The 274685-nt window shown below is 55.9% G+C and overlaps 10 protein-coding genes and 2 long non-coding RNA genes across 41 annotated transcripts in view; 7 read left to right on the top strand and 5 right to left on the bottom strand.

Moving 5' to 3' along the window:
• Nucleotides 1-9087, top strand: part of MYO1G (myosin IG) — a 13765-nt gene extending 4678 nt beyond the window's left edge. Inside the window, exons 9-23 of one of the 8 annotated variants that reach the window (XM_013059714.2) lie at nt 125-349; nt 461-606; nt 964-1078; nt 1170-1340; nt 1516-1586; nt 2474-2548; nt 2718-2850; nt 3354-3520; nt 3826-4033; nt 6151-6374; nt 6835-6979; nt 7528-7632; nt 7782-7895; nt 8468-8622; nt 8842-9087. In XM_013059714.2, the coding sequence (XP_012915168.1) occupies nt 125-349; nt 461-606; nt 964-1078; nt 1170-1340; nt 1516-1586; nt 2474-2548; nt 2718-2850; nt 3354-3520; nt 3826-4033; nt 6151-6374; nt 6835-6979; nt 7528-7632; nt 7782-7895; nt 8468-8622; nt 8842-8998 (2211 nt within the window). In that variant the 3' untranslated portion in view covers nt 8999-9087. Of the gene's footprint in view, nt 1-124; nt 350-460; nt 607-963; nt 1079-1169; nt 1341-1515; nt 1587-2473; nt 2549-2717; nt 2851-3353; nt 3521-3825; nt 4034-4424; nt 4470-4794; nt 6102-6150; nt 6375-6834; nt 6980-7510; nt 7633-7781; nt 7896-8467; nt 8623-8841 lie in introns of those variants that run through there. The other 7 variants (XR_006609570.1, XR_006609571.1, XR_006609572.1 and 4 more) reach the window with 7 other exon arrangements.
• An 18051-nt stretch (nt 9088-27138) lies between these two features.
• LOC123394853 lies at nt 27139-30326 on the bottom strand. The gene is made up of 2 exons (XR_006609573.1): nt 30014-30326; nt 27139-27854 (listed from the first exon to the last, which is right to left on the bottom strand). It is a non-coding gene; the product is annotated as an uncharacterized LOC123394853 (long non-coding RNA).
• A 115-nt stretch (nt 30327-30441) lies between these two features.
• Nucleotides 30442-38876, top strand: PURB (purine rich element binding protein B). The gene has a single exon (XM_004739704.2). The coding sequence runs from the start codon at nt 30571-30573 to the stop codon at nt 31486-31488; it is 918 nt and encodes a 305-aa protein (XP_004739761.2). The 5' UTR covers nt 30442-30570; the 3' UTR covers nt 31489-38876.
• Nucleotides 38877-45158: 6282 nt separating this feature from the next.
• Nucleotides 45159-53149, top strand: LOC101681550 (histone H2A.V). Its single transcript, XM_045089594.1, has 5 exons — nt 45159-45405; nt 47781-47858; nt 50360-50473; nt 52392-52521; nt 52822-53149. The coding sequence occupies exons 1-5, from the start codon at nt 45403-45405 to the stop codon at nt 52881-52883; spliced, it is 387 nt and encodes a 128-aa protein (XP_044945529.1). The 5' UTR covers nt 45159-45402; the 3' UTR covers nt 52884-53149.
• Nucleotides 53150-63658: 10509 nt separating this feature from the next.
• PPIA (peptidylprolyl isomerase A) lies at nt 63659-66578 on the bottom strand. The gene is made up of 5 exons (XM_045089593.1): nt 66427-66578; nt 65394-65424; nt 65202-65290; nt 64853-65025; nt 63659-63986 (listed from the first exon to the last, which is right to left on the bottom strand). The coding sequence occupies exons 1-5, from the start codon at nt 66493-66495 to the stop codon at nt 63854-63856; spliced, it is 495 nt and encodes a 164-aa protein (XP_044945528.1). The 5' UTR covers nt 66496-66578; the 3' UTR covers nt 63659-63853.
• Nucleotides 66579-73806: 7228 nt separating this feature from the next.
• On the bottom strand, nt 73807-92348 carry ZMIZ2 (zinc finger MIZ-type containing 2). 7 transcript variants are annotated; one of them, XM_045089597.1, is made up of 20 exons: nt 91891-91976; nt 86379-86513; nt 86122-86236; nt 85711-85913; nt 85371-85563; nt 84923-85171; nt 84600-84755; nt 83933-84010; nt 83592-83760; nt 82856-83000; nt 82557-82767; nt 82042-82147; nt 81773-81930; nt 81278-81435; nt 80946-81014; nt 80465-80709; nt 79934-80103; nt 79609-79848; nt 78873-79003; nt 73807-78098 (listed from the first exon to the last, which is right to left on the bottom strand). In XM_045089597.1, the coding sequence occupies exons 2-19, from the start codon at nt 86426-86428 to the stop codon at nt 78896-78898; spliced, it is 2823 nt and encodes a 940-aa protein (XP_044945532.1). In that variant the 5' UTR covers nt 86429-86513; nt 91891-91976; the 3' UTR covers nt 73807-78098; nt 78873-78895. The 7 variants fall into 7 exon arrangements, with proteins under 7 accessions (XP_044945532.1, XP_044945531.1, XP_044945534.1 ...); XM_045089596.1 differs by lacking the exon at nt 91891-91976 and adding an exon at nt 92251-92348 and having other exon boundaries at nt 78083-79003; XM_045089599.1 differs by having other exon boundaries at nt 78083-79003; nt 81278-81345.
• A 6843-nt stretch (nt 92349-99191) lies between these two features.
• Nucleotides 99192-152313, bottom strand: OGDH (oxoglutarate dehydrogenase). Of its 5 annotated transcripts, none has more exons than XM_013059746.2 (24): nt 152190-152313; nt 141250-141498; nt 131178-131369; nt 129577-129679; nt 124067-124111; nt 116175-116290; nt 112075-112229; nt 111846-111992; nt 111675-111765; nt 111132-111311; nt 109281-109409; nt 107179-107358; nt 106674-106826; nt 106366-106468; nt 106104-106232; nt 105827-105977; nt 105481-105608; nt 105197-105375; nt 104777-104848; nt 104259-104387; nt 103810-103882; nt 100720-100883; nt 100455-100609; nt 99192-100264 (listed from the first exon to the last, which is right to left on the bottom strand). In XM_013059746.2, the coding sequence occupies exons 2-24, from the start codon at nt 141469-141471 to the stop codon at nt 100144-100146; spliced, it is 3117 nt and encodes a 1038-aa protein (XP_012915200.1). In that variant the 5' UTR covers nt 141472-141498; nt 152190-152313; the 3' UTR covers nt 99192-100143. The 5 variants fall into 5 exon arrangements, with proteins under 5 accessions (XP_012915200.1, XP_012915193.1, XP_044945538.1 ...); XM_013059739.2 differs by lacking the exon at nt 129577-129679 and adding an exon at nt 129798-129888; XM_045089603.1 differs by lacking the exon at nt 152190-152313 and adding an exon at nt 142616-142787.
• A 5096-nt stretch (nt 152314-157409) lies between these two features.
• Nucleotides 157410-162941, bottom strand: LOC123394854. Of its 2 annotated transcripts, none has more exons than XR_006609575.1 (3): nt 162857-162941; nt 159101-162144; nt 157410-158138 (listed from the first exon to the last, which is right to left on the bottom strand). It is a non-coding gene; the product is annotated as an uncharacterized LOC123394854 (long non-coding RNA). The 2 variants fall into 2 exon arrangements; XR_006609574.1 differs by having other exon boundaries at nt 162662-162939.
• On the top strand, nt 161970-165418 carry TMED4 (transmembrane p24 trafficking protein 4). Of its 2 annotated transcripts, none has more exons than XM_013059765.2 (5): nt 161970-162102; nt 163277-163377; nt 163528-163653; nt 163884-164030; nt 164401-165418. In XM_013059765.2, exons 2-5 carry the CDS (start codon nt 163294-163296, stop codon nt 164548-164550), a joined length of 507 nt encoding a protein of 168 aa, XP_012915219.2. In that variant the 5' UTR covers nt 161970-162102; nt 163277-163293; the 3' UTR covers nt 164551-165418. The 2 variants fall into 2 exon arrangements, with proteins under 2 accessions (XP_012915219.2, XP_012915215.1); XM_013059761.2 differs by lacking the exon at nt 161970-162102 and adding an exon at nt 162971-163157.
• A 1801-nt stretch (nt 165419-167219) lies between these two features.
• On the top strand, nt 167220-174053 carry DDX56 (DEAD-box helicase 56). Its single transcript, XM_004739454.2, has 14 exons — nt 167220-167401; nt 167487-167648; nt 168093-168253; nt 168404-168574; nt 168652-168742; nt 169250-169494; nt 169799-169918; nt 170454-170567; nt 170645-170736; nt 171598-171671; nt 171810-171899; nt 172218-172323; nt 173283-173353; nt 173770-174053. Exons 1-14 carry the CDS (start codon nt 167342-167344, stop codon nt 173845-173847), a joined length of 1635 nt encoding a protein of 544 aa, XP_004739511.2. The 5' UTR covers nt 167220-167341; the 3' UTR covers nt 173848-174053.
• Nucleotides 174054-194678: 20625 nt separating this feature from the next.
• On the top strand, nt 194679-211073 carry NPC1L1 (NPC1 like intracellular cholesterol transporter 1). The gene is made up of 19 exons (XM_004739458.3): nt 194679-195166; nt 195976-197504; nt 199277-199377; nt 199733-199905; nt 200075-200203; nt 200410-200592; nt 201016-201130; nt 201240-201367; nt 201759-201896; nt 202067-202156; nt 207269-207459; nt 207637-207761; nt 208232-208358; nt 208437-208492; nt 209206-209356; nt 209477-209708; nt 209796-209909; nt 209989-210151; nt 210597-211073. Exons 1-19 carry the CDS (start codon nt 195113-195115, stop codon nt 210782-210784), a joined length of 3987 nt encoding a protein of 1328 aa, XP_004739515.1. The 5' UTR covers nt 194679-195112; the 3' UTR covers nt 210785-211073.
• A 3826-nt stretch (nt 211074-214899) lies between these two features.
• Nucleotides 214900-272508, top strand: NUDCD3 (NudC domain containing 3). 11 transcript variants are annotated; one of them, XM_045089607.1, is made up of 7 exons: nt 214900-215407; nt 219709-220001; nt 250704-250836; nt 260338-260402; nt 260516-260586; nt 262657-262789; nt 263286-263428. In XM_045089607.1, exons 1-7 carry the CDS (start codon nt 215216-215218, stop codon nt 263299-263301), a joined length of 903 nt encoding a protein of 300 aa, XP_044945542.1. In that variant the 5' UTR covers nt 214900-215215; the 3' UTR covers nt 263302-263428. The 11 variants fall into 11 exon arrangements, with proteins under 11 accessions (XP_044945542.1, XP_044945543.1, XP_044945544.1 ...); XM_045089608.1 differs by having other exon boundaries at nt 260519-260586; XM_045089609.1 differs by having other exon boundaries at nt 262657-262800; nt 263286-263417.
• The last annotated feature ends 2177 nt before the right edge of the window (nt 272509-274685 follow it).

Here is a 274685-nt window from a genome sequence, read left to right on the forward strand (position 1 = left end):
CAGGACAGAAGCCAGGCCCCGCCACACCCCCAGCCCTGCCATTCCTTCCTTCTCCCCCAGGAGAGGTGTGCAGGCAAGCTCTGCTGGGACCTGGAGCCTGACTGTCCTGGCTCCCCATCCCCAGGGGAACATCGAGTTCGTAGAGACGGAGGAGGCCGGGCTGGAGCAGGGGCACCTGGAGGTGGCTGAGGAGCAGCTGGTAGACCACGTGGCTGAGCTGACGGCCACGCCCCGGGAGTTGGTGCTGCGCTGCCTGCTCTCTCGCACAGTGGCATCTGGAGGCAGGGACCTCATTGAGAAGGGCCACACTGCTGCTGAGGCCAGCTACGCCCGGGACGCCTGTGCCAAGGTCCTCTTGGGGGCAAGCTGTGGGAAGCGAGACGGGGACACTCAGGGGGCCTTCCTGGAGGAGGCAAGGACTGAGACAGCCCGAAGGAGCTGGCTCCTGGCCTCCCCCCAGGCAGTGTACCAGCGGCTGTTTGAATGGGTGGTGAGCCGGATCAACAGTGTCATGGAAACCCGGGACCGGGACCCCCGGCGAGATGGCAAGGACACGGTCATCGGTGTGCTGGATATCTACGGTTTTGAGGTGTTCCCTGTCAACAGGTGGGGAGCCTGGCCACCACATGTCTGGCTCTGACCCCAAACCCTAGGGCCACCTTGGTCCCACAGAGCTCTGCTGGGCTGGGGAGCAGGACCTCCAGCGGCTGTCCCAGCCTGTCCCCAGCCCCGGGCTCAGGCCCCACGCCTGCTCCAGCTGTGCCCCCTGTCCAGCGGTGCCCTCGAAGGCAAACTGGGGACTCACGTACCCTGGCCATGACCACTAAATCCACTGTGGAGCATGCGTGTCATAGCTGGGGCCACAGCGGGAGGACCACCCCCATGGTGGGGCTCTCAGGGAGGGGCCTGCCCCGGCACGGGGCCCTGCGGGCAGGACATGACTGTGCCCGGCGCTGCCCGCAGCTTCGAGCAGCTGTGCATCAACTACTGCAATGAGAAGCTGCAGCAGCTCTTCATCCAGCTCATCCTAAAGCAGGAGCAGGAGGAGTACCAGCGCGAGGGCATCACCTGGCAGACCGTGAGCACCAGTGGGGCCTCGCGGGCGGGGGCGCCAGGGCTGTGGGGCGATGCGCGGGCAGACTGGGAGCCGCCATGTGCCCCCCGCGCAGGTAGACTACTTCAACAATGCCACCATCGTGGAGCTGGTGGAGCGGCCCCACCGGGGCGTGCTGGCCGTGCTGGACGAGGCCTGCAGCGCCGCGGGCACTATCACCGACCGCATCTTCCTGCAGAGCCTGGACACGCACCACCGCCACCACCCCCACTACACCAGCCGCCAGGTGCTCCCCTGCCCCGGCCCTTGCCCGCAGCCTGGTCCCCGCGCTGGTCCCCGCACCCCCCCCGGCCCAGGCACAGTGCTGCCCACCTTGGCGGGGCCCAGCCTCCTCTCCAGCACTGTCCGCTGCACAGACCCCCGCCCTGTGCCTTGACCCTGGCCTGCCCCCCATCCCCCAGCTCTGCCCCACAGACAAGACCATGGAGTTTGGCCGAGACTTCCGGATCAAGCACTATGCAGGGGACGTCACGTAAGGCCCTCCCCACTTTTTAGCAGCTGAAGATGTGCCTGACACCAGATTCACAAGTGGGAAGTGTGAAATGGAGCTTTTAAGATCAGAGCTCTGGCCTCTGGGTGCACCATAGAAGCTTCTGGAAGCTTTAAAACAATGCCCATATCTAGGCTCCACTTTGGGGAGTGCCTCGGTGAGGGGCACACTGTTACAGCAGCGCGGGTTAGCTTGGGGGTAGGGAACAGGCAGACCACGGACTGCATTCCCAGCAAGCCCCCCAGCCAGGAGCTGCCCATGCTTGGGGCACATCCTCAGGAGTCCTCCAGAAATCTCTGTGACATTACTGTTAATTTTCCTGTGCTCCCCTCCTTCCGAATGGGACTTGAGGTGACTCACAGCATACACACATGACTCATGTGTCCTTCACAAGGACAAATAGAGAGAACAGTGCACCCAGAGGTCAGACCCCGTGTCCTGAGTCTGCACAGGAGCTGCAGGTGTGGCAAGATTTTGGCACCGAGCTTTCTCGCCTTTTGTCATCAAAGGGCAAGACAAGGACCCCAAGGTTCTCAGTGCCACACAATCGAAGCAGTCCCCTGCCGCAGGAGTTCCCGAAACTCAGTAGGCACTGATCTGGGCCTGTGGTGTATACTGGGGCACAGACAGGTTAAGTCCCTGGTCCCAGGTCACATAGCATGAATGTGTGAGAGCCAGGGTCCAGTGCAGTGGGCACAAGCACCAACTCCTGCTCCCAGAGAGGCAGCTCTGAGGGCAGGAGTCGAACATGCTGAGAAAGCTGGTGTGGGAGGGGAGGGAGGGAGGCTGACCCAGGAGAACAGGGGTGGGGGAGGGACTTCCTGGGGACCATCAGAGGCCCCCGCCCCTCACCAGCCCCAGCCCCCCAGGTACTCAGTGGAGGGCTTCATCGACAAGAACAGAGACCACCTCTTCCAAGACTTCAAGCGGCTGATGTACAACAGGTGCGTGGGGGCCCGAGGCTGGAAAGGCCTTCGCACACTCGGGTCTGACACCTGCCTGGTGGGCTGACAGCCTGAGGTTTGATGCTGAGGCCACAAGGCTCACCAGTGGCAGAGCTGGGGCGAGGGCCGCCCTCCAGAGGGCGCCTGGCGATGTGACCTGTGTCCACAGCTCAGACCCCACCCTGAGGGCTATGTGGCCGGATGGGCAGCAGGACATCACAGAGGTGACCAAGCGTCCCCTGACTGCGGGCACGCTCTTCAAGAACTCCATGGTGGCTCTGGTGGAAAACCTGGCCTCCAAGGTACAGTCCCCCACCCCCATCTGCGCGGGGCCTCTCGGCTGTGCCTGGCCAGCGTCCTGGGCGCCCACCGCCCTGCACATCATGGGGAAGGTGGTCACTTCCTGTTGGCTGCTCCCCCACCCCCAGTCCAGCCAGGGGGAACCCAGCACCTTGCAATTCAGATGTCCTGGGTCAGGCTGAAGCTGGAGTAACCGTGAGGTTTGAACCAGCCTGCCCAGCTCCTCCCTGCCTCTTGGGTGGGGCTCACAGGCCGGAAGGCAGAGGGGGGATCGGGGGGACACCAGAGCCCGCTTAACCACAGAACATCCGGAGACACAGCCTGGCCCCTGCAGGTCCACACGGCTCCGGGCTGACCTACCACGTCCTGACCCGGCCCCTCCGCCCCCCTCCCCCTGCAAGAGCCTTTTCCCTGGGCAGCCGGCAGGCAGGGGGGACAGCTGCACACCTGCCCTGTGGCCATGGAAGCTGATGCTGGTGGCTCTGAGTGTCCTCTGTTGTGGCAGGAGCCTTTCTATGTCCGCTGCATCAAGCCCAATGAGGACAAGGTGGCTTCCAGGCTGGACGAGGACCACTGTCGCCATCAGGTTGCGTACCTGGGGCTGCTGGAGAATGTGCGGGTCCGGAGGGCGGGCTTCGCTTCCCGCCAGCCCTACCCCCGATTCCTGCTCAGGTAGGACTCCCTGCTACCCCGGAGCTGCATCTCCCTGCCCGTGTGTGTCTCTCATGGGCCAGAGTCCCATGAGGAGTCAGACGGGGAGGCCAGAGGGTCCCAAACCCAGCCAGTGCTTCTCAGCTGCAGACGCACACGACACAGACAGCGAGGACCCCTGTGTGACATGGGATGGGGTAGGCAGGTGCTAGGGTGAGTGGCACGTGGGGGTGGCATGAGCTTGGTGTGTGGGATGGGATCCGATTGGGGCAGCTCCCCACCTCTCCCCAGAGCTCGGTGCCCACTGCCCTGTCCTGTGGTGACAGGTACAAGATGACCTGTGAGTACACGTGGCCCAATCACCTGCTGGGCTCTGACAAGGCAGCTGTGAGTGCCCTCCTGGAGCAGCACGGGCTGCAAGGGGACGTGGCCTTTGGCCACACCAAGCTCTTCATCCGCTCACCTCAGACTTTGGTCACACTGGAGCAGAGCCGTGCTCGCCTTATCCCCATCATCGTGCTGCTGCTGCAGAAGGTGGGGCCTGGCTGGATGCCTACTTACAATGGAGGATGGAGGGGGAGGGGTGTAGAGGGAGAGGGAGGGAGAGCTATCTATAGACCTGGAGGGGAGGGAGAGAGAGGGGTATGCACTGGGTGGGGGGATGGGAGGAATGGGTGTGTGCCACCTGGAGTGGGGAAATTGTGCACACACTGGCAGGGCCCACAGGAACCCCCTCTACCAGGAGATTGACCAGGACCGAAATTGACTTAAGCAAAAAGTGTGGATGTGGTTAGTTTACCTCAGTCCTGTGGTCACCAGCTTCAGGCCCACGTGGATCCAGGTGTTCAAAATACGATTTTCAGCAATGTGGCTTCCCTCCTTTACTTTTCTTTCTTTCTCCCTTTCTTCCTTTTTCTTTTTTAAGATTTTGTTTACTTGAGAAAGAGCAGAAGGAGAGGGAGAGAGAAGCAGACTGCCTGCTGAGCAGGGAGCCTAATGCAGGGCTCGATCCCAGGACCCTGAGATCATGACCTGAACTGAAGGCAGATGCTTAACCAACTGAGCCTATTTTTTTTTTTTTTTGAGATTGTATTTATTTGTTTGAGACAGGGAGTGTGTGTGGGTAAGCAGGGGGAGTGACAGAGGGAGAGGGAGAAACAGGCTCCCCGCTGAGCAAGGAGCCCAGTGCCGGGCTTGATCCCACAGCCCTAAGAACAGAACCTGAGCCGACACCACCTGAGCTCCCCAGGCGCCCCCTTCCTTTTCTCTTCCCTTCTTTTCTTTTCTTGTCTCAGAAAGATCTCAGACCTAGAGAAAAGCACGCAGAACAGAGCACCGACTTCCCCCTCCTACTCCCAGCATCAGCTGTGCTGCCCTGACCAGTGTGTGGTTTGAGTCAGACACCTGCAGCCCATCCCAGTTATTTTTCAGCAAAACATGTCTTTAAAGACTTATTTATTCATCTTAGAGGCCTCGAGCATGTGAGTTGGGGCTGGGCTGAGGAGAAGGAGAGAAAACACCAAGCGGATTCTCCGCTGAACACAGACTCAGGGGCTCGCTCTCAGGACCCTGAGATCGTGACCTAAGCCGAAATCAAGAGTCGGACACTTGACCGACTGAGCCCCACAGGCGCCCTGTCAAATCATTGTGTTTAGAGACATTTTAGTAAGTATTTCCAAAGGACAGGAATTCCTCCATCTCTTTTTATTTTCAATGTTTCAAACCGACTGAAAAGTCAGAGATGCCTGTGATGACTTACCATCCACCCAGGTTGCTGCCGTGGTGCGCTCCCCCACCCCAGGTCTGTGTGTCCATGTGTCTGTCCCCACACCCATGTATAGGTATGTTTATATGAGCTCCTGAACCATACCAGTAATGAGGCCACTCTGTATTTCAGCACATTCTCAAGGACAACTACGTTCCCTTTTCTGACCATGCTGAGGTCAGCAGACAAGAACCCTAACACCGACTAGACAGTCTACATATCTGAACAATACGCAGTCCATATTCGAATTTCTGCAGTGTCCCACTATTACCCGTGGTGACCCCGCATTTAGCTGTGACACAACACCATGCCATGGTCACAGAAGTGGGACTTGGGACACTCACACTGGGTCTTCGCAGCCCCACCATTTCTAGGACCGACCGCACTGCCATCCTGTCCCCGGTCTGAGTCAGGTTACTTACATCTGCTTTCATCTGTGGGTCCCCTGGGCTCCCTGCCGTAGGGTTTCCAGTCTGGGTTTTAATGGTTGTATTCTTGGGGTACCCCTCTATGTCTGGGGCCTCTGGGGCCTCTATGAGTTGGAGGTCAGACCTGGGCCAGCATGGATTCCAGGTGGACAGTTGGCAGCTGTCCCGGGTGAGGGGGAATTGCCCCCATCTGCAGGTGCCAGGCAGAAGGACATGGAATGGGGAGAGCCGCTCTCCCAGGAGTTAGGCAGAGACTGCAGCAGGGCTCTGTGCCCACCTGGGAAGCCACCCTGCAGCCAGGTGGAGGTGGCTCCCAGGAGTCATGGGCAGATCAGCCTGGCCCTGCGCCCCCCCCCCAGGGTGGGGGAGGTGGGCGGTCCGCAGGGGTGGGGAGGGAGGGAAACAGGCGGGGAGGCGGGGCCTGGCCGAGACTGACGGAAAGCCCGGCTGACCCCCAGGCCTGGCGTGGCACGCTGGCCAGGCAGCATTGTCGGCGACTGCGGGCGGTCTACACCATCATGCGCTGGTTCCGGAGGCACAAGGTGCGCGCTCATCTGGCAGAGCTGCAGCGGCGGTTCCAGGCGGCGAGGCAGCCCCCGCTCTACGGCCGGGACCTCATCTGGCCGCCGCCCCCCGCGGTGCTGCAGCTGTTCCAGGACACCTGCCAGGCGCTGTTCTGCAGGTGCGGGCCCCAGCCACTGCCCCGCCTCTTCTCCCCATTCGACTGGCTACCTGCACGCAGCCACCTGCACCCCACAAGCCCCATTCATAAGCAGGAAAACAGGAGGCAGTGCCTAGTAACTGGGTCCCCACACCCCACAGTCAGGGCAGAGCCCTGCCAGCTCCTTGCTGGAGGCCCGCAGGGGAGGGTGGCTGGCTGGGACCAGGCCCTGGGGGAACAGTGCATCTAAGCAGCACTTTGAAGGCCAGTAGTTCTCCAGGAGGAGCGGCACAGAGTGGGCGGGGCCACCTCCTACCCAGCCGGGGAAGGGGACACCCGACAGCCAGGGCCAGGCAGAGAGGCTTGGCCTTCTCCCCTGGGGGAGCGGAAGCAAGAGAAGGGCATGGATGTGAGGGAAGCAGGACAGGGGTGGGGAAGCTAGGGCTGCACGAGGTCCATCTGACCACCCGGTTCCCTCTAGGTGGCGGGCCCGGCAGCTGGTGAAGAACATCCCACCTTCAGACATGGCCCAGATCAAGGCCAAGGTGGCGGCCATGACAGTCCTACAGGAGCTACGGCAGGACTGGGGCTGCCGTCGGGCCTGGGTCAGGGACTACTTGTCCTCTGTGAGTATTGGGGCCATGAAGTCTGGGCACCAAGGAGGGGCTCAGGGCTGGGACCTTACCGGTGTCCATCCCAGACGTCCTCTCCCTGGGCCTGCCTGGCTGTCCAGTCTGTGGGCCATGCCCCTCTGCCCCTGGCCTCTGAGTACCTTCTCTCTGCCCCTCCCTCTTCTCCATGTGTGTCAGGTAGAGGTGCCCCCAAACCCCCTCCACAACCTGCACCCATGCCCTAGTTCCCCTGGCCCTCACACAGGCACAGTGAGCCGTGCCCCTGGCTCCATTCTACGGGGGATGAAGGCTCAGGGGCTGAAGGGCTTCCCTGGACCCCAGGACACTGCCTTCTCAGCTTCTGCTTTGGTGGGCAGCTATGGCGGGCTCAGGCATGACCAGAAGCTAGAGCTGCAGGGATGTGGGCACAGGGCCCTCAGATGAACCAGGGAGGCTGGCACAAGGCCTGACTCGGTTCGGCTCGCAAGGTGAGGGACAGCAGTGCCCATTTATCAGACTTGCTGTCGGTCCAGCATGGCCAAGCAGCTCCCATCTGTCCTCAGGCCACGGACAACCCCACAGCCTCGGGCCTATTCGTGGAGCGACTGAAGGCACTCCGTGAGAAGGACAGCTTTGGGGCTGTACTGTTCTCCAGTCATGTCCGGAAGGTGAGGCCTGCGGCTGGGCAAGGAGCGATAGCCCCAGCCCAGGCCCAGGGCAGAGGTTTCAGAAGTGGTCAGATCCAATCCAGTCCGTGAGAAAAGGGGTCCAGGGAGAGGAGGATGGCCAGGTGAGCCTGAACATGCCTGTCCCGCAGGTGAACCGCTTCAACAAGAGCCGGGACCGGGCACTTCTGCTCACTGACCGTCACGTCTACAAGCTGGACCCGGGCCGCCAGTACCGGGTGATGCGGGCCATGCCCCTGGAAGCGGTGAGCCCGGGGGTGGGGGTGGGGCGTCTCCACTGGCACCTACCTGAGAATGCCCCAGCTTCCTAGAACCCAGCATCAGCTCAGGATGCCGGGCCTTTCTGCTGCTCAGGGCGGACAGGGTGCTGAGCCACGGGCCCCTCTTACCCACATCCGTGGCGGCGTGGTGGTGGTGGGGCTCCCGCCCGACCGCGGGACCCGTTGCCGTGAGCAGCGGTCTCTCCCTGGGGTCCCCGGAACCGAGTGGGGGCCTGTCTGGGGCGCCGGCCACGCCTGTGTGCCCTCTAGACGTGGTGGGATGGAAGCAGATGGCTCAGCGCCCTGGCAGCACTTGCACATCCGCGGGAACTCGGGAGCCCCGGGAGGGCGGTGGTGCCGGATTAGAGGCACGGACGGCGAACACTCCATCCGGAGCTCGTTCTCCGGAGCAGGGCCTCGGCCAGCCCGTTTGTGGGTGGAGCTGGAGAGGGAGGAAGGGGGCCTGGACGGGGCGGGCGGCAGGCTCCAGGAGCCTGCTGGGGGCGAGGAGGAGGGACTGCCGCTCCCCTGACCCCAGCCCCGGGCGCGCCGCGCAGGTGACCGGGCTGAGCGTGACCAGCGGCCGGGACCAGCTGGTGGTGCTGCACGCGCGCGGCCAGGACGACCTGGTGGTGTGTCTGCACCGCTGCCGGCCGCCGCTGGACAACCGCGTGGGGGAGCTGGTGGGCGTGCTGGCCGCGCACTGCCAGGGGTGAGTCGGACCGGGCCGGGACCTGCGCCCTGCGGCACTGGCCCCGCCCCTGCCCCGCCCCCTGGCCGCCCTTCTGTCCCGCCCCTGACACCCCGTCCCACCCCTGGTCGCCCCCCGACCCGGCTCCTGACTGCCCTCCTGCTCTCGCTCTCGGTGCCCCAGACCATCCGCCCTGCCCGCTGACCGGTCTCCCTCCCTGCCCACCCGCCCCCGCTTCAGAAAGGGAAGGGCCCTGGAGGTCCGCGTCTCCGACTGCATCCCTCTGAGCCAGCGCGGGGCCCGTCGCCTCGTCTCGGTGGAGCCCAAGCCCGAGCAGCCAGAGCCGGACTTCCGCTGCAGCCGTGGTGCCTTCACGCTCCTCTGGCCGAGTGGCTGACCTGGCCTGCCGCACCCAGGCAGCCCTCCAGGCCAGCCCCACGCCCGACACCCGTGCGCCCTGCAATAAAGGGTTATCTGTGCCTGTGAGACTTGTGTCTTTGGGTGGACGTCCGCATAGCAGCCAGCAACCTGGCAAATGTCACCCCCACGTCCTCTGATGACCCCTGAGGGGTCCTGAACTGGAGGAGAAGGCCTGGGAGCCCAATCTGGTGGGGCAGCAAGACTGCATTTCCCCTGGGCCCTAACCTGTGAACCCGCTGGTGGTGGAGTCCACGGTCAGAGTGGAAACCGTGCCCTTTACGTCCCACAGCTGAGGTCTCCTCCCCCCACCAATCCCCCTCCCCTAAGTCTCCTTGAGTCGCCAAGGGTGCTCCTTGCCTTGTGGGGGGGAATGGCCACTGGGCCAACTGACTATTGGGAAGCTTGTGGGTCCCAAGGCCACCCCCGTGGGCAGGGCTATCACTGAGCACACACTGGGACAGACACTGTCCCAGCTGTTGGCTGTGTCCCTGCTAGGGGTGGACATCCCAGACCCCAGGAACCCTACCTCGGGGACTTCTAAGCCAGGACCTCCCACAGTCTAGGACAGGACCTTGTGTCTGGGGCATTTCAGAAGCCAAAGAAAGGCCAGAGTGGACACAGCTCCACTCCGTCTTACCAGCAGCCTCCCTTCCTCTCCAGACCCTCTGACCCTGCAATGCCCCAGCCCTGCTCTCTGCCCCATTCTGCCACCTCCACTGACTCTTGTCACTCTATAGATGGCCCCTTGGCTTTCAAAGCTGCTCCCTCCCCACTGGGACACACCAAATTTGGGTGCCATCCTTGCCTCATTGTGCCCTGTTGATGTGGAGGAAGTTTGGCGACTGTCCATCATGGCCGTCGAGTGTGTCATTGAATGGCTCACAGCTCCCGAGGCTTCCCCTGGTCACTGCTGACTCCCCTCTCTGGGGGGTTTGGGGAGTCACCTCCTTGTAGAGCCCAGCTTGAAGGCCCCTTGACGCCCCCACGTAGCCCTCTCCAGCATCTGTCCCCGGCGCTGGTGGCTTCGAGACAAGCCAGCTTTTCTCTTGAAGAGCAAGCCGGCTGTGAAGGGTGCTGAGGTCCGCTGGGGTTGGAGATGCTAAGTGGCTCTAGACAGCAGGTGCTCTGGCCGGTTGTAAATTCCCTTTCCAGTAGGTGGCTCGCCAGAAGTGGTCAGCCGGGCCTGCTTCCTTTCCAGATTCTCCATGACCTCCTGGCTGCCCCGCTGAGGGCAGGGCTTCGTGGAGCCCAGAGGGAGGTGCCTCACGCACCACCTGGCAACATTTGGGGGTCCTGCCCTGCTGGGGGACAGTGCATGCTGAAGGCCCAGAGCCAGACACGGATTCTCCAGCATCCCGAGAGAACGGTGGTGACTGCCGGGTAGGTTCCTGGGGCTGCAGGATCCTGAGATCCGGTCAGAGGGGTTGATCAAGGGGCCAGGACAAGGAAGGAGCTAGAACCTCCTTATTCAACCCTGACCTCCCATCAGCCTATTGCCACGCATTATACGTCACTCCATACATCCTTGTACTTGTTTATGAAGCGCTTTGCAAACTACACCTTGCCCTCTAGCGGCCGGATTGGTGTCAGCTTTATCCTGCGCTGCGACGGTGGGGGACGTGGGCTCTGTGACTTGCTGGGGCCCTTGGTCTGCTGGGTGGGGCAAATTCAGGCTTGCAGGCCCCACACCAGCAGAGGTCCGGGCTTTGCACAGGGAACTGTGGTCCTGAATGTTTGCTGCCTCTGAGTCCAGCTCGGCTCCTGAGTCCCTTCCGGCCCCCAGCATAGGAGCCCACGTGGGCTCCCCGGAGTCTGTGCTGGCCCTGGGAGTGAGTGGCTTTAATCAGAAGGGGTGGGGCACTTCTGGGCCCAAAGCTTAATTGAAGGCAAGTCTGGGAGGTGAGGCAAGGACCAGACACAACCACCCCCGACCGAGCTCCACGGCCGGGACTCGAATCCCAGCTCTTCCCGTCAGAATTCTGAGCCCAGATGCTAGCCTCCTCGCTGCTTCCTGTCCTGAGTCCCCTGCTCAGCAGGGAGCCTGCTTCTCCCTCTCCCTCTGCCACTCTCCCAGCTTGTTCTCTCTCTCAAATAAATAAATAAAAATCTTAAAAAAAAGAAGAAGTGTACGGTGGTAGCTTGCTGAAGTTTTGATTTTCGTTTCCCTGATGACTGGGGTTGGGCAACCTTCTGTGAGCTTATGGACTACATGCACATCCTCTTTGGAGAAATGCTAACGCCAGGCTTTTGCCCACTTTTAAAGTGATCATTTTTATGACTGAGTTGGAGGACTTCCTTGTATATTCTGGATGCTCTGCCACATTTTTATAAGTAAAAAATAATATATTTATTTATTTGCTTATTTGAGAGAAAGAGTGTGAGAGTACGAGCAGGGGAGGGGCAGAAGGAGATGGACAGGCAGGCTCCCCACTGAGCAGGGAGCCGGATGGAGGGCTCGATCCCAGGACCCCAAGATCCTAACCTGAATGGAAAGCAGACGCTTCACTGACTGAGCCCCCCAGGTGTCCTAAAGCTTTATTTATTTATTTATTTTGCTTTGTGCACCAGCTAAAAACCAGAGCTGCACTGAATATGGGGGGCAGCTTATCAGTGCACATCTGAAACACTAGGTGCCATCACTTATCAGCGCAAAGTCGGCGCCTGATTTCAGGTGACAGCCTGCGCTGGGGCTCCCCTGTGGCCTGTGAGCTGGTGTTCAGCCCCATGAGTCTGCCGGGAGGGGAGGTGTGAGCACTGTTTTTCTCAAGAGTTATCCACGGTGATACGTGGGCCACGGGCCCTTCTCGGGTGCTCACAAAGGGGTTCCTGCTAGCCAGAGCAGCGGGCCCAGCCCCTCTTCACAGAGAAGTCTCCCCAGCAGCTCAGAGTGGATGGCCGGCACTCCAGCAGACAGCGGGTCGTCAGCCCTGCAGGTGGGCACAGACACTCCCACTGTCCTCTGTGGTCACCGATCCTGAGCCCTTGCAGACCACACCCGGAAGCACTCCCTGCCCCTCCTGGAAAATGCGGTAGTACCTTCAGGAAGCTCTGTCATGGTCACAGGGGAGGCGCCCTGTGTCCCATCCCTACAAGCCCTTGAGTCACCGGGCACCAGGCCTCACCATCCCTCCCGGGAACCCAGACAAGGCCATGGGCACGTAAGACGGTGCAGGGCCAGTGCAGGGCTGGTGCAGGGAGCAGGGCCAGTGCAGGGCCCCGAGTGAGCTGCAGTGAGACCTTGGGGCCAACATCATCACAAGTGTCCTCGGCAGGGACGTCCCCAGGTGCTCAGCTACGGGGAAAAAGGTCCCAGCAGACGTCCCACGTCTCATGGGCCAGCTCTGGCCTTGGTGATCTTGCACAGTAGGCCAGCTGGGAGTCATGGGGCTCTGTCCCTTTCCTCCCACCCCTAGAGATCAGTTCACAGGCCGGGCTTTTACTTTCACCCAGGAAAGTACATTCGTGGGCTACAAAAGGTCAGAATAGTCTAGAAACCACATCTGAGTGAGCACGAGCTTCCGCTCCACTTACATCTTCCCGGAGCTGAGCAAACTGGGGGACGATGGTCCGGGCAGAGAGTAGGCGGGAGGCTCAGGGTCCCGGGGACAGGGTGGCCGGCTTGGCGGCAGCTCCCGTGCACCACCCTTCCCTCTGTCCCCACCAAGCAGTCGGCACATGTCCAAGTGAACAAGGGAGGACAGAAAGCCCACAACTTCCCGCCGTCCTCCACTGTCATCCAGGCGGTGTCCTTCCCAAAGCAGGGCTGACCTGGCACGCCCACCCTGGCCGTGACCTCAGGCCAGCTGCAGAGAGCCGGGGCAGAACAGGCAAGGAGCAGAGTCACTCACGGAGACATTCACAGAGACACCCACCTCAGAGACACCCCAGAGACCCAGAGATGCCCCAGAGACACCTCAGAGACACAGACATGCCCCGGGGGCACCCCGAGACACCTCAGAAGCACCTCAGAAACAGTGCCACACGGATGCCTGGTGGTAGAGTGTGGACGTGTCTACAGGTGTGTTTCTGTGCGCATGTGTGGTGATGTGTGTTTGCATGTGTGTACGTGCATGTGTATGTACATGTCTGTGTGTGTGTGGTTCTTGACAGTTTGTCCTCTATGTCAGTCCACGCATCTGTCACCACAGTCGAGATACTGAAAAGCTCCGTCAGCACACAGACGCTTGCTACCTTGGGTCGTCGCCGTGGCCTCTGTGCACAGGGCCACACCGAGCTGCCGGGGAGGCTGCCCGCCATCCGTATTCAGAATCCCAGCCAGCTGTCACATGTTTTACAGCAAGATCATGACGTTCTCTTGGTTATTCCTAGACTCAATCCAGTCACTTATTTTTTGCAGTAATCTATTTTTAATTGCAACGGCAGTTGCCTGCCAAGACACGACGCTCATGAAACTTCCGAACCTCGACAGAGCTCAGTGGAATCAGGGAGGGCTTCGCTGTAGTATATTGAATTGTGACTCACGGGGCAGCTCGGAGCCGAGCCAAGAGACATGGCAGACACCGCGTCCCCAAATAGCCTCGGGCCAGTTCCGCCTCCCGGAACCTGCAAATAGTAATCACAATAATAATAATTTGCTGTAGAACCGCCGCACCCTCACCCCGTGTTAGAGCCTCTCTCCAAGGAGGAGCCCCAGCAGGTGGCCCCCGGGCTCAGCAATGCCAGGGCTGGCTGCTCCTGCCCAGCACTGAGCTGAGTTGAAAGCAGGAAGTCCCCCCAACCCAGCCACTGGCAGGCCCTGGTCCGGCCGATGGGGCCAGGATGCCCAGTCCAGAAGGATCAAGGGCACCGGCAGACCCACCAGCCCTGAGCATGGGAGGCCGAGGGCCTGGGCTGTTCCTGCAGGGGCTCCCACAGCAACATCAAACCTGCCCAGTGTGGAGCCCACATCCAGACTTCCAAGCACATAGGGAAGACAGCCCACCGAAGCGTGCACCTGTAGAGACTGCCCTTGGGGAGAAGGTCACATTTCCATAACTGACCTGCATTCCACTCGCAGGATGCCCTGAGTAGGTATTTCCAAGGACACTTACTGGGCGGGTTCAGGCCCCAGAGGAGCCGGGGAGGCGCTCACCTGCTCACACCGGTGACCACCTCCATGGGGGTGCCCCTCTTCCGATGGGCAGTGAGCTCCTGGCCTCCTGCCATGGGCATCTCCGGATCCCACCATCTTCACTCACGTTTGTCATCAGACACGAGTGGGTCTCCCCCTGCCCCTCACCCTGGGAAATTCTCACCCCTAGAGCAGAGACAATAGGATATCACGTGGACGCCTTCAAACCCTGCCTGGAGTGCACCAGCCCTGCTGGACCCCCAGCGGGAAGCCCATCTCCCCTCATCCTCTAGGAGCACGTTCCCTAGTGCCCCCCACACCCACGTCATTGACTGAGCTCGGGATCCATTCACAAACTTTCTTCCTCTTCTTTTGAAATCTAATATAATTTGGTATCAATCCAATAAATTAACATACCAGGTATTATTAGTTTCAGAAGTCAAGTTCAGCAATTCATCAATTGCAAATAACACCCAGTGCTCGTTACATTGCAGGACCTCCTTCATGACCACCACTCAGTAACCCCAGCCCCCCCACCCCACACCCCTCCAGCTACCCTCAGTTTGTTCCCTGGAGTTAAGAGACTCTTACGGTTTCAGACTTTCTTGTTTATGGAGATAACATCCTCCCATCCCCCATTCTGCGGAGAGCGTGATGTCACTATCCATCCACGTTCATTAGGTCAGGCCTCAAGCTCCTGCCATGCGCACCTGCAGCACCCCTACTCCTGATCTCTCTCTCTCACGCACCCTCCTCCTCTAATAAGGAAATAAAATCCGAAGCTCCTGGGTGGCTCAGTCCGGTGTCTGCCTTCGGCTCAGGTCGAGGGTCCTGGGATTGAGCCCCACATCGGGCTCTCTTCTCAACAGGAAGCCTGCTTCTCTCTCTCCCGCTCCCCCTGCTTGTGTTCCCTCTCTTGTTGTGTCTCTCTCTGTCAAATAAATGAATAAAATCTTTAAAAATAAATAAATAAAGTCTTCCAAAAAATGCTGTTCCCCCCCATAAATGTTTCTGGGATACATTGCCAGCTACTTGGCAAATTAATTATGTTACCAAAATTAATCTAGGTTGATAAAAGTAGTCAATGTAAAAGAAAACCATTAAATAATATATATCTAAATATTTATATTACCTTAGTGATGGGGAAGTTTTTTAAGCATAAGGGCAAAGCATGAAATATAAGGGCAAAATGTATCATGTGGATATATATGTGTTTATATATACAGAGAGCGACATAAAAAGCAAAATTCTCTCAAAAGAAAAAAAAAAACACCCATAAGTGAAAGTGTGTGGCAAACGATAAAATGGGAAATCATAGCATACAGGAAAAGGGTTTTTTTTTTTTTAAAGATTTTATTTATTTATTTGACAGAGATCACAAGTAGGTGGAGAGGCAGGCAGAGGGAGAGAGGAGGAAGCAGGCTCCCTGCTAAGTAGAGAGCCCGATGTGGGGCTCGTTCCCAGGACCCTGAGGTCATCACCTGAGCCGAAGGCCAAGACTTTAACCTACTGAGCCACCCAGGTGGCCCCAAGTGTTTGTTTGTTTTTTTTTAATTGAATAAGTCATCTCTCTACCCAGTGTGGGACTTGAACTCACAACCCCAAGATCAAGAGTTGCGTGCTCCAGCGACTGAGCCAGCTAGGCATCCCAGAGGGATGCTTTTATACGGACATGGGATGTTTGTACAGGCCCATGTGACAGCAGACTTCTGGGACTCTGAATAAAGAACACATGCCCATGCCCACGGGGAAGAGACGCACTGGGTCAGTACCTTCCCCATGTGGAGGTGCGTGGGGCGTGTGACCAGCTGAGGCAGGGCGGTGGAGACGCCCTTGGCTGGCTGAGGGCCAGTAGCGGGGCTCGGGGAAGAACTGCACATTTGGGGACACCTGGGTGGCTCAGTTGGTTAAGCAGCTGCCTTCGGCTCAGGTCATGATCCCAGAGTCCTGGGATCGAGTCCCACGTCGGGCTCCTTGCTCGGCAGGGAGCCTGCTTCTCCCTCTGCCTGCCTCTCTGTCTGCCTGTGCTCTCACTCTCTCTCCCTCTGTCTCTGACAAATAAATAAAAATCTTAAAAAAAAAAAAAAAAAAAAAAAAGAACTGCACATTTGCTCCCAAGTGGGCCCAGCAGAAATATCAAGATTGCGTTGAAGACCTTGGATAACTTCAGAATGTTCCAGCAGGAGTTCCGTGTACCGCAGGCAATCCAATGAGGGACGGGAAGCTGCTGGGACCGCCGTTGGCATCGGCAGGATGAAGCGGGAAGGGGTTCTCCGGGGCAGCACGAAGCAGTTACAGGGCAGCAGAGTTTCGGGTCGCTTTGGGAATTCACACAGATGTGCGAGAACGGAAACGGGGGACATAGACCTCCCCAGTGCCAGAGCTGCCTTTTGGATGACAGCTGCCATTCTGCTTTAACTCACCTCTGCGTGTGCCCACACCGCACCCTCGACCAGAACTCGGCCAGGGAGCCTCTGCGGTGGGTCTGGAAGCACCGGTGCCCGCGGGCGTCAGGGGTCCGTGACCAGACTCCCTGGCCCAGGTCTGGGGACTGAGCCTGTCGTTTGCGCCCAGCACCGATTCCAACACCCAGGAGCCCACAGCGCCCACACAGACGGGTCTGCGAGGAAGAGAATCCGAGGGCGGGTGGTGGGGAGGGGCTCAGGGTGCTTGGGCGGTGCCTCCTTCTTCATCCCTCTGAAGAACACCTGTCTTCAGAGGGATGTGCTCATTTAGCTGAGTGGAGGGCTGGTAGTCAGACTTGGGGGACCCTGCTCATCCTGGAAGTCCAACGCCTGGGCCGCTGGTCCAGATGAGCTGTGTCCAACAGCCACAGGGTCCCCCCCACAGATGGTATCCGAATCCTCCCAGCAGCCACGCTAGATGAAGAGAGGGATGCCTGGATGGCTGTCGGTTCTGCACCCGACTCGGTTCCAGCTCAGGCTGTGTGTGATCTCAGGGTCCTGAGATTGAGCCCTGCATCTTGGAAAAAAAAAAAAAAAAACGAAAACAAAGAAGGGTGAAGAGAAACAGGAAACAGGTGCACTGGATCCTAACCATGTTTTATTCCACACAATTTGTCAAAACATTATCATTTCAACGGGTGACCAATGTAAACATGATTAATATTCCATTTTACCTGTTTTGGTGCCGTCTTTGACACCCACCAGGTTTTCCACTGAGCACAGGTGGCAGGCTGGACGCCCAGCACCCTGTGGCGGGTGGAAGAGGCCCAGCTGCGGAGCTCGGGGCTCCGGGAGGCCGAGGGCAGCCGGCAGGGGAGTAAGGAGGGCCACGTGTGGGAATGGAGCCCCCACACCCTCACCCCGCGGCCTGGCCTTGGATCCTGCCTGGGAGAACCAGTGCCCCAGGAGGCCACCAGGGGCAGGCAGGATGCCCTACTGACAGAGCCTGGCTTCTCCGTTTCCTCCTCAGCCCAGCCTGGCTGCCAGACTCACCTCCCTACAGCCCAACCCTTGGGGGACTTGGTTCCTGAGTCCAACCAGACTCCTGGAGGCAGCCCCCACCTTCCCGCCCCGAGAGCCCCTGCTAAACATCATGGACCTTTCCCGAACCACACTCAGCAGGTTGCTGGTAAACGTTTATGACCTAAGGAGGCCACGCTCCAGGGCAGGCCAGAGGCACCCCTGGAGGGAAGGAGTGAGCCTGGGCTGGCTCCTCCCACACCCCCCGACCTGGGGCCCACTCTGAGGATTGGACCGCAATGCAGACTGAGAAATTATCCCAGATATTTTCAAAGCTGTTTGACACACTCCTGTTAATTAGCAAATAATCAGTCAAAGGGGCTTGAAGATCTAATCGGCTTTACTTAACAATTTAGGAATCAGGCCACATCCCATCTGGCAAGTACAAAGGAGCCCCAAGGAGCTGTAGGAAAGACAAGGTATTCAGAGGCTGAGTGGGGTGGAAAGAAGGAAATCATTAGCAAGGAGGCAGCGTTTCCAGCAAGGTCGTGCTCCTCCAGGGAACAGAAGGGTTCTATCAGCAGATTAGCGCCTAGTGCTGACAAGACAGGCCTGGGTCGGCTGGACAAAGTCACATTTGGAGGGGAGCGAAACTGCGGTGGGTAATGGGTAATGGGTCTTGGAGTGCTGGCCTGGGGCTGTGTGTTCAACACACCTCATTGGCTCCCCACACATCAGAAATAAGGTGACCCTCATTTCTCAACTTGGGGAAATGGTCTCTTTCTGCCTGAGACCCTAGGGAGACAGAAAGGGAGATGAGACTCTTCCCTGAGGCCACCCTCAGACTTGGAGCTCCCTGCTGGGAGGTGCCAAGGCCCTACGGTCACCTCACCGGGGAATCCAGTGCAGCTGACATCAGCGCCAGAAGGGACCGCAGGCCTTCTCGTCCAGGGGAAGACACTGGTGGCGGGCAGGGGCTTCTCTCCAGTGGGGTGGACCCTGCAGTGGGGCTACGGTGTGGACAGACCACAGTTCTCTTAGCCATTCACCCATCGAAGGACACTGGGTTGGTTCCGCCTCTGAGCTGTTGTGAATATGGTGACATGAACATGGGTGTGCAAATACCTCAGTGTTTTGGGATACGTATCTTGGAACGGAATTACTGGGTCACATGGTAACTCTGCAGACCCCATGCGCTGCTGTCCACGGCAGCTGCACCACTGCGTTCCTGCCAGCCGTGCGTGCGTTCCAGACCCCCCCACATCCTCCCGACACCTGTTTTCCTGTTGCAGTAACCACCCTGACGGGTGTGAAGGGCCATCTCGGTGTGGTTTTGATTCGCATTTCCCTGAGGAGCCGTGATGCCGAGCATCTCTTCACGCACTCCTTGGCCATTCGCTGTCTTCCTGGGAGAAATGTCCGTTCCAGTCCTCTGCCCATTCTTGAATTGGGCTGGCTGTTTCTCTGATGCTGAGTTTTAGTTGTTTACCTACTCTGGATATTAATACTGTATCTGACATACGATTTGCAAATATTTCCTCCCATTCTCTGAGCTATCTTTTCCTTAACAGTAGCGCCCTTTGATGCATGAAAGTTTTTCATTTTAAAGATGTGCAACTGATCTATTTTTTGTTTTGTGTGCCGGGTCTCGTCTTCCCCAATGTGCTCTGAGCGCTCGCCTTTTGTCAAGGATCCTATCATTGTTACCGTTTGTGGAGCAGATGCGCTGAGAAATGGTTATGGAAATTTCATTTCATTTCATTTTATTTAAAGAGTTTATTTTGGGGGGGCGCCTGGCTGGCTCAGTTGGTACAGCATGTGACTCTTGATCTCACGGCTGTGAGTTGAGCCCCACAGTGGGCATCAAGCTTACTTAAAAGAAAATAAAGGGGCACCTGGGTGGCTCAGTGGGTTGAAGCCTCTGCCTTTGGCTCAGGTCATGATCCCAGGGTCCTGGGATTTGAGCCCTGCATTTGGCTCTCTGCTCAGCGGGGAGCCTACTTCCTCCTCTCTCTCTGCCTGCCTCTCTGCCTGCTTGTGATCTCTGTCAAATAAATAGATAAAATCTTTAAAAAAAGAAAAGAAAAATCTATTTATTAAATTGGCTCCACGTCCAACATAAGGCTCAAACTCATGAGATCAAGAGTCGTACGCTCCACCAACTGAGTCCGCCAGGCACTCCTGTGAATTTTTTTTTTTTATCTTTAAAAGATTTTATTTATTCGACAGAGAAAAACCCAGTAGGAGAAGGTACACAAGCAGGGGGAGGGGCAGAGGGAGAGGAAGAAGCAGGCTCCCTGCTGAGCAGGGAGCCAGATGCAGGGCTCGATCCCAGGACCCTGGAATCAGGACCTGAACCCAAGGCTGAGGCTTAACCCACAGAACCACCCAGATGCCCCATGAATTTGTTGGTTTTTAAATTTCCTTCAATATTTTAGTGAGGTTTTAATCAATGATAATTGAAAAAGACTATCTTTCCATCTCCTGAATCGAAACTTGGCTCAAATAGAGAAGCAACTCCACGGGGTGGGGGTGGGGGGTGGCTTCTGGCTGCTTCCCCCACGGGCAGGTGTGAAAATGTGAACTGATTGGAAAGAGAGAGAGGGAAAATATGGTCCCTGGACCCGGGGGAGTTTACCCTTTTGCGAAGACAGGAGAGGGCCAGGCTTTGGCAATGAGGGCATGTTCAAGGCTCTGGTTCCTGGCTCTGATCCCCAGCATCAAGCTCCATTTTTAGGTACATTCAGCCATGGCAGGTGCCTCGGGAGCAGATGGCATGGCCAAGCCTCCAACAGTGGGAACAGCAGGGCTGGGCCTGGGGGTAGCTGGGGGCTGGTCTCAGCCACACCAAGTCCGAGGTAGAGGCAGGACAGCCAGCCACAGCCACAGAGTGCATGAGGGCATCCAACAGTGACAGAAGGACCAGCCCAGGACAAAGCTGTTCGAGCTCAGAGAGCCCTCAATGCCCATGGGCTGGTGTGAAGGACCACCAGGAACCCCAGGGGGCGTCCGGGGAAGGTGACAGGGCAGGCTGGGCTGAGGGGATGGCTCAGCGGGAACCAAGGCAGCCACAAGGCCTGCAAGCTTTCTAGGGGGCCATGCAGGGACAGCCAGACTCCAAGGCACTGCGCACACAGAGAGGGGTCCTCAGGCCTGCTTTCCCCATGCGGGCAGCCCTCCCCTCCCAGGGCAGTGTGTTTGGAAGCCTGGAAGCTTCCCTGGCTCATCCTCTACTCCTGCTCCACCTGCTGGGCTGGGGCTGCCCTTTCCTGTCTAATAAACTCGTGCTTTCTTTACTCCCCACTCAAACCCAGCAGCCTCGACACACTGGGGGTGTGACCCGGGTTCTCGGCTGCTCTGTTAGAATCCACGGGGGACCTCACCCCAGAACAATGCCATCAAATGCGAGCCAGCTGCTGGACTGGGGCACGGGGTCGGGTTGGCAGCTGGGGACACACTGCAGTGTTTGCCGCATACTGACGAACCAGCACACGGGCTGCCACCAAGACCACCCTGAAAAAAGGGAAGGACAAGCCACAGGCGCAGACGGGACAGAGAAGCCAGCGTGGTTGCACTGAGCGCACACACACACAGCTCCCTGTCTATGCGGAATGCAGGTGAAATGCCATTTCCAGCTGGCGACGAGAGAAGAATTGGGCACAAACAAGTCAGCTGCAAAAGACTGGGAGCAGGGGACGACAGTTGAAAAAGACTGCTGCCACGAGCAACTCCACAGCCTCACTTTTATTGGATAGAAAACAATAGCCAATAGAAGGATCGATGAAAGTCAAACGTTAATCCCGTCTTGCAGGCAAGCAAGAAAGAGGATAAAGTTTATAGTTAAACAAGCACATTCAAAGGACTCATCTAACTAACAACGGCGCTTCTGGGAAGAGAAAGGAGCGATAACGGAAAAGGGAAGCAGGCGGTTTTCCGTTCCACCTTGAGCTGACCGGGCGTTCCCGGGTGCTCGGCTTCCCTGAAGCAGGCGGCGTTCTGTCCTGGGCGGGCCGGGCACTCCCGGCTGCCTGGCTTCTGTGAAGGGCGGCATTCTGCCCTGAGTGAGCCAGGTATCCCCCCCAGCTGCCCAGCTTCTGTGAAGGGGCGGCGTTCTGCCCTGAGCAAGCCGGGCATCCCCAGCTGCCCAGCTTCACGGTCGTACATCGTCCTTCTCCCCAAAGACCTGTTGTCAGTATATGTATTTTTTTTTTTTTTTTTTTTTTTAAGATTTTATTTATTTATCAGAGAGAGAGAGCGCGAGCACAGGCAGACAGAGTGGCAGGCAGAGGCAGAGGGAGAAGCAGGCTCCCTGCTGAGCAAGGAGCCTGATGCGGGACTCGATCCCAGGGCGCTGGGACCACGACCTGAGCTGAAGGCAGCTGCTTAACCAACTGAGCCACCCAGGCGTCCCAGTATATGTATTTCTTAAGGCCATATCTAAATGTGCTTGGTAACTAGTAAAATCCTCCAGGGGTTACAGTTTAAGTAACAAATTGTTCCAAGGGGCAGCAGCAGTGAAAGCCTCCAGCAGCGAGCATGAACCCAGCCACTCCAGGCCCAACAGCTCGGGAAATGGCTCCTGGGTGTTCACCCAAGCCAAGCCCCACCCGTGTGCCCCAGAAAACAAGTTCCAGAGTCCCCTGGCCTGTTGGTGACAGCAGCCATGACCCTGAAGCCGCAAGTTGGTGGCATTTCCCTATAGCGTCTTTTTTTTTTTTTTAAGATTTTATTTATTTCTTTGACAGAGACAGTGAGAGCAGGACCACCAGCTGGGGGAGTGGAAGAGGGAAAGCAAGCTTCCCACCAAGCAGGGAAACTGACTTGGGGCTCCATCCCAGGACCCTGGGATCATGACCTGAGCCGAAGGCAGACACCTAACCATGGAGCCACCCAGGTGCCCACAGAGTGTCTTATATAGCAGTGAACATTGTTCACTCCAGCTAGACAAAGTAATGTGCGTGTCTTCACACCATGATGGGTAGGAAAGCTTGGCCAGGCCCCAGCACCCAGATATTTGGTCAAACACCAAACCAGATGTCAGGGTGAAAGTCTGGTTTAGGTGAGGTCAATATTTACATCAGCAAACTCCGGTTAAAGCGGAACACCCTCCATCACGTGGGTGGGCCTCATCCAATCAGTTGAAGGCCTTAAGAGAAAAACTTTGAGGCTCCCCCCCAAGGGAAAAAACTCTGCCTCCAGACGCAACATCAGCTCACTGCTGGGTCTCCAGCTGTGGCCAGTGCCCACAACAGTATGAGCAATTCTTTTTTTTTTTTTAATATTTTATTTATTTTATTTGACAGACAGAGATCACAAGTAGGCAGAGAGGCAGGCAGAGAGACGGGGTGGGGGGAGCAGGCTCCCTGCTGAGCAGAGAGCCCGATGCGGGACTTGATCCCAGGACCCTGAGATCATGACCCGAGCCGAAGGCATCGGCCTAACCCACTGAGCCACCCAGGCGCCCCAGTATGAGCAATTCTTAAAATAAATTTCCCTCTCGCTTTCTCACACTATCTGTATATATACACGCACAGGCACACTTCATTGAATTTCACTTCACTTTATTGTATTTCATGGATTTTGCTTTTTTTTTTTTTTACAAATTTTAGATTTCTGGCACACCTGGTTGAGCACGTCTGTGGGCACCATTTTTCCCACCAGCATTTGCTCATTTAATGTCTGCAGCCCATTTTGCTGATTCTCATAAGATTTAAGCTTTTTCATTACTATTTTATCCATTAAGATGATCTCTGGTCAGTGATGATGATTCACAGACAACTCGCATAATATAGTTTACTTCAGCAACAAAGGATTTTCTTTTAAAGATTTTATTTATTTATTTGACAGAGAGAGAGAGAAAGACCACAAGTAGGCAGAGAGGCATGCAGAGAGAGAGAGGAGGAAGCAGGCTCCCCACCAAGCAGAGAGCCCAGTGCAGGACTGGATCCCAGGACCCTGAGATTATGACCGGAGCCAAAGGCAGAGGCTTAACCCACTGAGCCACCCAGGCACCCTTCAAAGGATGTTTTAATTAAGGCTTGTAGGTTCTTTCTAAACATCATGCTACTGCACACAGAACCCACAGGGTAAATCTAATTTCCACATGCACTGGGAAACCAAAAAAATTCATCTGACCCGCTTTATTGTGTTTTTTTTTTTTTAATTTTATTTATCTATTTGACAGACAGAGATCACAAGTAGAGAGGCAGGAAGAGAGAGAAGGGGAAAGCAGGCTCCCCGCTGAGCAGAGAGCCCGGTGCGGGGCTCCATCTCAGGACCCCGAGATCATGACCTGAGCCAAAGGCAGAGGCTTTAACCCACTGAGCCACCCAGGCACTCCTGATATTTGCTTCTTACAATAGAATTCCCTTTTTTTTTTTTTTTTTTAAAGATTTTATTTATTTATCAGAGAGAGATGGGGGGAGAGAGCAAGCACAGGCAGACAGAAAGGCAGGCAGAGGCAGAGGGAGAAGCAGGCTCCCTGCCGAGCAAGGAGCCCGATGTGGGACTCGATCCCAGGACGCTGAGATCATGACCTGAGCCGAAGGCAGCTCCTTAACCAACTGAGCCACCCAGGCGTCCCTAGAATTCCCTTCTTATAAAGTAATAAATAAATAGATAAATAATTTTTTTTTTATAATTTAGGATTTCAGAGGTTGGGGGACAGACTCTGAGAGGAACAAAGGGCAGATTTTGTCATTGGCAGTGCCCTAGTTCTTGCAATGGCCGGTGATTCCAGAACTTTTTTTTTTTTAATATTTTATTTATTTATTTGACAGAGAGAGAGATCACAAATAGGCAGAGAGACAGACAGAGAGAGAGATGAGGAGAAGCAGGCTCCCTGCTGAGCAGAGAGCCCCATGCGGGACTCGATCCCAGGCCCCTGGGATCATGACCTGAGCCGAAGGCAGAGGCTCAACCCACTGAGCCACCCAGGCGCCCCATTCCAGAACTTTTTAAAAAATATATTTTATTTATTTATCTGACAAAGATCACAAGTAGGCAGAGAGGCAGGCACAGAGAGAGGGGGAAGCAGGGTCCCTGCTGAACAGTGGGGCTCAATCCCAGGACCCTGAGATCACAACTGGAGCTGGAGGCAGAGGCTTAACCCACTGAGCCACCCAGGCGCCCCTATCAAGTTTTGATTTTTTTTTTTAAGATTTATTTATTTATTTGACAGAGATCACAAGTAGGCAGAGAGGCAGGCAGAGAGAGAAAGGAGGAAGCAGGCTCCCCACTGAGCAGAGAGCCCAATGCAGGGCTCGATCCCAGGACCCCAGGATCATGACCTGAGCCGAAGGCAGAGGCTTAACTCACTGAGCCACCCAGGTGCCCCCCCATCAAGTATTGTTAACATTAGTTCATATACCTGGTTTTCTTTTTATCATTCGTTTGTTCTTAATACTATTGTAATAAAACCCGGGATGCTGGGGAGCTCAGTGGGTTCAGTGTCTGCATTCGGCTCAGGTCATGATCTCAGGGTCCAGGGATCGAGTCCCGCATCCGGCTCCCTGCTTGGCAGGGAGTCTCCTTCTCCTTCTGCTGCTGCTGCTTCCCTTGCTTGTGCACTCCCTCTCAAATGAGTAAATAAAATCTTAAAAAAAAAAAAAAAAAAAACACACATTGCCAACTGAATTGTTCAGCTATACCTGCAGAGAGCTCCAGGAGAGAAGCCAGGTGGGAATTCCTGCATAGGCCCCGCCCACTGTCCCACAGCTGACACTGTCTCCTGATGCTCCGTCACTCTGCCCATGTGCATGTTTCTATAAACTGCAGCCCCAAAGCTCTTTGCACTTTCCAATGTTTCCCTGTGGCTACAGCCATTGTTCACGGTCACAGCCAGGAAATTCAAACAGTATGGTTACATGACAGACATTCTTGGTGGGAATGCTCAGGGGAACCACGGCGGGAGGACCTAGGGATGCAGTGGGGCAGCAGGTATGTCCGGTGTGGACCTGCACTGGGACCAGGCACACACCTGAGCCACTCAGCAAGCTCTACCCGCCAGGCTCAACATCTCCTGGGTATTTTTTTGTCCATTGTTACCCTGTTGGCCACTAAATGTTTCTCAAATTTCATCTTCTCTTCCTTATCAGTGACCTTTTTCCGGTAGGGACAGGCTTTCCTTCTCCCATTCGCATCAGGAAGTGCACAGGGGATTCTGATCTTAGGCACCGGCTAGTCTGTGGCTGGCTAGTCTGTGGCTGTCGTTCTCTGATGCTTACGCGGTCCCAGACCTAGCCTGCCCGAGGGACTGTTTGGGGCGCCCCCTCGCATTCTGAGCACGTGCTGCCACCAGTTCTCCAGGCTCAGCCTGCACTTACTCCGCCCCATACCGGAGCCAGGCCTTTCTTGGAGCAGCTCTGGTTCCTTCCAGCAGAGAACAGAATTGAGAGACTGAGATGTGGTGCTCAGTGTGCCCACTGCGGCTGGGGTGTCACTGCTTTGAGGAAACACGCAGACACGCACCCACATCTGTGTGTCCACAGGTGTATGCTTCTATATCTGCCCACGTCCCTGTGCAAGCGCATGCGCTTGTTCATGGAGTGAAACCGTCAGCTCGAACGGGCAGCTCAGACTGTAACCCCTGGTCACAGGGCCAGTTTCAATCTCCACCCCTGGGTCCCTCAACCATGTGGCCTTGCTCTGTGTGCAGCGGAGGCCCGGGCATCACCAGCCTAAGGGAGGCTAGCTGAGCGAGGGCACACGGACTCACCGGGCAGGGGACAAGGGCTCAGCCAGACAACCTTCTGGAAGGGGCAAGAGAGGCAGAAGCAAACTTCCCAGGAAGCTCTGGAGCGAGGGCAAAACCCTAAGATATTCTGGATGGAACAAGCAGCCAGAAAAGACAGCTGCTGTCTGGCTCTGTGGAGACCTCAGGTCATGCAGGGTCACTGGAAAAGGTCAAACATGTCCCCGAGCAGCTGGGAGGGGGCTCGTCACACCCTGTTGTCCCCCAAGAGAGGCTGCCCTCCATTTGAGGCAAGAGTGACCCTAGTCACGGCCTCCCCAGACCTGCTTATGCCTAACCAGTGACTACAACTTCTGACTGTTCTATTTCTAGGAATCCTGTTCCCTTTTTAAAATTTTATTTTTAATTTAATTTTTTTAAAAGATTTTATTTATTTATTTGAAAGACAGAGATCACAAGTAGGCAGAGAGGCAGGCAGAGAGAGACAGAGAGAGGGAAGCAGGCTCCTTGCTGAGCAGAGAGCCCGATGCAGGACTCGATCCCAGGACCCTGGGATCATGACCTGAGCCGAAGGCAGAGGCTTTAACCCACTGAAACACCCAGGTGCCCCTTAATTCAATTTTTTAAGTTCACTCTACGCCCACCGTGGAGCCCACTGCAGGGCTTGAACTCACAACCCTGAGATCAAGACCTGATCTGAAATCAGAGTCAGACACTTAACCCACTGAACCACCCAGGTGCCCCAATTATTTTACTTTTTTAAGTAGGCTCCAGGGCCAACATGGGGCTTGAACTCACAACTTGTGAGGCCAAGAGTCACATGCTCTACCGACCAAGACAGCCAGGCACCCTGGGATACTTTTTCTTTTAAGGTTATTCTGTTGCGGGTTTCATCTCTCTCGTCTGACAAACATACTTTCCCCCAAAGAGAAAAAGTACTTCTGGGTTTAATGTGCGTGTGCTCTCAACTCAACACCGTGTCTTCAAAGAACGGGCAGCCTAAGGGAGACATCCACACACCCAGGACAAACATCGGCAAGGAGGGGGAAGTTGCTCTGGAGCTCATGGGCCACTGAGGGAGCAGGCTGACGGCTGGGAAGCTGGAGGGAAGCCGCTCGCCGTCACCAAGTGCTGGGCAGTGGAGGCTGGAGTCTTTCCAGGAGGGACTACACCTCTCCTGGGGCTCCCAAGGCCCCCAGCAGTGCTGGTGAGCACAGGCTACACGGGGCTGACAAGTGAAGCTGTCTGCCAGCCTCTGGGAGTGCCCAAGAGCTTGTTTTAAGGCCAAGAGCAGCTTCAAATCCTGGAGAGCATTGACTGAGAAGCCCCAAGGCTAGAAACTGCCTGGAACTCCACACCGGAGCAAGGAATTGATTTTCTACCTCACAGGAGACAAAAATGCCCAGAAAGACAGCAGGTGTGGGCCTTCTGCCAGCCCGGATGAGGCAATCTCTTCAGTTTGTACACGAGCAAACCAAGATGTCGCTGGAGGTTTCGATGGACGCCAGCTGGGAATCGTGACCAGAGCATCACGCTGAGACAGATCCGCAAACGGGGTGCAGCCAGGAGTCTTCGTGCCAGTGCCTGCGACGAGGGCGCCCCCGGACACCATAGCATCCTGTCTGCCGCTCATTCTAAGATAGTTCTGGGGGAAGAAAAGGAGAGAGAGAACAAAGGTGCTACATTACTGACATTTGGGGGATGTGGGTCAAGAGTGCTACTCTTGAACCGCTGTTTCCATTTTAAGCTTAATAGGAACAGTAACAGGGATGTGGAGCAAGAACTGGGAGAAGGGCTGGTCATCTGAGGCCACCAACCCCAGTCCCTCGTGTGTCTCCTCAGCCCTGGCAAGGACCACCGCCATCTGCATCTTCTGCCCAGCGCCAACTGCTCACGGCGGCTGCAGGAAGCAGCAAGCTTTGGCCCCAGCCTCAGCCAGACCAGCTGCTCAGGGGGATTCTAGTCATGCCCAAGCCTCCTCCTCGGCAGGAGGCCTCACTCAGGCCCTGGTGCCAACGAGGCCTTTGGCAGAAAGCCCCATCTTCTTGCTTCTGCACCAGGAGCTCCTATCTCTCTTCTACACTCCCTGCTCACCTGCCAGGGCTGAGCCCTTCCCTCCATGCCCATCTCCAGGCCACTGCAGGCCCTCACTGAACGAACACCCACTCTGTGCTCCCCAGCTTCGGGGCTGGCTCAAGCCTGTGGAAGGCAGCTGGACGCCTGTTTGCTGGGTGCTGTCCTTCCCCACCCACATTCACTCTATAGCACCGGGACATCTGGCTTACATACTCCCAAATGGCGGCGTGAGAAAGAGAACTTAGAATTACAACGCGATTGGGGATCTCTGCTACACGTCTCGGAGCTGTGTGACTTTTGCCCATCCCCGGAACCTGTGGGCAGTGGCTCTGCAGGCTCAGTACGAACTGTACCACCGACTCCTCAGTCTTTGTCCTCCCATCTTGTCTGCCTCCCTGATCCCTCCACACTGTCTCCTGGGAGCTAAGAGCAGATCCATCCCAGGTGTGGTTCCCAACCCTGCTGCCCCTCTCCTCCACTGGGTTTGTCTGCATCCCACAGACCCTGTCTCTTCTTGGCAGCCAGCCAGCTCTTTAAATTTAACACGCCACCTGACACTCCTACCCGGGCATCTGTGCTGGATTTGCCATAAGGCAGTCACAGCAGGTGTTTTAAGGCCATTGAGAAGAAATAAGCTTCTGGACAAGGAATGTGATACCACAAAAATGCACCAAAGCTCATCCCGCTGGGCTCCATTCTCTGTGAGTTGCATGGGGGAGGCGCACCTCAGGGATGGGACCCGGAGGTCTCTCATTAGTGCTCCCCATCATCTCCAGGACTGGTCCTCCCCAGCAGCCTTGGGCGGTCTAACATCAACGCAGACTCCTCTTGCCTCCCCCCACATCGGGTTTTTAAATCTTGAAGCTTCTATTGCCCCAAAGGCCCCACGTGCTCCCTCCCTCGGCACCAGCCGTATCCAGTCCCTGCTCCCTTGGGGCTACAACACAGCTGTCGCCGCTAATGGACCCCGCCATGCCATCCCGTGCCCGCGGTCACGTCCTCCAACAACAGAGCAGACACACATGTCACTCGGCTGCTCACACAGCTCTGCCCCCAACCCCTGCCTAGAGGTCAAGGCCCTCCCGCGGCGGTGTTCCCCGCCCCCTCCGCGCAGACCCTGGGCTCCAGCCAAACCAGACTTCCTGCCGTGTGGGAACAGGTGCTCCGTCCGCCCGAGGTCACCACCCCCACCACCACCTGCCGGGATCCGTCCCCGTCCACCAAACGGCAGGGAACAGCTGGCCGTCTGACGGACACGGCTCAGAATCTCTGCTCCACAGGGTGCACCCAAATGTCACCAACGAGAAAACCCCTGAGGCATGACGTCATCACAAGTTTAAACACGAACTGTAAAGGATCTGAGAAACACGTGATCACCAAATACACCCAAGAAGTGAGACCTCGGCTCCGAACCCAAGCCCGAGATGCGACCCGCCGGGCAGAGCAGGCCTGCCCCGCGAGAGCAGAGGGGCGGCGGGTCGTTCCGAGCTGCGCCGGGCCGCGGGGACACCCTTCGCGGAGGCCGAACGGGCTGCGGCGCTCGGAGGGGCCCACGTCCTCCCCGGCCCCGACGCTTTTCGGCCGGACCCGCCCGCGCCCACACCCACACGGCGGCGGACGGAAGCTGCGCCCCCACCCCACCTCCCCTCCCGCCCGCAGCGATGAAGTCACTGTGCCCACGTGACGCGCAGCGCCCGCCGCTCCCCGGCCGTTGCCCAGCAACGCTACCGGGTCAGCTTTGTTCTGAAGGCTGACGACCCCGGCCTCCTCCCTCCATTAATGACTCTCCCTCTAGAGGTCGCCGCAGTTGTAACCGCTGTTCCTACAAGGAGTGCAGTTATCTCGACAAGTCTGGGACCCGGGAGACACGCGACCGCAAACCGGACGCACACCGTCTCCGGGCCCTCCCGCGCCCTCCCCATTCTTGGACGTTCTACCCCTCCCGGGACTCTCCGCTTCCCAGGACGCCGCGCGCCGTGACGTCACTGTCCTGCGCCCCACAGCCGCCGCGGCGCGCGGCGCTTCCGGCCGCGAGGGCGTGTGGGCGGGGCGGGTGTCGTCAGGGGGCACGCGCCGGAAGCTGGCGCGAGCCGGACGGAAGTGGCGGGGCGGAGCGCGGGGCGATGGGGGGCGGCGGCGGCGGCCGGCGATGAGCGGCGGGAGCGCGTGAGCGGCCGGCGGGCGAGGCTGGGGGCCCCGGAGAGCGAGCCGCAGGGCGGAGGGCGGGCGCGAGCGCGGCGGGCGGCGGCGGCGGCCGAAGCGCGGCGGCGGCGGCGGCCGAGAAGATGGCGGACGGCGACAGCGGCAGCGAACGCGGCGGCGGCGGCGGGCCCGGGGGCTTCCAGCCCGCGGCGCGCGGCGGCGAGCAGGAGACGCAGGAGCTGGCCTCGAAGCGGCTGGACATCCAGAACAAGCGCTTCTACCTGGACGTGAAGCAGAACGCCAAGGGCCGCTTCCTGAAGATCGCCGAGGTGGGCGCGGGGGGCTCCAAGAGCCGCCTGACGCTGTCCATGGCGGTGGCTGCCGAGTTCCGCGACTATCTGGGCGACTTTATCGAGCACTACGCGCAGCTGGGCCCCAGCAGCCCGGAGCAGGTGGCGGCGGCGGCGGCGGGCGCCGAGGAGGGCGGCGGGCCGCGGCGCGCGCTCAAGAGCGAGTTCCTGGTGCGCGAGAACCGCAAGTACTACCTGGACCTCAAGGAGAACCAGCGCGGCCGCTTCCTGCGCATCCGCCAGACGGTCAACCGCGGCGGCGGCGGCCCCGGGCCCGGCGGCCTGCAGAGCGGCCAGACCATCGCGCTGCCCGCGCAGGGCCTCATCGAGTTCCGGGACGCGCTGGCGAAGCTCATCGACGACTACGGCGGCGACGACGACGAGCTGGCGGGCGGCCCGGGTGGCGGCGCGGGGGGCGCGGGCGGCGGCCTGTACGGCGAGCTCCCGGAAGGCACGTCCATCACTGTGGACTCCAAGCGCTTTTTCTTCGACGTGGGCTGCAACAAGTACGGCGTGTTTCTGCGCGTGAGCGAGGTGAAGCCGTCCTATCGCAACGCCATCACCGTCCCCTTCAAGGCCTGGGGCAAGTTCGGGGGCGCCTTTTGCCGGTACGCGGACGAGATGAAGGAGATCCAGGAGCGGCAGAGGGATAAGCTGTACGAGAGGCGCGGCGGCGACGAGTCGGAGGGCGAGGAGGTGGACGAGGACTGAGGCCGCCGCTTCCCCGATGGGCCCCCCGCCCCGCCCCCCCCCACCATCCCCTTGGCTGGAGAGCCCCCTTCCTGCTCTTCCCCAGGGGGCTAGTGGAAGCGGGGCAAGGGGGCCCCGTCGGGAGCTCACAAAGTTCAAAAACAGAACAGTTCATTGAAAGAAATAACCACAAGAGAACCATCGCGGACAATTCGAGGAAAGCAGCAAAGTTCCGAGGAACTGACCCCGAGCAGCCTGCAGAACGGAGGCAGACGGCCTGAGCGAAGGCTTCTCGGTTTCCATCGTTTCCAGCCGGGGCTCGTGACCTGGTCAGGGCAGCCCTACAGGGGCGCAGATCCCCTCGTGCCCGGGGCCAGGGAACGCTCGGGTTCCCCAGACCCATCCGAGACAACTGCTTTTGTGTTCTACCCGGGGGTCCTGGCCTGACGAGCTCACCGGGCCTCAGTGCTGTGGGGTCGGTCTCCACCTCTATTGAGATCAGCATATCTAGGTCTTCATGGAATTCTTGAGAAGAGAGAGGCCTTGGTCTCTGCCCCGTTCTGAGGGTGCAGGTTTCGTGAAAAGGAGCGACTTCTAATAATCATGGACAGGGCAGAATGAGAATTCAGGAAGCCACCAGGGAATATAGAAAGAAATTGGGTCCAGTTCGTCTAAAATGGTTTTGCGTGGAACCAGGACCAGTGTCTTTGTCTCTTTGTGGCTTTGTTTTCCTGGATGCCAAGGGATTCAGATGTCATTTCTTCAACTAGAATCTGTTACTAAAGGATTTTAGAAGTTGGCCAGGGGTTTTTTCTGAGCTAAGGGTCGTTTTACATTGGGGGTTGCTGAGGTGGGCACAGGAAGAAATGTGACATTAAGCACAAGGACTGTCGTGAGTGGCTTAGTTGCTGCTCACTGAAGTCCTTCCCCTGGTTTCCAGGCACAGAGGTCCTCACCATGAGATGGCTTAGGGGTGAATGAGAGCCAGATCCCTGTGGCTGTTTCACCTGAGCCACTGAATTATGGCTAATTCAGCTGTTTGGGCCACTGGTTGACTGGATTTTCAATCGTAAAACTTGAAGATACCTACAAAAGGAACAGTGCGGCTGCAAGCCTGAGCTTTAATGGAATATACGTCCTCACAGAAAAGTTGGAAATAACCAAAACTGAAGTCTTCACCTACCTTCAGTTCTGTCTGTGGATTTGTTGAAATACTAAAGAGCCTCAGGTCCAGAATTCCAGCATCATTTTTTTCTTTCTAAAGTAAATTTTTAAGAACTCGATCCATTGTTTCAGTACCTCCCGATCAAAGTTGGCAAATGATGGATGAGAGTGATTGGAGCAGTGCGCCCTTTAGAAGCTGAAATCCATGGGGTGGAGATGAAGGGAACGTGTCCCGGAAGCATTTTTCTACCATCTTGAAATTTCAACAGACTGGCCTTCGCCAGTTTATCCAGCTGTTTTTCAAGAATAAAAGTTGGGGTTTTCAAGGATCGCCTCTTCTATATTTTAAATGGATTTTCAGTAGAAATGATTTTTACTAATCAAGTACATCCCTCCCCATCACCAAGGTATTCCTAGAAGTGGCACAGACCTAGGCGACTTGGAATTGAACGGGAGCTAACGTTCTTTCCCAAGTTTGTAGCTGTTCTTTGGGTAACACCTTCTCAACCAGGAGGCAAGTAACCCCACCTCCACAATCTTAGTATTTTTCTTTTTTAACTGCATGCCTGCCTTTAATCTGAGCTGCCATTTAATTTATTGCATACCCTTTATTATCTGAGTTTGGTATTATTCAATCTATACAATCTTTTTGTATTTATTGGGAAATAAGTAATATACAAAAAGGTCATCTTCATGCATCGTGGCCGAGAGGGAGGGAAAGAACTGTACATAAAATTAGGCTTTTTTAAAAAAATTAGACTATGATTCAGAATACTGTTGATCTTAGGTTTTTTTTTTTTTTTTTTTTTTAAGTGGAAGAGCCACAAACATTGGTGCCCTTTTCAGACTATTTCTCTACTCTCATCTTCCACAGTAGACTTTTTAAACGGATTTTTTTTAAAGCTTTTCCTTTTTTAAAAAAAACTTTCTCCGTCGCAAAGAATGTTTCCTAAATTGTATGGGAGCAATAGTATTTTTGATGTTTTAAGGACATCCGTATATACTCGTACTGTATTTTGTACCACAAGGCAGCTGTTTTCAATAATGTCCTGCTGTATTGACCTGTGTGTTTTGAGTGTTGATTTCTTTGCTGCGGAGAACAGATCCCTAAGCCGTTTTAGGAAGGGCGCGCCGCGAAGCCGGCGTTCAATCCGGAGAAGCTGTTGCGGTTTCCAGCCGGGAGGCAGCAGGGAGAAACCAGGTTGCAGCCCTCCGCTCACTGCTGTGACTTGTTCATTCTCACACCGTGTACAGTTCCCGTTCAGACCAACTTGTTTTGCTTCGGTGGTGGCTCCGTTGCGCAGCGGCAGCGAGCCCATTCGATTTTGCTAAGGTGCAGTACCTCCCCTTTGCAAGGGGCTGGCGCATTTTTCCTTTTCTTTTTGTTTGGCTGAATTGCAGTAACTGGCCTTGCCCTTCTAGTCTGTAGAAGTGACAGGGTCTTCACAGTCCTTCACCAGTGGCTCCTAAGCTATAATTAGTTGAATAGAAAGAATGTGGAAGTGGTCTGAGGCGTATAGAGCATATGCCAAGAACACTACCATATATGGCATCAGCTTTGGTTACCAGAGAAATTTTCTTAGTCATTAGACCATGTAACAGTAATATATCATATGTAAATCTTTAGATACCAATTTGAGAATCCTCCAAAAAAAGGAGCAAAGAATGCATAAGCTATGTGTTGGAAAAAGTAATTTATATTAAAATTTTGACCTGCCTATGTAAGATTAAGTGGTAAACGTCATAGTGGTGGGTTTGTAAGTCTTAACCGATCTCTGAGGTTCGTTTGTCCTGCAGGAGTGGCTCCCGGCCTCTCTCTTCACTGCAGGAAGATGACAGAAGGGTGTGGGTCGGATGTAGCATTTCGCTGACCCTCACTGCACGCACTGTTCTGGGGCAGTAGAAGTCCGCGGGTTAGAGAGACTGCTCTTTTGATGTGTGGCCGGGTACCGAGGCCAGATTTCAGAACTCGTTCAGAAGCAGCACTTAGCAAAGGAAATCTGTTAATTCCGATTAGAAAATGGCATTACAGACTCTGGGAAACAACCAGATTTTTGTTGTTCTGGTTTTCATCCTCTACTATGAACAGTGATGTAGAGCTCGTCCTTCCACCTTGGCAAACCTCCCAGCTGATCACATGTTCAAAACAGTCCGGTTTCTAAGAAGCGGGGAACGAGGATCCCTTCTGCGGCTGTGGGCAGAGTGCTTCTCAAGCCGGTGCCGTGTCGGCCCGAGCAGTCCAGTCGTGGGAACGGTGGAATCAAAAGAGCGAAACTCCGTGGCGAGATCCCGCCATCGCCTCATGGTTTCTATGGTCCCCACTCTGGTTCAAGTAGGGGGGCGGTTCTAGTCCGCGGAGAAAGCCTTCAGTGCATTTACTGCACAGAGCGCCACGGGACTATCCATGGCACCCAGAACTCACAGTGGAAGCCCAACGGGAAGCGCAGACACCCTGAGCTGCCGTGGGAGACGTGGAGTCGGTCAGGAGGGCTGTGGCCGTGACACACGGCTGCTTGTCAGGTCACTTTCCACAACAGTTTGCTGCCTGCCTGCCGGGGGAGGGGCTGGGGGTGCTGCAGGGGGTGCGGGTGGCCCGGCCCCTCCCTCGCCTGGCAGTCAATTGCAGGTCTTTCAAAGAGACGCAAGCTTCACTTTTCTCAAAACAAAACAGTTGTCCTGTCTTATCTGAAACGATGCAGGGTCGTGGGCAGAAGAGGCTGGTTATAGTGCCCTCATATTGAGTGGTCTGAAAACGGCTGCACACTTCAGGCTAGTTGTTAAGGATGCTTTGTTCCGTGTGACCTTGACCGGCCCTCGGTGTGTGAGTGTTGGGGGGGTAGCTGACCTGCACAAGGTGTCGAGACGGAACTATCGCTGGGCGTCCGCCTTGCTCTGGAGGCGGGCAGCCTTAGGGGGAAGCTTGAGTGTGTCAGCCACGCACAGAATTCTTCACTGTAAATTTTGTTTTCATTTTTAACCCACTTTGCGGTACTTTGTCCAATGCACAACTGATCTCTCAGTAGATATTCATTTGCAAATAGTGTGGCCTTGATCAGTGAGAGGGAAGGAGGGAAGTGACCTCCGGTGCAGGTGCGAAAGGGGCTCACCGAGAGGCCTTGCTCGGGCCACTCTTGGCGTTGGATGCGCGTGTGGTCCGGCTCCTTCCCGCCTGGGGAACGTTCCTGGTTTGACCCTGGAGTTTCAATTCAATTGAGTTGTCTTCTGTTTTTAGGAAGGATCAGAATTGCTCTGATAAGTAACAAAGTTGACTGCTTTGGTGTCCAATCTCAGGTTTTAGAATAGGGAGAGTGGTGTAAAGTGCCACTGTTGACTCTGAAAACAGTTTTAATGTAGTACACCCTAAAACTCACATGCATGAGGCCTGTTCAGAGAGCAGAGCCTCCCGCCGTTTTGCTCCTTTTCTACTTTGTACTTCACTTGAGAAAGTGTCGAGTGATCTTACATTGTATATTTCCATTGGAACCCCGACATATTTCTCAAAGATAAAGCACTTTTTGATAATGAAATTCATGGGATCTTCGTGTGATGTAGAACATGGTTTCTCAGGCTCCCTTAGATAATCTTATGGATATTGTTCTGTGTAAGAAGAGTGAGAATCTTTGCTAATGTTAGGAAGTTTGTATTACTGATCCAGAATGCATTCTGCTAGCTTCCAGTCGATGGGAGAGTAAACAATGCTGCATTCACAATTTAATAAGTTACTTTCCCTTAAGCCTTAAGGTAACTTTTTTTTTTCCTGCCAACAACAGCACTGAAGTTAGAGTAAGTGAATGAGATGATCCATTTTCAGGGTTGGTTTTAGAGTACTGTAAATCCACGAACTGTCTTCCGAAACATACGCTGTCCCCCTTGAGTAACCTAGATAATGGGCACATGGGCGGCTTGGGGGATAGGTTGTAGAAAAGAAAAAAGAAGGAAAACCATTTTTACCTAAGAAAAATACACAAAATTAAAAAGTGCGCGTCGGCGCCCCGTTTTTGAAATTGCAGATAGAGGGCGGAAATGGCAAACTAGAACGTCACTTGCCCAGTTTCTAAATCTAGGAAAGCAAAGTCATTGATTTTCAAATCCCCCCCCCCCCCGCAAAGTTTCCATAGCTCACTCGGGGACAGTGAGTTCCTTTATCCCAGTTCCCGAGGTAAAGTCACTGTTCCTGGTCCTTGGTCTTAAAATGAAGTTTCTTTACTGATGGCTTCAACAGACCATTCTTTGAATAAATGTGGTCCAGTTGTCAGGGTGAAAATCTGATTGGGAAAGTGAAAACATGATAAATGCGTATCATGAAGACTAGGCACTCTGGCACGTTCCGGGTGATGCCCCTTCCCCTTGACCCAAGTCAGACTTCGATGAATGTATTCTGAGTTCCCTGAGGAAATAGGGACTGTGCCGTCAGCGTGACCACCCTTGTTCACCATCTCCCTGGTGTTGCAATTCTGGCTCCTGCCTTTTGAGTCAGATGTGCAGGTGGGACTGGCCAGGCCCCGCTCTAACGGCGCAGCTGCCGCATGGGTCATCCCCTGCTCCGTGGGCCCCTCGTCGCGGGAGGAACGAAGCTTCGTTTGAAGCCAAGTGGGGGTTCTCCCCCGTGGGGGGGTGCCAGCAGACGGTCTGATGAGGAGGCCTGGCTGTACTTAAGCGAGCTTGAGGTCGGAAGTCCAGGAGCAAATCTCGGGGGCCCTGTGTGTGAGAGGTCTGCGGACCCTGACAAGGGAGGGTCCACTGTGTCCGTTGGGGGTGACCTGGGGGCGGTCCTGCTGAGGGCAAGCGGGAGAGCCCCTTCGTGCTGCCTGTGCGCGAGTGTGTCTGTCTGTCCTGCCTCTGGGAGGTCCAGCGGCAGACTGCATCCCCGGTGTTCTTGGCGTCAGCAGATCGGGCTGTTCAGAACGGCCTGGCTGGAAACAATGGCAGAAGGATGTTCCTTCTCTTTTTAAATTCTGTTTTCAGAGACACAACTGCAGGGAGAGGCCCAAGAACACTGCAGGACCAGACTGTCTAGAAGCACGTGTGTCGTAGGCCTCAGGCGGTTTTCGCTGCTCATTGCTCCGATGCAAGGCCTAGACCCGCAGGGCACCCCACGCACCAAGGCTTTCCGGCCTGGGGGAGTTCACGGGGGTGTGTAAGCCCGAGCACGGGACGCGCTTCTTGAGCCTCACCCCACCGGCGGCTGCGGTAGCAGGAGGCTGTTGCCCTGGGTCTTCCGCAGCGACCCTCAGTGCTGGGGGGGATCACCGAGACCGTAGGTGTCGTTGAACAGCTTGGTGGGGATTGAGTCTTCCTTTTGCTCCTTCATGCAGATGTTTTCCCAGGATCATTCCTGAGTCCATTTGTCTCCTGATCCGTTTCTAGAGGCACAGCTTCTGGCCTGCAGGAGCCCTCCGTGCCGGCACAGCCCTCGGCCTCCTTCCGCTAGACAGTTCACTCCGAAGTCGGGGCTGGGGTCCTGCCCGCAGGGACTCTGCAGAAGTCGTTCAAAATGATGTAAAACCAAATCTTGATGGCAGGAGACTGAGCTTCCTGATCTAGACAGACAACTAGGTACTTAAAAAGGGGTCTGGGGGCGTCTTCCGTCTCTGTAAATACCCACATGCTTGTGCGTCGTAAACCAAGTGTGTGTTCCCGTGTGTGAATTTATAGAACTGATTTCTGCTTCAAGAGAAGCTGCACCTTTAATTTTGTAAGGCCCCTTCCACCCGTAACCCTATAAATACTTGTAAATAGAACGCCGAAATTTGTAGCGATAGGATCAACTTGGGAATATCTGCTGAGAGACCAAAAAGTTCATTTTTTTAAGTACCTTGGTTAAAGAATAAAGATTATTCCTCTTATTTTTTAAAAGAAGAATGCACTTTAACAGCTGCATGGGCAGTTCAGAGCCCGTGAGGTGCAGTGCCGTTCAGAAATCACACTTCCTGGAAACCGTTCAGAAGCAGAGTGTAGACGGGCTGTTGCGCTCACGGCCCAGAGGCGGAAGCTCGGGTGCCTGCCGGTGTGGACGCCAGCGAGGCTGCCACGTGGGCACGGCCGGAAGCTTCCGACGGGCCTGTGACCAGCGGGTCCCGTGCTGACCACTAACTAGCAAAACTGACAGAAACACAGAGCCCAGAGCTGAAGAGCCCTTACTGCTGGTGTGCACTCCTCACCATTGCAGACTCCGCAAATGGAGTTTTACAGTCTGTATTTAAAAATTGTATGTTTGTAACAAATAAAGTATGCAGAAAAGTGAATGGCAACCGTGTGCTGGTGTGTCTGATTTCAGGAGCCAGGTGGGGACGGAGAGGGAAGGACCACTCAGCACGCCGGCCTCGCAAGTAGGTCTGGGACGGGGCGAGTCCCCTCTCAGCGGAGCCATCCCAGCCCCCCAGGGGAAGACAGGGATAGTAGCTGGCGAGCCCCAGGACCCTTTGCGCTTTTGGAAGCATCTGGAGGAAGCTGGGGTTGCATGTTTGTCTCCTGCTGCGGTCCAGTCCCAGACAGGCCGCTTGGCGTTTTTGTTCCTGGCCCCTGGCTGTCAGGCCTGGTCATTTCCAGTGGTGGCGAGAACCTGCTCCCCAGGGTCCCCCCTCCACCATCACAGCTGCGCCCAGGGAGTGGGTTGGGCAAGTTCTCCCTGGCCTTGAAGGAGAAACTCACATCCTAGGTCCCAGCTGGGTTTCCTAAACCTTTGGCCTCAGGAGCCCCTTTACAACTACCTAGGGCAGCCCCCCTACCCCGCAAGGAGCTTATAGCTTTCAGGCCAGGATAAACTAATCCCTACCACATTAGACATTTTATTTTATTTTTTTTTTTTAAAGATTTTATTTATTAATTTGACAGAGAGAAATCACAAGTAGATGGAGAGGCAGCCAGAGAGAGAGAGAGGGAAGCAGGATCCCTGCTGAGCAGAGAGCCCGATGCGGGACTCGATCCCAGGACTCTGAGATCATGACCTGAGCCGAAGGCAGCGGCTTAACCCACTGAGCCACCCAGGCGCCCACATTAGACATTTTAATTTGAAGACAAAAATACAAGTATGCAGCCCTGGGCTACCAGCCATGGAGCCTCTGAGAGGAGAGCTGGTGAGAAGGAGGTGAGGGGCAAGCACTGCTGTGGCTGGGGAGTGGCCCTGACTCAGGCACCCCAGGGTCCCTCTTGCTGAAGGTGATGGATGGGGTGGAGACCCGCACAGCTATCACCCCTGGTGCTCCCAGGCTTCTCCAGCTGAGTTAGCGTCTCCTGCTATGGAACATTCTCTCTCCTCCCAGCCCCACGGTGTCCCTGGGACTCCTGTCCCTGGCAGTGGCCCTCACTGCAGACCCCTTTGGGGAGCCCCAGGCCTCCCTGCGCCAGCCTTTGGGACACAGACACGGGTGTCCACTGGGCTTTGTTCTGCCTTTTTGAGCTCAATCCCAGGACCCTGAGACCATGACCTGAGCCGAAGGCAAAGGCTTAACCCACTGAGCCACCTCCGTGCCCCATTGTTTTGTTGCCGTTTGATAACAGTTTAACATCTAGCTTTTTTTTTTTTTTTAGTATTTTATTCTTTCTTAGAGAGAGGGAGAGAACACAAGCAGGGGGAGGGGCAGAGGGAGAGGGAGCAGACTCCCTGCTCAGCAGGGAGCCCGGATGCAGGACTCGATCTCAGGACACTGGGATCATGACCTGAGCCGAAAGCAGATGCTTCACCAATTGAGCCCCCCAGGCTCCCCTAATCTCTTGCTTTTTACTTCTTTGACTCTACCTTTTCAAATAGATAACATTTCAAAATCAAAATAATATAAAAAGGAGATTGAAGTCTTGCTCCCTACTGTCCCCATCGGTCCCCATCCTCCCGTGGTGACAATTGCCCTAGACTGGACTGTCCCGTGCTGCCTGCCGCCTCAGCGCCCATCCCCCACGCGTTTCCCACCAGTTGTCATGCATTACAGGATACCATTTCCCTTTTATTAGAACACGAAGTCATATGTTTCGGGGACCTCTAGCTGGTCCGAGTTTGGTTCGGAGTGCAGTAGCAGAACACATGCTTCATCACATCGTTAAAGTTGCTAAGAGACCAGCAATGACCTTCTCTGTGCTGACCCTTTCCAAAGCCAACAGATCACATTCCTGTCAAGCCCGCAGGGACTGGGCTTGCCCCTGGGGTGGCTGCGAACAGGGGCTGCTTTGTCAGGTGGTGGTGGGAGGTGTAGAGGCTGCTGTCTGGGATCAGGGGAAATCCCTGGTGATGGGTGTTTGAGCTGCGTACAGAGGGACCCAAATGCTCTGGCTACAGTGGCTTCATCAATTCAGCGTGTGGTAGGAATCTGTGGCTGGGGCGCCTGGGTGGCTCAGGCTATTAAGCATCTGCCTTCAGGTCAGGTCATGATCCCAGGGTCTTGGGATCAAGCCCCGCATCGGGTTCTCTGCTCAGCGGGGAGCCTCCTTCCCCCTTTCCCTCTGCCTGCTGCTCCCCCTGCTTTTGCTCTCTCTCTCTCTAATAAACAAACAAAATCTAAAACAAAAAATCATATGGCATCGTCATCAACTTTTCACAGGTTTCAGAGTAGCTAAACAACAAAATAGCCATGAGACAATGAGTGTTGAACCTACCAAGTCCTCGAGCACAGCACTGTGGGTTTTCACTCTTTGTTGTTAACATCCTATTTTAGAAATGTTTGAGCCTCTGAAAATCAACATAGGGGCTCCTAGGTGGCTCAGCCATTAAGTGTCTGCTTTCAGCTACAGTCATGATCCTGGGATCGAGCCCTACATCCGGCTCCCTGCTCAGCGGGAAAGCCTGTTTCTCCCTCTCCCACTCCCCCTGCTTGTGTTCCCTCTCTCACTGTGTCTCTCTCTGTCACATAAATAAATTTTTTTTTAGGGGCACCTGGGTGGCTCAATAGGTTAAAGCCTCTGCCTTCGGCTCGGGTCATGATCCCAGGGTCCTGGGATCAAGCCCCGCATCGGGCTCTCTGCTCAGCAGGGAGCCTGCTTCCTCTTCTCTCTCTGTGCCTGCCTCTCTGACTACTTGTAATCTCTGTCTGTCAAATAAATAAATAAAATCTTTAAAAAATTTTTTTTTAAAAAGAAAGAAAATCAACATATACTGAATTGACATTTTTTTTTCTTGTAAATGAGGCCTCTAAATTTTGGTGGTATTTTGTTCAAACTCAGTTGGAAATCACTCATCCAAGCATTTGATGCATGAACTGGTAAGAAACTTCAGCTTTTTTTTTTTTAATTTTTTAATTTATTTATCAGAGGTGGGGGGAGAGAGCGAGCACAGGCAGACAGAATGGCAGGCAGAGGCAGAGGGAGAAGCAGGCTCCCTGCTGAGCAAGGAGCCCGATGTGGGACTCGATCCCAGGACGCTGGGATCATGACCTGAGCCGAAGGCAGCTGCTTAACCAACTGAGCCACCCAGGCGTCCCAGAAACTTCAGCTTTTGATGTGTCCTGAATCATCAATCTCCATTATTCCCAAATAAATCCATTTTAGCTGGTAAAAAAAAGGGGGGGCACTTAAGCATTTGAAACTCTTAGTTGCAGTTATCGGAAACCAAACAGGGAAGCGGTGAATGTGGTCCCTTCAGAAGGAAGGGAAGTGTGGACAGACCAAATAATGGCGGAGCATTCTGGAATGTATCAGCTCATGAACAGACTCTTTTAGTGGAATTCCTATGTTCAACCGGACAAATGTACAGTCTGCCCTGCAGTCGACTGAAATCGAGATGGTCTCCCGTGCGGTAGCATCAAAATTTGGTGAAGAGTTGAAAGAATCAGGGGCGCCTGGGTGGCTCAGTGGGTTAAAGCCTCTGCCTTCAGCTCAGGTCATGATCCCAGGGTCCTGGGATCGAGCCCCACATCGGGCTCTCTGCTCTTCAGGGAGCCTGCTTCCTCCTCTCTCTTTTCTCTGCCTGATTGTGATCTCTGTCTGTCAAGTAAATAATAAAATCTTTTTTAAAATAAATAAATAAATAAAGAGAATGTGGCTGTTCTTTCCGAGAGCGGCCCCAAGAAAATGTCTCTTAGAGGCTTTATGATGTTTTGGAGAATGCCTCGGTGTTAAAGGGAATTTAAAACTCAACACAGGGGTAAAAGCTTGAGGAATCTATGTAGTTATCCTGTAATTGTTAAGGCTGTCTTCTCCTCACACTGGCCACCCCGGGAACACAGATGACGGTAAAGGGCCATCCTCTACTCTTTGTACCTTTATAATTCTGCACGTGAATATACAGCGCACTCAGGAACTTAATACAACTTAATACACTCAGGAACTTAATATAACTTTGCAAAGCAAAACCGTCTCCAGGACGCCTGGGGGGCTCCGTGGGTTAAATGTCTGCCTTCAGCTCAGGTCATCATCTCAGGGTCCTGGGATGGAGCCCCTCATTCTGCTCCCTGCTCAGTGGGGAGCCTGCTTCTCCTTCTCTCTCCCCCTGCTTGTGTTCCCTCCCTCACTGTGTCTCTTTCTGTCAAATAAATAAATAAAATATTTAAAAAAGAAAAGAAAGAAAGACCATCGTGCCAGGTCAGGCTTCCCAGGAAGCAGACTGTAAGGTGGGGACTTACCCTCATGAGGCCTGCTGCAGAGTGCTCCTGGCGACTTCATGATCAGCCGTGTGAAGGAGAGGGGACAAGTTGAACAGCAGTGCATTTGGGGGTTAATGACACACGGGAGACTGCAGTCATTTCAGATCAAGGCACAAGAGCAGAAGAGAGCAGCCTTGCTCACTATTACCCCACATCCAGCAGCTGTGGGGAGGCGGGCTGCTCCCTTAGGCCAAGCACAATTCCCGGGAAGACCCCTGACCAATGACCAGGCAGACCAGGTGGCTGAGGGATCCCGTGCCTCTGTTTTGAAAGGGCTCTGGGTCGAGCATCACAGCTTCCATGACCCCGGAGCTTCTCAAAGTTGGGTGCACACCGCAAGGCCTGATGGCCCCACCCACACCTCCTGATCCGGTAGGGTGGGCCGGGGTCCGAATCTGCTCTTGCAACGATTCCAGATGGTACTGGTAGCGTCTAGGGCCCGCACCACGAGAACCGTCACCTCACCCTGGACCTGATCCGGTTAAACCCACCCACGTTGAATGCTAACGCGCGGGAGTTCATCGCTTGGGGATGCTAATTCCCAAAACTCCCTGTTCCTACCACGGTCCCTGTGGGCGGAGGACACCTCCTCCGCAGCTGCAGCTCTGGGGGAACTGGACCGGGCTGGCTAACGCGCGTGCTGGCTGCTGGGCTGCAGGCCGTGCTCACAGTGCCCGAGAGCCCCCCGCGTTCCTCCGTCTGCGGGCCTCAGCCTGGCTCTCGGCTCTCCGCAGGGCGCGGAAGCCAGGGCAGTCCTGCCTGCGATGCGCGCCAGGTCCGCGCGCCTAACTCCATTGCCCCACTCCGCCCACCCCCGCATCTGAGCCCTGGGAGAGGGAACCCACCTGCTGCTGAGGAAAGTTTATTGGCTGTTAAACCCGCGCTAGGTACCCGGCGGGGGTACCAAACTCCCCAAGGTGGGCCGGGCGTAGGAAAACTCGGTGCCCAACTCAGATCACACGCCCAGAGAGCGAGGGCAACAGGTCAGGTCTCCGGAGACGAGGTCTGCAGGTGCGCAGGGACGCCGGGGGAATGGCGGGGATCTGCTGGGGGGGGGGGGCGGGACGCGGGCAGGGGCGGGGTGTGCATGTGCGCGGGGGGTGGGGCGCGGTCTCCAGGTGCGCGGGGTGGGGAGCGGACTGCAGGTGCGGGGGGAGGGGCGGGGTCTGCAGGTGTGCGGGGGGGTGGGGGTGCCGTGGAGAGTGCCGGGGATACCGAGGGCACCTGCTCCGGGGCCGGCCTCGGGGATGCTGGACCCGAACCCCGCTCCTCCCCTGCCCCCTCCCTAACCCCTGCGGTCCGAGTGAGCCCACGCACCGGGCCATCCGCACCCCACAGTGGCCCCCACGAAGACCTCCGGGGTCCCCGCCGGCGGTGCGGGCGCCCCCCTCGTCCCTGCCCCGGGGCGCATGAGTGAACCCCCGGCGCGGACGCGGGAGGAGGGCAGCAGGCGACCGCAGGGACAAAGGCCGTCGCGCGGGAAAAGACGGGGGCACCTCGGTGGGGCGGGTCCTAGGGAGGCCCGCCGCACCCCGGGTGTCCGCGTTCTGCCCGTGCTCGGGCGTCGCCGGGACCCGAACGCCCGGCACCGAGGGCCTCGACCTGCGGGGCGCCACACGCTCAAGCTACGCCCGCCGTCGCAGGCGTCACAAACATTCCTCACAGGCCGCAGAGCGGGAGCGGAGAACGCGCGGGAAAGCCGCCACCGCCTCCGGTCACCCCACCCATTGGCTAACCCTGCCGTCGTTCACGGCGGCCCGCCTCTCCTGCTCGCGGGCGATGTTCTCATTGGCTGACTACCGCCAGCCGTCCGCCCTCATTGGCCCGCCCCTCCGTTGGTCGGGCTGGAGCGGTGGAGACAGGCCGAGAGCCGCTCGTGGCCCCGCCCCCGCTCGCACAGAGGCGCATCGGTGTTGGTGCTGGAGGCCCCGCCCCCCGTGCCGTGTGCAAAAACAAACAGCCGTTAGGGAGGAGGTGCCAGGGGCGGGGCCTGGTTAGAAGAGGCTGCTCGATTGGGCAGCTTCTGGGGTTCAAACCAGCAAGGCGAACAAGGATTGGCCGGGGCGGCCCGAAGCGGGCCCCGGTTATTGTCCGGGCTTCGGCGGCGGCGGCGGCGGCGGCAGCGGCGGCGGCTGCGGTCGGTGCTCCGGAGCGGCGGCTCGGCGGCGGCTCGGAGGGAGCAAGGGCGGGAGCGGCCGAGACCATGGTGAGGGCGGCGGCCGAGTGGCCGAGTGGCCGGGCGGCTGGCGGCGCGGATACCTGTTGAGGCAGCCCGGGGTCGCCCCGCCCGCCGTGGCGACGGCGCGCAGCGAGGGGAGCGGGCCGTGAGGCTGGCCTGCGGCCCTCCGCCGGCGGATGAACGCACGGGCGGGTCTTGGGAGCCAAAAGTCCCGGCAGCGGCGGGCTGTCGGCTTGCTGCGGAGCCGCGGCTCCCGGGCCCGGCGGGCAGGTGTGGGGCCGGCGGCGGCCCCTCCGACCCCGGCGGCGGACCTGCGTGGGCCGCTGCCCCGTGCGGCTCGGAAAGCCCACGCCTTAATGCCGCTGCCTGCGGAGCGGATGGGACGTAAATGACTTCGGGCCCGGCCGGCGCGGCTGGCGGCTGAGAGCGGGTCGGTGTTTCCGGACTCGGCACCGCGGGCCGCCGGAACCGCCGGAGCCCTGGGCGCGGGGCGGACGGGGAGGGTCTCGTCCTGCGGAAGGACGGAGTGCAGGAGGCTCGGGACGGCTCGTAGGTGCTGCTGCCTCCGTGCTGCCGCCGCCTGCGCGTTTAGTGCCGAACGTTAGAGCCGCTGAGATGCGTGCGGTGGACGCTGTAGTCTCCGGGTGCTTCGTTTTGTGTTTCTATTGACGTGACAGAGATCGCACGCAGGCAGAGAGGGGGAAGCAGGTCTCCACCGAGCTGAACGCCCGACGCGGGGCTCGATCCCAGGACCCAGGGATCATGACCCCAGCCGAAGGCAGAGGCTGTAACCTTCCCAGGCACCCCTGTAGGCTACAAGTTCTTTGAAGAGTTGCGCTGCAGAGGAGCCGCGCGGTTTCAGAGCTTAGCGTCCATTCGCTGGCACAGCTGGTCAGTCTTGTAAACGGATTTTAAATGTTGACGACGCCGCGGTAGACTTGAATGGTACGGATGAATCCGTCCGGCCGAGAACCTCGGGTTCCGTCTTAGCTCAGGTCCTTGGTGTTCCCTCTCCGAGGCCAGAGCGTGTCTGACTTACCAGTGATGTCCCGGTGGTGTGTGCGCACGCCTGCTGCGCAGCCCGGCTCTACGGGGGGGGGGGGGCTATGGCCCTTGTCTTTTTCTCCAAAACATAGTTTTGTGGGGGTTCGGGTGGCGGCGCGTACCTGCACTTCAGTTGTTGAAACGACTGCGAAAGTCTCCCTTGCTTCCCTGTACCAGGTCCTGTTTGTGAACGGTAAGACTCTCCAGTCCTCCTTTTACTGGCTGTTGATAGTAGGATTCGTTTAGCCCTTTCCGTGTAGCTGGATGGTCTTTCTGATTCTCAAATATACCGAACAAAGTTTGGCATTGGAGCCATTCTTCAGTGTCCCATCAGTGGCATGAAGTCCTGTCACCTCACTCTGTAGCCAGCACTGCCGGTCGTCTTCAGACCGCTTCTTTCTTCCAAAGTGACACTCTGTACCCGTGAGGCACTCACCCTGGTTCCAGCCCCCCTGCAGCCTCCGGCACCCATCTTTCTCTCTGTTCCTCTGTTTTTTGTTTTTTGTTTTTTTAAGATTTTATTTATTTATTTGACAGAGAGAAATCACAAGTAGATGGAGAGGCAGGCAGAGAGAGAGAGAGAGGGAAGCAGGCTCCCTGCCGAGCAGAGAGCCCGATGCAGGACTCGATCCCAGGACCCCGAGAACACCACCCGAGCCGAAGGCAGCGGCTTAACCCACTGAGCCACCCAGGCGCCCCTATTCCTCTGGTTTTGACAGGTGCCTCCTGTAAGATGCACCAACAGTATCTGCCTGTGAGGGTCGTGTCCGGCAGGTACCACGGTGCCCTCCTCCTAGCTGAGTGCTCATCTGGTGGACATGCGCAGTGCATCTCTGCCCCAGTACGCCAGCTGCTTGTGCCTCTGGCTGCTGGGGACCTGTGCGCTGGTCGCGGCCTCAGTTCCCGTGGTAGAGCCCCGGGTGGGACGGCTGGGCATGTTCTTGAGGGTTGGTTTTTATAAGGTGCTTTTTTCCTCTCTCTCCAAACAGCTGACTTCTGACTATTTCTGTGGAAATGATATATGTTAACTGGTTTTTTAAAAATATTTTTAAAATATTATTTCATTATGAAATATTTCCAGCATAAAAGTTACATTGACTTGTTGAAGGTTCTTCAGGGTGAAATTTGAGAAAAAAAAGTCAAAACTTCGGGAATCTCATTTTAAATAAGTATTTAAGATTTAACATTATGCTTATATAAATTAATAAATGGTGGCATAAAACCTGTATGTCTGAACTTGAGGAAGGAGATCACCTAGAATTTTTTTAACTACCTGAGGTAAAACTGGAAGAAATTGTTTCCCATATCTTTTTGAAATAGCATTTTCAGGTCTTCATCTGGAGCTTTTTTTCACTTAGGCTGGAGGCAAAGCTGGAAAGGACAGTGGGAAGGCCAAGGCTAAGGCCGTGTCTCGCTCCCAGAGAGCCGGGCTACAGGTAATTGATGTTCTCATAATTCGCTATTAAATTAGTTTCTTTACTGTTATGATTCGGGACCCAGAGGTGTTTCATTAATTATTAAAATGTGCTTGTATTGTTGACCTTTTAACGAAATTAATTGGTTGAAATTTAAATAGTGTTTTAATTTGTATATTTCTAAATAAGAACAAGTCATGAAATGACCTTAAATGAACTCTGTGATTTTGCTCTCTTAAAATCTGTTATTTCTGGATTGTAAGTATGTTCTTGGTTCTCTTATAAATTGGGTCACGTTCAAGTAAGTCTGCTATGGGCTTTCTTCTGGGGGAGGTGTGTGTGGTGGGGGGGGGTAACTCTGAGATGACAGGAATTTGGGGCAGAATGACAGGCGGTTTGTTAGTTCTTTGACTGTCCCCAGTAGCTTCAGCTCTAGACTGCCGTGATGTACCCGAAACACTCAGTACCTTCAAACTTCTTATATTTCAGTGGTTGCGACTGTAATCCACAAACTCAAAATGTTCTGAATAAGTAAGAATTACTCCCTGCGTGTAAGACACCCTTTTCAAAGGAAGGTGTGAAGGCCAGACTGTAAGGTTTGGATTTTCAGCCTCTCGGCTGTGGTGAACCACTGAGAGCTTTGGAGCAGGAGCGTGGCATGACCCGTGGGTACTGAAGGAGGGGGCTAGAAGTTACCCCTGATGCTGCAGAGCATCGTGTGAACCTGACTGCAGCGGGTGAGGGCCAGGCCCGGCGGGCAGCTGGCCTTGGTGCTGTAGTCGGCAGCGTGCTCCTGCGCTGGTGCGGGGTGGAAGTAGCGGCAGGCGCGTGTGCAATCTGCCGGTAGAGGGTTGACAGGCGAGAAAGGTCTCCCTAAGGCTCAGAACCTTCAGGCGGAGGAGTTTGTCTTGAGGCAGAAGCAGGTTGTGACATAATTGGTGTCAGGTGGGTAACTTGAAGTTCCCCAAAACACCGGCAGGAAGAGACTCGCCAGTGGTAGATCGGAGCCCCCATTGCAGGAGGGAGCGATCAAAAGAATGACAGGTTTAAGTTCTCTTGTGTCAGATTGTTGATGCTACAAATGTTTGCTGATAGAGCATGAGAATAGAACACGGGGACCCTGGCGGACCCTCAGAAACACATGGGATCTGAGTCAGAGAAAGAAAAGCCTGAAGACCAGCCCTCCTGGAAGACCATTAGAGCTCTGTGTCATCCCTGCAGCTGATGGAGAAATGGGATTCCACGTCCTGGTGTGTCGTTAGACAGCCTGCCTGCTCCGGGGGAGCCCGGGGTTACTTAGTGAAGGACTGTAACTGAGCAGAATGCCGTGCCTTTCCTCCTCAAGGATGTGATCTAGAAGTGGCCGCTAGATTTGGCAGTTCGGGTGTCACCACTGACCTTCAAGAATGATGTTCGGCAAAAGCCAAGTTTGGGTTGGAATAAAAGAGGTGACAGGAAAGTTAGGGGTTTGGGGTTTCCTTTTAAGTTTTGCCTTTGGAGGGTCACCTGGGTGGCTCAGTGAACCAGTTAGGTGTCCCACTCAAGATCAGCTCAGGTCAGGTGAATTCAAGCCCTGAGCTGGGCTCCAAGCTGGGTGTGGCACCTGCTTAAACATCAGTCCATCCATCCGTCTGGGCCTTTGGAAAGGAGATGTGCAGACAAGCAGGAGCTTTGCCAGAGGCGTGGAGGCGTTCTGAGCAAGGTACACATGAGAGGCTGCATGAGGGGCTGGTGGAGCTGCTACAGTGCCAGAGCAATGTAGGGTGGGGCGGTCAGGCACAGGGGTGCGGAACAAAGACCCCTTGGAGCTGAGGAAGTGCCTCGTCTCAGGAAGAGTCCCAGTGAGAAAATGGTGTTGGTTTCTCTTAGCCACCAGATCACCTCTTAAAACCAAGCACAGAAGGGTGGCCGGGGCCCAAGGAAGGTGGCGGGAGAGGAAGTCCCAGGAGGCTGTTCCGTGAAGGGACTAATGATCCCCACACGAGGCAAGGCCCTGTGGGGTGTGCGCAGCTGCTGCACCACGTGCTTTCCCTGCACGTGGCTGCGACACTCTGCGTTCTGAACGAGTGCTGTTCTACCTTTTCTTCTCTTCGCAGGAGAGTAACTGGCATGGAGGGGTGGGCTCCTTACTAGGACATAAGCACAGGTCCTGGGGGCTTTCTGTTCTAGATCGGTGTGACTTTTTTTTTTTTCTTTTAAAGATTTTATTTATTTATTTGACAGAGAGAGATCACAAGTAGGCAGAGAGGCAGGCAGAGAGAGAGAAGGGGAAGCAGGCTCCCTGCCGAGCAGAGAGCCCAATGTGGGGCTCAATCCCAGGACCCCGCGACCATGACCTGAGCCAAAGGCAGAGGCTTAACCTGCTGAGCCACCGAGGCGCCCCAGATCAGTGTGACTTCTGACATGCACAACCAAATTCATCTTCTGTCCTGTGTCTCCCCCATCATTCAGCCTTCGGTCACATGCGGTGGTGTGACGGTGAGACTCTCAGGTGCTTCCCACCCCGATGGTTTGTCTTTCAGTTTCCCGTGGGCCGCATCCACAGACATCTGAAGACTCGCACTACAAGCCACGGAAGGGTCGGTGCCACGGCTGCCGTGTACAGTGCTGCGATCCTGGAGTACCTCACTGCGGAGGTGTGCGGGATGAGCTCATGTGGGTTCTGGTGGGGGCAGTGCTCTGAAGGACTGGAGCCCTCAGAGTTGGGGCTCAAGACAAAAAAACATGCGTGCTTTGAGATGCGTCTTACTGGCTGCCAGGGTCGAGCAGAACCTTGATGTACCCTTGTCTAAAGTCCAGACGAGGGTCAGCAGTCCGTACCTTTTTTTTTTTTTAAAGATTTTATTTATTTATTTATTTGACAGAGATAGATCACAAGTGAGCAGAGAGACAGGCAGAGAGAGAGGAAGGGAAGCAGGCTCTCCGCTGAGCAGAGAGCCCGATGCGGGACTCGAGGAGTTGGAGCTGAGGAAGTGCCTCGAAGACCCCGAGACCATGACCTGAGCCGAAGGCAGCGGCTTAACCCACTGAGCTACCCAGGCGCCCGAGCAGTCCGTACCTTTAAGCGATGTGACAAAGGAGTGTCACATACTCTCAGTGCTCCTCTAGTAACGCAGGGAGCCATGACTGTAGGTATCACTGCTCCGTGATCTTTGTGAGATTAGACCACAGTCTCCTGGCGAGTGAGGATGCATTTTTAAAAATTGCAGGTACATGATGGTGATGGGGTCGTATGCATAAAATGCCGTATCTTGGTCAGTTTGACACTTTAGGATGATAAGTTAGTTAATTCTTAACAGTTGGGTGATGGATCAGCACTGCCTCCGTTGCGGCCACTTCTAAGGCTCTGAAACTCCTTCAGCCACCTCCCAAGCCAGGGAAGTCATTAAAGAAGCAAGCAAGCCAGACGGTGGCCATGGCCAATCTGGTGGAAACAAGGAAGGTTATTCCTCAGGAGAGCTGTGGTCGGGACCAAGGCTAAAGGTGGAAGTTTGATCTGTTCATTGTCACTGCTGCTGGTCTGTTAACTTCCTCAAGTCCGTAACCTGCGGATGGCCTCATCTCCTTTAGGTCCTGAGCCAAGGATACGGTGTTGGCAGCATGGACCGTCTGCCCTCTTCTCCTGCAGCTCTCCCAGTGTGTGTGTGCTTAGCGGCAGACTTTGGAGAGGGCCGTACTGCATTCGCTCGTGTGGAGGCATAGTCTTCTGGCTCAGAATGTTCCAGATAGTTAAGTTGGGGAAGTTAGTCATTAGTAGAAGTAAAGAAAATACTGGAATCTAAGGTCAGGGATAATCACTTTTCAGCCTTGGTTTTGTACTTGGAGAGCTCTCGAAAGATGCTGGTACCCCGCCTCCCACCAGAGCAGCCAGTTTTGGAAAGAACAGAGCGGGGTCCCAGTGGCTTGTAAAGTGTGCCCATGGCTTCCGGTGCACACCAAGGCTTCCGGCTGCTCTGTCTCCGTGCGGCTCTAGGGACTTGCTTTTGTAGGTTGTACAATGCTGGTATAGTCTAGGGAGGCAAAAAAATAAATAAATAAAAAATGCAGTTTCATGGCCAGCTGGGGCTCTGAAGTTCTTTTAGTTGAAAATTCCCATTCTAGAATAAAGCATGCTGCCTGTGCATTATAGGGCCCACTGATGTTAAAAACTGAGAAATTATTTTCATTAGGTTTTTAAACTTTTCTATGAGTACTAAGAAATAAACTGCAGCCGCTAAAGGCTGGGCAAAGCTAGACTACAGGGACACAGAAAAAGAACGCTTTTCCGAGGCGTTCTCATTGAACATGGCGGCGAAGGGACAGTCTCTCCCTCGCCTTTTTTTTGTAGAAGCGGGTATTTGCCCGGGCGTCTCTTGTCCCTGCAGCAGGCAGCTGCAGAAGGGCCTAGTGAAGTAAGGAGTCCTCTGAGAGCATCAGGAACGTGCAAGCGCAGGTTGTCAGTTCCCATGTCTGTCATGTCCAGGCACCTCGGGGATCTTTCTCACTCTGATGGGTCCACACTGACCCTCAGAGCCTTCGCCCCCTGACGCGCTGTCCCCCCCGGGCGCTTTGTAGGTGCTGGAGCTGGCGGGCAACGCCTCCAAGGATCTCAAGGTAAAGCGGATCACTCCGCGCCACTTGCAGCTGGCGATCCGTGGGGATGAGGAGTTGGACTCGCTTATCAAGGCCACCATCGCCGGGGGCGGTACGTATGCTAACCCGCTAGCCTTGGCCATCCGTGGCCTCTGTGAGGAAGGCCAGAGTCAGATCTACGCTCCCCGGTGCGTGTGCGGTCCGCGTGTGCGCACACGTGCTGACACACGCACACCCCGAAACCCATAAGAACGCTATTCTGCACAGTTTCAGTGGGGCTCCTGGAGCCCGAGAGAGGGAGCCCTGGGGGTAGGTACTGTCACAGGGTTGGCGTGTGGAAGGGGACTTGAGTCTGTGCGGTCGCTGACCGTCGAGGCGCAGTGGCCGTCTGATTCTGTGCGCTTCCTTGCAGGTGTGATCCCGCACATCCACAAGTCTCTGATTGGCAAGAAGGGACAGCAGAAGACCGCTTAGAGCATGGTTTTAACCAACCCCTTCCTCCCCGTCATCGTACTGTAACCGGGTCGAAGAAAGAACGGGGCCGTGTGGAGGTTTTCGGAGAGGCGGGTGGAAAAGCATAGACAGTTACTGTAGACGCGATGAGAGACCTTTGTGTGTCCCGAGGCTCCAGTTTGACAAAGCCCCTTTCCACGTGGCAGCACCTGGGTGTTGATTGGCTGGGTTTCTCCCGTGTGTTTTATACAAAAATGGAATCGATAAACCATTTTTTACAAAAATAACATGTCTCAGAACTGTTCTGTTCGTGAGGTGTTGGAACTGTTTTGCTCCTTCTTTGAAATTTTTAAAATTTCAAATCAGTTATCCTATATTCACGGTAATTTTAAAACAGAGATTGGGAATATGGACTTCCCAGGATTGATACCATGTCCTTCTATGGGGTCGTAGGTGCGCTCTGCTCACGGGACGCACCCTCAAGTTACACACCGCGAGGGAGGGAACCGGCGGTGAGACCAGGGCACGCCAGCAGTTAGGAGGTGCGTCCCGATTCCACAGTGACTCGAGGACGGAAACGTACAGTCAGAACCTATATACGAGGCTAGTGGACCCTGAGCTAAGCACTTTAATGATCAGGAAGTTGTGCGCACCCACTCACAAACATACGGAGACCGGGGCTCACGGATGTCACCGTTAGCCAGAAGATGCTTCTCTTGTAGCCAGAAGGTGGCTGAGCCGGGATACAGCCTCAACTTGGCCGACTCCAGAACCCACATGCGCACCTGGGATTAGAGTTAAAATTGATCAGAGTTTCTGTTTCTGCTTCAACCTCCAGCTTCCACTTGCCTTGCCTTGACACAGCAGAGCACTCAGCAGGTACGGGCCGTGTTTCCGGACGCTGGCTTGCTTGGTCAGCTTCCAAGTAATGCATGTGATTGAACGCAGCTGCCAACTCAGAGACCATCAGAAAGCTCTATGTTTCTGCCAGGGAGTCTTCGTTAAAAAAGAAAGTTTAATGTTTTATAATGTAGCACTATCAAGATAAAACTCATTTTAAAAAACTTATTTTATTAATGGAAATTTTCAAAAATACCGAAAATAAAGAGAATAGTGTAATAAAGCCTGGTGTGCTCCTCCTCCGGCTTCCAGGTTACCCTGTGCTCACCTCTGTCTTACCTGTGCGCCCGCCTGGCCCTCCTGCCAGTGGGCTGCTTTGAACCCCATTTCAGGCGCCATCTATTTGAGTGCCTGCATACTTACTGAGCTCTAAAGAGGGGACACTTTTTGGACCATAATCACAATCTTTTCTTTTTTTAAGATTTTATTTATTTGGGGCACCTGGGGGGCTCAGTCGTTAAGCGTCTGCGTTCAGCTCAGGTCATAATCTCAGGGTCCTTTTAAAAAAAAAAAACTCGGGCGCCTGGGTGGCTCAATGGTTAAGCCGCTGCCTTCGGCTCAGGTCATGATCTCAGGGTCCTGGGATCGAGTCCCTCATCAGGCTCTCTGCTCAGCAGGGAGCCTGCTTCCCCCTCCCTCTCTCTGCCTGCCTCTCTGCCTACTTGTGATCTCTCTGTGTCAAATAAATATTTTTTTTTTTTAAATCCTTAAAAAAAAGATTTTATTTGACAGCAAGAGACACAGCGAGACAGGGAACACAAGCAGGGGGAATGGAAGAGGGGGAAGCAGGCTCCCTGCTGAGCAGGGAGTCCAGTGCGGTACTCGATCCCAGGACCCTGAGATCATGACCTGAGCCGAAGGCAGAGGCTTAACACACTGAGCCCCCCACATCCCCGTACAGTCAATAATTCTCATACCTACCTCCTAGAGTCTACAGTTAATAGTTCATCATGTAATTATTCATCTGTGGGATAGCTCTCATTTGCCTGATGTTTTTATGCTCTGTTTGTCCTGGTTGCCCTGGTTTTCTTGTTGGGAGAGGGGAAGGTGTGTGATCGGATCATGTCGTTATGTCAGATGACTGACAGGTTTTGAGGATCTGGGGACACAAGCGTCCCCTGGGATATGTGCTAAGTTCAGTCGAGGGCTTAGTGTGTTGAATAAGGACGTTTGCCTCTGAGATTCATGAATCCAATTCTGAGCAAGATCTGTCATCTGCTTGGGAGGGGCTTCGACTGAAAGTAATTTCAAGGGCGCCTGGGTGGCTCAGTGGTTTGGGCTGCTGCCTTCGGCTCGGGTCATGATCTCAGGGTCCTGGGATCGAGCCCCGCATCGGGCTCTCTGCTCCGCAGGAAGCCTGCTTCCCTCTTTCTCTCTCTCTCTGCCTGCCTCTCTGCCTACTTGTGATCTCTGTCAAATAAATAAATAAAATCTTAAAAAAAAAAAAAAAGAAAGAAAGAAAGTAATTTCAAAGCACTTTTTGGGGCATGTTCTATCTGTTTGGCCTTCAGGTGATGTGCACGGCCTCCCTGGCGAGATCAGAGTTTGAGGCGTGCAGGCGCCAGGGAGGTTGAGGGCACAGCCTGAAATGTGCGAAGTTGAAGGCCACCCCCGCCCTGCAAAACCAGGCTTTGGCACAGTTTACCAGTCGCCGACCAGCCTTTCTTTCTTTTTTTTTTAAAAGATTTTATTTATTTATTTGACAGAGAAATCACAAATAAGCAGAGAGGCAGACAGAGAGAGAAGGGGAAGCAGGCTCGCCGCTGAGCAGAGAGCCTGATGCGGGGCTCCATCCCAGGACCCTGGGCCGAAGGCAGAGGCTTTAACCTACTGGACCACCCAGGAGCCCCGCCGACCAGCCTTTCTTAGCGCACAAATAGGAAGTTAACGTGTGATCCGATGAGGCTTCAAGCTTAGAATTCTCTTCTGGAGGTAGGGAAGGTCACTACACATTTTCTTTGAAAACTCCCCACACGTCTTCTATGGATTTGCCTCTAGCCCCCTAAATAAATCTGAGAAAGCAAAGAAATCCAGACCCACGGGTGTTCGCTAGCTGGTCTGGCTAGCCACACAGCTGGAGTTGGAACTCAGGTCAGTCTGACTGTGGGTTCCAGGCCCGGCTGCGCTGAGGCCACCACAGGGGATGAGGGGTCTGCTGCCCACCCAGCCTGTGCAGGCGCTGCCGTTCCTTGTGTGCTTGGAGCTTAGGCTAGAAAATGTGATTAACGCAGGTCTGGACGTCACTCGAAGGAGCTCCTTCCGACACCTGCATGGACAGCCTGGGGGTCTTGTGTGACAAGTTTCGGTTTTCTCCCAGTTCCCTCTGTGGCCTCAACCCTCACTCAACTGCCATCCTATCCCCTCCCATCCAGGCTTCTGCTGCAGGGGTGAGCACAGCCCCCATACTTCCCACAGGTTTCCCGGGAGTGCATTCCAAGTTTATACTTTCTAGAACATGCGTCCCGATTTTTCCCAAAAATGCCCCATGCCGGGCCACCCAGGCCACCATGCTCACCTCCTGCCCTGCCTCCCTGTTTCAGCCCACACCATGCGACACTGCCAGATGCATGGATGTGTCCCTTTTAGTGTCACAGCCAGCTCCTAGGCTGAGTCCGTGCACCCTGTGAAGCCCTCCCTCTGTGGGGACCCTGCTGCCAGGATCTGCTGCCCCCATCCGAGCCTTGGCTGTGCCGTGAGCCATCCACACTCCCCCCAGCAGCTTTGCATGAGGCCCGCCAGGGTCTCTGGCGGCCGTACTCAAGGACTGCCGTGAGGCTGCGTGTTGCATAGGACGTGGCTCCCCAGGACTGGCACGGTCACTCCCACCATCCACAACAGATTGTTTTATCAAGTATCACCTTCTAAGATTTGTTCCAAGTGTTTAAAAATTTAAAAAGTGTTTTGAAATGTTCAAAAGGGTCCAAGTAGGAACACCTCCGAGTTCAGACAGAGCTCAGCTGAGGGGCTGGAAAACCCGGGGAAGTTTGGGCAAGTGACAGGACCTTGCCATCAGCGGGGACAGGACTGGGGTGGGGTGGGGGTGGGGCATTCCTGGGGAGGACGCCCCCAGGGAGGAGGCTTCACCGAAGGGGATGGTAGTTGCAAGTTGTGCTCCATAACTTTCTGCCTCTGAGGTGTTCCTGTATCCATGCATGGTCCCGATGGGGAGGAGGTGGTCTGAGAGCGTGATGATGAGGCTGGTGGCCTGGGAGAGGACGAGGTGACGGGGGAGGGAGCTTAGGACATATCATCTGAACGAAGAGAGCCGCAGGTTGCGGAGATGTGGGTGTGTCCACGTAGACGCCCCATATTCTGCAGAGAAAAGTGAGGTCTGCACCTGCACAGCCAAGGACAAAGGGCCCAGTGGGAGGACCTCTCCCAGGCAGAAGCGTCAGAGCTTTCCAAACCAGGCAGCCGTGCTTTGCACCACCAAGTGGGCGGGCCCTGAGGCCCCAGGCCCGGTAGGAAGTGCCTGCCGCTGGAGGGCAGAGGGAGCGGTTTCCAGTTCGCACGTGGCTCTTGACAGAAACCCCGTCCCCTCCTGGCTCCTGCCTTCCTCCTTCTCTTGCCACGTAGCGCAGGGGCACTCCCGGTCGTGCCAGCACAGCTGCAGACGGGCTCCCAAGTTCACCCCGTCTGCACACGTGCGTAAGGGAGCCCAGGCAACAGTCCTGATCTTTTTTTAACAAAAGTCCAGGTGAGCAAGTTTTGAACTATGAGTTGCTGCGTCCTTCCCGCAAGCCTATCACATTCCGCCCGCCCCGGGGCTACTCCCGGCCTGCCCATGGCTTAGTGGAGGCCTGCCCAGGCACTGCGCTGGGCTTTGCTGCCAGCAGGACGGATGGTATCTATCATCTCAAACCGCCGCACAGGGAGGAAGGAACTGAGGCCAGCCCTCTGCAGGAGCGGGACACAGTGGCCCTTTGCAAAGCTCTGACCCAGGACGTAGAGGAATGGCTTTGGGGGATGCAGGTGCAGATACGGGGCGTGGCCACATGACTGGTGACCAGGACACCGCTCACTCTGGACCCGGGATGCCCAGTGCGCGATGCCAAGGGATCTGAGCAGCTGCAGCGAGCGCTCTGCCCCGGGACATGTGCCCGGCCCTGGGCCTGGCCTCCACTCCCCAGCCTCTGTGGGGGCACCGGGGCTGAGCCTGCACCATGGGGCCCTCAGCACTGGGTCCTCACGGCCCTCCTGGCCCTTCCCAGCACCCCCACCCCCGCAGCCATCCCTCAGGACAGGGAGGGAGCTTCAGGAAGTCTCTCCACCCTCAAGAGCCCTGTCCCCTCCACATACACTCTGGAACACCCGATCAGCTAAGGACGTGGCGTATCTTCAGGGGAAGGAAAGGCCTGCACTTCGCCTAGTGTGGGCACGATTTCTCAGCTGTCCGTGGTACTTTCCAGCGAGGTCCGTGACCTCCTGGCTCTAAGCAGAGAAATAGGCTGAGTTTGACGATGCCCCCCCCTCATGTGGTCATCCTGGCGGGCGGGTGGTTTCAGGGGCCCAGAACACTGGCCAGAATGTCTCACCAGTGGGGAGTGCGATGCGCTGGAGCTTTGCACCTGCGTTGGAGAGTGGATGGGGATCCTGGGCCCACCAGCACTTCCTGTAAAGAGGTGGAGTTGGGGACTGTGGCGCCAGCATCTGTGAGCGCATCGCTTCGTATCTGTCGCCGAGCCGCTCCTACAGCAGCGGGCTCTTGGGTCAGAAGCTATTGTCTCGGGGCGCCTGGGTGGCTCAGTGGGTTAAAACCTCTGCTTTCGGCTCAGGTCATGATCCCAGGGTCCTGGGATTGAACCCCGCATCAGGCTCTCTGCTCAGCAGGGAGCCTGCTTCCCTTCCTCTTCCTGCTTCCCTCTCTCTCTGTCTCTCTACCTACTTGTGATCTCTGTCAAATAAGTAAAATCCTTAAAAAAAAAAAAAAAAAGCTATTGTCTCCTTTCTGGGTTTACCAAGAATCCATTTGATTTCTTCCCAGATCTGGTTATGCAAGTAAGTCATAACTATTTTAAGTATGCAACTCAGTTAACAATTATGTAACTCCATGATGAAGTAAGTTGTAATGTCTATGACCTATAGGTTTGGGAAGGGCCCAGGAGCACAAACTCCTGTTTGAGAAGTGAGAGGCCCAAGGCAGCTGGGAAAGACCTGGGTTTTGCAGGGATGTGCTTCATGGAAGGCCGAGCAGATGCCCCAGAGGCAGGCCCTGCACGCAGTCACAGCCACACCTGCCAGTCCATTTGGAGTAAAAATCCCATGTTTGGGGGACCTGGGCAGCTCAGTCGGTGAAGCGTCTGCCTTCGGCTCAGGTCATGATCTCAAGGTCCTGGGATCAACCCCCACATCGGGTTCCCTGCTCTGCGGGAGCCTGCTTCTCCCTTTCCCACTCCCCCACTGTGTTTCCTCTCTTTTGTCTGTCAAATATATAAATAAAATCTTTTTTTTTAATATTTTATTTATTTGACAGAGAGAGAGATATCACAAGTAGGCAGAGAGGCAGGCAGAGAGAGGGGGAAGCAAGCTCACCACCGAGCAGAGAGCCTGATGCGGGGCTCAATCCCACGACCCTGAGACCATGACCTGAGCTGAAGGCAGAGGCTTAATCCACTGAGCCACCCAGGCACCCCCTATAAATAAAATCTTAAAGAAAAAAAAAAGTAATGCTGCTAGGACTTGCCTTGGGTTTGGCCACAGTTTGTTTTTCCCAGCTTGTAAATCATTTTTATTTTTAAAAAATATTTTATTTATTTATTTGACAGACAGAGATCACAGGTAGGCAGAGAGGCAGGCAGAGAGGAAGGGAAGCAGGTTCCCCGCTGAGCAGAGAGCCCGACGTGGGGCACGATCCCAGGACTCTGAGATCATGACCTGAGCTAAAGGCAGAGGCTTAACCCACTGAACCACCCAGGTGCCCGGAGAGAGAAAATTTTTCTTTTTCTTTTTTTTTAAGATTTTATTTATTTGTCAGAGAGAGAGAGGGAGAGCAAGTGAACACAGGCAGACAGAATGGCAGGCAGAGGCAGAGGGAGAAGCAGGCTCCCTGCCGAGCAAGAAGCCCGATATGGGACTCGATCCCAGGACGCTGGGATCATGACCTGAGCTGAAGCAGCTGCTTAACCAACTGAGCCGCCCAGGCATCCTGAGAGGGATCAAGCAAACTCCCTATTGAACCCAAAGCCCAATGTAGAAGTTGATCCCAGGGCCCGGAGATCACGACCTGGGCCAAAATCCAGTCAGATGCTCGACAGACTGAGCCACCCAGATGCCCCTGCAGATTTTTTATTCCTGAAAAAACTCATCTTTTGTGGATAAAATGAAGCAATAAAAGGTACACTTGCCGTAAAAGTACATGTACTTCATTTTCAATGGTGACCGCCTCCCGCTGGTCCCTGCACACCACTTGCCCCAGATGACACAGTGGCCCCAGGACCTCCACCTCCCATGGTCTACACTCGGCACACAGTCAGAGGGACCCTTTCACAGTGCGAGCTCCATGGATCTTAATTGGATCCGTATTTCAATAAACAGGGATAAATTATTCCAACTGGGAATAAAAAACACTTCCGAGACAGAAGACACAGGAGAATTGGATAGTTGATGATATTAAGGGATCATTATTTTAGATGCAAATAGTACTTTGGTTATACTAAAAATGCAAATTCACATCTTTTGGAGACACACTATGTACTAAGACATTCGTGCATGTGTCGAATTTGCTTCGAAACAGTCCAGTTGGAGGACAGGGAGGACGAGGGAGGAGAGCCGGAGCCCCACCGTTCCTGCGCCGCGCTGCGCGCTTCTGTCCAGTGAGCCCAGAGTGGGAGCTTACTGAGCAACTGTGGGGTTATGGAAAAGAGGAGTATACCCATCTGAGTTTTGGTGGTGACTTTTGTATTTTGTATCTTTTTTTTTTTTTTTTTTAAATTTTAGTTATTTATCTGGGAGAGAGAGAGAGAATGAGCAGCAGGGAGGAACAGAGGGGGAGGGACAGAGAGTCTCTCCCCTAGGCAGGGAGCCTGATGCGGGACTCCATGCCGGGACCCTGGGATCATAACCTGAGCTGAAGGAAGACGCTTCACTGACTGAGCCCCCCAGGCGCCCCTAGATGGTGACCTGGATGCAAGTATCTACTTCTCTCCATGGACCCTGATGTCACTGCAGCCGAGGGAGTGGGCCAGGGAGGGCTCACCGCGGGGGGGCACCAGGCCGAAGCCACACAGACAGACAGCTCATGTCAGACAGGGTATGGCGTGAGCGTCCCAAATGGTATCGTTTCTAACAGGTTGAGAGTGAAAGTCCATGATTCCTTAGTTATCAGAAAAGAGAGATTCGAAATTCACTCTATTTTCACGGTTTCAGAATAATGATTGATTCAGGCCGAGGTGAGACCGGAGGCCTGGGAACCGAGGCAGTGTCGCCTACGCACCACCTGCTCACCGGGAGGCGGACAGAGTCCCTTCCAGTAGGGCCGTCCAGCGGGCAGCACTGCCTCACCATGGAGACAGCCTGAGGTCAGGTGCACCCCACCAGAGGCGGAATCAAGGGCACACAGCCTCACCCACGAGGTCTTCCTGCTCAGAAGGGTCAGCTTGAGAGTAGTGAACATTCTCCACTTCACTTCCAGCTCACAGAGGAACATGCAAGGAAGGGACACAGACAGGTGATGTCTGGCTGCTCCAGAATTGAGGAGCTGCCTGACGTCACTGTTCCCCGCCACTTAGGGAGCCAATGACATAAAGTGCAGGCTGGGGCTCCTGGGTGGCTCAGTCGGCTGGGCATCTGCCTTCAGGTCATGATCTCAGGGTCCTGGGATTGGCCAACCCTCACCCTGGAAGCAAGCGTGACAGCGCATGGGTCCGAGCATGTCGTCTTCCTGGGGTCTGGGGCAATGGATTATGGTGACAATTGCCCAAGTCAGTAAGTTCACTAATAATTATTCTATTAAGAAGGGTGAATTTTACAATGTGTAATTATAATCTCAAAGTTCTTAACAGAAATCCCACTATGCAAAAAAAGTGGAAGGATCGTTGTGGATTTAAACAGACTGGAGACAGAACAAGATGTGGGGCCTGGGTTGGGTCCTGGCCAGGCGAAGGGGGTTGCGGAAGGCACCAGTTGTAGGGGAGTCCCACCATAACAAACTTGTCCCAAGCCCCCTGGGGAAAACCTAAATATGGACCAGGTACCACAGATTGTGTGGATTTTGCCCCATTTTCGGAGGTGTGAGAGGCGTTGGGTGAGGCCTGCCTTCAAGGGAGCGTGTTTGGCCAACTCCCCAGGGCATGGGGGACACCACAGACACACCACAACATGGACCTGCCTACCCTGCCTTCTCCTGGGGGCCTTCATCATGGAGCACTGACTGACCCTTACTTTGCATAGGTTTGAGCTTGCCCTCAATTTGAGAACCAAGCCCAGGATGTTTTGGGGAGACACATGGGTGCTGGAGATGGACAGGGACAGAGATTAGAACCATGGCTGCCTGTGGCGAGGGAACCAGCACGCCTCGAGCGACAGGCAGCTACTCTCCTTCCCAGCTCTCCCAATGCACGGACACTGGGCAACTTCTAAAGGTGGCCTGAGAGGATCCCCACCCTGGTTCTGCATGCCCTTGTGCAGTCCCCTCCCTTCAAGGGTGGGCTGAACCCCACAAACACAGCAACTGTGACACTGCGTTGTCCCGTTGTGGGGACTGACTTCCACTGACTCTGGCATCACCCCCCGCATCACCGTAATGGACACAACCACTGGATGATCGAGGACTAACCTGTTAACAAAGGAACAAGGCAGACTGGGTTGATGAAACGTCTCCCGGACACAAGACGCACATGGACAGTGTCCCCACAGTCACCCTGAGGACAAGAGAAAATGACACAGCCACAGACACACCAGCACCGTGTGCAGAGGGAACTGGCGAGCAGCCGGACATTCTCACACCACTCAGAACAGCTCCCGGCTCAAGAGCCCCTACAGGCAGGGGTGCTGCGGGTCGCAGAGGGTGCTCCTAGCTTGTAGTTCTCGACCTTTAGCAGGCTCCCTTCTGCCTGTCCAGGAAGCTTATCACTGACATCTGCACCACTTGGTCTCAAGCCCAGCTTACGAAGGGAAAGGGCCTTGCCTCAACCAGACCTGGGGACTCCGGATGATCAGGATGATCAGGTTCCCACGATGGCAAGGTGGCAGCCCTGGGGCGGGTCCTGACAGAGGTGGGGATTCAAGTCAAGGGTCAGGCAGAGTCCTGGGCTCTTACCCACCTTTCCCCATCACTTTCCTTTGTTAACAACATCCTCGCTTGCCAACCTTGTCCCCTAAGGCTGTTCCTGAAGTCAAGCTGAAGATCCAGCTACTCCACAATCACGAGCCAAAAACCTTCCCCAAGCTCTCCCGCAGAGGCACTGGGCACCTACAAAGCAATCGCCTCACAGGAGATCCAGAACCAGGTGCTGCCAGCGGTTAGAAGACTCAGCATAGGTGAGCCTGGGCCGGGCAGGTCGTCAGGCTTTGGCTCAGATCATGATCTCAGCATTCTGGGATCAAGTCCTACATCAGGCTCCCTGCTCGGCAGTAAGCCTAGTTCTCTCCCTCCCACTCATAAAAATAAAGCACATAATCCACATAGCAAATGGGGGAAACCTAGCACCCCCTTAATACCAGCAGACTTACATCCCAATGCAGGCCTCCAGAAGTTAGGATTCCACTTCCTGTAGCAGTCCCCACCCCGCTCCAAAGCTCTGGTCCAGCATGAGTCACCTCCTGTTGAAGTCATTCTGTGGACCCCCAGCCCCCACATACTCTGGGGTCACCTTATGATGGCTATTTCTTGGGTAAGGGGAGCAAACCAACCTGTTGCTGCAAGGACCCCCCGCCCCCCTCAAACAAGGACAGACAGCTGTGGTTTAGGTTTTATTTCATCATTAACTGAACTCTGAGATCCAGCTAGGCCTGGGGGTAAGGAACCATGGAACCCGCAGAACTGCAGCGAGTGGAGATTCTGGGGTAGTTCGAGCAGGCAGGGGTAGAGGGACGCTCTCCCGAGCTACAGAAGGAATGGTCGGGTAGTTAAGATAAAACACGAGTCAGACTGATCAGATCTGTCCACAGTCAGCAATGGTGATCTTCTTGCTGGTCTTGCCATTCCTGGACCCGAAGCGCTCCATGGCCTCCACGATGTTCATGCCCTCTTTGACCTTGCCAAAGACCACGTGCTTGCCATCCAACCTACAACACGACAGGCAGCATCAGCTCTGGGGCCAGTGACCAAGCAGCTCGCACTGCGCAGGTAAGGGAGCAGGGGCCCCACACCCCAATAGAGTACATCCAAGAACATCAGGAGGGGAGCGCACTCAGCTTTTAGCACCAGTGCCTACCGACCCAACACTGCATCCATTTAGCTGAACAAATGGCAACACCACAGTGACTAGGAATCGGCCTCAGAAGGGGAAAGTTCTCTCAACTGCTGTTAACAATGCTCTGCTCGAAACAGACCCTGAAGCGCACCCGTGTGGCCCAGTGAAATTAAGCACCTCCAGTCATCATCTCAGGGTCCCAGGGTCCCAGCTCCTCTTCCGCCTCTCCAGTACCTCCCCCAGCTTGTGTGTGCTCACAAGCCCTGGAGAGCCAACAAGCACTCGCGGACCACAAAAAGCACCGCTCTTCCCTTGTTTGTGAGTGATCTCCACACCCAACACAGGGCCTGAATTTATGATCCTGAGATGAAGCGTTCAGCCCTCCTGCGGAAGTGCCGTTCACTCCTCTGCTGAGCACCCCTCTCCCCATTCCGGTGTCTGTCTTTCAAGATTTTATTCATTAGAGATCACAAGTAGGCAGAGATGCGGGTGTGTGTGTGTGTAGCAGGCTCCCTGCCCAGCAAGGAGCCCGAGGCAGTACTTGATCCCAGGACCCTGAGCCCAAGGCAGACGTTCAACCCACTGAACCACCCAGGCATCCCCAGTATCTTGCCTTCTGTAGCACAGGACGGAATTCTGTAACTCCCCCACCTTCCCCCACCCCTTTAGATGGAAAACAGAAACAGGGAAGAGAGGGTCTGTCCCCCCTCGGTATTCTTCGCCGTGCCCTGCTCTTACCACTCGGTCTTGGCAGTGCAGATGAAGAACTGGGAGCCGTTCGTGTTGGGTCCAGCATTGGCCATGGACAGGATGCCAGGACCCGTGTGCTTCAGGATAAAGTTCTCATCATCAAACTTCTCCCCGTAGATGGACTTACCACCAGTGCCATTATGGCGTGTGAAGTCCCCACCCTGTAAACAAGAGCAAAACCTGTCACTCCTGGCAGCACGATCGGAAAATGCACCAAACTTCGAAACTCTACCCTGAAAACACCAGCTCCAGCTGACTCGCAAGGTCAAGTGGGCAGCAGCTCCCACACACGCACCGGCTCGCTCTCCGGGGAGACTCACAGCAGCGCAGCCCGTACCTGGCACATAAATCCCGGGATGATCCTGTGAAAGCAGGAACCTTTGTAACCGAATCCTTTCTCTCCGGTGCTCAGAGCACGGAAGTTCTCTGTCGCGAGAAAACACACACACCCACATGTACACAGACACACCCGCAGGCGCTCAGGGTCGCGACCTGCCGCACGCCAGGGCTCCGCACCAAGAACACTCACCTGCCGTCTTCGGCACCTTGTCTGCGAACAGCTGCAAGAGAAAAGAGCGTGGTAAGCGTCCGCGCGCGTCTGCGGCTCGGCAGCCCGTCTCGGGGCCTCCAAACCACGACAAGAAAATGCCTCTTTGGTGATTATCACGAATCCCAAGAACCAACGGCTCCCCCCAGGCGGAGGTCCCGTGGGGTCGGGATGGGCAACACAAGACCCAGACGCGCCAAACTCCGCCACCGGCCAGGAACACGCGCGAGACTTCCCTGCCCCCAACGTCAGGGGCCTCACACTCCGAACGCGCGCGGCGGCCTCACCCCGTCGGCTCCCGGAGGCCGTCCTGCACCGGGAGTCCCCGCGGGGCGTGGGACCCACTTTACATGTAACTGACGCCGCGTGCCTGCGCTGGGGTTCCCGACGCGCCTGCCAGGAAGCCCACCCGCAGGGGTGCAGGCGCCTCCCTTAAGCCCCGCCCGCCCGATCTCGGGGCGGGGGAGGCTGGGATCTGCCCCCGGAGGCCGCCAGGAAGGGATTCCGCACGTCCCCCAGCAGATGAGCCCCCGGGAGGGGCCGAGGCCGCGCCACGTGCGAAGGGCTGCCGGGCGCGTCCCCGTGCGGCGCACGCAGAGCTGCCGGGGGACCGTTGGGCGGGCGGGGCCGGCGTCGTCGGCGCAAGGCGGGGGCGCCGCACGCTTCCGCCGGGCGGGGCCGGGCCGCTTCCGCAGTGCGCCCCCCCTCCCGCACCGCGGTCCCCTAGGCCGCCCCCACGGGGCCCCCGCCGCCCCGCCTGCGGGCGTTGCCTACCCCGAGCGCGCGGCCCGAGCACGTGCGCGCCGCCCGTCCCCCGCCGCCCCGCCTTTGTCCGCCGCCGCCCCTCCCCCGCCGCCCCCGGCCGCCCAAAATGGCCCCTCGTCAGGAAATGGCGCCGCACCGCCCGCGCTTCTCGGGCCGGGGCCGCCCGTCCGCCCGCGCCCCCGCTCGCCGCCGCCCCCCGTTCGCCCGCGCCCGCCCGCCCGCGCCCGTGCGGCGCGCCCCGGCCGCCCACCTCGAAGGAGACGCGGCCCAAAGGCTCGCCGTCCACGGCGATGTCGAAGAACACGGTGGGGTTGACCATGGCTGGGCAGCGCGGACGGCTCTGGAGCGGCGGCGTCTGCAAGGCGGCACGAGCTCCGCCGCCGTCCCTTTTATAGCTCGCCGGGCCCCGCCCACGGCCGGTCGCGCGCCCGGACTCTGGCCAATCGCGAGCGCGAGCTGGCCGGAGTGATGGTGCGGCTGGCCTATGAGCGGAGACGGCGCCGGAGGGGCGGGATGGGGGGCGCGCGTGCGCGCTGACGGCGCAGGCAGGTTCCCGCCTGCGGGCTCCGTCGCGCCGCGGCGGCGTGGGGACTAGGTCGGGGACGGGGTGCGGGCGTGGGGGGCCGAGGCCCTGCGCGCCGGCGGAGCCCTAGGGAGCGCCGGGCGGGAGGGGGACGGAGGCGACGGCGCGGGCAGGCCTGTGCAGCCCGGCGGCCAGGGCGTGTCCCCATTGCGCAGAGGGGGCAACTGAGGCGAACGCAGGCCTCAAGGTCGCGCCGCCCGCCAAGGTCGCCCGCGCCCCCCAGGCCTGCACCCCGCGACCCCGCGCGCGGCTGGGGGCGCCGGGTGTTCCCGGGCATTGCCCCCTTCTCCAGCGCACGGGCCGCCGCCCCCGTCTCAGAGGTTACGAAATGCCTCCAAATGCCCCACTTTCCGAAAATACCCTGCAGAGTCCGCTCGAGCTTTCTCCGGTAGGGGGACGTTGACGCGAGGGCCCGGCAGGCGCGTACCTGCAGAGACGCGGCGCGCGTTCTTGCCCCGTTTCGACCTGGGGAGCAGGAGTGAGCCGCGCCCCAGACGGCGTCCACCCCCACGCCCGGGCTCTGACGCGGACGGTGACCCCATCCCTCGTGCGGAGGCTGGAAGGGGGTTGTCAGGTCCTCGGAGGCCGCTTAGTTGCGCAGTCCCGGTGTCCTTTCGTGTGTCGTCCGCCCGGCCCGGGAAGCCGCTCGATGCGCCCCGCCGGGGGCGTCCCGCGCTGTCCCGGCAGTTGCGTGCGGAGCCCGCGTGTGCTGGGCTGGCAGACCCTGCTTCCCGGCCCCGCCACCCCGCGGCCCCCGCTGTCAGCGCTGCAAAGTGGGGCTCCTCCCTGTGAGCAGCTGCTCGGAGTCACCGGCCTGCGAGTGTTCCGAAGCCAGACCTGGAAACCGTCGCCCCCCTCCCGTATCACCTGGGGTTTGGTGACCTTGAGGAAGCTGTGCGTTCCCTTTTGCATGAAACAAAGTGCCCCAGGCCCTCAGCCCTAAACGCGGGGCATGGCTCTCTGAGCCCTGTAGCACTTAGGGACCCGTCCTAGGGAAGGGAGGACCCTGCGAATGCAGAAGCGACCTGGCTCACGCTCACATCCCAGTAAAGTCTTGCCTTCTCGTAAACATCCCCGGGGTCAGCACAGTCCCGGAGCTGCCCCTTGGATTCACACCAGCACGCAGTGTGTGCACTCAAGGAGATGAGCGTGCTAGAGGAGCCGGTGGGGCAGGGAGTCCCGAGTTAGCATTATCAGCTGAACCCAACTTCCTAACTGAGTAAAGTATCAGCTGGCCCAGAACCTCAGGAATGCGGGGCTGTCCTGCCTTGTTTGGATGAATCACACTTGAAGCAAACCCAACCGAGACAGCTCCCTGATCCCACTAGCTCCGGGGTGCTCTAAACCCACCAGCACGGCTCTGTAACCTTGTTCCTATAGCATGTTTTGCACAAATGGGTCTCCCAAGATGTCTCTGAGCCACAGAGAACATAATGGGAGAAAAAACAGGTTACTGAAAACATTAAGGAAACAGACCACTCTGGAAGAGGGTGACTCGACTCGTCTCCTGTGTACCTCTCGCCCAGGGACTGCCGTGGACCGTCTGTCTTCCTGCTGCTGCTGTGACTTCAGAGTCCACAGTCCCAGGGCTTGTCCCAGGCCCCCTTTCCCTGACACTGCCCTGCGTCAGCCATGTCCCCCACAGCTCCTACTGCTTTCCTGAGGCCTTGGCTCCCCCAACCGTCTCTCCAGTTCTGCCTTCTCCCATGAACTCCTTCAGATTGCTCCTGAGTCACAGTTCTGTGTTCCACTCGGTGATGCTTCTTACACACCCACCACGGTCAGTCTCACCCATTCCCAAGGCTCAGATCACCGGGAGGCTTCTAGGCCAGCCCCCAAGCCCACGGCTCCCTCCAGAGCTGCCATGGATCCCTCTGCCATTCCTCCTCATGGATAAACCACTCACAGACAGCTCTGCCACCTCCCTCCCCAGGCTGCCACTGCCGCCTCCTCCTCCTCCTCTTCCCTCCCTCCCTGGGCCTTCCCACAGCTACAGCTCCTGCTTGGCCTTTTGCAGCAGCGCCCTGCCTGATTATTGGGCCCCAGTTTTTCCAGGGACTTCCAGAATGATCATTCTCAAATCCTCTGAAATTGTAACTCCCATGCTAAACTACACAGGATAGATGGAAGCAGCCCTTCATGGCCGCGTCTCAGCCGGCCTGTGCTCCAGTTCTGTCGGTGGACGGCCCTCCTGCCAGCTGAGCTTCTCCGCACTGCCCCCCTGGCTTTGCAGGATTCACCCTTTGCCTACACAGGGCCTCCCTGTTCCCCACCTGCAAAGCTCACTTTGTGCTGGGTCCTCCCTGGGACGCTTTCCCGAGCTCTCCTGGAGTTGGGTGCCTGAGAACACCCCTCAGAATAGAACTCAGTAAAGGTGTGTTGAATCAATGCCCAGGTGAGGCCCGCAGTTCTGTGTGCTGAGTGGAAGGGCCCACAAGAGCTGGCTCTGGGTGAGTCTCCCTGGTGGGCTTGTCCATGAGTCCCCCCGACGGCCGGGCCTGGGCCTGTGCCCACGTGGGTGTCAGCTGGCTCTCCCAGCTTTGGAGAGTCAGCCTGCCTGTGGACGTGGTCGAGGGATGGGCAGCTTGCCTCTACTCCCACCCACCTCGACAGGCTGCTGAGAGCCATCAGCACCCTCGCTTTCTTCCCTGACCTGTCTGTCCTCTCCAGGCTGTTGTCTGTCCAGGCCCGACCTACGTGTGTGGCCTGCCTCCTTCCAACCCACCACTCTGAACTCGCTTGCAGGGATAGCTGGCACTGCCACGTCCCAGACTCCTGCCTCACTTTGCCCCTCAAGCTGCTCCCACCCAGGCCCCCCGACCTCTGCTTCACCAGCCCCACACACTTGTGTGCTTTATGGCGGCTGGCATCTGGCCCCGTGAATGAGGCAGGGTCCTCCACTCGGGGCCGCAGGGACCACCCCACAGTTCGATTCAGAGCAGGCCAACAGCAAGGGGGGATGCCCACAACAGTGGCTCCCAGGGGAATTTGTCTAGGCACTGAGGGTCTAGGGCAGAGCCCAGTGCCTATGTGCTGTCAGGGGATCGAGCTGACCGGGAAGTCCAGAGTCAGGGAGCTGTGTGGGAAATGCCATCCCAGCAGGTACCCCTGTCCGCACCCGCTCCCTGGGCTGGTGAGCCTGGAAAGGAGACGGAGGTCCTCTGGCTGCCCCGCAGGCATAGACACCACCAGATACTGAGGAGACATTTGCGGACCTGAGGATTGTGTCATGGTTAAGGAGGCTCATTTATTTATTTTTTTAAAGATTCATTTATTTGACAGAGAGAGAAAGTGAGCACTAGCGGGGGTGCTGCAGAGAGAGAGGGAGAAGCAGGTTCCCACTGAGCAGGGAGTCCGCCTGATGTGGGGCTTGATCCCGGGACCTTGGGATCATGACCTGAGTCGAAGGCAGACGCTCCACGGAGCCACCCAGGCGCCCCGTGGTTAACGGTGTTCAGAGGAAGAGAACTGTGAGATGGCATACTGTGTGTCCCCCCGGCCTGTGAGCAAAGGGGTGCAGGCAAGGATGCGTCCCCAAAGGACCTCGTGCCCACTTTTAGGAACTCGCTGTCCCCAACCCCAAACTGCATTTTCAAATGTGTAGTTACAAGTTGATTGAAATTTCCAGTTCAGACCTGCACATTGAAATCCTGCAAATGTTATGTATTGTGTCTTCACATTTAAGACAACTTTACGTTCAACATATTTAGAAGTTCATCTTATTTAATACTAAGGGAGATTTTCTTTGTTATTTTTGGCCAAATAAGGACTTTAAAAGGAAACCAGATAGATTACATTTAGAAAGGCTGTTGAAATATTTGAACGTGTATTTGAACAATTTCAAATCTGCTATACTCACAAGCAGACTAAGATGGTTTGCAAGCTAAAGAGTTATGTGTTTGTTTTTAGATTTATGTTTTTAGAAAGACAAATGTAATAAATTAAGTATCAGCTGGTACAAATAAAATAACACAAGCCTACATGAGAAGCCATAGGGCCCACAAGGCCATGACAGGGGCCCTGGGGACTTAGCTCCTGCCGTCCCCAGGCTGGTCAGCTCAGGGCTCCAGATAGCGCCTCTCCCCCGCTCCGTATCTCCCAAGTTCATGTCCCAGTTCATCCGGCTGGGCTGCCGGAAGACCAGGGAAGGGGAGAGAAGGAAATCGCAGGCTGGGAGTGATGCCGCCTATTAGTCCTGTTCCCAGCTTCCCCCGAGCCTCCCAGAGGCGGTCGCCCTCTGTGCAGTAATCCGGTAAACTGGATATTTGGGCCTGGGCGCACCACCACCGAGCCCCCTGCATTCTGCTGGTGATGAGGTGGCGAGAGGGCGCTCCAGGGAGATGGACGGCCGGCAGCAGACAAGGGACTGGGCATCCTGAGCCAGCAAGTGGCACAGGGAGGACCAGACCCTCCAGGGCTGGGGGAGGCCCTCCAGCTGCTTCTTCAGCCTCCAGACAGGGCTGCGTTTTGGAGGTGGAGCCAGGTGTCTGCTGCGTGGATCCCAGATGGCCCAGGTCACCGGAGGCTGCTGGGGTCTGGGGCTTTCCCACAGCCTCCCACCGGGACTCACGAGGGGAATCCCTCCAACAGAGAAGGAGGTACAGTAACCAAACCCAGAGGACTGAGGCCTGAGTCCTTTCAGAGCTCTAGGGAGTGTCCAGTGCCGTTCTTGGGGTCAGTGTGGAGTTCTCCCACCAGTCCTTCGAAGTGGACGCTGGTAATTTCCCCAGGGAGATGAGACTCAGCAAGGCCACACGGCTGGCAGGAGCTAGAGGCGGGTGACACCTGGTCTCCCGGGCCCGGGTCACCTGCTCATTGCCAGCACACCTGGTCCCAGAAGTAAACCAGACAGAGGGCTCTGGTGCCGCACACACAATAGGACATTCGCTGCTTCAGCCGGTGTGGACAGCTCCACCACACGGAGCGCGTTCATTTCACGCTGCCACCCCCACCCTCCATCTCCAGAACTTTCCGTCTGTGCCCCGCCAACACGGAGTCCCCACCCCCTCCCCCACACCCCTGCCCCCTGCTCCGCCCACTGTCTCTTACTGCAGCTTCTGGGATACCTCCTGTAGGTGGGACTATGTCCTTCTGTGACCAGCTCATTTCACGCCACGTCGCGTCCCCAGGGACAAATCAGTGTCGCAGGCGTCCTTCCTTTTTGTGGCTGCGTGATGTCCCACAGCAGGGACACGCCCTCTTTTGTTCATCGGTTCACCCGTGGATGCACACTCCGGGTGCTTCCTGCCGCTGGTTGCTGTGAACGTGGCCGAGTCCCTGCTGTTGGTCCTTCTGGGTGCATGACCCCGAGTGGCTCTCACTGGGCCACAGAGTTAACCTAGGTTTCATTCTGTCAGGAACCGCCATGCTGTTTCCTGCCACTGTGGCCTCGTGGCCACAGCCACCAACCCAGGTCCTCCAGGTCCCGCCAGCACCTGCTGTGTCCTGCTTGTTTCTCTGATTTGGTGGCTGTGAGGGGCGAGGTGGTGGTTTTGTTTGGGATTGTCCTCATGGTCACAGACACCGCGCATCCTCTCCGGGGTCGGCCGTCTGTGTCCTCTTCTGAGAAACGTCTGCTCAAGTCCTCCGCCTATTTTTTTCATTGGATTGTTTGCTTGCTCTTTGTTTGTTTGTTTCTTTTTTTAAAGATTTTATTTATTTGAGAGAGAGAATGCGCGCAGGCCAGGGGGAGGGGCAGAGAAGCAGGCTTCCCGCTGAGCGGGGAGCCAGATGCCGGACTCCATCCCAGGACCCTGGGATCATGACCTGAACTGAAGGCAGACGCTTTACCACCTGAGACCCCCAGGTGCCCTGTCGAGGTGTCAGGCTCTGGTCACATTCTGGGTATTAACCCTTTATCAGATGCGCGACTGCGCGAACCGGGACCCCTGCGGTACGGACTGCGTGTCCTTCCCCTGCCACCTGTTGGGGCCGTTTGGTTGGTTTTAAAGAGTCAATGACGATCCGTGAGAATTGTATTTGGGAATTACAAATAATACGTAAAAGGCCAACTTTTGAGCAGATTTCTTTAAATAGACATTTTTCAAGCAGTTTCACGTGTACAGCAAGACTGGGTGGAAGCTTCAGATGGAGATTTTCCCCCAGGCTCCCCCTGCGCCCACCACTCACGTCCCCATAGCGGGAGGCGCTGGTGACAAGGGATGGGCTGCGCAGATGGGCCATTCTCACCCAGAGCCCGGGGCGCACCTCAGGGCTCCCTGTGGCTGTGGACAAACTCCCTGCCCGTGTCCACCGCAGAGCCCTTTCGGCGCCCCCCAGCCCCTGCTCACCCCCAGCCGATCCTTGCAGTCTCCGGACCTGCCCGTTCTCCAGAAGGTCAGACTTGGGATCCCGCAGGCTGAGCCTCCTCAGACTGGGACTGTTGCTCAGAGCCGGACTTTGGCATCTCCACGACTTCCCCCCGCTCGCGCTGCTGGGAGTCCCCTGTCTGGACAGGCGGAGGGGCTACCCTCTCGGCCGCTGAAGGATATCACATGCATCCGAGTTTTGCCAACACTGTTTGTCAGCACCTGTGTTTGGGTTCGATGCGGACACAAGTTCTCAGTTGCTTTGGGTAAATACCAAGGAGCCCAGCTGCCGCAGACGGGAAGAGGCTACGGTTTTGTCCGACACTAATTGCCCTGCAGAGTGGCTGCCCCATCTGGCATTCCCGCCGGCACTGACTGAGAGCTCCTGCGGCTCTGGGGCTTTACTTTTATTATAATCATTATTATTATTTTTAAAGATTTTATTTACTTATTTGACAGAGAGATAGAGAGCACAAGTAGGCAGAGCAGCAGGCAGAGGGAGAACGAGAAGCAGACTCCCCATGGAGCAGGGAGCCTGATGTGGGACTCGATCCCAGGACTCCAGGGTCATGACCCAAGCCGAAAGCAGCTGCTTAACCGACTGAGCCACACAGGCACCCACTTTTATTAATATTTTTAATTTTTATTTTATTTGACAGAGGTCACAAGTAGGCAGAGAGAGATGGGGGAAGCAGGCTCCCCACTGAGCAGAGAGCCCTTTGCGGGACTCGATCCCAGGACCCCAGAATCACGACCTGAGCTGAAGGCAGACACTCAACTGACTGAGCCACCCAGGCGCCCCTATTTTTATTTTTACTTTTTTTGCCATGAGAGGGTGTTTACTGTACAGAAGCAGGCTTTCCTGGTCGCAAGGAGCTCTGGGGGACCATGACTCTGGCAACTGAGCTCCATGAGTGGCACTGTGGGCTCGTTTTACTTTGGGCTCCCGGTGGGGGGCGGGGGGATGGGTCAATGGACCCAGAGGCAGATGGCTACCGGCCACCCCCCGGCCACCCACTGGCCAGTGACAGGGGAAGCTGGAAAAGCAGGCTGGTGGAGGGCCAGAAAGCAGGATCTCAGGCCCTGGTTTGGCTTTGCGACAGGTCACCTCATGAGGCTGGCGGGCTCCCGCTGTGTGGGTGCCACTGACCTCAGCACATGAGGGGAGGGCCCCAGAGTCAGTGCTCGGGAAGGAGAGGCAGCACCATTCTGCCTGCTCCCACCGGGGTCCCTCCACTGGAAGGTGGCCCTTGGGCGTGGAGCCTGTCCCCTGCTCAGCGAGTCCCGCCGAAGAGCAGGGCCACTCCTCGCGGAGCGGACAGGAGGTACCCTGCTCGGGGTCTCCAAGAGTGGGCTGGGGGGCCTGTGCTGGGAGCCAGTCCTCATCTCAGCAGATGCTTGCCAGACACCTGCTGACCATCCCACTTCGACCCTGCAGGGCACAGGTGCTCAGCCGGCAACAGGGTAGGCTGGGAGTGTGGGGGGAGGTGCAGATGGGGGCGCCCGTGAGGGTGCTGGGTGCTCAGCACCCCCTGCATGCAGACCGCAGGCAGCCCGCTCCTACTTGCCCCTGTCTGCCCAGGTTAATCTCTTGGACAAACGTGTTGGCTTTGGGATAAGTCAGACACAAAAGAGGTCTGTTCCCACGGAGCTCACAGTCTCATAGGAAAGGTGGGTAGCAATGCTCATCTGACCCAGAATGTTTAGTCAAGCTCTAGACGTCCCTTTTAGGGGACAGGGGACAGAACACACAGGGGTGAAGGAGAAAGTGACCCTTGGACTTGCTTCAGGCAACTTGCCTGAATCGTTCAGAAAATTGGTGTAAGGGGAAAACACCAAGGATTCTCCCACGTTAAGAGAGTAGAGACATAACGACCAGCCCCAAGTGTGACCTGGACTGCATCTGGGGTTGGATGCAGTTACAGGAGGTGCTGGGAAGCCAGGCTGGGAGGGAGCACGGTGTGGAACACGGCTCCCCTGCCCCGGTAAGGAGGGTGCTCCCATAAGGGAACGTTTTTGCTTTTCCAAGATGTGCGCTGAGCAGCTCATCTGCATCGGACTTTCCCAACTCAGCGGCCACTAAACCCGCAGGGGCATAAAAAATGCAGTCGCGTGGTAAGACGGAAGGAGCAGGCCTGACTGGCAAAATGTCAGCCATCCTCAACCCAGGGCTTATGCGGGTGCTCCCTGTGCTATGTGCAAAGGCTCAAGTGTTTTTAAATAAAATACCAGAAAATGATCACTACTGAGCTGTGATTGATTAGCTGTGATGGGGATCAGGGAGGCAGCCATGGGGTGGTGGGGAGCAGCAGCAGAGGGCTCCCCGCGGCAGGGGCGAGTCAGCCAAAGCCTGCAGTGGGTAGGATGTGAAGGACCCTGGAAAACCCTAGGGGTGGCCAGTGTGGCAGATGCAGGGCCGGAGAGTGGTCAGGTGGGTCGTGGGCAGGGTGGAGAATGATCCTAAGGCCAACCCACACCTGCCCCCTTCTGGTACCTGTTCCCTGTGTTGGGAAGCACTCCTGATCCCACTCTGGCTGCGGGCCCCTTAGCTGCCACCAGAGTGTGGTCGGGGCCTTCCGGTGGCAACAGTAAGAGCAGGGCTCAGAGGCTCTGGTCTCTGCTCCGTAGCAACAGCCGCTCTAGACTGCAAGGCTCTCCAAGGGGACGGGCCTATCACTCTGGAGCTGTGTCTGCCCATGTCCAGCCTTCTCCAAGGCCCTCGGTGTCCCTTTCAGGATGGCTGTCTTGAATTCTTCCCCCCCAGTGAGTGGCCTGTGGGCACTTGCAGCCTGAGCTGAGGCAAGCGGACACGGGAAGGGTTTGAGCAGGAGGCAGGGAGCTCGGAGGGGCATCCACAAATCCCACCCCCCGCCACAGCATCACAGCCAGTGGTGTAGCCAATGGCTAAAGGTGGGGTGCAGCCCTGTGGCTCCACTGACGGGTTCAAGACCACGTGAAGCCAGTCCCTGGCGGCAGAGGCAGAGGTGGCTGCAGGGGATGGGGATGGGCACGTGACATCACGGAGCCTAGTGCACTTGGCATCGGGGCGATTCACTGCTCCTCAGCTCAAACAGATTGGGCGAGTGACTGATGACCCCTGACTAAGAAGGCATCCGTACTCCCAGGACCCTGAAACATCTTGGTCCTGTCCAGAATCCCCCACCTGATGGTCCTGATGGGTCCCTGTGATCAGCCCAACTTGGGAGGTGACCAGGTGAGGATGCCAGCGGGCAGGGGCCATGGGGACAGGGACATTGCCCCGACATCTGGTAGCATCTGGTCCTGGGCTAGGGTCTCTACCCTCTTCTTTGTGCTGTCCACTGCTTCTCGGGCTGGTGCTCTGGGGCTCTGTGCTCTCACGGTCGGGGGGGCGTGTCTGACCGCTGGCAGCTCACGGGGGACCCCCTTCTTGTCCCTCTGACAGCTGCTCCAGCCCCACTTCTGACCCGAGTCACTTGTCAAACCGAAGTTTCGCTTGCCTGGATTCGCTGCTACATTTCTGGTCTCACACCTGTCGTGTCTTCATTCCTTCTGCTGTTTTGCCTCGTGTGTTTTCTAGTTCCTTCCAGTGGGCAGTGAGGTAAAGTGAACTCCTGGACTGCAGATGCTCACAGCTGTCCCATGTCGTTTTGACGCTGCGCTCACAGCACCTCTGAAGGTGGGCGCGCCGCTGCGTCTCAGGATGGCTCCTGATTTCACCTGCGATTCCTTCTCCCACCCCAGGCTGTCCAGTGCTTAACTTTACCACCTGTTACTGTTCCCTGAAATGGGACACATTGTTGCAGCGATGCTGTTAGCAAACTTGAGCTTCATTCCTAGCAGTAAGGGACAGGCCTGGCACGTGGTTGGTTTCCATTTCTGCACCAGGGCTCTGCTCCCGCGTGCATCTGGTCTGCGGTCCACTTATCTGAAGTGGTGCGCGCAGCAGGATGTGACTGATGGGTGTAAGGTGGCAGCTGAGAAGACCGCACTCCCCTTGAGGAGCCAAACGTCACTGGCACCTCCCCCGTCCCCAAGTGCACTCCTGTGTCACCCCGCGGGGAAGTGGTGTGGGCAGCCCATCCACGCCCCCACCTTCCTGACCAGCGGCACGGACGTGGGACCCCTGGGAAACCCGTGTCTGGTGTCAAGCTGTACTGAGATACATGGACTTCTGCATCCTGCTCCCTCACTGCGTGCTCCCCACGGCGCTGTGCTCCCTGTTCCCCTGCTGTCCTGTCGTGGCTTGGGTCCACCCTCCTGTGGGTGAACGCTGGTTCATCTCCGGATTTCTCCATTGTGCCCAGCAGCACCCAGGAGGACGTCCAGAAACCACAGCATGTGTGGCACCTGTTCTCGGCTTCCTCCCCAACCCCAGCCTGGCTATGGATGACAGACAGAATTCTGGACAGGCCCTACTCATCCCTGGGCCTCCTTGTCCACCCCCCCAATCCCAGCCAGCACTGAGAGCGTGCTTCTGCCCCCTCAGCCAGAAACAGGCTGCGGAGGCATGAAGGTCCACATCTGGGGTCCCCAGTTGTAAGTGGGTAAAGCCACCCAGGCCTGCCTGCCCTGGACACCACCACCCCGAGCTTCCAGGGCCCTATGGGCACCCCCCTTTCCCCACTGCAAGGGGCATCAGCCTCTCCTGCTAGGCCAGGAGGGAAAGGCCACCCAGGCAGCTGGTACACAGCTGGAGGGGGCTGTGCAGGCCCGGGAGCCCAGGGCCACCCTCCATGGGCCTCCTGGAGCTGCTGTCTGGAGCCAGCCCGGCCTTCAGCCCTGGTCCTTCCCGAGGCCCCTGACTCGACAGCTGGCTCCCTGCCCCAGGCACACCCATACAAGGTGACAGGGTGGTAGATGTGTCTCCTGGCCCTGGTGACACTTCACAAAATAGTTCCCTGGCAGAAGCCAACTTGGAAAATTCCAGAGACAGGGAAATTTACCATGAGGCAGGAACAGCTGGGTCTGGGCTAGGAACAGAGCCCCGCCCACGTGGAGAACGCAGGCTGGCATGAAGGAGGGACCCGGCAGGCCCGCGGTGAGGGAGTCCTTTAATAGAGATGGGCAGACAGGGGACACAACTTGGCCCTGGGCCAGTGGGGGCAGTGGCTCCTCCTCCCCCACCTGGCTTGGCCTCAGGGTGGACAGGGAAAGGCAGTTTTAAAAAACACAGCGGGACTGATTCTTCACTTTCACGGAAAAGGGGACCTCAGAGGAGCAGCCCGCTGGAGAATCTGTACACAGAGCGGGTCTCTGCGCCCAGCCCTTTGGGCCGAAGCCTGCAGCCACCCCCACCCCCGCTGAAGGGATGGGCTGTCCACACCCACAATGTCCCTATGTTATGTACATCATTGTGCTTTGGAGTGCCCCGCCCTGCAGCCTTAGCCTGGAGCCTCCGGTGGGAAGAGGGTCCCACTCCCACTGCGAGCTTGGACTCAGGACAGAGTAGCCCCGCTCCTCGCCCGTGAGCAAAGGGTTTGTTGAGACAGAAGGGTCAGTGCTGGACAAGATGCAGGCTGGTGGGAGCAGGCAGGACCGGGGGCACCGGGGCAAGGCGTGAGGCCAGGGTAGCAGGTGTGTGTGGGCAGGACAAAGCTGGGGTGGGGGTGGGACCAGGCGGTGGCTTGGGGCAGGGCTGAGCATCTAGTAAAACCCCATTCCCCACTGGAGAGGAGGGGTTAGGGGGTCCACCCGCGGCTCCCTCCCACCCAGCGCAGATGCTTTCAGTGTCAGGGGCCAGGCGGCTGGCCCGGCCCTGGCCCTGGCTCTGGGTCCACAGGTGGGGAGGGGCGGGGCACGATGATGTCTGCCTGCGTGACCTGCCTGGCTGGGTGGGGTCTAAGGGATCAGTTGTTCTCGAAGAGAGAGAGCAGGTCGTCATTGTTGTTTGTGGGGAGGTCAGGCGGGCCCAGGTAGGACAGCAGTTCCTCCGGGTTGGTCAGTTCTGGGAGCAGCTGGGGACAAAGCAAAGCCATCAGCGGCTCCCGCCTCAGACCCACCACGGCCCTGCATGGGACCCTGACCCTCAGCCTGCATAGGGTCTCCCCCTGCCGGAGGCTGCTCTTTGAGCAGGAATCATTGCACATGGGTTGTCCAAGGCCAGCCAGGGACGCGTGGTGCCGGCAGGGCCAGCGCAGGGGGTGGGCTCGCCGGTGCCCGCGACTCACTATTCGGAGCGGCTCTAACTTCCCCTCATCATGAACTTCAGGGAATTTGAGTTATTCGGATTGAGGACGGTTACCTGCGTTTCACACACCGATTCTGGCTCACCCAGCAAGGGGAGTCAGACACGCCAGCCCGCACCCTGCGCCAGTGTGGTCAGTTCCAAGCCCAGTCTTCTTGGGCGCTAGACAGTCCCCAGAGCCAACCCCGCCGCTACAGCAGGTGCCCGACCTCCTCGCCAAGGCTGATACTACGTGCCCAGCTCTCCTGGCTCTGGAAGTCACTGGGGCAGCGGCGTTCTCCCTTCTATGAAGCATGTGGACCCTGGGGACGATGTGCATGCCATCCTCCCCAGCCCCAGCTCCCACACGCTCCCCAGCGTGGGGCCTGTACTCACGTCCAGGGCTGGTTCAGGGGCCTCCCCTGCCCCAGACATGGGGGGCCCCATCACGCCTGTGGCCGCGCTGAAGGCCAGCTCGCCGATGGGGCCCGAGCTCACTGGGCCCAGGGGCTGCCGGGATGCTGGGGGAGGGTTTGGATGGTGCAGCTGGGACCCTGGGGGCCCCCCAAGGCTGGGAGCATGCAGCCCCTGTGGCCCAGGGTTGTGGGACGGGTCCAGGTGACCCGCTGGTGCCATCTGAGGAAGGAGAGAAGAACCTGGTCAGATGGCCCTGGGTCCCCCTCCCTGGGAGCTGGCCCCCCAACCCTCTGGCGGCACTGACCTGCCCTGGGAGACAGGGGGCAGACTTCTCTGGTGTCAGGAGGCTGCTGGGAAGGTCAGACTGATAGGAGCTGGGGGGCAGCCCCGCGGTGAACTCAGGAAGGGCCGGGGTGCTGGGTGCGGCAGGCGGGAAGGAGTCAGGGAAGGTCCCGGGTCCCAGGAAGCTGGAACCTGAGAGTAGAGCCGGTCCTCGGTCAGGCCTGGGAGCTGGCGCTGCTGGAGTGGTCTGGGGAGGGGCGACCCCAGTGGTCTCCCACAGGTAGTGCCAGACCTCACAGGAAAGGGCACTTCTTCTCATCACAGACGTTGCTCTGGGACCCGCCTCACCCAAACACACCCACACGTGGCGTCAGAGACGCCCCAGAAGCAAGCTGGCAGAAGGTCCCTAATCCTCAGCGACCGCCTACCCCCACGGCCACGTCCCCAGCAGGCCCCAGGTGCGGGACCTGCGTGGTAGTGCTGCAGTGGTCTGAAGAGGACGGACCATTGGCCTGTGGCAGCCGCGTCCCCGGGCCCAGCCCGCCGTACTCACCCTGGCCAGGGTAGTCGCCAGGGGCTGGGGCCGACAGGGGCTGCAGGGGGGCGAAGGGGGCAGCCCCGGGGCCCAGGGCCGCGATCATCTCCATGACGCTGGGCATGAGCACATGCGCGGGGCTCACGGTGCGGCAGCGTTTCAGCACGGGCCCGTCAGGTTCCTCCTTGATGTGCACGTCAGGCTTCACGGGCACGGGCTTCCAGCTGCACATGGGGTCGATGGTGATCTCCTCATAGTCAGAGCTGGCCGGGGACACATGCACTACTCACTAGTTGTCCTGCTGTCTCTCCCAGCCTCCAAGGCTTGTGGCCACCCGGCACGTTCCACGGGCCCGGGGTGGGGGGCTGTGGGGGGCTGTGGGTTACGGCCATGGCAGAGCAGCGGGGTGGGGGGTGCCTCCCAGCCATCCTGGGGCTGCCCGCTGCCGATTGCAGATTAACTGCTGCCGACCGCAGCCGGGCAAGGGGCGGACACTTACTTCTGAATGTAAATGAGAATCCCCAGCATGTACTGGTCCACCTCCAGCCCCTCCAGCAACGCCGTCTTGCTGTCGGAAACCAAGAGGATGGGGCTCGGAGGCCTGTCACTGCTCCGCTCCATCACTGTGCCCGAGACCACCCCGTGGGAGATGATCTTCAGGAAGGGGACCCCGCGTGTGAGGTCTCTGCCCTGAGCCACAGCATTATCGTCTGGGCGGTTACCACTGAACCTGACTTGGGTATTTTCTGGTGCTGCAGGGGGAGCGGACGGCTTCTGACAAGGACCGTCCTGCACCCCAGGCCACCATGAGGGCGTCTCAGGAATACTCACTTGCACACGGGGCATCTCCAGGTCCCCCGCTCACAGTTGAGCTGTAGGTAGGACTCTAGGTCGAAGCACTGTGGGGGGCAGGACAGGTGGCTTCTCACACGGGGGCCGGGGGCGACCTGGCCGTACCACACGATCGAGCCGCGTGCTTCTGGGCTGATCTGCTCATGTGTGGAGAAGCCACACATGCCAGGCTTTCCCCAGGGCGCCCCTCCTGACAGTCCTCATAGGGACTGGGATGCCATGAGGCCAAAGGCATGGGCATCTGCGCTGAAGGGCCGCGTCCAGGACGCATTGTCCAAGGAGACCCCGTGGCGGAGCGTTGGGGATCCGAGGGGTCGCTCCTGGGGCCTCGGGAGGACCGCACCCGCGGCCTCATCGCCTTTTGAGAGGAGACCCTGCGAATGCAGGGGAGCAGTGACTGTCCTCGGAGACAGGGGAGGGCCGACAGAGAACAACTGTCACAATTCCTGGCAGAGCTCCACAGGGACCACCCACCTGGATGTGGCGGCAGTCGTGGCCGCGGGCAGGGAGCTGGATCCTGCGGAAGGTGATGGGGCACTTGAGGGACACCTTGATGGCCGTCTGTTCCACGCCGTCCTCGCCGTTGGGCCCGGGCGTGCCGGGGATGGTACCGCTGCTGAAGTTACGCTTTACTGGTGTCGACAGGGCAAAGGGCTAGACGGAGGGGCTGCCACTGGCGCCACAGCCCCAAGGGACCACGTGGGCCGCCCACTGTCCCCCCAACCCCCAGCAGGGCCACTCACTCTTGCTGACACAGTGCTCAGCAGGAAGGAGGCGCTTCTTGAGCAAGCCCTGCAGCACCGCGCGCACGGCGGGCCGGTGCACCAGCTGCAGCACGAACAGGTGCGACTGCGGTGGGAGGGGCCGGTCAGGACTGCAGTGGGGAGTCTCCCCTGCTCTGGAGCCCCCATGCCGCAGGCTGGCCCCGCCCATCTGGGGAGCCCGCCAGGGGGAGAACACCGGCATCTGGGAGCCCCCAGCCTATGGCAGTCCCGTGACCACCCCCAGAGCCGGCTGGGGCGTGCCCAGCTGCCCCTCTTCGCCCCGGTGAGTCCCAGCGAGGCTTTCAGGATGGGGAGCCAGGGGGCCTGCTGAGCCTCCTCGCGGGGAGACAGGGTCAGCAGGAGCGCTCCATCTGCCTGCGCGGTGCGGGCCTCACTAGGAAGCAGGGAGGTGGCTCCACACCGCCGTGGGGCCAGGAGATGAGACAGGTTGGGCGGGACTGACGCGGAGGGAGGGGGGGTGCGGGGGCACTCACACAGCAGCAGGCTGTGACCGTGATCTGGATGGTGTTGCGGCCCGGCTGGCACACGTGCTTTAGGTACAGGGGCTTGTGGGAGGTCTTGTTGTCGCCGCGCTCGATGGTGAGCGGGGTGGCGTTGACGCTGACCTGCACCGAGGCCGGCCAGTTGGTGTTCATCTGCCGGTCCTCGTGGTGGTAGCACTTGAACTGCAGCTCCAGGTCAGGCCTGCGTGGGCCGGGTGCACAGTAAGGACAGGCTGGCTGGGGCGCGGGTACAGGGGTTGGGGCCGCACACCGGGCCGGCGCCAGCTCACCTCAGCATTAGCGTCTTGTAGACGGAGTCACGCAGTTGGAAGGCATGGTTGCTCACGGCCAGGTTGTGCTGCAGGCGGAAGGGTTCCAGGACCACCCCGTCGCGCACGGGGAAGGTCAGCCGCAGCTCATCACAGGGGCCACTGCCTGGGAGCGGGCCACGCTGGCATGAGCCGGCAGCTGGCATGGAGGACGCCCCCCTCCCCCCGCACCCCTTACTGCAGGGATGTGGGCTGGGGAGCAGGGCCCCTCCTTCCCCACCTTGGGGCTGGGCTGTGGGCAGCATCTCCCCCGGGGCCCCAGGATCTTGGGATCCCGCTGTTCCATCCTGCTTCAGGCACCTGGCCCAGGGTCCCCTAAATTATGACTGGAGATCGTGCCCCAGACCCAGAAAAAGAGGGTGCCACTGGTGCTTTCGGGAGGGTGGAAGGCTGCGGAGGTGTGAATGGACCCCCTTCACCATCCCCAAGCTTGAGCTAGGTTTCTAGGACCTCGGGTTCTGCGCTGGCAGTCTACCCTGGACCAGGGGGTCCCTAGCCGGGAGAAGACTTCAGGGGATGCATAGACTCCCTAAAATGATCCAGAGTTTCGTGCGCACGCATATCTTTCTAGAGAGAAGATCCACACCTTGAAAAATCCGCTAAGACATCTACGGGTGAAAGACAGGGGTATGGGCCCCCAACCCTCATGTCCCCAGAGGATCCCAGTCCAAGCAAGCTGAGAACAAGTGACACTCACCGGGGGGAGACGGGTGCAAGGAGCTCACGCTGGGCTTGAGGTCGGGCAGGAAGGGAGACTTGACCTCCTGGCTGGCAGACATGTAGGGGACACTGCTGCCGGGAGTCATGGGCGGCGTGGGGCTCCCCGGCAGTGGGGAGCTGGGGTAGCCAGGGGTGGAACGGGTGGGCTGTGGGGGTGAGCAAATGGTCAAGGTGGAATGGTGGGGGGTGAAGTTTGTTCTTGGAGCACCCGCGGGAACAGTAAGGACAGAACTGAACAGGGCACCCCCAATTTCCTCCTGCTTGGGCGCCCTCTCTCCATGGGCCCACCCCGTGAGCCTCCCGCCCGTCTGCCCGTACCCCACTCAGGCCAGGCTGGCTGTAGCTGACGCTCCCCCCGTTGAAGCTGGCGCCCTGCCCGTTGAACTGCTCTGTGGGCTGCAGGAGAGAAAAGTGCATGCGCCCAGGGCCCCCGCCTGGCCCCGGCACTTAACCCAAGGAGGGGGCTGGGGACAGGGTGCCTACCGCACACAGGGGCACTGGCCTCTAGTCTCTTCTTTGGAGGCTCTCTTCCTTCAGCAAGTAATCAACAAGGGGCTCATAGTGCTTTCGTAATTTATGACATTACTACTCCAGGAACAGAGATAGACTACTCACGCCCCAAGTTAGAAGGGTCGCAGGAGAGCCAGGGAGAGGCTGAAAAAACACACCTCCTCCTCCCCACATGCCCCCGATGGGCCCGTCCCCAGCAAGCAGAGGGAATGTGGTCGCTGTACCCTAAAAGACAATCAAGTGGCCTGGGGGCCTGCCCCCCGCCCCGCCTGCTCCCTACAGTGATTTTCTGAGCAGATACAAACATCCCGCAGAGGATCCTTTCAGAACTGGATCCCCACACTGCTTGGGACCCCCGCGGAGCTCCGGGCTGCCTGTTCACTCTCATCCCTCCGGGCCAGCTCCCTCATCAGCCTGGCCAGGGCCCAGCACAGGGCCCTGCGGGGGTGCGGTGGGCCAGAGGGCCCAACCCTACCTTGTAGTGCAATCCTGCAGGGCCAGCGGCGGGCAGGGCCTGGGCCACGCTCTGCTGCAGGGGCAGCCGGTGCCCAGGGTAGGAGGAAGGGGTGGGAGGCTGCCCGGCGCCAGGTGCATACTGGCTTCCTGGCAGGTACTGCTGCCCGGGGTAAACCTGAGGGACAGAAAGGGCACTGTACTAGGGCAATGGCTGTTGGGGAAGTCAGCTCCCAGGGAGGACGCGGTGCCCACCCCATCCGACGTGGCCGCTTCCCTCCTGCGGACGGCCGCACCTGCTGCGGCTCTGGGTGCAACTGGGACGAGGGTGGTCCGGACGCTCACCTCACTGGAGTAGGCCCTCTTGACCCCCTGTCGGGGCAGCGGCTGGGCCTGGGGAGGCCCGGGGTACCCGTGCTGGGGCAGGCGCTGCCCTGCGTACAGGGGTGCCATGCCTGTTGCCCGGGTGGGGTTCATGCCAGCGGGGCCCAGCAGCCCTCCCACGGCGGCAGGATTCATACTGCTGGGGACGCTGGGCCCCCGGGGACCTCCGTGCTGCAGGAACTGGTTGTTAAAAGCCTGCCCAGCCCCCATCTGGGGAGAGAAGACAGGAGCCATTCAGGCCAACCCCCAACCTTGGGTGCCACCCAGGGACCCCCACGGTGCCTCACCCCTTCCCCCCACTTTATCTCACTGCGCACCCGTCCCCAGACCCTGACCCTGGTTGCCCAACCGGTCCCTGCTTTCCAGACCAGCACATGTGGGCGCTCCGGGAGGAGCGGCCGGGCCTCACCGCTCCGTACTGGCTCAGCTCCTGGCTCTGCTTCTCCTGGAGGGCGGCCACAGTGGCCGTGGCCGTGGCCGTGGCTGTGGCCGCAGCAGCAGCCACCGCAGCCGCCGCCGCTGCCTGGGTGAAATCGGTGGAGGGTCGTGTGGCATGTGAGGGCAGACCCAGGCCCCCGGGCCCCCCCGGACCGCCCGCATACCTGCGGAAGACACATAGGGCCGGGCTCAGCAGCGCTTGCCGCCCATCACCTGGGGGGAGCCACACGGTAGTTCTTGGGGCTCCGCTTGCATGCACACAGCCCTGGGGGGGCCCCCAGCAGTGCAGCCAGGGGAGGGGTCCTGCTTACCCAGCAGAGAAGCCGGGGCCGCTGGGGTAGCCCCCGCGGCCATACACCCCCTGCGGCACAAAGCCCTTGCTGGTGGCGCCGTCACCAAACGCCTGCTGTCCAAGGCACTGCGGGGAGCTCAGGGCAGAGCCGCTGCCGGCCACTCCGGGCATCACGGAGCCGCCAGGGGGGCTCCCTGCAGGGCCCATGGGGTTCCCCAAAACCTACGGGGAACAAGAACCACCAGTGAGCACCATCCACACAACTTACTTCATGTGGTCGCTCCAAAGAGAGGCCTGGCAGCGGGGGTGGGGGCGGGGCAGGGGGGGCAGAGGTGAGGGGAGGAGAGCAGGGATGGGATGCAGGGCGGGAATGGCATGAAGGCCAGAAGACTCCATTTCTCCCTGAGGAGGGGGGCAGGCGCGGGCTCACCTGGCTCTGGGCCGCGTTGCCGACGCCCCACACGGTCGTGACCACGGACAGCGATCCTGCAGGCTGAGTGGCGCTCTGTTGCCAAGGCACTGCCTCGTAAGCAAACGGACCATCACTGGGAGCAGAGAGGCGGGTGAGAGGCCCAGGTCAGGAGGGCCCTGCTGGGGAGGCTGAGTGCAGGAGCAGCAAAGTCCCGCCACGCCACCAGGCCCACACCCCTGGGCCTGAGGAGGGAGCGCAGCAGGAGCCCCACTCACCCGTGTGGCGTGGGGGGCAGGGCGGGTTTCACGGGGTGCATGGGGTTCATTGGCTTCGGAGCAGCCTAAAGGCCAGATCTGTAGGTGGCAGGAAGTGGTCCTCACTGCTGGTGATGTGGGACTCAGCTGCTCTGGCTGCCGGGACAGGAGGGAGGACATCAGCGGAGAAGCAGCCAGGGGCTGTCGGCAGCCTGCAGGGAGCCCTGAGCATGAGGCCCCCTGGCGCTGTGCTGAAAGAGGGAGGGCAGGGTGACAACGGCGTCTGAGGGCCACCTTGCCCTGCGCTACCTGCCCTCCCCATCCTCCGCCTGCCTCAACCCCAAACCCCAGCCTGGAAGCCAGCATTAACCCTGTCTGGCCAGGACCTGGACCAGCTCTGGAAGCAGGCTTTCTGAACCCCAATACTTTCCACGCTTGTCCTCCCACACAAAGGCCTGGATATCTGTAAGAGTCAGGGAGCATCTAGGACCTGATTGCCAGAAGCCCCCAAGAAAGCACCAGGGGGGCAGGTCAAGGCCAAAGCCAGAGAGAAGGCTGGAGAGGAGCACCCGGGGGCACCATCTGCCCACGCTCCGAGGCCTGCCCGCTGCAGAAGGAGCGCTGGTAACCAGGGGGGTGTGAGCTCAGCCACCCTCCATCCTCCCTCCTGCCCTGGATGGCAGGCTGCTGCAGCAGCAAGTCCCCCAAGGGCTGCTCTGGGGCCCAAGGGTGCCATCTGGGACTGATGTGGGCACAAGGCCAGGCAGGCAGACCTGACCCACCAGACAGAGTTCCTAAAAGGGGAGGGATCCACACACATAGCCATGGGCGGAGGGCTGGCAGGTGCCCATGGACATGGCAAGGGGCCAATGGGAACACAGCAGCAGGGCTAGTGAATGCTTGCAGGACCCGTGTGCCCATGCTGGGGGCTTTCTCCTACCCCGTGAGGCTCACTCTCTCCCATTTACTGTCTCAGAAAAACCGGTGATGGAGGGCTAGGCCACTCACATCCTCCAACATCCCCAAAAGCAAGTCCAGACCCTTGCTGGCATGGCTGGGACCACGTGCTTCTGCCTGGTCTCCGTGCAGACACAGGCTGGTGATGGTCCTCAGGGGGTACCCTGGGGGTCCTGGGTGGGGAGGCTACACCCCGCCCTCTGGACGTTGACATTCTGTCCCAGAGCATCGCTGCCTTTCTGGGGCTGCGAGGCCTCACACATGCACACAGACACATCACCTGTGCCAGGCTAACCTCCGGTGGCTCAGTCCTGCCACTTCAGCACTCTCGGGGCGTCCTTCAGGCCCAGGAGTGAGAAAGTGGCTCCAGCACCCACCTGGCCCCGAGACTCACATTCCTGAGTGCTGCCCAGGCACCTCCAGAAGGTCACGTCCTCTGGAAATACAGTCCTGGAGGGGTGTGGGGGGTGGGTCCCTGAGCGGGGGCCCAGGGGAGATGGGGTGCAGTGGGGACTGCGATCTGGAGCCTCCCCCACCGAGCACAGAGGTACATGCGTCCTGGAGTTGCAGCGTGGCTGGGCCCAGGGCCGGGCGAGACGGGGAGGGAGAGACAAGTGGGCTTGTCCACCTTACAGCTAGTTCTGCTTCCCTTCCCCCCCGCCAGACCAGGCCCCACTCAGGAAACAGGGGCCAGAAAAAGCGGGGGTCAGTGGGTCTGGAAGGCTCTAGACCCCTAGACTCTGGGCAGAAGTAAGCGTGAGAGCCAGGACACTGTGACCAGGCAAGGGAAGGCTGGTCTCTACGGGTCCAACTCCAGGATTGGGATGGGGGTGGGAGGTACAGATGGACAGACCTGCCAGTAGGTCAGTGGAACAGACCAGAGAACCAGCTGGTCTCTGATGAAGGTACAGAAAACATGCACTGGAGGAAACCTGCCATTTCAACATGAGGTGCCAGAGACGCTGGATTCCCGAGCAAAAAACAAAACAAAACCAAACCCTAATCTTCCCATCGCATACAGAAATTAACTCAAAATGTGCCACAGATTCAAATGTCTAGCACAAGCTGTAAACCCTTTGGAAACACCTGGGAGCGAATCTTCGGGATCCAGAGCCAAGAGCCCTCCCACAACACACTGAAAGCACACACCATAGAAGAGCAAACCGAGAACCTGTCTGCAGAGCCCAGACCGGATGAAGCTACGGACCAGGCGCTGCCTTCAAGGGCCACCGTCCCTGACAAAGCATTAGCATCTAGAATATATAAAGAATTCTCAAAACTCAAAATAACCCAAAAAAACAAAACCCAAAAAACCCACCCAGAAACTGGGCAGGAGAACAGACATTTCACCGATGAGGCAGTAGGGACAGTGAGTCAGTGCTCGGAACTGGGGTCCAATCCACAGAGCTGGGGTCCAACATCAGGGCCATCAGGCACGGGCAGAGTAAAACCGCTGGGAGCCCTGGCCGCACCCCCCCTTGGAGCCGCTAGGATAGTGCCAACACCGGCCAGGCAAGGAGACCCGGACCTCATCCCCACGGTGGCTGGAAACAGACCAGGGGCAGCCGCCCTGGACCACAGTTCTGCGGCTTCCCGTAAAACAAAGCACACAGCCACCCCACTAACCAGAGATATCACTTCTGAACATTCATCTCTGAAAACTGTAAACGTCCGGTCACAGGAGAACCTGTATGTGCGTGTTGCCAGCAGCCCGCAGGGATCTCAAGGGAACATGCTGTGTGGGAAACGCCAGTCCCAAGAGATTCCACATGTAGGGTTCCCTTTACATAACACTCCTGAGATGACAGAATCCCAGAACCCGAGAGCAGAGCGCGTGGCCAGGTGGGGAGGAGGGAGACAGGTGTGAACACAAGGTGGGGAAGGCCGTGTCTGTATCTTGCCTGGCGCCACCTGGCCTCCTGCTGGGACATGTCCTATAGCTCTGTAAGATGGCATCACCAGGGAAGCTGGGTAAAGGACACAGGGGTGTTTTTTACAGCCACACGTGAATCCAAAATTCCCCCAAAATTAAACTTCAGAAAAGGAACTGCCACCACCCAGCCCACTGTCTCCACAGGGATGCCCACGGCAACCATCCCTCCTCCAAGCTGGTGGGTCTGGCTGGGCCTGCTCTGGTCCCACAAGCAGTGGCCGGAGTCCCTGGGGCTGGAGGGCTCTGCTCCGAGCTCCCGCTTCCCCAGCGTGGCCTCCGGGACTTCAGACTCACCTGCAGGGCTGGAGCCGGAAGACCACATTTCTAATGGGTCCATGGTTGAGGACGCTGCTGATACAGGCACCCCAGTCTGAAAGCCAGGGATGCGGGGGCGGGGCGGGGACTCCACGGGCCTGGGGACCCCGGCAGACTCCTACGTCCCATGGGTCGGGGGAATTCCACCCCCAAGACTTCTCTGTTGTGAACGAGACCACAGATGTTTCCAGTTCCCCGAGCTGACTGCTCGTGTGGCTGTATGGGTGTGTATGGGTGTGTACGGGGGTGTGTGTGTGTGTGTGTGTGTGTGACTTCCTGCCAGACCAAGTCTGGTCTCCTCCCTGAGAAGACCTACACTCTCCATGTCACTCTGCTCCTGACAGAGGGAGAGGGGAGCTCTGAGCCCAGACCTTCTTCTCACTTCCAGGCCTGGAAGGCAGAGCTGGGAAAGCCCCTGTGTGTGTGTGTGTGTGTGTGTGTGCGCGCGTGCGTACGTGCAAGGAGGCCTGAGCAGGCCTCTGGGGGCTTCTGGAGGCCAGAGGCTCTCCCATATGCAGCTCCAGCAGGAAGCCAGGAACCCTGGGCAGAACCCGGCATACGGCTAGCTTAGAAGGCCCCACGGCTTTCTATGGGTCAGGTCACATCTTCCTCCAGAAAAAGAGCTACAGAAAACTCACTACTCTGACCCCTCTTCCCCAGGGGCTCAGAGCAGCTGCACCCAGTCTCCTGCGTCCCAACGAGAGGCAGACCTTAATGTGGGTCACCCCTCTTCCACCTCCACTCTGTCCTTGCTGCCTGGTCACCCAGGAGCAACACACCCCATGACAAGCCACCTGACCTCAGGAGGAGAGGCCTACTCCACGGTCCCAGAGCAGGGACGCCGGGAGCCTGTAGTTCCTGGGAAAGTCTCCGACCAGAGGGACACCGGAGCCTGGGCTCTACTGGGCTCTGAGAGGGTGGAAATGATGGCTCCAGGGAGGCAGGATGACACAAGGCGGGGACTCACATGCTCAGGGAGCTGAAGTCCTGACGCTCTCCATGTGAGGTCACAACACTCATCCCAAATCCCCAAAAACGAGCATCTACCCACAGACCAGACGCGGGACACTTCGGAGAGCAGTTAGAGCATTTCACTGCTCCAAGCCTCAGTTTACAATGTGTACAACGGGTACCTGGTGCCACCCTGGGACTGAGGAAAGGGGAGGACACATGCCCACCTTTACAATCTCAGCCCTGACCCCTGTAGTGGGGGCAGCTACCGCTGGACACTTCAGGGGGAGGCCTGGCTGCCTGGTCTTCATTACCTTCCTCTCCTCCCTGACTTCTACTCCCAGCCTGTAGCGAGCCCCTGGGCATGACAAGTCCTCAGGCCCAGTACCCAGAGGGTGAGGCTAAGACCCACCTCCGGGATCCTGTTATCCCTCTCGAACCCCTTCAACAGAGGCCCTCTGGCTCTAGCACGCCAGGATTTGGTGGGTGAGTCTGTGTTCACCCTCTCTGCATCCACCACCCTCTTACAGACCAAGTCACATGTTCTGTGTATGTCCCTGCGAGATCTCAGATAACACAACCGACTTACAGAGGGGGACACGGGTGTTCTGCAACTATCAGGAAGAGAGCAGGGCAGGGTGGGAGAAGGATGGCGGGGGGGGGGGGGGGCAGGAGGGAAGCAAGTCCGGGAGCAGGGCAGGGAGAGAGCATGTCAGGGGGTGGTAAGGGGGAGCAGGGAAGCGGGGAAAGGGGACCAAGGCAGGGAGGGAGCAGATCATAAGCGGAGAAAGGAGGGCGGCAGGGGCCAGCGCAGAGGGAGAAAGAGGAGGATGAAGGGGGCAGGTCCGGGGAGCAGGTGACCCTCCCGCCTGGGCGTGAGCACGTCGGGTTAGGAAAGGGGTGTCCCCACGGAAACCACGGCCGGAGGCTGAAAGGTCAGCCCGCGTCGCCGCCCCCGGGGCAGACCCGCGCGGGTCCCACATCGCCTCGCCCGTGGGAGCGCACCGCCCAGCACCAGCCCGGAAGGCGAGCCCACCGACCAAGCGCGGCGTGGAGGCGGCGAAGCCAGGTGGGGCGAGGGCCCCGGGTCACCCGCCCCGCTCAGGAGGTCGCGGGGGCCGCGCACACCCCCCGGGCGCTCGGCCGGCTTCCGGCTGCCCCAACAAAGGCTCAGGTGAGTGTCGCCCTGCGCGCGCGAGGACGGTGGGCCCAAGCGCACGACGCGCACGAGGCAGGTGCGGCAGGTGGGCGGCAGGGCCGCCTCCAACCCGGCCCGAGCCCGGCGGAGGCGCCGCAGCGCCGGGCCCCGGGCGCAGCACCTGCCCGCCGCGCGCACCTGCCGCACCTGCCGCCCCCGCCCCCCCCCGGCCCTCTCACCTTCGCCTGGCCCGGCCCGGCCTCTCGCCGCCGCGGCCCCCGGCCCGCGCCGCTCCATACGCTCAGCCCGCCCTCCGCGCCGCCCGCTGCCCCCGGGCCGCTGCCGCCGCCGCCCGCGCCACCGCGCCGCCGCCCGCTCCGAGGGCACAATGGAGCCGCCGCGCCGCTCATGCATATGCATGACGCCGCGCGCCGGCCCCGCCCCCAGGCCAGAGCAGTGGAGCCCCGAGCCGAAGTCGTGCGCGCGCGGGGCGGCCGCGGGCCTGCGCAGGCCGGAGCGGCAGGCCCAGGCCGGCCGGGGACAGGCAGGCAGCGCGGGCGGCGGGGGATCACCACACGCGCCCTCCGCCCCCTCCACACCTTTCCGAACGCCGCGTCTGCGGAGCCCCCTGCGCTTCCTGCTCGCTAGCCGCCGGGGCGGGGCCTGATGGAAGGGCGGGGCCGAATGGAGCGGCGGGGGCGGGGCTTTCCGATAGGCGGGGCCTGTCAGAAGAGGGTGTCAGAGCCTGGTGGAAGCGGCCCTGTCGGAGGCGGGGCCTGGCGGGGGGCGGAGTCCGTCAGAGGGGGGCCGACCAGAGGGGCGGGACATTTGAAAGGGGGCGGTCGGGGGCGGGTCCTGACGGGGGCGGGACCTGCCAGAGGGAGGCCGGTCGGAGGGGCGGGGCCTCTGGAGGGGGCGGGGCCCGGAGGGAAAGCCGGGCTGACGGTCGCCGCTGCTGGGCCTCAGGGTCGCGGCCGAGCCGTAGCGGTGGAGGCGTCCTGTCTGCCCCGCCGGCCCCTTCTCGCCCGGTCAGCTGTCCCGCGCGCTTCTGCCGCCGGTTCAGGGAGGCCGCGCTCGGCCGGTGTGGTCTCTGGTCGCGGGCACGGGACGGGGCGCGTCTCGGGCGCAGCGGGGCCGGCCGCCCTCACAGCCGTCTGGGTCGCCTCGGGCCTGTGCCTTCGGGCCCGGCTCCTAGCCAGGGGTCGCGCAGCGGTCATCCTGGGACGGCCCGTGTCCTCGAGGTCCGCGCACGTGCGGCGGGGCCGGGGCTGCGTCCTCCTCCAGGCCGCCGACACTGTCCGGCGGGTGGGCCGCGCCTGCTGTGTCTGCTGTCCTTTCGGGGCTCGCCAGGGTTTTCGGCACTGCGGACATGTCTCCCCTAAGGCCGGCTGGACCTGTGCCCTGTTGCTTCGAGAGCCGTCCACTCACTGGGTATGGGGCCTGCTGTGTGCCAGGCTCTGGTCTGGGCTCTGAGCCTTGCTCCGGGCCTCAGCCCCAGTGGAGGCTCGAGAAGTTGCCGTGTATCCTTGGGGGACAGGGTAAGGACGACAAAGAAAGCAAGGCCAGAGAGTGGGGCGAGTGTAGGCTGGGGGAAGGCTCTATGGAGAGCTGCCTACATGAAGTGGGGAGCAGGTACCTGGGGATTCTGATGCTCTTCTGCCTGCGCGAGGCCAGGAGTGGCTTCCTGAGGGTCCAGGGCCTGGGACTGGCAGGCGGCTCTGCCCTCTCCCCAGTGTGACCGCCGCCCCAGTGACCCTCCGAGATGCTGTTTGGTGTTAGCCTCTTCTACAGTGTTTTCATGTTTGACCAAACGGACTGTTAGAAAAGTCTCCCCTATTTACTGGGGAAATATGCCTTCCTAAAGCCTTTCTTCTAGGACTGCATAGAATGGGAAGCCTCCCTTTGCTATCTGACAGCTGCGTCTTCAAGCATGAGAAGGAACTTCCCACCCCTTGAACCTCCCGCTGGAGACATGCAGGCCCACTCCCTTAAGTGCCAACAGATGTGTGAATGCTAGGACTTCGTTCCAGCGGGCTGTCTCCTAGTGCACGGCAGCTGGACAAAATCCTTTTTATTTTTATTTATTTATTTATCTTTTTTTTAAAAGATTTTATTTATTTATTTGACAGACAGAGATCACAAGTAGGCAGAGAGGCAGGGGGAGAGAGAGGGGGAAGCAGACTTCCTGCTGAGCAGAGAGCCCGATGTGGGGCTCTATCCCATGACCCTGAGATCATGACCTGAGCCAGAGGCAGAGGCTTTAACCCATTGAGCCACCCAGGCGCCCCCAAAATCCTTTTTAAAATGTGACACCAGAGGGGACACGATACTCTGAATGTGACCAAAACCTGCACTTAGTTGTAACCTCAGACACTGAATTATTACGAACAGCTAAGCACCCACAGTTTTCTCACTTCTTGACTTGCAGAACTAGCTTGAGAAAGAGAAAGCGGCCACTTCTTTGCCTACAGGTGTTCTTCTGTGGAAAATACGGAGGAACTTTCATAATCAGTCGTGACCTTTCATCATCCAAGTATTGAGTGTTAATTCCTGTTCATTTTTTGGTCTCTTTTCTCCCAAGTGCTTCTCCGCATACGGTTGCAGTTTGGAGGTTACAGCCTAATGCGTGACTTCACACCCTTACTCCTTCGCTCCATCCACAGAAATGTGTCCTTTCTTATAATGCATCCTCTGAAATAAGCGTGAAGACTACGGGCAAGGACGTTTGCTGTGGCCTTACCTGGGCTACTGAAAATCTAGACTCAAGCTGTGTTCGTTCCTTCAAACTCTCTGTCAAGCGTCTGCCAGATACTGTTGTCCGTGGAAAACACGGTAGCCGGCAGAACAGCACAGAAGTCCTGATGGCCCAGAGCTTCCACCAGTAGCTCATAGCTCGACCCTCGTGGGTAACATGGCTGTCACCTACCTCCATGAGCTGGAAACCCAGTCAGATCCCGTCTGGAGAGGTTTTTAATGGTAGGAGAAGAGTTTCCCACACTTGCTAAGTGAAAAACCAGATACAAAGTTGCATGATGCCAACATAGTTTCTTTCTTTCTTTTTTTTTTTTTTAAAGATTTTATTTATTTATTTGAGAGAAATCGTGAGAGAGAGAGAGATGATGAGCTGGGGAGAGGAGCGGGGGCGGGGAGCAGGTTCCTGGCTGAGCAGGAAGCCCGATGTGGGGCTCGATCCCAGGACCCTGAGATTATGACCTGAGCTGAAGGCAGACGCTTCACCCACTGAGCCCCCCCAGGCACCCAGCCAGCAAATGTAGTTTCTAAAAAAAAAACCCAAAACAACCCAACAACAAAATACATTTATTCAGTATAAGCTCTTCCTCCAGGCCATTAATTAACTTGTCAGGAGTGGAGGAAAGTACCTTTACGAAAGATGTGGGTCAGGCACCACCTTAACCAAAGGACCAAGTCAGCCTCACCGAGCATGGGTGCGGCTGACATCCGTGCCCTTGGTGACATGCTGAGAGAAAGGTCAGAGACACCCCCCCAACTCCCAGTCCCGGTGGCAGTGACAACAGGAAATGTTTCACCTGGATCTAATCACAACAAGTCCACACAGAGTCAGCCTCCAGGGCTGGCCTGGACTCAGAAAACTCCAGAAGACCAGCCTGGGGAAATGGTCAGAGGAGACCAGAGAGCCAGGACACTGGGTGGGGACTGGGCCACGCCCTAGGCCTGGTCAGTGCTATGCTAGCGCGGCCTGGGGGTGGATGCCCAAGGGTGACACTGCTTGGGGGAGTGCCCTGTTCTCTGGAGGCCGTCCAGGAGCAGGCCGCCCGGGGGCAGCACCTCGGACGGGCCGCCACGGCTCCCATGGGTACACTGAGCCCGCAAAGCAAGCATGGCTGGAAATAAAGGCTGAGTCTTTTCAAAGGTATGAAGAAACAGCATGAAGGATATGTTATCTGTAACTTCGGTAAAATGATGTAAAATTCTTTTTTTTTTTTTTTTAAGATTTCATTTATTTATTTGACAATCAGAGATCACAAGTAGGCAGAGAGGCAGGCAGAGGTGGGTGGGGGAAGCAGGCTCCCTGCTGAGCAGAGAGCCCTATGCAGGGCTCAATCCCAGGACTCTTGGCATCCCAGGACCCTGACCTGAACCGAAGGCAGAGGCTTTAACCCACTGAGCCACCCAGGTGCCCCACGATGTAAAATTCTTTGCAACATTGTGGATCACTGCCTCCTTCACAGGAGTGTTATGATCCACGTCATAGGCGATAGGGAGCCCATCAGGGCCTTCACGGGGCTGCAAGGTTGTGCCCAGCGGCCACACCAGGAGCCCGTCAGATGCGGGCTGACCCACCCCAGGCCCCATCCACCCAGGCCTCACCCCAGAACCTACCCCCAGGTTTAGTAAATTGTATTAGCTCTTATTTTTTTTAAAAAAGCTTTTAGTTATTTATTTGAGAGAGACGGAGAGAGAGAAAACGTGCATGGGGAGGAGGGGCAGAGGGAGAGGGATGCTGACCTGAGCCGAAGGTAGTCGCTTAACTGACCGAGCCATCCAGGTGCCCCTGTATTAGGTTTTATTTTTATTTTTTATTTTTTAAAAATATTTTATCTATTTATTTGACAGAGCGAGAGAGGGAACACAAGCAGGGAGTGGGAGGGGGAGAAGTAGGCTTCCTGCTGAGCAGGGAGCCCGACTCAGGGCTTGAGCCCTGGACCCTGGGATCATGACCTGACCCAAAGGCAGAGACTTCACCGACTGAGCCACCCGGGCATCCCTGTGTTAATTTTTTTTTTTTTTTTTTTTTTTTTTTTATTTGTCAGAGAGAGAGCAAGCGAGAGGGAGCACAGGCAGACAGAATGGCAGGCAGAGTCAGAGGGAGAAGCAGGCTCCCTGCGGAGCAAGGAGCCCGATGTGGGACTCGATCCCAGGACGCTGGGATCATGACCTGAGCCGAAGGCAGCTGCTTAACCAACTGAGCCACCCAGGCGTCCCCCTGTGTTAATTTTTGAATAAAGAGTGTAAATGACAGGTCCAACTTCATTTTTTCTTATTGGAATCAGTTGTCCCAGTTGTCCAGTTGTCCCCGATTCCTTATTGGAATCAGTTGTTTTCATTGAAAACAGTCTTCTTCCCTCATTGAATGGTCTTGATGCCCGTGGGGAAAATCACTGGAGCATCAGGGAAGGAGTATTTCTGGGCTGTCAGTCCTATTCCATTGGTCTCCATGTCGGTCCTCATGCCGGCACTCACTGACCTTGTTGTGGCTGCACTGTAGGTTTTGAAATGGGGAAGTGTGAGCCCACCAACTGTTTTCCTTCTGCAAGGTTGGTTTGGATATTCTGGGTCTCTTGAAGTTCTGTGTGAATTTTAGAATCAACTTGCCAGTTTTTACAGAAAAGTGTGGGACTTTGAAGGGGATTATGTTGAATCTGTAGATCAGGGTTTTTTTTTTTCATTTATTTGACAGAGATCACAAGTAGGCAGAGAGTCAGGCCGGGGTGGGAGGGAAGCAGGCTCCCTGCTGAGCAGAGAGGCCAATGCGGGACTCGAACCCAGGACCCTGAGATCATGACCTGAGCCGAAGGCAGAGGCTTCACCCACTGAGCCGCCCAGGCGCCCCCTGTAGATGTTCTAAGTGATGCTGTGTTAACGACATTAAGCCTCTGATCCATGAACGTGGGATGCCTCTCATGTTCAACAACAGTATACATTTCACACGCTGTTGGGAATTACTTTGGAGCACTTTCTCTCTCTGATGCTGTTGTACATGGAATCGTAGCTTCGTTTTCATTCTGTCGGTTGCCACGGTCTAGAAATACGTAGATTCATATGTAATGGCCTTGTACACTGCAACCCAGCTTGTTTCATTTTGTAATTCTAATAGTTTTGAAAATCGATTCTGTAGGATTTTCTTTATATGAGATGGTATCATCTGCAGATGGAGATAGTTTTACTTCTCCCCTGCCCGTCTGGCTGTCTTTCATTTCATTTTCTCACCCAGTTGTCCTGGCTAGGATTCCCACACAGTGCTACACAGAAGTGGTGGCCAGTGCCTCAGCGGGGACGGTCACCCGTCCCTGCCTCTCCCTCCCTTGGCCAGCAGAAGTGTAGCTCTTTGAAGTGTAGCTCAGCGTGGGACACGCCACTTCTCAGAGCCCATGGCCGCATGCTCTGCCCAGGACCCCTCTACCTTTACCTTGGGGACTCTCCATGCTTGGCCCATGCTGGGCCACCTGCTGACCCCCAAACCATTCCAACTCCTTGCCTTTTCACACCTTTGCTCCTTTCCCAGATTTCCACATGACTTTTCCCTTATTTCCTTTGGGTCAGTGGCTCAGGCAAGTCTGTACTCTCAACACTTTTTTTTTTTAAAAGATTTTATTTATTTATTTGACAGAGAGAGATCACAAGTAGGCAGAGAGGCAGGCAGAGAGAGAGGAAGGGAAGCAGGCTCCCTGCTGAGCAGAGAGACCGATGCGGGACTCGATCCCAGCACCCTGAGATCATGACCTGAGCCAAAGGCAGCGGCTTAACCCACTGAGCCACCCAGGCGCCCCCCCCCCTTTTTTTTTAAAGATTTTATTTATTTATTTGACAGGCAGAGATTACAAGTACGCTGAGAGGCAGGCAGAGAGAGAGGAGGAGGAAGCAGGCCAAGCAGAGAGCTCTATGCGGGGCTCGATCCCAGGACCCTGGGATCATGACCTGAGCTGAAGGCAGAGGCTTAACCCACTGAGCCACCTAGGCGCCCCTCTCTTAACACTTTGTGATGGAGACCCTACGTCTGGAAAGATGGGGGGCATATACTCTTCCTATTCATCCTGCTAAGTACAACCCAAACCTTAGATATTATATATAAATACAACATAAGATGGGGTACCTGGGTAGCTTAGACAGTTAAGCCTCTGCCTTCGGCTCAGGTCATGATCCCAGGGTCCTGGGATCAAGCCCCTCATTGGGCTCTCTGCTTCCCTCTCTCTCTCTGCCGGCCTCTCTGCCTACTTGTGATCTCTGTCTGTCAAATACATAAATAAAATCTTTAAAAACAATAAATAAAATACTGAGGCATGCTCCGCTACATGTGGCCATCTTCCTAACCAGAGCTGGAGGACCCTTGGGTAAGCTGCAGGGAGCACGAAGAACATACCAGAGATTCCAAAGATGCTCCAAGGACAAGGGACCCAGGTATGATCTAGAGGATGGGGTGGTCACCAGCCCCTATGTCCACACCCAGGCCTTTCCCTGAGCGCCCCGCCCCGGGCCAAGGATGGTGTGCTGTGGGCCCAAGATGGCGAGGCTCTTGTCAAGAGGGGACACTGGGCCCCCAGGGGCCCTGCTGGTACGGCTGGTGCCTGGCAGAGGTTTGAGGAGCTGTGTGGGCTTCCAGGGGTGCAGACTGGCCAGGGAGCAGGGGGGCTCAGGACCGGGGTGCACCAGGCACCACTTGCACCCATGGCACAGGGCCGAGCAGCGGGGGGCTGCCTCCCAGACAGGGTGGGGAGGCCTAGGCCAGCTCCTTCGGGGGGATGGGGCGGGGTGGCCAGAAAGAAGGACACGCAGACAAGCCTGAGGGTAACTTTGTTTATGGGTCAAGCCAAATGCAATGCACACTTGTTTTTGTTCTTTTTTTAACCAAAATAAATAAATCAGATCTGTCCCTGTGATGGGTGAGGGAAGGACCCCTCTCCTCCAGCTGCCACTCGGCCCAGCCCTCCTCTCCCGCTCCTGACCAGCTGAGGCACGGCAGCACAGAGAAGAGCGCTTCCGTCTCCATGGTGTCGGAGTGGATGGGATGGGCAGGTGGGAGGCAGGCAGTGGCTGCGCCGGGCCCAGCAGTGAGCCCTGAGCCCCACCACACCCTGTGGCTCCAGTGCCGCCAGGCCCCAGGTGGGTGAAGCAGGCACGGTCCCCACACGTGGCCCGGGACCCTCTCGAGCGGAGGGAGTGGACACTGCAGAGAGCGGACCTGCCCTCTCTGTGCCAGGCTGGGTGCAGGCCCCCTCCTGCCAGCTGCCCCAAGCAGTGCCGCAGCTCCCCGTGCAGGGAGAGCCCCACCGGAGCCCAGCCCACCCCACGAAGTCTGGACAGTGATAGCTCCCTCTGAGGGGCCTGGTGCTCAGGGTGGGAAGAGGCGGCCACCTTGTCCAGGTGCAGCCGCCGCCGTGTGGGGTAACCAGGACAGCTGGTACCTGCGAGGCCACGTGAGGCTGGTCCTATGGGGGCAGTGGGAGGGAGGGGGCACAGCTGACCCTCCCAGGACACCTGCAGGGGCCTCCTTTCCTCCTCCCACTCCCCGTGGCCTCCATGAAGGATGCCCAGCTGGACGGAGGTCACAGCGCTGGGGGCCTCTGGCCTCGGGGGGCAGCCAAGCACACGGGGACAGCAGCCAAACTGGTAAGCGAGAGAGGGGGAGCGTGGTGCAGCGGACGGGCAGAGGCGTGGGCAGCGCTGAGGCACTATTCTTTAGTTGAGAAGCGAGGGGCGGCCGTGGCTGTGGAGGGCAGTGGCCCACGCGGCATCTACGAGAAGTTCTTGAAGGCGTCCAGGTCAAAGGCCGTGTCCAGGAGGCGCTGCAGCTCCGTGAGGTGGGTCTTCTTGTTGCCAGTGGCCGGAGCGGCGGCAGGGTCCCGGCCGGCATACCTGAGCGGTGACAGCAGGTGAGGGCTGAGCCAAGGAGGGCCTAGCCCTGTGGCTCTCCTGGCGTTCCCGGTACCCCCCGCGGCTCTCCCGGCCCCCCGGCTCTCCTAGCCCTCCAGCCCCCCGCAATGCTCCCAGCCCCCCGCGGCTCTCCCAGCCCCCATGGCTCTCCCGGCCCCCCGGGTGCACGCACCACACGGGCTTGGAACGGCTGATGGTGGTACGCAGCCTGGGCTTCACGTAGTCATAGTAGCCCTGGTTCTTGTGCTCCTCCTGGCACCAGGCCAGCTCGGCATTGGGGTACTTCTGCACCTCCCGCAGCAGGAGGTCGAAGGGGAACGGAGACAGCTGCGGAGAGAGCCAGGGCTCTGGTCAGGAGGGGTGTGCGGGGAGCCCGGGAGGAGGCACCGGAAGCGGAGGGGTGTCGGGGGCCCGCGCTGCGCCCTGCCCAGCCTCACCTGCTCGATGCGCGTGATGGCCACCTGCTCCGCCATGCCCCGTGCCTTCCGTTCCCGGGTGAGGTCGTAGTATACCTTGCCCGTACAGAACAGAAGCCGCTTGACGTTTTCCGGGTTCTGGGCGGCAAGGCCATCTTCTGGGATGACCCGCTGGAAGTGGGTTCCTGCGAGACAATCCCCGCGGCCGGAGCTTCCCTCAGGACTTGGCGGAGGACACCCAGGGCCCTCCCACTGCTGTCGTGCCCGGTCGGGGCCCCCGGGGCAGGGCTGTGACCCACACTGACGCCACAACATGCAGTTGCCGGTGCGCACCAGCCCCAGATGCCCTCGAATCCTCCCAGACCAAGAGCCTCGAGCAGCACATTGTGCACAGTGCACAACAGGCCAGGCCAGCCTTGGACTGCAAGTGGTGCCAGTTCCTTCTTTCCCAACAGCTCATCCCAGAAGACCAGGGCCGCCGACCACTCAGTCAGACTCCCCACAAGCTCGCAAACACCGACACCTTCTGCACAGCCAAACAAGTACTCAGGAGTCCTGCCAGCAGGGCCGGGCCCCGCGAGGGGAACAAGCTGCATCCTGCAAGTGGCACCCATAAAAGGGTCTCCCTCGTGACTGGCACGCACATGCACATTTGTGCCACAGGGGACCCTGTCCCCACGGGAGGAAGGCCAGATAGGAAGGCCCCAGCAAGCGTCCTACTCAGTGGTGCGAGGCTGAGCTTCTCCCCTAATATCGGCAAAGAGACAGAGAGGCCCCCATCACCGCCCCCATCCGGCCTCGTACTGTAAGTCCCAGCCGGAGCCGCTGGGGGAGAAGACAAAAGGCCTCTAAATTGGAAAGGAAGAAAATATTTTCTGTGTGTGGATGATGTGATCTGGCATGTAGAAAACCCCCAAATTAGAATAAATGAACTCAGCAAAGATGCAGGATACAAAAGCCAACACTCAGAGCTCAGATGCGGTTCTGTGCCGGCAAAGACCGACCCGAACACAAGAAACTCCACTTGCTGCAGCGTCAAAAGGAACAAATGCCAAATAAATGAAGACAGGGAAGACCCTGCCTTCCTGCTGCCCGGTGCCACCAAAGAAATGAAAGACACGAGCACAGAGAGCGGCGTCTGTGCTCCCCCGGGGGCAGGAAGCGGCAGTCACGATGTCCACTGCCCCCAGAGCGAGCTAGGGATTCAGTCTGACCCAAAGCCCAGTGACGTCTTCTGCAGACACAGAGAAATCCGCCCTAAAATGTGCGGAATCTCGAAGAACCTCGAACAGCCAGAGCGGCCCTAGAACACGAGAGTGAAGCTGCAGGCCTGGTTCCCGACTTCAGAACCCGGCCCGGAGCCATAGCACCCGGGGCCATGAGGCACCAGCACCGAGACATGCAGACCGTGGACACAGAGCCCAGGCCGCTTGGTGGGGAAGGAGGGAGACCTTCCTGCCAATGCTGGGAAACCTGGACATCCATCTGCAGAGGAGGAACCCTCACACCACACAGAAATTAACCCAAAATGTGCTAATGACTCCAAAACACGAGCTGCCACACTCAAACTCTTAGAAGAAAATATAGGAAACACATCGTGACAGTGGATGTGGCAGCGATTTCCTGGAAGCGATGCTGATGGCCAGCAACAAAAGAGAAAAGTAGATTTCATGAAATTTTAAATATTTTTGTGCACCAGAGACAACACAGGGGTTGGGAAGGCACCTGGTGGCTCAGAAGGTGAAGCCTCTGCCTTTGGCTCAGGTCATGGTCCCAGGGGTTGAGTCCCGCATCAGGCTTCCTGCTCGCCAGGAACCCTGTTTCTCCCTCTTCCTCTCCCCCTGCCCTTCCCTGTCAATCGGTCTCTCTCAAATAAAAAAGAAAAGAAAAGAAAACAAAGGATCCAGCACACAGAATGGGACAAAGCAGCTGCATCCGAACCGATGCCAGGTTTGGATCCGGCATACAGAAAGAACTCCTCAAACTCAACAACAATGCAAACAACTCGGCCGTAAATCAGGCAAAGGACTAGCAGACACTTCTCTAAAGCAGACTCAGGAGAAGAGGCTCCCCACCACTCGTCAGCAGGTATCAAAACCCCTGCAAAGTATGATTTCCGAGGCTGGAGGATGGCTGTTGGAGCTTGGTTTTTGTTTCTGACTCGGACGTAGAGAAGCTGGAACCCTCGTGAGTGCAGGTAGGGAAACAGAAAGGCACGGCTACTGGGGAAAATACTACAGAGGTTCATCAAAAACCTAAAACCACAATCACCACACGAGCCCACAGTTCCACCTCTGGGAATACACGTGAACAAACCGAATGTGGCTTCTCGAAGGGACCCCGCACACCTATGCTCACAGCAGCATCGCTCATCAGCTCAAAGTGGAGGCGACCAATGTCCTCTGATGGACACAGACACAAGAGGCTCATCCACATGCTGGGCTCTCATCCAGCTTAAAGCAGGAGGGAGTCCTGACAGCTGCTGTGACGTGGGCGGCCCTGGAGAACGTGACATGGTTGCACGAGCAGACCCAGGGCCACCTGCCGCATGTACACCTGGGACCTCTGAGTACAGAAAGCAGGAGCTCTGGAGACGACCGCACCGCTGTGGGGGCACGCATCACGCGCAGTGGCCGCACACGCAGAAACAATGACGTTTTAATTTTATGTGATTCCAGCACAACAACGATAAACCAACCAAGGAGCGCTTCACCGTGACTGATGACTAAGGGGGCTCCACGGCTGGGAGGAGGTGGGTTCCCCTGGCCCAGGGAGCCCGAGGATGTGTCCGCGGCCTGCCATCCAGGTGGGGTCTCAATGCTGAGGGCCCCAGAGGATACCCTCTGGGAGCAGCGGTCAGGCAGCCGGGGCACCCTGAGCTTAGGCTTGCTTCCCCACCTCTAAACAAGGCCAGGGGAGCGCCCGGGTGAAGGCCGCAGACCCGGGGGGACACAAGACGCACGTTCTGAGCAAGTCATAAGCAAGCCCCGACTCGTTGGCTGTGGTGGTCACTGGTCTTCACCCAGTGACAAGGAAGGCAGCAAGAGCCATGGTGAGACCCTCGGGTGCAGGCCCTGAGCCCCACGGAGCGGCAGCCTGCCCCACACCCACCTGAGAGCATCTCGTCGAAGCTGGTTCTGGCCTCGGGGTGCCGCAGCAGGGACTTGGGGGTGAAGATGATGAGCTGGAAGGAAGCAGCACAGCCCGCGATGGACCCGGGGACCCGATGGCGAGGACGGCCCCTGCGCGCCTCAGACCTGGTACTGTGCCTCCAGCTCCGTGGGCAGGAGGGGCCTGGATGATGCTGCTTCCCGTTCAGCTGCACGCGCGCTCCTCCAGGACGTGTCCCAGGCTGCTGAGCCCCGGGGCCCCTACCCCTGTGCCTGGGAGACAGCCCGCAGCCTCTCCGTGGGGTCCCCACCCAGGGCCAGGGCCCTTCACACAGCCTCCTCCTCACCACTCCACACCCTGCCCGGAGCTTGCTGGCCAGGACCCTGCGCCACCCCCCACCACCCGCTCCCACACCCATCCCCTGCTCGGCAGGGGCGCCCCGCACTGACCGGCTTCCGGAAGGGCAGGAGGATCTGGCGCCGCAGCACGTGGAAGAAGTTGCCGGGAGTGGAGCAGTTGACCACCACCCAGTTGCAGTCGTACAGCTGGTTGATGTCGAAGTTGGCCTCCTCCAGGTTCTGCGGCTCGAGGGAGAGGCCAGAGGCCAGCGGACTAAGCCCCTGCCACGGGGCTGCCCCAGGGACCCCGCCAGGAGCTCATGCTCTGGGTTCTCTGTCCCACTCCATCCCGCCCCTCCTCTGCAGACCAGGGCCACATCTGCACCCGGTTCTACCACGGGCCAGTCAGATTTGCTATAGAAACAGATCCCCGGTTACTGTGCCCAGTCGTACAGCTCCATCGACACCAGCCCAGAGCTGCCCGAGCTCCCTCCTCTAAGGCGTCTGCCTGAACCCAGCGCACACAGCTGCTCCTCACACGGCAGCGGGATGGGGACTCTCACTTCGGGGGCCGGCAGGAGCTGCCTACATGTCACCGAGGCCCAGTGTGCTGCCGCCACCCGGCTCACCGGTAGGACGTCTGGATCATCATTGCACATCTGCAGGAACCGCTCCGGCCGGGCAGAGGAATGTTCTGGGCCCTGGAACCACACACAAAAGTTACATCTCAGGAGCTCTGCAGAGTGGGAGCTGCACTTGCCTGGACTCAGGTCACTTCTGTCTGATAAACTCTGACTTGCACTGACCCGCTGGCTCTTCCACCCTGTCCCCTCCCCCAGAGTGTGGAGGGGCCCACACCCCGGCTCTGCAGGGTTTCCGACGCCTTGTCCTGGGATGGTCTCTCACAGGGCCTCCACAGCGAGGAGAGCAGGGGCATGTAAGCTGGCACTCCTGCTTCTCGGCAGAGGTACAGCAGGACCTGACACTGGCCCTTGGGGATGGGGCGCACCGCAACGGCCCCGCCAGCTTCCAGGGCCCGTGGGGCTCACCATGCCCTCCATGCCGTGAGGCAGCAGCAGCACGATGCCGTTCTGCCGCACCCACTTGGCCTGTCCTGGGCAGATGAACTGGTCGATGATGCACTGGGCCGTGTTGTGGAAGTCACCAAACTGGGCCTCCCAGAGGACCAGGGCGTTAGGGCTGGCCATGGCAAAGCCCAGCTCAAAGCCTGCAGAGGGAGGAGGCGGGAGAAGAGCGGACTGAGTGGGGGGTGGGGTGGGAACAGGTGGCGGGTGGGGCTGCGGGAGGAGGGCCCGAGGGCCGGGGCACTCACCCAGGACCCCGTACTCGGACAGTGAACTGTTGCACACGGTGTAGGGGGCCTGGTTGGGCCAGAGGTGGTTCATGGGGATGCAAGTCTTCTTGTCCACGTTCTGGTCATGCAGCACGTGGTGGCGGTGGCTGAGGCACGACACAGATTAGGGGGGCCGTGCAGCTGCGCCCTGCCCTGACACGCAGACCCGAGAGGCGGCCACGTGCTCCGCAGAAGGGCCCGCGTCAGAGCAGGGGAAGGCTGCTTCCGGGCCAACCGGTTTCTTCCCGAGAAACCCCAGAGCCCTCCTCTCCGTCCGCCGCGCTCAGCGCTGCCATGAGAACCCTGAGGGGGTTATGGGTGTTACCTGAAGGTGCCGCGCTCCACGTCCTGGCCGCTCAGGCGGATGTGGATGCCCTCCTTCAGGAGCGAGCCGAAGGCCATGTACTCCGCCAGTGCCCAGTCCACGGTCCTGTTCTTCACCAGCTCCCCACGGGTCTTGAGGATCCGGCTCAGCCCTGCGCAGGCGCAGCGCTCACCAGCTGCCCGCTTGCCGCCAGAGCAGCACCGCCGGCGGCCCTGGTGTCCTGCCCTGTCCTCCCCGATGGGGCCCAACCGCCCCGTGGCTCAGCGGGCATCCTCACCTCCGTGAATGGTGAAGTTCTCCACAGGCACGGAGCTGGCCACGTTCCCGATGTGCGTCAGGATGTCCTCCGTCAGGCCCGTGGATGGGCAGGTCATGCTCCTCGGCTGCCCGTCCAGGGTGAAAAAGCCTAGGACAGGGGGTGAGCGGACACGTGGCTGCCACATGGGGCCCACGGCCAGCGATGGGGGTGGGGGAGGGGCGCAGGTGGGGCTGCTCGCTCAGTGGGGGCAGGGAGGGGTGGGGGTGGGGCCGCCGCTCACCGGGCCAGGGCGAGTCCAGCCAGTGCTTGATGTGCAAGATCTTCTCGTCCTTGGACCGGGCGAAGGCCTCCTCGCAGATCCGGTCGTACTTGGAGATCTCCTCCTGCAGGGGCGGGCACGGTGTGGCCGTCAGGGGTGCCCTGCACAGGGCCCCCAGGTGCATGACAGCTCTGAGGCCCGGGAACAGCTGGCCATGTCACAGTCTTTGGTCCGGGCAGCCGCGTCTGCCGGCCATAGGCCTGCTTGGAGTCGGAGACCTGTCCCTGCAAGCCTGTCCCCACCCTCCGTGAGCCGGAGCTGGGGCACACCTCATACTCAGGCTGGTCGACCACGCCCTGGGACACCAGCAGCTCGGCGTACTTCTGCAGCACGGGCTTCTGCTTGCGGATCTGCTTGTACATGAGCGGCTGCGTGAACATGGGCTCGTCCATCTCGTTGTGGCCGTTCCGCCGATAACACACCTGCACACGGCGCGGACACATGGGCATCAGGGGCCCGCCGGCACCTGCCCGCTCTCCTGCACGGCGCCCCAGCGTACCTCCCCTACAGTCTAGACCTTCACAGCTGAGTCACTGTCACAGATGAAACGAGGGACCTGGGGACACCCAGCACAAGACCCCAGCTTCCTTCTTTCCTGGTCTGGCTCACCCAGGCTGGGGCCTCAAGAGCCCTGGAGAAGGGCGGCCAGGGGACCGCGGGAAGGCCCTTGGATACTGGCGGGTCTGTGGTGTGTGGGAGCCCATGTGGGGAGCAGCACTGCGAGTCAGTCTGCTGGAGGCCGCCCCTCCTCTCCCGCACACAGAGGCCGCTCACCAGGTCCACCACCACGTCCTTGTGGAAGGTGCTCCGCCACTCGGCTGCCACCTTGCACACGTACATAACGGCCTCTGGGTCATCCGAGTTCACGTGGAAAATGGGGGCATTCACGACGCGGGCCACGTCCGTCGGGTAGGGTGAGGAGCGGGCCATGCGTGGGTCCGTGGTGAAGCCGATCTGCAAAGGATGCGCTGCTGGGCGGGGCCGGGCGCAGCGCCACTAGCCAGTGGCCACTTGGCTGTGCCCGCCTTCCGGAGTCCCCAGGCAGCCGTTCAGGACTTTTTTTTTTTATTGTTTTATTGTTTCCTATTCTGCAAATGAACTTCATGCATGTCCAACACACAGTTTGGAAGTATAAGAAAATTATAATTTAGGGGCACCTGGGTGGCTCAGTGGGTTAAAGTCTCTGCCTCGGCTCAGGTCATGATCCCAGGGTCCTGGGATCGAGCCCCGCACCGGGCTCTCTGCTCAATGGGAAGCCTGCCCCCCACCCACCTCTGCCTCTTGTGATCTCTGTCAAATAAATAAGTAAAATCTTTAAAAAAATTGTAATTTAAACAAAGCTACGTATCTTTCCGCCAGCGGCAGCATAAATATTTTGATGTTTTCTTTGCCCATGTACATGTAACACATATTTAAAACTTCTGACACCATTCGTAATTTGGCAGTTCGCTCACTTAACGTGAGGAGCTAACATTACAAGTTTCTTAGAAAGGAAAAGTTAAAGCCTTCACAGCAGTCCTTACTTTGTCAATGTACTACAAATTCTGTATTCATAATTGAACAACCTGCATTTCCTGACTTCTATGAAACGCCTCAGACAGACACAGTATGATAATACCACAGCGGTCATGCCTGAGCTCCACGAACGTGACCTCTCTTCTACAGCGGGACCTTGTCAGCCTGGACAATACTCACTGTCTTTTTACGCTTGTCCCTGCTTCACAGTTTTTTTTTTTTTTTAAAGATTTATTTATTTATTTATTTATTTGACAGACCCATCACAAGTAGGCAGAGAGGCAGGCAGAGAGAGAGAGAGGGAAGCAGGCTCCCTACTGAGCAGAGAGTCCGATGTGGAACTCGATCCCACGGACCCCAGGCTCATGACCTGAACCGAAGGCGGAGGCTTTAACCCACTGAGCCAGCCAGGCGCCCCTAAAATTAGTATTTTAAGGGGTATCTGGGGGGCTCAGTCGGTGAAGCGTCTGCCTTTGGCTCAGGTCATGATCTCAGATTCCTGGGATTGAGACCTGCTGCTTCTCTGTTGGGCCCTCAGGCCCGTTCATGTGCATGTGCACGCACTCTCCCTCAGATAAAGAAAAAATATATGTAATCTTTAAAATTAGTATTTTAAGAGCATATAAGGCCATGAGAAAATAGCGAAAGGAGTAGGAAACGGGAAGAACACGCAGGGTTCCTTAAAGAAGGATAGCCACCTATACGCTCGTGGGGCTGGAAGATAACACACCAAGGTCACATCACCATCTTCAGTAACAGGGTCAAAATCTCTCTTCTGTCTTACGTTTTTAAAAATATTTTTATTTATTTGAGAGAGAGAGGGAGAAAGAGGTCACAAGTAGGCAGAGAGGCAGGCAGAGAGAGAGGGGGAAGCAAGCTCCCCACTGAGCAGGGAGCCCAATGTGGGACTTGATCCCAGGACCCTGAGATCATGAACTGAGCAAAAAGGCATTGGCTCAACCCACTGATCTCTCTTTATTTTTATTATTTTTTATTTTTTTTAAAGATTTTGTTTATTTGTCAGAGAGAGAGAGCGAGAGCGAGCACAGGCAGACAGAGAGGCAGGCAGAGGCAGAGGGAGAAGCAGGCTCCCCGCTGAGCAAGGAGCCTGATGTGGGACTCGATCCCAGGACACCGGGATCATGACCCGAGCTGAAAGCAGCTGCTTAACCAACTGAGCCACCCAGGCATCCCAAATCTCTCCTTTTTAAAAACATGTTTCTGGCGCTGTCCCCATCTTTTATAAAAGAGCCACCTTTAGAGCCCGAGAACTGTCCTAAATAACTGAGACGCGTCAGACGGCCGCAGAGCACAGAGTCCTCAGGAGGTCTGCGGCTCCCTGGCCCTGGGGCCCCCGTTACCTGGTTGTTGACGACCACATGGACAGTGCCGTGAGTCGTGTAGGAGGGCAGGTCGCTCAGGTGGAAGGTCTCATACACGATGCCCTGGCCGGCAAAGGCAGCATCTCCGTGTAGGAGGATGGACATGACCTGCGGGCACGCGAAGGAGACCCCAGATGCAACACAGCCCGGCTCACCACGGCCATAAGGCACACCGACGCTGAGTCGCAATTTGCTTTTCCAAAAGTAATGCATTCTGAGATCATTTCCAACTTATAAATAAAAACAAAGTGGCAGAAGAACACAAGACCCCCCCAGCCCCACTGGGCCCTGCCCTGCTCCAGTGGCATACCGGCCAGTCCACCACCGTCTGCTGCGGAGCCCACGGATGCCACACCGGGCATGGCCTGTGGGACCCTCCCAGCAGGAGAGCAGTGCTGGCCGGGCTCCAACCAGGAGCAGCTCTTCCCTCTCCTGTCTCCACAGCCTGGACAGGCCTTCGTGACCAGACCCAGGACAGGTGCGCTCCACACTGGGTGATGCCCCAGCTTGCCTGCCCCTTGCTGGAGGGCGTCCCTGTGCTCACCTGGACAATGTCTCCCTTCCACTCACTGTTTACCCCTCGGTCATGAGAACCTCTGGGTCCTGCTCCTCACTAACCCCTGCCCGGTGGCCGCAGCAGCCTCTCCTGGGCATTGCTAGGTGTCCCTCCTACGTGGATCTGCTGGTGTTCCGCCAGAGCCTGCCCCTCTCGTCTGCTACTCCCACTCCCATGTGCTCGCGCTCCTGTCTCATTCACCCCCCGGGCCTGACTCTCATCACAGTACAGCTCCCACTGTCCCACGCTTGGTGTGAGGGCCCCGTGTTGTCTGGACGGTGGCCCCAACACAACCTGGAAGGAGACGGTTCTCCAGGAGCCTGGTGCCCCCAGCAGGGATGGCTGGTGCTGCTCAGGGTCTGCGTTCATAGGAGGACGCAATGCTGCCGTGTGCAAACCGACTGTGCTGTGCTGTCTTCCCTCCACATGCACAGGCATATCCTAGACCGTGAGACCCCGCTCCCGCAGCCCCTGCTAGGAGGAAAAAGTCTCCCCTGTCCTCTCCAGGGGCAGAATCTGGATCTCGTGAACAGAACCCTGCATTTCCTGCCTCTGGCTGCGGGGATGCTCCCTGGGACGGGTGTGTGCAGGGGCCTCCGTGGAGGGGTAGGTAGGAAGGCCACGAGAGTCCTGCCAGAGCCTTCTCCACACACGCTCGGCCTCCTGCTGTCGGGTGCTCTGGGGAGCCTCCCGCCTAGATGGCCTGGGGAAGCCACACTGGGGCCCTCGCCAGGTGGCAAGGCTGTCCCCGAGGCTCCCTCAGTGTGGTACTGGGTGCTGACACCACGGGGCCTGGCGCTCCTTGCATCTCATGGCGCCCCAGTAAGCTGACCGTCCTGCTGCACCGGGGGCTGCATCCCCACAAACATCCCAGGGCCCACCTGAGTCAGGCCCTGTCTTCTCCCAGGTCACAGAACAAATCCAGTCACATGCACAGAGAGAATGTAAGCTTTCTGAGACGTGGAAGGTCGTGAAACAGACTCCAGCTCCCTGAGCTCTCAGCTGAGCAGAAACCAGCTAACTGTCAGACTTCTGAACGAGTGGCGAGGACAGGCATGAAGGGTCTGGATCCATGGTTGGGGGTAGGCTAGGGTCAGAGCGGCTCCCACACAGAGGTGGGTGCTCGAAGGGCGGGCTGTCTGCACCGGGAAAGAGCCCTCCCGAAAACCTGAGCCTGGCAAGCACGCGGGCTCCCCGGCCTCTCCTGGCCGCACGTCTCACAGCAGGCGTAAGGGCTGCCACCATCTGGAGGGTGCAGTGTCCTTGCGCCTTACCTTCTTCCCCTCAGTGTCCCCGCAGTAGAACTGCTCCGCCTTCGTCTTGCCCATCACCACGGGGTCCGCGGCCTCCAGGTGGGATGGGTTTGCCACCAGCGACAGGGTGATGTTCCTGTCGGTCACGCGGTTGATCCGCCGGTGGTACATGCCCAGGTGGTACTTCACATCCCCAGAGCCCTGGCACACAAAGACAGGGCTTTACTCCTGGGATGAAGGGGACGCTTGGGCGTTCGACCCCTTTGCTCTGTGCTATTTCTATTCCCAGATCCCCCCCATTCCTGAAGGTTTCTTCCCAAGGCTCCCACCCATGGCCCCAGGAGAAGGGCCGTGTCCCCAGTGGGAGGACCGGGACCCAGGGGCCACCACCCATGTGATGGAGTGGAGGCAGCCAGCTCCTGCCAGGGGGTGACTGTCCTGAGTGAGGGTGGGGCTGAGGGTCTCGGGTGGTAGGGGTCCAGGGCCGAGGGTCTCGGGTGGGGGAGGTCTGGGGCCAAGGGTCTCGGTGCGGGGTGGGTCTCGAGAAGAAAACACGCGCCTCACCTCGTCAGCAGCTTCCAGCTTGGAATCGAACTGGCAGAAGATCTGCTCCAGCTCCTTCCGGATGACATTGGCAAGCACGTTGAGCCGCCCCCTGGGACACAGAGGCAGGTAAGCCCAAGGCCAGGGTGCTGGGGACCGGTGGGCATGGTCACCGGGGCAGCGGGCACGCACCTGTGGGGCATCCCCATGATCACGTAGTCTACCCCATTCTCGCTGGACTTGTCAATGATGGTCTTGAGTGCGGGGATCAGAACCTCGCACCCTTCCAGACCGAAGCGCTTCTCGGACGACCACTTCCGCTGCAGGAAATCCTCAAACCTGGCCAGGGACCGCCATGTCACCTGGGCTGGCGCCGCTGCCCACCCTCCCGGGGAGAGACCAGACAGCGCGCAGCCCGCACCTGGTAGACCGCACGAGCCGGGCCAGCAGGGTCCGCTTCTCCTCGTTGGTGAACTGCATGATCCCGGGCGTCTCGAACTTCTGCCGGATCCACTGGCACTGCTCCAGGTCGTTGATGAACATGAACTCCACACCGATGTGCTGACAGTAGGCCATCTGTGCAACACACACCCCTCCCCGTCAAGGGCTGCTCCCCCCGTGGTGTCGACTGCCCACCCAGCCCAAAAGCTGGCGGGAAAAGCGTCCTCCCTTCCAAAGGCAATGGGGCCAGCTGCAGCCCGGGTCGCGGCCTAGGTCTGGCGGGTCATGCTGAGCCTGGCAAGCAGGGAGGGGACAGTAAGAACCGTGGGGCCAAGGTTTTCCTTTGTGTCAGGAAGATGGAGGCACCAGCCAAAGGACGGACGATTCTGGGAAGCCAGCTTCCTTGACCTCAAGGTTAGACTGTGGCCAGTGCCACAAGACAGAAGGGACCCGTGCTGCCCATGTATGACAGAGCACAATGGCCACTCAAGACTCCTAGTTGTTTAGATTTTAAATTCTGCTTTTAATAATTGGCCCCTCCTGGGAGGCCTGGGTCCCACAGAAGTGTGAGTGCACACATTACAAAACAGAGGACCCTGAGCAGGGCAGCTGTGTCCCACCCATGGTGCTCACGTGACAGCTGGGAAGGCGGCCCTGTGTCCTGTGGGATGCGTGGGCTCAGTGCAAAAGAAGCTAGAGTGGGAGAGGACAGGAAAGCCACAAGAGCGCCTGGCTTCAGGTGCGGCCTTCGCAGGGGCCCGCGCCTTCCTGAGACAGGTGAACAGGGCCCCTTGTCCTCCTTCATCCACAGCTGTCCGGGTGACAGCAAACCCCACATCAGCTCTGGAGTTAAAGAAGGACACACCCTGGTGTGGCAGAGGGAGGCTTTAGAGACTCCCCAAACCATCTCCGGCAGCTGCACTGCCTGCGCACTCAGACCACCAGGCTTTGCTCGGGGGGTGCATCTGTATTCTGCTGGTTTTCACAAGAGACATGGAGTCGGCTGGCCAGGTGCAGGACGGGGATGTGCCCTGGACCCCTCACATGGGTCTTCGGAGCAAGGGTGGGCATCTCTGCAGGTGGCTCCATGATCGTGAAACAAAGGAAGGTCTGCCTGAGCTCACAGTACCCACCGAGCACTATACACACCAGCATCCCGGCCTAGAGAGGAAGATTGCGTCTAAGGATGAAGAGAAGTGGGGCTGGAAGAGCCTTGGTGCCTCTCTGAAGACATGTCACCAGGAGTGCAGGAAGTCTGGGGGCCGGCCTGGCCTGCCGGGCTGTCCTCCCTGACTTCCTGACTTCCCAGTCAGGACTGGCTCCTGCTGCCAGAGCTTCATGGTCCCAAGTCCACTGGGCCGCAGGAGAAGTCACATGGCCCAGCCAGAGGGCCTGTGAGCAGGAGCCCTCCTCCTCTGCCAGTCTGAAAAGGTTTTCCTGGGGCCCAAATCTGGGCTGCAGGACAGAGGGGAGTGAGATGGAGGAGGGAGCAGAGGGAGCTCGAGGAAGGGGGAAGGAAAGAGAAAGAGAGGAGGAAAGGTAGGGGAGAGAAGGGGAGGGGAATGGGGGAAGCAGGAGGAGAAGAGGGGATGGAGAGATGATGGGGGGAGGGGAGACAGGCAAGGGGAGGGAAGGTGGGAGGGGATGAGGGGGGAGGAACGTGGGGTGGGGGTGAAGGGATGGAGGGAAAAGCAGAGGAGGACAGGGGAGGGGAGGCAGGGAGGGAACAGAATGGGTGAGGGAAGGAGGGAGGGAGGAAGGGAAGGGAGAGGACAGGGGGAGGGAAGCAGGGGAGGGAGGGAGAGAAGTAGGGAAGAGGTGAGGGAGGGGAAAGGAGGGGGGGAGGGAGGGAAGGACGGGGGAGGGAGAAAATTGGGAAGATGGAAGGGAGGGGAGAAATCTGCAGAGAGATGGGGAGGGAGAAGGTGGCTCCTTGTACTCCAGGGGCAGCATTTCCCCGACTTGAACAACTTAGGGGCTGGCAGGAAACTAGGAGGTGGAAACTGCAGACACTAGTGTGCATCCACCACCAGGAGCACAAGTTTAGCTATTGACTTGGACTCACAGTTACAGGGCCCTGGGTCATGTGTTGTTTTTCCTGTTCTTGGCTCAGTCCCCAGGAGAAAAGGTCATGCCTTTCCAGGCACGGATTCTATCTAGCAGGACACAGCGTGAGGGCAACTCGAAGCCACACCTGCCCCAGCTGCTCCCAGTGGCCCGAGCCGGCCCGCGGTCCCAGCGGCTCATGCCAGCAACCTGGTGTGCACACATGTGTGTTAACACACACATCATGGTCAGCAACTTTGCCCAAATACCTGGAAGCCATGAGCATAGCACACAGGCTGGGACGTGGGCACCCTGGGGCCGGGGGAGCTACGGCCAAGGTCCCCCAGCCAGAGCCTGACTCCTGGGCTGAAAGTGAGAGCCATCAGACTCTGGCCCTCCAAAGGCTGGGCTCGGGACCACGGGGACCAAGGCCGAGGAGGTCAAGCAGGGGGCTCTACACAGCCCCGCTCTGCTCTGCGGGAAGTAAAGTGCTGAAGGTGCCCCGAGGAGGGGGCCAGAAAGCCCCTAAGGTTTCTGGCTTGGAAGAAGGGCTGAGCTTCCCACTGGAGACTGTGTAGGGGTAGGGAAGGAGGGGCAAGCGCACTGTGCCAGCTCTCCTGCTGACCAGTCCAAGCTCTGCTTTCCAGACAACACCAGCACCAGATGCCTGGGACACCTGTGGGTGGGGCTTAGATGCCCTGGGAACGTGACACGGACAGACTTATCCGGAGAAGGACTGGTCTACAAGGGGTGCCGTTTCTGGGGTCCAGACCAGGGGAACCCCTAGCTCATTATTGTCCCAGAAAAACAACATGATCATGGGGCGAATTTACATTTTTCTAATATGAATGAAGGAACTCTCAGACTCTATTTGGTCAATGTATCAAAACATTCTCTCTCTGGTACTTAAGTCACTCAGATATTCTGTGTGCTTCCAGAACTCAGCGGCCCCAAGGGGCTGCTGGCCACGCTGGACAGAGCGGGTCTAGACACTGCTGTCAGTGGTGAGGCCAGCGCAAAGGGAGGAAAAGGATGATGCTGGTCCTGGGTAGGTCCATTGGGTAATCCTGCCCACCTCTCCCCATCCCTCCCCGAGGCCCACACCCCTCCCCATGTCCACACCATCATGTTGGCACGAGGTCTCCAAGTCTCCTCATTTCCCCAACAGCCCGTGGGGAAGTGATGAGGGCCAAGCTGAAATACTGACACCATGGGACGCTTGTCACAAGTTAAAGACAATGTCCCCAACAGACACTCAGACTTTTTTAGGCCACCACAGCCACGAGTGACACCAGCAATCGGATTCTGCTTTTCTGACCAGACCCCACTGGCTGCAGCAGGTCCCCGTTCATCAACCCCCGAGTCCCGGACTGGGGTGTGAGCAGCAGTGCTGGTGCCTGGCTCAGAGAGCCCCGCTGCTGGGAGTCGTGCAGCTGGGGCTTGCCAGGAACGCCAGGTGCCGCCTGCGGTCCAGAGTACGTGCCCCACAGCGCGCTGGGTGACAGCATGCTCCCTTCTGGGGAACCCCATGCCAGAGTTCTTGTTTCCTCTGTGTGTCTTACTAGGTAGCGTGGGCACCGACCCCCCCACCCTCTATGGATGAGGGGCCGGACAAGGTGGCCGGCAGCAGAGCCCCGTGACGCAGCTCCATGCAAACCAGGTCCCGAAAGGCGAAGGGAAAGAAAACAGAGGAAGGGTGGGAGAGCAGACAGACCTCTGTCTGGAGTGGGGAGCCCCGCTCCAGCCGTAGCCCAAGGCGCCCGGTCCCAGCTGGCAGAGCACGGGTGCTGGGAACCCCCACACCGGACATAAGCTCCCATGGGACCCAAACGCACAGAGACACTTTTTCTCCTCTGCGCTGGATGGTAAAAATAAAAAGCATGAATTTTTACCTACAAGAGAGCAAATAAGCTCCCCTTTCTTACACTTTTAAATGTGAGAGTCCCAAGAGAAATGACCACCCTGTTGGGAGGCCCCGTCAACACAGGCTCCGGCAAGCGCACACCACCACTGTGCCCGCCGCTGCATGCTCACCTCCAGCCGCCGGATGATCTCTCGCAGAGGAAGCGCCGACTCTTGCCCCCCGATGAACGTGGTGGTGGGCAGGTGGAAGACCTTGTCCAGGTCAGACTCGTCCAGGCCGTAGAACCCTGCAGGGGTGTGGAGAGACGGGCACAGCCACACAGAGGCCACAGTTTAAGGAAAGGGGAAGGGATTCCCCGGAGGACAGAAAAGAGAAAAGAAAAAAATTCATAAAAATCTCTGATATACATGAAAATAAGTAATAGTTTACAGCCAGAAACACACACTTGAACAACAAACAGAAGCTGAGAATATTGCCAGCACTGTAGCTAAACAAGAGTAAATCCATGTTACACGTGTGTCAGTCCTGAGCATCGTAATCCTAACTCAGAAACAGATGCACTGCAAGGTCCCGGACACACAGATTCGACTTGGAAGGCACTGGTGAGTGGATCGGAGAGCAAAGGAGAAGTAGTTCAGGAAGGAGCATAGGCAGAGACTGAGGAGCTGGCGTGGGGGAGCCCTGCGTCCTGTGTGAGGACAGGACGGCAGCTGGGGGATGGAGGCAGGGGTGACGGCCGCCCCCTCTCCGAACCGCCCGTCTGCACCTGTCCTGCACGGGGTACTCGGCAGGCCCCCCAGCCCCCGCTAACACACATCCACGGACTAGTCACCAGCACTTCCCACAGTGCCCGCTATGCAGGCGCCTCCTCTGACAGCGGATCTCAAACTGACCCAAACGCAGGCGAAGGGCTCCTCCTCGGGCATGATGGTTTTGTTTCCTGTCACAGTGACTGTCACGAGTAAAAGGCTTGGAGGACTGCCGGGTGACAGAGCAGACTGGGCTCCTGCCAACCTTGAGAGCTCATGCCGGTGGGGGTCACACCAAAATGCCGGACGCCAGCAGGCCACAGCCCGGGACACCCAGCTGCCAAGGTCACACTCTGTCCCGGTTTTGGCCTAAATGCTGACGGAACAGAGGGCCGGGAGTCAGCCTCAGGCTGTGGCAGGCAGAACCCAGGAGGTCTTATATCTGCAGGCCCCACTCCAGGGCTGACACCCCGTCAAGGTCATCGGTCATGGGGGGACCAGGAAAGTCCAGGTGTTCCCATCCAAGCTGCCATGGGGACCATAGCCCTAATGCATTTAACGCTTTAGCACACATTTTTTAAGTCTTAAAAGCAAATTCTATTTCCTAAACCCTTTTGGCTTTCTTGAAACAAATGCAAACTGGCAAGCTTTTTCATGTTGGGGCAGTGTCAGCAGCAGTGGCTTGGGGAAAGGCACGCACCCCTTTCCTGCTGTTCTATCCAGAATGAGGTCAGGCCACCACACAGTTCTGCTGAGGCTCTGGGAGCTCACCAGCTAGCTGGTGTTATTTACGGAGGACAGTCAGGATCACATGGGGGGCATTTTCCCCAGATGATGAGAACAGGCATGCATACTCTGTTGGAAATGCGCTGATCTAGAGAGCCTCAGCATGGTAGGACCCACCCAGCATGTGCGCGGCTCCTCGCCCTGTCAGTCTGCACTGACCAGTCCCAGGCTGTCCTATGGCTACGTTCTTTAGTCACAGAAGAAACTGACTTTTGGACACCTGCTTCCGGGAAGGTGGAGCAGACATATTTCTAACTGTGCCCCACGAACTGCAACTACAAAGCCCAGACACCAGAGGTAAAACAAACACAGTGCAGAAGAAGGCTGACCAGCCAACAAGGCCCCCAGATCTCCTTCTGGGCTCTCACACCCCAAACTTGGGGCAAAGAACAAGCAACCTGAGAACTCTTCCAGATACAGACAAAAAGAGCCCCAGTGAAAGCCACTCTCTCTAAAGGGTCAGGAAAGGGGCAGCGGAGCAGGGCCGAGAATTCAGACAATGACCACTCTATTCTGCCCAAATATGCAGTACACGCTGCAGCCCAGTCACACCCCTGCAGGCTGCGAGGCACTCCAGCATCCAGCTCCATCACAGGGTTTCAGGGAAGGCCCAACAGGGAGCCCAGACTTGCTCCCCAAGAAGTGGATGCACCAGCCCACTTCCCCATCCCAGCATCAGCGGAGTCCATGGGCACTGGGGCCCCTCCCTCCAATGGCAGTGTTTAGACAGGCCCTGCTGTAACAGACATCGGAGTATGATTCTAAGTCTGATAATACCCAAACATCCCGGTTTCTATAAAAGAATCCCTCACAACAAGAACCAGGAATCACTCAGACTGAATGAGGAAAGATAACCTATGGAACCAGCTTCCAGTAGCACGGACACTGGAACTACCTGCTTAGGGCTCTCCAGGAGCTATCCTCGACACTTCAGTAAGCACTCAGAATATGACAGGAACAGTGGGCAACTGAGTGTCTACAAAAACCGAAGATGCATAAAGGACCAAATGGGAAAGTCTGAAACTGCAAAATGTAATCACCCGAATTAAAGTGGGCAGGTGGGGTTGAGGGCAGAGGCAAGGTCAGAGGACCAAGGACCCTGAAGACAGAACAATAGAGATGAACCAATGTGAACAACAGAGAGAAATGAAGAAAGCCTTGGGGACATGAACGTAAAACAAAAGCCTTCATGTTTGTGCACAAGAATCCCAGAAGGGGAGGAGGGAGAGGGAAGATGAAAAAAGGGACCTGGAAAATAATGGCTGAAATGCCTAAAATATGGCCAGAGACTTCAACCCACAGATCGAAGAACAGGGTGAACGCCCAGGAGAAACACAAAGAAAACCACGCCAAACATGGCATAATTACACTGCTCAAAATTAAAGACAAAGAAAAAATCTTGAAAGCAGCCAGAGTAAAAGGAGGGAGAAACCGCTTGAAGGCAGAGGGTTTCTCATCAGGAGCCGGAGTGCAGGGGAACACGGGTGCACACTTTTTCAGAGACCTGTGTCCAGGGATGACGCCCTTTAGGAATGAAGGAGAAATGGAGGCATTCTCAGTTGCAGGGAATGGAAAGAGTCTGTCACTTACAGGAATGGCTACAGAAAATTCTCTACAGAGAAAGGAAATGACATCAGAAGGGATCTTAGACATTAGGGAGGAGGAACATGGAATAAAAAGGACAGGTTAATAAAGCAGACTTCCGTTCTCTTCCTGGGTCTTTTAACTTAGGGCTGATGGTTGAGGCCAAACTATGCCACTGTCTGATGTGGTTCTAAACACGTAGAGAAAATATTTAAGGCAATTTTATTTTAAATGAAGACAATAAAGGGATAGAGAGGAAGATACACTGTCTACACTTCATTTGAACTCATAAAATAGCAATACCAGTAGATTGTGATGAAATGTAGATAAAGAATATCATACCTAGATAAGCACAAAAAAGACTGAAAGCAACTACTAAAAACACAAAAATATGACCAAAAATACTATATAAAAATATGAAATTCTAAAGTATAGGCTTAAAAGCCCATCTGAAGTCAGGAGAAAGAGGGCAGAAAAATGAAAAAGAGAATAAACAGAAAATAAAGAACAAGATATTAGACTTAAGCCCCAGCATATCAATAATTACATTAAATACAAGTGATCTAAATATACCAACTAGAAGACAGAGACTGGCAAAATGGATTAAAAAAAATGAACAAGGACTCCACTAGATGCTTGTCTACAAGAAATCCACTTCAAATATAATGACATAGACAGATTAAAAGTAAAAGGATAGAAAAAAATAAAAATGTAAACACAACCAAAAGCAAAGGTAGCTGTATTATTATGAGATATAGTAGACATCAGAGCAAAGAAAATTACTAGACGCAGTGAATAGCATTACGTGACGACAGGTCAATCCACCTGGAAGACAGGAATCCTAGCCGTGCATGCACCCAATGATGGAACTACAAATAACATGAACCAAAAACTGAGGACAGGAAGGAGAAACACACAGGGGTGCCTGGGGGGCTCAGATGGTTAAGCGTCTGCCTTTGGCTTAGGTCATGATCCCAGGGGCCTGACAATGGGGCCCCGCATCGGGCTCCCTGCTCAGTGGGGAGTCTGCTTCTACCTTTCCTTCTGCCATTCCCTCTGCTTGTACTCTCTGACTCCATCTCTCTATCAAATACATAAATAAAACATTAAAAAAGGGAGTGAAAAAGGAGAAATAGAGAAACCCACAAGTATAGTTGGAGACTTCAACTTTTCTCTCTTGAGAATTCATTGAAAGAGTGAACAGAAACTCGCCAAGGATACAAGAGTCAACAACCACCGACCAGCAAGCTCTAACGGGCATTTACGGAACACTGCACCCAACCACAGCAGAGTACACCTTAGTCCCAAGTGCCCTGGGGCATATGGGAAGACAGACAATTCCTGGGCCATAAAAACTCCTGGTCAAGTTTAGTAGAACTGAAATCATACAGAGTGCATTCTCTAACCAAAATGGAATTAGACTAGAAATCAGTAAGACAGATAAAGGAAAATCTCCAAATTACTGGAAATGAAACTACACACTCCTGAACAATCCATAAATGATGGAGGAAGTATTACAGGGTATTAACACACTGAACTGAATGAAAATGAAAATATGATACCAAAATCTGTGTCACAGCTAAAGCAGTTCCCAGAGGAAAATCTCAGCAGTAAACACACACATTACAGAAGAGGCAAAGTCTCAGGGCGCCAGAGTGGCTCAGTCACGTAAACAGCTGACTCTTGGCTTCAGCTCAGGCCATGCTCCCGGGGTTGTGAGATCAGCTCTGGGTGAGGCTCCATGCTCAGCACAGAGTCTGCTTGAAGTCGCCTTCTCCATCTACCCCTACCCGCCACGCGCAACAGACATGCACACTCTCTCTCCCCCTCTCTTTCTAAATAAATAAAATCTTAAAACAAACACTAACAGAGACACAAATTACAGGTATCAGGAACAAAACAGGGTAGCAATACAGACTCTGCAGATATTAACAAGATACTAAGGGAATCCTATGAACCACTCTCTGTAAGTACACTTGACAAGTCAGATGACAGCATTCGGAGAACAATACAAACGGCCATTACTTGACCCAGTACAAAGCAATTTGCAAGAGCTCTACAACCATTAAGGACACTGAATTTCTAAATAAAAAGAAACACCCATGTGTTCTTGCCGAAGAAGTCTACCAAATGCTTCAAGAATAATTAACACCAGCTCCACATAATTTCTTTCAACACAGAAAAGAAAGAAGGAAAAAAAAAAAACCCAACCACAATAATTCATTTTATGAGGCTAGAACTACCTTGATATGAATGGCAAAGACAGATGAGAAAAGAAAATTACAGACCAACATCCCTCATTAATATAGATGCAGGAAATATGTAGTTGCAGCAATATTTAAAAAGAATTCAGGACTGTGACCAATGAAGTTTATTCCAGTGATACAAGGTTGGTTCAATATTTGAAAATCAATCCGTGTAATCCGCCGTACTATCATGTTTAAGAAAAATCATCTGTGTCAACAGATGCAGAACATTTTCACACTTCTTCAAAATAAAAACCGGCAAAAAAATATGAATAGAATGGAACTTTGTCAACTTGATAAAGAACATCTATAAAAAAATCTATAGCTAATACTAAATTGGTGATGAAGGACTGAGAGCTTTCCCCCTAAGATCAGAAACAAGGTGAAGATGTTTATTCTCAGCACTCTTACTCAACAGTGTTCAGGATTCTCGCCAGGGTAATTAGGCATGCAAAGGGAATAACAGGAACACGGGTTAAAAAGGAAGAAATAATTATTCCTCTTGTTAGATGACATGATTCTCTAAACAGAAAATTCTACAGAACCTACTCCCCCCAAAATAAAGTCCTAGAGTAAGTGAGCTCAAGTAAGGCCACAGGATACAACATGAACACAAAAATCCACTGTATTTCTAGAAATTAGTAATGATATGTAGACACTAAAATTAAAAAGAAAAAGAATCTTGGGTATAAATCTAACACGACATTTCCAGGACTTACACAAAAAGTACAAAAAACTGGTGAAAGAAATAAAAAATGATCTAAGTAAACAGACAGGCATACTAGGTTCATGGATTGGGAGGCAATGGAGTCAACATGCCAATTTTCTTAAAAGGATCTGTGGATTTAGCACTGCTGTCACCAAAATGTCAGCAACTTGTGTGAATAGACAAGGCACTTCTCAAACTCATCTGAAAGAGAAAGGCCCTAGAACAGCCACAACAGTTCCAAAGCAGGAAAATAAAGCTCAGTAGTTAGGGTAACCAAGAGAGTTTCAGTGGTGGGGGAACAGGTACAGAGACTATAGGAAAGGATCGAGAACCCAGGGACAGATTGGTGCAAGTCAATCCAACTGACTTTTGACAAAAATGCAAAAGCAATTCAACAGAGGGAAGAAAAACTTTCCAGGTGTTGGGGCAACCGGACAACCACAGCCAAAAAACTCCCCCACAAAACCAACAACAACAAAAAACCCCTCGACCTAAAATTCAGTTTTTATCCAGAAACTAACTCAAAATGGATCATAGATTTAAATGTAAAATGCAAAACTGGAGAACCATTAGAAAAATACATAGAGGGGTGCCTGGGTGGCTGAGAAGGAGAAGTGGCCAGCGGGATTTCAGCTGAGGTCATGATCCCCGGGTTGTGAGACGGAGTCCACCATCAGGCTATGGGTTCTGCACTCAGTGTGGGTCTTCTCTCTCCTTCTGTCCCTCCCTCCACGTACACTCTCCCTCTAAAATAAATAAACACATCTTAAAAAAAAAGAAGAAGAAAAATATGTAGATGAAAATCACTGGATTCTTAGGTTTGGCAACAAAAGCACAATTCATAAAAGGGAAAACTGACAAACCAGACTCCATCAGAATTTAGAATTTTGCCCAGCAAAAGACCCTATTAGCCAAAGAACGGGAACAATGCCAAGGTCCTTGAGTGAACAGCGACGTGTGGGACACCCACGGAGAGGGTTATGCTCAGCAAGAAGGGACAAACCAGTGTTACAAACCCACCTGGCTTGAACCCCAGAAAAACTGGGTTGACTGAAAACTGCCAATTCCCAAATGTTATACACTGTAGTCCCATCTGCATAACGTCCTTGCACTGCCAAAAATGCTCCAGAAATGGAGCCCAGGATCGTGGTTGCCGGGGCCGAATGGGAGGAGGATGGAGGGAAGGCGGGTGTGGCTAAGGAAGGCTACAGGAAGGCCCCGACTGGCCTGGCCAGCACCCTGGTGGGAAGCGCTATGGTTTACAGGATGTCACCATGGGATGGGCCTCAAGGCAGGAGGATCTCTGCGAATTCTTACAACTGCCTATGAATCCACAATGATCGTGAAACAAAAAGTGTCATCAGAACTGGGGTCTCACAGCTGTGGTGAGATGGAGGAAAAAGAGAACTGCCCAGGACCACCTAGCATGGAAGGAAGACTAGCCACCAGGGGCGTGACAACAGGCAGATGGACCCCAGCCCTCACTCTGGATTCTTCAAAGTGTTTTGCCCAGAACCACAGGTCACTGAGGATTCCTTACGTCATGAAGTAAGTTTCTATCAGTACTTTAGTTGTCCTTCAAACATGGGAAGATCAAAAGAGAATCTTGTCCCAAATGCCCCAGAAACAGAACCAGAAAGAATCCAGAGCCCAGTCGAAGGCACAGCACGGAAGGTGGAGGAGAGGGTGTGCTGACATGCAGACGCCGTGTGGCCTCCGCCCCGCCCGCTGGGCAGGAGCTCCAGGCGGCCTGCACTGGAGACAAGCTCAGCAAAGCAGCAGCGAGACACACGGGAGGTGAGAATGGACAGGAACAGAAATGACACAGAAGTGGCGCCCCCTGCTGGGTGATAGTGGAGTGATGGGACAATGCATGTGAGGACAAGGAACAGCCAACTTTCCCCAAATGGCATGCTGGGAAAAGTTGCACATCCTGCTCAAATGAGGTCCTCAGCTCTGGAGAGGTGAAGGGCGCGTTATTTTCCTACCTCCTACTGTTAGCATTCGGAGTCGTTCCTTGAACACTGCAAGGTCTGAGAGGCAGAGTGAGGTGGCGTGGGTGAGCGCAGAAGGAAAAAGACAGCGAGAGTTAGTTCCAGACCCGGACATCCCAACCCTGCACCGTCACCGCGGTCACGGGGGGGGGGGGGGGGGGGGGGTGGGACAGACACCGCCACACAGACAGACACTGAAGGGGAACAGGGTGGGGCTTGGGGGGCCGACAGCGACTGGGTGCATGTGGGAGCTGCTCAGAAACAGCCAGAATGAGGTGAGCCCACAGGAGGGAAAGGCTGCTTTCTACACAGGGAAGACCTCCTCGCCTCCCCGTCTTGAAGGAAGGGCTGACACAGCGCTCTCCTGTGGAGTCGAACCCACCCACCTAGCCCACTTCGGGGTGACAAAACCAGGGGACAAAACCGGAAAGGCCTAATTTCTAGCAGACCGTCCAAAGACCCGTTCCAAAGCAGCAGGGAATGGACCAGACCCTAACCCCGTTCTGGATTCTGACAGGTTCTGAAGGACAGAGGTGGGTCCTTAGTCCCTCCTCAGTGACAAGGCAGAACCAGGAGGGAGCTCAGCTGCACAGGACCGCCCATGGTCCTCCTGCGGCAAACGTTTCAGGGCCCTGTACCATTTCTGGATGCCTTCTGGGCCACTGGTGAAAGCCAGGGTGTCCATCTGGGCACACAAAGGGCACACAAAGCACTTTCCTTCTCCTGTCCCTGGTGCCTCAGGAGCATGAGCCTGGGGGCTGGGGTGGGAGAGGGTCGTGGTGGCAGGGCACGCAAGGACTGGTGGCTGAGTGGTGGGGGGCATGCTCACGGCCACCAGAAGTGCAGAGTCCCCTGCTCTGTGTGGGCAAGCCCTCCCCCTCTCCCGTGGGGATAGCAGCACACAGCAAGGACCGCAGAGCTGGTGGCTCTTAAGACAACAGATCATCCAAGTTCCGCACAGAAGTCTGGACGCTTTGCTTAAGGGCAAGAAGAAAGAATGTTCCTTTCTCTCCTTCAATCCTCAGAACCAAGACAAAGGACGACGCTCAACCCCAACAGAACTGCCAGCAAGCCCTGTCGGTTAGAAACTCTATAGGCCACACAAGGAATGTTTTGAAATGCTGACGTCCGTTCACTTCAGGTACTGGTGGATGCTCTCATTCTGATCTGTACTTCCTGGTAGAACTAACAGGAGACAGGAATAGCCAGTGCGTGTGTGTCATCTGCAGAGAACACACGGGGATCCCTGCAACCCACATGTTCCTTCCTGATGTGTGCACGACACTGCAGGAGACATGAGCGGGTAGGATTCGACCATGGTGGCCCCGGGCTCTCTGGGCATCCGGGAGACGCCTCCGCACGACCCCTGTGACCTTAGCTCGGCATGAGGCTGATCCCCAGCACACGGCAGCCCACAGATGTCAAGTGAACTGCTCCGTGTCATTCCAAAATTAGGAAAGCTAACGATCAACTCTATTTTTGGTTATTCTCCCCAGATGTCAAAGGAGCAGAAGTGGCTGTGGCGGACACGGAGTGCTCTAGAAGGACAGCAGGACAGCACAGCCCCCGCCATGCCGGAAAAAGCAAACCCACGGACGTGGTCAGAGTGGTGCTAGGATTTTTGGCTTCTGAATGGGCCCCGCGCTACAGGGACACCTTGTCCTATCGTGCTTCACAGATACAGAGCTTTTCTGGTTTTCTCCTGTTCGGTTTTTTGTTTTTTTAACAAGTTTTAGGTATTTACAACTTTGTGGCAGCCCTGTGCCCAGCACACCCACTGGCCCCGTTTCTCCAACAGTATTTGCTCACTTGCTGTGTCTGGGTCTCGTTTTGGTAACTCTCACCATACTCGACTTCTCACTCTTAAACACTACCCGCCACGGTGCTGTAATGGGACGACTGCCCGACAGCTCAGAGGACAGTGAGCGTGAAGATGTGCGTGCCATCGTTACCCAGACACGGCGCTCACGGTAACAGAGGTGTCTCGGCAAGTGAACTTGACCAGGAGCCCCAGACCAGCAAAGGAGAGCCAGTGCGGCCACAGAGTGAGCCCCTGGAGCTCCTCGGTGTACTGGGGCACCCAGGTTTCCTCCCTGTGATCTACAGAATCTCTTCCAGGCTCCCCTGTGTGTAGAAACCTCCCATCACACTAAAGGGCTGTGACCCCTGTCACCGTGTGCAGCATGCATCTACCCAGACCACAAACGCCGGGACATCAAACCGGAGTCTAATTCATGCGCCACACGTGAACGCTGGACACGGGTGGCAGGTCAATGGGACTTTTCTGCACATCCCAGACCAGTGGAGGGTGGTGGTGGCTCAGCTCCCTCCCATGCGAGCGAAACGAGCATGCCAGCCTGCACACAACACAGGTGTGACTATGTCCAGTTTGTCTGTGGTGAAGATGGCAATGAGCCCAACCTGCAGGACTCTGTCTGGAGCTTTCCATCGAGACCCATACCCCGACCCTAATTTAGGGCCAACCAGGTAGGCCTTGCTAGGAAACCTGAACCTGTCTGGACCTCCCGAGTGATGCAAGGAGGAATGTGTGCCCAGGCACCTAGAGTCCATGCTCCCCACCCTCCTCCATGGGTGTGGGTTTGACAGGAAAAAAGGGTACAGATCCAAGGCCACGTTTCTGGGGCCCGGCAAGAACCTGGCTACTGACAACACACACCCTGGGGAAAAGGCGCCCCATTGTTAGTGACCGTCCACCCAATCATGGGCCAGTTGAGAAACTGTACAAATGCTGGTTTAAACTTAAAATCTCAATTACAGTCATCAGTCCTCAAGGTTTCTGCCTCACTGGCGGCAGGCGGTATTTCTGTGTGTGCATCTGCTGGTGACCCCAGCATCCCGGCCACCCAGGAGCCCTGCAAACCAGCCGAGTCTGCTGTGACTGGTAAGAGCCTGACCGTGAGTTCTCTCTCCAACCATTACTTCGGGGGCCAGGAGGACGCGTATGATGTCAGGGTAGGGACTCTAGGTCTGCAATTCCCAACCCTCTCCAAACCAGTCAAAGGCCAAGACCTTAATGGTAACTGCTTCACACAAACACCTGGGAGCACACAGCCCTGCTCGCACTGCAGACCAGTGTCTGCAGCCCTGGAGACAGCCGGCTGCCTAGCCCTGGGCTCACACGCCTGCCCACAGCTGCCCCTCTGCCCACCTGCTTCTCCAGCAGCACAGCATGCTCTCAGACGTGTGCAGAGTGAGCATCTCCCGAGCCTGGGCTCCCCACAAGAGGATGGAGAAGCTGTGCCCGCACCCCCAGGGAGAAGGGGAGTTCAGCCCGGAGGAGGCACGAGGGGGACCCAGGCTCCACGCAGACACGCAGGCTACCCTGCTCCAGCCCCAGCTTTGGGGCTCTCTCACCAAAACCAACTTGGGGGTGGCCCCGGGCTGCTTGCTCCATCCCTCGGTTTCTGAATTCACCTCATTACCAGACGGCCTGGCAGCTACCTGGCTCGAAAGTCTGATCATAATTGCACTAGTTCACAGCTCTGTGGAGCGTAGGACGCTCCAGGCACTGTTCTAAGAGTACGATTCTCAAACAGCCTCACAGATGAGGAGGTGCGACACATCCTGAGCTGGGGTTCCTGCCAGGGGAGCTGGCTCTGAGGCCAGGCCCGTGGCCTAGAGGCGGCGAGGGGCATGGAAGCACCCAGAAGTGTCCAAGTGCACGAGCAGCGGGCGCGCCAGGCTGGCTATTTTCCCGAAGACGTGCACGCACCAAAGGTGACACAATTCAAGCAACTTTCCTGCAGGTTCACTATTTCCATTTTTTATACCTCAAGAGAGAACTCATCACAACCATTTCAAATTCTCAGGATGAAATTGCACTTTCCTCTGCAGAGCAGGGGCTGCCCCCGACTTGCTCTGGGCGGTTCTGAAGGGCTCCTGGCCAGGAGAGGCCACATCTCTTCCACAAAGGAGCCCGGGGGCTCTGGGGCCACGTCTGTGTGGCTGTCCTGGTGCACCACAAACGCTTGCGGACACTACTCTAGGAGAGTGAGGCCACGGTGGCTGGGAGCGAAGTGGGAAGCATGACAGAGGCCCTGCTCCCACTCCTGCCTCTGCCCTCGAACAGCACCGGGACAGGGACACTGGGGCACGGCCAGGCGTCCCAGCCTCCACAGACTAGCCGGGCTGGGAGCTTCGGGGGACCTATGAGCAACTCTGCTGGTGCCTGTGGGCTGCGGGTCTGTCCTGCCGTGACTAGTCTCAATGTGGGACAGAGCAGAGCTTCGCACCCTGCTCCCTGAAGTTCGAGTGAGAGCGCGGGACCACCAGGGCGGCGCCCATGTAACAAAGGTGCCGCTGCGGTGCTACAGTTTGGGGCAGGACAGCCACCCCTACCTGCCGTGTCCCCTTCCTGTCGGAATGCCTTGCGGTGTCCTGGTGCATGAGGCCCTCACCCCTCTCTGGAGAGAGGCCCCAACTTCAACAACTGGGGTGGGCGCTGAGGGGCTTCAGGATAGGTGAGCACAGGTTGCACGGTGCTGGGGTGCTGCTGGGGCTGCGCGGAGAGGAGGAAGCGAGGGGAAGCAGCCCCGGCAGCCTCCGGCAGTTTCCTCCAGTGAAGACGGCAAGGACAGACTACTAGCTAACGCGTACCCTGGAGCTGACGCTGTCTGAAACCTCGCCTTACCTGGCTGGAGCCTGACCACCCACACCCAGCCCAGTGACGTCTATGGGGTGCTAGGGTATCACAGAAGGTTAGAGACCAGTGCTCGAGGAGGCGAGTTCTGTCCCCTCCCGGAGAACAGCATTAGGCAGGTAGGCAATCGTGAGTTTTATTAGCATGCACGGTGCGTCTGGAGGACACGTGGCCATTTCCGGATCAGTCATCTCAGCACAGGTTAGCGGCATGGTGACCGAGAGCAGATTAACTTGAGAAAGCAACCGCAGGGTGAGCCCAGCCGCGCTTATGTGTGCTTCACGGCGGCAGAGGAGGTAGCGGGGACACGGGGCAGCAACTGCCCGAGCGCCACGCCCCTCCCCGCGCGCCGGGATGCCTTCCAAAGTTTCCTTCCTCAGTGTGATCACCAGCGTTTGGGAATCAACACCCAGTGCACAGTGCACACTGGAACTCGCCCGTTAAAGGCAGGTTGTGCCGTGCGCCAAGAGCACCGCACGTGACGACAGTCCAGAGCGAGGCCGTTTCGGGCAGAGGCCGTGCCACACTGGGATTTGGAAACTGAGCCAGCAGAGCCGGCCTCTGGCACGTCACGTGACCCGCCTGCCCGGGAGGTCATCTCTCGTGTCACAAACTGGGTCTGCCCCGAGTTGTAGTCTCCAATTTTGAGACTTAGGCAATTGAGCTCACAGAATCTGTGTGAAAAGCTGGGGTAAAAGTAACTTGCCCCAAACCCGCTAAATTTCAAGTGATCAGAATGAAGGAAACTTAAGAGCCTCTCCCTTCCGTCTGAGGACGTCCTGGCCGTCACAGCTGTGATCGGAGCAGCTAAGCAGCGCGGCGCTGGCCGCTCCCAGACCCTCACCAAGTTTGTCTGTGGAGGAGATAATGTCAGCGGGCACGGACGAGTCCAGATCGGCGTCCAAAATCCCCAGGGGGTCCAGCTGCGCTACATGGTGCCCTCGTATCTACGGACGGGCCAGCGAGGGAGGGGGACACACACAAAAGGACAGGAGAAAAAAAAGAGGGAAGGGGTAAAAAAAAGTAAAATTACATTAAAATTAGCGTTTACAGATCAATTCTCACCCACGTTTGAAGAAACAGTTACCGGAGCATCATCAAAATTTACACAACTAATTCCGAGAGGATCAAGTTTTGCAATGTGGTGACCCCTGACCTGGAAGCAATAACACAAGCAGTGGTTAAGCAGGACCCGCGGGCTGTGGGGGGGGAAAGTCACACTTGGTCAAACCTTAACCCAAAATAACAAAATCAGTTAAAAAAAGCCTTTGAATATTTTATCATGAAAGTGCTCTTGTGCTTGTAAACAGAGATAAACTTGGGTCACAGTGAACTTGGCGGTTCGGGGGATCCTTGAGTTTCCCTGGATAAACCAAGTGGGGCCCGCTAGGGGCTGATGCCCCCGTGGGGTTGTGTAGCTCAGCACACCAGTGCCTCCAAGGACAGGAGCGCAGGCTGCACTGAGGGGCACAGAGGCTTCAGCATCTAAACTGAACAAGAAGGAAAAGGAGGAAGACAATCCCGCCCAACCTCAAGCGTTGGCTGCCTGACCCAGGACTCTGCTAGCAGTGTGAGAGCGGGCAGCTGCAGAGGGGGACCTGGGACTGTGTGAAGTTAACGAGGCTACACGAGCCAGGCAACGGTCAGAAGCCACCAAATGCGTCTCCTTCCTCCAGAAACACCCACTGAACAAGACTCCAGAGCACAGGGCCATGCCAGCCACGTGGCTTGGGGTGTCTGTCGACTTGCCAGGACCCACTGCCTGGCCCGTGCCGCCTGCCCTGATCTGTGGCGTCTCCTGGAAATGCGCCCAGAAGTGATAAGAAATCCATGTGAGCCCAGGTGCCCCGGGACCCTGGAAGGGAACCCCCAGGCCCGATTTCTCCTCCTATCCTCAGAGCTTCTGTCAGAACCAGCCTTCCGGTATGAATTCTGGGCTCTTCCCTGCCAGGTGGAGAAAGGTCAGGGGAGCCCCGCATGTCCTGCCCACCAGCATCTGATGGTGCGGACTGCTAACTGGAAGGCTCCAGGACACCAGCCTGCCCCTCAGCCCTGCTCATGCAGCCATGGGCTCTGCTCCTGTCCCAAGCTCCATGGGTTCATTTCCTCCTGTCGTATGTGGGTGCTGGCGACTGAGAGGGGGGCGCACCCCTGCCAGTCCCTGCTTCCTCCTGGTGAGCAGCAGGCCCCCTCGAGACCCTGGCAAGGACCGTTTTCTCCTGCCCACGAATTTTTCTTGTCAACTTATGGAAAGAAAAAGGAGCTATCTGCAGGGCAGGGGCTACGGGTGGCAAGGACGTGCTCAGGCAGGGGCAGACTGGCTATCCCCGGCTCCTCTGCTCTGGGCATGGTTCGTTTCTGCCTCCCTGGGCTCCCGGGCAGGGACAGCGTGCTGGCTCCAGGACACGTCACTGGGGCACTGGCAGCCGGTGGGTGCAGCCTTACCTGGTAGGCTCTGATGAGAGATTGCACGGCCAGGTGGTCTTCCACCAGCTTGTCCACGTTCGGCTGCGCATCCACCAGAGGCTGCACTCGCGCCATGGCGGACAGGGAGCCCGGGCTCAGGGGGAGCGGGCTCTGGTAGGCGGTGCCCGGCGGCGCTCCAGCATTGGTGTTTCGGAAAAAAATGTCCCATGACTAAAGACAAAGAAGGAACTCGCGTTACCCCATGGCTCACCTAGGACGTAGGACTCATTTTTAGCCCCAAAGAGCAGTGTTCCTGGCAGGCAAGCCACGTCCCAGTTATATCCGCCCACCGGCAGGCTGGCAGGGCCGACTCATTCCTAATCGGATGGCCTGACTGCACCCCTGCAGGGTGGGGCCCCCGGGATGCCCCCTTTCTCCTGGCCCTAAGATGGAGGCGATGCGAGGCGGCCCTGCCATCAAAACCCCACAGGCCCAAGGCCGCAGCACTCCAGAGCCGTAATGATTGCTTCTGTGGTGGGCGGCCAGGATGCAGGGGAACAGAGACCTTCCTAGCCCGTCTGCCCCGGCCCAGCTATCTGGAAGACCGGCGCTCCTGGCCCTTGTCTGCGAGTCTGCAGCTGCTCCGACGGGACCACCTAAAGGGGACCAAGCCTTCCAAGTGTCTCTCCAAACGCAGAGGCTGGACACAAAGTTGGGGGGCCTGGGCTGGCCTTGCTCGTGCTTGTGTTCCCAAGTGCAAGACAGAATGAGGCCCTTGGAAGGCGTGCAGGGCTCACGTGTGGAAGGCTGCCATGCTCCCTCACTGGCCGCTGGGGAGGCAGCCTCGCCCCTAACTCAGGAGGGCCACTTAGGAGCCACCGGGAGCACGTGCTCGGGGATAGAACTTGGATCTCAGCTCCGACACGTGGGTGAGTCACCCAACTTCCTGTGCTCCGTCCCGTGAGGGGAGGACAGCCCCGAATAACCCTCACAGGTCTGTCGTCGAGAGCGAAACACACGGTTAAGGACACCCAGACCATAACCTGTCGGCAGTGAGAGCGTCACCGGGGTGACTGCTGCTCCCAACCGCCTTGTGCTATCACGATCCTGGTTCCGTCTGTTCTTCTGTCTTCGGTATTCCGTGCTCGGAAGGTCCCATTTGCAATTTACAGGAACACCGCGAACTACAGTAGTTTGTCAACTCAGGCAAAGATGTGAGGTCTCAAAAACGTGTTTCTGAGCTCAGAGGGATGAAGGCTGAGGGACGCTCCTCTGGGAAGAGCACTACTGGAAACCAGCAAGTTCAGACACAGGAACGCTGTCTTCCCTTAGTGTCTGAGGTTCCTCCAAGAGTACGATTTAGACCCGGGACCAATATCGCTGACTTCTGTGCTCGCCATCCCAGGACGAGCCATCAGGACGCCGTCTGGAGCAGCTGGGCCGGGGCTCGGCGGGAACTGCACTGGTGGACTGTATGTGACCGAGGCCATGGCGCGGGTCCTCACCGCCTTCTCGCTTTCTCAGGCAGGTTCAGTTCAGCTGTTTGGGGCCCCTGTGTGACCGGTCACAAGCCTGTCACCAGCGCAGGCCTGGCGCACTGCCTCCTGTGGGGCAGTCTGGTCTCTCCCTGTAACTGCTTTGGAGGGAGCCGGGCAAAACGTTTTAGATCATTCTACGAGAACTTCCTCCTTTTGTATTCAGAAAAGGTCATTCTCAAAAATCAAACCATTAGTGGGATGACCGTCCAATACTGAGTTGCACACTTTATGTGCCTTTGTGTCCGGATAACAATTGTAAAATGTTTTAACTCGTTAGTCAAGCTTTTATTGCTTTTACTTTTCCAGCTCATTTGCAGCGTGTCAACTGATGGTAGACAGGCTCTCTCCTGGCACCTGCCTTCATGCCCACGTACAGCGCCCTGTGCCGCATGAAACCTGACAGCTGGGGCACCCAATACGATCCAGGACCCGGGGGTCCAGGCCATCCCCGCCCCCTTTCCCCACCAGCCTGGCCTGCCTGTGACACCGGTGAAAGCCTGTCTACCCTGGAAGACAGCTGCCTTCGTTACTGGAGAGAAAGAGAGGCCTCCTGAGTGGGGGAAAGGAAGGCTGCCTCCCAGCTCCCACCTGGTTCAGGACGGGCACACAACGAGCTAACACACTGGACCCCCACATCCTTTTGTCCCCGTGGGGCTTGTCCAGCACATCTGAATGAGCCCTTGCATCTGGGGAGTGGCTCGGACCCAGGGCTCTCCCTGGCCTCCGTCCAGGCCTCCAATGACCGAGGGCCTGGCCCAGAAGGAGCCCCTCCAAGGTGGCAGTGAGGCTTAAAAGCCAACAGCGTGCTGCCCAGGGCACTGGGACAGCCAGGTCACAGGGACGGCTGCAGGGACACGGGACAGTGGGCAGCCCTCCCATCGACAGCATTGCTCACCCGCCCACCCTGCCAAGGAAACGCAGAAATGAAAGGCCTCTCCAGCAGATGCGGAGGGCACGGCCAGGAGATAACAGCGGCAGGGGCCCCACCCAGCCTGGCCCCGGAAAGTGGGGATTGGGGGGGATCATTGCCACCATTGGGCCTCCTCCCTCTGACCTTCTTTTGTGCTTGGAATAAAACTCCAGGTGACTTCCAATTGGCTGAGGACAAGCGCAGGGCTGGTGCTGGAGGCAGAAGAAACTGGTTTACACCAGTCCTGCAGAGGAGGGAGTCCGCAGGAAGACAGAGGCCGGAATGTGGCGCCCGGTTCCCGTCACTCACCACCCCCCCAGGCTGGGCACCTGCCCTCCGGTGAGCTGTCCCCACAGAAGCAGCGAACCCCCTGCCACCAAGAACCAGGGGGCTTTCACACGCGGATCTCTGCAAGCGGGAGTCTGGGGCGGCGTGTCTGTTCATTTGCACACCCACTGCCCCGCAAACTGAGAGGGGCATGTTTCGATGGCTGTCAGCCCTCACCAGAACTAGCTGGAAAGTCTCTGCAAGCGGAGGTCACGTTTTGGCGGCAGGACTCCCCACCCCACACAACCGCTCCCATCCTTCTGGTGGTTTCTGCTCCCCAAGGAGCCTCTCTCTCCCTGTCTCCCTCTGTCCCTTACCCCGGGCCCTGAACACGGGGGAACACGGGTCCTCGGCACTGCCCGGAGAGGGTTTCCTGTCCGAGCACCACAGCCCTCGCCGGCACACACCTCAGCAGCAGGTTCTCAGACCCGTGTGCTCGCTGCTGCTGCACTCAGTGGAGCGGTGACCATGAGGGGCCAGTCAGGGGAGCCCTCCCTCTAAGAGGAGGAAGCTTCCAGAAGAGGACAGCTATCCCTGCCCATCTGCTCCTTGAGCCTGGCAATGTGAGGCCTTTGTGCCATCACGGCGAGTGGCCCCAGGTGTCTTACTGAGAAAAACCCCGTGTGCATGTGCGCATGTACAAGCGGCACATGTGCTTTCCTCTCTGAGCCAAACTCGCTCCTCTTCTCTGGACACCTCAACCCTGTGGCGTGGTGACCTGTGCTTGAGCACTAACTGCAGTGACAAAGCAGACAGGGAAGGGAAGCCTGGGGATCGGCCGGCGGGGTGACCTCTCAGCGCAGATGCCAGCAGCACATCCAGTCCCGTCTCCGGAACACACTCGACCAACAAGGCACCGCCGACACTGGCTGCGGTACTTGGGCCCAGAGGGTGGCCTTCCGTGTCAGACCGAGCAGGGAGGGAGTCCCAGCCCCGTCCACAGCCCTGCAACACAAGCCCCCAGCCAACAGACTCACGCCGAGGGTCCAGACACCCCGTTGCCAACCTCTCCATCTGCTACTGGTGCACAACTAACCCACCAAGGAAATGCTCTGTCCCACTGCCTGCCCTTGAACCCAGCAGTGGCAATTAACGGACACTCTGTCCCCCGTCCACCGCTGGAGAGGGAGTAGTGGTCTGAAGGGAGGATGAGAGAAGGCACCTGCCCCGGGGAGTCTCGCAGGACAGGAGGCTTCCAGTGACATTTTGCCCGCACGGGAACAGTTTTCCCAAAGGCACCCATTATGTACCCTGGCAGTGCTCTTGGACAGTTCAGTTCCAGGGAAACCAGCTTGAGGCCACCTCCATGCAGCCGGCTTTCAGGTTTGGGGACAGGTGGACGACCACCAGGAGCCCCTCTCTCAGGAAACAGAATGGGGTGGACGTGGAACAAGATGGCACCTCAGGGGCAGCCAGTGCTGTGAGCCCTGCAGGACAGGGAGACTTGGTAGAGACAGGACTGGAGAGTCGGCTGCAGCCAGGCCACAGGCTACACGGGAAGAGGGGACAGCAATCAGTGGAGGTGTGGGCCTGCTACCCCCTCCCACGAGTGGGGCTGAGACCATCACTTGTTGCCGAAATGACCTCACCAAAACACAGGAGGTTTTGAGTATAAATAGGTAGAGTATTCTGATCCAAAATACACCAGAAAAACAAAACAAATAAAAAACAAAAGCAACCCCCCCCCCAACCACTAGAATTCTTACTCTGAATTTCAGATAAACGAAAACATCCACCTATGGTCTGCAAAGCTCTGTTCCAAAAGCCAGCAGCCTCACACCCCTAGACTTCCCGCAACCACAAGGGGCTCTCCTGGTCGTCATACCCCGTCTCCACTCTAAGCAGAGAAAGCCCTTCGAAAGCCACACACACGTCCCTCAGGAAGCTACTCCAGGCTTTGCACACAGCAGGCGCTCAGCACACCCGAGTCAAACTCGGACAGGTTCAGGCTCCGCCACAGGGAGAGCAGCTGGACCAGTATGCTGTGGTGCCTGGGTGGGGGGTGGGTGGCAGGTGCGGTGTCAGGCCTGGTGCCAGGTGAGGTGTCAGCTGTAGACACCCGTGGCCTCCAGAATGCAGAGGCGCCCCCCTCAACCTGCAAAGGGCGCTGGCGCAGGTGGGCGCAGCAGACGGGGGAGCGGGCAGGGAGGCAGACGCACTCTGCCCTCACTGTCAGCAGGTCACAGGCGCCTCGGGGCCCGGTTCCCGGCCGTTCACGGAGCGCTGCAGTATCAGAGGGGCGGCAAACATGCCACCCTGAGCCCCATCACCCGCCTGAAGGCCCCGGGTGTGTCTGACGTGGCAGCCAGCACGAGCATGCGACCTCAGGGCCCCAGGGACACGAGCGCATGGCGGTGGTGAGCCTGCCTCCCGCGGGCTGGGCAGGGCCGGGCCAGGCCAGGCTAGGGAAGCCGCTCTGGCTGCGTGTGTACCAGATCCTGGTGGCAAGCAGAGAGACCCACCCCTGTACCCGCAAACCTCACCGCACCCTGACAAGCAGCCCCAGGGCATGTGGAGCTGCTCTAGATGCTGAGGGTCAACGCTCCACCCCGGGGCTACTGAGCTCTACTCCAGCCACCGACTCCACGCCGCTGGTTTCTGGGCTGACCACCCCGTCTCTTCCTGTCCACTGGGCCCTACCTGCCCACATGGAGCACCCCGGCCTGGCAGGTCACCCGATGCCACCACCACCCTCTGGCAGCACCCTGCCAAGGGCCCTGGCATAAAGCCAGCCTGGGGGTGGGTAAGGCAGCTTCTGGACTGGACCAATCCCTGGGCGCAAAGGCCAGTGCAAGGCCGAGGGAGTGCGGGTCTGGGTTGGATCCATGCCCCTTGATGAACGACCGATGGTTAAGTCCTGGTACCGACAGTGCTTCCTTGCACCACCAGCGCAAGCGTCAGGGTGGGAAGCGGCCCGCGGCCATCCTGGAGCAAGGGTTCGGCTGCTTCAGACTAATTCGGTTGAACAGACCGATGGGGGCAGCTCCTCAAGCGGAGGGTGGTCACTGGTGGCTCGCAGGCTGCCAGGGGCCACTGTGAAGCTCCTGTCCTCCCTAGCCCCCCGCACATGGGCTCCTCCCACGTAGAAGGTGTGCTAGAAGCTCTGCACTGCGTTCAGGTCACTGAGCCCAGCGGCCCAGCCACGGTGCGTGGCTCTGCGTCCCCTGTCCCCACTGCGTATGAGAAGGCTGCACTGGACGGTCCTCATGCCCGCCTGATGTGCCCTCGTTGTGCCAACTGCTGGGTCACGGCCTTCCCTGAAAACGCTGTGTGTGCCCGCCCCAATGTCCCACCATGTGGCTCTCACCCCTCCATCTGCTGGCAGGGCTATGACCGGCCCAGCACCGTGTCTAGGAGGCAGGGACGGGCAGTGCCCTGGGGTCCGGGCCTGCCTGACTTGTTGCCACGGAGCCATCTCTACGCAAGCAGTTAAAATTGGAAGTTCTACCTGGGTACCCACTCACTCACAGCGACACCGTCGTGTTGAAGGCCCAGCACCACACAGGGTAGGGAACGTCTTCAGACGACCTCTGCTACCTTCCCTCCCTGTGGGCGCACGAGCGGAACCTCAGCGACCCCCAACACGAGCAAAGGAAAGCTGCCTCGGCTCTGCCCTGTGTGACCTGACTGTGACTGCTGCTCCCAGCCTCTGCTCAAGATGAAGGCTGGTTGCCCCTTCACACCTTGCCAGAGAGGACCTCGGGGGGCTGTCCCCGCATAGCACAGTCCCCGCAGGTGCCAAGAGAATCTGACCCCGGGAGTCACAACAACGTGGCATAGAGGCCTTCTTCTCAACCCACAAGGGCGGCAGAGCCAAGAGCCCGCAGACCTTCACAAGGCTCTGGGCTTGGCTCATCACAGCCCCCTCCAGGAGAGGCAGACCTGCGGCCCTGTGGTGGCCAGGCCAGTGTGCACAAGGCCCCTGCCCCAGCATGTCTCCCTGCAGCCTCTCGCCCCTGTGCTCCAACCGCACAGCCTTGGGCTGCAAACTGCCTCCTATTCCCAGCACCGTGGCCGTGAACTCCAGCTCCCTATCAGCATCCTGCGGCCGCTAGGGAAGGTACCCCGCCTACTGGGTGCCTCCACGTACACCGGTCACCGTGGCTGAGGTACGGCTGATGGGGGAAGCCAAGCACACCACCAAGGGATGACATTACTGAAATCCCACCATGTACCTGTGAGCCTGCACTATGCGAGTGTTTGTCGCTGAGGCCAGCACAGAGGTCTCTGGGCACAGCCAGGGCGGCTTCAGAACTGCATGGTGCAGGGGAAAAGGCACGTGTCACTGTGAATGGGGGATGATGTGCTTGTGCTCTGCCCACCTGGCTCTCTTACATGAAACGAGGGGGTTGTCTCTCACGAGCATGGAACGAAAAGGCAGAATGGTCCAGGCTGCAGGATGTGGGACTGAGTCTGGAGACTGTCCGGGTGCAGGGAGCACACGGGACCAGACCTGTCCCCTGTGTCCCTGTCCCACTAAGAAGGCCTGGCAGGGGAAGCATGCTCTGCGGCTCCGGGGACAGCAAGAGGCAGAGAGGGCCTCCCTCCAGCTCCAGCACCGGGAGCAAGCCAGGGTCTCCCCTCGCAGGGCTGACACCACGCTCCACTGGTGTGTATGTGGTTAGGGGGTGGGGGGACATGCCTTTGCACACAAACGGGGTCCGGCAGTGCCCAACGTCTGAAATACTGATGGAGCGATATGGCTTTCATTCCAAGTGTTTCTAAGACTTAAACAAAAATAAGCTGCTCTGGCACCTGGGATGCTCAGCTGGTTGGGCATCTGCCTTTGGCTCAGGTCATGATCCAGGGGTCCTGGGATCGAGCCCCACATTGGGCTCCCTGCTCAGTGGGAGCTGCTCCCCCTGCTTGTGTGTGTGTGCGCGCTCTCTCTAATGAATAAACTCTTAAAAAAAAAAAAGATGCTGTCATCTGACTTGTCCTCAACACAGCTGAGAGTCCCATGAGGGAGGTCTGCTGACACAAAACGCCCCTGTTTAGGGTTCCTAATGGGGTCCAGCGGTGGGCTGTGCTGGATAAGGCATTTAGACTGGAGGTGACGACGGGGAGGGGGCAGAGTCGGGGCCAGCGGCCTGTCCATGCACCAGGGGCACGAGGGCCCCAGCTCAGAGCCGCTCATAGACGTCACCAGTATTCACAATGAAACATTTAAAAATGTAAGTGTTCCATGGGGTGCCTGGGGGGCTCAGTGGGTTAAGCCTCTGCCTTCGGCTCAGGTCATGATCTCAGCGTCCTGGGATCGAGCCCCGCATTGGCAGGGAGCCCAATTCTCCCTTTCCCTCCCCCTGCTCACATGCGCGCTTTCTCTCACTTACTCTCTCTCAAATTAGTAAGTAAATAAATAAAAATCTTCAAACCAAACCAAACCAGCACATATGCTTTAAGAGAGGCACAGCCGGCTGAGGCTGAGAAGTAGACGCTGGAGAGTTATCTTGTGAACTGTTAGGTGTGGTAAAGACCACATTCCTGTTGGTGAGAGTCGTTCAGAAATGACACAGGTCTGGATTGGCTTCAAAGACTCCCCTGGGCCCCCACCCAAGTGAACCAACAAGCAAAAAAAGAGTGTGGCGGGAGGAGGTTCTAGAAACTGGCACACTGTGGAGTGCTATTGAGGCTGGACGTGGGTCTCCTCGTAGAGGCTCACTTTATTCTCTTCCCTCTACTGTTTGAAAATATCATAAAAAGCTAAAATAATTGGAAAGCTGAGTGTAGCAGGGCAGCAAGGGGAGATGCTAAAATTGTTCTGTTTCTGCCAGATATGAATAAGTTCTGTGCCAAAAGAGAGGGAGAGGACAGGTCCAAACCTCAGGGCATAGAGTCCATACCGTACCATAATGCACACATGGGGGGTCCGAAAGCCAAACCATCTCCATCTTCAAATCTAGTGTATCATTTCTGCTTAGACTATGAGTTCTAAAACACAAGTACAAACGAAGCACTCTTAGAGAAGTCAACATTTCTAAGGACTTCCCCACATCACAGAGGCCTCTGCATTCCAATGCAAGCTCCGGACTGTGTCTCTGAAGAAACACGGACACATAAGATAGGAGGCCTTTCCCAGTTTGGAGAGAAAATCGACTCCCCATGGCTGGGACAGTGGAGAGGCACGCCCCCTGACTAAGCCGCCTTGCCCCCGTCTCTTTCTAGAAGACGGGTTGTCCCCTGGAGAATCCCTGCCACAGACATGAGCACATAAAATCTGGCCTAAGGATGCTGACCCATGCGGATTCTCGTATCTGGCTGGCAAGTCCCTTCCTGAGAGCCGGCACACTTGCTCTGCAGCGTCTGAGTGCTCACTCTGACGGCAAAGCCCAAGGACCCAGTCCGCAGCCCGCACTCCTCCCCGGCCCGTCAGTGGAGCCGTCCCCGTGCCCTGCTCCCCGGGAGCAGGAATGAAGTCTGGACGCCGCAACCTTAAATGTCACGAACATTTCAGGGTAAAAACACTCTCAGGGGCCCAGCGGAAGCAGCTGCCTTTTGACAACAAGACTCCGAGGTTCATGAGGAAGGAAGAGGCCAAGGCAACAGTTGCCGCTGACCAGCCTCTGTCGGGCACTCCTGCGCAGACCCTCGGCACCTCCTCCAAACCTCCCACGGCCTGCAAACGGGGCACAGACGGAAACTGGAGGACCCACCCTCCAGTTCCTGTAACCAGGCCAGCTGCCTGGCCTGAAAACCCGCCAACATCACCGGCCAGAATGCTAGGAAGAAACTCGGCCACCAGGCATGCCCTGTAGCAAGCAAACGTGTGCACACGGGGGCTCTGACGGACGTGCCTTACAGGCGACAGAGGGGAATGAGAAAGAAGCATGCACGGAATTTACTTTCAAATACAGAAGCATACTGATCGAAAATGCCATTTACACATCATTCGCCCACGATGGTTTTAAGATTTCTCAGGAAGATGGGATAGAAGAGTATCCTGCAGGGTCGTAGCTGCTGTCTGCCTCGTGTCTTTGGAGTCTGTACCCAAGGCATCCTCGGGGAGGCCTGGAAACGGTGCGTGAGCCTCTTCAAGATGCTTGCAAGTCGAACAAGCCTTCTGTTCCAGGTAGCAGGTCTCCAGGGAGCGGGTCTCCATCGTGCGGTGCGCCAAGTGAGAGGGGAGCGCTGCTCCAGAGAGGCGGTCGCTGGGGGCCGGGCTGACTGCCGAGCTGCCAATGCAGACGACTCCGCTGGGTGGGATTTTGTGCCGCCTGCCGGCTAGCCTGCCTACCTTCCAGAAGGCTCCTCAGGACACAGGCACTTACCTGGATGGCTGGCCAACGTCAGGCCAAGACTCCAAACACATGAAGACATCCACTCCCGGGAGCCTTACCTTGTGTACGCTTTTGGGGTTTTCCAACCAAGCATAGTACATTTCTTCCACATAGTTGGAGCTAGTCCCACTGAGGAATGGCTCAGCAGCAACGGGGGCGGTAAAACACCGAATCTGCCCCAACGTCCTAGCTGCTGCCGGTCTGTTCTGTGAAAATGTCTTCACAGTCTGTGAGGCCGTCAACGGCCTCAACTTAGCAGCACAAGTCCTTAAGTGAAACATCCTTGTCCTGAAGTCTCTCACAACTGTCTGCACAAAAAAAAAAAGAAGAAAAGTTAGAAAGGGCGATATATCAGGCAGGGAAAACCGATGCAGGCTGTGGCTGGCCGTGAGCTCCGCGTCAGCGCCGGGGTCCGGGTGCAGAGGACCCAGCCGAGCGAGTGCCCACCCACACCCACCTCCTCTGAACGGGCCCGAGCACACGGCACGGCAGGGAAGATCCAGCTGTGGACGTGCTGGACGGCTGTGAGGCCCACAACACCGATGGGATGCTCTTCAAGTTTACGCGTGTGTAGCACAATCCCAGAAAAGACAGCCAGGATCATCTCATGAGGATCAGATTAGGTTTAACCATAAAATCAGAAAGATATCTCTAGGGGCACCTGGGTGGCTCAGTGGGTTAAGCTGCTGCCTTCGGCTCAGGTCATGATCTAAGGGTCCTGGGATCCAGCCCCGCATCGCATCGGGCTCTCTGCTCAGCAGGGAGCCTGCTTCCCTCTCCCTCTCTCTCTGCCTGCCTCTCTGCCTACTTGTGATCTGTCTCTGTCAAATAAATAAATAAAATCTTAAAAAAAAAAAAGAAAAGAAAAATATCTCTAATCTATCCTGAAACGACTGAGGTGTTACAGGACCTGTGCTGTTCTGAACATACAGAGAAACTGGAAAATATTTTGGTCACCCTCAAATAATTATCATCAGGTAGAAGAGAGAAGGAATTTAAAAAAATTGCAGAGAGAACACAGAATACTTGAGAAGCACCAAAAATGCCAACAAAACTCCTGGAAAGGCCCGTCTCTTCCAGATGGGAGGAAAGAACAGCCCAGGGTGGCTTCGGGAAAACTGCGGTTTTCAGGCCTGGAGGGAGCATTTAGCTGTGAAGGAGAAGAGGCATTCTAAGCCAGAGGGTCCGTCAGGGGAAAGACAGCGGCAGTAAAGTGTGGAGAAGCAGAAAAGAGCAAGCGTCGTGGGCCAGAGACAGGGAGCGTCGTGGGCCGGGCTGGACAGCACCGCATGGAGCGGCCGACACAGCGGCCAACACAGCCCTGCGGCGCAGCCACACTTCCTAAGCACTGAGCTCGGACCAGGGGCTGCGCTCTAAACAGGTTCCGAGGGGATGTCCACACAGCGACCGGACAGAAGCGTTTACCTGCCCTGTGACGCGTCAGGACTCCTCGCCGACCCCGCAAACCCCCAGAAGGCAGGCATGAGCTCTTCTGTTTACAGACTGCCCTTCTGAGTTTTACTTTCTTTCTTGAAAAAAAGTCCGTAGGGTCACAGGGCCGTCAACAGCAGGGCCAGGATGCAACTCCCACCTTCCTGTTCCTCCTGGCCCTGAAGCAGCTGGAGAGGAGGGGAGAGGCCAGGGTGAGAGGGAAAGGGCTGTGGCAGGGAGGGTGGACGGGTACTTATTGCTTCTGAGTGGACCTTGGTCACAATCTCACTGAATTGCACACGTACCTCCATCAAGCACAGCTGTGCCACAGAACGAGCAGCTGCAGCCACCAGACTGTGCAGAGTTCAGGCTGTTCCAGAGCATTGTGAACCAGTTCCAGCCACACCCGAGACCCCAGGCAAGCCTACGGGCAGGGCCCCTGTCGGAGGCATTGAGGACATGGTGCCGCTCCCCACTGCCCTGCCAGAATCCTGGCTGCCCGGGGCCGGGAAGGGGAGTGAGGCCCACGCCATAGCTCCCCACCCCCACAGGTGGCCAGGCGTGCAGGCCTAACGCCTCCCTCACGCCTCCCTCATGCCTGTGCCTCCAAGCGGGCGGCACGGAAGCAACCACACCCAAGTCCACACCTCCTAAAGGAGATCCAAGCCCGGAATTTGCAGAGGACTCCCCTGAAATAACTGCTGTGCAAACTCACCCCCCCCACCCAGGGACTGTTTACAGGTCTCTCCCTCTTGGTCCGAATCCACTCAGAGTCCGCACAAGGCCTCAGACGCAGAGGGCGCTGGCCCACTCTGCTGCTCGAAGACCGGCCGCGGAAGCAACAGCGGGGTGGGTGCTCCGGAGCCAACCTAGCCACCAACGCAATCTCACCCAGCGCAGGGTGAAGAAGGGCCGTCCACGGGTCTCGAATGTGACCGTGGCCTGTGACCTTCTCCCCTCAGGAGTCACGGCCATCTGTCCCAGCCGCTCTCCCCAGCCCTCAGCATGCGGCTGTCCACCGAGCACCTGCCAACACAGGGACGGCGGAAACCACCACTGCCGCTCTTCGGGATGGAGGTCCCAAGGGAAACATTTGTGTCTCCCCTCCAGCATCACTGTCATCCGGGCCTCCTGAGCCACGCCATGGTCTCTGCTTTGGGCTCGCCCCCAGAATGCACGAGTCTCACCTCCACTAACTGTCATTACTGAGGCGCTGTGATGCCCAGTGACACAAGTACCACACTGACAACCACAAAACCACTCATTCCTTCGGTTCTGCCAAAGGCAGTCCTTTCCACACGATGCTGCAAACAGCCCGTGATATCTCGCTGCTGTCTGCAGTCACTGAATCCAACACGCGGCTCAGGGCTGCCCAGTCACAGGGATACAGGGCCACCGTCAAAGCCCCTTAACATGACTCATCAGAAAGACTGCTCCCCAGTGGATGGCTCCACCCAAGGACGCCCACGATTAGATGGACCTGAGCAGACACTGGGTTTACATTCCAGATTTTGGAAGAACCAGATTCTGTCTTTCTAATTCTGGAGTCCCCCGAAGTCCCTGTAAGAATAGAGCATCATTTGGTAGGGACACTCAATTGTTCATACACTTTCATGAAAACTGTGAGTTTTCAAAAGTCCAAATGTTCTGACTTTGGTTTGGATGAAGATTTTTATTTGACAAAGATGCCAAAAAGTAGTCCTTTCAACAGATGGTGATGGGACAACCAGAGTTCCACAAAAAAAGAGCATAAAATTAGACCCTATCTCACACCATATAGAAAATTAATTCAAAATGGATCAAAGACCTGAATGTAAGAGCTGAGGAACTGTAAGACTCTTGGAATCTCATAACTTCCAAGTTACAGTGGAGTAAGCCTTTGTGGCCCTAAGTCAGGTAATGGGTTCCTAGTTAGGAAACCAAAAATATAAGCGAACAAATAACAGATAAATTGGAGCGCAGTGATATCAAAATCTTTGTACGTCATCACAGACACCATCGAGAAACAGAAAATACAAACATGAAATAGGAAGAAACATTTACAAGTCACATGATTATACATGGAATACATGTATAATCTCTTACCATTCAACAGTAAAGAAGAAAGTAACCACATCAAACGACCAGCACAGGACAGGAGTAAATGTCTCTCCAAAGAAGATCCACAAACAGCCAACACACACATTAAAAGATGGTTAAAATCATTATTCATTCGGGAACTTCAAATTAAAACTCTAAGATACCACTTGACACCCACTAGACGAGACACGATCCAAGAGAAAACAGGCGTCGTGGAGGACGCAGAGGAACGGGCGTCCTTGCCCACGGCTGGTGGGAACACAGCTGGCACAGCTGCCTGGAATGCAGTGTGGCAGGTCTTCAGGAAGTCACACACAGGGCTACCGCGTGACTCAGCACTTCGCTCCCAGGTACCAAGCAAGAGAAATAAACGTGTGTATACAAACCCGTCTGTGTGGATGTTCACAGCGGCATCATTCATAGCTGCCAGAACACGGTACCAACCCAAATGCCCACCGACTGATGGAAGGGGGTAAGGCCAGCAACGCAACAGCTGCTGGCAGTAAGAAGGGGTGGGGTGGAAGACGATGCTGTGACACAGATGAGCCTCGAGAGCCTTCTGTGAAGAAAGTCGGCCACGAGAAACAACAGGTTATATGAGTTCACTCACGTGAAGCGTTCAGGATGGACAGAGAGCCTGCTGGTGGCTACACGGCGTGAAGGCAGAGGGGACACCTGCCCGCTAATGGGTGTGGGTCTTCTTTGGAGGGGGAGGGAGGCGCTCTACAGCTAGGTCAGGCCACTGTCAGCACGACCTCCCAATGTACTGGGAAACGCCCAACTGTGAAACGTCAGTGGGTGAACTGTATGTGCTGCGTAAGGAAAAAACACCACGTCTAAGGAGAAACGTGAGTGGATCTACGGGTCTGAGTAAAGACCACAAAATGACAGCATTTGTGACTCAGTAACGTCCAGATGCAGGTAGAGACCTGTGCCTTCGGGAAAAAGAACACTTAAGCAAAAACGAAGGGAAAATATCTGACTAAGGATTCCCTATACAGCCCTTATGCAACCGCATGCTGACCCAGAGCAGGCCTTTATCATGCCTGGACCTTCCCCTGGCGGACACAATGCGTTCCCCAAGGCCACCTCCCCATGCACAGAATGCAGAGATAAACTGATCTTAACTCTATCAAAGTCACAAAGCCACACTGGCAGGGCAGAGGCGGGGCAGAGACAAGGTCCAGCCAAGACAGCAAGGCGGCTCCTCGGGAAATGGGTCTGAGGAAAAGAGCCTGCACCGTTAAGGGACTGTTACCCATGCATCTTGCCCGACCACCACTTAAAAAGCACAACAACTGATCTTGAAGACATTTTTTCTTTTTCTTTTTCTTTTATGGCTTCAAACTCATTGAGATGTTCGCGATGAGTCAAGAAGACCGTGTCTGCCCCATGCCCGCAGCTGTTCCTTTCCGGACGACGCTTCCCGCACTCGGGCAGTGACGCACGGATGTGCACACAGGGGGCACAGATAGAAACTCGGCCCGGCCTGGCGGAAAATCTCCAAGAATTCCATGTGTTTCACTTGTGACGCCTCACCAAGCACGCACGGAAGGACAGGGAGGTAGTGACAATCACTTTCGAACTGCAGAGGCATTGCGCCATTGCTAGGTGGCAATGACGGTCAAGCCTGCAGAGCATACAGGCAAAGGGACTCCAGCTTGCTGTGCAAGCATCAAACACACCACTGGCTCTGCGTTCAGGCTCCTTTGCCAGAAAATCAAAGCAGCCATCACTCCTAGTCCTGCCCACTGCTTTTTGCAATATGGTCTGAACGTGAGAGCACAGTCACACTCTGAGAGCATTCTAGGACTACAGAATTACTGCTCACCAGCAGAAAAAAAAAGACCAACTAGTGAAAACTCTTAAAAAGCTTAAGTTCCCAAGGTAAACCTAACCACAAATTAACGTGGAGCGGGTCACTGACCGATCACTGAGAGGGGCTCCCACTGCCCAAGTCGGAGCTCCCCACAAGCTTCAGTGCGTGGGTCTGGAAGCTGACCTGTCCTCACTCAGACCGCCGCTATGCGGTAATCTGGGGTATAGCTGGACGGGCATTCTTCAAGGGTGGTGGCAAATTATTAAGTATTAATAAATAAATTATATGATAAAATATTAGGTATTAGTGGAAAACAAAGCCATTTGTCACTATTTATTAAAAATTTAAAGACACATACAGTGGGTGCCTGGGTGGCATAGTCAGTTAAGCATCCAACTCTTGGTTTTCACGCAGGTCCTGATCTCAGGGTCATGAGATCAAGCCCCACATCAGGCTCTGCACTCAGCATGGCGTCTGCTTGGGTTTCTCTCCTCCCCTCCCTCTGCCCCTCCCTGCTGAAGTAAATAAAATCTTAAAAACAAAAACAGGGGCACCTGGGTGGCTCAGTGGGTTAAGCCGCTGCCTTCGGCTCCGGTCATGATCTCAGGGTCCTGGGATCGAGTCCCACATCAGGCTCTCTGCTCAGAGGGGAGCCTGCTCTCTCTCTCTCTCTCTCTCTCTCTCTCTCTGCCTGCCTCTCTCTCTCTCTCCATCTATTTGTGATCTCTATCAAATAAATAAATAAAAATCTTAAAAAAAAAAACAAAAACAAAGGAGGACACATATAGAACTTCAGTTTCCCACTAAATGCAGCTAAAGAGAAATAAAATGTTATATTTAAACCAAACAAAACATAAGACTCTGCAAGGTGGAAAGGAGGAGGCCGCCTGGGAAGGGATCTGGGGCCCCAAAAAGACATAGCATCAAGTCCTCAATTTTCTTTCTGCTTCATACATCCCAGACTGGGTGCTGAGGAAGCTGGCAACCCAGAAATGCCAAATGACTTGGAAAAAGCTGCGAATGAAGCCTGCTCCCTGTGGCCAAAGGACTACGAAAGCACTGCAGAGCAGGAGAGAACACTTGTAGACAATTATTGCTCTACTGCAGCCTGCAGCCAGCCCTACAGAAAACACTGTGCCCACTTCGATCCCAGCGGGTGGTGTCAGAGAAGATCCAGGACTTCCATCTCCACCAGGTGACCCCCATGAGGGCAGCGGAGGCCAGAAAGAAGCCTGCATTCCACCTGTGCCCAGCAGTAACAGGGCAGCACCCTGCCCTTCCCAGGCAGGGTTAAATCACAAAGGCTTAATGGGGAACTTACACCCACACAGCAATAACAAGGAATCCCTCCCCACAGATACCAGGGAGACTGGGTGGGGAGCCTACATTCCATTCCACCCCTGCCCAGTAGCAACCAGGCAGCACCCACGGACCTGCAGCAGTGTCAGCAGAAACCCGTTCTCTGTGTTCAGACATTTAAGATTCAAGTCTCAAAATGTCACACGCCAAACGTCCAAGACATAACCAAAGATCACCTCGCCACATCAAGAACCAGGATGATCTCAACCAAAACCCCCAAAAAGACAATCTATAGACACCAAGAAAATAGAAATGTTAGAATTATTTACCAAAAAGTTTAAGAGAGCCAGCTTCAAAACGCTTCTTTGAGTAACTATGAACATGCTTACAAACAAAACTAAAACAAAACAAAAATTAAAAGCCCCAACAAAGAAATGAAGGATACGAAGAGGAACCAAATGGAAATTTATTTATTTATTTATTTATTTTTTAAAGATTTTATTTATTTATTTGACAGAGAGAAATCACAAGTAGACAGAGAGGCAGGCGGAGAGAGAGAGAGGGAAGCAGGCTCCCTGCTGAGCAGAGAGCCCGATGTGGGACTCGATCCCAGCACCCCGAGATCATGACCCGAGCCAAAGGCAGCGGCTTAACCCACTGAGCCACCCAGGCGCCCCAAATGGAAATTTAGAGCTGAAAAAATACAACCATCAAAATTTTTTAAAATGATGGGGTAAGCTACAGATTTTAAAGGATAGAAAAAACTCAGTGAACAAAGACAACCAAAAATTTACTCAAGTTGAACAACAGGGAATAGACACTTAAAGAAAAATGAACAGGGCCTCAGGGACATGTGGGACCATAACACGGACTTCATGATGAACGTGAATGCCGTCTACTACTGATGGCATGGAAATGTCAACAGAATCTCAAGAGAAGAAAGATGGAGGGGCTGAAAAAGTGTTCAAAATAATAATGACAAAACCCTACAGATTTGAGCTTAGTGAACCTCAAAAGAATAAACAAAGAAATCCACTGCAAGACATATCAAAATCGAAACTGAAAACTACAACTTGAAGAGCAGCTCTCTCACCAGTAACTGAGGAGGCCAAGAGAAAGTGGCACGACACTGCTTAAGGGCAGGACAATCACTGTGAACCCAGAATCCTACCTCCAACGAAACACTCCTGAGGAATAAAAGGAGGAAGGAAAACGAAGAGACTATGCCACCAGCAGACCTGCCTTGGAACAAACGACTAAGTGAAATTCTCCGACCAGAAATGAAGTGACGAAACAAGGAATCCCTCAACATCGTGAAAAGAACACACGGGTAAATAGAATTTCCGTCTCTTGACTCTTCTCATTATGGGTGACAGATCAAACAAAAATTGCAACTGTCTGATGTGGTTGTAAACGTGCACAGAGGTAATACATAAGGGCATTTTAAATGAGGGAGAGTAAAGAGATGTAAATGGAGGTACGGGTTCTACACTTCCCTCAAACTGATATAAAGGTGACACCTATGGACTATGAGAAATCACATTCGTATAACGTAATATCCAGACAACCATGGAAAAGGGTATTCAGAGAAATACACTCAAAACCACAGATGGCAGATAAGCACATGAAAATGTGTTCAGTGTCAGCAGCCGTCAGGGAAATGCAAACTGGAACCACAAGGACACACCACTACATAGCTACTAGAATGGCAAAAACAAAACTAAACAAAACAACGACACCACGAGTGCTGGGGAGAATGTGGAGAAAGTTACTAGTCAAATACGTTACTAGTGGGAAGGTAAAATGGCACAGCCGCTATGGAAAAGTCTGGCTATTTCTTAAAGTACTGGACACGCAACCACCACATGACGTCGTAACTGCACTCCTAGGCATCTATCCCAGAAAGACAAAAACTTACGTTCACATAAAAACCTGCATATGAATGCTTCTAGGAGCCTTATTCATAACAGCTGAAGAATGGAAACAACTCAGATGTCCTTTAATGGGGTTGCATCCAAGACCTGGAGGCATAAAAAGGAGCTAAATGAAGGCAGCAGGCTGCATTCATTGTCAGAGAACTGAGGAGTGCAAAACGCCAATCCCAAAAGGTTACATGCCTTATGATTCTCTTTATATAACATGCTTCATTTGCCAAACTCATAGAAATGGAGAGATTAGTGGCTGCCAGGAGCTAAGGAGATGGAGGCAGGAGGAAAGAAGGTGGCTATGAAGGCAAGAGGAGGGCTCCTTGCATGGAGGGAAATGTTCTGCATCTTGGCTATTCTCAATGCCAGTACCTGGTTGTGATAACATACTCTAGTTTCTGCAAAATGTTAGCAATTGAGGAAACTAGGCAAAGGGACACCGGCATCTCTCCGTACAATTTGCTGTAACTACATATGACATATTTATACGCAGAGTTATCAAAATAAGTCTCAATAATGGCAGTTATCCCCAAATTTAAAAAAAACTATCTAAAAGTTCAAAAGGTAGAGAGCACAGTATTTTTTCTTCAAATGGGGCAGTGGGGAGTGCAATCAGTTAGAAGCAGATCTTATATGTACGTGTAGGTGTGACAGACATACAATAAATACAATGTTTGGTATTTAATAAACTCTGAAAATTTAAATGAAACCCACAGAAATTCATGGTTCTGACATTAGTTTTTGAAAGCAACTAAACTGTGGTATGGCTGCGTAACCGAACACAAGACAAATCATTTAATTGTGTATTTTAAGTGAGTGAATGATACGGCACACGAACTGTATCTCAAAAGCGCTGCAAAGGAAAAAAAAAACCCTGAAATCTGGAATGTGCTCTCAATCATCAAGAAACTCCGATCTTGCTCCAGCTTTCCCAGATCCAGTCCTCGTCCATTCTGCAAAGCTAGAGGAGTACTGCGTGTTTTCGTATGAAACGTGCCTGCGCGAAAAAAATGAGGTTTGACTGTGACAGCTCCTGCCACTGTGCAAACCAGGATCCATTCCAGGACACATGTCCTGAGGCCGCTCAGAGTAGCGGGCCTGGAAGCCCGGCTCCACAGTCCAGGACCACAGAACAAGGCACAGGGGAACGCCACTCAGAGGTCACCCCTTGGGCCCAGGAGTCATATCTCTTCCGTTCTGCAAACTCAGTTTTCTTCTGAGTCTCACACACAGCTCACACCTCGCACCGGCAGCTCCACGGAGCAAAGAGGTGCATGACTAGGATACCACCCCAAGAAGGCGCTTCGCCTGCACTGGGCCACCGGGCCTCCGAAGAGCGACCAGCAGGGTGGGGTGCTGCAGGGTGGTCTGCCAAGGCCGTGCCCCCCAGCACGGGGAGGAGGATGGGCAAAGCGGGGTGCCGAGTCCGAAAGGAGTAGGGAGTACACGGGGACCGCAGGGCGGTCCACTCAAGGGTGTCTCCCCAGGAGCTCAAGAAAGATGGGTAAGGCCGGGTGCGGAGTCCGGAGGCGCACAGAGTACAGGGTGCTGGGGAGATTTAACAACGCTCAGGGGCGTCGCCCCAGGAGTGCAGGGAGAAGGATGGGGAGATGGGCTATTCGGTCTAGAGAGGTCCTGCGGGGGGTCCGCTCAAGAGCGTCCCCCAAGGAGTGCAGGGAGGATGGGCATGCGGGCTGCTGACTCTGGAGTACTGAACCCACTGGGTGCTGGGGGCGGTCCAGTCAAGGGCGTCCCCGCAGGAGTGCAGGGAGGACGGGTAAGGCGGGGTACCCAGTCCAGAGGGGTACTGGATGCACAGGGTGCTGGGGGCGGTCCTCTCAAAGGCGTCCCTCTGGGAGCGCAGGGAGGACGGATAGGCGGAGTGCTGGGTCCGGAGGAGCACTGCGCACGGGGTGCTTTGGGAGGTCCGCGCAAGGGCGTCTCCCCAGGCGCGCAGCCCCGGTAGGCGCGGGTGGAGCACGGCCTGCGGCCCGCAGTCCGCAACCGCTCCATCAAGGGCGCGCCACCCTTCCGACCCGGCAGAGGACAGCGCCGGGCGGCTCCTTCGTGACGCCTCCTCGACCTTGGGGGTCACCCCGGCCGCGGCGCCCGTTCCCTCACATCCGTCCAGCCGCCCGCCCCAAGCCCGCCACAGCCAATAGCTCGCCGCTGCGCGCCCCCCGCGACGTCCGCGCGCGCCCGCACCCGCCAATCTCCGCCCGTCAGGCGGCGCTCGCCGTACCATTGGCTGTCAAACCCGTCCGTCAAGCCATGTCCCACCCACCTCCCTCCGTCAGCCCTGCTCCATCCGGCTTCACTCCCTGTCACCGCGGCGCCAGCGACAACGAGGGCGCGGCGCCCTCGCCCTATGCCGCAACCCCAGCCTCCTGCCCGAGGGCGCGGGTCTTCCCAAACCGGGCCAGGCCCGGCGGCAGTACGCGCTTACCTGTCCCCGGCTCAGCTCCACCCGAATGAGGCGCCGACACCCCACTCCGGGGCACCAAACTCTTGACCCCGCCCCGGCGTGTGGCGTCAGCACGCAGTCCCGCCCCTGAGGGAGAAGGCCCGCCCTGCCCTGTGGGCGTGGCCTTGCGTCATAGAGCCGCGCCGGCGGTGCGGAGGCGGGTCATTGTTGTCCGCCGTGAGCCGGCTGGGTTGGCGGGATGGGGCGCGCAGGGTTTCTGCGCTTGGCGGTTGGTGTCGCCGGTGAGGGGCTCGGCGGACCCGACCCGCGTGGCCGGAGCGGAAGAAGCCGGTCGGACCCCAGGCCTCAGCGCAGGGCGAGTGCGTCTGGAGGCCGTCGCGGACGCCGGGGTCTCGCACTGGCGGCGGGGCCGCGAGCTGGCGCTGGACGCTGCCCTGCGCGCCCCGACTGCGCGGGCGGCGGCTTTTAGAGGCCGCTTCCCCGAGGAAGAGCGCTGTGCGAGGACGCCGGGGCGGCCGTGGGAGGCCCCGTGGGGACTGGGCGCCGCTGACCAGGTTTGCGGCTGCGCCCTCTCCGTGGCCCGGTTATGACTGGCCGCCCGGCGGGCAGTCCCGGAGCTGGAGCCGGAGCTGCTCCGTCTTCCTGAGACCCGACAGCTAATCTGCGGTGCTTCCAGCGAGGGCGGGTGCCGCGTTCACGGCCACGATGAGGAGCTTTTGCAACAGACCGTAGCGCTTCGAGGCTGGGAGCGGGAGGGCGGTGTCCGGTGACCGACGTCCGGGAGACGCTGGGCCGCGCCGCCGCCTTTTCCTTAAATGTCCCCAAGTCTCGAAGGCAACGACTGTGTTCTGTGACACGGCGTAGGCCACTGGGTGACCCGGGCCAGCTCGCTGACCCACAGAGCTCCGTCAAGGACCCAGATATCTGAGTGTGGGCCGGGATTCCGGGCGAGCCCTATGCCACCCCTCGCGGATGCGGCGTGGACTTGGAGCCGAGTTGGAAGGAAGGGCTGCGGCGGGGTGGGGTGGGCTTTTGTTGTTTGTTTTGAGCAGGAGCTTAAGTGCTCCTAAGAGCGGAGTTGGACAGGCGCGGGGGTAAGGGTCCAGAGACCAAACCTCAGGATGCTTTTATTACCCCCCCTTTTTAAATTTTAGATTTTATTTATCTTGGGGGGAAGGGATCAAGGGAGAGAGAATCCTAAGCCAACACCAGGATGCGTGCAGGACCCTAGGATCAGGGACCTGAGCCAAAGTCAAGAGTCAGATACTTAACCACCTGAGCTACCCAGGCACCCCTTTAACGCCTCATTTTTAAATAAACTGTGGTAAAATGTGCATAAGGAAAAAATGCTGCCCTTTTATTCTTTTTAAAAAGATTTTATTTATTTATTTGGTAGGCAGAGATCACAAGTAGGCAGAGAGGCAGGCAGAGAGGGGGAAGCAGGCTCCCCGCTGAGTAGAGAGCCCGATGTGGAGCTTGATCCCAGGACCCTGGGATCATGACCTGAGCCGAGGGCAGAGGCTTTAACCCACTGAGCCACCCAGGCGCCCCAGGATCTCATTCTTTTTATAATTTAATAATATTCCTTTGTGTGTGTGTGTGTGCACACACACGCGCATGTGTGCACACCACTGGTGGGTCCCATGTCATCTTTATCTGCTCATCTCTCTGTGGACACTTCAATTGCTTCTGTATCTCGGCTGTTGTGAATAATGTTGCAATGAATGTAAGGGGTGCCTATATCTCTTCAGATTGGTGTTTTGCTTTCTTTGGATAAATTCCCAGAATTGCTGGATCATAGGGTAGTTCTGTTTTTAATATTTTTAGGAACTTGCACACTGTTTTCCGCAGCGGCTGCACCAACTTGCATTCCCACCAACAGAGCATGAGGGTTTCCCTTTCTCCTTGCCAACACCTGTTCATTGACTTGGTGATGATGGCTAACTTGACAGGTGTGAAAGGGCATCTCATGGTGGTGTTGACTCGAAATGCCTGGATCAGTGATGTTGAGCATCTTTTCATGTGTCTGTTGGCTGGTCTTCGCCTTTATACTTAGGTTGTTTATCTATTTAGAGTTAGTTTTGGCATTTGGTGTGTGGTAGGGCCTCGCCATCATCTTTTGCTTGTAGAATTCCAGTCGTCCCCGTGCCATCTCTGGAGGAAATGATTCTTCCCTGACCAAGCGGACCTGGCATCCTCTTTGAAATTCAGTTCACCACGTATGTTGGGTTTATTTCTGGACTCTCAATTCTAGTCTGTTGGTCTATATGGCTTTATGCCAGTACCACACTGTTTTGATCACTGTAGCTCTGTAGTAAGTTTTGAAATCCATAAATGTGTGTGAGTTCTCCAACTTTGTTTCTTTTTCAACATTGTTTTGGCTGTTTGGGACCCCTTGTAATTCCATATGAATTTAAGGACTAGCTTTTCCAATTTTGCAAAAAAAAAAAAAAAATAGGCAGCGTTAGAATTTTGATAGGGACTGTGTTGAATCAGTAGACCGCTCTGGGTAGTGTTGACATCCTAACTATATCAGGTCTTCCAGTCCGAGGATACCTTGCCCTTTATTTGTGTCTTCTTTAGTTTCCTTTACCATTCTTCTTACTTCTTACTTTTCCATGTACAAGCCATGAGCCTTGGTAAAGTTATTAATGGAGTGTTTTGGGAAGCATCTGTAGGCAGAATTGCTTTCTTAATTTCTTTTCCTGACTGTTTATTCCTGGTATATTGGTTTTTTGTGTACTAATACCGGGCCCTGTAACTTCACCGAATCCTTTTTTTTTTTTTTAATTTATTTATTTCACACACAGAGGGAGCGCACAAGCAGGGGGAGGAGCAGGGAGAGGGAGAAGCAGACTCCCCACTGAACAGGGAGCCCAACGTGGGGCTTGATTCCAGGACCCTGCGATCATGACCTCACCTGAACGCAGCCACTTAACCGACTGAGCCAGGTGCCCCCTCTGATTTCATTTATTAGGCCTGGCAGCTTTCTCTTAAATTCTTTGGGATTTTCTTTCATATATGGGATTATATCATGTGCGAATATAGTTTTTCTCCCTTTTCAGTTTGGATGCCTTCTGTTTCTTGTCTAATTGATCTGGCTGGAACTTCTGGGACAGTCTTGAATGGCAGGAGTGGACATGGGCCTCCTTGGCCTGTACCTGATTTTAGGGGAAAACTTCAGCCTCTCACTTCTGAGTCTGATGTTTGCCGTGGGATTTTTGTAGGTGCTCTTTATCATGTTGAGGAAGTCCCCTTCTATTTCTTGTTTTCTGAGTGTTTTTGATGGTGAAACGGTGTCTGATTTTGTTAAGTGCCATTTCTTTATCAGCTGAGGTAATCATGTATTTTTCTCCCTTCCATTTTATTAATGTGATTTTATTAATGTGATTCCATTGATTTTCTTCTGTCGAACCATGCTTGCGTGCATGGGACAAATCCTCCCTGGCCATGATGTACAATCCTCTTAATGTGCTCTTGGATTTGCTAGTATTTTGTTGAGGTTTTTTTCATCTATATTCATAAGTGAAATTGGTCTAGTTTTCTTTCTTTTTTTTTTAAGATTTTATTTATTTATTTGACAGAGAGATCAATCACAAGTAGGCAGAGAGGCAAGCAGATAGGGTGGGAGAAGAAGGCTTCCTGCTGAGCGGGAGAGCTCTATGTGGGGCTGGATCCCAGGACTCTGAGATGATGACCTGAGCAGACACTTAACCCACTGAGCTACCCAGGCGCCCCTGGTCTAGCTTTCTTTCATTGTGATAACTTTTGTCTGGCTTTAGTATCAGTGTGATACTGGCCTCATAGAATGAATTAGGAAGTGTTCCCTCCTTCTTAGTTCGTCAGGGGAGTTTAAGTAGGATTGGTGATAAATCTGTAAACGTTTGTAGAATTCAACAGTAAAGCATCTGGTCCTGAGCCTTTTGCTTTGGGTACTCCTGTGTGTTTTTAGGGATTTCATCTAAGTTACCGTACTTGCTGGTGTGCAGGTCAGAGTGCTTTCTTGCCCTTTTTATTTCTGTAAAGTCAGTGGTAGTGTCTCTATCTCCCATCTTTGATGTTAGTGATTTATGTCTTCTCTCTTTTTTCCTTTGTCAACCTAACTGCAGATTTATCAGTGCTGTTGATCTTTTCAAAGAACCAACTTTTGCTTCCATGAACTATTGTTTTTCTAGTCTGTTTTATTTATCTCTATTTAAATCTTCATTGTTCTTTCCTTCCTCTGGTTTTGGGTTTAGTTTGCTATTCTTTTTTGATTCCTTTTTAGTTTCTCAAAGTACACTTTGATGTGTAGGTGACTGATTTGCTCTTTTTCTTCTGCTTTAATGTAGACATTGGCAGCTGTACGTTTTCTTCCGCACACTGCCTTCACTGCATCATACGGCTTTTGCTCAGTGTGCATTTTCATCAACTGTACATTCTGCTTTCATTCAAGAATGTTTATACCAGTTTGGGGTGAGGTTCTAGGGGTAGAGGCAAACCCGGAAGATGGGCAGGATCTGTGTTGTCATGGAGCTGACATTCTAGGACAAACCAATAAGCTAGCAATTGACAGCCACTGGAATCCTGAAAACAGAATGGTGGAAGCACTGCTTCAGGGTTTGAAGTCTATGTTATGAAATAGGGGCCATATTCACATAGCTCAGAAATCAGTAGTGTATTACAGGGTCTGCTTTGCAAAGTTTTCCTGGCCCCCTGTTACCATCCACTTCATTATCTGCTGGCTTGCCAGATCCCATCCCTGCTGGCAGCAACTCTGTTCGTTGGATTCAGGGGCAGTCAGGTGGGGTAGACAGCAGAGATGGAGGGAATCCAGGTACGTGGGGCACGGCCGTGTAGCAACCAGGAAAGAATTATTTATTTTAGCCAGTACAGCCATACTGCCGAATACTCGCGTTACTCTAAGTAATCGCTGACGTTTTCCAGCTATTGCACACTTGCTTTCTTAACTTAGTAATGCATGCTGGATATCTTCCTGTAACCGAGCCTCATGTCTGCCAGGTTCCCAGGGAGGGAAAGTGGGGGTCCGTGCAACCTCCCTGCACTGCCCTGAATTGGGCTGAGCAAGCCACAGGGCCAGGCCAGATTCCCATGGAAGGGAATGCCTTCCGCCTCCCCGGGAGGAGCAGAGCGTGCAGACTCGGCGGTGGGAGGGGTGCGTGACACGGGTGTTTGCAGTCATTCTGATGTAGGAAAGACTGTTAGTGTTTGAAGCCAATGGCCAAGAAAGAATTCTTGAGATGTCTTTGATGCCAAAGGTGATTTTATTAAAGCAAGGGAGAGGACCCGTGGGTGGAAAGAGCTGCAGTGGGGTCAGAAGTAACCCATTACTTTCAAGTTGGGAGGGGGTTAGGGACAGCGTGAGTCTCCCAAGGAATTTAGAAGCAAGGTTTCCAGGACCTTGAACATCTAGTTATTGTTAGGAAAAGGTCTTTATTACCATCTAATAAAACCGTAGTCATGAGACCCTTCAGATACACGTCTGTGGGTCATATGCTTGGGGGATGATTGCTAACACGTATCTTGGGTTTAGAGATAAAGGGAAGTTTCCAAAGGAATTTTTATACGTTACAGTAGACTTTACAGGATTCTGGGGGTTAGATCTAAGGTTGCCTTTTGCCCTTAGAAAAGTGTCAGCACTGAGGCAGTTGAGTCCCTAGAGGAAGGTCACTCTGCCTGTTTCAAGGACTGGTCAGTGGGCTGTAGGTAGTCAGGAAATTTAATAATTTTTCTTCTGCCTTTGTTTCCCACATCAGTTCTAGCACATGGAGACCCAGGGGCGGCTACATGCCTTGTGGAGTACCGCACACCTCTGGTCCTTTCTTGCCAGCTCAGTTTTCAAGTACATTTCCCCACACTTGTTTTTCTTTTTGACTTCAGTGTTTGGGAGGTAGGAGCCAACTGTTCCATATTCTGGATTTGCCTTGTTATTTCCTCATGGCGTACTTGAACTTCTGAATTTCCTGTGAACTGCAAGATGGGACAAAAGACCTGATTTAGGCTGCACGTTACTTAAAACAGCATTCTTTTTTTTTTTTTTAAGATTTTATTTATTTATTTGACAGAGAGAGATCACAAGTAGTCGGAGAGGCAGGCAGAGAGAGAGAGAGGGAAGCAGGCTCCCTGCTGAGCAGAGAGCCCAATGCGGGACTCCATCCCAGGACTCTGAGATCATGACCTGAGCCAAAGGCAGCAGCTTAACCACTGAGCCACCCAGGCGCCCTAGAACAGCATTCTGATCCGTTGATCCTCCGGTGTTCCTGTTCTTTTACATGGTTATCTGCTGCCTGGACAGGATCCGGATTTTAAAATCTGAGTCAGGGGGCACCTGGGTGGCTCAGTGGGTTAAAGCCTCGGCCTTCGACTCAGGTCATGATCCCAGGGTCCTGGGATCGAGCCCTGCATCGGGCTTTCTGCTTGGTGGGGAGCCTGCTTCCTCTCTTTTCTTTGTCTCTCTCTCTCTCTCTGCCTGCCTTTCTGCCTATTTGTGATCTCTGTCTGTCAAATAAATAAATACAATCTTTTAAAAATAAATAAATAATAAAAAAATAAAATAAAATCTGAGTCAGACATCATTCCTCATTCAGAATCCCCTAAGGGGTTCTCACTCATTTGCCAAGGTCCTTAAAGTGCCCTAAGAGGCCCACCCAACTCTCCTGCCCCCAGTTAGGACCTCATTTCCTCCTGCTTCCCTCCCATGCTTGTGCCTCTTGCTACACTGGCCTCCTTGACCTTGTCCAACTCATAACAGCTCTTCAGGTAGCCATGTGACCTGCCCTCCAGGACCTCTCTCACAGGACACCTTCTTGATGAGCCTTCTTTGGCCACTGCGCTCTACCCCACCCCACTTGTAACCAGACCTTCCCTGTATTGGTCTCCATAACAAATTAACCAACAGGATGGGTGAAGGCAACAGAAATTTATTCTCTTACACATCTCAAGAGTAGAAGTCCAAAATCCAGATGTCAGCTAAGTCGTGTTCCCTCCAGAGACTCTGGGAGAGATGGTCTTGTGTGTCTCCCAGTTTCTGGCTGATCCAGGCATTCCTGGTTTGTGGCTGCAGTGTCTGGCTCTGGCTGCGTGGTGAATCCTTTTATCCGTGCAGCTCGCTCTTTCAAGCCTACACAGTTCGGTGACAGGCACCTCGTGGGACAGTTCTCCAGAACTGTTTTCATCATACAGATCGGAAACTCTGTATCCATTAGACAACCCCCCTCCTTCAGCACCACCTTACTGTCTCTACGAATTTGGCTGCTTTAGATACCCTCTTGTTTGTAAGTGGAGTCATGCACTATTTGTTTTTCATGACAGGCGTATTTCCCTTAGCATGCTGACCTCAGGGTTCATCCGTGCTGTGGCTTGGTGTGGGATTTACTTCCTTTTCAAGGCTAAGTGGTATGCAGTGGTGTGTTTGTGCCCCTTTTGATTTCTTTTCTGTTCATCCATTGATAGACATTTGGGTGCTTCTGTAAACGTGGGCATGCAAGTGTCTTTTCGAGGTCCTGTCTTCAGATTTTTAGAGCTCTACCAGGCTGTGGAATGATTGGGTCATATGGTAGTTCTAATTTCTCGAGGTGCCTCCATGTTATTTTCCAAAGTGGTTGCACCATTTATGATGCCACCCACAGCTCCCGAGGTTCTGATTTCTCCACATGCTCACTGATAGTTATTTTCTATTTGCTTTTTACAGCAGCCACTCTGTGGGTGTGTGGTGTCTCTGTGTCTCTTGTAAAGACCCTGGTCACTGGATTTAGGGTCCAGGACAATCCAGGATTATCACATCAGGTCCTTAATTACATTTGGGAGGACCCCAAGGCAGGTCACATTCACGGGTTCCAGGGATTTCAATGTCGATCCTTTGTCTTTGGTGGGGGCACTGTTCAACCCACTACATTCCCTAACCTCTTCCCTGCTTAATTTTTCTCCTTGACACCTTCTCCCTCTGGCATGCTATAGAGTGTGTGATAACCAAAAGGTGATAACCAAAATAAACCCATGAGGACAAGGACTTTTGTGTTTTGTTCACCATTGTGTCCCCAGGGTTTAAAACACCAGCACAGTAGCTGCTCATAGATATTGGCTGAATGAAGGGGCAGCTGGCTTAGGTAACTTTGGCAGAAATTGCCCACCATCTTTGAGGGGAAAAGTTTTCAGGCCTGGGGATTTCAATTACCTAACCTAAGTTTTTTCCTGTGAGTAATGCAATCTCTTTAAGATTACCCATCAATTAGGACAAATTTTAGGGTCCTCTTGAAGAAAAAAAACAACAAAATTAGAACCATGAATACCATTTCTCACCAAAGTGAATCAAGATCCTTAAGGTAAACAGCAGACTTTTTAAAAAGATATTATTTATTTATTAGAACGAATTCAGGGAGAGAGCTTGAGCAGGGAAAGGGGCAGAGGGAGAAGCAGACTCCCCACCGACCAGGGAGCCTTAGCAAGGCCCCCAGGATCATGACCTGAGCCAATGGCAGATGCCCAACTGAGTGAGCCACCCAGGCACCCCCAAATGGCAGATTTTGTGTGTAGGGCAGGCAGTGTGCAAAGTGGAAAGCAAGGGAGTCAGTAAAGACTAATTGTGTTAAAAGGGCGCAGAGCACTTGGACATCTTATGGGATGATCCGAACATTAAAAAGGGGTAATGATTGTAATGTATGCAGACACATTTAGTTTTACTGCAAATCCTCCCTGGTTGTGGATCTAATGGTGTACAGGATACAGCAGTGACCAAGAGATACATCTTTAGTGACATGTTAAGATACAAACCCCCAGTCTGGAACGTGGATTCTACTGGTTGGGTGATCTGGGTGCCTCAGTAGGAAATTGCACCATCAGCATCAACAACAAACAGATTGAGGAGCTGTGTCCCTGAATGGCTTGACTTTACCTTGTTTGGACCCTGATTAAGCATTCTGAAGTTTTTTGAGACAAAGAGGAGAAACTGAACATATGCTAACTGTTAGACAACATTAACAGTAAAACTGTTTAATTTTGTTGGATGTGGAAATGGTATTTTTAAAAAGTCCTTGTCTATTAGAGACACAAGTATTTTTAGGTGAAATGATGTATTTTTTTTTTCTGGACATACATCATTTCTGGACACCGTTTCATATACTTCAGGGAAAACACGCCAAAGAAATGAAACAAGGCAGGCAAGAAACTGATTTTTGTTGAAGGTGGGTGATGAGTATATCAAAGTTCATTGTAACTATTCCCTCTTTACGTGTGTTTGGAAATTCTCTTTATAAAAAATTTAAGGTTTTCAACCAAGCTCTGCTGTGGTTCTATGCCCAGTAACAATGTCCTGGCTTGGTGTTCGTCTTCCTTCGTCCCAGAGAAGGGGGTGTTGTAACTAGGAGAGGCAAATACACCCATGACCCTACTCATTCTGTTTCCCTCATTCTCGCCCTCCGATTTTTTTTTTTTAGCCCAGATTTTCAGTCTCATTTTGCAGCGCTTAGTGCAACGGAAGCGGGGGTGGAGGGGCTGCAACAGCGCGCGCGTCGAGTCAGTTAACCCAAGCCTATCGCTCAGATCAGAACTGGGATCAGACCGCAGAAGGTGGCCGAAGCTTATTTATTGTCCATTCCATTAGAAGGACGTGAGCTAAATGCCTGTATTTAAAAATCAGGGAGTTTCATGCCAAACCCCAGTTTCAGCTTCTGAAGAAGAGGGCTTTAAACAGAGGCTTTCGATCCTCACACAGAACTACTGGGGAAGCTTCCCTTTTAAATGACTTTCTTTGATCCCCCAGGATACCTGTGTTGGCTCAGAATCAGAACTTACCGCACACACCGCAGCACACGCAACACCAGCCATGCCCAGAGCACCCAGAGCCCCGCTACAGCGCTTTTCTGCAAGGACGGCTCTCAGCATAGGCACGCTGCACCTCCCGGAGGGCCCCCAGTCCTCATCCCTCACCTAGGACACAGTGAGTAGTTCAGTCTGACTGGCTGGTAGAAAACCGCGGGGCCTGCGAGGACAAAATAAGACGGACTCGACCACACGCTTCGCCTTGCAGAGTCTAGTAAAAACTTGAGGAAGGGACCCTTTTCCTCATTAGTCCCCGTGCCACGCCCACCCCATCTCCTTTACCATCAGTGCGGTACCTGGCAACCTCCCGCCCCGCACCCAGTGAGTCCCTCCCACGCAAGGGTCAGGAAATTCCAGCACAACAGCTGGGTCAGAGATCACGCATGGCGGTCACCATTCCGAGTGACACAGCCCCACCAGCTCGGGCAGCTCCCGCCCGCCTTCCGCACGGGAACCCTCCTCTCCAGGCTCCTTCCCAAGTGCTGGGCCCGACGCCCCCACGCTCCCTTCCCCGCCTGGGGCCCCTCCTCCCCACGTCCCTTCCGCACGCCCCATCCCTTGGATGGGACCCCATGTGTCTCCGCCCTGTCCCCCGCGCTGGACCCCACGCCCCCACGTTCCTTCCCCCGCGCGGGACCCTACGACCCCACGCCCCGTCTCCAGCACGAGATCCCTACCACTTCCCGCCCGCGGAGGAGCGGGGAACGAGCTCATCGCCACACAATCGCCCCGAGCCCGGCTATGCAGCCTCTCCTGGAAGCCGAGCGCAGGCTTGCGCATGCGCGCAGGGGGGCGGGGGAGGAGGCGCGCAGGTAGGTGTCGGACAAAGTATCGTCTCCCGCAAAGCGACCCGGAGTCCTTCGCATACGTACTCTCCTCTCGGCCTGGGCGAGCCGCAGAGCCAGACGGACGCAGCGCGAGCGTCATGGCGCATGCGCGCTCTGCGCTCGGCTCTGTGGCGTCGGCCGGACTGGGGCGCAGGCGCGCGCATGCGCGACGGGCGGAGGGCGCGCGTTGGCAGGTGTCGGGGCGGGTGGCGGCGGGCGATGGGACGACCGGCGCTGCTGCTGCTCGCGCTGTGCGCAGCCGGCGCCCGAGGGCTCTACTTCCACATCGGGGAAACCGAGAAGCGCTGCTTCATTGAGGAGATCCCCGACGAGACCATGGTCATCGGTCAGGCGGGGCGAGGGAGGACAGGGCCTTGTGTGTCCCCGAGACGCGGCCACGGCGCCCCGCGGAGTGTGGGAGCCGGCCGGAGCAGGCGGGTCGTGACGGCTGTGTCTGCTCCGCAGGGAACTACCGCACCCAGATGTGGGACAAGCAGAAGGAGGTCTTCCTGCCCTCGACCCCCGGCCTGGGCATGCATGTGGAGGTGAAGGACCCTGAAGGCAAGGTAGGGCCACCGCTGGTCGTGCTCGGGCTGTGGCACAGACGCTCTGCAGCCTCCACGAGGCCACGCTTCCCCCGACTTCTCTGGGCCGTGCAGGGCTCCGAGGACAGGGCAGCGTGCAGGTGGGGGCTGTCACGGTGTGTCCTGTTGCAGGTGGTGCTGTCCCGGCAGTACGGCTCCGAGGGCCGCTTCACCTTCACCTCCCACACACCCGGTGACCATCAGATCTGCCTGCACTCGAACTCCACCAGGATGGCTCTCTTCGCTGGCGGCAGACTGGTAAGAGGATTGCCTCTTTGGCCAGAGCTCAGAATCTTTCCCCTGATTCTGCCAAGTTCTGACCTAACGGCCACCGTCATTTGGGACACTTTGGGACACAGTCACAATCAGAGATAGGTGTTGCATTTCTGTCTCACTGCTAGGGACGAGAATAGGTTCCCCAACCTCTAACGGAAAATCCGAGGGTTTCCAACTTTGGGGCTTCGGGGCTCCACCCCGTGTCTTTGTAGCGTGTGCACCTGGACATCCAGGTTGGGGAGCACGCCAACAACTACCCCGAGATCGCTGCCAGGGACAAGCTGACAGAGCTCCAGCTCCGAGCCCGCCAGCTGCTTGATCAGGTGGAACAGATCCAGAAGGAGCAGGATTACCAGAGGGTAAGCATGCGTATGACCGTACTCGGATGTGGCAGATGACCTTTGTGCCTGCCATGCCCCCTGGAAGTTTCTGTTTAAGGCCTTTCCCGCTTGGGAGCTCAACTGTTCAGAGAATGGGGTGAAGGGTGTCCGTGTACCCGGCTGCTTCCAAGCTTTGCAGACTGAAGTGTATTGAGCACCGCTCCCAGCCTGGCAGAGCTGGTTGTGGAGGGGCGGGCGGCACTCTCCTGGGGCATTCCCCACGGAATCCGAGGCAGCGTCTCAGGAGGCATTTGGTCCTGAAGCTGAATTTCACACAGCAGGGAAGGGCCTCACAAGAGCGGGGACCATCTGTCCTGCACGTTTAATCCCGGCCTGTTGTCCTACACAGTATCGTGAAGAGCGCTTCCGTCTCACCAGCGAGAGCACCAACCAGAGGGTCCTGTGGTGGTCAATCGCTCAGACGGTCATTCTCATCCTCACTGGAATCTGGCAGATGCGTCACCTCAAAAGCTTCTTTGAGGCCAAGAAGCTGGTGTAGTATCCTCTCCGTACGACCCTCCCCTTCACCTCGATTATTTTGTACTTTCCTCACCCAATACCGTATCCACCTGGATTTTGAGGGAAAGGAAATGAAAAAAGAATACAAGCCACATTGGTTCCATGGCAACAAAGCACTCACATCAGCCACTCGCTCACACTAGTTCTCAAGGACCCAGGACATTGGTCCAGGTTTTCAAAGGTCTGTTTTGGGGTTTGTTCAGAATCGAAACTGACCCCGGATGACGTCTGGCTTGTTTCACCTGCAGTGATTCCCCTCATCCTTTTACAAAAAGAGCAAGTGAAAAAAGTCTGTGCTATTCCTTTAACTTCTCTTTTTACGTCTACTTAGGCAGTAGGCTGCTGAAATGCCCCACCAGGGAGGCCCTGCCTCACTGTCCCTCGTGAGTCCTGGGTTTGCTCAGTGGCTTTGTGAATGTAAATAAGGGGCAGAGGCCTCAGAGGATTGAAATGTTTTTTCTATATATTAGAACTATTTTTTGATAAATTATATATATTTTACTTCCTAGTTGAAGTGTTCCTGCCTGTGTGTGACTAGCTGAAAACACCAGTGCGGCCTCGTCTGCTTTCTGTGTACCCGTACGTTTCTGCTAAGGGCCACAGCAGCTCGCAGACACCACAGGTGCTCTCAGGGCCTTCCGAGAGGGCCGAGCAGGGACTCCCTGGACACCGGGGATTTCATCCCGTGGGGCCCCAGAGTGAGGTGGTGGCGGAACTAGCACAGGCAGGGCCCTCCTCCCCTCCCTCTTCTCTTCACTTTTATTTAAGCTGTGCTAAATGTTTCTTCACAGGAACCACATTTGGTTCTTCATACAGATTTTTCCAGTGAAATAAAATGTGTTGTAGTAGCTGTGTTTGAAGTGAACTAAGAGGCTGTGGGCAGATGGGAAGCACAGAGCTGGGTGGAAGAGAGGCCCCAGCCTTCCGGGCTACCGTGCTGACCTGCAGTGGGTGGGACGTCCGCAGGGGGCGCTCAGGCTGCCAAGGTTTGGCCTGATGGGCACCCGTAGGTGTGGGAACAGTCGGCCGGTTGCTTGGCCACTCACAGAGGTCACCCCGGAGGGCCCACCGGTAGGGAATCACGTGAGGCGATGAAGCACCTGTTTCTCAGCCCCTAGACTTAGTACATCTTAGTACACTGCCCTTCTGCCGTATTAAACCTGGCTGCCCTTGCTTCTCCAGGGTTTTGTCATCTGTATTAGTACACATTGCTTATGTGACCTACAGAGCAAAATCTTTTTTTCCATGTTCTAAACTGCTCTGTATATGTACCTATTTTTACCCATAAAAATACATGCAAGTTTGTTTCTAGGCTCTGTTTTGTAATATTTTTGTATTTTAAAATCCCAAGTGTTCCTCATATGTCTCATTCTGGATGGCTAACAGTTCAGCGAGGTGAAATAACCGTAACTGACTTCTCTAAAGCTGGGTATTCAGGATGGTTTTCGGTTTTCTCACGTTAGAATGAACCCGGAGAAAATGAGATGGTTAGCCGCCTGGGCCTCTGGCCTGAGCTTCCCGGGAACTACGGGACAGGTCAGGCAGGGAACACGTCTCTGCCACCGTGGCTGTTCTGGTGGACTGTGGGAGGGCAGGCAACCCTGCAGCCTTTGGTGGTCTGTCCAGCTGTAGGCACAAGTCAGTGCATCTTGATTCTGCCAGTAGCTCCCAAGGTCCAGGTTTCCCCTGTGAAGGTTTGATGAGAAGGAGCGTTTGTCTTACTGATGGGGCAGGTAGGAACCGATGGATGTCGGGAGGATGGGCCAGCAGGTGGCAGCTGTGGGGAGGAATTCCAGGCTGCCGTGTGACATCCACAGATACCCCATGGTCTGGAAAAGTTGCATTTAGAAACCAGTTTGGCTACATTGAGGTAATTCTGTTATTCCTCCCAACACTACCCTAGTTCTGTTCTGGAATTCTTGCTTGCTTAGACTGTACCACATCCTTCCTGCAAAACACGCGCGTGGGGGGGTGAGGCCTCCTCTCGGGCTCTGGGCAAAAGGGAACGAAGGTTGCTACCGACGGACTCTAAGACAGATGGTCTCGGACTAGGCGGGCGAGCGCAGGGTCATCTCCAGGTTCGTAAAAAGTGGCGGCCAGGGGTCGCCATGGTGGGACGTGAGGACTCCGGCCTCCGGCGCTGGCTCGGAGGAAGAAGTGGGGCGCAGGCAACGCGGAAGGCGAGGGAGAAAGCGTCCCTCCGGGTCTCCAGGACGACAGCAGCCCCGCGAGACCTTGCAGGACACCTGCGGAACCACAGCAGAGAAGCTGGGCCGCTTCGTGCCGCTGGGCCTGTGGTGACCGGCTAGGCCGCGACAGCGAGCCGACACAGCTGGGGACCGAGTCCTTGTCGTTAGCTACGCCGCTCGGATGGTCGACTGGCAGCCACAGGCCAGCCCACCTCCGTCTCTAGAGCTCCGCCCGCCCGTGCCCCCGGACCGCGTGCTGGCATGCCCAGGGACGATCCGCGGGGCACCGCACGTCGTAGGTTACCGCAAGAGCCGCTGAGGGAATCGCCGTGAGGCAAGGGAGAGCGGTGAGCAAGACTTATGCCCAAGAGGCCCCGGCAGCCGACGGCGGCCCCGCCTCCCCCGAGACCCCGGGCTCGCGCATCTGCGCAGCCGCGCAGCCCCGCCGGCTGCCGGAAGCTCAGGCTCCAGCACTTCCGGGAGGGGGGCGGTGCCCGCGAAGCTGATTGGTGGCGGCGCCCCACGCGCCTTCGCGCCCTTCCTGCCCTGCGCGAGTGCGCGCTGTCCCCGCCCAGCCGCGACATGGCGGACCCGGAGGCGTTGGGCTTCGAGCACATGGGCCTCGACCCCCGGCTCCTGCAGGTACCGGGGAGGGCTGAGCGGCCGGGTCAGCGGGGCTGGGAGCGGCGGAGGGGTGGCGCGCTGAGCCGCGCGTCGTGTCTCCTAGGCCGTCGCCGACCTGGGCTGGTCGCGACCCACGCTGATCCAGGAGAAGGCCATCCCGCTGGCCCTGGAGGGGAAGGACCTGCTGGCTCGGGCCCGCACGGGCTCGGGGAAGACGGCCGCGTACGCTCTTCCCGCGCTGCAGCTGCTGCTCCACAGGAAGGCGGTGGGTCGCAGCGGCGGGGTTGGGGGTCCGGGGCTCCCGAAGGCCGGCCCGGGGTGCCGCTGTGCTCCGCGCTCCGGCTGCATTCGAGTCGCCTGGCCCCGGCCCGGGCGCTGATGTCATCCTTCTGTGCGTCTTCTATTGCGCATCCCTTTCTCTTCACCTGCTCTAAGAAGCGGGAGCTTCTCTCAGTCCTGCTTGTGGGGTTCAGAGGACCGTGCAGCGCTCTGGCTGCTGTGTGTTCACTAACGTGCTAACCACGGAGTGGCGTCTTTTGAGGGTCAGTTCCGCCCTCCTTCTGTCCTGGGGAGGGTGGCAGTCAGTGAGGGTTGGTCAGAACGCAGCTAAGTCGTGTGGAACGCCCCAGCATTGGGTCAGACTGAGGAGGTCAGGTGGCTCTGAGGATGCCGGCCGGCACGCTGAAGCCTGTCATTCGTGCTCTTGCAGACGGGCCCTGCAGTAGAGCAGGCTGTGAGAGGGCTTGTCCTGGTGCCCACCAAGGAGCTGGCACGCCAGGCCCGGTCCATGATCCAGCAGCTGGCTGCTTACTGCGCGCGAGACATCCGGGTGGCCGACGTTTCATCTGCTGAGGATACTGCCTCTCAGCGGTGGGTGAGAGCCCTAGGGCCTCGGAGGAGTGAGCCTGTGCGGGAATGTGGGATTGGGTTTGCTGGGTTGGTGTGCAGCAAACAGGGCGGGCCGGGGTGAGGTGTGGGTGGGTGCGTACTCCCCAACACCAAGGTGTTGCCCACCTGCAGAGCTGTGCTGATGGAGAAGCCCGACATAGTCGTGGGGACCCCATCACGCATCTTGAACCACTTGCAGCAGGCCAGTTTGGTCCTGCGAGACTCCCTGGAGCTGCTGGTGCTGGATGAGGCTGATCTTCTCTTCTCCTTCGGTTTCGAGGAGGAACTTAAGAGTCTGCTCTGGTAAGGAAGGGGTGTTTGTGGCCGGGACTGACCCTAGGGTCTAGAGCTGGAGGCTGATGGGCTCTGTTTGGTTTTAGTCACCTGCCCCGGATTTACCAGGCGTTTCTGATGTCAGCTACCTTTAACGAGGACGTGCAAGCACTCAAGGAGCTGGTACTCCATAACCCAGTAAGCTTCTGGGGCCCAGGACATGACACTTGTTGCTCAAAGGAGTTCTCTGGTATTTCGGGTGCGACACTCGTGAGCAGGTTAACCCTCTGGTCCTGAGGCACCAGAAGCTGATGGTCCTCAGCATGCCCCATCTACTAGTCTGCAGTCGCTATGTCATTGCAGGTGTTTGTGGGGGGTGGTCCAGACACGCTTACCTGAAGGCAGGAGCAGGGACCCCTGAGACTCGGAAAGGCTGCTTTGAGCAGCACGGCCAAAGCTCTCACGTACCTGAACTTGGTTTTGAGGGTTTATCATTGTAGGTCTGTGTCCTCATTTTCCGTGTGTTCTCTTTTCTGTACTTGCAACACCTTGTAACCTTACATCCTCTGCAAAGCGCACAGCTGGGGTGCATTGAGTTGTCATGTCTCCCAGTGGGAGGGGACGCAGGCTGCCCTGCTTTGAGCCAGCAGCTTGGGGCTCTTCCGTCTCCTCCTCTTTCCTGACCACGGGGTTCTTTCCCTTCAGGTGACTCTGAAGCTGCAGGAGTCCCAGCTGCCGGGGCCAGACCAGCTGCGGCAGTTCCAGGTGGTCTGCCAGACGGAGGAAGACAAGTTCCTGCTGCTATATGCCCTGCTCAAGCTGTCATTGGTCCGTGGCAAGTCCCTGCTCTTTGTCAACACTCTGGAGAGGAGTTACCGGCTGCGCCTGTTCCTGGAGCAATTCAGCATCCCTGCCTGTGTACTCAACGGAGAGCTCCCGCTGTGCTCCAGGTTCGAGGCCAGGCCCTTCAGCTGAGACTTGGGAGGGGGAGATGGGGTGGAGCTGGGGCGTGGTGGGCAGTGGGAAGTAGAGGCCAGGCTGTGGGCTCGACCAACTCTACTGAGTTTCTGTGTCACGGCCCTGAGATTTCCGCTGTCGCTTCGTCTTCAGCTGAGGAGCTGAGGCGTGAAGGTTATGCAGGAGCAGAGCTGGAGAAGAGGAAAGAGTTGGGACAACGGTCATGATGATGTCGGGTGTTGGAGGGGGCCCCTGACTGGCTCTGGGGCTGAGGCTTCTTCTATTCTTGGGCCGTAGGTGCCATATCATCTCCCAGTTCAACCAGGGCTTCTACGACTGCGTCATAGCGACCGACGCCGAAGTCCTGGGGGCCCCCATCAAGGGCAAGCGCCGGGGCAGAGGCTCCAAGGGGGACAGGTGAGTCCCTTCCCTGGCGCACTTCGCGACCTGTCTTTCAGCCTTTCAGAAGGTGATGAAACTGGAGTCCCTGAGCAAGGCATCCTGCTTTGGGGTCTGGCTGCTGGTGGGGGCCTTGCTCACTGCCACGGTCTGGAGAAGTGTGAAGGGCGCGCGTGCACATACTCCGGGGCGGCAGGCAGGGCCAGCCCTGTGGGCTGTCAGGTCATCGTGCAGCCTGTGCTGGGCGTGCAGCTGTGACCTGTCCAGAGGAGGTTTCTGAAGGGATTGGGAACCTAGCATCTGCCCAGCAGGCTGTCTGGGGGTGGTTGCCAGGTTGCCCTGTGTTGCGGCACTGAGGTCAAGGCGAGGGCTCAGCCACCCCCGCTACCCCAGCTTCTGATATAGTCCTGATTCCTGATTTTAGAGTTTTCAATCTGTTAGAGTTCTCTGATTTGCTGTAAGGCTTTATTGAGTGATTTTACTGGTAAATGGCTTGAGATTGCTAACCTTGGTGGGGGGGGGTCCGTCTGACTGTTGGGACATCTCCCCACAGGGCCTCTGACCTGGAGGCAGGTGTGGCCCGGGGCATAGACTTCCATCACGTGTCTGCTGTGCTCAACTTTGACCTGCCGCCCACCCCTGAGGCTTACATCCATCGAGCTGGCAGGTGGGAGAGCTGGGGTGTGGTGGGCAGGCACCAGGATCTCGGGTCAGAGATTTAGTCTGGGTGGTCTGTTCTTGCAGGACGGCACGTGCCAACAACCCGGGCATGGTTTTGACCTTCGTGCTGCCTATTGAGCAGTCTCACTTGCACATGATTGAGGAGCTTCTCGGAGGTAAGAACCTTGCGTTCTCTTCCTATTGACGCCTTAGGCTCAGCGGTGGTGATGGCAGCACCTCCCACTCGGCCCCACCATGTGCTTCCTTCCTGCCCCATCCTCATCCTAACATGGGTGGCAGGCAGGGTCCCCCGAGATGTGCAAGTCGAGGTCCAGACTCAAGGGGCAAAAGAGCCAAGGGTGGGTAGAGGGGGTCTTGGGAGATGGGGCTGGTGGTGTCTCAGGAGAGGACCTAGGAGAGGGAGCTCATTGGGGGGCAGGGGGTCCTTCTCTGACTCCCAAGTTGCAAGGCCCAAGCCTGGGCACCGCCCCCCGCCCCGGGCCTTTTGGAGGCGACGCTGCAGCTGTGCAACTGGTGCTGTTCCAGGCTGAGTGGTGGTCAGCAGAGGAGGCATGGGGAGGGCTGTCCACCAGCCAGGAGGCTCCCCAAAGGGGCCTTGTTCCTGCCTTTGTTGGGGGTCTGGGACAGACACTGTGGGCTCGTGCAGGCGGGGGTCCGGGGCGCTGGCTGGCGGGAGCGTGAGGGCTACTTCCGCGCTGAGACACCACTCTGTCGCGAATGTCGAGTATCCAGAATGGCTGTGGGGGAGGGGGATGGGGGGGTGGGCAGGTGGTGAGGCTGCTGTGACAGGTACCCAGGGCCCAAGAGGCTGCCCCGGCACAGTGTGCTGGACCAGCTGTTGTGGGCCATCCACGGGACTTGGGCGTTTCACCGCATGTGTTCCTCACGGGGAAGGTGTGGGCTGGGGGCTGGGCTGCTTTGTCCTTGGGAGGGGCTGGGGGCTCTGGGCAGATGGCCTCCGGTAGACCCGTCCCAAACCTTCAGGGGACCCTCACTGCCGTGCTCTCTCTCCACAGAGAACGGGGCCCCTGTCCTGCTTCCCTACCAGTTCCGCATGGAGGAGATTGAGGGCTTCCGCTATCGCTGCCGGGTGAGCGGGGTCTGTGGTTGTGTGGGTGGGTGAGTTCCCCCGGTTAGGCCCCTGCCACTGAGCACTGAGGCAGGCACAAGGGAGGACAGGGCAGTGCCCTGCCCTGCTGCCATCCTGACCTTTGGTGTGTACGCCCAGGACGCCATGCGCTCGGTGACCAAACAGGCCATTCGAGAGGCAAGGCTGAAGGAGATCAAGGAGGAGCTTCTGCACTCGGAGAGGCTCAAGGTGAGGCTTGGCGTCTGTGGGGGATGCGTGACTGCCGCTGTGGAGTTTGTCCTCGGGACACGCAGTGGGGAGGGCGCCATGGGGACCTGCTAGGCGAAGTCACATGTTTGGGGGAGGTGGCCCGCATGGGGCCCTGCGTGGAGAGCGTGTGGGGCACGGCTGCCTCGCAGGAAGGGCAGTGTCCCCGTAGACGTGGCGCCTGAGGGAGGTGGGTGACCAGCACTGCAGCGGCTCCAGGAGGGCACGGCACACCCGCTCAGAGGCCCCCGCGGAGCTGCGGAAGGCAGACTGACCCTGTCGTGCGCCCGTCCCCCATAGACGTACTTTGAAGACAACCCCCGGGACCTCCAGCTGCTGCGGCACGACCTGCCGTTGCACCCTGCCGTGGTGAAGCCTCACCTGGGCCACGTCCCTGACTACCTGGGTAAGCAGCGAGGACCGCCATGTGTGCCGGGCTGAGGCAAGACCTTGGAGGCCGGGCAGCCAGCACATGCACAAGCATACACGGACACATCTGCTTAGATGCGGGCATGCTCCCCTTGCACCCAGGCAGTCGGGAGCCCCCTCTGCTGCAGACGTGAGAAGCAGGCAGTGTGGGGACCCCCATGCCATGGGTGTGGGCAGAGTCCACATGGAGGCCAGGTGCCTGAGGGCAGGAGCTGGTAAAGGGCCAGGCAGACACGGAGGTGTGGAAGGGGGTGTCGGGGGCGGGAGGCAGTGCCGCCCCTGTCAGAGGACACGGGGCCGGTCACCAGGCAAAGATGGGGTGGGGCAGCTGGAGTCTGTCGGCCCCGGAGAGAACAGGCTTGTCGGCCACGTGGGGACCAGGGACCCCCTTCCTCTGCCCTGTAGGGGCAAAGTCTCTGGCAGGAGTGTGAGGCCGGAGGGCCTCAAGGGTCGGGTGAGTGGGGAGAGGGCAGCCATGGGGTGTGGAGGCATGTTGAGATCTGGGGCCCTGCCGAGGTCAGGTGGAGGTGAGGCTGGAGGCCAAGGGTCATGCCACAGGTGGCAGCAGTGACCATGTGGCCATGGGTGTTGGAAGGCTGTGAGGGGAGAGGCCCATTGTGCCGGGTGCATGTGTAATTATGGGCCGGGTAGGGAGAAGTTACACAGAGTTCTCTGTTGTATTTCAGCAGTTTTGTTTTTTTTTTCTTAGAAACATGCGAGTTTTGCTTTCTGCCACATGCTTACTGTGAGGGACTTAAGGGCAGCCGGGGAGGGATTCAGCACAGGTTTGTGTGGTCTCGCCCCGGCGGCGCCATTCTTGGCAGCCCTGGGCCCGTCAAAGGTGGGGCTGGTGTGCCAGGCGCGGTGTCGGAGCCAGCTGGAGGAAGGGTGGGCTGCGAGGGGCCATGGCCGCGGCTGAGTCTGTGCCTCTTCTAGTTCCCCCTGCTCTGCGCGGCCTCGTGCGCCCTCACAAGAAGCGGAAGAAGCTGGCCTCCAGGAAGGTCAAGGTACGTGTGGCGGGGCTTTGGCCGTGCCGCAGGGCTTCCCTCCTCCCTCCTCTGTGTCATCATGGTTCGCGTGCCCCTTGCCTTTGGGAGGGATGAGCAAGGTCCCAGACCTGGCCCCAGACTCTTGGGTTGAGTGGGGGAAGTTGTGAGGGTCAGACACTCGCTGGGCCACCCCCAGGCAGCTTCAAGAACACAGGACGGTTTGCTTTTCTGTCCTCACTGTCTGGCCCGTGCTCTAGGCGGTGGGAAGAGGAAGGTGGTGTTTAGTGGGCCACGGAGGGTGACCAGAGTGGCTTCTGTCCTTAGCTCGTGGCCTGTAGGGCCTTGCCAAGGGGCCCCACCTCTCCCCTCCCTGAGTCCATCTAGGCAGACAGACATATGGTGCCCTCGGGCTAACCTGCGGCTTTGCCCAGCAGAAGGCCAAGACCCAGAATCCCCTGCACAACTTCAGACATCGGAAAGAGAGATGCAGACCCACAGCTGTGCCTTCCTGAGGTCTGCGCAGCCTTGCCATCTCCCAGGGCCCCTTCCAGGGCTGCGTACCGAGCTTCCCACCTGGCTGGACTGGATTCCGGGGAGGCCCAGCCAGGCTGGCCTTGTGCTTCGTGACAACAGATTGCAGCTGTCCTGATTCGGTTTCCTGCAAGCAGGAAGCGGTGCTCATCCCTGGCAACCTTGGGAATTAAACTGCTTCCAAGAGGCCGGGCCTGGCTCTCTGCCTGCTGTGCATGGTGGCCGCCTGGCCAGCAGAGGTCACCTGTGAGGGGCTGCAGTGGCCCCTCTGGGTCCCTGGGCCAGCCCACTGCCGGCCAGACGGACCAGCCTACCTCCCCTGCAGCTCAGAGAAGGTGGGCCTGCCCAGCTAGGAGCCCCGTCCCTCCACTTACAAGTTCGGGTGCATCGTAAATTCAGCCTCTGTCCCGGAGCTGGAGTACTGGCTCCTGTCCTGTCCTCCTGTGGGCACACGAGTGTGTTCCCAGAGTACGTGTGCTGCTGGGCTGCGTGCACCAGCTGTTGGGTGCCAAGCCAGCAGCTCCCAGCCTTCCCCGCCTGCGGCTCAGAAGGTGGGTCTTCTTTCCACTGCTCCACTGCTGTCAGCAGGTGGGGGTCTTAAGGGGGCAGAGTCCTAGTATCATCGTTACTGGCTTGTGGGCGTCCTGAGGCCAGCGTGGCGTTGGGGAGGCTGTGCCTCCACTTCGTCTGCGTGTGGTCTGTGCTTGGGGCAGGCAGGGTCTCAACGTTTCTGGTCCGGTTGTGTTTGAGGATTTCTGTGTACCCCTCTGGTTTGCGACGGGACCGCTCAGGTGGGGCTCTGCTAGCGAGCCCCAGTGGGCCACTGGGGTTTCAGCAGGCCTGGAGCCACCAGGCTGCAGGGCTTCAGTCCACGGGGCATTGTCCCACCTGCTTGAGGCAGGCAAGGCGCTGAGGCCTGGCTGTGGACAGCCTTCTCCCAGATGGTTCTAGGCCCTCTGAGCCTGTCACTTCCAGTGCTTCTTGCCAGTGGGCTTGTGTCCCAGAACCAGCCTGGATGCAGATGCAGGAGCCTTGGGGGCCAAGAGAGCTGGTTTGAGCCTTTGTCCCTGCCTGGGGATGGAGCCGGGGCTGTATACCTATCACCCTCAACAAGCCCCAGGAAAATTCCTTGGCATGCTGAGCTCATTAAGTGCAGGGAGCAGGCGAGGGCTGGTGGGTGGGCGTGATTTCAGGACGGTCCGCTCTCTGCTCCCAAAGAAGTGTAGCCAGCATGGCTGGCGCTCTCACCAGCTGGCGGGAGTAGTGGAAAAAGTGGTGTGTCTCTGCGCCCAGACCCCGCAGAGGGAGGGTATCCCGGGGCTCAGAAATCTCACCCCACCCTGAGGATAGTCCCCGTTGTGTCTCTTTACTTAATTTGTATATGGGGAAACAGGCTTCTAGGGACTTGTCCATCTGATGGATGCCCAAACCAGAGACGGACAGACCTTGCATGGGAAGGGTACCCTGGGCCTGGGTGGGGTACAGTGGGGTGAGCCTGCTCTAAGCTCGAGGCAGAAGCTCCCCCAGGGAAGGCTGGCAATGACCACCCCATTCCTTTGCTGCAGAGTCAAACCCACGCAGAAGCCTCAGCAGGCGCCGCTATTCAGGCAGGTGAGGGGCCTCTGAGCATCAGGCCTTGGACGCATCCAAGCTGTGGGCTCCACTGGCCGGGGCCTGTGAGGGGCTGGCGCTGAGCCGGGGCAGAAGGGTTGGGGTGCCTGCGCAGCGAGCACATAGACAGGGACCGGCGTGTATGAGTACAACAGGTGGGAGGGGACCCAGCATATCTGAGGTCGAAAGGAGTCAGAGGTGGTTGTCACCAAAATTGGGAAAAGCTCAAAAACTGTCTTGTGTCAGAGATAACGTGGTGACGTACTGAAAACGCAGGAGGTGAATGGGCAGGTGTTTTTCAAGCTGGGGAGCACCCGATCAGATAGGCCAGTGGGTGATAACGGGCAGGAGGACACTGTGTTCCTGGGAACCTCTGGACCCGGAGCACAAAGTGCGCGGGTGCCCTGCCGGCGGCTTGCACCCCACATCTGCAGAGGACCTGGGACCCGGGACTCCGGAGCTCACTGCACCTCGCACTTTGGTCTTGGGGCAGCAGCAGGTGGGCAGGTGGAATCCGTGTGAGGAGGCATTGCTGGCTTCCCTGCCAGGAGGGAGCACCAGGAGGTCCTGCCTTCAGGCTCTGGTGTCTGTCCCTGCCGGGTGTGCCTGGGAAGCGAAACCATGCTTACCCGCTGGGGAGGGGGCCGGACCCCGCTGGGCAGACACCCTCTCAGGACACCAGCTTGGGGTTTACCCACAAGCCTGTAGCCAAGCTGAGAGTGCCATGCTGGCAGGCCTTCAGACAATGTGCTGGCCTAGCTGGGCTTCGAGCGAGGCCCCTCATTTGTCTTGGCTTCCCCTGGGGTCTCATCTGTGAGCAGGGTCAAGTGACTCACACAAGCGTTCCTGTGTTAGGACATGCCGTGAGGACAGGCAGCCCCAGTGTCCTGCGGGTGGCTGTGCCCAGAGTGCCCCTCGTGTTGTGTGCCCCAGTCATGGGGGCCTGTCCCTAAGATGCGGGTCCCAAGCACCCCCAGGGGAGGCAGGGAAGCCAGTGCTTGCAGAAAGCCAAGCCAGGCCAGTGCCACCTGGCTTGGGACAGAGTGGGCAGGCGCTTAGATCGCAGATGCCGCTCTGGAACCCTAGGTGAGCGAGTGTGACTCAGGCTTGCCCCGTCCCTTCTCCAAGCCTGGTCTGCATCATGAGGTGCAGTGATGAAGAGTGTCAACTTGTTTTTTTTTTTAAGATTTTATTTATTTGTTAAGGAAATGGAAAGAAATCACAAGTAGGCAGAGAGAGAGGGAGAGGGAGAAGAAGCAGGCTCCCCACTGAGCTGGGAGCCCAATGTGGAGCTCGATCCCAGAACCCTGGGATTATGAACTGAGCTAGAGGTAGCCACTTAACCCACTGAGCCACCCAGGTGCCCCAAGAGTGTCCCTTTTTAGCCTAAGTATGTCTCATGCAATACTTGCGATACACTAAAAAATTGTTCATTGTCTGAAATTGAGATCTGGATGGGTGACCTTCTTGTGTAAATTTGGATACACTCTTGCTGGCCCATGGCTTTCTCCAAATCTTCCTGACACCCTGCCTGGGCTGGGCACCCTCTTTGTGTCCCTAATACTGCCTTGGTCCCACAAAGCTGTTCTCTGGGGCCTGCTCTCCCTGCTGGCCTGTAAGGCCTGCAGAGGCAGGGCTGAGCCAAGTGGCGTTGCTGGCCCAGCTGGGACTCCTAACAGGGTCAAGCTCTTCCCTGAGACCATCCCTGTTCCCCGAGGCTCTTGACTGTTTCCAGTTCAAAGTGGAAGGAAAGGATGTACTGACCAGGCTGGACTCTGCCCCCTGAAGCAGCAGCCTGGACACACCCTCTGTGTCACCTCTGTGACTCAGGGCAGAGACTGGGGCTGCCCCAGGCTGTGTCTGGTTGCCAAGGCGGTTTGGTTTCTGGTGAAGTCAGAGGCCCATCCCTTCCTACCCTCATCTGCTCCTGGACAGGGCGGTCCCCCACCTGGGGACCCTGCTTCAGACCTTCTCCAGGCTTGTTGGGGTCCTGCAGCTCACTGTCTGACTCACTGACCCCCCGATTCGGAAGTCCAGAAGCTATGGCACCTGAGGGACCACTGCGGGTGGACTGCCACAAATGGGCCCCCATGAAGACAGACCCCCAGCTGCCAGGGCTGGGAGGAACGTGGGAGCCACATGGTGCTTGTTAGGTAGAGAGCAAGCATCCAGGCTCAGCTTTGCAGACCTGTCCCCACTCGGCCCGGATGACTGGCTCCAATCCCGACAGCCCCTGCTCCGTGGCCTGGCTTCTGTGTTCTTAGCCCTGCCCACATCTTGGTGTGTTGAGAGCTAAGGTCTCTGGTGGGTCCTGGAGGTGGGCCTGAGGTGCTTATGGAGACAGCAGTGAGGAACAAATTGTCTGGGCTGCCCACCTGCCCCATCTAGGGGACCCTTGGGAGGGATCTGGGGTCTTGTCCATGGGGGGGTTCTATAAAGCTGACTCTGGCTTCTACTGGCCTCAGGTCTGGGTCACCCTCTCCATGGGCCTGCGGGCCCTTCCCCACTGCGGCAGGGGCCTGGAGAAGCAGCCTCCCAAGGTGCTCATGGCTGCTGCACCGGGAAGCAGGGACAAAGCCAGACAGCTGGTCTGCTGCTGAGCCTCAAGGACAGACAGTCTCCAGTGTTCACCGAGATGTGTAGATCGGACCCTTACATGTGTTAAGGATCCCTGCCCCCTGGAACCACGAACTTAGCCTCCAGGAGCAAAAGACACACACAGAAGGCCACAGGCCAAGTGCTGTGATGGCTGGAGCAGGGGGAGCCATTGGGGGTCTGGGGTGGTGGTTGTAGTCCCCACCATCCCCCCACTGATGGAGGATTTGGTGTGAGCGGTAAAGGACAGGCAGAATTTGGGAAGCAAAGAGGGGCCTTGGTGGGGTCCCAGCCGAGCTGGGAGGAGGGCACCCATGCCTGTAGCAAGCAGTGAGCAGGGGGGTGGGGGGGGTGCTCAGCAGACCCTGTGGTTCTCAGAACACCTGGGGCCTCAGTCTGTTAAGCCTTTGCTCTTAACTAAGTTCATGATCCCGGGGTCCTGGGTTCAAGTCTTGCTTCGGGCTTTCTCCTCAGCAGGAAGCCTGCTTCCCACCCACCCCCTGCCTGCTTGTGATCTCTGTCAAATAATTGAATAAAGTCTTAAAGAAAAAAAAAAGAAAAAGGTGATGGGGTTCTCAACAGGGATGATATGTGCTTGCAAGGGATCTGGTAAGGAGTGGAGACAATTTAGAAGGTCTGGAGGGCAGTGTTGCCAGTGTGCCCTGGCTAGAAGCCAGGGATGCTGCTGAAACCCTCTTAATGCCCAGAACAAGCCCCACACAGAGTCACCTGGCCAGGGAGGTTGAGGGCCCCACAGAGCAATGGTGGTGGGTGCAGGGGAAGCTGGGTGGAGGGGCGCAGTCTAACCACTCGTGGCTTTGGAGTGCATTCAGCTGCATTTGGAGAAAGCGAAGGGCAGGCTGATTCGAGGGGTGGCTTCTCTCAGGTGTCAGGAAGGCTGCAGACTGTCACTACACCTCAGAGACCCAAGTTATTCTGTCTTGCCATCTTTTCTTTTTTAAGTGGTAAAATATGTATTAAAAAAATGTCTCACCTTAATCATTTTAAGTGTCCAATTCAGTGGCATTAAGCATGCTCACTGCCCATGTCCGGAACGTTCTCATCCCCCGTAACAGGAGCTCTGTCCCCATGGAACACCAGCTCCCCGGCCTGTCTCTGGCGCCTCCCACTCTGCTTTCTCTTCTGTGGACTCGACCACATGCACATGGGGTCATGCGGTGTGTCCCTGTGTACTGGCTCTCCCCACTCAGCGTCTGTCTGTCCATGCAGTAGCCTGGGTCAGAGCTTCCTTCTGGGCTGAGGCTGAGGGATGGTCCGCGGTGTCCCCTGGTCCACGGATGGGCACCCGGCTTGTGCCAGCTTCCGGCTGTTGTGAGCCGTGTCGCCGCTGCTGCATTCCATGTTTGGCTCTCAGGGACCTCACCCTGTGTCCCCCCAGCAGCGCCAGCAGCTGTGCCTCCGCATCGTGGACGACGCTTGCTAGTTTCCATTGTTTCGGTGACCGCCGGCCTGTTGGGTGTGAGGCCAGTGGCCCGATGGCGTGATCCACGCCCCATGGACGGATGGTGCTGAACATCCTTGTTCTCACTGGCTCCCCGTGTGTCTTCTCCAGCAAGACGCCTGTTCCGCTCTTGCCTGCTTTTAAATGCAGTGGGTGGTTTGGCCACTGAGTTGCAGGTCCTCTTTGTGTATTCTGGATATTAATTCCTTGTCTGGTGTGCATTTTGCAAATGTTTTCTCCCATTTTGTGGGTTACCCTTGCCCATGTCCTCTGACGCACGAAGCACATCCACTTTGACACATTCTAATTTATTTTCCCTTTTGCCCGTGCTTTCCAGAGTCCTAGCATAAAAACCATCACTAAATCCAGCGTTGTGAAGACTGTCTCCTATGTTTTCTTCTCAGAGTTTTACAGTTTCACCTCTTTCATTTAGATCTTGTTGGAGCTGGTTTTCGTGTGTGTCGAGCGGTAACCATCCAGCTTCGTTCTTCCGTGTGCAAACATTAAGTTCTCCCTGCATCGAAAAGGCCATCACTGGTCTCTGTCTTTCCAGTACCAAACCTGTTTTGAGAACCGTGACTTTGTAGTCACTGTTGAAACAGGAAGCATGAGTTTTCCAACTTTGTTCTTCTTTGTTAAGATGGCTCTTGAATATTTGGGGCTGCTCGAGTTTCCATTTGCACTCCTACAAAAGCACCATTGAGTCTGTAGATCACTTCGGGTGGTTGGGACATCTTAACAATTGGTCTTCCGGTCAGGAATGTGAGGTGTCTTTCCATCACTTGTGCCTTCTTTAATTTCTTTCAGCAATGTTTGGTAGTTTTTGGTGTATAAGTCATTTACCTCCTTGAATTTATTCCTAAGTATTTATTTCTTTTTGATGCTATTGCAAATGGAATTCTTGATTTTCTTTTCAGGTTGTTTATTGTTAGTGTATAAAAATCCAGCTGACTTTTGTGTACCTGATATTTTCAGTACAACTTCGCTGAATTTGTTTCTTGGCTCTGGTAACTTTCCTGTAGATTCTTTGAGATTTCCTATATATATAGGATCATGTCATCTGTAAACAGAGATAGTTTTACTTTGTCTTCTCCAGTTTGGATGCCTTTTGTCTTCTTATCTACCTGATCTGGCTGGAACATCCAGTGCAATGTCAAATAGCGGCGCTGAACAAGGCGTCCTTGTCTTATTCCTGATCTTAGAGGGAAACTCCTAGCTTCTCACCACTGAGTGTGACATTTGCTGTGGGATTTTCCTAGATGTCCTTTATCATGTTGAGGAAGTTCCCTTCTCTTTCTAGTGTGTGGGGTTGTATTTTTTTTTTTAAAGATTTTATTTATTTGAGAGAGAGAGTAGGGGGAGGAGGGGAGGGAGAGGGAGGAGGAAAGAATTTCAAGAGGTAGTCTTTCCCTCTAGGCGCAGAGCCCAGCGCAAGCAAGGCTTGATTTTATGACCCTGAGATCATGACCTGAGCCGAAATCAAGAGTTAGACACTTAACTGACTGAGCCACCCAGGTGTCCCCTATTTCTTAGTGTTTTTTTTTTTTTTTTTTTTTTTTTTTTTTTTTTTTTTAAAGATTTTATTTTTATTAATTTGACAGAGAGAAATCACAAGTAGACGGAGAGGCAGCCAGAGAGAGAGAGAGAGGGAAGCAGGCTCTCCGCTGAGCAGAGAGCCCGATGCGGGACTCGATCCCAGGACTCTGAGATCATGACCTGAGCCGAAGGCAGCGGCTTAACCCACTGAGCCACCCAGGCGCCCTTCTTAGTGTTTTTGATGGTGAAAGGGTCTTTGGTTCTAATACCTTGAGTGCATCAATTGAAATAGCAGTGGCTTTCCCCCTTTATTAATGTCGGATGTTATACCGATTGAGTCTCTTAGGTTGAGCAACTTGTGCGCTCACGCGATAGACGCCCCTTGGACGTGATGTAGCAGTCCTTCTCAGTGCACTGTTTGGATTTTGTTTCCTTGTGCGTGTTGCTGACTTTTGCTTTGTATTTAATAAGGGATATTGGCCTCATGTTCTTTCCTTGTGATGTCCTTGTTTGGCTTCATTATCAAGGCAATGCTGCCTCACAGAATGCTTCCAGCAGTGTTGCTCCTCTTCTGCTTGCTGGGAGAGCTTAAGAAGGACGGGCAATGGTTCTTCTTTATGTATCAGTTAAAATTCAGCAGCAAAGCCATCTGGTCCTGGACTTTTATCTGTTAGAAAGGCTCTGATCACCGGCTTAATCTCTTAACTGGTTGTAACTTTGCTCAGATTTTCTCTTCATGATTCAGTGTGGCGGGCTGTGTGTTTTGTGAATTTATTTGGAGGTCATTTAATCTGTTGTTGGTAGCGTGCTTGTGTTACCTTTTATTTCCCTAAAACTTGCTGTACTATTTTCTCTCATCTTTGATTGAATTAATTGTCTTCTCCTTTTTTCTTAGTCTACCTAAAGTTGTTCTTTTTGAAGACCTTAGTTTCATTGGTTTTCTCTACTGTTTTCTGTTCTCGATCTTGTCTGTTTCTGCTCTAAGCTTTATTATTTCCTTCCTTCTGCCAGTTTTAGATTTAGTTTGTCTTTGTTGTTCTAGTTCCGTAAGATACACAACTAAGCTATTATTTTGAGACTTTTGTTTGTTTGTTTGAGATCTTTTTTTTAAGGTATGCCTTTACAGCTGTAAGATTTTCTGTCAACAACAGTTTCCCATGAGTTTTGGAATATTGTGTTTTCACAATGTGGGTCTCTGTATCTATCCTCCTTGAAATTGATTGAGCGGCTTTGATTTATACACTCATATCTTTTATCAAATTGGGGAGTTTTCAGTCATTATTCCTTTGAATAACCTTTTTACCCCCTTCTCCTTGCTCGACTCCCATGATTTATCTGTTACTTCACTTGATGCTCTTCTGAAGTTCCTTAGATTGTGTTCGTTTTCTTCATGCTTTTTTTTTTTTTCCCAATTTCTGCTCCTCACGACTTGATCGTTTCAATTGTTCCGTCTTGAGCTCATGGGTTCTTTGCTCTGCCTGCTCATGCGTGCTCTTGAACCCTTTGGCGAGGCTTTCATTCTGGGTACTGTATATCTCAGCTCTGGACTGTCTTTGGTTTCTCTGCAGGTTTTCTATTTTTTGTTGATAACATCATTTCACGGATAACGTGGTTTTCTTAGCTTCCTTTAGTCTTTGCGCCTTTTTCCTTTGCCTCATTGAGCATATTTTAGATGGTTGTTTTAAGTCTTTGTCTGCGGGCTTCCTTGGGAGAAGTTTGTATCAGGATTTTTGTTCCTTTGGCTTGACATGTTTTCTTTATTTCTTTGTACACTGTCATTTTTTGGTTGAGACCTGGACATTTGACTGTTATGATGTGGTTACTCTGGAAATAAGATTATTCTTCCCCAGCATTTGGTTTGTGTTTATTTGTTTTTATTGTGGAAGGCTGTCTTAGTCCAGTAATTCTGATGCTTTTCCAAATTACATGTGCAAGGACTGCCCCCCGTGTGCTCACTGTGGTCCCCACTCATGTAACTCACATTCAGCCCATACTCGGCAGACGTTGCCTTCAATACCAGGAGCTGAACGAATGGAACATGTGTGCAGGCACGCATGCACACGCACACGCAGGAAAGCAAACCAACCAACCCTCTTTCCCATCCTCTTGGATTGGCTCCACGCCCAACCTCTCTTTTAATGTTCAGCAAGGCTTGCTGAGTCTCAGCATCAGCCAGGGTGAAGGCTTTAGGTCTTTGCCGGTCTTTCCGATTACTTGTCTCTTGCTGCGTATGTGTGGGCCTTTCTAAGTACCTCTGTATATGAAGCTGACTTTCCAAGCTTCTCTTCACAGCCTGGATAACCTACTGTATGTCGCCACCCGTAATCCCTTGCCCCAGGCATCTTTTATGAACAGTGACTGCCGCTTTGCCCTCCCAAGTCGTGCATCAGGTGAAAGAGAGACAAGTGCCTTGCATCGGTCCTTTAGATCCTGACACAGGGGAGAACATATGTACACAGACACGTGCAAAGAAGGCTGGCTCTGCTCCCTCTGATTCGAGGGTGGGAGTGAGGTGATTGTGCTGCCATCAAAACTGAGACCTCCACCGAGCGGGGGACGGAATCGGGCAAGGGTGAGTGAAAGCACTACCAAACTTTCCCACTGTTTTGAAGACGGATTTTTCTTAGTTGCGCCTTTGGTCATTTCCCAGAGCTCCTGTGAGGTTGTTTCTGACTGTTGTGCTCATTATTCTTTCGGGGAGATGAGGGCAAAGGGAGGTGGAGAGAGCATCTTCAACAAGCCCCACGTGGAGCATGTGCTCGCTCTCACTGCCCAGACATTGTGGCCTGAGCTGAAACCCAGAGTCTGATGCTTAACTGACTAGGTTACCCAGGCGCCTCAGCTCTACTTTTCTTCTTCTTTTTTTCAATATTTCTGTGGGAACACCAGAGCTTGGAGCTTCCTAGTCCACCACTTTGCTGATGTCACTCCCTCTGCATTCTAATATATCTTGCCATTTTTTTCATGTTTGATGCCTCAGGACTACAAGAGAGCTCCAGACATCCCATCTCTGTGTAGGGCTATGAAAAGGGAAGAAGGCTAGAGTACTGTGCCAGCAGCATACATACCCTTTAGTAAGGAAAACAAAAGCCTTCACGTTGGAAAAGGAGGACTCTGGAAAGATGGTACAGTTGGAAGCACCAGGAATGTCTCCCAACCTGGACAATTGCACAGGGAGAATCTTTCTGATGTAACTGTTCTGTAACTCTGGTTGAAGGATTGCAGCTTCCAGGGGAAATTTGAGTTAATTTGGTCGATTTCATCTCTCAGCACAGTAATATCTACCCATCTTGCAGTCTGAGACCCTGGCAAGCATTAGGCACACAATCCTGGTGCAGCTCACACATAGCTTGTGGGAGCCACTGTGGGCAAGAAAGAGCCCTGTCCTCCAAATATCAAGGATCTCTGCTCTGATGGCTGTTGGTGCTTCTGATCGTGGAGGTGCAGACACAGGCAGGCGGCCAGTTATTGTTCTCACCCCTTCCCCCATCATTAAAAGCTTCTCGAAGTGACTTCCAGGAGATGTAGAGGATCAGGGCACCTTTATTCCTCCACTTCATTTTCTGCTGTATCCGCTTTCAGGATCTAGACATTAAGAATTAGGACATTCAAAAACAAGTGCATATACAGGGAAATTAGAAAGGGACTGTGCCCACGCCCAGGGAAAGGCTCAGAAAAGAAAATACCTCAGCAGATATTGCATTCATACCTCGGGCTGATCCTTGGCTCAGAGACAGCCTGCAACAATCAAACAAACCCCAATAAAAATGATAACAACCAAGCAAACTCTGGGAGGGAAGGGAAAGGTTTCCAGAGTTATCTCATTATTCGATTCAAATGCCCAATGTGCAACTATGACAAAAATCACAAGGCATACAAAGCTGTGGGAAAGTATGACCCATTCAAAGGAAAAAAATCAATAGAAACTGTCTGAAAAAGAAGTAATGGCAGACATACTAAGAAAATACTTTAAAATAACTGTCTTAAAGAACTAAAGGGAGATGTAGAGAAAGTCAAGAAAATACTGTATGAAATGCCAATAATAGAGAACCTAAAAAATAATTCTGGAGCTAATAGGTACAGTAATTGGAATAAAAAATTCACTATTGGAATTCAAGGCAGATTTGAGCAGGCAGAAGAAAGAATCCGTGAACTTGAAGACAAGACAATGGAACACACCATGTCTGAGAAAGAGAAAGAAAAAGGAAAGAAAAGCAGTTGGAGCCTAAAGGACCCATAGGACACCAGCAAGCTACCAACACACCCCGTCACAGGAGTGCCATAAGGAGAGGAGAGAGGGGCACAGAGAGGATATCTATTGAATAATGGCCAAATATGTCCCAAACATAACGAAAGGCATGAATATAAACATCTAAGAAACCCAGTGATCTCCAAGAAAGATAAACTCAAAGTGACACACACCGGGACACATTACAATCAAATTTACAAAAGCCAAAGAGATAATCTTGAAAGCAGCAAGAGAGAAGCAAATCTTCTCATACAAGATATCCTCAATAAGATAATCAGTAAATTTCTCATCAGAAACTTTGGAGGCCAGGGGTGCCTGGGTGGCTCAGTGGGTTAAAGCCTCTGCCTTCGGCTCAGGTCATGATCCCAGGATCCTGGGATCGAGCCCCACATCGGGCTCTCTGCTCTGTGGGGAGCCTGCTTCCTACTCTCTCTCTCTCTCTCTCTCTCTCTCTCTGCCTGCCTCTCTGCCTACTTGTGATCTCTGTCTGTCAAATAAATAAAATCTTAAAATATATATATATATATATATGCATATGCATATATATATATGTGTATTTAAAAAAAAAAAAAAGAAACTTTGGAGGCCAGAAGACAGCGAGCCAATATATTCAGGATGTAGAAGAAAACCAAACCAAGTATGAATGAGAGTCACATCCAGAAAAACGGTCCTTCAGAAGTGAGGGAGAAGTTAAGACCTCAGTGAAACAAACCCTGATGAAACTTGTAGCCACTGGACCTTCCCTCTGAGAAGTGCTCAGTAGAGTTCTGCAGAGTGAAGTGATGTCCCTAGGCTGTAACTTAAAGCCACGCAGAGAACTCAAGGCCTCAAGAAAAATAAACACATGGTAATTATAAAAGCTATTTCATTGTAACAGGGGTCCGTACCTTCACTTTTTGTTTTCTGCATGATTTAATTTTAACTAATAAATTTAAATTAAAAGACAATTATTCATTATCAATGAATAATTGTTAACAATAAAAAGTTAGACTGTCTTGTCACCCCAAATCTTGTTTCTGCATAAATGAAGAAACTAAGGCATTTTAAAGAAAGGTAAGCTTATGTTTTGGGGCACCTGAGGTATAAAGGTGTAATTTTGTGATATCAGCAACTGAAAGAGGTGGGGTAGAGCTACAAAGAAGCAAAGATTTTGTATATTATTGAAATTAATCTGGTATAAATTCAAATGAGAGTGTTGTAACTTTAGAATGTTAAATGTGATCCCCATGGCAACCACAAAGCAAACAGCTATTGAATATACACCAAAGGAAATGAGGGAGGACTTTAAACATGTCACTATAAAATAAAAGGTAAACACAAAAGAAGACAGAAAATGAGTTCAACAAGCTATAGGGTATATGGAAAACAAAGGACACGGAGTCAGAATGCACAGTGACAGAAGTTAAGTCCCTCCTTTTCTTAAAAAAAAAAAAATATATATATATATATTTTTTTCTCTCTCCCTCAAATTTATTTATTTATTTATTTATTTATTTATTTATTTATTTATTTGAAGGGGAGAGAGAGAGCGTGAGCTGGAGGGACAGAAGGAGAGGGAGGGAAAGAATCCCAAGCAGACTCCATGCGGAACCTAGAGCCAGACACGGGGCTTGATCTCATGACCCTGAGATCAGGACCTGAGCTGAAACCAGGAGTTAGACGCTTAACCCACTGCACCACCCTGATGCCCAGTTCCTCTCATAAAGTTACTAAATTTAAAGTAGTTACTTTAAATGTAAATGAATTAAACCATCCAATAAAAAGTCAAAAGTTGACAGAATGGATAAGAAAACATCCGAACTCTGCTGTCTACAAGAGACATATAAACCCACAGGTCGATAGTGAAAGCATGGAGAAAGATAATCTATGCAAATGTTACCAAAAGAGATGAGGGGTAGCCATACTAATATTGGACAAGATAGACTTTAAATAAAAAAGATTATAAGAGGGACACTTGGGCAGCTCAGTGGGTTAAGCCTCTGCCTTCGGCTCAGGTGTTGATCTCAGGGTCTTGGGATCAAGCCCCGCATCATGCTCCCTGCTCAGCAGGGAGTTTGCTTCTCCCTCTGTCTCTGCCCCTCTGCTCACTCCTGCATGCTCTCTTTCTCTTCCTCTGACAAATAAATACAATCTAAAAAAAAATTACAAGAGACAAGGAAGGACATTATATATTAGTACAAGGTTCAGTACAGAGAAGATTAGTGTGTATAAACACTTACGCATCTAATGACAGACCATCAAAATTTATCAAGCAAAAATGAACAGACTGGAAGGGAGAAACAAAGTCCTACAGTGATAGTAGGAGAGTCCAGGACCCCTGTTAATAATGGGTAGGATGTGCAGACATAAGTATGGAAATAGAGGACATGAACAACACAATAAACCAACCAGATCTAACAGACAAATACAAAGCACTCGGCCCACCAGCAAAAAAAAAACCACTTTCTTTTCAAAATATACATGCAGTCAGTCCACACATTAAATCCCAACATTTAAAAAGGTAGATATCAGGGGCACCTGGGTGGCTCAGTGGGTTAAGCCGCTGCCTTCGGCTTAGGTCCTGGGATTGAGTCCTGCGTCATGCTCTCTGCACAGCAGGGAGCCTCCTTCCCTCTCTCTCTCTCTCTCTCTCTCTGCCTGCCTCTCTGCCTACTTGTGATCTCTGTCAAATAAATAAATAAAATCTTTTTAAAAAAATAAATAATAATTAAAAAAAATAAAAAGGTAGATATCAGGGCGCCTGAGTGGCTCAGTGTGTTAAGCCTCTGCCTTCCGCTCAGGTCATGATCCCAGGGTCCTGGGATCGAGCCCCACATCAGGCTCTCTGCTCAGCAGGGAGTTTGCTTCCCTGTATCTCTGCCTACCTCTCTGCCTGCTTGTGGTCTCTGTCTGTCAAATAAATAATAATAATAATAAAATCTTTAAAAAGGTAACTATCATGTGATATATTTTCTCTGACCACATCTGAGTAAAGATAAAAATCAGAAACAGAAGGAAAACTGGAAAATTCAAACTTGTGGAGACCATAGCTCACACTCAAAAACAACCAAGGGCCCCAGGAACAAATCACAAAGTCAGAAAATACTCAAAGCCTGGGTCACCTGGGTGAGTCAGCTAAGCATCTAACTCTTGATTTTGGCTCGGGTCATGACTGTGGTCATGGGATCAAGCCCCATGTCAGGCTCTGTGCTTAGTGGGGACTCTGCTTGAGATTCTCTCTCTCCTTCTCCCTCTGCACCTCTGTCCTCCCTCTCAAAAAAGAAGAAGAAGAAGGAGAAGAAGAAGAAAATACTTTAAGATAAATGAAAACACAGCACACCAAAACCTAGGGTATACAATGAAAGCAGTTACTAAGGCGGAAATTTATAACCATAAATGTTTATGTTAGAAAAAAAAAAGATTGGAAATCATCATCCTAACTTTACAGCTTAAGGAACTGGAAAAAGTGGAACAGACTAAACCCAAAGATAGTAGGGGGAAGGAAATACTAAAGATGAGAGCAGAGATCAATGGAATTGAGAGAAGGAAAACAGTCTAGAAAATAATGAACCCTAAAGTTGGTTCTTTGAAAAGATCAACAAAATTGACCAACCTGGGGGCGCCTGGGTGGCTCAGTGGATTAAGCCGCTGCCTTCGGCTCAGGTCATGATCTTGGTGTCCTGGGATCGAGCCCCGCATCGGGCTCTTTGCTCAGCGGGAGCCTGCTTCTCTCTCTCTCTCTGCCTGACTCTCTGCCTACTTGTGATTTCTCTCTCTGTCAAATAAATAATAAATAAAATCTTAAAAAAAAAAAATTGACCAACCTGTAGCTAGGTTGACTAAGAAAAAAGAAGAGAGGGGCCTCCAATGCCTAAATCATAAATGAAAGTGGGGAAAATTACTGCCAGTCCTATAGACATAAAGTGTTGTAAGAGAGCACAGTGGACAGTTGTGTGACAAACAACTGAATAACCCAGATAAAATGAACAAACTCCTAGCAACAAAACCTGTCAAGACCAAATCAGGAGAGAACAACCTGAACAGAGCTACATGAGTGAGGGGATTGAAACAATCAGAAACGGCGCCAACAAAGGGGAGCCCTGGTCCCTATGACGTTGGGAGTGACTTCTACCAAACATTTGAAGAGCCACTAGTGCGCCCATTCTCCTCAAACTTGCCTTAAAAATTGAAAAGGATGGGGGCAACTGGGGGGCTCAGTGGGTTAAGCCTCTGCTTTCGGCTCAGGTCATGATCTCAGGGTCCTGAGATCGAGCCCTGCATCAGGCGCTCTGCTCAGTGGGGACCCTGCTTCCCCGCCTCTCTGCCTACTTGTGATCTCTGTCAAATAAATAAATAAAATCTTTAAAAATAAATAAAGTGTACAGTTCAATGACATAAAAAAAAAAAGGATGGGGGCGCCTGGGTCATGGTCCCAGGGTCCTAGGGTTGAGCCCCAAATTAAATCCCAACATTTGAAAAGGTAGGTACCATATGCTTTGTCTTCTCTGACCACACCCTGCTACTTCTCCCTCTCCCTCTGCTGCTCCCCCTGCTTGTCTCTCTCTCTCTTTCTGTCAAATTAATAAATAAAATCTTTTTTAAAAAATTAAGAGGTGGGAATGCTTTTAACTTATTTGAAAAGGCCATCATTCCTGATGCCAAACCCAGACAAAGAAACCATTCAAGAGGGGCACCTGGGTGGCTCAGTGGGTTAAGCCGCTGCCTTCGGCTCAGGTCATGATCTCAGGGTCCTGGGATCGAGTCCCGCATCGGGCTCTCTGCTCAGCAGGGAGCCTACTTCCCTCTCTCTCTCTCTCTGCCTGCCTCTCCATCTACTTGTGATCTCTCTCTGTCAAATTAAGTAAAATCTTAAAAAAAAAAAAAAAGAAACCATTCAAGAAAGGAAATGACGGACTAATATCCCTTGTGAATATTGATGCAAAAATCAGCAAAATTCTAGTGAGCAGAGTTTAGCGCATATTGGCAGGATTAAACACCATGACTAAGTATGATTTCGGTGTGTTACGCCACATCAACAAAATGTAGGGGGGGAGCCCAATAAACTTCCCATTTACATCATCTCAATTGATGGAGAAAAAGCATATGACAAAATCCAACATACTTTCATGATAAAAACGCTCAAAAGACTATGAGTAGAAAGAATGTCTCGACATAATAAAAGTCATCTATGACCAAGCCACAGCAAACATCCTACCCACAATGCAAGATGGAGAGATTTTCCTCTAAGATCAAGAATGAGACAAGTATGCCCAAATCACAACCCCACCCAGCATACTACAGGGAATCCCAGCCAGATCAGTTAGAGGAGAAGAGGAAATACAAGGCATCCAACTTGTAAAGGAAAAAGTAAAATGATCTCTGTTTGCAGACGATATGGTCTTATATGTAAAAAAGCCTCAAGACTTCACAAAAACACCTGTTAGAACAAATAGGCAAGGTATTCAGCAAAGTTTCAAAGTCTACGCAGAAAAATCAGTTGCATTTCTATACAAGAACAATGAACAAACTGTTCTGGAAACTGAGGGGAAAATTCCTTTTGCAATAGCATCAAACTGAGTAAAATCCTTAGGAATTACATTCACGGAGGAAGTGAAAGTTCTCTAGACCAATAATGAGAAAACTGAAAGAGACTAAAGGAGATGGAACTGGAATAGAACCCTGTATTCGTGGGCAGGATGGAATAGTTGATATTGTTATCTGAAGCGAGCTACTGATTTAATGCTATCCTTATCAAAATCCCAATGTCATTTTTTGCAGAAATGGAAAAATCTATCATATTGGAATTTCGTATTGGAATTTCAAGGGACCTCACATAGATTTTTAAAAAAATCTTGAAAAGAGAATGAAGTTGGAAGACATCACATTTCCTGAGTTCAAAACTTAACACAAATATAGAGTCATCAGGAGTCAGTCCGTGAAGCATCCGACGCTTGATTTTGGCTCTGGTCATGATCTCAGGGTCTTGAGATAGAGCCCCATGTTTGGCTCAGTGCTGGATGTGGAATCTGCTTAAGATTCTCTCTCTCCCTCTGCCCCTCTCCCTGCTCTCTCCCTCTCTAAAAATGTACAGTAATGAACACAGTTGTGCTGGCGTAAGACAGTCATATGGACAAATGGGATGGCACCAAATGAACAGCTCCTAAGCAAACCCTTGCATATATGGTGGAATGAGTTTTGAGAAACGTGCCAAGACCTTTCAATGGAGAGAGGACAGTCTTTTCATGAAATGTTTGGAAAAGTGAATATCCATTGTGTGAAATAATGAAGTTGAGCCCTTATTAACACCATATACAAAAATGACCTCAAAGATTATTTTGAGGTCATAGATTGTGGGGGTGCCTGCCTGGCTCCATCAGTGGAGAATGCCCCTCTCAATCTAGGATCATGAGTTCAAGCCGCACATTGGGCATGGGACCCCCTTTTAAAAAGGGAGGGTTTAGAGTATAAACTCTTAGAAGAAACCAGGACAAAAGCTTCGTGACATGGGATTTATCAGTGAGTCATTGGCTATGACTTCAAAGGCACCGTTAGCAAATCGGCAAATCGGACTCGGTGAAAATTTAAAACTTTGGTGCCTCGAAGGTTGCTGTCAACCACGTAAAAAGGCAACCTACAGAACGGGAGAAAATATTTGCAAACCACATCTCTGATAAAGCATCAAATATGCAACAAGAAACAACCAAACAAGACACCCCGTCTGACTGCAGGCTAGATACGGATCTTGGAGAGACCCTTCTCCAGGGATCTGCAGATGAGGACATCAGGGCTGCTGCCGTTGAAACAGCGGCAAACCCCATGCAGAGGGTGTGAAAAAGTGGGGGTGTGGAAGGATGCAGCCACTGTGGGACACCATAGGCTAGCTCCTCAGAAAGTTAAAAATAAAGTTGCCTAGTGGTCTGGCAATTCCATGGCTAGATACGTACCCCAAAGATTTGCAACAGGGTCTGGGAGGCAAGCAGCACAACCATGGTCATGACGTTATTCACAGTAACCAACAGTGGAAGCCCTGGGCGTCCTTCAGCAGCCCCTTGTCTGTCCATGCCATGGCACAGCATTCAGCCTTAGAAAAAGAACTGCTGACGCCCGCTCCAGTGGGCATGAAGTGTGGGGACCTTCCGTTCCGTGCAATACGGCAGTCACAGGAAAGACAAGGACGGTCTGGTCGCAATTACGTGAGGCACTTGGAGTGCTCAGAATCGTGCAGACAGAAAGCAGAGCGGGGGGCCGGGGAGGTGGGGTTTAGCAGGCACAGAGCTCCTATTTACAAGAGGGACGGTGGTTATGTCGGCACCACAGTGCGCAGGTATTGAATTTCAGACGGTGGACACGGTAAGTTTTGTGGTGTGTGTTTTGCCTCGCCAACAAACATCTGCACGAAAAGCTGTGGCGGTCGGGGCTTTGGGAAGGCAGGATGGGTAAAGGTGGAGTGCGGGAGTTTTAGGCAGAGAGACTGTTCTGTACGATGTAAAATCCCACAGCTCCCCAAGGGTGAGCTCCAATGTAAACCGTGGACTCGCCTTAATAGTAACCTGTCCCTCCTGGGTCATAGACAGCAGCAAAGGTACCCCACTAACGCACGCAGTTAGTAACGGGCTGTGGCCCGTGGTGGGGTGGGTGGGATCTTCTGCAAACAGGGGACCACTCCAAAAAAATGACACATGAGAAAAAAAGTATTCACACTGGCCAGAACAGGACCACAGGACCACGGCCCGCTGCAAAGGAGGCAGGGAGGGCAGGGAAGCGTCTCTCCCCCGCACGGCAGACACAGTCCTTCTGCACATAGCATTGGGGCTCTGACAACAGAGAAGACGAAGGCTGCCCCGAGGTGCCAAGACCCTACATCTCCCCCTCCAGGCCGGCCGCCCAGGGAGTCCCCACAGCGCACCTGGGCTGGTCAGAGCGTCACCCGCACACCCAGCCCAGGGTCGTGCCAGGCTGGCCGAGTGCTGCAGCCCGACCCCCGCATCTCAGCCCAGACCGCGGACTCTCCGAAGGCCTGGGGCGCGCTGTCCAGCATCTGCCAGCCGGACCCCGGCAGGCTTCTCCCCTGCGCCATCTTCTGAGCCGGGAGACCCGCTCCCACTCACCCCTCTCTGGGCCAGAGCAGGCCCATGACCCCATGTCCCTCGTCTCAAAGGAAACTGGGAAAGGAGGCGTCCGGCCTGACAGCAGAGATGGCACGCAGTGACGGCGAGGCTGCTGCCCCGGGCGCTTGGGTATCACCGGTGTCAGCGGAAAGCATTTCGGCACTGGGGTGTCGGCCGTTTGAGCCCTTCCCCCGCCAGTGCCCAGGCGATCTGCTAATCACCGCTCTCCAGATTAGCCCAGGGAAGCGCCCGCGGGCCCGGCACGCAGGACAGAAGCCTGGTGCCTTTTGGCCCCCTAATCTGATCTCCAGGATCTCGGTCTGAATCAGTGCGAGATGGAGGAGCTAACAGTTGAGCACAAAGTCACGAACCGAAAACTAAGGCATGATACGACACACGCAGGCACCGGCCCAGGAGCTGGATCTGTCGCTCTGCGGGACAGAGCCTGGGCGCGCAGATTGTGGGGAGCACGACCGTCTTCTGTTCTGGACTGGGCGTGTGTCAGCTGAGACCTGGAGACCACGCAGGCTTCCTTCCACTCCCTGGCTCGTCCATGCACCCCTGCTGGGGCCATCTGGGTCACCTGTGATAAACTGTGTGCAGTGACATCCCAGTCTCAGGCTTTGCTTCTGGGGGGAAGATCCAGGAGCAGGGACAGAAGCCCTGAGGGGGGGCTGGAGGCTCCACAGCCACTGCACATGGACGGCCGGGCCCTTGACTCCTCTCTACGTGAGGTGACTCAGAGCTGACTCAGGGTGGGCCTGAGCCCCCCTCGGCTTCTGTCTTCCCGGCATGGCTGAGGTGGCTCCTCTGAGTCAGACCAGGGTCCTTGAGCCGTGGGAGGTTAGAAATAGCAGGCTTCTTCCTGCAGCTGCCTGGGGTGGGTGGCCACGCAGAAGGTGCTCTCACAGGCTCCCTTATCAGCCCAGCCTCCGCGCAGGGGCCAAGGTCTGGACCGCTGGTGATAGGGAGAGCCCGAGGGAGGGAGCAGAAGGTGAGTCCGTGCACCTGCGCTGTTTGCGTGGGGCTCGTGGTGACACTGCCCCTCCAGGGCTGGCGGGGACAGGCCTGGCCTGGCCGGGATGGGACGGAGGGGGGCGGGCAGAGGAGGGCCTGGGCTCTCACGTCTGGGAACTCTGTGTGCCATCAGGGGAGCTGATCTTCCCCCTCCACCCAGAGGAGGACATTTGTCACTGGTCATTCCACCCCTAACTGTCCCCTCTGTTATCAGGTTGTTAATATTAATTAACAACTGTTGCTAAGGCTGACAGTGCAAGGGTGTGCCCGGCCCCAGCTGGCTTGGTCTCAAGAGGGGGCTGGGTAGAGGGGGCGCTGAGGCTGGACAGGCCGGGGGCGAGTGTTGAGTGGGGTTCGGATGGCCTGCTCTTGCTTTGGGAAGTGGACCCAGGGGAGACCCCAGCACCTCACTGGGAGGCTTATGGAGAGACAGGGACAAGGGCAAGAGGGAGGAGAAGTGGATCATTAACCAGTGGGGAGCCGAGGGAGGTGTGGGGCTCAGCCCCATTGGTCCTGGCCAAGTCAGGCCAGGCTGTCCCTGACGGGGAGCCCGCCTCACTGTGCACCCCGAGTTTCAGTACATGAGCTACCTCGACAAGCACTGTGAGTCTCCAAGAGCCAGCCCTTGGCTGTCCCCGGCTGTCCCCGTGGCCTAGCCCCACTGCCCTGGGACCCCTTCCCGTGCTGGGATGGCAGAGGCTGGCCCGAGGGGCTGGCTGCTGTGGGCGCTGCTCCTGCACTTGGTGAGTCTGGGTGTGGGCGGCCATAGCCTCTCTGCCACCGCCGCCCTGGGGGAGTACTGTGCTGGCGGCTGCGTGGCCACAGTGAGGAGGGCCTGGATGGGTGAGGGATCCCAGGCAGCCCCGGGAGGGGTGCAGGTGGGGGTCCTGGGGACTGGGGTGGCGGAGTGCCTCCCATCTGTGGTGCGCGTGGACGTCCTGGCCTGAGGTGGGAGCAGAGGGTTGAGGGAGGCTCCCATCCCGGGGTGCTGTGGGGGATCACCTGACGAGGATTTAGCATCTGGAGGCCGGGTAGTTCCGGGGTGCTTGCCTCAAGTTTCTCCGTCACTCGTACATCTGGGCGGATGGGCGAAGGCTTTGGGACCCAAGAATCTCCAAGAGGGGCCCCGGGCCTCTGTGTACGGGCCTTGGCTCAGGCAGATGGCAGCCACCTTTGAAGTAACCATGCCTCGAGGGCAAGGCCACTTGGTCTCAGCCCCTGACCTGTCAGAGGCCACTGTGTCCCAGCGGGACCATGCAGCAGCCTCCGGGGGTCCCTCAGCCCACCCCATTCTCCCCACCTGTCCCCTTGCCCTCTACTGTGACCTTGTGAAATGCAGGTCTGTCCGGCCACCTCCCTCTCCAGAGACCCCACCACTGTGGCCTGGCAGAGTTGTCCTCCAGACACTGTGGGAGAGGCCCTACCTCTCCCTGGGTCTCCCAGCAGTGCCCCCCACGCCTGCCCCTGCTCCGGGTCCTTCGGCCCCCGCTGCCCGTCAGCCTCCCGAGGTGCTGCCCGGCGGGGGTCCGTGCTGACATCGCCCTGCCCGTAGGCCCAGGGCGAGCTGCACACCCCCATCCACCAGCCCGGCTACTGTGCTTTCTACGATGAGTGTGGGAAGAACCCGGAGCTGTCCGGGGGCCTGGCCCCGCTGTCCAATGTGTCCTGCCTGTCCAACACGCGCGCTGTGCTTGTCTCCGGCGACCACCTGACCCTCCTCCGGCGCATCTGCCCCCGCCTCTACGCGGGGCCCAACTCCACGTACGCCTGCTGCTCCTCCAAGCAGCTGGTGTCCCTCGAGGCCAGCCTGGCGGTCACCAAGGCCCTGCTCACCCGCTGCCCCGCCTGCTCCGACAACTTCGTGAACCTGCACTGCCACAACACCTGCAGCCCCGACCAGAGCCTCTTCATCAACGTGACCCGCGTGGCGGGGGGTGGGGGTGGCCGGGCCCCGGCCGTGGTGGCCTACGAGGCTTTCTACCAGCACGACTTCGCGCAGCGGACCTACGACTCGTGCAGCCGGGTACGCATCCCTGCGGCCGCCACGCTGGCGGTGGGCGCCATGTGCGGTGTGTACGGCTCCGCCCTCTGCACCGCTCAGCGCTGGCTCAACTTCCAGGGGGACACGGGGAATGGCCTGGCTCCCCTGGACATCACCTTCCACCTGCTGGAGCCTGGTCATGATCCCGGCAGTGGGATACAGCCTCTGAACGGGGAGGTCCAGCCCTGCAATGTGTCCCAGGGCAATGGCACGGCCGCCTGCTCCTGCCAGGACTGCGCCGCATCCTGCCCTGTCATCGCCCGGCCCCAGGCCCTGGACGCCACCTTCTACCTGGGCCGGATGGCGGGCGGGCTGGTCCTCGTCATCCTCCTCTGCTCCGCGTTTGTCCTGCTCACCACCTTCCTGGTGGCGACCCGCCTGGTCACGTCCCGCCGCCGGCACAAGACACCGGACCCCAAAGCAGGCACAAGCCTGTCCGACAGACTCAGCCTCTCCACCCACACTGTCCTCAGCCGGTGCTTCCAGGCCTGGGGCACGTGGGTGGCCTCGTGGCCACTGACCGTCCTCCTCCTGTCCATTGCCGTGGTGGTGGCCTTGTCGGGGGGCCTAGCCTTTCTGCAGCTGACCACGGACCCCGTGGAGCTGTGGTCGGCCCCCAGCAGCCAAGCCCGCAGCGAGAAGGCCTTCCACGACCAGCATTTCGGCCCCTTCCTCCGGACCAACCAGGTGATCCTGACGGCACCCGGGCAGCCCAGCTACCACTACGACTCCCTGCTGCTCGGGCCCAAGAACTTCAGCGGGATCCTGGCCTTAGACGTCCTGCTGGAGCTGCTAGAGCTGCAGGAGAGGCTGCGCAACTTACAGGTGTGGTCGCCCAACGAGAAGCGCAACATCTCACTGCGGGACGTCTGCTTCGCACCCCTCAACCCGCACAATGCCAGTCTCTCCGACTGCTGCGTCAACAGCCTCCTGCAGTACTTCCAGAGCAATCGCTCGCACCTGCTGCTCACAGCCAACCAGACACTCACGGGGCAGACCTCCCAGGTGGACTGGAGGGACCACTTCCTCTACTGCGTCAAGTGAGTCCCCCACAGCCCGCCCCAGCCGGGGCTGCTGTACGCGCCAGGGCCTCGCGGCCACTAGGCTCCCAGGTGGCTCTATGTCTGGGTCTCAGATCTAGACCCAGACCACTCCCTTTCTCTTCACGTCTCCCCCAAGGGCCCTCTCTCTCCGTGAGCTCTCACTGGCTATTGCAGATTTGCACGGGGCATTCTGGGCCTCCCGGCTTCCACTCCACTCGGACAGAGCAGTGGCATCCTTGCATGTCCTTGCTTTGTGTGTTACAGAGTGATGTGACGGCCCCACACGTGCATGGGCTTCCGCACAGGCCCCGGAGGCCAGCAGGGTCCCCCGCAAGGTGCCCTTGGGCCAGGGCAGGGGCTGGGGCTCAGATCAGGTTCTGCACTCCTGGGCTGGGTGTCCCCTGGGCAGGAGACGGCCACACAGCCTGGAGCTTCTGGGGCTCAGTCCCAGCTGTCTCCTCTCTGCCACAGGGCAAACCAGGAAGCTAAGGAGGCTTCCAGGCCTTGGGGCTGGGAGTGAAGGCTCCCGGGCCACCCCAGCCTGGAGGGCGGCGTGTGGGCAGGCAGTGGCTGAGGCTGTCTGAGGCTGCAGTGGACAGAGGTCCCCAGCATCTGGAGAGACCCAGGTCCCCCAACCTCTCCCACATGAGAAAGCAGAACAGAAAATTAAACATCTGTGTTAGTTCTTTACAAACAACAGTACCGAGCCCATCGCAAGTCCACAGAGGTGGCACGGTGTCCGCTAGATAGAGTCCAGCCGGGCCCTGGTCCAGAGCCCATTGAGAATGCGCGGCCTCACCCCTATGCGCCAGACAAGGGAGAGAGGTTGCAACAGCCTTCCATGGGCTTGGGGTTAGCTTTGTTACTGCACCGGAGTCAACAGGGGTTTGTCTTAGCTGTCGGTTACAATACAGAGCCTGAGGCTGTCTTGTGAACCGTCTGTACCCCTTAAATTATCAAATAAGGGGGAAGGCAAACAGCATCTTAGTGGTTAAAATAGTTCTGGCCTTGCAGACCCTGGGCCCTCACGCCACACTGAGAACCACTGGATTAGTGGAGGGAGACCCAGGGCCCTGCCCCTCAGGGAAGCCCACGCTCTGAGCCGCTTCCCAGAGTCTGTGCTTGGCCCTGGCTGGCGGGCTGGGGAGGAAGCTCTGGCCCTGGGTCCAAAGCTCACGCCAGCTTGATTTTGATTTTGGAAGCTCACAACAGCTCTCTGGTGGCTGATGATGCCCATTCCAGAGATGGGAAAACAGGCCCAGGGGTGTCGTGAGCCTCTCCAGGTCCCAGGCAGCCAGCATGCCCAAGACAGCTGGTGACGGACATACTCACAAAGAACGCTTCATCCCTGTGCCCAGGATGTGTTTGCAGGAAGGCTCAGTAGAGACGTGCCCGAGGCCCTGGGCTACTCACCTGTCTGCAGAAAGAAGGATCTGAACTCGGGCCTGGAGGGCTCCAGGCTGGTGAGGGAGGAGGCTGAGCGGTGCGAGGTCCATGCAGCTACTTGTGCTGACCCCAGGGGAGAATTCCTGGTGTCCCCCAGGGAGCTGTGTGTGTGAGGCCCACCCACCTTGTCTGGATGCAGCCCTTAGCCCAGATCCTTGGGCGGCTGTGCAGGGAGAGGGTCCACTGTGAGTTGGGTCGCATGAAATCTTACTGGGAGAAACGGTTCTGACCATGGGGTCAGGTGCCGGTGCTGGCAGCCTGGGGCTGGCACCAGGCCTGGCAATAGGCACAGGGCCAGGAAAGGTCCTTCCTTCTGCCCCCAGTGCCCCACTCACCTTCAAGGATGGCACAGCCCTGGCCCTGAGCTGCATGGCTGACTATGGAGGTCCAGTCTTCCCCTTCCTTGCCGTGGGAGGCTACAAAGGTAAGCCAGGTGGCCCTGGGGGAGGCCAGCGAGGGGGCCGTATAGGGCAGGGGCAGTGGTGGGAGGGAATAGTGATGGGATCTTGCTGCTTGGGGGTAGCCGGTCCTAGCAGGGGCTGGGCTTTCCCCTGCTTGCTCAGGTCCTCTGGTCTGTGCCTGGGTTCACAGATCTGGCCCTTGACTAAAAGAGGGAGGTCGGGTGGAGGGGTTAGACCATGATTTGGATAGGGAGGGGAGTAGGTGTGAGGCTGGAGAGGGGAGGGGAGACAGGGATGGGCTGGCGTGGGGGAGAGGAGGCTGGGTGAGGAGGGGAGCAGAGGTGAGGAAGGAGGGTAGCTGAGCATTTTGCATCCCAGGGAAGGACTACTCTGAGGCGGAGGCCCTGATCATGACCTTCTCCCTCAACAACTATGAACCTGGGGACCCCCGGCTGGCCCATGTTAAGCTCTGGGAGGCAGCCTTCTTAGAGGAGATGAAAGCCTTCCAGCGGCAGACAGCTGGCAGGTTCCAGGTCACATTCATGGCGGAGGTAGGTTTCGGGGTCCCTGGCTTTGTGGGGAGGGGACCCGGGACGGGGCTCAGGTGGGTTCCTCCCCTCCTGAGCAGCCCTGGGCTTGCTCATCTGGGAGGCCGGACCACAGCCCTGCTGGGGCTCCAGGAGCCCCTGGGTGAGCGGGGCTGGCGGGGTGTGTCCACAGCGCTCCCTGGAGGACGAGATCAACCGCACCACAGCCCAGGACCTGCCCATCTTTGGGGTCAGCTACATCGTCATCTTCTTGTACATCTCCCTGGCCCTGGGCAGCTACTCCAGCTGGCGCCGAGTGCTGGTGAGACTTTGGGGCGGGTGGGAGGGCAAGGTGGGGTGGCTTGGCTTGTCAGGATATCCGGAACCTTCTCCACAGGGGCTCCCCAAGGGGTAACGCTTCTTGGAGGTGCGCTGCTCTTGGACAGGCCCCCGGAGCAGACGCAAAGCTGACCCTTAGAACACCCCGCGATGCGAGACAGCCCAGAGCTGAGCCTGATTCCCTTGCAGGTGGACTCCAAGGTGACGCTGGGCCTGGGCGGGGTGGCGGTGGTGCTGGGAGCAGTCATGGCGGCCATGGGCTTCTTCTCCTACTTGGGGGTGCCTTCCTCCCTGGTGATCCTTCAGGTGGTGCCTTTCCTGGTGCTGGCCGTGGGGGCCGACAATATCTTCATCTTCGTTCTGGAGTACCAGGTGAGAGGGCGGGGGGCTCCTGCAGCCCCCGGGGCCAGGCCAACTCTGTTCGTGCGTGGGCAGACACGGGCACATAGACCACAGACGGTTCCGTGTCATCTTTGTGATGCGCTGTCCCCTGCACTTACTCTCCCTCGGGCCGCCATGCCCTCTGTGGGGCATCACGTGGCACCACACAGCCTCCCCCGTGGCATGCCACGGATGGGCAGTCCGAGTTGATCTGCCTTTCCTGTGGGCGGATGTTGAGGGACCCAGGGGCGTGCTGGAATGAGTCCCAAAGTGCGCCAAGCATGTGTCTCTAAGAAGAGGTCGAGGCAGAGAGCATTGGTGGGCTCTGCTCCTGACGGGCAGACTGCGGGCACAGACAGGCCAGCTCCCTGCCCATGGCTGGCTCTGGACACTGGCCCTGATGTCCCCATGCAGAGGTTGCCTCGGAGGCCCGAGGAGCGGCGAGAGGCCCACATTGGCCGCGCGCTGGGCAGAGTGGCCCCCAGTATGCTGCTCTGCAGCCTGTCTGAGGCCATCTGCTTCTTTCTCGGTGAGCCTGGGGGGCCAGGGGGGCTGGGGGCACTGGGGGTGGGCAGCCCACTTCCCTGCGCTCCTCTGAGCAGACACCATGCCCTGAGACTCACCCCTGCACCTTCCAGGGGCCCTGACCCCCATGCCAGCTGTGAGAACCTTCGCCTTGACCTCCGGCTTTGCGATCGTTCTTGACTTCCTGCTCCAGGTGTCCGCCTTTGTGGCCCTGCTTTCTCTGGACAGCAGGAGGCAGGAGGTAGGGGTGGTGCAGGACCCAGGGACCTGCCCAGGCTCATCTCTGCAGGGATGGGGGTGGGGGAGCCTCATGCCTTCACAGAGCAGGCTCAGAGAGAGGGGCTGGGTGCAGGGACAGGTGCTGCGCTGTGTGGGCATGAAGCCCCCAGGGCCCCAGAGAAAAGGTGGTTTAGGGGAATACAATCAAACCTGCAAAGTACGAAGAGTAAAAAAACGTAAATGAGATGAGGGAGCTAGCGTTCTGCGACAGTGCAAAGTTTAGAGGTGTTTAATCAAGACAGAAAAACAAACAACAAAGCACTCTGGGACGTCCCCTGGGGAGGCACTTCCACAGGAGGGAGGCAGTTCCGGGGGCTGCTTTGGGACCATCCCAAGGGTCTGTCTCTTTTCAGGCTTCCCGGTTGGATGTCTGCTGCTGCGTGGGCGCCCCGAAGCTGCCCCCACCTGACCAAAGTGAGGGGCTCCTGCTCTGGTTCTTTCGCAAATTCTATGTCCCACTCCTACTGCACCGGGTCATGCGCGGGGTCGTGGTGAGTGGGGCGGGAGGTGCGACAGGGGGGACGGGAGGGTCTGCTCAGCCTGGCGCCTGGTCCTGCGGCCCATGGAGAGGTTGATGGCTTGCCCGGGCCCGCTGGGGCTCACGCCCTGGATGGCTGGGATTCACGTCCGCCCAGCTCCAGAATATTCCCCCTCTCCCCAGCTGCTGCTGTTCACGGGCCTGTTTGGAGTGGGGCTCTACTTCATGTGCCACATCAGCGTGGGGCTGGATCAGGAGCTGGCTCTGCCCAAGGTGAGCCTGCTTGGTGGCCTCACTCCCCTGGGGTTCAGGAGAGTCAGGGACAGGGCTGGGGGGCAGGGGCTTGGCTGGTGGTGCTGAGTCAGCGTGGGTTGGACGCCTCCCAGCACCTCCCGGAGCCAGGACCCTACAGCGTGTCCTTCTGTGCGTGGCTCCCACTCAGCATGGCATCCTCCGGGGTCAGCCACACGGGAGCGGGTCGGGGGCTCCTTCCTCTTCCAGGCTGGGGATTTTCACGCGCACACACACACCACATTTTGTTTATCCATCATGTGTCTGCTATGACACGGGTTCTTTCCATGTTCGAGCAGGTAGGACTGAGGCTGCTATGAACAAGCATGCAGAGCTGTCTCTTCCAGAACGGGCTTCCCATTCTTCTGGATGTGTTCCCATAGGTGGGACCGCTGGATCGGATGATAATCCTAATTTTAATTTGTCGAGGACCGCCATACTGTTTCCCACGCAGCTGTTCTGTTTTACAACCCTGCCATGGCGCTCCAGGGGCACGAGGTCTCCACGTCCATGCCAACACTTGCTGTTTCTGGCTTTTTTCTTTTTCTGCTTTGATGGCAGCCATCCTGGTGTGAAGGGGTATCTCAGTGAGGTTTTGATCTGCTTTCCCTGATGATCAGTGATGCTGGACACCTTTTCATGCGCTCATTGGCCATTTGTGTGTCTTCTTTGGAGAAATGTCTGTTCAAGTGTTTTGCCCATTTTTGAAACAACTTCCTTTTTTTTGTTGTTTTGTTTCTTTGTTGAATTTGGGGAATTCTCTAGATATTCTGGGTAGAATCCCTTATCAGATACATGGTTTGCAGATGTTTCCTTCATTCATATCTGTTGCCTTTCTACTCTATTTGTAGTGTCCTCTGATGAATGAAAGGTTTTTTTTTTTTTGAAGATTTTATTTATTTATTTGACAGAGAGAGAGATCACAAGTAGGCAGGGAGGCAGGCGAAGAGAGAGAGTGGGGGAAGCAGGCTCCCTGCTGAGCAGAGAGCCCGATGTGGGGCTTGATCCCAGGACCCTGAGACCATGACCTCAGCCAAAGGCAGAGGCTTAACCCACTGAGCCACCCAGGCGCCCTGAATGAAAGTTTTTAATTGTCGTGGTGCCTGGTTGGATCAGTTGGAGGAGACTATGACTCTTGATCTCAGGGTTGTGAGTTCAGGCCCCATGCTGGGTATAGCAATGACTTAAAAATAAAACCTTAAAAAAGTTTTTCATTTTCATAAAGTACAATTTACCTATTTTTCTGTTTGTTCACTGGGCTTTTGGTGTCATTCAAGCAATAATCACCAAATCCAGGATCTTGTAGCCTTTCTCCTATGTTTCTGCTAAGGGTATTAAAAATTCAACTCTTAAGTGTTGGATCCATTTTGAGTTAATTTTTGTACATAGTTATATATATTTTTTCCTTTTTTTTTTTTTTTAAGTATGCTCCATACCCAGTATGGAACCCAATATGGGACTTGAACTCACAACTCCGAGATCAAGACCTGAGCTGAGGTCAAGAGTCAGACGCTCAACTGACCAAGCCACTTAGGTGCCCCAAAGTTGTGTATAATTTTTTATTGTGATTACTTTATTAATGTAAAAAATTATACCTGTGTCACAAACACTTCCTTATATAATTGTTTTTCTTATATATTGCATAGTCACTTCATTATCTGACTAGGATGAGGCACACAGAAATCAGAGCAAGTTTTACATTATTAAAAGCTAATAACAGGGACGCCTGGGTGGCTCAGTTGGTTAAGCAGCTGCCTTCGGCTCAGGTCATGATCCCAGCGTCCTGGGATCGAGTCCCACATCGGGCTCCTTGCTCAGCCGGGAGCCTGCTTCTCCCTCTGCCTCTGCCTGCCATTCTGTCTGCCTGTGCTTGCTCTCTCCCTCTGATAAATAAATAAAATCTTAAAAAAAAAAAAATGTTTAAAAAAGCTAATAACAGAAGAAAATGTCCTTATATAAAAGAGATAACACATTAGAGAAAGAGTATAAATCTTTGTATAAAATTTTTAAAGAGATACAGATATTTTGATAATTGTTTAATAGCATATAACCAAAATTATATGTAATTATATGTATATATATATAACATATATATTATTTTTTAAAATTTAAACTCAATTTGGTTAACACTCAGTGTATTACTAGTTTCAGAGGTAGAAGTGAGTGATTCATCAGTCACATATGACACCGTGTGCTCATCACATCATGTGCCCTCCTTAAGGCCCATCACTGTTACCACTTCCCCCCACCCACCTCCTCTCCAGCAACCCCCAGTCTGTTTCCTAGAGTTAAGAGTCTCTTATGGTTTGCCCCCTTCTCTGATCTCATCTTGTTTTATTCTTCCCTCCCTTCCCCTGTGATCCTGTTTTGTATCTTATAATCCAGGAGTCAGATCATATGGTAATCATCTTTCTCTGACTTATTTCATTTAGCATAATACCTCTAGTTCCATTGATGTCATTGCAAGTGGTAGAATTTCATTCTTTTTGATGGCTCAGTAATACTCCACTCTGTGTATAGACCACATCTTCTTTATCCTTTCATCTGTCGACGGACATTTTGGCACTTGTGGACATGGCTGCTATAGTTGTGTATATTTTTGAAGGTCCAACTTCATTCTTTTGTGTGTGGATGCCCTGTTGTCCCAGAACCATCTGCTGAAGAGACTCCTTTTCCCCACTGAATGGCCTTCACTCCTTTGTCAAATTCCATGTCACCATATATGCCAAGGTTTGTGTCTGGGCTTGCTCCTCCATTCAGTTGGTCTGTGTGTCTTTCTCCATGCCAACACCTCACTGATTTGATTACTGCATTTTTGTGGCAAGTTTTGAAACCAGGAGATGTGAGCACTCCAACATTGTTTTTAAAGATTTATTTATTGAGGGAGAGCGAGCAAGCATGGGGAGGGGCAGAGGAAGAGAGAATCCCACACAGACTGCCCATTGAGTGTGGAGCCTAAGAAGGGCTGGATTCCACGACGTGGGCCAAAATCAAGAGTCGGACTCCCAACTGACTGAGCCACCCAGGCGCCCTGAGTCCTCCAACTTTGTTCTTTTAAAGATTGTCTGCGCTATTTGGAGTCCCTTGTGAATTTTAGGGTGGATTTTTCTGTTTCTGCAAGACAGGTCATTGGGTTCTGGACCAATTGCATTGAATGTGGAGACTCCCTAGCGGCTTGAACAATAGTCAGTTTTCCAGCCCACGGACGCAGATATCTTCCCACTGGTGTGTCTTTTAGTTACTTTCAGTGATGCTGTGTGGCTGTCAGCGTGTAGCCTTTCACCCCTTGTGTGACCATTAATTCCTAAGTACTTTATTCTTTTCATGCTATTATAATTAGGCTTTCCCTAGTTCTGCTTGGGCTAGTCAGTGCTCCTGTACAGAGATGAGACTGATTTTTTTTTGTGCGTCAATCTCGTAACTTGCAACCTTGCTGGATTTATTTAAAAGGGGTTTGGAGTGGAATTTTAGAGTTTCATGTTCATAAGATCATATAATCTATGACCAGGATTTTTCATGTAATCCTCGTACTTTCCAGCCCAGAAATTCCTTTCTGGGTTCTATTTCATGTTTTCTGTTGGTTAAGTGCTCCCGTGTGCTCACACTTGTTTCTCCTGGCTTTGTCCGGCTGCTCTCTGAGCATCCCTAAAACAGGAGTTTGAAGTGTCTGTCTGATGCATCCACCATCTGGTCTTTCTCGAGATCACCTGTTAATGAGTGCTGGTTCCTAGGTACGGGCCATACTTCCCTGATTGATTGTGTGTCTGTGACGGTTGTTGAGAAATGGACAGTTGAGTCTTACCGTATGCTAACTCTAAAGATCAGATTCTCCCCTTTCCCTGGGGGTTTGCTTTTAAAAAAATGTGATTATTGCCGGTGTCCCTGTCCTGGAGATTAGCCTGAGCTATAAAATTAAAGTCTTATCAGGTATTTTCTGAGCCCAAGCCTTGCCCGGGTAATGTGTGGTGACTTCACTTGTATTTGTGATTGTCTTTGAATGTCCCATTCTTTATATGTCTGGCTGCCAAAAGGGGGGAAAAGGGAAAACATGAAGAGGAAACTTAATAAACCTGTAACTAGTCACTTAGACACCTCGACAATCGCGCCAGCTCGAGAAGGGGAGCTGACAGCAGCAGCCTGACTCTGCACCACTGAGGTCAGAGCAGTGGCCAGTGGTCAGAATGCAAATACGTGATCTTTGGGGGCCGGAGTCTTCATGTCCCACACTGGACCCCACAAGCTGTGTGCAAAGTTCCTGCACGTGGCCGGCTGGCCACTACCATGCTGAGAGCTAAAGGCTGCTGCCATGGATCATGATTCAGCTTCCGGGCCTCCTCCACGGAGCTGCGAGCCCTTAGCAGACCCCAGAGCGCCAAGCTCTATCAGACAGGTGCTGCCCGCCCAGGGCTGCCCAGGTCAGGGGACAGATGCCTGGTACTTCTATGCCATCTTCTCTGACACCACTCAGGGGAAGGGAATAGATCAGGTAGCTGCCTGACACACGGCCTTGCAGGTGTGCAGGCAGACGTTCACAGGTGCACACGCGTGTGGGCTTCGGTCACAGAGCAACTCATTAGACTGTCGCTGTGGTAGAAAAGAGATAATGGGAAGGGGCAGCAGGACCTGAGTGTGGGTGTGTCAGAGTGTGCTCACATGTGCTTCTGTGCTTACACCTACGTGGGTGTGCTCTATGTGTGTCCCTGTGATCATGCAGGGATGTGACTGCCTTTGAGTGTGTACTCTGTGGGTACAGTTCCGACCGAACCCCTCTGCGAGGTGACTGCGAGTGTACTTCTGTGGGCGCGGGCATCTGCGGGCGCGGGTCTGTGTGGGCGTGGGCGTCTGTGCGGGTACCTCTCACGTGTATCTGTTAGAATGTACCTCTTGCATGTCTTCTGTGAGTGTGTGCCTCTGTGACCGTGTATGTACCTCCGGGAATATGTATCTCATGAGTCTGTGTATATGTGTGTCTGTGAGTGTGTGTGTACCTCTAAATGTGCCTCCATGTGTATGTGCTTCCGTGAGTGTGCACGTGCCTCCGTGAGCTCCTGCAGGTGAGTCAGGCCCCAGCCCCGGGACTATCTTCTGTTCCAGGACTCATACCTGCTGGACTACTTCTTCAGCCTGAACCGCTACTTCGAGGTGGGGGCCCCAGTCTACTTTGTCACCACAGGGGGCTACAACTTCTCCAGCGAGGCGGGTATGAACGCCATTTGCTCCAGCGCAGGATGTGACAGCTATTCCTTAACCCAGAAGATACAATATGCCACCGAGTTCCCCGAGGAGTGAGTGCCCCTGCCAAGCCCTGTCTGTGCCCCCCGCCCCGCTTATGGACTCCTTGACCCCACGCAGTTGTCCTCCCGCTGCCCCGTGCCTGTGGGGGAGGGGGGCACTGCAGAAAAGACTCACTGCCCGCCCGCCGGGTCCTGCCCCCACCCAGCGTCCTCTCTCCTGGCCCTCAGGTCCTACCTGGCCATCCCCGCCTCCTCCTGGGTGGATGACTTCATCGACTGGCTGACCCCATCCTCCTGCTGCCGCCTCTACATCTACGGCCCTAATAAAGGCGAATTCTGCCCCTCAACCGTCAGTGAGTATGGGGTCTCTGGGGACGCCCGGCCTTCCAGCACTTGGGAAGCTGCGGCAAGGGAAGGAGCATGGCTAGGCCCTCTTCACCCTTCCGCGCTCTCGCAGGGTCAGTCAGGGTGGGGGTACGGGCTTGGGGAACGTGCGGGGGTGAGCGCACCCCAAGCTGCAGTCACGCGGGTGGGAGGGAGAGCCGCACCTTGCATTCGGCCTTGGCCTCAGAGGAGTCTCATGTGTCAGTGGAGAGGGGAGGCCGTGGGGGGTCATTTCTCGGCCCCCTGCTTGGCTCTCCCACTTGCTAGACTTGCAGGCAGCTTCCGTGACCGAGAGGGGAGCCCCTCCTCTGCCAGAGCACACCTGTTACACGTGTGTTGTGTGTTTCGGTGGCAGCAGTGCCTGGGGACCTGCAAGGGAATGGGGGGCCGCCTGGCCTGGGCTGGGGGGCCATTGCCCAGAGTCCCCCCATCTTTGCAGACTCCCTGGCCTGCTTGAAGACCTGCATTAGCCTGACGCTTGGCCCTGTGAGGCCCTCGGAGGAGCAGTTCCAGAAGTACCTTCCCTGGTTCCTGAGCGATCCCCCGAACATCAAATGTCCCAAAGGGTAAGCCTAGGGTGGGGAGCACAGCTGGCCCTTGAGAGTGGCCAGGTCCCTGATGAAGCCCTTGCTCTGGTCTTGCAGGGGACTGGCTGCGTATAACACCTCTGTGCATTTGGGACAAGACGGCCAGATTTTAGGTAAGCCTGGCCTCACTTGGTGGGGACGACCAGAAGCAGCGGCCCTGGGGGGTCACCGCAAGCCCCTGGGAAGAGCCTTTTGATCTGGGATGGTCTCCCCTTCCTCCTTTCTGGGGGGCCTTCCACTGGCCCTGTCCTCATCCCCATTCTCTGACTGCACCCCTGTGTGCCCTGTTCCCCTCTCCCCTCCCCCAAATCCTCAGTCAGCGGGAGGGACATTCCGGGACTCCTCGAGCGCTGGGGGGTCAGCCACACCCCTCACTCACATGCACAAACCACCACCGATGTGGGTAGTGGGCTAAACGGATGACCATTGCACCGCCTGCCCTCACCCTGTCAGCGGAATGGCTCCCGCCTTTCTGTCTCCCCTTCTGGATCTTCCCTCTGGAAGGATGCATGCTGGAAAAGTAATTGACTTAGTCTGAAAAACCCAAGGGATGTTTTGAAGCCCTAGAGCACAGCATATGGGTATATCTGGGAGGCGTCTTTAGGGTGCACTGGGCAGAGGCAGGCTGGGCCTGGGGCTCCCTGGGGGGTAGGACCAACTGCAGGGCTGCGGTTGGAAACCGGAAGGCTGGGCCCCTTGCTCACTATGGAAGAATGTTCCACTATGGTGGCCTCCGAACCCTGATTGCGCCCGGATGGGCCCCAGGGTCTGAGGGCACCTGCAGCGGGTTCTGACCTTGCCCTTCCTCTGTCCCCTTCGGGCGTAGCCTCGCGGTTTATGGCCTACCACAAGCCGCTACGGAACTCACAGGATTACACGGAGGCTCTGAGGGCATCGCGCGCACTGGCGGCCAACATCACCGCCTACCTGCGGCAGGTGCCTGGCACCGACCCGGCCTTCGAGGTCTTCCCCTACACGTGAGGCTGGGAGGGGAGGGGGGGGATGGGGTCAGCGAGGGGAAGGGTGTGGCAAGGGGTGGACGTGGCCCACGCAGGAAGCCATGAGCTCCAGCGGTGACAGCGCCCCGCCGCCTGCAGGATCACCAACGTGTTCTACGAGCAGTACCTGAACGTGGTCCCTGAGGGCCTCTTCATGCTCGCCATCTGCCTGCTGCCCACCTTCATCGTCTGCTGCCTGCTGCTGGGCATGGACCTGCGTTCCGGCCTCCTCAACTTGTTCTCCATCGTCATGATCCTCGTGGACACCGTGGGCTTCATGGCCCTGTGGGGCATCAGCTACAATGCTGTGTCCCTTATCAACCTGGTCACGGTAACCCGCCCTCGCCCTACACTCCGCTGCCTTCCGGAGACCCTGCGCCCTGGCCCTCGCTCGCCTAACGCCCCTCTCTGCCCCTAGGCAGTGGGCATCTCCGTGGAGTTCGTGTCCCACATCACCCGCGCCTTTGCGGTCAGCACCCGGCCCACCCGGCTGGAAAGGGCTAAGGAGGCCACCGTCTTCATGGGCAGCGCTGTGAGTGGGCCCACCGCCTCCCATTCCCCCCTCCGCCCCCCACCACCTGCTTGGCCTCATGCCTGCCTGTGACCCCCAGGTGTTCGCTGGCGTGGCCATGACCAACCTGCCTGGCATCCTCGTGCTGGGCCTGGCGAAGGCGCAGCTCATCCAGATCTTCTTCTTCCGCCTCAACCTCCTCATCACTGTGCTGGGCCTGCTGCACGGCCTGGTCTTGCTGCCAGTGGTCCTCAGCTACCTGGGTGAGCGCTCAGGCGCCTGCGCGCAGGGCAGGCCCTCCCGCCCCGCCGCCCCTGCAGTCCCAGCCCATCAGGACCCCGCCGACCCAGCGGCCCCGCCCCCGCCCCATCGTTCCCTCCCATCAGGGCCCCGCCCACACATCAGCTCCGCCCCCTGCACCGAATGGGGCCTCCTCCACCCCGCACTCAGCACTCCCAGCCCCGCAGATCCTGTCCTACGCAGTCGACCCCACCAGTCCTATCGCTCTATCTCGCAGAGCACATCCCAGCCTCCCTGTGCACCCCTGTGTCCTTTCTTCCTGGAACGTCCTGTGGCTGTACCCAGCAAAGCCTGCTTGCTAAGAGAAAAGCTGTTCCTCCTCCCGTTGACCTACTCAGGGCAGCGGGGAGCCTCCTGCTCAGCACATGGCCCCCCTGACCGTGGTCCTCTGTGGCTGTTCCCCTGCAGGGCCTGACGTCAACGCAGCTCTAGTGCTGGAGCAGAAGCAGATGGAAGAGGCCACCAGGGTCAGGATGGCATCCTGCCCGAGCCACCCAGGCCCGACATCCACCTCCAGCAGTACCTACGTCAACTACGGCTTCGAACATTCCTCCAAGAGTGGCCTTCACAGCTCTCTGCCCCGCAGTGGACACTAGTTCTGATGATCCCAGGGCCATGTGGGTTTCCTGATAGGGGTCCCTGGCAGGTCCTCCCACTCAGGTCTGGGAGAGGCTGTTCCCATGGGGGTGCCTGTAGTGGGATCTCCTCTGGCCATCAGGTCGTACTGGTAAGGACATTATTACACAGAAGGCGGCATGTGGCAGTGTGGGTGTGACCTGTTCCTGTCCCTCGAACTTGGCGTGTGTCTTCTTTGTGCAAGTTTTGAAACTTTAATTCCATGTGTCTATATGTAAACAATATATAGTATTATCTCAGGTTTAAAAATGTTTCGTAAATGGAATCATGCTTGACGTCTGCTTTCGCGAGTTTCCCAGGCTACACAAGTTAGATCTATTCACGGGGGCTGTGCAGACCTGCCGAGTCCTCGTGGCAGTGGCCCCACTGGATTCCCCTGTGTGAACCAGTGGTTTTCTCCCGTCCCCTTGCTGGTGGGCACATTGCTCCCAATTACTTTTCCACTCCAGCTCCATAATCACTTATGCGGAATTCCCAAATCCCCAAATCTCTGAAAATCTAGTTTATTTTCCTTCTCTTTTGTAAGTTTGGGGCAAACTCATTTGGTCACAAAAACTGACCAGACAAGGTATGTCTAGTGTGTCTATTTATACAATTCACGAATGGGGTATTATACCCTTTGGTGTCCTTGATGGGCGTGGTCAGGTATCGGGCACACAGCGAGCCTGGTTCCAATGTGTATAGCCACAGGCCCTGGTGCGGGGTAATACCTAAGGCAAGGTGAGCATCATGTTACTTTTATAGAAACCTAAATCCTGAAATTCATTGCACCTGTGGGATTTCAGGTACAGAGCAGTAACCTTTATGAGGCTGAGCATGGATTTGTACGTCTCCTTGTGCATACATGGGAGGGTTACCTGGAGGTGGTGTTGCCGAGCTAAGGAACCGGTACAGATGAAACGTGCCCAGAGCGGCTGCTTTCTTCACACTCCCACCAGCAGCGGAAAAGGGAGCCTCTCTCCCTAGACCCACACCAATGCAGCACATCTCACTTGCTCTTGGTGGGGGGAAGGGTAGGATTATGGATGATTATCATTTTTAAAAAATATTTATTTTTTTGAGAGAGATCACAAGTAGGCATAGAGGCAGGCAGAGAGAGAGAGAGGAGGAAGCAGGCTCCCTGCTGAGCAGAGAGCCCGATGTGGGGCTTGATCCCACGACCCTGAGATCATGACCTAAGCGAAGGCAGAGGCTTAACCCACTGAGCCACCCAGGCACCCCTGATTATAATTTTTTAAAATACAGTTTTTGAAAGCAAACTTAAAAAGTTTTTTTTAAAGACTTTATTTATTTATTTGACAGAAATCACAAGTAGGCAGAGAAGCAGGCAGGGAGAGAGAGGAAGGGAAGCAGGCTCCCTGCTGAGCGGAGAGCCCGACGCAGGGCTCGATCCCAGGACCCTTGGATCATGACCTGATCCGAAGGCAGAGGCTTTAACCCACTGGGCCACTCAGGCACCCCACAAACTTAACATTTTTAAAATAGTTTTCGATTTACAGAAAAATTGCAAAGATAGTAGAGAGAGTTCCTATAGGCCTCACACCCATTTTACCTGATTAATATATCATACTAGCATAGTACCTTTATCAGTGCACAATTCATAAGCCAGTATTAATAACGGCTAAGTCTACCTGGTGTCCCTCTTTCTGCCCCAGGATCCCATGCAGGACAGCACATGACATTTACTTGTTATGTCTACTTAGGCTCTTGGCTGTGACAGTTTGTCAGACTTTCCTTGTTTGTGATGACCTTGACAGTTAAGGAGCACTGGTCAGGAGTTTGGTAGAATGTCCCTCAAATGGGGCTTGTCTGGCATTTTTCTCCTAATTAGACTGAAGTTACAGGTCTTTGGCTGTGAGACCACAGAGGTGGAGTGCCCTTCTCAGCAGATTGTATGAAGGGTGCCTGGTATTCCTGTGACTTCCCACTGCTGGCATTGACTCTCGTCGCCTGGCCAAGGTCGTGTCTGTCACCCTTCCCCCTTCCAGTCTGGTTATACAGTGCTATTTGGAGGGAAGTCACTGTGCACAGCCTACACTCAGGGAGAGGGGTGCTATGTTCCATGCCCTGGAGAGCAGAGTACTTACATAAATTATTTGGAATTCTTCCCAACAGGAACATTGTCTATTTCCTTCCATAGGTGTATTCATTCAGTATGATATATACTGTATGGACTCATGGATATTCGTTTTGGGAGGTCTCTCTGTGGGCTCCTACGTCCCTTTGCCATACCCCTATCATGAAGGGTTTTTCCTTTTTCCTTGCTGCCTGGCACGACTAGCAAGTTGGTCCAGGTTCAGCTCGTATACTTTCTGCCCCAGTCCCAGAATCAGCCATTTCTCCAGGGAGTCTTGGCCCTTTGGTTGGAGATGGGATTCAAACCCAGGATCTGGTGCTCTGTGTGCACTTTGCTGCTGGGGCATTGTTGCTCAGAGAGAGCAACGAAATCTGTGTGTGTAAACTGACACGTATGTGCCCATTTCTATAAGTAATTCTACATGCAGCCATCTGCAGCTAGACAAAGCTAAACTCAGTTCATGCTGACGCCTCCAGCTCTAATTCACCGCCACACAAATCATTCTAGGCTCCTTCCTGGCTTCTCCGTGAGCTCCCATGCCAGCAGTGAGACGCCTCAGTTCACCACCCGCACAATCTGCTTCATTGTTCACCTCTGCTGTACGTGAGTCATGTTTTCAGAGATGACAGCCCACACCCCCCCGGGAAACAACTTTAGGGTGAAACGCCTCTTTTTAGCTCCCTTTGCCTTTAGCAAGAGACTCTGCTCATTTCCAGAGGTACTTAGGTCAGCATCTTTTTCTCCCAGCCCTGTCAGTTGAGTGTGCTTCACACATCTGTGATGCAACAGTCTGCATTCCGATCTGGTGTTAGGAAATCGTGCCTGTAAGAGATCCAGTCAAGGTTCAGGACAGACCGATGGGTGTTAATGTGACAATTAGCAAACATTGGTGTTTCAGATTCCATATTACCACTGTTAAGAAACTATTCCCTGTGCAATTTCGATTTAAACAAAATAATGCTTTTATTTGAAAAGACAATGAAGATGCTCCTTTCCAACTACAATCTATGTAAGATGCGATTTCTTCATGTATTTCCATCAAAACAACATATTGCAATGCAGTGAATGCAAAAATTCCGAATATCTTGCTGCCTTCGATGAAGCCTGAGATTAAAGGGATTTGTGAAAATGTAAAACCATGCTACACTTCTCAGTAATCCTAATTGTTTGAAGAATATTATTTCTTCATAAAAATGTTAGCATGTCATGTGCTTTTTGTGGTTATTTAAAAACGAATAAATATTTAAAATTTGTCAGTTTTAATATCTGAGATGGTACCTATCTATAAGAATGAGACACAAACAAGGTCTTTGGGGTCTTCAATAAATGTTAAGAGTGTAAATGACTGGAGAAGTTTCAGAATCACTGCCCGAGGGCAATTCTCCTGGTTCTGGCTGTATTTGCAATTAATTAGAGCCCGCAGGCTATGAAGATGCACGTTCATTTGGAGATTTTAGTCCAGCGGAGATGCAAAGCGTTTCTGCCCGCTGGAGTAGCTAAGCCACGGTCGCGTCCTCCGGCGGGCCACGGCCAGCTCTGCGCCCAAGCTGACGATCTCGCTGTTTCTCAAAGCGCTCATAAACGCCCAGCTCCTGCGCACGCTCCTGGAACCAGTCCTACCCTGCGCTGTTTCCCGCAGGGTTCGGCCGTCGGAGGGCCTTCCCGGCAGGTGCTAGTTCCGCGTCTGACCGGCGTCGCGGTCGGAGCTCGCCGAGGCCGCACTCAGGCGGACCCTGAGGACTTGCCGTCCGGCGCAGACGACGCGCCGTACGGGCATCGCACGACGAGAGCACTGCAGTGTGCGCCCCGCTCCGAGCTCCCTCCACGGCGCACTCGCGCACGCTAGTCTCCGCGCGCTCACTCCCGAGGCCGCTAACGCCACGCGCCCCCGGCGGGGACTCGGGCAACCCGGGACCAGCTCTCTCCCGAAACAGTTGCGGTGCCCCGCCCACCACGTGACAACACCGGGCTCACGTGACGCGGCCCGAGCCACACCCCTTCCGCCCGTTTTCAGCATGGCCGCTAGGCGCTCTCGGTCCCGCCGTCCCGGGCCTTCTCGCGCCTAGGAGCCACTTCGGGGCTCGCGTGTGGTTCTCCGCGAGGCTGCCCCGGAAGGCCGGCCGGGCTGCGGGGGCGGGGCTCGCGGCGGGGACGCCCGGTGCGCCGCGGCCCGGCCCGACCAGCGGGGGCCGGGCGGGCGCGGACCGGAAGTGGCGCCGGCGGCGGAGCCGTTACCGCAGCGTGCCGGAAGTGGCTGTGGGCCGGCGTCCGGGCCGCGCCCGCAGTGAGCAGCGTCTCCGCGGCCGGCGACGCCATGGAGCCCGGGGCGGCCGAGCTGTACGACCAGGCCCTGCTGGGCATCCTGCAGCACGTGGGCAATGTCCAGGACTTCCTGCGCGTGCTCTTCGGCTTCCTCTACCGCAAGACCGACTTCTACCGGTTGCTGCGCCACCCGTCCGACCGCATGGGCTTCCCGCCCGGCGCGGCGCAGGCCCTGGTGCTGCAGGTAGCGCGCGGCGGGCGGCGGGCGGCCTGGCGGGGGGAGGCCCCCGCTCCCGGCCTCGGTTCCCCTCGGGTGCTTCCCCGGCCCCGCCCCCAGCGGCAGCGCCCGCGAGTTTGCCGGGACGCCGCTGGGCGCGGGAGCCGAGCAGCCCGCGCTCGCGGGTCGGGTGTGGGCGGAAGCCGTCGCGGGGCTGGGAGGCCGGGCGTCCGGCTGCGGCGCGGGCCCGGGTCTCGTCCGGCTGCGGCGCGGGCCCGGGTCTCCTCCGCGCTGGGCGCGGGGGCCGGGGCGGGGCTGGCGCCGGAGCAGGTGTTACCGACCGAGCGTGCGTCGTCCGCGGAGCACCTGGCCGGGTGGGGCCGGGCTCTGACTGGGACGCGCTCGCCGCGGTCCGGGCGCTGACAGAGCCGTGCGGGGCGGCGCGGCGCGGGGCCAGAGCCCTTGCCAGGCACGGGGCAGGCGGCGGTTCGGAAGTCAGAGGACTGTCTTGCGGGGCAGGCGGGGTGCAGGTGCCGGCGGGCCCGGAGAGGGGGGAGCTGCTGCCGCGCCTCCCATATCGGAGTCCCGCAAGCCGCGCGGCCGGCTGTCCTGCTCCGCGGTGCCCGTGTGGAGAAGCAGAAGCTGGGTGTCGCGGCGCCCGCCAGAAAGGCAGAAAGGCCCCTCCGTCCTGGGGCCAGCGCCAGCCGAGTGGCGGGAAGGCTGCGGGATGGCTTCTCAAAGGCCATGAGGGAGGTGCGGGTGGAAGAGCCGCGGTCAGGCGAGGGTGGCCGCCCAGGGGTCTGTTCAGCGGGCGTAGGTGATCTCACCGCACTCCTGGAGCTGGCCCCCGGGCTCTGCGGTCGCCTTCCGGCTCTTTCCGCTGCAGAGTGGGAGAGCCTCCGGGGCTTGCAGGAAGGGGGTTTGCTGAGTACCTGGGGGGCAGCCCTTGCCCTCTTAGCTGTTCCTCTGTTTAATCCCAGGGAGCCGGAAGGTTGGTCTTTGCCCTTGTTTGACGGGTGTTGCGGTCGCAGTGTAGGATAGACCCGTTTGGGCGCCGCAGACAGGGAGGGGTGGGTGGGAGACTGCCAGTGGTTTCAAACCTGGGTCACGGGAGTAAGGATAGTGCCGTCCCTGAACTGGCCCTGCGTTGAGGGCGAGAAGCTTAGTTTTAGGCAAGCCCGAATTGCAGACGAGTCCCCGCTCTGGAGCTGTTGGAAGCACGGGACAGGGTGTTGCAGAGATGAGGAGCCAGAGCGCTGAGGGGAGGAAGAGCTGACAGTGGAGGGCAGCACCTTGCAGGACGACCCCAGTGGAGGGACGGGAGAGGCGGGGGGCTGCACGTGTGGTTGGGGGTGAAGGGAGTGGGCAGAGCGGAAGGTTTCATAGAAACCCAGGGGCCGCTTCCCAGCATTTCTGCAGTTGGCTCTCAGCAGTCTGCGGTGCTGGAGGACCTTTGAGAAAGCAGGTGTTCCCGGGGTCTTTTGTCGGGCCGCTGAGGGCGGGTCCTGAGCTGCTGTTCTCTGCCAGGGGCCCTGCGCTCGTCCTGGGTCCAGTCTCAGAAGCCGGTCAGGCCTGTTGCCCAAGCATCAGGAAGGCCGGCTCCTCCTGGGCCTCGCTGAACCTGCCAGGAGAGTCTCCTCCGTGTCAGCAGAGGGGCTGGCAGGAGATAACTGACGTCTCTGCCCTCCCCACATGCTGCGGTTGCAGAGCGAGGGCTGGGTGGGCGGAGCAGTGGCATGTGTGGAGGGGGCAGTGTCGGCAGAGGCTGTGGACTCTGCGAGGAGCGTCGGGCCCTGCATCTGGGAGGTCCCGGGGCTGAGGGGACAGAGTCCTTGCTGTTGATTTTTTATGTGGAGTCAGGATGAAGGGCTGGGACGTCAGGAGGATGAGTGGCTCTGAGGACACAGTAAGGTGTCCTCAACACCAGCGTGAGAGGTGCGGCCAGGGGCTCGGGTTCCTGGAGGGAGTAGAAATGGGAATAGAAAAGAGTTCCACCTTAGCGCGGCCTGTGTCTTCCTCTGCGTGCGTGGCCGCTTCCAAGCGGAGCGCCACTTGGACGACTGCTCGCTTGCCTCTTCGCGGGCAGGAGCGCCGGCGAGTCCCTTAGCTTCTCTGGGCGTAGTTCTTCCTCATCTTTGAAGTGCCAGTGCTGCCTTCCTCCCAGCATCTCCTGAAGGTTGTGAGAGTGTGAAAGCACGTGGTATAGTTCAGTAGTTAGCGACCTTCCTGTTTGCTGTCCTGCTCCGTGCAGGGAACTGGATGGTTTGATAGACAGGTGTATTCTGGCTGCTTGGAACAGGGCTGCTCCCGACCTGCCAGCACTTTCTGAAAGCAGCTTTACGTTCAGGGCCCAGCGGAGGGGCAGGTCCAGGGTTCCCGAGCGCCTTCTGTCTTGCCGGCCCTTCCTGCTGGCAGCATCTCCACAGAGGGGCCCTTTGCTGTGTCCATGAACCCGTCCACATTCCACCCCAGACACCCGCACCTTAGTTGGCATTAGGGTTCAGTGTTAGTGGTGCTCATTTTCCGGGGTTTGGACAAATACCTAACGACAGGTGTCTACCACGAGGAGTCTGTTCGCTGCTGGAGAAATCTCCCGTGCTCCCCTGCTCATTCCCCACTCCCGCTCCACCCCGGCAACCGCCGATCTTCAGCGTGTCTGTAGTTTTGCCTTTTCCAGAATATCCTGGAATTGGAATCATGCAGAACATGTATAGGCTTTTCTGTGGGCTTCTTTGACTTTGTGGCATGATTTCAGTTTCCTTTAGGTCTTTTCATGGCGTGATCGCTCGTTTCTTTTCGGTGCTGAGCGATAAGGTTGCCGTGGTCTGGATGGATGGTTCACCCGCTGGCAGACAGCTCGGTTGCTTCCGTGGCATTTCCGAGCAGTGCTGCTGCGGTACCTGGGGGCAGGTTTTCTGTACGGATGCGTCTTCAATTCCTCTGGGTGGATAGCAGGGAGCAGCCTTGCTGAATGGACTGTGACAGCCCCCGTCCCCCCACGCAGCCCTCAGGGAGGCTCTCCCAGTCTTCCCTCTCCAGCTCCTGCAGACGGCCCTACTTCTCAGCGCCGCAGCCTTCCCCCCGGTGGTCTGCTGGCCAGCGTGAGCTTTCCTTTGGGGTCTGCCACAGAGCCCTTCCTCACAAGGAACTTCCTTAGATTTCCGGGACTGGAGCGAGTGTCTGCGTGCTCTTCCTCCTCACGGCCCCTCCCGTTGGTGCTGCTGTGAGAGGGTCTGTGCCTGTGAAAAGTGCACACAGAATGCGTGTTTCCCGTTTCCTTGTGGGTGGAGAGTCCCAGGGTGTGTATGGGTGTCACTGTGTCCCGGGGAGGGCTGGTCCTCACACCGCAATGTCGAGTTCTTAGAGGATGGGATTTTTTTGTGTTCCTCACTCATCGTAGGGATATGCAGAGGTTTGTGGAATTGATTGCCACGTTCTCTTTCTTTCTTTCTTTTTTTTTTTAAAGATTTATTTATCTATTTATTTGACAGAGATCACGAGTAGGCAGAGAGGTAGGCAGAGAGAGAGGAGGAAGCAGGCTCCCCGATGAGCAGAGAGCCCGATGCAGGGCTCGATCCCAGGACCCTGAGATCATGACCTGAGCCGAAGGCAGAGACTTTAACCCACTGAGCCACCCAGGCGCCCCTTTTTCTTTCTTTTTTAAAGATTACATATTTATTTGTTAGACACAGTGAGCACAAGCAGGGGGAGGGGTAAAAGCAGAGGGAGAAGCAGGCTCTGAGCAGGGAGCCCAACGCAGGGCTTGAGCCTAGGACCCCGGGATCCTGACCTGAGCCGAAGGTAGAGGCTTTGCCGGCTGAGCCCCCAGGTGCCCCCACTGCCAGGTTTTCTGAGAGCCACACCTGTGCCGTGTAGGAAGGCAGCGGCAGCTTGGTTATGCTGCTTACACTTTGTGTTCAACTCAATTCCCATCTTCTCTTCTCGAGTTTGAATTGCTGGCACCTTTGCAGCTCTTGGTACCAGGACAGTGTGTTCTTTCCCTGGCAGACGAGTCTTGCCGGGCACTATGACAGAAAGGAGAGGGAAGCCACGTGGTGATGCCTCCTTTAGACCCCAGTGTCCGGCTCGTGGGCGTGTGGATACCGTGGCTTACAGGGTTTCGCTTCTGTTGCTCTCAGAACGCCTGTCAGAGATTGCTTTGTGGTGGCTCCTGGTCAAGTTGAAGCGTCTGTGTTTTGCTCGTGGGAACGCGTCACAGTTTCCTGTTCAGTCACTCTGCTCCGAGCCAGAGTTTGGGACCTTCCTGTGGCGTGCGTGGTTTCGTCCTGGGCAGGCGGACTCACTGTTGGGTTGCTGTTTGGTTTTAGGTGTTCACAGCCTTCGAGCACATGGCCCGGCAGGACGACGAGAAGAGGAGGAAGGAGCTGGAGGAGAAGGCCAGGAGGAAGGAGGCAGAGGAGGCCGAGGCCACGGCTGCTGAGCAGGAGCCAGTCCCGGCCCCGGGACAGGAGGTGGAGGTCGGCCCCGGGACAGACTCAGGCGGGCTTCCGGGACCACGGGGTGCCGGACTGGAGGTAGCCCCCGGCTCGGAGGAGGCAGAGCCACCAGGAGCTCAGGCGGGGGCCGCCGAACTTCCAGAGGAACCCCCGGCCCTTCCCAAGTAAGAGTTTCTCCTTCACAGTTGCTCTCGTGCTCGGTATCTGCTGGCTTCGGGAGTCTGCGGTACCACTCTGTCTCTGCATTTATGGCACAAACTGTGCTTTGGATACACGGGGCGGGAGGTCACTTGGCTGTGGTCTTTTTTTCCTCCCTTGACGGCAAAGTAATGAACTGCCTGTCGTATGGCCAGTTCAGAGCCAGAGTGAACGAGAGCGCGGGTGCCCGGATGCTTTCCCTGTGACCTGCCCTCCGTGTGTGGCTGGGACTCGGGGGCTTGGCTCCCTTCTTATCATGGGCGCACTGCTGGGGTGCGGGCCCCAGACCTTCAGGTGGGATGGGGGACCGTGGCCCCAGAGTCCCCTTGGAGACTGCTACTTTGTAAATGGACTTCTTGGCACGCAGTGGTTCAGTTTTCACCTCTGCAAAGCGAAGGTGAGCTTGCTGGCCCCTGCCTCAGGCTGTTGCGGTGGTCCGTGTGCCTGGGGTCATTGTGTGCGCCCCCGGTCAGTCTGTGTGCCCTGGGGTCGGTCTGTGAGCCTGAGGCCCTGCGGCTGGGGCTTGGCTGCTGCCGGCTGGCCTTGCATCCAGCCCTGCGGGGCTCCTGCCTCCCGGTGCTATGCCCCGTCCTTCGCTGCCCCATGTGGGTGCGAAGATCTGCTTGTGTGCGAGCTGTGGTGGTGTCTGAAAGGCAGCCCGATGTTGTCAGCCTGCTCCATTCTGGCACAGTCTGCCATCTTCCCGATGCTGCTGTGGTCCCTCCTCTGGCTTGGCTTCCCTGCGGTTATCTGCGTGCTCTCTGACCTGTTTTAGTGTCTCTGTGGTTCCTAGACAGTGAGGCAAAGCCGACAAGCTGTGGGGTCATACAACACGGGAGTGGGGGGATACACTTTGTGATGCTGATGTGGGGCAGGAGTGCAGAGGCGGAAAGGCCAGGCTGAACAGTGTGGCTCAGAGACCACTGGGGAAGAGCAGGGCTTGGATATGGAGCTCGGGTGGAGAAGGGGCAAAATAGGGTCTGGGGCCTGGTTGTGGGTGGGGACTTGATCAGAGAGCAGAGCTCGGATAGTTTCTTGGAGCCCAAAGAGCTTTCTTTCTTTCTTTTTTCTTTTTTTTAAGATTTTATTTATTTATTTGACAGAGAGAAATCACAAGTAGATGGAGAGGCAGGCAGAGAGAGAGAGAGGGAAGCAGGCTCCCCGCTGAGCAGAGAGCCCAATGTGGGACTCCATCCCAGGACCTTGAGATCATGACATGAGCCGAAGGCAGCGGCTTAACCCACTGAGCCACCCAGGCGCCCCCCAAAGAGCTTTCTGCAGCATTTCCTGTAGTGTGGTGCAGGTCTGCTGCTGGGAAGTATTTCAGCTTTCTGAAAGATTTTCAGTTTTCTGAAAATCTTTATTGGAGGTTCATTTCTGAACATGTGTTTGTTGTCTGTAGGGTTCCTGATAGATAGATGCTGCTTTTTTTTCAGCACTTTAAAGAATGTAATGCCCTATTCTTTTGTCTTCTGATAAGAAGTGAGTGTTCTTTTGTTCCCCTCTGTAAGTCCCCACATGCTTGTGAGATATTTATGATAAGTCTCAGCAATCTGGTGACCACCTGCTTCACGGTGGGGTCTCTGAGTTTGTGCCACTGGGGTTTCTGCACTTTGTTCCGCCTCTGTGTTGTGAACCCCCTTCTAAGATGCTCTTTGTGCGTCCTTGGGAGCCTTTTATTGCCCTGTCGTCAACTTTATTGTCTTTTCTTCTTTAGTGTCTGATCCTTAGTTAAATTCGTCACTGATTTTATTTATTTATTTATTTTTTAAAAAAGATTTTATTTATTTATTTGACAGACAGAGATTACAAGTAGGCAGAGAGACAGGCAGAGAGAGGAGGAAGCAGGCGCCCTAAGCAGAGAGCCCGACGTGGGGCTCGATCCCAGGACCCTGGGATCATGACCCGAGCTGAAGGCAGAGGCTTTAACCCACTGAGCCACCCAGGCGCCCCTATTTCTTTTAAGGTATTTTTCGGCTTTGCATTTCCTGTTGATTCTCTTTTACGGCTTTGATTTCTAGTACCCTTATTGTTTCTCTTAAAGTTGTTTAAAATGTTTATAATAGCTTTTTATCATCTTCATCTGCTAATTCCATCATTTCTGTAATTTTTTGTTTTATTGGTCTTTTCTCCTGATTTTGGGTCATATTTTCCTTCTCCTTTACATATCTGGTAATTGTTTTTTAAAGATTTTATTAATCTGAGAGACCCAGAGTGCATGTGCAAGTGAGGGGGAGAGCAAGAGAGAGGAGCTCAGGCAGACTCTGTGCTGAGCGTGGATCCCTTGATCTCGGGCTTGATCTCAGGACCCTGAAATCACAACCTGAACTGAAATCAAGAGTCAGACACTTAACCGACTGAGCTACTCAGGCGCCCCATATCTGGTGATTTTTTATGGGATGCCTGCTGTTGTGGGTGTTATGTTGCTCCATGTCTGGATTTTATTTTTTTCCTTTAAAGAGTGTCGAGTTTTTTTTTTTTTTTTAAAGATTTTATTTATTTATTTGACAGAGATAGATCACAGTAGGAGAGAGGAAGGGAAGAGATCACAGAGAGAGGAAGGGAAGCAGGCCCCCTGCTGAGCAGAGAGCCCGATGTGGGACTCGATCCCAGGACCCTGAGATCATGACCTGAGCTGAAGGCAGCGGCTTAACCCACTGAGCCACCCAGGCGCCCCAAGAGTGTCGAGTTTTGATCTTGAAGGTGTTATTTGCAGATCAGTATGACCTTTCAGAAACTTGTTTCTGAGCTTCTTGGGGGAGTATGTCCGGAGCACCTTTGATTCTATGGCTAGTTCTCCTTGTTTTAGAACATGGCCCTCTTGGGCTCTTCAGAATGTTCTGTTGTTGCTGCTTGAAACAGGAACACCTCCCACCGCTTTGTTAGTTTTGGGGTCATGCGGGCTAGTTCCCAGGAATGTCTGTCCTCCCTGTTACATCGCACGTGGGGGTGGTTGACGGCAAAGACTCAGATACTGCAGTTTTCTGAGCTCTCTCTGTGTGTAGCTGCCCTCTTCCAGGGCTCTTTGCATAAAATATTTGGGTATCAGAATGAAGACTGAGCATATACTTACTCACTTTAGTTTTATTTATTCTGGTATTACTCGTTTCAGCAAAATTTTGGAAGAGTGCCACATTTGCATTTGGGGAACGGTTATGGACATTTATAAACTATTTTAAAAGCTGACCAATGTGGGGATGTGACGGTCCATTTTCTGTGGCAGCCTGGCTGGGCCCCATCCCTGGGTATCATGGAGACGCTGACTTGGGTGTTGCTGTGAGGGTGTTTGCTGGAGGTGCTCGGCGTCTGTGACCCGGTGGCTTCAGGTAAGGGACATCGTCCTAGGTGACTGAATGGGTCTTACCCATCAGTTGAAGGGCACTGACAGCAGAGCCGGGGCTTCCCTGAAGCAGAAGAAATTGATGCCATGGAGGCGGTTTCACCCCCTTCCTGGAGAGCTCCGCTGTGGCTTGCCTGTGGATTTGGGCGCGGCCCAGCTGGCCGCCAAGGCTGCCTGAGTCGGTCTCTGGCATAACTTTCTGAACGTGTGTGCGGGGGTCCTGCTGGTTCTGTCTCTGGGTGAACCCTGATATTCACAGATACTCTTGTCCTGGAATGTTGTATGACAACAGTGGTTTTCAAAGTGGTAATAAATTTGAAAATGTTTGAGGCTGTAGACATGCAGAGGAGCAGGCTGGCAGGAGACCAGTGACGAGTAGTGGCTGTCAGGACTGGTGGATTCGGGTCTCATTGTCCTCTGTTCCCTAATTTTCCTGCAGTGAACATACATTTTGTTTTATTAAATTCTTTTTTTGCATTTTGTTTTATTTTATTATTATTATTTTTTAAAAGATTTTATTTATTTGACAGACAGAGATCACAAGTAGGCAGAGAGGCAGGCAGAGAGAGGGGGAGGCAGGCTCCCTGCTGAGCAGAGTGCCCTATGCGGGGCTTGATCCCAGGATCCCAGGTTCTATTGTTATTATTTTTATTATCTTACTTTTTATTATTTTATTATTTTTATATAATAATAATTTTTATATTATTTTATTATTTTATTTTTAAGATTTTATCTATTTTTATTATTATTTTATTATTTATCTATTTTTTAAAAAGATTTTATTTATTTATTTGACAGATCACAAGTAGGCAGAGAGGCAGAGAGAGAGAGAGAGAGAGGAGGAAGCAGGCTCCCTGCAGAGCAGAGAGCCCGATGCGGGGCTCGATCCCAGGACCCTGGGATCATGACCTGAGCTGAAGGCAGAGGCTTTAACCCACTGAGCCACCCAGGCGCCCCAATTTTTATATTATTTTATTATATTATTTTATTTTTAAGATTTTTCTATTTGTTGCAGGGAGTGGGGAGAGCAAGCATGAGGCAGGGGGGAGCGGCAGGCAGAGATGCAGAGAAGCAGGCTCACCACTGAGCAGGGAGCCCGATATGGGACTCAATTCCAAGACCCTGGGATTATGACCTGAGCCAAAGACAGATGCTTAACTGAGCTGCCAGGTGCCTTTTTTTTTTTTTTTAAAGATTTTATTTATTTATTTGACAGATCACAAGTAGGCAGAGAGGCAGGCAGAGAGAGAGGGAAGTGGACTCCCTGCTGAGCAGAGAGCCTGACGCGGGGCTCGATCCCAGGACCCTGAGATCATGACCTGAGCCCAAGGCCAAGGCTTCACCCACTGAGCCACCCAGGTGCCCCGTTTTTCTATTCTTGAACCCACAAGTTGTGTCCTGGGCCAGAATGAGAGCGAGTTGCTGGAGTTTTGTGCTGGTGTGGGTCCAGCGTGGCAGTGGGGCGTGTTCTGGGAGAGCCGGTGCCGCAGGGCTGGCCCTTCCCTGTGCGGGAGTCTTCTTGGCCTTGGGGTACTCACTGGCTTCCCATGAACAAAGCAGGAAGTTGTGGCTCCCCCTGTCTTATTGCAGCGGGAGGGCAGTGTTGTGGACGGTCGGAAGGGCAGTGTGGAAGCTAGCCTTTTCCTCGTTCTCCCTTTAGTGGCACCCCTCCTGCCTCCCGTCGGTGCCAAAGACCTCGTGTCCCGTAACTGTAGCGCTCCGCGCCTCCCTTGATGGGGTGACACAAGGTGGGGGCTCTGGCCATGGGCACGCAGAAGCACGCCTGTTCTGGGCCCCCCGTCTGGCAGCCACTTACCCACGGTCTGGGCTGGTTGGGTGATTTCTGCTGCTCCTATTTGCCACCCCCCTGCCACCCCCTGTTGGCCGGTAGGGTCACATGTGTGCTCCTTGAATCGAACAGGAGCCTGGGCACTGGGGAACGAAGGAGGACAGCGTAGGCGCGGGCTCCTGCGTCCTCCGCACGCACACATGTCCTCGGCTGTCTGTCATGTGTGGCGCGGGCTGAGACACACTTACTAGAACGTGGCGGCTCGTCTCCAGACAGACGAGGCTCTGTCTGCCTGGGTCCTGGCTGTCTCTGTGGAGTCACCCTGTCCCCAATCCAGGCCTTGCCAGCCACAGATCTGTTTTCTGCCCCAGAATGGTGCAGGGTATACTTTCTTTTGTATACAGTTACATACTGATTTTTATAGTAAAGCCACATGAATGGTATTTTGGGGGTCACTGAGGGGATGTTTGAGGGAAACTTGAATTGGGTCTAGTTTTCCCATTGCTGTGAATTTCATTCTTTGTCCTGCTCTGCTGTCATTGTCAGTAGGGATTTTCCAGGGAAAATCGGGAACGGGGCCTGCCCTGCTGCTTCAAGTGCTTGGTTTTGTTCCTTAGAGAGGAGATTGAGTTCCAGTTCACAGAGTTCCTGTGCACGCAGGGTGGTGTTTGAGAACGTGTCTGTGTCTGCACGGAGTCGTCCACAGCACACATCCCTCTGTCCCAGTGTTCACAGTGGGCTTGACTCCCGGGGTGCTGGGAAGCTTTAGAAACTGCAGCTCAGCATCACTGTACTGAAGGAGAGGGGGACAGGCTTTGGGCCCCTCTCAGAGCTCGGTGGGGCTCCGGTTTTGCGTTTTGTGCTTGCGGTCTTGTTCTGCACGGTGGTTGTGGCGGGGGTGGGCAGGCGGTGGCAGCGCCAAGGGTCCTCCCTGGCCTGGCATCCCTCTGCCGCCGGCCTGCCGTGGTTCCTGCAGCCCCCTCTAGAGGCCCGCAGGTGTCGCTGCCGCTGCCGCACTGATTCCTGCATTTGCTGGTGCTGGCATACCGGCCAGAATCCACAAACGCTGGCTTTTGCCTTCATAAGTCACAAACAGAATTCTTTAAAAGAGAAGAAAGGGAAAGGAGAGATAAGCAGAGAGTAAATAATGACGTGGAAATGGTGTCTGCCCGGGAGCTGTGCCTGGATGGAGGACGGGTGCTCCGTTCTGCCGAGGTTGTGCAGCCATGTGCGTGGGGAGCACCGAGGCCGCCTGTTCCCTGCGTGGGAAGGGGTGGCAGGGAAACCCCGGCGTGCTGACCCGCCTCCCGGAGGCCTGGGAGAGCACGCAGTGCTGGGCAGCTGCTCGGTGCTCTCTCTCGCTTCAGTGGCGTGGCCTTCGTGTGCAGCTGCTGGAGGGGTTGGGTTGGGGTGCTGCCTGGGCAGGGGATGGCCTAGCTTGGAGGAAAGGTTTCAGCCTTCCTGCTCATACCCTCGGCAGAGGCTTTGTCCTTGTTCTGCTTCTCCTCTGGGTTCGGCTGCCCCCAGAGCCAGGTGCCGCCCTGTTCCTTGCTGCGCCCATCTGTGCGCACCCCTCAGCAGAGCCTTGCAGCACCTCTGTCCCTCCCTTCACTGTGCCTTCTCAGAGCCCATCTCTCATCTCACTGTCTGCTTACACTGCTAGTTCCCCCGTGTTTCAGTGCTAGGGCCGAGAGCTGCGCTGCCCTGGGTGAGGGGAGCCCCCGATGCGTGCTCAGTACCTCTCCCTTGGGTCTGAGCCCTACGTGGCCTTGGGGAGGCTGCCATGGGAGCAGAAGGTGCAGCTCCCTGCTGGGGCGTCTGCTCCCTGAGAGCTGGGGTCCTTGGGTTTGTTGCTCAGCGGCTCCTTTGCTTGTTGGTCCTGGCCTTTTCAGGTGCCTGTGGCAGGGGGGGCCCCTTGGCAGAAACATGTGAACATACTTGAATGGCACCCCTGATGCCCGCTGTGTCCTCTGAAGAGAGAGGATTGACTGGAGGGCTGTGCAGGGAGCACTCCTCTAGGTCCCGGCTGCTGTTAGCAATGTTACTTCTCTTAAAAACAAGCTGTGCATTTTTCTTTCTAGTTACGCACAACATAGATTATTTGGAACATGAAGATGTGTCTAAAGAATAAGAACATTCTGCCGTTTCCGGTGTTCTGGGAGATTTTCTGGATTTTCTACCTTCTCTGTATGTGAACGCGTGTGTGCTGGTGTACACACATGTGCACGCAGAAGTTTTTCCAGTCGTGTTACGCTGTGGCTTCTGTTTCACCGAGTCTCTCCTGCCTCCCTGTTGCTGACTTTGAACCCACGTCGCCCACTGCGGAGGGCTGTGTGCCTTGAGCTCTTGTGCTCACACAGGGGTGTTGGCTGTCATCCCGTATGCAGAGAGCCGTGGACAGAAGCTGTGCCTAGGAGGGTGTCTGCCGGCCTTCCCTGTGGATTCATTTGTGCCTGCTCAGGGCTGTGCCTGGGTGAGTGGCCTCGGGGTCCATGTCCTGTGACCTCCGGGGCAGCAGCTACTGCCTGGCCCTCTGACCCCTCTCTCTGAAACTGCCCCTCCTCTATGAACCTGGGACGCTGAGCCCTCCGCAGGATGTATCTAGATCCTGAGGCAGGAGATCTGATTTTGGTTGTTTGTTACGAGTACTTATTTCTTTCTAGAAGCTGCGTTTTGTCTTTATTTTGCAATGCGCTGATAGCTGACAGGCTTCGTTCTTAGAAGAGTTTGGCCTGCACATCTTACGACAGTGACTTCTCTTGACTGTTTTCAGTAATGGAAGTGTCTGGGCACAACGACCGGGTGCCCTGACGTTCAGGGTGGAGGGCTGTGGGGAGCACATATGTGCGTCAGCGGGGAGGCATGTGGGGAACCTGGGGAGCTCGTCCGTCTGAAGTGTGTGTGGAGACGGAGGACCCGGTGTGCTTGCTTTTTACAGGTGAAGAGGTCTGCTTAAAATCATGCGGTTAGAAGATAGGGTTGGGGGACTCAAGTAAGAGTCAGTGCACGCAGAGGCCTGAACTCGGATATGTTTGCTTCATTGTGTTAAGAAAAAGGCGACTATTAACGGAATAATCTGACAGATCCTTTTCAGAAGTAAAACAACCGGTTTCTAGTTAAATGTTTTTCTAGAACATTAAAGAATGTAATTTTGTATGCTAGCTTTTTTTTTTCATTGGAAAGAGCATATATGCCCCTTGCTGAAAATGCGTTAGGTAGAATTTAAATACAAAGGAGAGGAGACAGCAGGGAACCCGCCCATGTGTGCTCCAGGACCCTGTGTGTGCACGTGTGGGGTGCTCAGGTCAGCCTTAGCGCCTGACCCCTCCTGCGCCGTGAAGCATCTGCCTCATTGTTTCATCTGTACGTACTCCGAAACCCTTGAAGCTTCCAGGTTTTTCTATAGCTTACTTAATGATAAAGTTCTGTTGGAATCTACAAATAAGGCTTCAGCCACATGCCGTTTATTTCTCTTTTCTTTCCCTACACTTTATTTGTTAAAAAAAGAGCCCGGGTGTCTGGCCGTGGAGCACGTGACTCACCATCTTGGGGTCTTGAGTTCAGGCCCCCACATTGGGCATCTAGCTCGCCTGAACGCACATCAGACTGTGGTGTGTGCAGTTTCCCGCTGTCTGACTATCGCACAGTGAAGGAAATCAGCAGTTACGTTTACCGTGCATGTGTTGGGCGAGTTACATACAGTAGGAGTGTGTAGTGGAAGTGCGCTCTCCCTAAGGGGACCGTTGTGTGTGCTTTCTTTTGTAAATGTTTCTGTTTTATACAGTTCCTGTGTGTCGTGTTTGTAGGTATATACGTCTGCCTGTCTTCTGGCCCCCGTCTGTACGCTGTGTGTGGACTTCCTCCTACCCCCGGAGAGTGCTGGGGTCTACCCGCTCTCCTGGCGCAGGCGCCCCGGATCAGGTCCCTGTGCTGCAGTGAAGGACCCAGGGAACGTTGGAGATGAGCCATGGAACCTGGGTTGGCCTTGAAATTGCTGGGGCTTCAGAATGCTGATTACTGGGCCAGCCCGCAGCGATCTGATTGAAATTCCTTGGGTGGACCCTGTGTTGTGATTTCCAGAAGCTTTGCAGGCTCCTCTGACTGTAGCCGAGATTCCTCCTTCCAGTGCCTCCAGCTCCCCCACTGTGTGGCGTAGTGCCGTAGTGCATGGCTTAGAGTCCCTGCGGGGAGGGTAGCTAGGTTGTTTCGGGTGTCGCGAAAGGTTGTTTCTGCTGTCGCGAAGGGTGCTGCACTGAGTGTGCTGTATGCGCGCCTGGGACAGTGTATGAGTGTCTTTCTGGTTCTGTACAAATTTTAGGATTGTTCTAGCTCTGTGAAAAATGCTGTTGGTATTTTGATAGGGATTCCATTAAATCTGTAGACTCTTTTGGATAGTGTAGAGATTTTAACAACATTTGTTCTTCCAGCCTGTGAGCATGGAGTGTCCTCCCATTTCTGGTCCTCTTCAAGTTCTTTCATGAGTGTTGTACAGTTTTCAGAGCGCAGGTCTTTCACCTTTTTGGTTAAACTTATTCATGGGTATTTTATTTTTGCTGCGGTTGTAGATGGGATTGTTCTTAATTTCTCTTTCTGCTGCTTCATTGTTAGTGTATAGAAATGTAATGGATTCCTGTATGTGGATTTTGTGTTGTGCCACTGTCCTGAATTGTCATTTCTAGTAGCTTTTTGGTGGCGTCTTTAGCGTTTTCAATATCTAGTGTCATGTCGTGTGCCTAAAGTAGAGGTTTTATTTCTTCCTTACCAGTGTGAATGCCTTTTTTTCTTTTCTTGTCTGATCGCTGTGGCTACAATTTCCAGTACTACGTTGAATAAAAGTGTTGGGAGTGGACGTCCCTGTCTTGTTCCTGATGTTAGGGAGAGAGCTCTCCGTTTTTCCCCATCGAGTAGGGCATTGCAGGTTTTTCATGTAAGGCCTTTGTTCTGTTGAGGTGTGTTTGCTCCAGACCCACTTTGTTGAGGGTCCTTACTGTGAACTGATGTTGTACTTTGTTAGTTGCTTTTTCTGCATCCGCTGAAATAATCATCCGGTCTTTATCCTTTCTGTCACGGATGTGATGAGTCACACTGATTGAGTGGCATACATTGAATCATCCTTGCATCCTGGGAATAAGTCCCTCTTGATCATGGTGAATGATGCTTCTAATGTGTTGCTGGATTTGGTTTGCTAATGTTTTATTGAGAAATTTTCTGCCCTTGCTCATCGGTGGTACTGGCTGGTCCTCTTTTTTAGTGGAGTCTTTGTCTGGATTTGGTATCAGGGCAATGCTGTTGACCCTGTTTACTTGTGACCCTCCATCCCAGCACCTGGAACGTGCCTGGCACGTAGTTGGCCCTCGGTACCAGATGAGTGCATGAGTGGTTCAAGTTTAAAGTCAGGTCAAAAAACAACCCTTTGAGGGGCGCCTGGGTGGCTCAGTGGGTTAAGCCTCTACCTTCAGCTCAGGTCATGATCCCAGGGGCCTGGGATCGAGTCCCGCATTGGGCTCTCTGCTCAGGAGGGAGCCTGCTTCTCCTCATCTCTCTCTCTGTCTGTCTCTCTGCCTATTTGTGATCTCTCTCTCTCTGTCAAATAAATCTTTAAAAAAAAAAATAAAAACAACCCTTTGAGCTTGAGCGCATCTAGTGAAAGTCGTCACCTAGTAGCTTTCTGTGTCTCTTGAGTTTTCGAGTACCACCCTTCACACTGGCATCTGTTCCGCTTGTCCCTCATGCCTTTTAAGGCAACTTGGTGTTCTTCAGACTCCCTAGCCGGGTCCTGAGGCTGCTGTGGCCTTTCCCTGAGAGGTCAGGTGCTCAGCCTCCCTGGCGACATGAGCCCCCACGGGAGGGAGCCAGGACAGTGTGCTGGGGGCCTACTCCACACAGGCCTCAGGCTTGTGAGCCAGACCCCAGGCTACACGCCTCACGCCTGGAAGTGGAACCTGGGACACCCTCGGTGTAGTACGATAGGCGGAGTTTGGGCACCTGCTCGTTGGAGGGTCAGGGCCTCAAGCAGGGCCCGGGTGTATGGGCAGCCTCGTCTGGAAGCTTCCGTGAGGCCCCTGGGGGTCACGTGACCGTGTGCATCGGGCGTGTCCGGTCCTCTGCCAGCAGAGGAGCCAGCCCTGGAGCCGGGTTTGACTGCCGAGCAGGGCCAGCGCATGCTCCGTCCGCGCCTCTCAGCTTCTGCCTGTCCGCACGCTCTTAAAAACTTCGCGTTTGCACCTAACTCGGGTCTGCGAAGAAAAACGTTGCCAAGGTCGTACTGGCGTCAGTGTCTTCCGTAACCGTGGGCGGCTGAGAGCTCCCCTGAACTTTGTTCCATGTTGCCATTTTTCCAGTAGTGTCTCTTATCCCAGCCCAGGAGGTGGCCCGTGGTCATCACTGCGTTTGGTGCCCAGTTCCTCCATCTTGTCTCTCAGGACTTGGACACTTTTCGGGAGGGCTGGCGTCTCTTTCTCCTGGCAGGGTGTCCCTCAGTGTGGCTTTGTCTTGCTCCCTGCGACCAGCTGAGGTGGTGGCAGTGGCCACCGTGCTTCTCTGCTGAGGCGTTCCTCTGCCCCCTGTGTCACTCCTGAGGTGTGTTGTCAGAGGTGTGTTGTGACGCAGTGTGCGTCTTGTTTCCCCAGGTAGTTTCCCCCACAAACAGCTGTCAACCATTGTCGCCTGACGCTGTGATCGCTGAGGTGGCCGCTAGGTTGTGACTCTGCTCCTGTCCTTGCTTCTGCTGTCATCCTAGGAGGAGAGGCTGCTCTCTCTCCTCCCTCGCTCAGTCATGGGTGCGATTATGTGTGTGCATTGTGCGCACTGATGATTTCCCCTCCCTGGTTTTGCTGCTCGCGGTGTCCCTTCCAGGGGATGCGTCCTTTTCAGGTGTGGACATTGTCTCTCAGCCTGGCTCTGTGTCCCTGCACCACGTGATGTGCGGGTCCTCCCGTAGGCCCATCGGCAGCCTGGGCCTTGGACCGGAGAACCAGGGTTTGGGGCTGGGCTCCAGGCCTGGTGTTTGATGTCTTTCCTGGTGTGTTTCTCGTTACCCTCTGTACCCTCCTGCTCAGCTTTTCCCCTCCTGACTGCAGCTCTCACTTCCCTTCTTTGAAATGTGGGGTACAGATGGGAGTAGAGCCTTTGAAACGTGGGGTACAGATGGGAGTAGGTAGAGTACAGATGGGAGAATGCCCTCTGCATTCACGTGCCGGCTATGAGTCACTCAGCCTCTGGCCTTGGGGCCGCTGTTGCCTGCCTGGGAACAAGGGAGGCTCCAGGCTTCCAGGCCTGGCAGGGCTGTGCACGGCAGTGCGGGGAGCGTGTCGTCTGGAGCTGAGCGTGGGGCCTCTGCTTCTACTTGGTGGGGCCTGGGGCGTGAGTGTGTGGGTCCTTTGTCTCGGGACCTGGGCGGCTGGTGGGCAGGGTTGCCAGCCTGCATGGAGGCCGTGGGGATGGAGGGCTGGGCGCTCCTCCATCACCAAGGATGAGAGCCGTGCTGCTTCCTGCGGCCGCACTGTCGCCTTGTGGGGTTGGAAGGAGCTTCTCCCCTCTGTGGGGCAGCTGTGGCTTACCGCAGGCCCAGCCTGGGGGGTGGCAGGGGGCCGTTGGCAGGAAGGCGGCCTGCGCCCTTCAGGGGTCCACAGGAGGGGTCCCCGTGCTCTCAGACAGCATCTTCTCTCTGGGGGGGATGGGCGCAGTGGGTTCCGGCCTCTCCCCCCATCCCCCGGGGCTATCCTTCCCCGTGCACGGCATCCCAGTGCAGGCAGGCCTCCGAGAGCCTTCTGTTCCGCTGCTGCTTGAGCTCCACAGTAAGTGGGTGGTAGGACGAGCTGTGACCTAAAAACACTCGAGCGCGTTCCAGGAGTCCCTGGGGAAGCGGAGTACAGTAGGAGGGATGTCATTTCAGATGTTCGTGTCCGCCCAGGAGAACACTCTTCCAGGTCCTTGTTTCCTCTTGCTGTGGAAGGCGGTGCTGCTGACGCCATGACCTGCTGCCTGCGCCCCAGCTGCGCCCCCTGGGGGCGGGGTGTACGGGGTGGGCATGGGGGCGACTGACTCCCTGACTTGCTCCGGGGCTGCCTGCCTATCCTGCCCCCTCTCTTGGGTCCCGCGTAAGAGAAGAGAGAGAACCCTGCTGTACCCCCAGGAAAATAAGCCCCAGAATCCTCAGAGCGGAAGCAGCAGACCCCACCTCACAGGAAGGCGGGGGCGCAGCCCCCCACAAGGGCCCACACACGCCCCTTTGCAGCTGGGGAGAGCTAGCTGTAGCTTGCCACGCATTTCAGGTTGAGGCTGCATCTGCTTGATGATGGGGACGCTGAGGGGGCCCCTGGACGATGTGCTCAGTGGGTCTGGCGGCCTATCCTGCTATGTCCAGCAGCTGCCCCCCGCGGGTCCAGCGGTCACCGCCACACTGCCTCTCTGCGCCAGCTCTCGTCCCCGTGCCGTGTCTGCTTGGGCGCCTTGGGTTTCGCCTGTATTTAGATCGGTTTCCATGGTAGCCCTCCTGCCTTGGAGCTTCCTTCCCCCCAAATGTTTTTTTCCTGGCATTTTGGACTGCCGCCTGCAGATATTTGAAGAGATCGTGGCAGTGGAAAAGAGGGTGCGGTGGATCTTCTGTTTCCTTGACCGGGACCCCTGCCTCCGTGTCTCCACGGGGAGCCCTTTTGGGAGAATTGTGCAGGCAGGAGGATCCTGGCTGCCTCGGGCTCCCAGCCAAGTGAGCGGGCACGGTTGTGGCACACCAGTCCGCACTCAGGACCTCCCCCACATGCTGCCCGCACCCCCTGCCGCCCACGGTCGGTTTTGCACGGTGGTTCCGTGCCCACGCATCCACACCGGCCTCGCCAGTGCTGCGGATTCTCTGGGCCAGCTGCCTGGGGTGCCTTGCTCAGTTCTGCCCACGGCTTGGTGTCTGCTCTGCTGGCTTTGTTCTGGAATCAGAGCTCAGCGTGGATGAAGCACTTGACCGTGAGGTCTGCAAAAGGGGCACTTGTTCATTGAGGAAAACTAGGAAGTACAGGTTCAACCAAGATGAAAGGAGTAGGAGTGTCCCCCGAGGGCCACCCCGTGGCTTAGTCCGGCTCTTGGTTTTTGGCCTAGGTCATGATCTCAGGGCTGTGGGATCGAGCCCCACGTCAGGCACCTTGCTCATCAGGCTTGAGACTCTCTTTCCCTTTGCCTTCCCCCCATGCTTTCATGAGTTCTCGCTAAAATAAACAAGTATGTGTCCTGACACTGAGGGAATGACAGTTGTGTGTCCTGTGGTCACCAAGTCCTGCCCTGCTGGGCCCCCACTGAGTCTGGGCCCCTCTTGTCCTGCAGACACCTAGAGCCCACCTTCCCGCATAGATAGTGTGAGTCAGCTACCGTGGCGGATGCGTGCCCTGCTGGCAGGGGTGGGCCCGCCTGTTCCCAGCAAATGGGCGCGGAGCAGGGGGAGCAGCCTGAGGGCTGAGGGCGGCTGTGAGTCCTTCCCAACGCCGGTGGGCGTGCAGGCAGGGCGGTGAGGGCCGGCGCACATGTCTGGGCAGGCCCGCGGTGCAGGTGGCCAGGACCCTCCCCTCCAAGGGGCCGCTGCCCCGCAGCTGCGGTCCAGCCCTGCGTGAGGTGAGCCCTATTTCCCACGGGAACTAGATCGTGTGGCCTCGCTTTTGCCAGTTAGCCTGCTGTCGTCCTGCGGGACGGTTTTCCGGAGGAGCCTGAAAGGTCGTAAAGACCCAGATTGTCCCCATTTCATTTGGAGAGTGTGTTTTCTTGCAGTGTCTCCTTATGCTTTGGAGCAGTGGCAAGACCCTTGTGAGGAGCTGCAGAGCCACCAGAAATGACTCCCCGAGTTCAGCTTTGGAGCCGCGCTGTTCCCTTTCAGCGAGCGCGGCCGGCCCGTGCGCAGACAGCGGCTGTGGTGTTGGAGTCTGTATCTGTCCCCGGTGTGTCTTGGGGACGTGAGCACACCTGCTTGGCATCCCGTGGCCTCAGCCTCTCCAGGAAGCTGGCTTTCCTCGGGCTCTGCTGAGCCGCGGCTGTGCATTCCAGGGTCCCATCGCCCAGCGAAGTCTGTCACCTTTCCACGGCTGTGCACTCCAGCCCTGGGGTGCGGCCTGGGCTCCAAGCCGGCTGCCGCACTGTGGGAGCGGAGCCCTGGTGTCTGCCTCCCAGCTGTGCTCTGGACTGTGTGCTGCCCATTCGGGTGTGCGTGCGTGCGTGCACGCCCGTGTGTACAGAGGGGGTATGTGCACAGAGCTGGGCTTTGAGTCTTCGCCCCCCCACCCCGTGCCTGCTCGTTCGCCTGAGCGTGCAAACAGGCTGCCCCGTGCGTATGTGTGCACACATGAGAATACACGTGTGAGCCCCACAGCCCTGCCTTGTGTGTGAGGGTCGTTCTGCCTTCTCTTCAGGCCCCGCGCGGCCTGTGAGTGCTGGGCTCCAGCCCGTGTCTGTTGTGTGCCTGCCGGCCGAGGCTGTGGCCCTGTTGAGCGTTTCACGTTGTCCTCGGGTGTCTTCTGACTCAGAGCTGTGCGGGAAGGGGGTGCTGGAAGATGGGCCCCTGCAGCCAAGATGACATGCCGCCCACGTCTGCTGTGGGTGTAGCTTCAGGTACAGCCTGGCGTGTTCTGCGAACTGCACATTGCCCTAAGTCGCCACCCAGAACGAGCTCTTCTCAGATGGGAAAGAACTGGAAGCTTCTCCAGGACCCCCCCCATTTCCCCCCTTCCCTGTTGTTAGGTAGGGCACCCCAGCCTGTGTGGACGGCTCTGCACAACATGTGACAGCCTGTCCCTACAGCTGGGCTGGGGACGCGCTACACTCTGGAGTCAAGCTTGCCCGGAAGAGGGGCGCGCTGACAGCTTAGTGCTTACCTGGATGACGTGTGACATTGTAGTTCCACACCATATCGTTTTCTGAGAACGCTCTCTGTGTCTTCTGCCCGTTTTCTGTGAGACTGTGAGACCTTATTGTTTTGTCCTTCGGTTTTTCAGAGCTCCCTATGTATACTGGGAAAATTAGGTCTTTATTTGTAATATACTTTTTCCAATTTATTTGTCTTTTTTTGTTTTTGACGTTGCTTATAATTTTTTTTCCAAGCAAAGGTGTTTAATATTTAAAATGTTTGTTATAAAATACATTAGTCTTTTATTTTTATTTATATTATATTTCACGTTTATATTTTTATTTTTTGCATTGGGATTTTGAGTTAGAAAGCCCTCCCTACAATGAGGTTATGAAGGATTTCGCCGTTTCCTCGTTTGTACACTTTGTAATTCCATGGGTGCGATCTGTGGCGTCCTCGCCATGTTCGCGCCTTAGTCCATCTGCTGCATCTGTGTGCGTGAGCCACGGTCCCCCTGGTCCCCCTGGCATTTGTTACAAAACGCAGGGGCTGGGTTCAGGAAGAGAGTCGAGTTGTTGGCGTCAGCAAGCTGTGGGACCTCTCAGGACAGGCCCAGCTCGTGTGCCCCTCTGTTGTGGCTGGGGCAGCGGGCAGACCCGCATGCATGTGGATCAGCGCACTGCTCGGGTTCACGGGAGCGTCATGCTCCCCCATCGGACCATCTTAGTCTGGAGCTCTGTGAAGCCGCGCGAGGATGGGGCTGGGCCTTCACGAGCCCACCGCGTCCCCCGGAGCCAGGCAGAGCCCTGCGGACGCCCCTGCTGGCAGGTGGCAGTGTCCTGCCTCGTGTCTGGTTTCACTCTTCAGACCCTTACGTTTATCTGCAGAGATGTCTCCAGGAGAGACGTCTCTCTGCCGGAGAGCAGCTTGGTGTCCATTTATATAAAATGTGAAAACTAGGTTTCCTTATAAGCTGTTCTCTAAACCCTGCCTGACTGGCGCTCGCTCCCTCTTTATAAGTGTTTTGCGGCCCTGCCCAGCACTACCTTGAGGTAGAGGCTCCTGGCGTGGTCACCTGAGCAGTGCTGCAGGGGCTGCGAGTTTCAGGAAGGTGGGGAACTTGCCATAGAGCTCAGAATCAAACACGCTTACAGAGTTGTGTGCTTGGGAAATGTACGTTGTAAGGAGACCAAGTGAAAAATGGAGTTTCTGTCTACACTAGAGCTGGGCTCCAGGCTTCCACCTGCTGGCGCCTGGTGGGGTGTGTGGAGGGTGTGGGGCCTGGAACCACCAGCCCCCACCAAGCCTCCCATGCTGGGCAGCACCCCTGCCTCTGAGAGCAGCCCCTCAGCTGGAACTTTCCTTTTTGCAAGGGTGGGGTGACCTGCTTCAGGGTTTCTTTAACCCATGGAGTGTTAAGGTCGTATCTGGATGAACTTTGGCTGGGGATTTTCCTGGAGACACAGCTGTCTGGTGATGGTGCGGGAGCAGCGTGTGTGCTGCTCTGCAGGTGACCTTGCCGCGGGTGTACTGAGGATGCTTGGGAGGGTCATTTCTGTCCTCATGTTAACATTTTTATATGAAATTTCACAGCAGTTTATGGAATATGTTTTTTTTTTAAGATTTTATTTATTTATTTGACACACAAATCACAAGTAGGCAGAGAGGCAGGCAGAGAGAGAGGAGGAAGCAGGTTCCCCGCTGAGCAGAGAGCCCGATGCGATGCGGGGCTCGATCCCAGGACCCTGGAATCATGACCTGAGCGCAAGGCTGACGCTTAATCTGCTGAGCCACCCAGGCACCCCTGGAATATGTTGTTTGCAAGCAAAATATGTCCAGGTCTTTGGTGAAGTTGCTGGACATGTCCTCTAGGACACGGGCACTGTACAGTTCGTGTCTCCTCCTCCCCGTGTGTGCACATAGGTCTGTGCAAGACTACTGGCTCTGGGCCATGGAAGAACTCTCTCTTTGTACCTGCACTGCCCGTGTTCGTGCTTCGCCGTGCTGAGGCATCTGCCTGGGAGACCGCCTGGTCAGCCGGCAGGTCAGAGCACTGTGCCATTTGCTGTAGGAGCCCCGGCATCACGTGCTCATCCCAGGTGTGGGCACTTTCCTCGAAGGCCCCAGGGGCTGCCGTGTCCCATCTGTCGTGGCTTGGCTCCCAGGCTTCTCTCCGTCTCTCTTATAGGCACTGAGGGCTCCACGAGTGATGTTTGAGGGGCTGGCCGTGTGCGAACACAGATGGACAGCTGCATCCCAGCACCCAGGACACCCAGCATGCTTCTCTTCTGCAGAAGGTGTGCTGGGCAGGCCATGGGACCCGTGTGGGGGCCGGTAGGCAGGAGGGCCCTCCCTGGGGGGCTGGAGTCTGGAAGGAGCGTTGGTGGGGGGCACCTAGGGAATGTGCTGCTGGGAAAGAGTTAGGGCACAGTTCAAGCAGCTTTGAAGAGACAGAGTTCTTCCAGCAGAGGAAAGCTGAAAGCCCTCCATGCAGGGCTTGTGGGAAGGCTGGTGGCCACCGTTGGGTGGTGGAGTCAGTTCCCAGGGAGTGTACTGTGCCTTGTGTGAATGCAGTGCAAAGTGCAAATTGGAGTTTCCTCTGCAGCCAGCACTTAAACTCTAGATCTTTCTTTTCCCCACAGAGTTGAAGCACTGGGTCCTTCTGTCCTTTATGTCCATGCGGCCCTCCTGCTCTCCTCTCCTCGTTTGAGGAGGCTGATTCTCTAATGTCCTTCGGGGAGAGGACAAGGGTCACTAGGCGTCAGGGCTAAAAGCTGTTTTTGTGTGTGTTTTGGTTTTTTTTCCTCGGGTCATCTAGCTTTGGTGTTGGTGACATTACGTGTACCGCTGGGTGTCGGAAAGGGCTTGTGGCTGAGGGTGGTGTGCTCCGCCGACAGCCTGTGGGCCGGGGGCCACGTCCTGACCGCCTGTCCTGGAGAGTGGGTTTTGGTGGTACTGAGACCTGCATGATATTACTTTCGCTTAGGTTGTGCCACTGTGGTGAGAAGAGACACGAAGTTTCCACACTGTGATTTACCCACGGCGTTTGCCTCTGTTCATTGCTCCAGCGCCTGGATTCTGGCCACTGCCCTTCTCTTGGGTTTGTAAATAAGATTCGTGTTCCTTCTTGTGCACTGCTTTCCTCTTTCCGGTTGATCCCGCCAGGGATTTGATCATGTGTCTTATCTCTGGTGATTTCCCCTGTTGGATTTTAGGAAAGTTCTGTCTCCCTTCATGCTACAGTGTGGATGCACCATCGTCTGTGAAAGGGACCAAGACTGCCCTTTGATGTTTGATTCCTTTAAAATGAACATCACTTGACATGGGTAGCTTCTGCCTTACACCCTTGTGATCTTCAGCTGATGTCACGGTGAAACTGCGTGTAACTGGAGGGTTATTGCTGGTTTCCTCTCATGAACTGTGCTGCGGGAAGCTGGCGTGTCGCGTTATCGCAGCTTCCACTCCTCTCCAGCTGTATTCACGCATGGAAAGTCATCCTGGAGAGTTGGACACAATTCCGTGTGTCCCGAGATCAGTGGACAAGCAGGTATTGATTATGTGTGTTGCGTTTAGGAATGGCATCTTTCCCGCTGTGTGCTACAGCTCGTGGAAGGGAAGCGGTTACTTAATTATAAGAGTAATAAAAGCAAGGGCGAGAAAATTTGGGAAACAAAATTGTTCAGGTTTCATCATGATTAGTATCTTGTCGAAATTTCCAGTTAAAAACTACATTTACAATTTGTTAGATCGTTTTAACGTTAGAAAATCTTTGGCCACTGTAACAGGTGAGTCACAAATACGTATGTGTAAAAATAAATTCTTTCTCCAATTCCATAGCTGACGGTGGTTAATACGGGGAACCTGCTCACGCACCTTTCTCACGCTCGCATGCGCGCAGATGGCTGAAATCGGACCCCAGAGCCCGCGCCGCAGGGCCCTTCAGCAGGTGCGGTGACGTTCTGATCGTCGTTACAGGATGCACAGCCGTTGCTGCCGTCAGTTCTATGCATCGTTAGTACCCCCAAAAGAGCTTCCCTCCCCATTTCTCCCCTAACTTCCCAGCTCTAGGGAACCTCCAGTCTACTTTGTGTGTCTATAGTTTTGCCATTTTTGACAAAATAGTGGCATTTTGTGTACTTGGAGTCACGCCAGCTGTGGGCAGGGGTCTGGCTGCTTTGGCTCCGCACAGCCTCTGCCAGTTCGCCCGTATTAGTGGGAGGTGTCAGCACCTCGTTCCTCGTGCTGAGTCCTACTCCGCTGTGTGGACGCACCAACTGACTGATGAAGGCCTGCTTCACGGACATCCGGCTTGTCTGTACAAGGAACAGTGCTATAAGTATTTGTGTCTGTGTGGACACACGGCTCTGTTTCCTCGGGCGCAGCCCTGGCAGTGCCTGGCGGAATCCGACACTAGCTCTGTGTTTAGCCTTTTGAGACACCATGAGACTTCTCTAGAGCAGCTGCCCCTGTGCACTAGCGCCCGGTGGGGTGCCGGTTTCTCTACAGCCTTGTCAACACTTGTTACTGTCTGTCTTTTTGGTCATAACCATCCTCCTGGTTTAGATTGGCATTACCCAATGACTGAAAATGTCGCATATTTTTTTCATGTACTTATTGACCATTTGTACATCTTCGTTGGAGAAATGCCTGTTTGGGCCTGTCACTCACTTTTTAATTGGGTTGTCATTTTATCCGTAAATAGAAGAGTTCTTTATATATTCTGGATGTGAGACCCTTTTCAGATAAATGATTTGCCAGTATTTTCTCCCATTCTGTGGGTTCCCTTTTTTCTTTCTTGACATTGACAAGATGCACAAAAATCTTTAATTTTGATGAGGTCTGATTTATCTCGGTTTTTTTTGGTTGCATGTGCTTGTGGTAGCCCAAGATCACCATGATTTACTCTTGTATTTTTTCCTAGAGTTTTATGTAACCTGCTGAGTTCTTTTCTGTGTGTGTGAGGTCATGTTCCATATGGATATCCGGTTGTCCCAGCATCGGTTGTTGGAAAGACTGTCATTTCCTTGTCCAGTGGACCTGGTTTCCTTGTTGAGAAGCCATTGGCCATGAACCTCCAAGTTTCTTTTTGGACCCTCAGTTTTATTCTGTTGAATCCTGTGCCTGTTCTGTGCTAATGCCGTGCTGTCGCGACTACTGTGGGGGTCAGGACGCTGTGAAATTGGGATGTGTGAGTCTTCTAATTGGCCTTCCTTTTTCAAGATTGTTTGGGCTTTTTTTTTTTTTTTTTTTTTTTGGTCTTAAGAGAGCATGAACACGGTAGCAGGGGCGGAGGCAGAGGCAGACTCTCCAGCAGACTCCCCATGGAGCACAGAGCCCGCTGCGGGGCTCCATCCCAGCACCTGAGATGATGGCCTGAGCAGAAATGAAAGAGTTGGGACGTGTACCTGACTGCGCCACCCAGGATCCCCTGTTTTGGCTGTTCTGTCCTTGCATTTCCACGTAGGTTTCGGAGTCAGCTTGTCTGTTCCTGCCCAGAAGCCAGTTGCAGTCCTGACACACGCTGTGCTGGCCGTGGACTCGTCTGGGGTGCATTGCTGCCTTACTATTGCTTGTCTTCCTGTCCGTGACCTTGAGATGCCTGTTTTATTTGCTCTTCTTTAGTTCTTTCTGCCATGTTTTATTGTTTTTGGAGACTCAGTTTTGTGGGGTTATTTTTGGCCATTAAATTTGTTCCTCAGTATTTTATTTTATTTATTTATTTTTTAATAGTAAGTTTTATTTATGTCGGTAACCTGTGCACCCAGCATGGGGCTTGAACCCAGGGCCTCACGAGCGAGCCTGCACGCTGCATGGGCTGAGCCACAGGTGCCCTGGATGCCGCCGCAGGCGGAATGGTTGGTGTGATCTTCTCAGGTCGTTTGTAGCGACGGCAGAGAGACACGGTTGAGTACTACATTGGTTTTGTAAGCTGCAGCTTTGCTTAACTCCCACATTAACTTCAGTTAAACATTTAATAGATTGTTGAGGATTGTGTGTGTACACCAGGTCGTACCATCCGTAGACAGAGTTTTGCTTCTTCCCTCTGGCGAGTGCCTTTTACTCGTTTATTCTCCTGCTTGGTTGCCCGGCCTGGATCCTCTCACTGAGCAGAGGTGCAGAGAGTAGGCCCCTTGTCTGGCCCCTAGTCCCGGGCCAGGGCTCAGACCCACCCCTAAGCGCACAGGCAGGTGGGGTGGCAGCTAGGGTGTCCCGTCCCTGTCAGGAACGTCCTCTGGCGCCTTGCAGAGGAAGTGACCCTGAGAGGAGCCCCTCTGAGATCCCGGTTTTGGGGGATCGTGGGATGAGGACTTCGCAGTCTGCTCGTGACCTGATGGGCCTCTGGTGCTGCCTGGAGGAAAGCCCGGGACCCAGGATGCCTGTGTGCAGCGGGGACCCCTCGTGCAGTGGCCCTGGCTCTGGGAGGGCATGCCGGTGTGGCTGCCGCTTGGACGCCTGTCCTGCACGTCCATGGACGTTGCTGTGGTTCTTTCTGGTTCTCGCCTCCCCTCTCTCCGGCTCCCGCTTCCAGCGTCCCAGCCACCTCCTTCTGTGCTCCCTCTCTGGTTCTGTTCCGTTTCCGGGGAGGTGCACGCGTCTTTCTTCAGCTGCATCTGCTGGTCCTCGTGTTGAGTTGGCTTTGTCTTTGCTGTCTTGACTCATTTCCACAAGCTCGTTGTTTTTGAGAGGGATTGTTGCCGCGGATCTTCAAGTACTACGCTGTTCTTGTTTCTGAGCTTGGTGTCGTCTTGCTGTGAGAGCGTGGACACCTGCAGATGCGTCTCTACCTCCAGTGCCCTTGCTGGTATGGAGTGGGACGGGCCCCTCCTTCCTGGACACAGGCTCGCTCCCTCCCCGCACTCAGCCCACCTTTCTTCCCTTGAGGGGGTTCGTGTCCTGATTCAGCAGCCTTTGGGGGTTCTGTGGTATAAATTGGTTGCTTTTTAAGTCTGTTTTTCAATTTAGAAAAGAGTTTTTGAAACTTATCTTTGTTTTAACTTTGTGGTAACAGAATTTGAACTAAGAATTCTTGACTTAATTTTTTTTAAAATTTTAAAGCCTGAATTAAACCTTTTTCCTACTCTTGAGTGGGTCTCGTTTCTATATTTGTTTCTAATGCTTATGTGTTGAGAACACGTGTTGTTTGCAGAACAAGATCAAATCCAGGCAAATTTAAAAGCAGTAGAACTTATTTCAGGATAATTGATTCTTTTTCATCTTTGTGGGATTGTGTATGAAAGAGGTTTCTCTACCACTAAATACAGTGGTTGTTACCTGTGCTGATTCTGGAGAAAAGTTCATTTAATAGAAAGAAACCTTGTAGTTCCTCATGTGCTTCCAGAATGGTGATGGCAGGCGTGTGTGTGCGGTGAGGGAGGTGTGTGCCTGGGTCCAGGTGGAGAGCCAGGTTATGGGGCTCGTGCAGACAAGGACCAGGTGACAAAGCTGCTTGGAGAGCATGGAGGCTTCCTGGGGACACCGATCGGCACGGACACCCTCTTCATGCCAAGTGCTTGGGTCCCCAGGCCTCCCGCCCCCGGCCTGCTGTGCTGAGATCCAGTCTGTCCAGAGCCCTCCACCAGGGCCGCTGTTGGTAGGATGCATCTGTCTTCGGGGTATTTGGCTGCTGAGCCTGCAAGGCTGGGGGGGAGCTGGCCCCAGGGTGCAAAAGCTGTAGTTTTGACGCGCGTGGTAAGGGCCAGGCGGGAAGCACGGGGACGTGCATCGTGCGACATGGGGACAGACACGCCAAGGAGGACAGCTCTTCACGTATGTCGGGCAGGAGAGCTTGGTGTCAGGTGTGTGGTGATGGCTGGAGGCAGGGCTGCTGCAGACCTGACCCGCGGGGAGTTGTGCCCTGTGTGTGGGAGGTGCGACGGACAGAAGTCCAGTGGGGCGACACGACGTGCCGGGGCCTTTGCCGAGGTCTTGCTCGCCTGCGTGGCTCAGACTTGCTGGTGGCAGCCTTTCCGCGACCCCTGGAGCCCTGTGACCCTGCCTCGTCCCCCGGCTCTCACGTCTTCCCTCCCGCCAAGGCCTGGACCTCGGAAGACCCACTGCCCTTTCCAGCCTCTGCAGAGTCCTTTGCCCAGCGTCTTCGCTTTACCTGTTGTGGAAGTGACGCCTGCCCTGGTTCTGCCAGTGTAGCACTTTGCGGTTCTCAAAGCTCGGCCCACCTGCGGCAGGCTGGGGGGTTGGCGCCCTGCCTGTCCGTCCACGTGCGTGCATGTGTGTGTACCTCGTGTGCTGGCATGTGGTGGCCCCAGAAACCGCCGCGTGCCCCGCTGGCCTGACACATCTGGCAGCAGCTCGCCTCAGGGACAGCCTTCCAGAGGCCTTCCAGATGGCAGTGTGGGCTGGGGGCCTGCCTGGGGCTGGGCGCCGCGGGGCTCCCGGTGCGAGGAGCGGTTTGGAGGCTATGAACCACGGTCAGCTTACATCCGAGGGAGACTGGATGGCTCTGGAGATGCCGCTGTCGGAAGGCAGGGGAGGCCAGGGACGGAGCTGAGGTGCCCCGCTCAGCTCAGGCGTCCTGGGGGTTTTGGGGCAGTGCCAGCTCTCATGCTGGGGCTCTCTGGTTTGCGTGTCACCCTGACCGGGGCTTCTCTGCCTGTGCTGTGTGCATTTGGCCCCAGGGCTGTGCTGTGGGCTGCGTCCCTCCGGCAGGGGATGTGGGATCCGGTGGTGTCCCCCGTGTGTGACTGCTTCTCGGATGGGCATTGTGTTCCGTCGAGCATTGCAATGGGAAGGCTGGTTGGGCTCGTCTGAGCTTCTAACGGTTAAGAGTTGAGCGTTCTGCACCTGACGCGCTCCTGGCGTGTGTTACCTTGTTTTGTTGGGAGGTAGGAGTTTTACATGCATGTGCTCGTAAAACGTTTGGAACGTTCTTTCCCTCGTTCAGGTAATTAACGTGATTTTAGAAAAAGTCTCACCTAACAAGCTTCCCCTTCTGGTGAATGAGCACAGCGTGCAGTAAATACCGACGAGGTTTGTTTGGCGACAGCTGCGCACATGGTCCCAGGTGCTCCCGTGACTTGCAGTGAAACCTATTAGATCGGTCATGGTCATATTATGGCGAACGTCACCTACCTTGCCTCATTTCTCTTAGGTAGAGAATCATCTGGGATTTTTAAATTGTGCTGCAAAATTAAAATGTTAAAAGCAGATTATCGAAATATACTTGTTACTAGAATTTTGTATGAAGTCCTGACAGTGGTGGGCAGAGTCCCTGCCAGTCCTTCTGGACGTCTTGGCCTTACACTCTGTCTTCACATGGGCTTTTGGTACACCTGGTCAGGGCCGAAGTGTGAACACACATGAGCAAGGATAGACACAGGCTGGTGACTGGAGGACCATAGGGATCAGAGCCCAGGAGGGGGCCCAGGTAGGCCATGGGAGGGCCCCCAGCAAGGGAGGGCCCAGGAGCCGTTTATTCCAGAGATGGGGCTTGTGTTAAACGGACATCATGAGGAACGTGTGAGGAGTGCTTACCCACCAGGAGAAGATGTTTGTGAGCTGTGAAGCCAACAGAGTTCCCCTCCCATGATTATAGAGTCCTGGTGCAAACCAGGGACAGTGCCAACAGAAGCCGTGCAGGTGTGTCACAGAGGTGAGAGGACATGGCCAGGAAGCCTGGGCACACACAGGAACGTGAGTGCAGGTTGCACTGAGACACTCTGTCCTGTGCACTCGGTGGGCAGAGGCGTCAGGGGTCGGTGGGACTCCACGCAGGCACACTGCAGGGGCTGGCTCATGGGGCGGCCTTGGAAATCCACAGGTGAGGTCTTTTGGCGGGATGCTTCCCCCACGGCCCAGGTCTGTGGGTCCCCCACTGGGTGCACAGCCAGGACAGACCCTCCCCCCGCCCCCGACTTTCACAATTCCGTGAAAGGAGAGAGCCACACCGTCCGCGCCCACGAAGCTTCCTTCTGCTTCCTCACCTGGCATTCTTCATACCTCGTCCATCGTTATCTGCCCCGACTTTGTTTTGGTTTTGGTTTTGATAGGACAAATCCAGAAATCGTGAAACTTCACCCATCCAGACTTCAGTAAAGTAGGACTGAAGCTTAATGTACTTGCTGTGACCTTCTGTTGGTCGCCCACTGCCAGACTGTGTCCAGTGTTCCGCTGCTGCACGGTGCCTCATCAGTGGCTCTTCTCAGATGCGCCTTCAGGCAGTCCCAGCATGCTGTTCGCTTGCTGCGTCTTCTGAGCCTCTGGGTTTAGAATACTTCCCCTCCCTCTTTAATGTCTTGCTGTTTGCTTGTAAAGAAACTTGGAGCTTGGAGCGCCCGGGTGGGTGGCTCAGTCATTAAGTGTCTGCCTTTAGCACAGGTCATGATCTCAGGGTCCTGGGATCGAGACCCACATTGGGTTCCCTGCTCGGCGGGAAGCCTGTTTCTCGCTTTCCCATGCCCCCTGCTTGTGTTCCCTCTCTCGCTGTGTCTGTTAGATAAATAAATAAAATCTTAAAAAAAAATAAAGAAACTTGGAACTTTTCTTAGATTTCCTACGTTCTGGACTGGGCCACCAGTGCATTCACGGTTCTGATGACCTTGTTCTCTGCTCCTGCCCTCGTACCCTGCCAGGGGTATTGGGTTTAGGCCCGGCGCTGGGGACTGTCACAAAGGTGGGGACATCGCAGGAAGCACCTGGGGTCTGGCATTGTGGACATGGGTGTTCTGGACCCTTCTTTGGGCAGACCCCCACCCCCCTCATCAGCTCTTCAGCCGATGGCCCCCCCGAGCACTGCTGCCCAGAGTCAGGTTTCCAGTGTAGGTGACGAAATGATGACTTTCTCATGCTGGTCTGCCTTCTTCATTTGCTGCCTGGAGTCCTTATAGAGGGACGAGGCTTTCTGAAATTCTGGCTCCTGTAGAACAGTTTTATTAATTTTCAGGTGGTGCTGTACTCTGGATGTCAAGGGGGCTGATGGGCTTTTGTTTCATGAGCTTATGGAGCTTTGGAGACATCATGTTTCAGTCTTCTGTGGACCTTGTGTTTTGGCAGGGGAGCAGAGAACCTTCAGCAGGCTCCATGTCCAGCACGGAGCCCGCTGTGGGGCTCGGCTCGCAGCACTCAGGCGCGCTGACATTGTTCTTTTTGGATTTTCAAATGGTCTCATCTTTGCCAGCAGGAGCCCCTTGGGGGCTCATGTGTCCCTTTCTCGGGGCCTCCTCGTCTTGCATGGTGTCCTTGCTCAGGCTCTGGTCCCGGTAGGACACGGGTCGCTCCAGCTGGGAAGACTGGTGCTGGATGCTGACCTGGTGACGCCAAGTGGAGAGAACAGAACTGAGGCTGGATTGTTGAGAGGGAAAGGGTAAAGCATGAACATCTTAGGATGTGCAGTGTGTCTCCCCAAGTGCCCTAGAGGGCCAGGAAGCCTCCCTTTCTTGTGAAAGTGGCTGGCCAGACTGTCCAGGCTCCTGTCCTGTCCAGGCAGGAGTGTGCTGAGAGGATGGCGACAGTGTGACGCCCTGGTGACCCTTGCAAGAAGGGACAGTGGATGTCAGGGAGGCTCCTGGACTTCATGAAGCTGGGCCTGGAGTAGGGCACCCCACGCTGTGGGCTCTCTTGCCCCAGGAGCTGGGAAGAGGTGGTGGCTGGAGAGTTACCTGTGAGGGTGGGGGGAGGAGCTGCTGCTGGGAAGGGAGGCTGTGAGCATGGTGGGCCTCCCTGGAGCCCCCAGGTGGGTCGCTGCACACACTGCAGTCCGACCTTTCCTTTCCAAGCTGCACGGTGAGCCTGGAGGTCCAGTCTTGGTGCCACTTGCAGGAGGGTGCGGCCGGCAAAGGGTCCTGCAGCAGGGCCTTGGCCTGCAAGGGTGGGCTCACCTCTTCCAGCTTGCGGAACGCAGACACCCAGAGAAGAATCCCTGTGTTCTCAGGTGCTGTGGCTCCTGTCTGGGCGCTGGATGTGGTGGGAGAGATGGAGCTGTGGGGGAAGAGAGAGATCTCACTGCTTAAACATGCACACGCTCCCCATGCCCCCCACACGTGTGTGCACATGCACATGCTCAGGTCCCAGTCCCTCCCACTAGGTGCACTCCAGGGAGCCACCTGCACTCCCACAAGCTGGGGAGGGGCGTGAGGATGGCCCCCGGGCGTCCCATGATACAGCAGTCCCCGTTCTCTGTGCGCACTCGAGCCTCTACTCAGACGCCTTCATGCTGGGCCTGTGGCCCCTTTCCCCACCATGTCTCCTCCTGGCCACTGCTGTTCCTGCCTGAGGGAGGAAGGAGGCCCCTGGGTGCCTGCCACGCACTGGAGCCCACGTGGAGGGAGGGGCTGAGCAGAGCTCCCACGTGTGCAGGCCAGGGAGCCTGGCCTCACGTTTCCTTTAACACCCGGTCAGAAGCCTGTCATGGGGCTGATGGGCTCCTCGGATGTGGGTGCTGCGGGGAGGCCTGCCTGCTGTCTGCACCCTGGCTGCTGACTCACTCTTCCCCTCCCCTCCCCTCTCCCCACCCCCAGTGTACTCAGAGGCAGCTGCAGGGGTGTGGCTGCAGGCCCAGCAGGGATGACAAGGCGAGAGGGGCCCAGAGCACCTGCACATGACAGGAGGCTTATTTTTACTCATCGTTGGCTGGAAATAATCAACTTTATTTAAAGAGAATGTGGATTCCAAGTGTTAAAAAAAGCACCCAGCCGTGTGCCTGGCTCCATGGGGAGGAGGCTGCAGGTCCGCTCGGGGTAAGCCGGCCAGGGGCCCACCTAGCTGCCCGGCCTGCGGTGCTGCGTGGCCAGAGCCCCTGTGTGGGAGCGCGCCTCTGGGTCCACGCTTTCGGCACAGCCCCACGGGCAGGGGGCCGCTTGAGCAGGTGTGGCCCTGTGATGTCTCTGGCAGCGTCTGCTGTGCCTTACAGTTGAGGGGTCGTGGGGACCCCAGCCGGTGCGGGCTCTGTGCTGGATGTGGGATGGAGCTTGCTCTCCACTGAGAGGTCCCAGGGTTTATGTCTGGATTTCTGCCAAGTGCAAAGCCATGTTAGCCTTTATTTTGTGTGTGTCTTCGGTATGTGTTTTAGTAGCGTTGCTGATTTCATTATTAGTACATGCAATTGAAAAGGCTGTGTGGGGAGGATGTCTCCTGGCGCCATCCTGGCCGGGTGTGCTGGAGCTGTTCTCTGCACACTCGAGCACGTCCGCCTGATGAAAGCTTCTGAGCCGCAGCGGGCGCTAGAGCGGGTTGGGGTGCAGGTGCTGTTTCGTTGGCCCCGTCCCAGCTGCAGGGATGCCAGCAGGCTGGTGCGAGAGCTGCCTGGTAGTGGGCTGCAGGGCAGGCGGCTGCCTGCCCTCTAAGAGAGCTGTTTTTCTCTCGATTAGACATCTGTGTTGCCAGGAGCTTGAGTGAGGCCTAAAGGTACAGAGAAGAAAGACAGAGTGCTCATGGCCTCCATGCCCAGCGTGCGTGGCCGTGACCTGTGGTGCTTCTTCCACCTTGCTCTCTATGGCTCCTTTCCGAGCTTCCTTCCAGGCTCTAAGGAGGGTCGTCCTGGCGTCTTTCAGCCCTGTGGCCTGTGGCCGCACAGCCGCATTCCTGCCGACGTCCCTCTGTGCGCATCTTCGTGTCCTGGTGAGGTACAGGTCGGCTCAGGGCCCCACTGACCTCATTGTCACTTGGAAGTGAGGCACATCCTGAGGTGCTGGAACTTAGGACAGCGTTGGATTTGAGGGGGTCACATTTCAGCTCCTAATGGGAGCCAGCTAGCAGCCCCACGGGCTGGGCCGTGTTGGATGCCCAGGCTCATGTGTAAGGCATGTGAGGCATACCCACAGGAGGTAAACACGTTCTTGTTCTACAGCTTCGGCCTGAAAAAGTGTGCATCCCTGTGAACCACCACCTGGCCAAGGTGAGGGCCTGGGTGCGTGCGCTCCGAGCCTTTTCCACGTGTGCGCACGTGCACCCCCGAGACCCTCGCGATGCTGTGTCTCTTCACGGGGCTGCTGGCCGGGCTTCCTTCCAGAGGGCTGGGGATGGTGGCTGAGCTGCACTGGTCGTCGGGATGGTTGCCTCCGTGACTGGGCTTCTGTCTTTCGTTGAGGCGTTAAACTCGCCGTCGTGGGCTCATGAGTCCACACGTACTGTGAACATGCTATTTTTGCTGTGCTTAGCGCCGTTTGGTTTCACGGCAGGCTGTACTGTATTTTGTTGCACCTTGGCCAGGCCCATGTGCGCGTACACTGGGCCGGCCCGGCAGATCCAGGGGTGCGGCGGGTGGGTTTCTGGGCAGTCCGTGGCTCCGTATGTTGCCCTCGCTGTGTGCTCTTTCCCAGGAGAAAGCCGGGGCTGTGGTGGGTTAGGGTGGGAGCTGAGCAGCCGCGGGCTGAGGTGGTTGTGTTGTGCTGTGAAGAGAGGCCCTGCTGAGCAGGTGGTGCGAAAGCAGGAGCCCGGACTGGTCACTGCGGCCCTTTGGTGAGCGACGGGCCTGGTCGGGGAGCTTTGGGAAGCCCCGCAGGCGCGGCATGCTGTGGGCCGTGGCTGCGGATGCTGTCCCCAGCCCTAGGGTGCTGCCCTCAGGGGCTTCTCTGTGGTGTCTCTTGTTCCCCGCGGTTTTCTGGGAAGCCCGAGTAGGAGGGTCAGGAACTGTGCCTCTCGGGCGAAGCGTCTCGGGAGCTGGAGACGGTGTGCGGTCGGTGCCTGCGGCGCTCCCGCGGGCGGCATGCAGCTGGGGCCGCTGGCATGGGGCGGAGGCCGGGCGCATCTCACCTGTCACTCTTCCGCAGGAGGCAGGAGCAGTTCCAGAGAAACCCTGACAGCTACAACGGAGCCGTGCGCGAGAACTACACCTGGTCGCAGGACTACACCGATCTGGAGCTCAAGGTGCCCGTGCCCAAGCACGTGGTGAAGGGCAGGCAGGTAACCACGGGGCTCCTCTGGCTTCTCCGCGTGGCCTCTTTCTTTGGGCACAGGCATCGGGGGTGGCCACCCTGTCTTCCAGACGCGCCCACCAGCCCTGCCATGCTGCGTGGGTGTACCTGGTGGCGGGCAGTTCGGGGCCACTGCTGTACCGTGCGTGGGTCATTCTTTGCACGGTGTCTTCGCGGGAAGCGCTACAGAGGACGCAGGGTGGTCGTTAGGCCCGTCTCACGGGGAGAAGGTGATGTCCCAAGCAGGGACCCCTGGGCTCTGCAGTGGCATGTGGCCGCCCAGTCCTGGCTCTGCGGGGATCCCCCATGGACTGGTGGCGCTCACAGCTCAAGGTGGTCTCCCCACCTTCGCAAGCGTGAGTAGAAATGTGATCTTTCAGCAGGAGACGCGTTTACTCGTTTTAAGTAGATGGGCTTCACTTTAAAGGGAACAGCCCCACGTGGTCTGTGGAGCGGGGTGAGCAGAGAGTGTTCTCATGCCCGTCGGCTGGGGTGCATCCTTGCTGCAGGCATCACACGAGCCTGCGGCCTGTGAGGGGAGCGGCGCCTGCCATGTTCCGTAGGCAGGACAGTGAGGCCGAGGGCCCGCTCAACCTCCCGAGTTCACACTGGGAGCTTACCATGTCTGCCACTCTGGCCGGGCCCGGACACGGAGCGCGCTGGAGCGTGTCTGGGTGGCCGTGGCCTGTGTGAGGCCGTGGTTGGCGAGGGGGTGTCAGCTTCCGAAGCTCATGCTGCTTTCCTATGTGTCCGAGCAGCCCCGTTGGCTTCTTTCCAAGGGAAGGTCCCAGAGCACGTGAAGCGGAGCTCCTGCGTGAGTTGCGTGTATGTTTTCTGGAAACAACTGCCACGTGAAGTGGCACTGGCCTCTGCTGGTCTGGATATGTGTGAACCAGGCTGGGCGGTGCGCGGCCCTCCAGTTCCCCATCTCCGCGTGCCGACCCCGGACTGCCAGGCTCTACCTGGAACGGGCCCGCCTTGCGTGCGGGAGTCTGCCTCCCGCCAGTGTCTGGTGAAGGCAGCGGTTCTGCTACATGAGCTTCGTGGCTCTGTGTAGATGTGGCTGGCGGTCATGGCACTGTCCCTCGTTTCCCCCTTCAGCCCTCTTTCCACCCTGTTCGAGGAGCTCTCACCAGGGTCAGTGACCCCGATCAGGTGGACTTTGGGATCCAAAGCAAGACCTGGCAACTCTGTGTCCCCTGCACAGGATCTGGCTCTGCTGACCCTGTCCCCTCTGGTGCTGGTAGGTCACGCCAGCTGGTGCAGGTGGCCTTCCTGGGGGAGCACTTTGCCTGGCATTTTCTGAGGGTTTATGGGGGCAGGTGTTGATTCAGGGCTCATTTTTTGGTGGGGTTGCTTAGTGCACAGGTGAAGGAACTATGAAATGTGCTACTGACTTCGCTGACTTCCTGTCTCCTGACCGATCCATGAGCCTCTGGAGCTTCTCCAAAAGAACTTTTGTCAGACCTGGCCCAAAACTAGTGATTTTTTTCTTTTTTTTTTTTTTAAGATTTTATTTATTTATCAGAGGGGGGGGGGAGAGAGCGAGCACAGGCAGACAGAATGGCAGGCAGAGGCAGAGGGAGAAGTAGGCTCCCCGCCGAGCAAGGAGCCCGATGTGGGACTCTATCCCAGGACACTGGGATCATGACCTGAGCCGAAGGCAGCTGCCTAACCAACTGAGCCACCCAGGCGTCCCCAAAACTAGTGATTTTCTGTTGGTTCTGGAGACTCAGGGGACCTGACCTCTCCCACTGTCCTTTTTGCCCAGGAGGTGAACTTGCTGGTGATGGCAGTGTGTCTTCCTGACTCTGCTCTGCCACGAGCCGTGTATCGCAGGGTTCCTGCTGCCCTTTACCACGTCGCCCAAGGGACAGGCCATTGTACCCGGGGGTCACATCCACCCTTCCTGCCATGCCGGTGGCCTGAGCTCTGGGATGATGCACCCTCACTCTCACCAAGGGCAGCCCTGGGCTTTGCTTGTTCCTGCAGGAGACATTGACAGGGCCCGTGGTGGCCCCCAGGACTCGGACGAGATGGCCACTCTGCAGCTGACGGCCGTGGGGCTCAGGTGGTGATTGTTGGCAGCTGGGTGGTCTGCACTGGCTCAGGGCCAGACCCCTTCCTGCCAATGGCACCTGGGGTGCGCCCTGGAGGCCATGGTGGACAGTGACCCAGGGAAGGTGTCGTGGGCTGGCCGCGCTCCTGGTGCTGATGGTGGCACACGGAGGGGCCGCATCCGTGCGATGCCTGCTGCCAGCCTGTCTGGTGGCCCCCTGTCTGACGTGCGGGAAACTGCCTCCTTCAGGGCCGTCCTGTCAGGTCAGCGTTGCGTCTGGTCTTCTTAGCTGGGATGCGGCTGACACGCTGGGGTCAGACATGCCACTCAGCAATTCGATCCCGGTCTGCGGCCAGTCTGGCGGACGCCTGTCGCCTTGCACGGGTGCGGAGTCTCTCCTGTGACCAGAACGCTCGGGATCTCGTCTCTGAGTTACTCCCATGTGGCAGCCTGCTCCTAAAACTCTGTGGTCTCTCATTGTTTCAGTGATCTGAGCTTTTTTTTTTTTTTTTTTTTAAAGATTTTATTTATTTATTTGACAGAGATCACAAGTGGGCAGAGAGGCAGGCAGAGAGAGAGACAGGGAGAGAGGAGGAAGCAGGCTCCCTGCAGAGCAGAGTCCGATGTGGGGCTCGATCCCAGCACCCTGGAATCATGACCTGAGCTGAAGGCAGAGGCTTCACCCACTGAGCCACCCAGGTGCCCCTGATCTGGGCGCTTTTGCCTTGACTCACTTTAAACTTGGGAATACGTTTGTGTGTCTTGGCTTTTGCTGGTCTCAGGGTTTTTCCCTCTGAGTCGCGGCATTCTTCCAGACTGGCTGCCTTCCCGCTCTCCCCTGAGGTGCCTGTCACAGCTACCTGGGAGCAGTGTTTATTTTTGGGTTTTTTCTGTGGCACCTGTCAGATGTCATTGTGACAGCAGCTGTCGTCGCGGCCTTTTGGGGACGAAGTCACACTGGTGGGTGGGGGCAGCAGGGGGCAGACCATGTGCTCAGGAAGGGCCCCTGCGCCCGTCCCCGCAGCTGCAGAGCATCGCCTCTCCGGGCTGGGTTCTGGGGCAGCGGCGGACAGGAGAGAGCATGTGCGGGAGGCGTCCCGCAGCCTGTCGGCTGGCGACCCGGGGAAGAGCTCACAGTGAAACTGGTCTCGTGTGGGAGAGAGATGCGGTCAACTCTGCTGAGGAAAATGACATCCCTGTCCTCAGTGCAGAGCGGGGAGAAGGAGCTGCGTGGTCACCACAGGAGTCACTGTGTCGCCCGTGTCAGCTGGGGCCCGGTGGGACCCTGGTCTGGCACCGAGTCCTAGCATTGCAGTGCCAGGATGCTGGAGCCCAGAGACTGGGGTTCTAAACCTGTCTGGCTGGTGCCAAGACCGCAGACCGTCTGGTAGAACAGTGGCAGAGTGGGGACCGGGACCCTGCCTGTCTACCTGCGGCCTTTCGGGGGACAGTGTCATGGCGTTGCTACAGAGTCCTGGCTGAGTAGCCGAATGACAGGCAGCTCCTGTCCTCCTCAGCGCGCTGCTTCCTGCTGCGGTGGGGCTGGTCTTCGCCAGCGGGCGACGTCCTGCCGGCTGGGGTGCTCACAGCTGTGCCTCACGCCGTTTGTGTCTTCGCAGGAACCTTCCAGAATAGCGCTCAGGCTTCTGGCATGTCTTGGATGGCACTGCTTTTCCCCTGAGCTCGGGGCAGCAGGTGGGGTTTGTCTGGAAGCTCCAAACCCCAGTTCCCATCCTGGAGGGTGTCGGGAGAGCCGGCCTTGGGCGCAGAGGCTCCGGGCTCCCTTCTGCTGTGTGTGGCACCTGGCGCCCAGGACGTTCATCTCTGCAGAGCGCCGGCACGGGTGGCCGAGCGTGTCTCCCCTGCACCCACCCTCTTATCCTCTCCCAGTGCCTGCCCAGACCCCAGCATCACGTGTGAGCTGCCGGGACGTTCTGGCAAATGACATGCATGCGACCAAGTAGGAGCGTCTGCTGTCACACACTCCCCGCCCCCAGCACGATCACGTTTCTGCCCCCCGTTCCCAGTGCGGGCCATGCTGGGCGGCTCCGGGCTCTGGCACCGGCTGCCACGTCCCCATGCTTGAAGCAGGCCTGCTCAGGCTGCCAGAACCCCGCGGGTGCCCTGAGCCCACAGCCCCTCGCACCCAGGCTCCCATCTGCCTCTGTCCCTTCTGGCAGCAAGCTGGGCACAGACCGAGTCCCCTGGTGATTGGCACTGAGGCTGTTTCCTCCGTCCGCCGTTATAGGCAACAACACGACGAATGCCCTGTAATTTTATTTGGGGGGCTCCTGTGTCTATCAGTTTGTTAAGTGTCTGACTCTTGGTTTCAGCTCAGCTTGTGATCTCAGAGTCGTGGGGTCGAGCCCTGGTCGGGCTCAGCACCCAGCGGGGTCTGCCTGAGATTCTTCCTCCCTCTTTCTCTGCCCCCTTCCCCCCAACTCACACATGCACACTTTCTTGCATTCTTTCTCTAAAACAAATCTTTATTTGTATTTCTATTTTTTTTTAAGATTTTATTTATTTATTTATTTGAGACAGTGCAAGTGGAGTGAGGGAAAGAGGGGGAGAAGCAGACTCCGTGCTGAGCAGGGAGCCTGATGCAAGACTCGATCCCGGGATTCTAGGATCATGACCTGAGCTGAAGGCAGACGCTTCTCTGACTGAGCCACCCATCACCCCATAAATAAATCTTCTTTTAAAAAAATAGGTCTGTTCAAGTCCTTTGACTTTTTTTTTTTTTTTTAAGATTTTACTTATTTATTTGACAGACAGATCACAAGTAGGCAGAGAGGCAGGTAGAGAGAGAGGAGGAAGCAGGCTCCCTGCTGAGCAGACAGCCCGATGTGGGCCTCGATCCCAGGACCCCGGGATCATGACCTGGGCCAAAGGCAGAGGCTTTAACCCACTGAGCCACCCAGGTGCCCCAAGTCCTTTGACTTTTTAAGAAATTGGATTGTCTTTTTGTTGAATTTTAAGAGTTCTTTTTAAGTATAAATACTGTACTGTTGTTAGATAATTTACAAGTATTTTCTCCGTCTCCATGAGTTGTGTTTTTACTTCTTTTTAAAGGATTTTATTTATTTATTTATTTATTTACTTATTTACTCACTTACTTAGAGAGAGGGAGAGCATGCCCAAGTGGGGGGCAGAGGGAGAAGCAGGCTCCCCACTGAGCAGGGAGCCCAACATGGGGCTCGATCCCAGGACCCCAGGATCACTGACCTGAGCCAAAGGTGGACGCTTCACTGACTGGGCCCCCCAGGTGCTCCTCTTTTTACTTTCTTAAGAGATGGTGGGGTTTTTTTTGTTGTTGTTGTTTTTAAAAGATTTTATTTATTTATTTGACAGACAGAGATCACAAGTAGGAGAGATGCAGGCAGAGAGAGAGAGAAGAGGAAGCAGGCTCCCTGCCAAAGCAGAGAGCCCGATGCGGGACTCGTTCCCAGGACCCTGGGATCATGACGTGAGCTGAAAGCGGAGGCTTTAACCCACTGAGCCACCCAGGCGTCCCAGAGATGGTGTTTTTTGAAGCACAAGAGAATCTTTAGTTTTGATAGGGTCTATAATGTATTTATTCATTTATTTTTGGTTGCTCGTGCTTATCTAAGAAACCATTGGCTAATCCAAGGACATGGATGTTTACATTTTTGTTTTCTTCTAAGAGTTTTATAGTTTTAGCTCTTACATACAGATTTTTGATTAATTTTGAGTTCAGTTTTAGACAGGGTTTGACGGAATTGTCTAACCTCATTCTTTGCATGTCAGTATCCATTTGTCACCGATGCATGTATTAGAAAGGATAGTCTTGCCCTCACTGAGTTGTCTTGCCACCCTTGTTTAGAATCAACTGACTGCGAATCTGTAGGGTTATTACTGAATTTTAAATTCTATTCCGTTGATCTGTACGTCTGCCTTTATGCCGGTGCCACACTGTTTTGATGATTGTTTCTTTGTAGTAAGTTTTGAAATTTTTGTTCTTTTTTCCCCCTCGTTTCTTTTATGTTAAATAACAGTTTTCTAGTGTAGTATTTTATTTATTTTTATTATTACTTTTTAAGATTTTTAAGATTTTTTTTCTTTTTTTTAGAGTGAGAGAGAGAGCATGCCAGGGAGGGGCAGAGGGAGAGAGAGCATCTCCAGCAGATTCCCCTGTGAGTGTGGAGCCCAAGTGGGGCTCAATCCCAGGACACTGAGGTCATGCTTTGAACTGAAATCAAGAGTTAGGCCCCCCCCTTTTTTTTTTTTTTTAGGAGATTTTATTTATTTGACAGAGATCACAAGTAGGCAGAGAGGCAGGCGGAGAGAGAGGGAAGCAGGCTCCCCGCTGAACAGGGAGCCTAATGCAGGACCCCGGGGCCATGACTTGAGCCTAAGGCAGAGGCTCTAACCCACTGAGCTACCCAGGTCCCAACCGGTTGAGGCACCCAGGCACCCTGGATAGTATTTTAATTCTCTCATCTTTTTTTTTTTAAACTATATTTTTTGGTTATTGTCTTAATATTTTCTCTGGGATTACAATCTGTTTCATGTTTCAAATCAATACGATTTAATTTTAATGTGTACCCGGAATTGGCTTTTATATGATAACTTATGTTCTCTGTTCCTGGGGTACAGTTGTTTTAAATTAAATAGGAGAGAATGAGTTAACACAAGGTATACTTACCCTGTCTTTTATATTTATCTTCACCAGCACACTCTAGTTCTTCATATGGATTCAAGTTACTATCTAGCGTCCTTTCATTTCAGTCTGAAGAACTTTCTCTAGTTTCTTGCAGGGGTTATGTAAGAAAAGATAGGCTTGTTAGGGATGAATTCTCTCAGGGTTTTGTTGTTGTTGTTGTTTGTTTGTTTTTTAAATCTGCAGTACTCAATTTTTCCTTCATCTTTGAAGGATAGTGTTGCCTGATACAGAATTCTTTGCTGACGTGCCTTCCTGTCATCCTTTGACTGCTCCGCCTGCTGCTTTCTAGCCTGCATGGCTCACTCCTTCCTTTTTTTTTTTTTTCATTCTTTTTTTTTTCTCTCTCTTTCTTTCAAGATTTTATTTATGTATTTGAGAGAGAAAAAGGGAGAACATGAGAGGGGAGCAGGGGTGCACAGAGGAAGAGGGGGCAGTCGCCCCGCTGGGTAGGGAGCCCCACATGGGGTCATGACCTGAGCCAAAGGCGGATGCTTCACCAGCTGAGCCACCCAGGCGCCCTGGCCCGTGTGCTTTCTCAGGCCAGATCCGCTGTTACCCTAACAGGGCCCTCCTGTGTGAGAAGTTGCTTTTCATCCTACTTCAAAGATTCTTTCCTTGTCTTTAGCTTTTTTGACAGTTTGATTTTGATCATCTAGGTATTGATCTCTTTGAATTTATCCTGCTTGGCATTCATTGAGCTTCATGAATGTGTGTTTTCAGTCATTTTTTTCATATATTCTTTCTACCCTTTCACTTTCCTTTCTGTGGCTCTGTTGTGTGCATTGTGCCTAGTGTGTCCCTCAGGTCTCTGAGGCTCTGTTCATTTTTTCTGTTCCTCAGATGGAGTAATCTCATTTGTCTGAACTTCTGATTTCCCGATTTCTTTCTTCTGACTGCTGTGATTTACTTTTGAGACCCTCATGTAGAACTTCTGCTTCACAGTTTTTTTACCCAGTTGCTTTTAAATTCCAGAATTTATATTTGGTTTTTCTAAAAAAAAGTAGTATCTCTTGCTTTATTGATATTCTTCATGAGATGCTATTCTCTTACTTTCTTTTAGTTATTTACACATGGTTTTCTTTAGTTTCTTGAGTATATTTACAATAGCTGATTTATAGACTTTCTACTAAGTCCAGAGCTAGACTTCCTTGGGGACAGATTTTATTGTTTGCTTTTGTTTCATGTGTATGGGCTATCTTTTCTTATTTTAGTGACTCTTGTCATTTTTTGTTGAAAATTAGCATTTTAAATAACAACGTGGCAACTCTGGAACTCAGATTCTCCCTTTTCCTCATGGTTTGTTGCTGTTGGTACTTGATGTGATTGTTCTTGGTTTCTTTGATGACTGTTCTGAACTAATTTTCCAATGTCCGTATTCTTTATTGTGTGTGGTCAGTGAAGTCTCTACTTGGTGAACTTAGTGATCAGCAAATGATTGGACAGACTTTGTTTAAACACCTAGAACCAGTGAATTTCTCTCCTAAGGGACTCCACGTACATATTAGGGCCTGCCTTTAACACTTAGCCTGGCAGTTGAAAATTTTGCCTTAGCCTCCACTTGCGTATGCTGAGTCTCAAAGTTGGCCAGTGGTGAGAGGTTAGGACCTCACCGAAGGGCTTTTTCTAAGCCTACACATGGTCTGCACATTCATGTGTCCCATGTTTTCAAAATCTCCATGGACCTGATATTCCACAACTTTTCTTTTTATTTGCCTCAGCTGTTATTCACTATTTCAGTCAGCTTTGAAGTTAAAATACTTACCTCTAATTGTTTTCAACAAATACTTCATGGGGAAAAAGGCTTTTCTGAGTCCATTTAAAAATAGCCTAACAAGTGGGGTCTTCTAGGGAACCATCCCACAGCTCAAGTCATCAGTTCTTTGGGAATGAAGCTTTGAAGGAGCTCTAGGTTTTTTGTGCTCTCTCTTATGGCTGCCAGGCTGTACTGGGAATGTGGATTACCAAGGGGCTAGAGAGTGAGAATGGATCTAGGGGTAAGTTAAAATGTCATAAAGCTTGTTTTTCATGAATAAATGCTCTCTAGGTTCCTGCAAACCTTTGGTTAGTTTCCAAAGTTCAGAAAAAGTACATATTGACAGTTTTTGCCAATGTTCTTGTTGCTTTTTTGAAAGAGAGCTTTTTTGAAGGTGTTACTCTACTATTTTCATTTTTGGATCAGGAATTTCTTGGGTAGCTTTTTGTTTTCCTGGTGTTTCTTGCTTTCTTTTTTAACTTGTAAAAAATAGTATCCTTTCGTCTTAATGTCCAAATCATCCAGACTCACTAGTATAGTGTATTTGTCTAGAATCGCTTGTCCTGAAGTCCTGTCACCTCTGATTCCAGTCTGGACCAGTTGTGTTTCAGTTCTGCTGTATCGCTCCCATCCTGGAGCTTCCATTCACTGTACTTCTAGATTAAATTCAGTGTTTTGGATCCCTTTTGGATCTTCCTTTCACACCCAGTTTTATTAAGATATAATTGACCTATAACACTGTATTAGCTTTGGGGTATAACATAAGGCTTTGATATCTGTATTGCAGAATGGTCCCCACGGTAGGATTTGTTACACTTGTCACTGTACGGAGAGTTTTGTGTGTGTGCGATGAGAGTGTCAGAGTCTTCTTTCTTAGCAGCTTCTGCATGCATGGTACCATGTTGTGAGCTGCTGTCACCATGCTGTGCAGGAGGTCTAGGCCCCCACTGACCTTCTTAATGGGCGTTTGTGCCTTTGGCCTTTTTCTCCCCAGGTCTTCCTCTGGTTTGGTTTTTTCCCTCATTTTGTTGGGCTTTTGCCTCAAGGAACTTTTTCAAGGTACGTTATAAGTAAGGGATTCTTGAATGTCTTAAATTGTTATTTTAAACTTCCCCATATTTCATGGTTTGGGTGTGAATGCAAATCTAACTTCAAAAATATTCTCCCCTTAGCAGATTGAAGGCATTGCCTGCCTGTCGTCCTGTGTCCGGTGTTTCTAGAGATCTCTCCTGTTCAGGTTCTTGTGAGTAAATTTTTATCCCTGGTCTTTGGAATTTTTAGGGCCGTAGTTCGGATTCTTGGTGCTCTGAGCGCATCGTGTTTTGGTCCTTCTGCACAGCTCTTGGTGCGCTTTTGTCCGAAGGCACGTTTTCCTCCACTCGGGAGCATTGTCTTGCTGGATGGTTTCCTGCCACCCTCCCCACCCTCTCTGCCCGGATTGGTCCTTGTCTCTATCTTCATGTTTTTTGACTTTGTTTTCCAGTCTTTTTTATTTTTTGAGATTCTGTTTTAGCCTCTGTGTATTTAATTCTAAGTGGTGTGTGTATGTGATTGTTCTAGTTTCATATTTCATTTTAGTTCCATAGTCACACCTCTCACACCTCCCTGCTCCCTGAGGATGTATACTGGAAATAGTTTAGAATTTCCTTTTTTCCTTTTCATCCTGTAGTCTTTTTTTTTTTTTTTAAGTCTTTGTTTTATAATGTTGCTGGTTTAAGGGTGCCTTTCTTTCTTTCTTTCTTTCTTTTTTTTTTTTTTTAAATAAAGAGAGAGCACAAGTAGGCAGAGAGGCAGGTAGAGAGGCAGGTTGAGAGAGGGGGGAAGCAGGCTCCCTGCTAAGCAGAGAGCCCAATGTGGGGCTCGATCCCAGGGCCCTGAGATCATGACCTGAGCTGAAGGCAGAGGCTTAACCCACCCAGCCACCCAGGTGCCCCAAGAATGCCTTTCTTAATTCCCTGGTAGTTTTTTGTTTTTTTTTTTTTAATTAAAAAATATATCTTCTCCATTCTTTTGAGTATTGATGGTTTCTCCATTATGTATCTGAGGTCTGCTACTCTACGGCTGCTGAGAGTAGAGTAGAGCTGAGGGGTCGACTGGCTAGCCTTACTTACAGCACATGGGGCCGACTGCCTGCACAGTCCCCTCAGACTGCTGGTCGGTGTCTCTGGAGCACAGCCCCCATTGGTCTGTACCACAGTGGGGTCCTGTCCCTTCTAACGGGGCTGCGATAGCTGTCCCAGGGCTGATCCTGAGAGGCTCTGCTCCCGTCCTCCCTACCTGCTGACTGCCAGCCGGAAGCCCCTTGCAGCTGAGGCTCTCAGATGCAGACCAGCAGACCCTTCGCCCGGCCCTGCTCTTTTCCTTGTCTTCTCATTTCCTCTTCCTCCTTCCTCCCTTGCATTGTCTGGGGGCGGTTTTCTCTTTGTGCCTTGTTCCTGTCTTTTCTGTGGGTCACAGAGGCTGGGACACACACGATCACCCTTCCCAGCGTGACATCTCAAACTGGAAGCGTCTCCTGTCTGGGTTCCCTTTGGTGCTCTGGCTCATCCCCTGTTGTGCAAGCCTTGCAGTGTGAGAAGCTTGCCCAAATTTGGAAATTACCGTGTTATGTAAAGTTGGCTGGGAGGATTTTATTAAAGTGAGCTTGCTCCTGGGGCGCTTCCACTGCACATCGAAGTTCATGGTCAGGGACACCGTCCGGGAGTGTGCCAGGCTGCTGTTGAGTTGGCCATGGGATGCCAAGTAAGCCAGTTGGGCCCATGTCTTTGCAGAGCCAGCCAAGTGAACGGGACACCTGCAGAGGTGGGGTGAGGGGGCAGTTGTGCCCACAGGACACCCCTGCCCCGGGTTTGGGCACAGTGTGGGCCGTGGGTCACTCCACTCCATAGGAGCTCTTTCGTCCCTGCCCGCTCAGTTCAGGAGGCGCTCCTGCTGTCTTGCCAGAGAGCCGCCTGAGGGTGCCGACTCCAGAGCCTCAGCCCTCCGTGGCCCGTCTTCCACGGGAAGGCATTTGCAATGCAGTTAGGCTGCGGGAGCTAAGCTCAGGTCCTCTAGAACTTGGAGAGTTTCTGTTCAGTGCCGTACGAGCTTTCAGTGAGCACTTACCAAGCCATGTGGGAGGGTCGTCTCCAAACAAAAGCAGATGGAGGCCCCCTGCCATAGGCCTGAGTTCTCCCTTCCAGTGTCTGTTCGGGTAATGCACGCATTTTGCAGACGCTGTCATGAAAAGATTCCGCAGTACAGACGCACATTTTAGAGTTTACAAAGAATTGAAACGGTGTAGCGACGAGTTCTGCGTTCTTTCCTCTTCCAGTTACTGACCTGACGGACCTCCAGGTGTTCACGAGCTTTGGACGCTGCCAGCCAGGGTCCCAGCAGGGCCCAGTGTGGTTGTGGAGACAGATGACGGGGAAGAGGGGAGAGACTGTCCAGGACAAGTGTCCCCAGTGAGAGGATGGTGAACTGAGAGGCTGGGTTTTTCAAGAACAGGGGTGGAGGGCACCGTGGCTCACGGCTGGAGACCGGGCAGGCATGTGGGGGTTTGGCTCTCCTGGGCATCCTCCGGGGCTGTCCTGCTGACAAGGCCTGACAGCAAGATGGGGGTAGGAGGCACCCCCACACCTGCACCAGCCATGCTTGCTTTCCGCCATGGGCATTGGTCTCCCCTTTGGAGAAGGGATTTCCTTGGAAAACAGCAGTTTTCCATGCATTGTCATTGCGCATATTGAAACAGAACTTCCATTAACATTCTCTTGAAGGAGTTGGCGGTGTGCAGGCTGCTCCCGTGCTGCTGGGTGGGTGGGACGCTCTTTGTCCAGAATGCCCGTGGGCCCCCAGGACGGCCTTGCCTCCTGCTCCTCTGTGGTCTGCAGCCAGGTTCTGCTTGGGAATGTGCCGGGCGCCACTGTCCCAGCAGAGTGACTCCCTTCTGCTCGGTTCCAGGTCTCGGTGGCCCTGAGCAGCAGCTCTATCCGGGTGGCTGTGCTGGAGGAGGATGGGGAGCACGTCCTCATGGAAGGGAAGTTCACGCACAAGGTCAACACTGAGAGCTCCCTGTGGAGCTTGGAGCCTGGCAAGTGCGTCCTGGTGAGTGCGGGTGTCAGTGCTGGAGCTCAGGGAGGGGGTAGGGGCCGCACCACTGCGAGGCCTGGATTCTTGCTGTCCGGGGCACAGCTCGGGGGCGCCCTTGCTGGCCTCGGCCCTGTGGGGCCCCAGCAGGTGATTCTCTGGAGTGGAGCCGATGTTAAGGTGAAGTGCCTGGTCCTCCATCCTTGCCCCCCATGGTGGCCACACGTGGTGACCACAGCGGAGCTCCTGCGGGGTCACCCCCAGAGTGTGGCTGTGCCTGCGTGGGATGCCCCCTCAGTCCCAGAGGCTTCCGCTCGCCTGCGACCTGGTTACATCTGAGGCAGAACCAAATGAGTGAAAAATTGGAAGGCAGATCGAATTTCACGGACGTCCTCCTGGAGAGTGCGGAGCCGGCAGGTTCACACAGCTCATTTGACGGGGGTGCTCAGCAGCCTGCGTCCTTGGGGCTGGAGAAGCCAAGCAGAGAGCTCTAGTGTTCCCGTTCCAGGCATCTTTGGTGGCCTCGTGCCCCTCCTTAGAGCCTCACATGCAGTCTGCTGAGAGGGTTTAGTTCGTCAGGGACAGACCAGGTCAGGTCCATGACAGAACCTCAGGGTTTCACACAGACCCACTCCTCACATGCGCTGGAAGCAGGGAAGGGAAGTTTCAGTTTCACGTTCACGGGCCGGGCGCCCGTGGGGAAGGGTCTGCCGTGCAGGGGTGCTGGGGAGTGCTCACGGGGCCCTCTGAGTGATGAGGACACCAGGTCATGGGCACAGGCCAAGTCCACCTGCTCTTGTTCTCAACCTTGATTTGTGCCCAGCCCTGCCCTCTGGGCCCCTGCTCCTCTCTGGGGGAGTGGGACAGTTGTCGTCCTGGGGCTCTGCCCCTCTCGCCATCACGCCACGCCTCCGTGTCCCCCGGTACACCTGAACTGTTCCCATGTTCCGGCCCTGTGGCCAGTCGTATCTCTGGGCCCTCCCGGCTGCACAGTGCTTGCACAGGCCTGGCCTGCCTTGTGCTTCACGGGGCTATGGGAGGTAAAGTCAGGGTCTCCTCAGCACCGCACCCCAGCCTCCCAGCAGCCGAAGGCTCAACCCATCCTAGTGGAGCTACGAGAGCTGAGATCCAGGGTGCTGTTGCCCGCGGACAGGGCGGAGTGGCTCCCGGGCAGTGCCCCTGAGGGAGGCCCAGGGGCACCTGGTCGCTGTGCGCCCATGAGGAGCACGTCCAGGAAGCCAGCAGCACGCGGTCTGCCGTGACACCACTGCCAGGATGTGTGAAGCAGCAGCCCTGCACACGTGGGCTGGCTGCACGCTCGCTGGTGCTTGAGGCTCCTGGCCGCTGCCCTGGTGGCCGTCAGGGTCGCCGCCCACGTACTGTCTGTTACTGCTGTGGGATCCCTGAGCTCATCTGGTCCAGCCTTCGGCTGGTAGAGATGACTTGTGACTTCGTCACGGCCGTGTTGCCATTTTCTGCGTTCTGCGTGCAAGCGCCTGGACACAGCTATGGCTTGTGGCAGACGGTGAGCTCCTTGTCACCCCGCTGCCACTTCTGAGCACATTTGGGGCCTGTTTAACTTCCCAGAAGCTCGTCTCCCAGACTGGGACACGGATGCACCACAGGGTTGTGACTCGCCCGAGGCGGAGCCCGACCCCTGCCCCAGAGCCCACCTGCTTCCTCCCCCTCTCTGCCTCCGGCTGTGGCTGCAGGGTGCCCTGGAGGGGGTGGGGGGAGCCCCTGTGCGGCCGAGGGAGGCCTTCCTCCCGTCTGCCTGCATGGTGTCCTGCTGCCACTGGCCTTCCTAGTTTGCAAGTTCAGCCAGGTGGAGCTGGCCGCGGGCAGAGGCCACTTGGCCCTGCTCATGAATGTGACTTCTGGGAATGTTCCCCGCTGACTGTGTGGGAGCCCTCGGGTGCACGGGCGCTGGACGGGTTCCTTCCTGCAGGCCCTGGAGCAGCCTGACTGTCAGCAGCTGGCACTGCGTGTGCAAGGGCCTCACCACTTGCCCGTGCTCCCCCCGAGCTTGCCTGTCATCACAGCCCTGGCAGAGCGGGTATGTTCTGCCCGTGGGAGGTGGGGCTTCTCCCTGCCTCCCCTCCCGACCATGGGCCATATTCTGGGCTTTGTGGCTCATTTGTTGGTGGCGTTTGGGGTCGCATATCTGAGATGATACCACAGCTGAGCAAGCACGTTGCTCTGACGCGTGAAGACCCTCACTGCTTTTGCTGCCAGGAGCATGTGCCACGTCCCTGGGGCCTTGGGGGCAGGCGGTGGAGCTGCCACACCTGCTGCAAATCTCAGCTCCGCTTGGCACTGCCTGGCTTTGGTAGTCCCGTCAGCCGCATGGGAGCTCTGTTTCTGACCGTTAGGATGAGGTTGAGAGCCTTGGTTGGTCCGTCCGCTGACATCTCTAGGTTGCTGACGGTTCAGGGCCAGGCCCTGTGATGGGCACCAGATCTGCTGAGGAACATGTCAAGGGCCAAGGGCTGTAGCGGGCCGCAGCGAGCTCCAGTGTCCTTGCCAGAGCCTGGAATCTGCGAATGGGACCTTACGAGAGAACAGGAGGGAGGCTGGGGACAGAGGAGGGCGTGCAGGAAGACTGGCATGAAGACAGGCAGACGCTGGGGAGATGCAGCCGCCCCCTGTCCCTGGAGACCTCGGGAGGGAGCCCAGCTCGGCAACACCTCGTTGTTGGACTTCCGCCCTCTGGACTCAGAGAATACAGGGCCCCAAGGGGCAAAACTGCCTTGAGGGCCACATGGACCACGAAGGGTGACCCAGAGTCTGTGGCCCCCGTGCCTCTGACCTCCTAGTGGGCGAGGCCCTCGTCCCCGAGTGGATGTGCATCAGACACGCCTGGCAGGCTTCCCAGCAGGCAGGGGTGGCAGCTAAAACCGGATGACAGCTCTTGCCTCCCTCCCTCCCACACTCAGGAATGTTAAACGAGGCTCCTTGCCTCTCAGGCAGGCTCCTTTCTCGGCTCGGAGACGTGGAGTCAGTGCCTCCCCCGTGCCATGCTGTCCCAGAGGCGCCCCGGCGCCCTGTCCTTGTTTCCCCCCAGGTGGTGCCGGTGGCCCCCTCTGCTAGGGCGGGTCCCTGCCCGGCTTAGCACTCGCCGAGCGTGTGTCTTCCGTGGACCCCGAGTGTGTGCGTGCAGGCTGTGCCCCCACATTCTCAGATGACTTAGGTCGACCCCTCAAGATCGGTTCTCGGCAGCGGAGCTACAGGCTCACCGTAGTCTTTGGCCATGTGCCAGCAGATGTGCTCCTGCACCCGTGTGTGGGGCCACCAGTTCCTGCGCAACTCTAACTTACCATGGCTGGGCTGCCCACACACCTTCCTCTGTCCCGCTCGGTCTCCTGGTGAGAAGTGCTGTCCTGTTGCTTGTCTCCTCGGCGGCCAGCAAGGTCACAGAGCGTGCATCATTCATTCCGGCTATGGGCTTGGGGACCCCTGCGTTTTGGCGAGCGCTGGAAGCCTGGAAACCCGTCCACCTAAAGGCCTTTGGTGCTCGGGATGGTCAACACCGTGGCGCTTCCCGATCAGCTGTTCAGGAAAACACTGGGAAACGGGCACGCGGAAGGATGGCGGCATCTTCAGGCACGGAACCATGAACCAGCACCACAGCAGCGCGCCCCTTCCTGCCTGCGACTGTGGCCGCTGGGTGGCGCGGACAGACCGTGGGGATAACCCGCTGAGTGCAAGCAGCTGGGGGCAGGGCACCTGGTGTGCGCGGTGGGGGAGGGGAGCATGATGACACGGTGGCGCAGGGCTCCTTTCAGGGTGAGGACAGTGTTCTGAAGCAGACAGCGGCGGTGTTTGCTGTGCACCGAGCGCTCAGCGCACTGAATTGCTTGTGTTGGAACCATCCGCTGGTTTCATCTTGAAATGTGTTTTTAAAGGTCATGCTGGGCTTCTCTTGGGTTCTGTTGGGTTTACGAAGGGCCCGTGCAGGTAGCAGGGCCCAGGAGCTCCTTGTTTGCAGAGTCGGACTGTCCTGCAACGTGGTTATCCATCCATGTGGAAGGGCCAGCAGCGGGGCTCCTGGCAGTGCGGGGCTGACCCCTGCCGTGGCCTTGGGAGGTGGGGCTGATGGCCACAGAGCAGCTCTGCCCTTAGCCCTGCACGGTCAGGCGTGTGAGGTGCTAACTCCGGGGTGTGTGCAGTGCCCTCTACAGAGGTGATGACAGGGGGCCTTCAGGTGGGAAGAGCCTGAGGGTCTCTGTCCCCCAGAGGGAGAGCGGCCTGGAAGCGCCTCGGAGTGCCGTCCAGGAACAGCAGGAACAATGAGGCCTCTCCCCCGGAAGGTTCTCGTGCATTGGAACCCAGATCTGTATTCGGTGGAGGGGGGCTGCATTCTCGACTCTGGGGTCTCAGAGGTCTGGGTCAGGTTACTGAGGAGCAGAGTCCAGGAGAAACGGCTAATCGGAGCATCTGCGAATCCAGTCTACCCCAGACACCGGCCGTGGTGTTGGCAGGGAGCAGTCCCTCGTCTCCGAGCCCACGGCTTCATCCTCCTGTCTTCACGCCCCACCCCCGCTGGGGTACTCAGCACGGGAGAGGCTTATTCCATCCTCGGACATTGACACCCTGCTGTTACCCGGACACCCTCTCGTTGTGTGGCCTGCCCTGCCTCTGTGCCTGCACCCCGAGTCCTTCTGCAGGACTGGGATGGAGCCCTGCTTTGGTGGCCAGGGCCGACGTTCGGGGGGGCTGGGCTCAGGCACATGGTGTTCTCACAGCCATCCCTGATAGGGGCCAGTTCCGGGCCTGTGGTATCACAGTTGTCCTCTGGCCAAGAACCCTCCTCTCCTTGGGGTGCTGCTCTGAGTGACAGCTAACCCGGCGCAGGCCAGTCTTACCTGCCCTACCTCCCAGCCTTCAGGGTGTGATTGGGGGTTTCGTGCTTTTGGAGACTACGTGGACAGTGGGCCGCCTGCCAGCCCATTCTTGGCCCCTGAGGAGCTCCGCTACCAGCCCACAGGGAAGCATGCTGTCTGGGTCCTGTCTGTGCGCTACCCTGGCTTTGGGGTTGTGCTGGAAGCAGGAGAGGTTCTTGGGGGTGTCGTGGGTGAGCCAGAAGGACAAGGGAAAAGGATGTGGATGGAGGCCCCTGTCCCTGGCGGTGTAGGGAGGCTGGGGTAGGGGCCAGGCTGGGGTCCCGGCCGCAGAGCAGGTGTGGGGCACTCACACCCACGGGTCCTCCGCCTCTGGGAGAATCCAGGGTGGCGGGCGACGAGAGCCTCCCCCACACGGAGCGCTGTGTGCCCGCATGTCCCAGGTGAGCTTGAGCAAGGTGGGCGAGTACTGGTGGAGCGCTGTCCTGGAGGGCGAGGAGCACATCGACATCGACAAGATCAACAAGGAGCGCTCCATGGCCACGGTGGACGAGGAGGAGCACGCCGTACTGGACAGGCTCACCTTCGACTACCACCAAAAGCTGCAGGGCAAGCCGCAGAGCCATGAGCTGGTGAGGGGTGTGTGGCTGGGGGCGCTGGGGGCCGCTGGGCGGGGTCGGGGGGGTATGCCGCGGGGTCCTTGCGGGGGCTGTGGGGCGGGGCGCCGTTTCCACTGTGCTCCAGAACCTGAGGGGGCAGGGCTGGGACGCGCAGCTGGGCCACACAGATGTGGGACCGTGCACGCGAGGCCGGCTGTCTGGGGTCGGGGTGTGGGGGTGCCCAGATAGCCCCTCCCTGAGCCCCAGGAGGACCCTCTGCAGAGTTGTGGGGAGCCAGGCCCAGCCTTGCTGCAGGGCCCACGGGATGAAAGAAAGCATCCTTCCGAGTCCCCTTGCAACGTCGGAGGAGGGGCAGGAGGGGTCCGCGTGGGCAGAGGTCGTCCATACCACGCATAGGCAGAGGTCCACAGCGCATAGCATGTGCCGGGGGCGGGAATGCAGGTAGGCTGGGCGCGCTTGTTCTTCCTTGTGTGGCCGCTGAGGTGAGGAAGGGTCGCTTCCCTCCGGCTTGTGTGCGCTTCTCAGCGTGATGGGCAGTGGCAAGGGCCCGTGTTGCGGGGGCAGAGTTCCTCGTTTGTTCCACCTGTGTGGACACAGCCCCCATGCCACTCAGGATTGAGGCGTCCTCACTGTTCCTCCCGGTGTTGCTCCTGCCGCCCTTTCCTCAGGGCCCCCATGCAGCCTCGTTCCCGCGGCGGTCACTCAGGGAGTGCAATTGCACGCCGGTCGGGCAGGGCTGGCTGGGTCATGGACTCCAGCTCCCCTGAGAGGAGCAGGTGCTGGTGCCAGCTCGTGTCCAAGGTGGCCGGGTGGCTCGGGCACCAGGGCTGCGGCCCCAATCCCGCAGTCCTCCTCAGGACTGCTGCCTCAGTCCTCCTGCCTCAGTCCTCCTGCCCCGAGTCTCCGAACCTTCCCCTGGTCAGGCTCCCTGACCACCTGGGCCTACAGGGCTGGAGGGGCCGAGGTGGCCTGTGTCTCCCACTGTCGCAGCCAAGCTCGCAGGTGGGGGCCTTGCCCTTGTGGGCATTGGTAACTGCCTTGGGCCGTTATGGGACTGCTGCCTGTGGCCACCAGAAGAAAGCCGTGTGAGTTCGGGGCCATGGAGGGGCCCCGAGCACCGCCGCCTGCAAGTGGCTGGGCTCCCAGGCCCACATACACCTGCGTGGGAGCAGGAGGCTCTCACCGACGGGCCCAGGGACAGACACCCAATAGGGACGTATCTGAAGAAGAGCTTTAGCGGTGCTGCCATCTCACAGGTCTCTGTGCCTCGAGTCGGAAGGGGGCCCCACGAGGACTTGACGTGTGCCAGGGGCGGCGTGTGGCTCTGGGGCACGTGCATGTCGGGCACTCCGAGCCCACATGGGGGAGCCGGGGGCTGCTGTGCCCCTCGGCCCGGTGACCCACTCTCGAATGGCTGGCACCAGCACTGCTGTCCAGGACTCCTCTGGGCTCAGCAGCGATTTTGGGAGGGTGTGTTCACACGTGGACCGTCCTCGCACGTGGCTGTGAGGGATGCATCATGTGGGGAGTGGGTTCGGACCACGAGCATGAAGGCAGGAGCACTGTGCCAGGAGCTGGTGGTGAGGGAGCCAGATCTGGGGAAGCATATGGCCATGGACGTTTGAACTAGAGGGAAGCAGGTCCCCGGGAGAAGTAGGAAATTTGGGGGCAGGGGGTCAGCAGGACTGGCTGGTGGCTCCCGAGGAGACAGGGCCTGGGGGTGCAGTGGGGGGGTAGCGGGAGTTGGACGACCCTGGGTGGCCCCAGTACACAGTCCTCACCAGTGGTCAGGGCTCACCTGGGGCTCCTGTCCAGAGAGTGGCTGGTGGGGAAGGGGCTTGGAAGGGGCAGCAGGAGCTGGAGAGGAGGGGTGGTTGGGCCTGTGAGGGGCTGAGGTGCTTTCTAGGCCCTCGGTGTGGTTATGCACCCCAGGTTGGCAGAGATCCGTTAACCTTGGGACTTGTCGGCCATGCTCATGGCTGCACCACTGAGCTTAATGCCGAAGGAGAGGGGGCATGGGCAGGAGGGACGGCAGATCCTTGTGTAGAGAATGGGAACGAGTCCTGTTCTGGGCCGTGCGTTAACCTCTGTCTGTTTTCTGTTTGTAGAAAGTCCATGAGATGCTGAAGAAGGGCTGGGATGCTGAAGGCTCCCCCTTCCGAGGCCAGCGATTCGACCCGGCCATGTTCAACATCTCCCCGGGGGCCGTGCAGTTCTAGTGCCCAGAGGAAAGGGAGCGCGCCCCGGGCTCCCTCCTGCCAGGGACTTGCTGGCGGGTTTGCCCTCGCCGTCGTTCCTTTCCAGGGTGGACCCGCGGTGCCGGGCGCTGCATCTCTGGACTGTTGGGAGCAGCACGGGGCGAGCGGGACGCCGGCCACCCGCTCTCCTCTGGCTGCTGTGCGCACGCTCTGCTTGCTTTCCTCGTGCTGGGGGCTGGGCGTGGGTGCCAGGCCAGCTGCTGACCTGCGGGGGGTGGGGGGGCGCCCTGTCCGTGACCTCTTCCTGCACCTGTGCGCGTGTGGTGTCGCTTGGCGTTTGTATGCGTCCGCTGCCTGCTCAGCCCCGTTGCAGAGCAGCAGAAGGTGGGTCCTGGTCGCTGCTTCTGAACTTGGGGACACAGCCCCGAGTGGCCACAGGCACAGCAGGAACTGTTCTCCATGTCTTCTCGTGGGACCCGGTTGTTGTCAGAGAGCCAACTGGGTGTCCTCGGGAGAGCAGAGTGCGGCGCCCCTTCTCCTGTGTCTGCTGTGCCCCTGCTCCGCCAGCCGGGACCGCGGTGTGTTGGGCCATTGGCCAGTGCGTCTCCCGGGGCCTCCCCTCGTGGCTCTGTCCTTCCGGCTGACAGGGACTCCTTTCTGGGTGATGGTCCTTTTGGGAACAGCCCCCATCACCCGAGTAGGTGGGAACTGGCTCGTCAGTCCTGTGGGGGCAGGTATGTGGCTCCCGGAGGCCAGAAATGGGTGGGGATACCTGAATGCCTCCTTCCCAATATCCCTGGGAAGCCTCGGGTGGCTCTGGTGCCGTTAAGGGAAGTGCAGATACCAGGTCGCTAGGGGGGAGCATTTTCGGGGATGCGGAGCCCTGTCTCCTGTAGTTGGCTCTGCGGCCAGTCATGGAGCTGCTGAGACTCGTCCTCGGGGCCTCTGGAATGTGCACGCCTGTCCCACGTCACCGGCGCCTTGTGTTAGAACTGTTCTGGGTGGTCTCGGGCCTTGGACCACGCCGTGAGGGTCTTCTGGCATGACGAGGTGCGGCATGCGCCTGCACCCCAGCTACTTGGGAGTTGGGGAGCCGTGGACTCTGTGGTCCCTTGTCTTCCCCTGTCTGACATTATAGTCAGTGTTGGTTTCTGCCCATCCTGCCTGTTGTGACAGTGGCTCCCCGGCGTCTGGGAGTGGTGGGCCGGGCTGAGGTGCTGGTCCATGTGGCGGAGGGTGGGCTGTCCTCACGGGTGTCCTCTGACCCTTGCTGCCGGCCTGGGCCCTGGAGCCGGTGCAGCCTGCGTGTTTTCTCTCTCCAGACACGGCCACCGCCAATCGGCCACTGAGCTCCGTCAGCCGAGGTCCGCGGAGAGCAGGGTGCCCGCCTGCGAAGTCCCTCTCCAGTGTCGGTTTGCAATAAATCTGTGTTTAAGCACGGTGGTGTCTGTGTGTGTCATTGGCTGCCGAGACTTCTGTGTGTGTGTGTGCATGTGGATGTTTCCGGAACTCCAGCTGTGAGGTCCCTGGCTCCATACAAACCAGACCCCAGAGTGGGGCATTTCTGTGTCTTTTGAATATCACTTGTCTCTGACGTGTGATTTTCAGGAGATCAGAGGTTTTGCTCTAGAAAAAAGGATTGCGGCTGCAGAGCTCACAGGGGTTTCCAGCAGGTCCTGAAAACCCAAGGTGAGCACAGGGTCCCGAAGCCTCCACCAGAGGACCCCTCCTCCTGCGCCCTGTGGAACAGCGCTGGCCCCACTGTGCTGGGCGCTCTCATCCTGCCTGCACCCTGGCGGGCTCCATGGGATCGTGTCACCCCTGTCCCTGGGGACTGTGCTCAGTGGGCAGGACCTGGTGGTGCTTCTTGAATGAATGGAGGGAGGATGCATGGTTCATTAGCATGCAGATGTCCAGGACTAGGCATAACCCATCGGGGACGAGTGGCCCCATCTTTGAACAGTTTGCTCCCAAGTGTGTAGGAGGGTGAACAGTACGTGTTCCCTGTGGAAATACATCTGGGAAGTGACAACCGCTGTGCCAAGGTGCCCACATGTGTGCCTGGGACTGACTGCCTAGGGACAGACCCGAGGCCACCAACCTGGGTCTGCTGCACGGGCAGGCTGGCGCTTACATGGACGTGGCTGGGCGCTCGTCCCAGCTTCTGGAACCATCTGCCCCCACCCCACTGTCTGCTCAAGCCTGGTGGTCTTCTTGCTCCGACTCTTTGCACCTGGCCTGCCGTCAGATGTCAGCTTGCTGCGGGGCCTCAGAGCTGCCCAGGCCTTGGCCACCGAGTGCCAAGCTGGGTGCCGCCTCATGTCCTCTCCTGCTGCGGACTGCAACAGCCCTTGCCCCCAGCATGCTTGGAGGGGTTGGGCTGGGCTGCTGCTGCCTGCCTGGACGGTGTTGGGCAGGACCAGTTCATGGACACTAGCCAGTGTGGGACAGAGTCATGCTCCAGCTGCGGACAGGAGCCCCGGCAGCCTGGTGTGCTTGTCCAGGGTAGGTGCTGTCCTGCTGGGCTGGCCCGAGACTGCTTTCCCTGGAGGAGGAAACCAAGCCAGGCCTCTGACTTTCTCCTGCTGCTTCCCACGCTTTCTTGCCAGAGGCGAATGGACCTTTGGGGACATTCTATTCCAAATGCTGTATCATGGCCACAGAGAAGTGATGCCCTGAGGCTCTAGTTGGACCCACTCCTGCCCCACACCCTGTGGTGCCTGCTGGCTCCTTGCTCCTCGCTCCTTGCTCCAGCCCCACGGCACTCCCCTGCTTCTGCCGTCCGTGCAGCACAGGCCTGGCACTGAAGGACGCTCTGCAGGTGGGGGGTAAGCCCCCCGCGTCATTTGCCAAGTGAACCAATGGCTCAGGCGCCCCTCCCCAAGGAGGGGTCCCAGTGTGGCTATGGAGATTGAAAAGCTGGAGGCTTCTCCCGCAGGGCAGGGGGTTTGAGAAGCTGCCCAGGTGGTAACCTTCCAGGGGTTGGGGCCAGGACGGTCCTGTGGCCTGGGGAATGTCTCCTGGTGGGCCGCAGCAGGGGACTAAGGAGCTGTCCAGTGAGTGCCAGGCCCAAGGAATGCTGGGCTTCACTGGCACCTGTGCATGAGGCAGGGCCTTGCGGATCACCTGTCAGCCTCCAGTGCTGAGCGGTCCACAGAGGGGCCGCTGGAGGCAGAGGCATGGAAGAGGGAACTGTCCTGAGCCGCGCTGTGAGAGCAGCCACGGGGCTGGGGGAGAGGTCTCTCATCCTGCCACACAGCTCCGTGGGCTCCTCCCTCCCCCAGACTGGGCGCTCCAGACACCTCCCTGCCTAAACCCCCAGGCACTTGGGTGCCTTGCCCACCCTGTGACCAGACCACCCTCCTGCCAAGATGTCAGATGGAGGGTTTGGGGGCACATCACTGGAGATCACCTCTGGTGGGGAAAGTGGTAGGACTCAACCCAGCCCCCCTGACTCCCCCCTCCCAAGCGGCAGCTTCCTTGAAGACTCCTTTGGGGATACCTGGCTGCCTCAGGACTGCCCCACAAGCCAGGCGCGTCCCTGCTTTTGTCTCTAGACAGCTGTGTCAATCCTCTTGGTTAAGGCGAGGCAGGCGGTGTTTCTGGAGCACCGGA

Source organism: Mustela putorius, unplaced genomic scaffold, assembly GCF_011764305.1.
Source record: "Mustela putorius furo isolate JIRA1106 unplaced genomic scaffold, ASM1176430v1.1 tig00003845_pilon_pilon_pilon, whole genome shotgun sequence".
NCBI lineage: Eukaryota > Metazoa > Chordata > Mammalia > Carnivora > Mustelidae > Mustela > Mustela putorius.

Excerpts from the sequence above, each read along its gene's own strand:
- TMED4 (XM_013059761.2), top strand. The coding sequence starts at position 162,974 with ATGCGCGACGGGCGGAGGGCGCGCGTTGGCAGGTGTCGGGGCGGGTGG. Across the intron at positions 163,158-163,276 it reads CGACGAGACCATGGTCATCG|GGAACTACCGCACCCAGATG; the intron begins GTCAGGCGGGGC and ends TCTGCTCCGCAG. Across the intron at positions 164,031-164,400 it reads AGGAGCAGGATTACCAGAGG|TATCGTGAAGAGCGCTTCCG; the intron begins GTAAGCATGCGT and ends TGTCCTACACAG.
- DDX56 (XM_004739454.2), top strand. The coding sequence starts at position 167,342 with ATGGCGGACCCGGAGGCGTTGGGCTTCGAGCACATGGGCCTCGACCCC. Across the intron at positions 172,324-173,282 it reads CCACGTCCCTGACTACCTGG|TTCCCCCTGCTCTGCGCGGC; the intron begins GTAAGCAGCGAG and ends TGCCTCTTCTAG. Across the intron at positions 173,354-173,769 it reads TGGCCTCCAGGAAGGTCAAG|AAGGCCAAGACCCAGAATCC; the intron begins GTACGTGTGGCG and ends TTTGCCCAGCAG.
- NUDCD3 (XM_045089604.1), top strand. The coding sequence starts at position 215,216 with ATGGAGCCCGGGGCGGCCGAGCTGTACGACCAGGCCCTGCTGGGCATC. Across the intron at positions 263,430-268,695 it reads AGCCTGGCAAGTGCGTCCTG|GTGAGCTTGAGCAAGGTGGG; the intron begins GTGAGTGCGGGT and ends CGCATGTCCCAG. Across the intron at positions 268,885-270,980 it reads AGCCGCAGAGCCATGAGCTG|AAAGTCCATGAGATGCTGAA; the intron begins GTGAGGGGTGTG and ends TTCTGTTTGTAG.
- OGDH (XM_013059746.2), bottom strand. The coding sequence starts at position 141,471 with ATGTTTCACTTAAGGACTTGTGCTGCTAAGTTGAGGCCGTTGACGGCC. Across the intron at positions 104,849-105,196 it reads CTCACGGCATGGAGGGCATG|GGCCCAGAACATTCCTCTGC; the intron begins GTGAGCCCCACG and ends GTGTGGTTCCAG. Across the intron at positions 100,265-100,454 it reads AGCCGTTCCAAGCCCGTGTG|GTATGCCGGCCGGGACCCTG; the intron begins GTGCGTGCACCC and ends GTCACCGCTCAG.
- NPC1L1 (XM_004739458.3), top strand. The coding sequence starts at position 195,113 with ATGGCAGAGGCTGGCCCGAGGGGCTGGCTGCTGTGGGCGCTGCTCCTG. Across the intron at positions 200,204-200,409 it reads CCAGCTGGCGCCGAGTGCTG|GTGGACTCCAAGGTGACGCT; the intron begins GTGAGACTTTGG and ends ATTCCCTTGCAG. Across the intron at positions 209,357-209,476 it reads TTCGAGGTCTTCCCCTACAC|GATCACCAACGTGTTCTACG; the intron begins GTGAGGCTGGGA and ends CGCCGCCTGCAG.
- ZMIZ2 (XM_045089597.1), bottom strand. The coding sequence starts at position 86,428 with ATGAACCCCATGCACCCCGTGAAACCCGCCCTGCCCCCCACGCCACAC. Across the intron at positions 82,148-82,556 it reads CGGTCACAGCCTGCTGCTGT|TCGCACCTGTTCGTGCTGCA; the intron begins GTGAGTGCCCCC and ends CTCCCACCGCAG. Across the intron at positions 81,436-81,772 it reads ACGACTGCCGCCACATCCAG|ATCAGCCCAGAAGCACGCGG; the intron begins GTGGGTGGTCCC and ends ACACATGAGCAG.
- LOC101681550 (XM_045089594.1), top strand. Across the intron at positions 47,859-50,359 it reads CCCAGAGAGCCGGGCTACAG|TTTCCCGTGGGCCGCATCCA; the intron begins GTAATTGATGTT and ends TTTGTCTTTCAG. Across the intron at positions 50,474-52,391 it reads TGGAGTACCTCACTGCGGAG|GTGCTGGAGCTGGCGGGCAA; the intron begins GTGTGCGGGATG and ends GGCGCTTTGTAG.
- PURB (XM_004739704.2), top strand. The coding sequence starts at position 30,571 with ATGGCGGACGGCGACAGCGGCAGCGAACGCGGCGGCGGCGGCGGGCCC.
- PPIA (XM_045089593.1), bottom strand. The coding sequence starts at position 66,495 with ATGGTCAACCCCACCGTGTTCTTCGACATCGCCGTGGACGGCGAGCCT. Across the intron at positions 65,291-65,393 it reads CAAGGTGCCGAAGACGGCAG|AGAACTTCCGTGCTCTGAGC; the intron begins GTGAGTGTTCTT and ends TTCTCGCGACAG. Across the intron at positions 65,026-65,201 it reads TCCCGGGATTTATGTGCCAG|GGTGGGGACTTCACACGCCA; the intron begins GTACGGGCTGCG and ends TCTTGTTTACAG.